The 288,358-nt window shown below is 40.1% G+C and overlaps 7 protein-coding genes, 1 long non-coding RNA gene and 1 pseudogene across 8 annotated transcripts in view; 7 read left to right on the top strand and 2 right to left on the bottom strand.

Moving 5' to 3' along the window:
- The first annotated feature begins 19,301 nt into the window (after positions 1 to 19,301).
- Positions 19,302 to 31,732, top strand: LOC122666946 (NADH dehydrogenase [ubiquinone] iron-sulfur protein 6, mitochondrial-like). Its single transcript, XM_043863071.1, has 3 exons — positions 19,302 to 19,515; positions 31,165 to 31,249; positions 31,405 to 31,732. Exons 1-3 carry the CDS (start codon positions 19,360 to 19,362, stop codon positions 31,512 to 31,514), a joined length of 351 nt encoding a protein of 116 aa, XP_043719006.1. The 5' UTR covers positions 19,302 to 19,359; the 3' UTR covers positions 31,515 to 31,732.
- Positions 31,733 to 61,212: 29,480 nt separating this feature from the next.
- LOC122667833 (ABC transporter F family member 4) lies at positions 61,213 to 63,516 on the top strand. Its single transcript, XM_043864281.1, has one exon. It carries the CDS (start codon positions 61,275 to 61,277, stop codon positions 63,402 to 63,404), a length of 2,130 nt encoding a protein of 709 aa, XP_043720216.1. The 5' UTR covers positions 61,213 to 61,274; the 3' UTR covers positions 63,405 to 63,516.
- A 32,477-nt stretch (positions 63,517 to 95,993) lies between these two features.
- LOC122668623 lies at positions 95,994 to 96,862 on the top strand. The gene is made up of 3 exons (XM_043865162.1): positions 95,994 to 96,062; positions 96,165 to 96,506; positions 96,656 to 96,862. Exons 1-3 carry the CDS (start codon positions 95,994 to 95,996, stop codon positions 96,860 to 96,862), a joined length of 618 nt encoding a protein of 205 aa, XP_043721097.1.
- An 897-nt stretch (positions 96,863 to 97,759) lies between these two features.
- LOC122666919 (UPF0301 protein CCA_00630-like) lies at positions 97,760 to 115,284 on the top strand. Its single transcript, XM_043863031.1, has 3 exons — positions 97,760 to 98,055; positions 108,271 to 108,386; positions 114,535 to 115,284. Exons 1-3 carry the CDS (start codon positions 97,806 to 97,808, stop codon positions 115,210 to 115,212), a joined length of 1,044 nt encoding a protein of 347 aa, XP_043718966.1. The 5' UTR covers positions 97,760 to 97,805; the 3' UTR covers positions 115,213 to 115,284.
- Positions 115,285 to 150,222: 34,938 nt separating this feature from the next.
- Positions 150,223 to 248,738, bottom strand: LOC122668880 (annotated as a pseudogene).
- On the top strand, positions 163,021 to 180,787 carry LOC122668881. The gene is made up of 3 exons (XR_006333929.1): positions 163,021 to 163,031; positions 172,606 to 172,611; positions 180,663 to 180,787. It is a non-coding gene; the product is annotated as an uncharacterized LOC122668881 (long non-coding RNA).
- Positions 248,739 to 268,581: 19,843 nt separating the features above from the next.
- On the top strand, positions 268,582 to 273,119 carry LOC122668622 (11-beta-hydroxysteroid dehydrogenase B-like). Its single transcript, XM_043865161.1, has 6 exons — positions 268,582 to 268,771; positions 270,506 to 270,698; positions 271,048 to 271,133; positions 271,325 to 271,456; positions 272,039 to 272,203; positions 272,808 to 273,119. Exons 1-6 carry the CDS (start codon positions 268,589 to 268,591, stop codon positions 273,117 to 273,119), a joined length of 1,071 nt encoding a protein of 356 aa, XP_043721096.1. The 5' UTR covers positions 268,582 to 268,588.
- Positions 273,120 to 273,444: 325 nt separating this feature from the next.
- Positions 273,445 to 273,912, bottom strand: LOC122668621 (ethylene-responsive transcription factor ERF019-like). The gene has a single exon (XM_043865160.1). The coding sequence runs from the start codon at positions 273,910 to 273,912 to the stop codon at positions 273,445 to 273,447; it is 468 nt and encodes a 155-aa protein (XP_043721095.1).
- An 11,026-nt stretch (positions 273,913 to 284,938) lies between these two features.
- The window catches only part of LOC122669061, an 8,957-nt gene continuing 5,537 nt past the window's right edge, over positions 284,939 to 288,358 (top strand). The window contains exon 1 of the mRNA XM_043865698.1: positions 284,939 to 285,418. Within this exon, the coding sequence (XP_043721633.1) occupies positions 284,999 to 285,418 (420 nt within the window). The 5' untranslated portion in view covers positions 284,939 to 284,998. The remainder of the gene's footprint in view (positions 285,419 to 288,358) is intronic.

The raw sequence follows: 288,358 nt of genomic DNA, 5'->3' as shown, positions 1-288,358 counted from the left end.
GGCGTTGGAGATTGTCGCTCCGAGTAAGTAGCTTGATCCTTCCTTCTTTATTCATGTCATCTCCCTACGACTCCGATCCAGCCACGGCCCCGACTGAGTATCTTGGGGAGTCTTTGTCTGGGTTGTCCTCCCCGGCGGGTACCGCCTCGTCATTGCCCTCTCCCCCTGCTAGTGATGGGGAGGAGGAGGTTCCTAGAGGCTCCGCCTCCAGTGTCAGTAGGGGTCGCAGGGTTCCCCGGGCCTCGATTGGGGATCCTCGCAGTACGTTGGCCCAGACTGCTAGTGTCCTGACCGCCTCGGACTTAGTTTCTATCCGTCGTAAGTTTTATATCCCTCCTGAGATCGTTCTTCATGTCCCCGGTCCTGACGATCGTGCCTACTCCCATCGAGCGGACGAGGTCTGCCTCTACCACATTTTCTTCACCTACGATCTTCGTCTTCCCATCTCCCGTTTTGTGGAGTTGGTATTGGAGCATTGGTGCCTTAATGCTGGGCAGGTATCGCCCAACTCTTGGCAGATTATTTTAAGAGTATATGTATTTTTTGCCCGGGCGGGGCGTGCAGCCACTGTTCTCCTATTTTCGTACTTCTACGTTCTGAGGAAGGGGGACGACGGGTGCTACCACTTCGCCCATCGTGCTCCCAAGGGGGCTCTTACTGCATTTGATCCTATTGTGGGGATTACCGATTCGGTGACGTGCTGGAGGGATCACTTCTTCTTTGCCATGGTCCCCCGATGTGCATTGCGGTCTACCTGGGAGACCATTGATCTCAAGAGGGTGAACTGCACTCTTGCGCTGAGTGACTCTGAGCTCGACACCCTCCGGCAGTGTCAGGGTCGTGACCAGTTCGACGTTCATCAGTTGGATTCTGAGGCCTTCTTGTGCTTCCAAAAGTTTAGTCTTGGTAAGATTTTTCCTATTTTGCTTGCATCCATGTTTATCTTCTACTTTACTAGCTGCCTGACTTATCATGTGGTCTTGATTTGATGTTGTTATGCAGTGAGTATACGGCCAGACCTTAACATTTATCGGTCCAATATGTGGAGGAAGGGCCCTTCGGTAGCTCCTCCTGCTAGTGGTTCTAGTTTTGGAGCTGCTGGTGTCGACATTCCCCCGGTCCCTGCCCCTTCTTCTCTTACGATCGCTGGGACCAAGCGAAAGGGTGGTCCGAATTCTTCCAATGTGACGAGGTCCGGCGTGTGTGTCATCCTCCCACACTCTTCTCCCCCCGTCGTTGCTGCTTCAGGGTTTCCTGCTTCGCCTCCCACTATTGCCCCCCTGGGCCTTCTACTTTGCCTTCCTCTATGGGGAAGGGGGTGAGTTCTTCTTCCCTTCGTCACTGGTGCTTTCCTTGGATCTTGAGGAGGGTGCAACACTGTCTGGGCATGGCGTGCCACGGGAGTGGTTGGATAAGGGGAGGCTCCCTGCTGAGAGTTCAGCCCTGCAGGGGCTTAGTGACGCGTTCCTGGCGCAGACCCTTTATCATGACATGGCCTCTATAAGTCCTACCTCTTCTTTCCCTTAATCTTTCGTGCTTGTAGCTTTCCCTGTATACTCAATGGCTGTGTTGCTTACAGGTTCAGCACCGTGCTATGAAGGCGGTACTCCGTCTTGAGAGACGCGCTTTCTGGGAGGTTCAGTTGTCCCGTCGGCTGCAGGGTCTGGAGAGCGAGCTCCAGGGGCAGAAGGCGGCTCGGGAGGAGGATGCGGCTCGTGAGGGAGCATGGCTGAGGATCTCAGGGTGGCATCCGAGGGACTCAGGGTAGTGTCCGAGGAGCTCCAAGTGTCGTCTATTGCGGCGGTTGAGAGTTCAACCAGAGTCCACGCCTTGAAGGAGAAGGTTCGTGCGCTGAGGGAGAGTCGTGAGGTCGAGCTGTCCGTGGCTGGGGAGCGAGCTGTGGATGAGTTTCAGGAGTCTTAGGTGATATTAGACTTGTTCCACGAGAGTACCCAGGAGGTATATGAGGCGGGTGTCCGAGATTTGGCGGATCGCATCTTGGAGGAGACCCCTGGTTATGGTTTCTCGAGATTCTCTGAGTTCGCCTTGGTGTTGTCTGTGTTGGTTCGAGTTCCTACTGGGGATGGTTTTGTGGCGTCCGAGGTGAGTGCGGTCTTGCCTGAGGAGAGAGCGGTCTTGCCTGTGGGGACCGCAGCCTTGCCTGTGGAGAGCGCGGTCCTACTTGAGGAGAGTGTGGCTCATCCCCCTGAGGGTGACATGATGTCTCCTACAGGGTCCGATGTGACTCCTCCCATCGACGCCCCATGATTTTCTATGTATTCTGAACAGTGAACCTTGGGATGCTGAACTTAGTTGTAGTTGTGATCTCTGTCATTTGTAGTTGATGTGTTTTCCTTCTATTTTTCTCCTTGCTACCTAGGACCTTGATGATCTTCGGTCCCTGGCGGTCTGGGGACCTGGGTGGCCTTGTGCCTTATTGGTCATTGGACCTTGGTAGCCTACAGGCCTTGGTGGTCATCGGACCTGGGTGGCCTACGGGCCTTGATGGCCATCGGACCTGGGTGGCCTTGCGCCTTGGTGGTCATCGGACCTGGGTGGCCTACGGGCCTTGATGGCCATCGGACCTGGGTGGCCTTGCGCCTTGGTGGTCATCGGACCTTGGTGGCCTACGGGCCTTCGTGGTCATCGGACCTGGGTGGCCTTGCGCCTTGGTGGTCATCAGACCTTGGTGGCCTACGGGCCTTGGTGGTCATCAGACCTAGGTGGCCTACGGGCCTTGATGGTCATCGGACCTGGGTGGCCTTGCCCCTTGGTGGTTGTAGGACCTAGGTGGCCTACGGGCCTTGGTGGTCATCGAACTTGGGTGGCCTTGCGCCTTGGTGGTCATCGGACCTAGGTGGCCTTGCACCGTGGTGGTCATCGGACCTAGGTGGCCTTGCGCCTTGGTGGTCATTGGACCTTGGTGGTAGTCGGCCAGCTGGCAGGAGTAGACAAGCGTATCCCAATTTTCAAATATAAATTTTAAATAACTCTTGAAAATCCAAATCTACTGTGTATCATGGCTGACTGCCGACTCTGCTACTGCTACTTGGCTGACTAGCGACTCTGTTACTCCTACTTGGTTGACAGGCGACTCTGCTACTGCTGCTATTGTTTCTTTTAGTAGTAGTACTTCTTCAGGTGTTCTGAGTTCCAAGTGCGCTCTATCTTGTTGCCCCCCTGAGTCTTTAAGCGGTAGGTCCCTGGACGTATCTGCTTGGAGACTATGTAAGGTCATTCCCAGTTGGCTGATAGCTTGCCTTCTTTCCTTGGCTGGGAAGCACTGGCCCTTCTCAGGACCATGTCTCCTTGGTGGAATAGCCTCTCTCTAACCTTGGTGTTGTAGTATTTGGCGGTTCGTTGCTGGTGGGCTACATTCCTTAGGAGTGCTTTCTCCCAGACTTCATCGATGAAGTCCAGGTTCGCCCGTAGTTCGTCGACATAGGTGCGCTCGTTGAAGTGTAGGACTCGATGGGATATAGCGAGGACCTTGACTGGTGCCAGTGCCTCCGTGCCATATGCCAGGCGGAATGGGCTCTCCCCTGTGGGTGTCCTGACTGTGGTCCGGTACGCCCATAGTACACTTGGTAGTTCCTCGACCCACTTCCCCTTAGCTCCTTCTAGCCTCTTCTTGGCCCCTTCTAGTAATGTTCTGTTGGTCACCTCCATCTGACCATTGGCTTGTGGGTAAGCTACCGAGACAGGCTGATAGTCGATGTTGTAGCTCTGACATAATGCCCTAAACTTAGGGTTATCGAACTGTTTGCCGTTGTCTGAGACTAGGATCTTTGGTACCCCGAACCTGTAGATGACGTCATCGCGGATGAACTTCACCATTTTTGCCTCTGTGATTTTAGCCAATGGCTTACCCTCGACCCACTTGGTGAAGTAGTCGATAGCGACGACCAAGTACTTCCTGTTCCCCGATGCTTCCATGAAGTCGCCCAGGATGTCCATCCCCCACATGGCAAAGGGTATGGGGTTGAGGATCGATGTCAGTTTGGTGGTGGGTAGATAGGGTACTGGGGCGAACAACTGACACTGCTCGCATTTCCTGACATACTGTATGGCCTCCTCTTGCATTCATGCCCAGTAGAGTCCCTGGCGGAGGACCTTGTAGGCTAGGGGTCGTCCTCCCATGTGGCTTCCGCATATCCCCTCGTGGACTTCAGCCAGGGCGTACTCGGCTCCCTTGGGTCCCAGGCACCGGAGTAGTGGTGCTGTGACCCCCCTCTTGTATAGTACTCCATCCAGGATGGTGTACTTTGCCCCTCTCATCCTGACCTTCCTCACCTCAACCTTGTCCTCTGGTAAGATGTCATTCTGTATGTAGTCAAGTATAGGGTCCATCCAGTTGGGCCCTTCCTTGATGGCATTAACCTGCTTCTCTTGGTATGTTGGTTCATGTAGTATTTCAATGTACATCGCCCCTGCCCAGTTTCGGAATTCATCATTGGCTAGCCTGGATAGAGCATTGGCAGTGGTGTTCTCGATCCTTGGAACACAAACCATCTCGAACTTCACGAACCCCTCGATCAATGATCGGGCACGTGCTAGGTATGCCGCCATTCGCTCGTCCTTTGCCTCATATTCTTCGTTTACCTGGTTCACCACAAACTGGGAGTCACTCCGGATGGATAGGTGTGTGATTTGGACGGCCTTGGCCACTCGGAGTCCAGCTAGCAGTACTCGACTTCGTTGTGGGATGCTTAGAAGGTGAATCGAAGGGCATACTGGATCCGGAATCCCTCGGGGCTGGTGAGTATGAAGCCAACCCCACTTCCTATTGCATTACTCGAACCATCCACGATCCGCGGCCATGTTCCTCTGGTTCTTCTTCCTCTGGCTCAATCTCAGATAGGGTGCATTCGGCAACGAAGTCCGCCAGAGCTTGACCTTTGATGGCAGTCCGGGGTTGGAACCTGATGTCATGCTCACTCAGTTCCACTGCCCAGACTATGAGTCATCCAGATACGTCTGGCTTGTGGAGTACCTTCTTCAGGGGTAGGTTAGTGAGGGCTGTGATGGTGTGGGCTTGGAAGTATGGTCGTAGCTTCCTAGCTGCGATTACTAGTGTATAGGCGACCTTCTCGATGCTTATATACCTGGTCTCTGCATCGATCAAAACATGGCTAACATAGTAGATGGGCTTCTGGACCCTGCCTTCTTCTTTCAGGAGTACTGCGCTTACAGCGACCGGGGTGGCCACCAGGTAGACCTGTAGGTCTTCATTGGGTTCTGGTCGCCCCAGTAGTGGTGGGCTTTCCAGGTACTCCTTCAGTTCTTCAAACGCCTTCTGGCACTTCTCTGTCCACGTGAAGTCCTTTGGGCTTCTGAGGTTTTTCAATGTTTTGAAGAAAGGCAGGCACTTGTCGCCCGACCGTGACACGAACCTCGAAAGGACTGCGACCCTTCCATTCAACCTCTACACCTCTCTGACCGTCTGGGGGGGTGCCATCTCCTAGATGGCTTTTATCTTGGACAGGTTGGCTTCTATTCCCCACACTGAGACCATGAACCCCATAAATTTTCCTAACGTTACCCCGAAGGCACACTTTGCAAGGTTCAGCTTCATCTGGTTCCTTCTCAGTACTATGAAGGCTTCCTCTAGGTCGGTGAGGTACTGTTGGGCTTGGACGCTTTTCACGAGTATGTCGTCCACGTACACCTCCATGTTGCGCCCAATTTGTTCTTCGAACATTTTGTTGACCATTCTCTGGTAGGTGGCCCCTGCGTTCTTTAACCCGAACGGCATGACACGGTAGCAGTAGTTCTCCTGGTCCGTCTGAAATGCCATGTATGACTCGTCACCCTCATGCATTAGGATCTGGTTGTACCTCAAGTAGGCGTCCATGAAGCTCAACATCTCATGGCCTACTGTGGCATCGATCAACAGGTCGATCCTGGGCAGTGGGTACTCATCTTTGGGGCAGGCCTTGTTCAGGTCGGTGTAATCAACAGACATCCTCCACCTCCCGTTAGGCTTCGGCACCATGACTACGTTCGCCAGCCAGGTGTGGAATTTCTCCTTCCTGATGAACCCCGACTGGCTCAGTTTCTTGACTTCTTCCTTGATTACTGCATGTCGGTCGAGGGTGAAGTTACGCCTCTTCTGTTGGACGAGCTTCATGGTCGGATCGATGTGCAACCGGTGCTCTACTATGGAGCGTGGTATGCCTGGCATGTCAGAGGTCGACCATGCGAAGACATCCATGTTGGCTTAGAGGAGGTGCCCGAGCTCATTCCTCTGGTCGTTGTTCAACAGTGAGCCTATCTGTACAACCTTGGAGGGGTCATCCTTACTGAGTGGCCATGGGACGAGGTCCTCTACCGGTCTACCTCTCCTCTCTGTCAGTTCATCTCTCTGGTCGCTGACCAGGGTCTCTAGGCAGAATGTCATTCCTCGGGTGTTGCCATTGTTCTTCTTTTTGAAGGTCGCATAGCACTCCCTTGCTTTCTTCTGATCTCCCCGGACCTCACCTACCCCATTATCGGTGGGGAACTTTATCTTCAGGTGGAGTGGCGATACGACTCCTCTAAGGGCTATCAGGGATGGTCGCCCTAGGAGGCCATTGAATGACACCACAGACTTGACAACCATGAAGTTCACCATGATCATTACTTGTTGAGGGTGTACTTCGAAGGAGACTGGTAACTCTATGGTGCCTCTGATGGAGGCGATCGCGCCCGAGAATCCATGGAGGTAGGTCGGTTCTGGCTTGAGCTAATCATCCCCGAACCTGAACTGTCGGTAGGAGTCCAAGGAGAGCACGTCTACAAATGCTCCTGTGTCTATCAGTACCCTGTGCACAGGTCGGTTGGCTACCTCCACCCGTACCACCAGGGCATCCTCATGTGGGAAGCTTAGTCCTTCCAGGTCTTCATCCGAGAAGGAGATCACCGTCTCGGTCTTGGCTATCTTACTTGGCTTCTCTGTAACTCCCACAAACCGGGCATGGGCTTTTGGCCTTCCTGGTGGATTCTTGCCCCGGTCCTCTTAGTATGGTGAGGATGGGGGTTCCCTTGGTGCTACTAGGCTCTGCTGCATCTCTCCGCTCTTCTGGGCGATCTCTCTCTCGATCCGTCTTCCTCTCTTCTCTTCTGGGTTCTTCTCTTTCTCAATCACGACCTCTGTCTCCTTGACCCGAACGACCATCACGTCTCCCCTTCACGTACTTGTTTAAGCTCCCTGCTCTTACAAGTTGCTCTATCTCCCTCTTCAATTGGTAGCAGTCTTCTGTATCATGCCCTTTTTCCTTATAGAAGAGACAGTAATTATTAGGGTCCAGCTTCTCCAGTCCTGTCAGCATGGGTCGTGGCCAACGAATTAGGTCACGGTCCTGGATCTGTATAAGGATTTGTGACCTGGTTGTGTTCAACGGCGTGAACTTAGGGCTGCTGGCTCTTTCACTTCTCTCAGGACGACGATCAGTTCTTCCTGATGGACGGTCGCTCTTCTCCTGTCGGCATTCGATCCTTGACCGCTTGCCTTCATTACGATCGTCTGGTGCTAACCTCTTATTGTCTTACGGCTTGGCCTCGATCACCTTCTTCCTGGCTTGCAGTACCTTTGCCATATTGGCGAACTCATTGCACCGCTCCAGGAGCTCCTACATAGTCCTGGTCTCGTGACGCGCCAGGTCCTTGATCAGGTCCAGGTCTCTGATGCCTCCCGCCAAGGCTGCATGCTGGGTCTGGTCGTCCAAGTCTCGAACTTCCAAGAAGTCCTTGGTGAACCTGCTGACATATTCCCTGAGAGATTCCCTGGGGTTCTATACCACGTTCAGTAGATTGACGGTGGTCTTTTTTTGCTTGACGCTGCTATGGAAGCAAGTGATGAATTGCTCGCACAGCTCCATAAACGAACCTATCGACCTTGGTCGTAGCCTGGAGAACCATGAAGTAGTTGCACCCTTGAGGGATGCAGGGAATGCCCTACAGGAGACCACGTCCGATCCGCCATACAGGGTCATCATCCCATTGAAATAGTTGATGTGGTCATTAGGATCCGTGGTACCATTGTAGAGCTCAAAGATAGGCAACCTGAACCTGGAGGGGAGTGTGGCGGACATGATCTCTGTGGAGAATGGATGCTGACCTGGTATGGAATGTGTCTCGCCCTTGGTCTGCTTCTTTAACCCTTCCAGCTTCTCGTCCAGGTCATGCAGTCTTCAATCTAGCTCCTCATCTCGTGTCTATCCTTCATGCCTGGCAGGACGTTCACTACGACCTCGTTCCCGTCCTCTCCTTGAAGTTCCCTCCCGCCTTGATTGCTGGCGGGATGGTGAGTGGTCACACCGTGATGAACCCTGGAGCGAAGGTGAGGGGCTCTCCTCCCTGTAGGTCTGGCTATATGGTGGTATGGGACTTCCTCCCAGTCGACCTTCGAACACGGACCTCCGGATGGATTTCTCCGGGTTTGGGACCCTTGTCCTAGGTGTTGGTGTCCTCCCACGCTCTGACCTTACAGGGAGGTCTGCCGTCCTTTTGGGATGCTGGGAAGGATCCCCCTGCTGGTGTACAAGACTTGCTCGCCCTACAGCTCTCCCCGATCTGTTACCCCTGGGAGAAGACCTCCTAGGGTTTGATTCTTATCGTGGTACAGGCTCTGCTCTTAGTGATGACGATGTTCTACGGTGGTGGGATGTGGCCCGCTGCCTTAGGGAGTCATGAAAGAGTCGTTGTTCATCGAGGATTTGTCTTTGTAGGTCGTTAATCTGACCCATGGTGGCTAGTGCATTGGGGTCAGGTACCACCTCCACCACTACATCGTTTGGTGGGTCGTTGTTGGGCTCGTCTACTCTAACTTGGTCATCATGAGGGATCTCTTCCTCCAGAGGGACATGGTCCTAGCCATTAGCTCTGCGACGAGAGCACTCTGGAGGGGGTGATCCATTCCTTGCAACATTGTTGGTGGAGGTAGTCTTCCTTCGTGGCGGCATTGTATGAGTATGGAAGCGAGCTAGTAGGTATGATGGCTAGCATCGTTCCTACAGATGGCGCCAATCTGTTGCGTCAGGAAATCATCGGGCGGTCCTACGAGTGTCGTCACCTGCAAGAGGACAAAGAAGTCACCAGAGAGAACCGGTGTGGTTCCGGCCTAGGGCTCTCCAATGCCAAAGTCAGATCTCCTGAGCAAATAGATGAATAGTAATTATTCAAGATGGGTTGAGGGTGTGAGATATCTCTTCTTTTATAGTGGTCTGTGGCGGAGTGGAGAGTCCCTAGTTGATGTGGAGTCTTCTTCGTGGGTAGAGGAGTCCTGAGTAGCAGGGCTCCTCCCTAGTTGGTTGTCTTCCTGTGCGATTTAGTATCCCAGTAGGGTTGTCCTTCTTGGTGGATAGATCCTTCTACGTGGTAGATAAGGTCCCTGGTGCTTGAGTCCATCTGGGTTACATAAGTGGTAGGTGATGGCCCGGAGTCCTCGCGGTGGTGTATATCTTATTGGCGACGTGGTGGTGGTGTCGTCCAACTTGTACCTACACCCTGTCGAGGTCTCAATACCTCAGTGGATGAGGCCTGAGAGGGAAAGATGTCCAGGTGGTCCTTGGCCTAAGGTGGGTGGTGCCCAGGGCGGCTGGCACCCTGGTGGATGGCGCCCAAGCACGAGTGATGGCGCCCAAGGTGTAGCTGGTGTCCAGGTGGATCTCCTACTATTGGTGTCCGGGTGGATCTCCTGTTGTTGGTGTCCAGGTGGATCTCCTATTGTTCAAGGACACGTGGCATCTTCTGATAGGTTGGGATGATTTGTGGTCCATCATAGTAGAAGATCCTCAAGCCAAACCAAAACCTCTTCTCTAAGAACAGTATCCAATCCATAAAAACTAGGTTTCCAAAGTCCTAAAACAGCTTCACTACTGAAGTGAGCAAGGGAGCAAGAGGGAAGAGAGAGGAGAGAGAAAGAGAGAGAGGGGTGAATTTTCCAAAGGGGGGAGAAATTTCATCCAGAGGAGTGCTAGTCGTCTCCCCTATGGTGTGTTTAAATTGATGGTATTCCTGACACCCTTTCTCTTGTTTGACTTAAAATTCTAATGGGTGTGAGGACAATGACATGGTGGGGGATCACCACATGTCCTCTATCTCATCCCTCTTTGTGGGGGAAGGAGAGAGGTGGATCGGATGTATATAGGAGTTGCCACCTAGAGGAGGGTCTAGGACCCAGAATTATAATGTAATGACTCTCATGAAATGCCCTTTTGGGGACAAATGGTATGTTGGTCTGGGTACGGGTCCAGTTACAGTCCGAGGAAGGTATTAGGCACCCCAGTCCGCCTGGACTTGACGGTCTCTCTATTGCTAGGCAAGGTAGGGTTATAACATGCTTCTGGACAGGAACGTAAAATATAGGAAAGAATGAAACTAAAGTGAAATAAATTCAAATAGAGTTAGGAGATATACCTGGAAGTTTGGCTACAAAACAAGGGTTAGTATACAAAGAAGTAAATAAAGCCTATGTCATGTGAAACATGCTAACGATGATAATGGGGAAATGGATTCAAACATGAAACTCATATGGTGAAGTGAAATAGACAGCAAAACATTAAAGGGACTAGATCCTAAATTGCATATATGTTATGGAAAATATCAAAGCAGGCCGAATAGAGACTAAGTGCATTGAGCATGAGGATAATCATACAAAGACAAAGCTAAGGATGTATGGAAAAGGGACAAAAAAACATGCAAAACACTTGAATGCGTGCAAACTTGTAACATGAAGGAAAGTAAGGGGAGTCTTGTACTACAGGGGATGGGGATCATGGATTAATGCATGCATGCGAAAGGGAATACAACAAAGGGGATGTGTGTTCACAATCTAAAGATATGTGATCACTCTCCGACAAGAGATGCAAAACAAATGAACGATGAAAACTCGAATAAAACAAAGAAAAGGAAAGCAAGCTTACCTAGTTGGAAGTAAATCGAAAATCAAAGGCGTGGAAGTTTCCCTTTCGTGACTTAGGGGGTTTGTACGTGGAGCAAGTATCGCCACTTGTGATGGCTTCTCTTACCTCCTTGTGTGCAATACTTCTTTATCAAACATCTAAATCATCAAAGCTATGATCTTGAAGCTTCAAGTGTGGATAATAGCATTCAAGAAGCAGAGGATGCAGTAGGATAAGGCCAAGTGGAGGGCTATAGACTAGGGATTCTAAGCACTAGAGTAAGGCAGTTGAACTTAGGGCAAGTAGGGCTCTTCTGTCAGGGTTGTACACAATACTTGCCATGGTGCGGGTGTACTGGGAAATATCGTTGTTGATAGGGCATGATGCAATTGAAGGGTCGCCAATAGTACGGGTGCTTTTGGAATAATTTATCGTTAATGGGGCATGGTGCAGGGGTAATTTGGAAATTACTACAGGTGGTTGTACAACTCTGGCCGTGGTGAGGGCAGATTAGGAATTTTGCCATTGCAAGGGCGTGCGGAATATGCTGATTGAGATCCTAAGTTGGTAATCGCCGATTGTGTGGGCGTGATTGGAGATTGGGAATCTCGCTTAGAGTGCAGACATGGGCCACGTGTATTGGTGAGTCAAGTGTGCCAAGTGACCATGGGATTGGACGCACTTTTCAAAATTTGAAATCTGGTGGCAAAATGTGCTCTTCGACATTGAAAATGTCTTCAATGACATTAAAAACCCGAGTCATCATCGAGGTGCCCAATTCGACAGTGCATTGATGTCGATTCTGGGTGAAATCTGTTGTTATGAATAGAAAGTCTCATTCCAAAATCATTTTGTTTCTTGCCATTTCCAAGTGCTTCGGGTTTCCAAGGGGATTTTCACCATTTTAGGCAGTGAGACACCATTTGTGAACCAAATCTTGCATTCTTTGATACGGATTGATCACCTTACTCTCCTCCTTCCTATCCGAGTGGAATTTTGGAAAAAGTCTTCTTTTTCGTGTTTTCTTTGTTCTTTCTTGTTGTCTTATCTTCTCTTCTGCCATTAGTAGGCAAGACAAGGGCAAGAGGCCTTAAGTTCCCGGTGGTGCACCTCTATCCAAGAGGCCATAGAGCCAGGGATCATGATCCGGAAGGGAGACGATTCTGCTCACCGTCCGGACATTGATCCTGATGAGGACATATTAAGTGATTGTGAGGATACTTCGAGGGCCCGGTGGTATGAGGGCCATCTCCTTTGAGACACACCCACGCATATATGCAATAATGTGTGGAAGCCACCCCCATTCCATGGTACATATCCATATCGGAGCGTCTGTGTACGTGATCGGAATTCGTAAAACACGATTAACAAATTTAATCGAAACAATAACAACTATAACTTTATCCCAACTAAATGGGGTCGGCTACATGGATCCGATAGAGGCTCTGACAGTAGAAGAAATAAGAGAAGTAAAAGGAAGAAGAATAGAAAATAAGTAAAGGAAAAAATTCAAAGCAGTAGCCAAAGCAGCATCCCAGAAACATTCCCCTACTAAACAACTCTATTTGTGGTCATACTAGGATCGAGCCCTACCACATGCATATCCTTTCTTACCACTTCTCCAATTGTAATCTAGGCTTGCCCCTACCTCTTTTAGCTCCGTCAAACTGAATCTGGTCACTCTTCCTTACCAGTGCGTCCAACGGTCTCCATTAGACATGACCATACCACCTCAAGCGGCTCTCACGAAGCTTATCCTGGATTGGTCCAATGCCCAATCTGGTTCTAATACAGTCATTCCTTACTCTATCTCTCCTAGTCTTGCCACACATCCTCCTCAACATCTGCTACACTCATCTTATCTATATTACTCTTCTTAACAGCCCAACATTCCGCTCCATAAGTCATGGTTGAAATATAATATATCATTTTATGTGAAAATATGTTTTGTAAAACCATTTACAAAACAGTACATGATCCTAATTCTTATCCAACCATCCATAAACTAAATCCCCTTAATGTTCCTCAATCGAGCAGTGGAGACCATGTTGAGTGACTCTTTCACTCACATTATATTTACGCATTCCCAGAACACTGACTTTAGTTTTTTTGAACCTCAGTCATTGGTGAACCAAAGAATACGTTCACATCATGCAGTAACAAGGCCCTCTCAGGTACTGAGTCTCGGTGACGCATGTCAAACCTACATTTGGTAGTAAGGCTTGAGGGAATCGATAAAATAAGCTTCTTCATCAATACATATCCATGTGTGTACTTGCATTTGTACCCTGACATCAACATGTCTAGGCATACCCAATGTGACGACTATATGATAAGAGTGCCTAGCCCAAACCCTAGTCGTGACTACTAATTTAAAGTATAACTTATGGACATACATTTCTCAAAAAGTTTATATCGCATGTGATCATATTTAACCAAAATGTATAAAATGTTTAATACATAATAAATCGGGTTGAACCAGATCGAACCAGGTTTGATGGGCACATATATCCAATAGAGGCTTGTTCTCAAGGCTTGATTATGGAATATGAATGGATGGATGGATTTACAAATTTCAGTATTATATTATGTATGAACTGTATTATATGCATGAAAATGATGAGTATGCTTTTGAATCCTTTTTAGTATCTCATTGAACTGTATTATATGCAATGTGATGATTTTAAAGGGTGTTGAATATTTTCATCTAATAATGTGTTATGGGTTTTTCTTAATTGTCTTGCAATGAGTCAATTGAATTCCACTTGAATGGGGGAGTGAAAAGAAAATGGTTTGACCCAGATAGATATGGGTACTTGGACATGATCTTTGGCATTTATAGTTCAGTCATTGACCATGTCCATATAGGCCATAATATCAATTTAATGTCAACAGTGTACTCCCAAGCCAGGGTGATGTGGAAGTGATAGATGATAACAGTCTCTTTGATTTATTTGGTTATCATGATATATATGGATGACATCAAATTGTATGTCTATAATCCTGAATCAAGTCCTTCTGATACTGAGACTCATACAGTCAATGGGTTCCCCAATAATATTATCTATAGAGAAAGAAAAAATAAAGGAAAATGCATCCAAAATTTACTTCCATAGTTGATGACTATGGTCAGACTGCTGAGCCAGGAAATAGGGTTGGGCCTAATAGGACAAAACATAATGTCAGAAGGGGTGGTAGTGTATGCAGGGTTGTTTCTTGTTCCACTAGCAGTGGTAGTGGTAATGGTAATGGTAGTATTAGTGCTAGATGTGTTGCTAGTGCCAGATATCCTGATAATGGAAAAACAACTACAAGGACCAAGAGTAGTATTGAACCAAGTGGAAGAGCTACTATTATAAGCATTGTAACTAGTAGTGGATTGAGAAATATTGCAGGAATAGGACAACTACTAGGAATGCTATTAGGAGTGCTACCAGGAGTCTTACCAGAAGCGCTACTATGAGTGCTATCAGGTCAAATGATTCTTTGCATTCAACTAACTCATCAAGTGATGACTTAAATCGGAGACATCTCAGTGATGAGGGCAGTGATGAGGGGAGTGAAGAAAATAAACAGCAAGATAATGACATTGATGTTCCTAGTAAGAGGGATGCAAATAGGGATGGTGATGGGACCGAGATTGAGCTTCCATGTGAATTATCTGACTGACTCTGAAGAGTTTATGGGCCTTAACAAGGTATTGGTGATGTGTATGCATTTCGGAATGCCCTCAAAGAGTATGCAATACAAGAGGGTATTGAGGTTTTAAAAAGGAAGAATGAGAAACATAGAGTGTTTGCTTTGGGTAAAAGTCCTTGGTATTCTTAAAGAATTCATGCTTCTCTTGTTGATGATGGTAAGACAATTATGGTGAAATCATAAAATGGTTTGCACACATGTGCAAAGGTTAGTATAAATAAGGATGTCACTTGTAGATGGCTAGGTGAGAACATTGCACCTCTGCTTAAGTCTGACCCGGAAATGAAAGTGGAACCGTTGATGGATTATTTGAATAGGCTACAAATAAAGATGTCACTTGTAGATGGATAGGTGAGAACATTGCACCTCTGCTAAAGTTTGACCCCGTAATAAAAGTGAAACCTTTGATGGATTATTTGAATAGGCAATACAATCTTGAAATTTCTTACATGAAGCTGTGGAGGGTAAAAAAGATTGCCCAAGAAATCAATGAAGGTAACCATGCAAAGTCTTACGCACGGTTACCACAATATGGTCATATACTTTTATAGAAGAATCTTGAGAGCATATTCATCCTCTGATTTGAGGAGAGGCAAGACATGTCAAAAAATCCACAGTTCAAGAGACTTTAGTTTGTTTCAAAGCATGCAGTAAAGAGTTTTCAAGGAGATGTAGACCTTTTATAGGACTTGATGGTTGCCGCCTAAAAGACAGATTTGATGGGGTTTTATTGTCAACAATTTCTGTTGATGGGAACAACTCATTGTTTCCTATTGCACATGGAATAGTAGAGGTTGAATGTAAAAATAGCTAGTTATTTTTTCTAGAGAATTTATTTGAGGCTCTCCATACTACTACAGATGATTTGATTTTTATGTCAGATAGACATAAGATAAATTATCTAAGTCCATATTAATGATTTATTCATTTTTTTTGTCAAATTAATACTCTTATATGATTGACTATAAGTGGTGAATTTATATGTTGTAGAGACTGTTAGATGTCATTACTACAACCTTCCCACATGCACAACAAAGATGTAGTAGTGGGCATTTAGACCAGAATTTTAAGAAATATTATCGTGGTTTGTTATTGAGTAATCATTTATGGTCAACCTTAAGATCCTATATTTCTCTTGTGTTTGAAAGGAAAATGAATGCAATCAAAGAGCCTGATGGTGCCTACCTGTGGTTGATGAAAAGGCACCCAAACATGTGGGTTAGACATACTTTTGACAAGAGAACAAGAAGTGATCATATTACAAATAATATGAGTAAATCCTTTAACAATTAGATTGTAGACCTGAGGAGCAAACCCATTCTCATATTGTTTGATTAATTAAGGAGCAAACTAATGGGCATATTTTACAAAATGTATTCAAAGGGGTGCACATATCTGGATATAGTAACACCAAAAGCTAGAAACAAATTAAACAAGGTCCATTAAGAATCAAGATAATTTCGGGTCCTTCCAGCAAATGCCTTTCAGTATGAAGTGACAGACAACAGTGCAAGTAGATGTGTGGAAAATTTGAAAGATCATACATGTTGTTGCAAAGTATGGGACTCTACTGGTCTGCCATGCAAGCATGCAACATCAGCTATCTTACACAAAAGGGAAGAACTTGAGAAATACTGTGATGCATATTACAATATGCAGAATTATATGAGAACATTTGTGGGGTTGATTGCCCCACTTCTTGATCTGAATGAGTTGAGAGAAGATAGTATGAATTATATGGTGCAACCTCCTCAATTAAAAAGGATGCCTAATAGACCTCATATAAATAGAAGAAGGGAATAATATGAGGCTCCTGCTACTAAATTTGGGAAGAGAACTCGACGTGTCAGATGTGACACCTGCAAGTAAGTTGGTCACAATAGGAGGAAATGCCAGAGAGCATCAATGAAAGAAAAGAGAGCATCTAGTAGTAGGACAGCTAGTGTGAAGGTATATTTTTAATGTTTATTTTATAGAAAAATTATGATTGTGCACACTCACATGTTTATTGTTTGACTAATGAAATTTATTTCATGTTTATGTAGAGAAAAAAAAGAAGACAGACCCGGGCCCATGCAACTCTCAAATAGTTACTAGATCACAGACATCTACTGTAAACACAACTGAATATCCCGAAAACAAGATAAGAGCCATAATGACTGCGAAGCTTGCAAGGAGGAAACAAAAAAAAAACAAAAAAATAGCAAAGAAGAATTGAGAGATGGTTGCAGATCACATGCATCTACTTTGTTTGATATGTTCATGGGTTGGGAATGACTGTATTATATTTGTGACAATATAAGGGGTTTGAGGAACAAAAAATATATTTAGATTTATCCTATGGATTTTTTGTGTTTGACATGTTCATTTAGGTAATGGTAGTGTTTTGTTTGATTTTGTTCATGGATTGGAAATGGATGTTTTGTTTGATGGATTGAGAAATGGATGTTTTGTTTTACAATTTGGATTCAGAAGGATGTTTTGTTCATGTTAATTGGATTCAGCAGAATGTTTTATTCATGGATTGGGAAATGGATGATGAATATGGAGCACATCCATTTCCCAATTCATCTACTTTGTTTTGCTAGCTGGTTTGGTCTTCTCTAACGAGGCACGAGGCACTGACAGATGCTACAGCAGGGGACATTCTTAAATTAATACTAGATGATTTGTTGCTCTCATTCTCAATCAACCTTCCCAATTTGATTGGAAGGTTTGTTAATCGAATTTGAGACAAGTTTTGAGCCCTTAAAATTCAAATACCTGTTCATTTGGATTATGACTAAGTGTTGAATCATATGACTCATGTCATTTAATAAGTTTTGAATGACATGACCCATGCATTCAGAATCCAAAAATTTGCCTTGAAATCAAAGTATGCCCTGACCCTGTACAAAAGCAGGTAAGGAGTAGTCCCAAATGGGGCCAATCTCTCACAATATTGTCCTGTACCAGCCCAAATGAAAATTTTGTTGAGATTAACTAAGGAGTGGGAGGATGTTGTGTTTCCCTTATGCATCTCTTGCCTATCAAAATGTAATTTATTGGTGTTGAACCACCTTATTTCTTTTGTTAGGTGTTGAATTTGGACCAATTTGATAGACCTATTACCGGGTATATCCCTTCATTTGGGAAAAGTTATGAGGACAGTCCCTTAAATGGGATTAGTTCCTACTCTAAGGGTGAAGTGAGGACAAAGTTTTTGATGTGGTATTCTTATGCTTGTAGCATATGATTTTACATAAAAACCACAAGTACAGACACAAAGTTTATCAAAACGCACAAGTACCAGTGCCCACAAATGTTGCTCTTTAGCATACTTTCATATTAATTTAACAACAACAGCTAAAACGACTAAAAGAAAGAAAACTAATACAACTTGACCAAAACACTTAAGTGGTTCATTGAACTTCTCCAACATTATCAATCTCAGCTTCACACTTTGCATCTCCTCATTCAACTGTTGAGAATCAAGAGGATTTGGGATTGTTTATTGGTGTATCTGTGACCGAAGACACAGGGGGGTATTGGTTAATGAGATCACATCAAGAGATAAAACCATATCTGTTATTAGGACCTCCGCATGAGTAATAGAGCTTGTGCTTATTATCCACAGACTTCGATATCTTAACAGCAGTTTTTACTCCACATCTACAAATCATATTAACATACTTTGGCCCTTCATACTTGTTGTCACACACACACTTGAAGTAGACATGATATCTGCAAAAAATAGTAACAATTACTTAACAAATTTCAGTTAGACTAGGTTACAAGGAAAGCAAACTGATCCAATTTTTTTTGCAAATCAAAATTATCCTATCTACACCAACTGTATAGCTAGAATGAGCATTCCAATTTTTCAATTACTCACACATGAAGAGGATGAGATGCATCGAGCCTTATTGCATTCTCACAGGATTCATTTGTTGGTTCGGCTACTCACACAGAAGATGTAATGAATTCTGTCATACATATATGAACAGAAGAGAATGGACAATGACATTGTGGGGTTATTCATATGTGACAGGATTTATTGCATCTTTAGTTCATATATGTATAGCGAGATGAGAGGAGAGAATGGACAGTCACATTGTGCCCTAATTTACAAAACAAAAACAATGGAATTTGCCCTGGTTTCACATCGTCTGGGAGAGAGAGGCGAGTAAGAGCATATACCAATCAATTTATAAGAGGAGAGGAAGAGACATACCTTTGCTGGGATTTGTGGCGGTAAACCTTGTCGAAAACTTTAGTCATCTTTTTCACTCTCTCCTATCACCGATGATGGATATACAGCACTCCCAAGCTTCTTCTCCAACGGTGCTAAGAATCGATTTGGGTTTTTAGGTTTTTTTAAGGTTAAAACATTGAAAAGGTAAATTGGTAATTTTCACTTCACAAGTTTCAATTGAAGAGGTGATAGGGTAAAATGGATTTTTCCATTCAACCACTAACACCAGACTAACACTGTTTCAGGGGGTGTCCAAGTAAATTAAATAATAATTCAAATCATCAGCCCATGAGGCAGTCATGACTCATGACTTGGGCCTTAGGCCATATGTGTATACCGTAGAGACATAGACCTCATACTAGCTATTTAACAAAAAGATTCTAAATCGACGGTTCTTAAAATAGAGCGCACGGTATGGCATGACCAACCATAGCAAAAGTTTGAAATAAGGTATGGAACCCCAATGTCCAATGTTTAAAGTTTCTATCTCTGAGAAACCCAAGACAAGAAAATTTCTGTCTAGCTCTGTCTCTCTTTCTCTGTATGTCAATGGCTGCAGGAGCAAGAAGACAAGGATTCGTTATGGCGTCAAATCTCCTGAAAGCCCTAACGGCTCCGTCACCTCTCTCATCTAGCGCCAGAAGTTTCCGTATGGTCAGCAGTGAAATCATCACCAGTCACACCGCTAAATGGATGCAGGTACTACTCAACATTATCAATTGATCCATTGCTATCAAGTTGAAATTTTGAGGGTTTTGGGTTTCAATTTTTGTTTACCTTTCCTGCGTTTCTTTATCGAAATGCTCGAGATTGCCTTGAATCTGACTTATTTGATTTGATTTGATTTGATTTTTCTCTCCTGGCTTAAACGAAACCCTCGATTCATCTCTGTTTGCATGGATTTGGTCTCTTGTTAAATTTTGTGAAAGGAGCGAATGGAAACACAAAGTTTCTGTTTGGATGTTTTTAACAGAGACCCTTAAGGTGAGAAGATGAATATTGAATTGGTTATTCACTGTCAGAATGCTTACAATACGGAAGTCCTTATAATATTCCTGCTGTTTGTGCTTATTGTGGTTGAACCGAGACGAAAGCCTACACGGACTACCCTTTTCCTCATACGACAAGCCAGTTAATTGTTAAATCTTCCTCCATTTCCGAATGAAGGATTTTTGACAAAAATAATCTTTGTAACCAAAGCTTTTTATTCTTACTTCTTTCTAGGTATTGAACTAGCTGCTTATGCTGAACCTTGATGATATTCCCCCTTTGATTCCCCAAAGTTCTTATGGTATTAGATTGGTCACCACAGGAAGTACTTGAGCATTAAGAATTAAGATTTTTATAATCTTTTTCTTATTTTTTCATAGCTGGTCGGGTTTTGTCTTCCAACATGCCATTGATAAATTCGTACTATCCAGTTTACTTCCCTTTCTTCCCCACCACATGTTGATGTTCATTTCCTAAAAACATTGTGCTAAGAAAGAACTCCTGTAGTGTTTTCTGTTGGTCCCATGCTCGGATAAAGGAAGAGTTGGTGCGTTAGGTCGGCAGCTGGCACCGGAATAAAACCCAGCCAAACCCTTTTTTACATGGATTCTACAACCTTATATTATAAATGTTATGCTAGGGCGTTCCCCGACAGAATAAGCGACGTGTTACACTATGACCCCGGTGTAGTGAAAAGTGAGCAAGGGTTAGCTAGGGCGTCCCTTCTAGTGTCGGCACCCGGATGCGGTGAATAGTAGGCAAGGGTTGTTGCACCGTGGATGAGTGCGTGTAAAGAACCTAGTCCAAAAGTGTAGAATCGGATTAACATTTTGGAACTATGGATCTTTAACATGTAAGAGTCTAGAATTGATAGATGCTATGAGGAGAAGAAGGATTAACATAGCCTGTATTCAAGAGACTGGATGGAAGGGTAAAAAAGCTAAGGAGTTGGATGACTTTAAACTTTGGTGTATGGGGGATAAAAGTAATAGAAGTGGAGTGGGCATAGTAGTGGATAACGATATAAAGAATGATATGGTGGATGTTAAAAGATTTAGAGGTAGGATATCTATCAACCTTGTGTTGGAGAAAGAGATTGTCAATATAATTAGCGCTTACACACCTCAAGTAGGATTGGATGAAAGTAGTAAATTACAATTTTGGGAACACATGGATGGATTAGTAGAAGGTTTTAGTCAAAGAGAAAGATTATTATAGGTGGTGATCTGAATGGATATGTTGAGAAAGATCATAGAGGCTATGAAGGTGTACATGGAGGATATGATTTTGGAGAGAGGAATGAGGAGGGGATCTCACTTTTAGACATTATAGTAGCCAAATAGATTTCTTCCTAACTAGAAGGTCTGATAGATCCTTATGTAAGGACTAAAGGTTATACCAGGGGATAGCCTATCCACACAAAATAGATTAGTGTTCATGGATATGTGCCTAACTACACAGAATTGTAAGAATGGTGAACTTATTTGCCCTAGGATAAGGTGGTGGAGCTTAAAGGGAGATACTTTGAAATCATTTATTGATAAAGTGGTCAAACAAGAATAGTGGGACTTTGAGGGAGACACTAATACGATGTGGGATGAGATGACTACTTGTATTAAGAAGGTTGCTAAAGATGTCTTAGGCGAATCAAAACTAAAATGCCATTCCTCTAGAAAGACTTGGTGGTAGGATGATGAGGTTCAAGCAGTCATTAAGACTAAGAAAGCTAGTTTTAAGACATGGCAAAAGACTATGGATGTAGAAGATCTACAAAGATATAAATTTGTCAGAACAAAGCTATGAAGATTGTGGGAAAAGCAAGGGTGAAGAAATATGAAGATCTTATTAACAATTTGAGTATAAAGGAAGGGGAAAAAGCTATCCGTAAGATAGCTAAAGTGAGGGAAAGGAAGAGTAGAGATCTTGATCATGTTAGATGTAATAAAAGTGAAGATGGTAAAGTACTAATAAGAGATGAGGACATTAAGAAGAGATGGGAAGGTTATTTCTGCAGCCTACTATATGAAGACACTTTCAGTAATAGTGTTTTGGAAGACTGCATTACTAATGTAATACTGAATTGGAGTAATCAAAACAGTACCAAAACAGGATCGAAAACAGAGAACAAAAGTCCAGCAATAGGAAAAAACTCATATAATAAAATCAGACAATTAGATGGACCCAAAATTCAGGTCGAGTTCTCTTATCAAAAAGGGAAACCTTTGCTGAAAATCTCAGACTGATCATTGGGTAGATCAGAAAATAACAAGGAATCCTAGTGACGCTACTCACTAGGACAGGGGCAAATCTGTCAAACTATGAGTGTGATCAAAGCATAGATTACATATTTAGTTAATCCAGCAGAATACCACTTAACAGTGTTAATTTCAAATCAAACAAACCAGCAGAATGAATAACTTGAGTTCAAGGCCCATAGATGCAATCCTACTTGGTATAGGATTGTATCTAATACTTAATAGATACTGAACTGTGTTATTTTCAGATCAAACAAACCAGCAGAACAGATAACTCGATTTCAGGTTCAAGGCCCCTAGATGCAATCCTACTTGGTATAGGATTGTATCGAAAAAATTGATTACAGAATATTAACGCTAATAATTTCGACAGAATAATTCTGAAGTCAGAATCGAAATCAGCAATAGAAAACTCTCAAAATAAGCATTCCTAGTATGAATAGAACTGCAATAATTAGCCAACAGATTCAGGTAACAGATTTTGAGAGACAAAAATGTCTAGAAGAGAAATCAGAAATCAGAAAAGGATCAGAGTAGAGATTCACCTTCCAACTCAACAATTCCTAATAGTGATAGGACTGACAGAAATCAGAAAAAGATCAGAGTTGGTGCAAACCCGGGTTACAATAACCCTTATTGGGTTCCTTATGGGCCCACCCGAACATATATCAACTCAAACAAGCTAGTTAGTGGCAAAACTGTAAATACTCTGATGTCCAAAGTACTGTAAGGAAGAATAAACAAACAGTGGCTGAATAGTAATTGAGTTCAAAGAGAAGGAAACTGGAATTTTAGAACCTATGGGAAGTAACAAATAAAATTTAATGAAATAAGGGCTTCTTTGTAAGTAACTTAAAATATGGCTTAAACAGCAATAATAAGAAGAGTTCTTCCTCTTCTTCCTGATTGAAACACCAGGGCGGTAGAACAGGAGTCACTTTGAAGGAGAAAACTCACTCGCTTGGGCATCGATCAACCTGGAACTTTTAGGGGTGGAGTCGCTTAGCCCCGATGAGCAGAACCAGTCCAGAAAATATTATTTAAATGGGCTGGAATGGAGCTATGAACAGTTGCCGACGGAAAAACCAAAAACAGGGCAGGTTCGGTGGATGCAACAATATAGTAATGCAAACTGATTAATAGAAACAGAAGTTCAGAGAGATGGAGGACAGAGAACTAATTACCAAATTTGAGAACAAATCAATGAGTAATGAACATATAGTGTGTAGATCTCAATAATTGCTGGACAGGAAAACAGTGTTCTGACTTCCGCGGCTTCCGCCTGGAACTAGAACAAGGAAAAGTAATAGAAGAAAAGAAGAAGAAATAGAAGGAGAATGTAAAAGATGAAGAAGGAGAAGAAAGAAATACCTGGGAAGAGAAAGGGAAGAGGTGTTAGAGGAACACACGGTTGGCTATCAAGACCATGCAACACACCACACAGGTAGCCAAATCCAATTTCTTTCAAGTCATTCTAATTCTCAGAATCGTATTACATGACTAATATAAAGGAAAAATCAAAATGTATTAATAGAAACTAACCGATTTGGAAACTACATAATCCCAAGAAAAATCTCCTACGTATCTACTCAACTTCCTAAAATAAAGAGAATAAAATAAACAAAATATTGCATCTCCCAGCCCTTGCCAGACCAGAAAACCTGTTTAGGACTGGTTCTTGGCTTAGGCTTCCAAAGTGGGTCGTGTCTGTCCAGCCAAGACAAGGCAACTGCATCAAGAGTAGAGATTACCATCCAACTCAACAATTCCTAGTAGTGATAGGACTGACAAATCGCAGACAACAACGGCAGAAAACAAAGGATTGCTTAATTGAGTGTTGATGGAGAAGAAGAATGAAGAAGAAGATATGACTAAGCATCCCACCTAGCCTCGACTGTAATCCCACCAACCATTAATGGTATCCCATCACATAGCACCACATTTCACAGCCATTTGAGTCTCATAGAATAAAAGAAAAGGGTCAAGCCAAAATCTCATTAATCAAATTTGCGTACTAGGCTAGCCCCTTACAAACTTATATAGCAGACTCAAAACACTAAAAAGGAAAGGTCCAACCCAATCCTTAACTAATAAGGTAACTAAACTGACTCAAAACATGACTCTAACTAAACTAATGAAGTAAATCTCGTTTTCCTACTTTCTACCCATATTTTAGGCTCATTAAAGTGACCTATTACAAAGAAAACCCATAGGATCTGTTGAGAATTAGGGGTAGTTTTGTCATTGTTAATTTGGGTTTTGGGGGTTCTATGTTCTTTTCCTTTCTTTAAGTCCTTATTTGTTAAGATGTAATAGGTGAGGGCTTAGGGGTAATATCTTATAAACCCCTAACCAACTTCCTAATATTATGTGTCTCTTTATAGAACCCAGAACCTGCGATAGAACATATTCTCTATTGCAGGCTGCTGTTTCTTCCTCTCGGTAGTGTGCTTCCCTTCTTCTTTCTCTCTTCTGCTAGTTAGTTAGTTCTGATTTCTAACATGGTATCAGAGCAATACTAATTAGCTGAAGGGTCTTCTCTCATCTCTTTCTGCTGATTCCTCTCACGGTTTAAGTTTTCTAGTGTGCAGCCACCTGTTGCTGCTCCTTGTTTTTGTTCATGGATTGAAGACTCCATATACACATGAATGGAGTGTTTAATTGTGATAGTAGTTGGTGCTTTGGAGACCATTCCTTGAAGGTTCGATTGGAGGATGGATGGCTTCTTTTTTCTGGAATTGATCGAGTTATGTTTCTATTTTCAGAAAATAGAAACAAGGGAGTTTCTTCAAAATTTTTGTTTCTTCTGGTTCTGATTTTTTTAGGGCTGATTGTACCTGCCTAGAGGGAGACTTGACCTGATTGTTAGTCTACTCTGGTGAATTGATCAAGTGCTTCTGGGTTTCTTCTTAGCTCCTGTGGATGCTCTGTTTTCTGAGCACTTTCGAGCCCTACAGTTGGATTCCCTGTTCCTGTTCCTCTTGTTTGCTCAGGCAGCGATATATAGTGCTAGTAACCCGGTTTACCATGAGCGGACTAAACATATTGAAGTTAATTGTCACTCTGTTCGCGATGCCGTCTTGAAGAAGCTAGTTGAGACTCCATTTGTTTCGTCTTCAAATCAGCTGGCTGATGTCTTCACCAAATCTTTATTTGCTCCTAATTTTCGCACTTGTTGTAACAAGCTGGGCATGGGAGACCTATATGCTCCAGTTTGAGGGGGAGTGTTGAAAATTAGGGGTAGTTTTGTCATTGTTAATTTGGGTTTTTGGGGTTCTATGTTCTTTTCCTTTCTTTATTCCTTATTTAGGTTAGTTTTATATCTCTCTCGCACTCTGCTATTCTGCTAATTTGCAGTTTCAGGTTAGGGTTTGTTTGAATCTTATTCAGGACTTGAATGCTGAATATCTTGCTGAATCATTCCATTGATTCGCCTCCCTGATAAATAGGTTTCAGAGTCTGTTTTAACTTTCAGTTTTCAAATTGATTTAAAGAATCCTACTTCTAAAATTCAGGGTTTCCTGAACCTGAGATGCTACTTCTGTTTGTTTTCAATTTGCTAACTAATCCTCGAATACTGCCCTAATCAAATACTGAATTGTGGTCTAAAATCCATGCTCTCGATTGAAGGAAACTTCCATATCTTTAAATTTGAACCTTAGATTTAAATCATCTTTTACTAACCTATTATATTGACTTATTAAGCAATCGACTAGAATTTTGTGCTCATCAGATTTGTTCAGGTTGAGTTATACTATTTTCTCCTAATCTGGTTCTTGTTCTTTTCCTTGTGATCCTGCTTTCACAAGCTAATCTCATACTGGACTTCACTGGTTGGGATTAGCACTACATTACATCTACTAGAAATTATTTTATTTGTTAATGAAAATAATAGGCTTTTGGTACATTGTTCTCTCTTTTATGAACTACACAGCTAGGGGAAAAAATCAACTGCATAATTGATCACTTCATTAATCTCATTGTTCACTATTGCTAATAAGCCACAACCTTCTATCTTTTTCTTTCTTTTTTTTTTTTTTTTTTTTTTGTGTTATTTCAAAGTTTCATCCTGGGGTTTTCAGAGTAGGTTTGACTCCCTGCCTTGATCTCTATACTCTTTCATACAAAGTCGCAGGAGCTGCAGTAGTAACAGAGCTGTTACTTGAAGTACTCTTCCAGACCTCTAACCACCCCTCCAAAAGAGAAAAAAGATGTGCTTCTATGGCTCCCACCACTACTAAATATTGACTCTCAGTTTCTGCATTTGTCTGACAATTGCAGCCGTTAGTGCTCACATAGAATTTTTGTTGCATCTGATTACAATTGGCTAACCATCGCTACATCTACTAAAGTAGCATTGAACATTGAGCATAGTCATTGGAAAATTCAGTTGAGTACAAATAAATAATGGCCGGAACTGATTTCTTATCTAAATATTTTGTTCAGGTTAGAAATAACATGGCACCTATCTCCTGGCCTTTTAATCTTTATATGAAGTTTAATGGGAGGGCATACTTTGGCGCAACGGTATGGTTGTTCCATTGCAACCTAGTGGTTCCGGGTTTGAGTTGGGAAACAGCCTCTCTATGAAGTGGGGTAAGCCTGTGTACATTATGACCCTCCCCAGACCCCACAGTGGCGGGAGCCTCGTGCATTGGGTTCGCCCTTTATGAAGGTTAATTAGAAGGGAGATGGCATTCTGCTATAGAGTTTGATGCCTCTCTTGTACACACACTCTCTCTCTCTTTCGACTTGCACATATATACAAACACATTGGCACACATTTGATTGTTTACTCTGTTTTTATAAGTGCACTAACAGGCTGGTTCAATGACCAAACTCAGTTCATGCAGCTTGTCAGTTGAACTTTAGTAAAATATCCTTTTGGGTTAAAGTGGCCCTAGTCAATAATCAATATTTTCTGATGGGGGGCTAAGTACAGAATTTGACCATACAGGTTGTCTTTCGGTAGTTGTGATTTATACCTTCTCCTGTCCTTAATCAATTGATGTCATTCATAGAACTTCTCTGCATCAACCTCCGCCATCAACCACCCATTTCAAATCGAAATTTGAATTCCCTGAAAGGCAAAGAATTTTATTTTATTTTCGTATCCTCTCTGAATTGTTGGGGTTCGTATTCCCAACCTGATGCAGCTTGATTCCATGGTCTCAAGTACAGCCGCTGAGACCATAGAAAAGGTGGTCCATCACACTGCTGCCGATAATTTATTGCTGATCTGAGACCAAAACCAGGACCTGCGGTTGGTTTTTTCCTTTTATTCCTGCTGCTGTTTTGAGTGTATTGTTCCCTCCAATCTGAGAGCTTTTGCTGCTGATATTTGGGCTTATTTTACCTCATCAAAGAGCCCCACTCGACGTGAAAAGGAGCCTGATCAGAGGCTTGGATTGCAAGCTTATTAGAAATCTCCCAAGTATGCCTATGGCTGACTTGTTCTTCAACTTAACACTACTGCAACTTCAAAGTTCTGTATCTCAGCAACCACCCATTGGAATTGAGAGATATTTGGAGTATAGCATCCCCATATAGAAACCTACGGTCGACCTCACTTTGGTGCAATTTTGCTGGCTGGATCTGGTTATCTCCACTAAGTTTCTAATTTGAGAACTTAGTTTTTATTTTTATGATCCTACCATATCTCAGGGCCTAACCATCAACTGGAGCTGATTTTTGGAGGTTTGAATCACACCAACATTACTATCAATCGATGGTAATATTTGTCGTATTTCTTGGCTGCTGCTGTATTATTTAATTACAAGTTTATTTCTGAATTATAGGCTCTGTTTTGAGTCTGCGATAGGGGTTAAAGGCTGCTTGCCTTGTGTGCATATTATCTGGACTTGTTACTTTGTGTGTTAGTTATTGTGGAGGAGGGTCTTAGGGACTGATTTGAGTTTGTTTATTTTCTGATTGAGTCAAGTTTATGTTCTGTTCTCAGTTTTGAAGTCAGTACCTGTTTGGAGTTAATTAGTGATCCTGTCTGGAGTGATACCTAGCCTTACATTACAACCTATTTGGATACTGATATGTGTCGATAACCTGTTGCTTTCACCTGGAACACTGAATGTGTTGAGATATGCAGCTTGAATGCCTGTGAGCTTCTTCTTGCCCATCTTTTTCCTGTTTTTAAGTTAGAGAGACTTCTTATCTGTTTTATCGCCAGATGTAATCATTAGTCATGCTTTGTTCCCAAATGATAATTACTAATTAAATAATAATAAAACATTTCAAATAATTTTATTTGATCTTTATTTTTATTTCATTTTTCATTTTATTACATTTAAATGTATATTTTATTATATTTATATTTATATTCTATTTGAGAGGGTGGGCCTTGGTGCAATGGTAAGGTAGCTCCATTGTGACCAAGTGGTCATGGGTTCAAGTCTGGAAACAGCCTCTGCAAAAGCAGGGGTAAGGATGCGTACATTATGACCCTCCCTAGATCCCTCAGTGGTGGGAGCCTCGTACACTGGGTACACCCTTATTTTTATATTTATATTCTATTTGGGCGAGCTTTGGTGCAACCGTTACATTGCATAATTTCAACCATCAGGTTGTGCCGTTGCGGGTTCGAAACATGGAAACAGCCCTGCGTACATTTGCACCTTCCAAACCTTGCGGTAGTGGGAGCTTGTGCACTGGGACACTTTTTTTTTTATAATATGTATATTCTATTTAGAATTATATATTTATTATTATTATTACAATATTCTATATATTAGAATATTAGAATTTATTTTATCTATTTTATATAAGAACATAATATTTTTATTTATTTATAATTCTATCATTACATCATTGCATCATTACATAGAAATATAGAATATCATTTTATCTATTCTATCATTCTATCTATAGGATGTTTAGGGAAAATTATACTGCCATCCCCTGAGGTTTGTACTAAATACAGGGCAACCCCCTGTGTTTTGAAAATATACACCCGATACCCCTGAGTTTAGGGTACTTGTTACACTCAGCCCCCATCCGTTAGAGCATTTCCGTTAGTTGCTGATGTGTTGGCCATTGATGCCTTAAAATGACTAATATACCCCTAATGGGGTGTGAACTTACCATTTTGCCCTTAGGGAAGCCCAAACTTCACATCCCCTTCCTTTCCCTTCCCTTCCCCTGCTACTTGAACTTACCTGCGACAGAGAAGCCGCAGCAGGAAGGCACAACGACTAAGGGGGTTGCATTTGGGCGCAACGGTGATAGGAGGCAGTGACCAGGGGTCACGTTTGAGTGCAACGACGGTAGCGCAAGCGACAAGGAGTCGTTGCGGCTTGGGTTCTGGTTTCGAATTGAGAATGAATTGGATGTTCACTCGAAACGGATCCAGATTCCCCTGAATACTTACAAAGCTGGTTTGGAGATTTACGTGTCGTTTCATGGAAATGATGAGTTCTGGTACTCGAACCCTCCCGATGCTTACATCAAACTGAACAACTTTCCCACAGGTCGAGGTAATGGAGATTTCCGACAGGTTTTTGCGATGATCGATGGTGTTTTTGTTGGGTCACAGACCCTTTTTCCTGTCATATTTATCGGAGGAATCAATTCGTTGTTCTGGGTACTGGTTGTGGCAATTGGGGCTTTCAATCTGCCTTTGTATGATTTGAGCGAGGCCACCTGCAGATGGGTTTCATCGCAAAACCCTTTCTCTGTTTCCCATCTTCTTCCTCTCTTTTATCTTCTGAACCCAGTTTTTTCTCGTTCTTCTCCTTTTATTTTTTTCCTCAATTAACCAAAAACCCTCTCACCATCCATTATCTGAAATTCTATTTCAATTGGGAGAGACCCCTGCAGATTTTGGAGTCGAACACTATTCTTGCGATGGTTTTTTGAAGCCTAGAACCAGAGTCTAAGGAACACTTATGGGGAAAGGCAAAAGGAGGAAGGTAGATGAGATCAGTGAGATGTGATGATATCAATAATTAATTTGCTTATTAGGAGATGTTTGCAATGTTGGGCAAAGTGGCAAACAAACCTCATGCTCTTCGATTCTCACAATTTTCCCTTTTTCGAATAAAGTTTTATTTTTTAAAACTCTCCCTTACGTTAAAGCAATAAAACCATTTGTCTATGAACACAGATTTGCAGAGTGTGTGTGAGAGGGTCTACCTTTTTTTTTGCTTTTAGATTTCCTTTTTATCTGGGTTAGGGAGAAAGGGATCAAAAAGACATCCTTTCTGAGTCTTCCTTCTCCACCTCCTCTTTGACATTTTTTCATCCGTCTCTCTGTGGATGTGTGGAAACTGAGATTCTAAACCTGATTATTTATGTTTTGATTAGTAATTAAAAGAGAGGAAAATCTCGTCTCCTTTCGCCTTCTCCCCACCAGTTTTTTGTTAAGCTTTATTTGTAATAGAAAGATATCGATCTGACCTACTATGGAGGAAATTAACACAGAAGTAATAAGAACTCAAGAACTTAAGCAGCGGTAAAAAAGGGAAAAAAAATTGCACTGATCAATTAAGATATGACCCTGGGAATTTTACCGGAAAAACCAACATAGTCGATTTGCTTGGCTTTCAATCGATGGGTTTTGAATGTAGAAGAAAAGAAAAAAAAGAAGTTAGAAAACCAGAAGAAGAAGAAGAAGAAGAAGAAGAGGGCAAAGTGGGCATTTCTCATTGAGTATTATTTTACTGGATATTAGAAGAGGGTAAAGTTGGCATTTTACATTGTATTATCTAACACCGTCCACTCAGGGGGTGTGGCTGTATAATTTAGAAACATAGGGGCGCTCTGTATTTAATACAAACCTCTAGGAGTGGCAGTGTAATTTTCCTGAATGTTTAATGTTTGAGGAATGACAAATAAAAAAAATTCTATGGTTGATGGAATGAATCATGAAAGCTGGAAAGGTTCATCAGATCTAGTCATAGCATTGATATGTGAATTCTAGGATTTAGAGCTTCATCCCCGGAAGTGAATTTCTGTCATTTCTTTTTTTGTTTGGTTAACAATTTGTCATTCCCTAACCTCCTCTTGCTGCATATTTATTTTGTGTACTTGCTTTAAAACTTTATAAAACATTAAGTTCTGAAGAGAATCTATTTGATGTAATAATTAACAGGATACAAGTAGAAAATCTCCAATGGAATTGATCAATGATGTCCCACCCATCAGAGTTGAAGGCAGGATTGTGGCTTGTGAAGGAGGTAGGTTCATAACGAACTGCTAGCTTAAACTAGTCTGTCCTCATTTCTTGTGACCAAAACGTTTTCCCTTCATTTTTCGGAGAAGAGTCGATAGGAAAACCATTTCTGTTCCTTTGTTCTGATGGTATTCTCACCATCTGTTATTTCTGATGCAGACACCAATCCTGCACTTGGGCACCCAATTGAATTCATATGCCTCGACTTGAACGAACCTGCTATTTGCAAATATTGTGGCCTCCGCTATGTTCAAGATCATCATCATTAGGTGGTCTTCTGGTTTGAGAATGGTCTCTCAAAGATTGAATCCTTGCATAACCGTGATTGAAAGATTACAATTTTCTTTTCTCGTCATGGCTTTTGAGTTTTCTGTTGTTCTGGTGTAGTGGTAACACTTTCTGCTGTTTATTGTCTGCAAATAAGAAAAAAATATAATTGATCCCTTAAGTCTGATACGTTGATCTGTTGATGCAATTCTATTTCTACATTCCCTTGTTTCTCTACAATAACAATTTTATTTTTGTTTGGGATAAATCAGTGAGTTTGCTTTCGACTCTGGGATCTACTCCCACTCTCCCACACATTTTCCCCCATTCGATGATAAAGATTCATTAGGCCCTGTTTGTTCCATATAAAAAGGTTTGATGAAAAGGAAGAACTTTACAAACAAAGCAAACAGGGTTTCAAGAATAAGTAGACGGAATTTCAAAATAGGAAGAGAGAACTTAGCTTCGTCGCGTGGCCCTTGTGCAGCGTGAAGACCATTGGGAGCGTGCACCCAACATGGGGGTCTGGATGGTCATTATGCTAACCCTGTGTTTGGCATAAGGGTGCATGACCAAGCAGCGTTCTTTTTCCCTTCAAAATGTTACAGCTTTCTCCGAATTATCCATAAAATTGATGTAGTTGCCACATGGCAATTTAGAGGCTGATGCACATGGATCCAGATTTTCTACGGTGTGTTGCTCATAGCGGCCTGTGCGGCGCAGATTGGGGTCGCGCGTGCAATGATCGCCTTACCCCTGCTCGAGCAAGGCATTTGGGCAGGGGTAAAGTGGTCATTGCATGCACAACTTAGTCTGTCCGTTACGAGCAGTGTGCCGTAGAGGATCTAAATTCGATGCATATTCTATGTTGATGATGTCTCGATTAGTGTTCTTTCCTTTTATTTATTCTTTGGGGATGGTATTGGTACACGGTAGATTTCGTGCATCAATGCATTCAATGAGGGGTGGGGGGCTTTATGGTCATTTTATATGGGCATTTATGCCCATCTGGCGGTTCTTCATACAGGCCGTGTACATGCACAACCGTGTGTCAAAACTTCTGCCTTATTCTTTTATTTAAAAAGGTTTTTTGAGCGGACCATGGAGGGGTACATTTACTACATTAGTAGTACCTTCGGATTAAAATCCTCTCCAATTCCCCCATGGTGCAGGGCGGTGCAGTTTGGGTGGAGAGGTCGACACTTGGCAGGTGCGACATCCAATGGTTCGAGTTGCACCACCCTAGTGTTTTTTTTACTTTAACCTCGAGCTCAGCACCGTTGAATGTCGGGTTCGCCAGATGTCGACATCACCCCGAAGTGCCAATTTTGGGGAATTGGAGAGGATTTTTTTCCCCTTCTCACCCTCTCTCACATAAAATGACTTATGCCCTCAGTACGAAATCACTTTGCCGCTCATCATTAGAGCGTTCTTCTATGCTAGCTGCTCAGTGAACTCTCCCCCTTCTTTTGTTTGTTGGATTTGGTTTCCTATGGCGCACTTACATCTGCCATGTTAAAGAAAGAAGGCGAGAATTTCCTTTAGTAGCCCATTTCAGCCTCTTTGGCCACCTTGTTTATTTTTTAATCTTATTTGATTACCAGTTGAAACATAATCACTCTCTCTCTCCCCTTGTGTTTGTCTATGTATGCTTTTTATAATTTGTGGCTATATTTTACATCACCCTTGACTTGTAAATTTCAGCCCAAAAATATTACACAATGTGTTACAGTTAGCGGTTCAATCTTGGCCAAGGTTTGGAGAACGAAAAGATCTAATACATTGTGGATCTTATATTGATTTTTTTTAACGGAAACCTTATGATTGATTTTGGCCATGAAACTTTAAAGATGATCAATCCACATGGTCCTCTATTAGGCCACCTATGGATTTGATCATATTTTACAAACTTGACATGCATTACGGAAAATCAACTAGATGGTGAACCATATATTTGTTATAAGTTGTGAGATTCGACGTTTAAAGATCAAGGTGTTAAGTATCGATTTCGATCGTTAACAAAAAAAAATGTATCAATTTCGATCAATGTATCAGGAAAGTTATTTTAAGAGACGTCTTGAAGACGTAAAGGTTCTGTATGGCAATGTTTTTGTTTCAAGTAACTGTTTTTTACTCAAAAATAGTTTTTTGTGTTTTTGGTTTTTTTTGGAGCAATTATGTACTAACAAATGTTGTATGGTAAACTTTAAAAAAAAAATATAAAAAAATGTTTCTATCGTTATAGGAAAACAGAAACACGTATGCAATGCATCTTCACAGAAGTATATCATTTGATGGTGGTGGTAGTGGTTGTTATTGGTGAAGCCTAATTTCAGTCTAGAAAGTGCAGTTGGGATCTTCGGAGGGTCGTTTCGACCTCGATACGACCTTGGATTGCCGAAAAATGGCGTACATCACTGCCAAAGGTGCTGAATTGTGTTGGGCTAATCGAGATCTTCGAAACGGTATATTTGGGATCTATGTTATGTTTTGGTTTAACCCTGTCCGATTTGGCATTTTTGGGTCTAGGGGCATTTTTGTACTTTCTCGGGTTAGGGCTTCTATATATAATGTTCTTATCTCTAGGAGGGTTGTATGAGAGGTTTTATAACATTTCCAAAAGATAGTGAAATATGTTCTATTGCTTGGCCGTGGATGTAACTTCCCATCTTGGGGTTAAACCACGTAAATCTCTGGTGTTGTGTGTCTTCTCTGTTTTTCGTTTTCTTCTGCAAATCGTCATTCTGGGCGTTGTTTTCTTAACGGTGGTGGTGGTGCATGACTTGCATTGCTTGGTGATATATATATATATATATATAAATCTATTTATACAGGTGTCAGTACATGCACAAGGCTCTTCTAACAATACACGCCTATATGGGTCCCCCCATCATTATTGCATCCTAGAAATTATGTTTTCTAATCTCTTCCAATGACGATTCAGCACGACCGACCTAGCACAGTCGGCTGTGACAATCCACCATCCACTCAGTCCGATTGTAATACAAACCGACCTAGACTATATAAGGAATAGTGTCTGAAGGAGGTAGGTATTCACATTTATTACTCTTACTGTTTCTCTCTCATATTTACAGTTATCCGGTTCTGACTTAATCATCGGAGTTACCACGAGTTAATCTTGGGTCAATCCGATCCTTCTCTATCTATCTTACAGGTCTTCCATCTCAGCTCGGACAGAATCCAGTGGCAACACTTGGGATTCTTCTTCATCTTCTTTACCTTCTTCTTTATTGGGATGCTCTGGGTGCACTATTATGGTGGTTTCAATTGGCAACATGGAGTCAAATTTGTCGAACATCTTTTTCATGATTTCATCAAGCAAAACCAAATTTCTTGCTTGAATATCCTAGAAAATTTGCTCCATAGCATGTAGGTAATTAGTTGGCTTTGATACCAAATGTTGTGTGCACAGATGATCTAATATTGCGTTTGGTTGCGTAAATCTGTAGGTGTTACATCTGTAGACACATGAATCTTGATTTTTTTAACCATTTGGTTGGAAAAACGGATTTACATCCTAAGAATCACCAAATCTTAAGATACACCATTTTACACAAAAAATCTGAATCTTGAGATTTTACCTCATGAGGTGAAACCTAAGATTCAAGAAACTAAACCCTATGCTGCCTATGGTATTGATGAGGCATAAAACACCCCACCTATCAGAGGCTGCCACATGGCCGACCCGACCTCAGTCCGAGAACCGAGTTGGGCCGAGCGGGAGACTGGGCCGACCCCATCTCCGATAAGTCACATGACAGAGCCAGATTCGAGCGAGCTAACCGGTGGATGAAGCCGAGCTCATACAGGTCAGCCGTAGACTCCTAGCCGATCTTGTGGCCGAGACCAACCTCTCAGGCCAAACTCCCTTGCCGACCTCCGAGGCCGAGCCCTCCTCCACTAAAGCTGCCATAGCACCCCACCGTGGATCTCCGGGCCACGTCAGCGCATCTCGAGAATCACGGGATAAGGATCGAGCCACGATCCCAACGCAACACGGAATCGCACTCTACATGGACTCTTACCTTAATAAGAGTCCGACCCCAAAAATAGCTCTCCACTTCGCTCTCACGCGAGAGAACCTTCCGAAAGAAGGACTCCTACCATACTAGGACTCTCCCAACCGCCTCATCTCCTCCTCACTCTATAAATACCCAGGTATGGAACACCATTGATCATCTGGCTTTTTACTACGCAGTTACGCTGTTGCATTGGAGACCTGACTTGAGCATCGGAGAGTCCTAGGCCGGAGCCACACCGGTTCTCTTGTGCTCATCGCTTGCTTTTTGCAGGCTCATCTGTGGGCGAACCAAGCATCGGAGGTTTTCAAACGCAACAGGTATAAAAGGCCTAACATCTTGAGATTCAGATAAAATCGCAATAGAGGCATACCGTTGAAGGCTTGAAGATAGGAGAAGTTGAAGGAGAACGAAGGAGAGATCTCGCTCTGGTGAGTTCGATCCTTCCATTGGCATAGATTTCTCTCTCTCTCTCTCTCAGTCTCGCTTTCTTTCTTGCGCTCTCTGTTTTTTGGGTTTCGATTGTGGGAAGTTCTCATCTGACCTAGGTTATTCCCTCTCCTATTTTGTCCAGAGAAACCGCATCATAAACACCCTACAAGAAGAGTGTCTAGTATTAGGTCGGAGAAAACTTATCAGGTAAGTTTTAGGGCTTTTGAAATAAATATCTTCTGATCCTGAAATCTACTTGTATCCTCTATGAATCTGTGTGTGGGATGAGTAGTAACCATGTGTGTGTGATATGTTTTAGGTTTCAGAATCAGGGTAACCAAACAGTTATTTTGTCAAATTCGTTCATCCATAAATACTCTGATCTATGGATGTTACATCTGAATCAATACAGACATCCAGAAATTTATGCAACCAAATGCAATGTAAAATAAAATAAGAAGAGAAAGAGAAATAATAGGGAGAGAAAGGGAGAGAGAGAAAATAGAAGATGGGTTTGGTTTAATTAGGAGGAAGTTGATCCTCTTGACTTTTACGAAAGAAATCATGCCACGTTAAGAAGATAAAGATAGAGAAGGTGAAGAAGAAGAAGAATCCCAAACAATGCAAATCATGCACCACTTCCTTCAAAGTGATAACATTCTCTACAATGACATTGATATGCCGTGAGATGATCAATCCTAATTCATTAATTTGGATTTTTCCTATTGCCATATGGGATCTAGGCAGAAGCTTCCTCAATTTCATTATCCTTGAGGACATGGACGATTTAAAAAGGGATGGAATGTTACATATCTTTATTTTAGTAATTAGGATATTTTTAGTAATTAGTATCATAGTTGTCAAGGCATCGCCTAGCATCCAAGCGCTGCCTTGGTCGCCTAGGCGTGCCTCGGACTCCTTGTTGTCCTAGTTGGTGTCATCTTTATTTTAAACCCTCTCAAACATCTTGGATCGTCTAGACACCGTGGTAACTATTATTTGTATTTTAGTTATTATTAGTGTATATATTATGGGAGGGAGTTAAAGAATAATTGGGGTTATGTTGTAAGTGGGTTTTGTGGAGAAATTATAGAAATTATTGTTGGGTGTTGGATTATGTTGGTTCAGTCCCATGTGGAGTTATTTAGATGCTTGAGCCAAGTTGGATCCAAAACACATGTGAAGTCAAAGGGCCAATGTGTTAGCATTCACTACCTTCCTTAGTAGGTTGTAGAATTCAAAGAGTCACTTTGTGAAGTGTGTAGTGGGGTTTTCTTCTAAGACAAGAAAAGGAAGAAAGAGAATTAGTGAACTAAATCTAAGAAGAGAGAAAGTGGTTTTTCACCTTTGTTAAGAAGAAGAAAAAAATAAGTTTGTTCTTGGAGCTCTTGAAGAAGAAGAACAACAGATTTTTTGTGGAGGTTTTGCTGTTACATTTAGGTCATTCTTGAGGCCGTTTTGCTACATCTCATGCTCTTATTTAGTCGGGTAACTGAAGTTGCAACTTGCTTGTTCGGTTGGGTTCTGTAAGCTTTTGGAGAAATTGTTGGTGACTTTTAAAGGTGATTTGATAGCATTTTTCTTAAAGTGTGAGGTACCCTTGTAATCTCTCCAAGTGATTGTTATTTCTTTTGTCAATCTTGTGGTGGATCTCAAGTTTAGGCATAAATGTGAGAGGTGAATCATTGTAATCCTTTATTTATTTTAGTGGATTATTCTCGGAGTTGTCCCATGGGTTTTTCCCTTCACATTGAAGGTTTTTCATGTTAAGTCTTGTGTTCACTTGATTTGTGATTGCTTGTTTCGTTTTCATTTTTCATTTTGTTTGCTTCTCTGATTCACATAAGTGGGAAGATTTTGTCGCATCTCTTCCTAACAAGTGGTATCAGAGGTTGATTGGTTTTGCTTTGTGTAAATAAAAAATAGATTAAAATACTTCTTCAAGGATGATTAGTTTTAATGAAAACAATTGATTGATTTAGGAAGCGTTTGGTTGCGTAAATCAACATGATGTTATTCTGTTGGATCACAATTCTGAAAAAATTAAAGTGTTTGGTTGCCTAATTCCATTGGATGACCAGGATTACATGATTTCACTTTTATAACTAAACACAATCCATATCTGAGTTTAGCTTTCTAGGTAAACTCAGATATGGATCATCATTCACAGCCTTCATATAAATATCATGATTCACCTTTCGGATTACCCTAATTCCAAAATCACAAGAGCTCTTGACGAAAAAATCAAAAAGATCTCGATGCAAAAGAAGAAGAACACCACCGAGAGTTGAAAAGCTCTCGACGCACGAAGAAGAAGAATATCTGTAATATGGAGGTGCTTGGCTGCTTACGACTTCTCTGACTCTCTATCTCCTAACTTGGAAATCGTTGAAAGCAAGGGTGAGCAGTATTCCCTGTCCCTCTATCTCTCTCCTTCTCTCTAAGATTTAGGGTTTTTGATTTGTAGGTTTATTTGGATTGCAGGGATTTTTGGAGCAGAGATACTTGGGTATAAGGCTTTGTCAAGCTTTGGATTGTAGGTATGCTCGGTGGTCTCTCTCTGGCTCTTTATTCTTCTCTTTTCTATTTTCCTTTTTTTTTTTCTTTTCTTCTCTGTAGAAATTTTCTTTAAAATCGGTGAGGGATCAATTCGCACGTAGCCATTGCTCAAAGTAGTGGAGGTATTTTCTTTTTATCTTAACTTCTTCTAAAAGATTCATGTCAACTTGAACTCACAGAGCATGTGTTGGAGTTTGTAGTTGAGTTTTTTATTTTCCATTTCATCAAGTATTTTTTGATAATGCAAAACATAAATGTATGATTACTGAAAGATCTGTATGAAATCAGATGGAAAGTGACCATGAACTGAAGAAGCCTATTGCCTTGGTTTTGAAGTTGTTGGGTAGAATGCCCTCTTAAAAAGTGTGTTGTGAAGATTTCTAGATCCTGATTTTGTTGTCAACATCCTTTTTCTGATAAGTGATTAGACTTTTTAGCAAGAAAAAAATTACACAGTTTAGGAGAAATGAAGAAATGGCTTCAGCCAAGTACTTTGTGATACTATTAACTAAATTCATTCTTGTTATAATGGAGAAACAAATTTGAAAAAGGTGCATTCTATATGTAGGTTAATTTCTGAAAATTATCTAATGTGAGGAACTTCAGCCATTATGTTATTTTTCTTAGCTAGCTGATCTATATGGAGGCAGGTGGGGGTTGATGAAACGTGTTACTTGTTAGGTGAAACAAGATGCATCCTTCAGATTGTGAGATCCCATTGTTGATACATCTACATTTACTTTTGCTGATCTATATTGAAAGGTTTTTGATAAGTAGCAATTTATTCATGAAAATGGTATGTGGGTAGTACATTGAATTAATTGTACATAGTGAGACAATACTTCATGATTGAACGTCTCATAGAACAACATAAAAGTGGAACGACTGGGGACAATGGATTGAGGAGGGAACAGTGGCAGGACATAGCAAATGCCATAAAAGAGAAGCATGTCATGATATATGACTGGGAGCAAACTCGGAATCACTACAGAGTTTGGAAAGCAATGGTGAAATCTTTGTGTGACTTACAGAAAAATAGTGGGATGGGCTAGAATCCAGTGGAGCTGAGGTTCGATGCACCACAACATGTGTGGACTGAGTTCAAAGTAATAATCTTTTTCTTTCAATAATTTAAATTTATAATTATTATATGACAATACATATATTACAATTTATTTTAATTGATTGTGGCAGAAAAAGGAACAGAAATATTGGCAGTCATATAAAGTGCTTCCCATCCACATGGCCCTTGCGATTTGGTTAGAAAACGAGATAGCAACAGGGGAAGATGCTATGCACCCAGTTGATTATGTTCACAATGACCATATGGTTCAGTCTCCAAGTATGGATGACAATGTAGTTGACACTTCCATTCCATATGAAGGTGTTCATTCCACTCTCATTGCAAGTGGCAGTCGTAATCGTGGGAGTAGCAGTCGTACTCATGGGAGGTCACATGTAGATGTCACAGGTGGTAAAGAGAAGAAAAAGAAAGGGGGTGCTGAAAAAGTGTCAAGTCTTTTGAAAAAAATAGCTACTGCCATAGATAACCTAGTCAACAAAAACATCACACGGACAGAACTTGCAAAAAGTGTAGCTGATGCAATTGATACAATTGATGGTATTGATGTCTTACTGAAAATCTAGGCAAAAATAGCTTTAATGAAAGAAAAGGACGTGGCTAGTCTTTTCTTGACTGCAAGTGAAGAAGACAAGCCGAAATTCATACAACATATTTGTCAAGTTAACCAGAATAGTTGAAGATGTGACTGATGAGGCTTTTAAGGATGAACTAGTTGGATGGATGTTAGGTGTTTGATGTGTTTGCGTAGGACTATTGTTTGAACTGTTTATGTCTTGTTGGGAAGATGTTTGTGTGTTTAGATGTGTTTTGGTGGATGTTTATTACCTTTTGGTAGATGTTTGAACTATTTATGTCTTGTTGGGTAGATGGGTTTTATTTAGTAATTTACATTGGATGTTAGTTTATTGCCACTTTAGAATTGATATTTCAGTTAGTTTTTAGACAAAATGGCATGATATTTTCATGTCAATTTGGTTCTGTTGCTATTGTTGTAGCTTTCTTTTAAGACCAGATGACAACATCCTTTTGGTATGTTATATTAGTATTGTGGACAGTAGTGACAATCTATAAACAGTCTATCTATAGTCCATGTGAATGGTCTCAGCATTCTTTTAAGATCAGGTTCAGTGAATTAAGTCGATTCATGCCTTTGAATTGTACTCATGATGTCTTGTGAAATTCATGAAATTCCTGATATTAATTTGATGATAGCTTGAAATGTTGGTTTTTCTCCTTATTGGAGACAGTGAATCTTGTATTGGCATCATAATATAGAACAACATTAACAAAATAACTAAATTGGCATCTTACTAAAATGAAAGTTTCCTTGCCTTACCCGTCAAGAACTTATAAATCAAGAGGGATCAACTGCCTAGATGGACATTGTGGCTAGATGTAACATTTGTGGTGAGCAATGTATAATATTAATCTCGAAAATCAAAACTAATCTGGGCAGAAGTTTCTACAAGTGCCCTATCCACCAATCTTTATGTGGGTCAACCACTTCAGAATGTGTGACTGTGGCAAAGGACAGTGCAAGGTTAGAAGATGCACTAGAGGCCTTCTGTAGGATGAGATTTCTGGTATTGCCCAAGTTCCACATCGGTATGGTTACATATCATTTATTTTTTTAATTTTCATTTGTAACACACTTGGTCTCCCTATATTTATAAATATCTTTTTTTTTTTGTATATAGGGAAAAATGATGGTTGTGGGTTGTTTAAATTCATAGATGAGGGAGAATCTTCATCTTCAAATCAGGTACCAAGGAATAATGTCATGGATCCACCAACCATCTCACCAACACCATGTCAATCCAAGGACTATTTGATGGGATACCTCACAGTAAAAATTAAAGATGCCGAACAACATACTAAGACATTGGAGGAGGTGCTTGATGCTGTCAAAACACTTAATCTTAACAAGTGAAGTAGTATGGAAGGAGGTTGAGAGGGGGTGCATGCCCAAAATTTGTGACTTATGTGATTAAATTAAATTGTATCTTTGCATTCAATGCCTACTTGATATGGATTATTGACCAAAAAATTGAGATATCTTAATTATTGTACTAACTATTTTGATAATGCACTCATAACTTTCCATATTTTGTTGCTTGAAGCAAAGAGAGAGAACCGTTGGAGTGAATCTTATTTTATTATCTTGGTTTCCTGATTTAGTGTTGTGAAACAATGTGTCTCTATATTTGGTCTTGAATAGATTGAATGGGTCTAACTGAATAGAGGTAGATGGGTGGTATTTTGATGAGTCGTGATACTCATTCAGGTATATATGATATATTAATGTGACTCTTGACTCTTGAGTGGGACCATTAAAGTGTAGCCTAATGGAGTTATATAATTTAATGGTCTTTGGTTGTATCGGTTGACTTGAGAACTATTGCACCACTACACCTTTTGTGACATTTTTAACTCCAATGTATGTGGTTAATCATTACCATGTATCACTAGTTTTGAAGATAGTATGAGGGTAACCATTGCTTGTGTCACCTTTTGTTTGAAGATGATCATATTAATGTTTGATTATTTTAATCGATTGTTATCTTTAATTATTTTATGGGCATCGAAAGGATGGAATTATCTAAAGACATGGTTATTTGTGTCCCAAAGTTGTAGACACCATTTGTTTATATGATGTTATCTTGCACTGTTTATTTGTTGTTGTGGTAACCTTGGGGCCATGTATTAAAATAAAAAAATAAAAAAAATAATTTCAACTGACATAGTGAGGGTAAACAAACTGTATTTCAGATAGATTTAAAGTGATTCTAACTCACAGACTCAGGGTAACTAAACGATTTTTCAAATAGATTCAAGATGAATCCAAGTGACAGACTCAGGATAACCAAACAGTTTTTTCAGAAGAATCACGTCACAGAATCATGGTAACCAAACAGTTTATTTTCTGAACTTACGATTCAATCGATGGTAACTCAAGTGGATGACGATCTACAATCAGACCACATCCAAAAGGTTTACGCAACCAAACGCTTCCTTAGAGAGCCGAAATGGAAGACCTTCTCTATTCAAGAGACCTCTATTCACCAGTTGACGGAATAGAAAAAAAAAAATCAGAAACTATGTTAGATGATGATTGAAAGAAAATGGACAGAAAAATGATTGCTTGTCTTCGAAAATGGTTGGATGATGTTATGTTCCACCATGTATTAACAAAAACTAGTGCAATTTCTTTGTGGAATAAAATTGCATTAATATGAAAGAAAAATAGGTAGAAACAAAATATTTTTAATCAAAAAACTTGTGAACTTGAATTTCAAAGAAAATGGGCTGGTTGCAGAATAATTGAATGAAATGCAAAACATTATTAATCAGTTGGTAGTCATGAAGATAGTGTTTGATGATGAGTTACAAGCATTGTTATTGCTAAGCACATTACCTGATAGTTGGGAGACTCTTGTTGTATCTCTTAGCAACTCAACACCCGATAGTATTGTTACTATGAGTCAAGTTACAAGCAGTTTGTTGAATAAAGAAGTGAAAAGAATCCACATGCTCTGATTAATGAGAAAAGAGGAAGATCAAACCATAAAGAAAATCATAGTCAAAACAAATCAAGAGGGAGATCTAAATCAAGAAAATGTGTGACTTGTTACTATTGTAAGAAGTCAGGACACATAAAAAAAGATTGTTGAAAATTGAAGAAAAATCAAAAGGGAGAAAAGAGTGGTAATAGAAACAAAGAACAATAAGAAACCACTGCAGTTTCTTCTGATGGAGTTCTACTTTTTTTCTACATGTGTTGATGGTTGTGTAAATGCAACATGTAATGATTCAAATTGGGTCATTGATTCAAGAGCATCCTTCTATACTACTTCACATAAAGATTTCTCTAATTTTTATAAGTAAGGAGATTTTGGTTCGGTAAGGATGAAAAATAATGGAAAATAAATTTTTTTTTGAATGGGTAATGTTTGTATTACAATCAATGTTGGTTATAAGTTGCTTTTAAAGGATGGGAGACATGTTCCAAATCTCAGATTAAATCTCATTTCAACTGGGAAGCTTGATGATGGAGGGTATGAGTCACAGTTTGGTAATGAGATGTGGAAGCTGAAAAGGGCTCTCATGTTATGGAAAAAACAAGAATGTTGCTCTCTTTACAAGACCAAAGCTCAGTTATCCAAAGGCGATGTGAACACTGTCATTGGAAAACGTATTCTGATTTGTGGCATCGGTGGCTTGGTCATATAAGTGAAAAAGGTATGGAGGTTTTGGTGAAGAATAATTGTCTTTCAAATCTCAAAGGTACGTCTTTGTCCCCTTGTGATGATTGTTTAGTTGGAAAGCAACATAGAGTTTCTTTTTCACATGCTTTAACTAAACAAAAACTGAGATTCTTGATTTAATTTGTTTTGATGTATTTAGTCCAATGAGGGAAAAAACTCTTGGTGGTGCATTGTGTTTTATCACTTTTATTGATGATGCATCCAGGAAAGCTTGGAGTTTTACCATGAAGACTAAAAATCATGTACTTAGAATCTTTCAATAATTTCATGTCACCTCCGATAATGATGATAACACAAACATGGATAGATGACTGTCAAGTCACCCATAAACCCATGATAAAAACCCAGATATAAGAAAAATGACCATATTGATCCATATTTGGTCAATGTTTCCCAGAATTCAAAGGAAAAATCGTTGAAAGTCGATAGAGTTGCCTGAAGCCCAGTGGCACTGGCTAGAAGGTCGGTCGATGGCCTGGCCTGGACCCACAGTGGCCCTGTTGGGAGCTAGGTGGCGTCACCCAATTTTCTTAGGCCTCTATAAATAGAGGCCACCTCTTCCTCCAAAAAACATAGTTTGACAGTGGGGAAAGCCTAAAGGAGCTCTGAAAGTCCCGAGGAAGTCCTGAAAATCCAAAAATTTTAAGAGAGAGAGAGAAAGAGAGAAAAGAGGGAGATTTTGACCCCTAGAGAAGTTATTTCTTTTTTTAGGCTTTAGTTTCCGTTCGTTTTACCCTCGAGGGCCTTGTTGATGATAAGACGCGGAAGCCTTACCAGAGTCCAAGAAGCCCTGTTGGTGATGCGGCAATACAACATGCAAGCCTTGTCGAAGTTCAGGAAACTCTGTTGGTGATTTGGCAATACAACATAGAAGCCTTGCCGAAATTCAGGAAGCCTTGTTGGTGTTCAGCAATACAAGGCGGAAGCCCTAACAACATATTTTTGATAAGCTGTTATTCTACCCGACAAGAGAGAGTTAGGTAATCTTTCCATCTCCACCTAAGCTAATGGTGATCCATTGCTCATTTTTCGTGTTTTTTATAAATTTTACCGTTAGGTACACATTTTTTGGTCATTTATTTTGACATAATGTAGATTATTTAAATATATTTTACTATTTTTACAGTTTTTATCATTATTTTATATATTTATTATCATACATGTTAGTATAAATTTAGTCATAATGGGAGAATATTTGAAATCAAGCATCTAGTGGAAAAATCGGTTCAACAGGACAAGATGAGTGCCTAACATCTTCCCACTCTCGTAACCTGACAGCTTACCCAAATTCTCTAAGACGACTATATGAAATCATGTAGCCTTTTATAGGGCTACACCAGTCGGGTCCTAAGCCCTAATCCTAGGTAGCGACTCTATTTTATATATTGCATGATCCCAAACCGTGTAATGATTGTGTAACCATTTTATTTTATAGAACCACCCTTTTAAAACCTTAGTCCTCGAAGGGAGGACCATTTCCGAAAGGAAAACCCCGCGAGAGACATCGCTCTTTCATTAGCTGACCCTTACACATGTCATGGTTGAAAGAGAAACAGAAAAATCCCTCAAATACATTTGCACAGATAATAATGGTGAGTACGATGAATGTGGTCCTTTTGAGAAATATTGCAAAGCTCATGGTATTCGGCATGAGCAAATAGTTTGCATGACTCGACAACCTATGGTGTTGCAGAAAAGATGAACCGCACCATTATGAAAAGAATTAAGTGTATGCTCTCAACGGCAAAATAACCTTTCATTTTGGGGAGAAGCTTTGAGGACAGCTACATAATCAAATTATCTCCATCTGTTCCTTTGAATGGAAATATTACACAAAATGTGTGAAGTGGGAAAGATGTTTTCCATAGTCATTTGAAGATATTTGATTGCAAGGGTTTTGTGCATGTTCCAAAAGATGAGTAGTCCAAGCTTGATGACAAAACAAAGTAGTATATTTTCATGGGATCTGTAGATGAAAAGCTTGGTTACAGATTATGAGATCCAGTTGATAAGAAGATTATTAGAAGTAGAGATGTGATTTTTTGAGAAAATCAAACACTTGCTGATTTTGACAAGGAGAATTACCAAAAAGGGTTGTAGATGAATTGCTAGAAGAAAAACTCGCTTTACCTATTTATGGTGATGGTGGACAACAAGGTCAAGTTGAGGGTGATGAGGCTCCTCAAATAGTTGATGATGTGTATGAAAATGATGATGCACATGGTGATGTTGAGCAAGGGAGCAGTTACCTCAAGAACCACTAATGCCAAAAAGGTCACAAAGAGAAAGGAAAACTTCAACAAAATATTCATCACCAGAGTATCTGACACTCATTGAAAGTGTGAACCAAAATTTTTGAAGAAACCATGGTTTATCAAAAAAATATTGAATGGAAGAAAGCTATGCAAGAAGAGCTTGATTCTTTGCATAAGAACAAGACCTATGAGTTAGTTGAATTACCAAAAGGGTAAAAATATTTGAAAAACAAGTGGATTTTCAAGTTAAAAAATGAATATGACAAGACAAAAATGAGGTATAAGGCAAGGCTAGTTGTAAAAGGATTTGGGCAGAAAAAGGGTATTGATTTTGATGAAATTTTTTCTCCCGTGGTGAAGATAACTTCTATTCGTATTATTCTTAGCCTAGCTGCTAGTCAAGACTTGGAGATTTAACAGTTAGATGTGAAAACAAATTTCTTGCTTGAAGATTTAAAGGAAGAAATTTCTATGGAGCAGCCAGAAGGATTTCTTGTAAAGGGCAAGGAACACATGGTATGTAAGTTGAAGAAGAGCTTGTATGGATTGAAGCAAGCACCGTGACAATGGTACATTAAATTTGACTCATTTATGATAAGTAATGGTTTTACTAAAACCACCATTGACCATTGTGTGTACCATAGAAAATATTCAGATTCTTTATTATTCTCTTATTGTATGTTGATGATATACTTAGTGTTGGTCAAGATGGTAACTTGATTGACAGGTTAAAGAAAGAATTGAACAAGGTCTTTAACATGAAGGACCTAAGGACTGCAAAACAGATTTTGGGTATGACAATCAAGGGTGATAGGAAAAATAAGTAGTTATGGTTATCACAAGAAAAGTATATTGAAAAGGTACTTAAAATATTCAATCTGAAGAATGCAAAGCCTATGAGTACACCATTAGCTAGTCATTTTAAGTTAAGTGCTAAGTTGTTTTCAACTAGTAATAAAGAAAGGAAATAGAGAAGATCCTTTATGCTTTAGTTGTAGGGAGTTTGATATATGCTATGATGTGTACCAGACCGGACATAGCACATGCCACCAGTATTGTTATTAGGTACTTAGCAAATCCAGGTAAGTAACATTGGAAAGCTGTAAAATGGATTCTACGGTATCTAGAGTAATATTTAAAGTTTGTTTATGCTTTGAAAATTCATCATCCATGGTAGAAGGCTATACAAATTTAGATATGATAGGAGATCTTCACAGGACGAAGTCTACTTCGGGTTATTTGTTTACTTTTGTAGGGGAAGCCATCTCTTGGAAATCAAAGTTGCAAAATTATGTTGTGCTATCAATTATAGAGGCAGAATACATTACTGCCACAAAAGCTTGTGAGGATGCAATGGTTAAAGCGTTTTCTTACGGAGTTGGTTTGAAAGAAAAGAAGATTGTTGTTAGATGTGATAGTCAAAATGACATTGATTTGAGCAAGAATCACATTCCACTCTATGACCAAGCACATTGAGGTCTGATACCATTGGATTAGAGATGTCCTTGAAAGTAGTTTGATGAAGATCAATAAAATTCACACTGATAAGAATCCATCAGATATGATGACCAAGACAGTGCCAAAGGAGAAGCATGAACTACGCAAGAATTTGGTTGGCATAAATTCCATGTGAAGCTGCAGTATGGGGGAGTCCTCCTTATGGGACTGCAGGAAGAGATTATTGGGTGTTGGACTATGTTGTTCCAACTCCATGTGGAGCTATTTGGGTGCTTGGGCAAAGTTGGGTCCAAAATACATGTGAAGTCAAAGGGCCAATGTGTTGGCATTCACTACCTTCCTTAGTGGATTGTAGAATTCAAAGAGCCACTTTGTGAAGTGTATAGTTGAGTTTTCTTCCAAGATAAGAAAAGGAAGAGAGAGAATTAGTGGATTTTCTCTAAAGAGAAAGAAAGTGTTTTTTCATCTTTGTTGAGAAGAAGAAAAAAAAATTGTTCTTAGAACTCTTGGACAAGAAGAAGTGCATATTTTTTGTGGTGGTTTTACTCTCACATTTGGGTCATTCTTGAGGCCATTTTGATACATCTCATGCTCTTGTTCAGTCGGGTAATCGAGGTTGCAGTTTGCTTGTTTAGTTGGGTTCTCCAAGCTTTGGGAGAAATTGTTGGTAGCTTTTATAGGTGATTTGGTTACATTTTCTTGAAGTGTAACGTAACTTGTAATCTCTCCAAGTGTTTGTTACTTCTTTTCTCAATCTTGTGGTGGATCTCAAGTTTAGGCATAAACTTGAGAGGTGAATCATTATAATCTTTTATTTGTTTTAGTGGATTATTCTCGGATTTGGCCCGTGGGTTTTTCCATTCACATTGAAGAGTTTTTCACGTTAAATCTTTTGTTCATATGGTTTGTGGTTGCTTGTTTCGTTTTTATTTTTTGTTTTGTTTGCATCTTTGATTCACATAGGTGGAAATGTTTTTCTATATCTCTTCCCAACCGTTATAACTATTTGTTAGCAAAACCTATTTAATAGATAGCATATGAAAGGACTGGATATGAATTGAACCCCTAAAAGTTCTTTATTGAGAAACGAGGCATGACGTCCTCCGTAAAGTTAAGATGATCGACTTCCTCCTAATTAAGCCAAACTCATCCCCTATTTTCTCCTTATTATTTTTCTTTTATTTTCTTTTATTTTAGATTACCTGTGCATGGATCAATATATATATATATATCCAGGACCAGGCTTAGCCTGAGGTCTTAACCTAGGCTTGGCCTGGCCCAGCCCTATCCAAGCTCGGGGCAGGCTCGGGCTAGCCTGATTTTTTTGGACACCCCTAAATTAAGATTAATCTAATAAATAGTTTGTAGAGAGGGTTCGAGATAGTGTAAATTTTGTTAAAAGTTCACAAGCAAGAAAAATAAAGTTAATGGAAACCAATAAATAGTTGGGAATTGAGTGTAAAAAGGCCTTCAATGCAGATGTATCTACTAGATGAAATTCGACCTTTCATATGCTTGGGAGTGTAGTCTTTTATTGTGGGGCTTGTGATAACTTAGGTGCATTGGATTTAAATTATATGTTACGTCCTATTGACAATGAATGGATTCGTATTCAAAAGATCACAAAGTTTTTAAAGCCTTTGGACGAAATCTTCAATTTGCACTTTGATACTAAATATCCCACTTTCAACTTGTACTTCCCTAGTTAAGTGAAAATTCAAATTACTTTATAAGAAGAGATTGCAAATGATGAAAATTTTATGAAAATAGATGGTGAATGCACTGAGGAGGAAGTTTGATAAATACTGGGAGTAATATAGTTTAATTTTATCGTTGCAATGGTTATTGATCCTTGACACAAGTGGCTATTGTGGAATGGACATATGATAGGATTTATGAGAGTAGTGATTTAGGTAAAAAGGCTATTTCATGTCTCAAGAAAAACTTGTACCAAAATTTTTAAGCATACAAGGGCATGCCAACAGTTGAAGAGCCTTTGAGTAATGTTTGTGAGGAAGAAGATGCTTCAATGGAGGTATATAAATTTTCTATTTTATACTTAATGATTCTCATAACTATATATTTTTTTTGTCAAGCGCACACGCCAACTCAAAAGGATTAACCAACCTTTCAAGTTGCGGAGTGCAAATAAACACAAACACGCACACACCTCCCACCCGATGTAGGACTAAAGCCTCAACGTGAGGGGCAAGCCACATCTATAACTATGTTCATTTTATGTAATCAGTAATGTCATGTTGCATGTTTCTTACTTGGTTGGACAAATTTTTTATTTGTTTTTCTAGGACTATTGCATGTTTAGACAAGTCTGATCTTGATCAATATTTAGAAGAGTATCCAAAGCCTAATGGCAAAGACTTTAATGTATTGACATACTGAAAGGGATGTGAGGAGCAATTACTTAATCTTGCTCGGATGACACGTGACATTTTGGTAATTCTTGTTTCAACTGTTGCATGAGTTCGCTTTCAGCATGGAGGGTAGAGTGATTGATAAATATCGAAGTAAATTAGTCCCCCAAATCGTTGAAGCCTTGATTTGCTAGCGGGATTGGATTAAATATGGATCATGGAGGTAATTTTTATTTTTATTTTTCAATTTATATTAATGTGCATTGTATTAATATAGTGTTCATATTTTTTGATTGAACCGAACTTGATAATGATGTTGAGGACTTGGCCGATGCTTTGAGCAATATTCTTATCAATGCTAATTGAATTAGCTATTTCCTCCATTTGTGATGAGTGATGGACATCAAGTATGATAGTTAACTTGAGTATGCACTACTTAATTTATATATTCTGTCTCTTAGTTTTTTTTTTTTTTAAATATTTTTTATTGAAATTATTAAATTCTCAATTGTAGGAATTATTTAGTGTTTTGAGAAGATCGAAGATATGACAGAGAGTAAAAAAGTGTTTCCATGAACAATAAAGATGTATTTGCAATAAAGTGATAAATTGTGAGTTCTTATTTGACTCTCTGGATTGAATAAGAAATTTAGATTTAAGAATTTTTGGTCATAATTTTAATGCTTATAAGGGATATTTGACTTATGAATGATTATTGCTTAAAACTCTTTGGATTGAACAATTTAGAAGTGTTTATACGATTTTGATTTGGATTCTAAAATTTGGGTCATAATTTGTATGCTTGTAAGGGATATTTGGCTTATGAACGAATTCTTGAAATTTCATTTATATAAGAATTCCAGAATTTGAAATTCTCATGTCAGATTTTTCATTCCTTAAATTAAGCCTCTGTAGATAGAAATGTTTGATTGAAAATTACGTAGCAGAATCAACATGTAGATGAGAGATGACAGAACTATTAGTCTATTACTCTGTTACATTATCTGGGACTTTTAAGTACCCCTTATTTTTTGTTGCTTGATAGCCATCAATATATGACTATATGAGTTGACTTTGAAATGAAAATTATGAATTCTTAAAGGTGTCTCCCTATTGATGTATCGCATCAATGTCCTTATTTGGGCTCTACACAACTATGGTCTACATATGATGAAGCTCTCGTCTTCCTAAAGAAACTCTCAGTGTCCTTATTTTGGGCTCTATATTATAATAATATTTGGAACTACTTAGGAACCAGAAGTGAATTCATACCACCCATTAGTTAACGGTCCTGGATCTTAGATATGGAATCGATTATCTTATTGGTCCGGTTTTGGTCCCTGATATCTTAGAGATGGAACCACTAAGGAACCGGACCAATTAATACCCCTGACGTATTTACAAAGTTGAATGGAATATATGTACTTTATTGGAGGTCGAAAAATGTTGAAACCACCTTAATTGGAGTTCTATAGTGAAAGATTCCATTTGGATGGCCCTCCTTGGATTTAGGGAATCCATTGGGAATTCGAGGGCACCAAGGTCAAAAACATCTATCCTTGGTAAATGTGGTCTAATGACATTGATGGTGTCAATCGAATTTCCACAAGAAAAACTCTGTTCAAGGGCCGAGATTGGCCGATAGAATCTATCAAAAATTTGGTGCATCTAAGGTCAAAATTTTCTATTTACATTGAATGAAGTCTAATGACACTGATTATAGGTGTCAATTGGTCTCCCACTGGAAAAGATTCCATTTTGAAGGCCATGATTGGTCGACAAAATCCGCATTCATTTTTATATTATCTAAATAGGTGATAAAGCCCATTTTATTTATTTAAAACCTATATTAGGATTTTGAAAGCATCTAAAATGAATATTGACAATGAAGGGTTTTGTAGAAAAATCGACAACACAATGATGCATTAGGGTTAAAGTAAAATAATAAATATATGGGTGAAAGAACGCCACCCAATCGCGCCAAACAGACCACCCCTATGCCCTGACACAGGGGATTACAAAATGACCACCACATCCATGGTCATTTAGGTGTGACAGTCATTTTATGCGCCTTGTGTAAGGGCGCAGGGGTGGCGTGCATTGCGCGATCGGGTGGCTTTCTCTTTCCCTTAAAATATATGTATATAACTCCGGATATGACCAAAATAGTGTATATATATATATAACAATGTATTATTTATGGAAGTGACCAAAATATTAGGAAAGTTGTAAGGTTCTTGAAAGACCAAAGTCGTTATATTAGAAAGCGGTTATATTTTGGAAAGACCAAGGTCGTTATACTAGAAAGCAATAAGATTCTAGAAAGACCAGAGTTCTTATATTAGAATGCAAATAATGACCAACATCATTTTTAGAACCTAACCTTCTTTGATTGGTAAGATTGTCAGTCAAAAAAAGATGCAGTGCATGTTAAAGCAGGTAGTCATCGTCCTACTGTTTCAAACATGCCAAGAATACAGTGAGCGTTGATTTACCACACTTGGATATGTCAGGACTGCAATGAAGGAAAGAGAGGATAATTCAAAGTATGCTAAAGTAGGTAGTCATCGACTTACTATCGAGGACATGCCACATTGCCACTATGGCGGTAAACACCAACTTACTATATTTGGACAAGGCCTGAAGTGCGATGAGATGCAATAGAATGGTGCAAGATGCTAAATACAGTAGTCATCGACTTACTCTTGAGGACATGCCAATTGACAAATGAATGTGGATATATAGTTATCGGTAATAGATGGATGTTTATTTGGATATATAGTTACAGGTGATAGATGGATATTTATGTGGATACATAAAAGCATCGGATAGTTGGTTGTTTATGTGATTATATAATTACAGGTCATGGATGGATGTTATTACATAAAAGCATCGGATAGTTGGCTGTTTATGTGATTATATAATTACAGGTCATGGATGGATGTTATTATAATGTGACTGGTATTAATAGGTTTTTAAATGTTAATGGGGATGTTTCTTGTTAATGTGTCACAGTAAACTCAGGTGTCTTTGTTATTATTTGAGATAGATTAATAGCTTCCGCATATATAGGCAACAAGTAAAAGAAAAGAAAATTTTTTTACACCATTATTTAACGGTTGCCCACAAGGGTCTGCACTCATTTTTTTACCCGGATTTGGGGGCGCTACATGTAACCTTCCTTGGTTAGTAAGATTGTTAGTAAAAAAAAGATGTAGTCCATGTTAAAGTAGGTAGTCATTAACCTACTGTTCCAGACATGCCAAGATTACGATGAGCGTACTTGGATATGTTAGGACTGCAACGATGAAAAGAAAGGATAATGCAAAGTATGCTAAAGTAGATAGTCATTGACGTACTATTGAGGACATGCTACTATTGTGACAAACAACTTATTATACTTGGAAAAGGTTTGAATTGCGATGAGATACTAGAGGATGGTGCAATATGCTAATTACAATAGTCATCGACTTACTCTTGAGGACATGCCAAGATTGCGATCAATGCCAACTTACCATACTTGGACAAGGCTTGAATTGCAATGAGAAGAAAGACTAATGAGAGAGAGAGAGAGAGAGAGAGAGAGAGAGAGAGAGAGAGTAGTAATCATCAGATTATGATAGACATTACATCATAGGATTTACAAAGATTGTAACATAAATAACAAAATCCTATGAGTAATGGAGTCTTCTTTCTTCATAAAGCTTCCACAATTTTGTTTCTTTAGCTTGGGTCTTGGTGAAGCTTTCCATTTAAACTTTGAAATATCCATTGTCTTTTGCTCGTTGATGCTTGTATACAAAGATAACCCTCTTTGATACCAAAATTCTTATGAGATTGATTGGTCCTTTCACATACTAATACCAGTTAGTAATTCTAAAATACCATCATCTACAATGTTGTTTCATCATCAAAACATTAGAGACCCAATGGTCAACAAGAACCTATGCATTGTGCAAAATCTGAGCATTGAAGGAAACCTGTGCACTACTTTTTTTGAGCCCCCGATTTAGTCCGATCGAGTTCAACTATGTCAGAGGAGAGCCTGAGCTGCGAGAGCTGAATTGAACTCGGAGCTTGCATCATCCATCGATGCCTTCAACTTCAATAAGAACTGAAGTACTAGTCCAGGGTAATTCTCTAGGATAACTTAAGTACCACCTTCACAATTGCATCCACCTTCCAAAGAACACGACAAAATCTAATGGCTCAAGAGAACTCTCCTCCCCCCGAAACTGTAGCGAAAAGGCCCCATTGCATCAATTTACATTTATAGACTACTATAACTCTAGTTTTGCAACTTTTAGTTGTTCTCTGACCACAACATCTACTCCACCTTCGATATGCAACTCTGTCTCTCTCTCTCTCCTTCCCCTCCCTCCCCCTCCTACTCCGACTGCTCCTTCCTCTCCCCTCTGCATCTCCAGCTCCCTTGGCCTCCATTTCTCCTTCTCTCTTGGTTCTTCTGCATTATTCTAGAAGTTCTAGTGTGTTTTTCTTAAATATATGATAAAGTGTGATACATGGAAAGTATGCACCCTATGGAATCTGGTTGGATTGGCTGATTCTTGGTCTGATCCAATTCTTTAGCCAAACCGTCACAATGTTCTAGAATAAGGGGAGCCAATTCCCCTAATCAAAGTCCAATTCTACGAAATGTGACTCACTCTTAGCTAATTGGATTACTAAATTATGTGGCTACTTCTTTTGACACTTTGACTTTTAAGGCAGGATGGTTCTGTTTGATTGTTCATCAAAAACAATTTACCTTTGCCAGATTTGGTTTTGGCTGGACAGATGACAAGATTGAGGCTGAAGCCAAGGGGTCTTGCTCGAGTAGCAGCCATAAGATTGAGATATACATAAGTGGAGGCGTGGTTGAATTTAGCACAGTTGGTGTCACTGCTTCCAAAATTTAGTCAGGTGGTATGACTATGGGGTCATTCTGCTTAATATTCATATATATATTGATAGAAGAAGATAAACTTTATTAAGTCTAATGTATAGTACACATGGAAGGCGTCGAACATAACTCAAAATCCATAAATCAAAATTTGATCAAACTGTTGTACATGTAACAAACAGTGCCTTCCTTGCTAGGGAGTCAACAACACTATTGTACTCCATCTATATGCACCCCACATGACTTGACAATTTCTGTTTTATCTAACTAGGAATTACAATTCCCTGTTTTATGCTGTGTAGGCCTTTTTGAACCTTCTGTAGCATTAACGGGTTGGGCATATTGCTTTTTGATAGATGGCCTAAGTGTTTTAACATCTTCAGGATTTTCAGGCTCAACTGACAAAATGAAGGCTGAACTATTCGTAATTTTGCAGGGGTGGAAACACGCTTGGAAGATTGGACTCCATCTCACTGAATTTTGGTTTACAAATCATAACTTACAAGACCTTTTTATTCCTCCAAGACAATTGCACATTTTCAAGGACTTACTTCCATTTTTCTTTCAGCTAGCAGAAGAAACTGTAAACTTTTCTAGCATAACCTTTGTGCATAAACCAACTCAATGGTCTAATCACCTTTGAACTTTAACACGCTCTTGTACTACAAATCGAACCACCATACCTCCCTCTTTATATGATGTACAAATTTTCCTTTCTTTCTAACTTTTAATATACTTTTGCTTTGCATTAAAAAAAAAAAAAAAAAAAAACAACACTATTGTTCTCCCTTGAACATAAGAGAAAGTACATGAAAAATATAGAACGATATTATCCAAGACAGGTTTTATATGGATTGTAATAACTTTGAATGTTTTAATTTTAAGTTATGTCACAATGTTTTGGTTAGAGATGCAAACGGATAGTCGAAAATCCGTATTCGATCCGGGTTCGCATTCGCTTATGAGGATTCGTGATTCGGAAATTCACTATCCGGAAACTATCCGAATCCGTCCGAAACTAATCAAATACAAATATGGTAATCCATGTTTCGACCGATTATTATCCGATTCGTTTAACTATCCGACGGTATTAAAATATCCGAAATAAAATATTCGTATCCATCTATCCGATTAAGTTGCCTTCTTGGATTTTGTATTTTATTTATATTTATAACTTAGTAGCTAGTAAGTTAGAAAATATGATTGATTTATATATATTACTATTTGACTATGATAGATGTTATCATATACCTATTAGAAAAACATATAAAAACAAAACAAAAGTAGAAATACATAAAAATGTAAATAAGACCAAAAAAAAAAGAGAAGAAGAAATTAGGAAAGCCAAAAGTCTAGATGGAAAGCCACAAGTAAAAATGTAAATAAGACAAAAAGGATTTGATAGCCAAAAATCTCGATGGAAACTTGGAAAGCCAAAACCACATTGAAAATTGCTTGGAAAGCCAAAAACCACTTTGAAAATTGAAATCTTGGATTCTCGGTCTCTCAACTCTCAACTCTCAACTTCTCAACTTCTCAAGACTCTCAAGTATAACCCTAAAGCTCAACGTTCTCTTTGCCTTCCATTCACGTGACTACAAATCTACAATCCCTCTCTCTCTGGTTTCATATACATATCGTGCCTTCCAAAAGCACATCTTCGTTGTTACAAGAGACGCGTTCGTGCATGCGCAATCAACAAGCAATCGTCAAAGGTAAGTCTCTCTCTCTCTCTCTCTCTATTGTTTCATATGCATCATTTTCTTCTTTATAGCACTACCCCCGATGCCATTTCTACCATTCTAATTTCTAGGAATCCATCTCTTGGATCGCCCTCCAAGTCCCGTACTCATTGTTCAGTTGTCGATCTCAAGCTTGTCGGCAATAGATTTACGTGAGTTTCTATCTTCGATTCTATTTTTTTCTTTTCACCGTATGAATCTGGTTGTTGTATGTTGGATTTGTTATTAGTCTTATCTCGTATCACCTATTGCTTTATATTTGTTGGGTTGTTCCATATTCATATACCGCAAGTTTGGTTGGGTTTTAGATCGTGCCTTCTGCTTTTATTAGGTACATCTCATTAACTTGAACCCAATATTGAGGCGGAATCAAATTGGACCACCTGGATTTGAAGATTGATAGTCTATTGGAATTCCCCTTTGCAATAATGAGAACTTTAAAAAATGGACTCTTCCCAAATCATGAAATAGCTCAACAAACAGCCTTCCATAGATGTTTTGAGCACATTATTTTCGGGATGAAGGTCAAAACAGATGCACTGTAGTTCTCCCGGTTCAACATATGATTATAACAAATTTCAAAACCTCTCTAAGAACTAGTTCCCACTAAGTCCAAGGGTACCACCTTGCACCATAAACTCAATCAATAAAGGTTCAAAGATGCATGAATTTTTCTAAATAATGCATTACTACCGTGTATTAGTTTGTCTTGATTCATTTTACTATATCTTCATTGAGGTTCGATATTTGGCCTTAATATGTAGCTAAGTGATGCCTACTGAAGTGTTTCGATAATTAGCATTTTCATTTGTGAACTCGCTTCCTGCTGCTATATTAGTGATTTGTTTTTTGTGTCGTATTTAATAACTTAACTTCTTTCATTGTTATTCTCTGGTTCACCTAGTTTTTGGTTTCTTTTCGTTCTATTCTTGAAAATGCTCAAGTTGAGGCTTCATTGCTATTTTGAAGGGTCTTACATACGTGGTCATCTTTTCTTTATACCATGACTTTTGACCTTTATTTCTTAGTTTTTTACTTGATTTATATTGTTTTTGTTGCCAAACTCAATGTTTGGTTATGGACCTATGGTTTGTTGATATTTTATAGTCAATATTTAATAGGGGCTGATTTGTAGAGATGGATCAAAATCTTCATTTAAGTGCTCTGCATCGCCTTCTACTCCTGTCACAATTGATTCTCGCCACTCTGTTAATGTGGATACTAACTCATCTAATGTTATGGAGAAGGATAAGAATGAGATGGAGAAGCAGAAAGAGAGTGGGAAAGGGAAGAAAGATAGTTGTGTAGATGTAGAACTTTCAAAACGTAAGCGTCGTAAAATTACGTCCTCAAGTTTGGAGTGATTTTGAAAGGACAGTTCATGGGGATAGGGTGACAACCACATGTAAACATTGCAAAAGAATTTTTAATGGCTCAAGTTCTATGGGTACTACTCATTTACACAATCATAGAAAAACATGTAGTAGGAAGACCCATAAAGATGTTGGGCAGCAATTTTTATCACTTTCAAGAGTGTTGCTTGAGTCAACTAAGTTGACAAACTATAAGTTTGATCCCGAGCTTACCCGGAAGTATTTTGCTAGGATGATTGCCAAACATACTTATCCATTCAACATGGTGAGCATGAATATTTTCAGTTATATGCTAATAGTTTAAATCCCATGGCTAAGTTTTATTCAAGAACTACAGATGAAGGAAAGATGTAATAAGTGAATTTCAAGAGGAGAAGGAAAAGTTATATGCAAGTTTGGATAAGTTGTCTTCTCGTGTTAGTTTGACTCTGATTTGTGGACATCTCGAACATCGAACATTGGGTATTGTGTACTTACATGCCATTATATTAATGATGAGTGGGATTTGAAAAAGAAAATTCTTTCTTATAAGATGCTTCCAACCCCCATACTCGGGAGGCTATTAGTGAGCACATCAAGGCTCAACTATTAAGTTGGAATCTTGACAAGAAAGTTTGCTCCATTGCATGAGATAATGCATCCACCAATGATGTTATGATCAGTCATCTAAGGGAATGGATTGGTCCTAAAGGAGCTCTATTGCATAATGGTGAGATATTTCATGTCCGTTGTACTGCACATATTTTAAATCTTATTGTTCATGATGGGTTGGTGGAACTTAGAGATGCATTAGCAAAGATTCGAGACATGGTTAAGTGGATAAATGCATCACCATCTAGATCTGAAAAATGGGGAAATGCATTGGCTCAATGCAAGTTGTTCAACAAAAAGGTGTCTCTTTGGATGTTCCAACCAGGTGGAATTCCACTTTTGAAATGCTTCACAATGCTTTGGAGGTGAGAGCAGATTTGAACGTTTAGCGGAATTAGATAATAATTTCAAGACATTACCAACAGAAGAGGAATGGGAGAAATGTTAAAAAATTGAGCAATGCTTAGAAGTTTTTATGATGCCACAAAACACATTTTAGGTACCAAGTATCCCATCAAACTTTTTTTTAAGGATGTCGGTGAGATTCATCAAAATCTGCTTGAATGGGAAAAAAGCATAGATACTTGTATTAGTTCTATGGCTTTTAAAATGAGATTAAAATTTGACAAGTATTGGAAGAACATTAGTTTATTTATGGCACTTGGGGTTATTTTTTATCCTTGCTACAAGATGGAACTTATTGTCTTTGTTATGAATAAGATTTATGGGGACAATGCTAATTATTATTTTACAAAAATCCAATTTGATGTGGGTGATATTTATTTTGAGTATGCTAGTAAATATGATGATTCTTGTCCAACTGTATCTGGAGATGCCTCTGATCGTGTTGGTGGCAATGAGATGAACTCTTTGCATGAAATTCCTAAGAGAGATAAAACAAATATTAGTGGAGAGTTCAAGATATGGACACAAAATCGCCCTGGAGGTATAAGGAAAGGTCAAAAGTCTGAATTGGATATGTATCTAGATGAGGGTTTATTTCTTGTGGAAGATGAAGAAGATGAGTATTGCTTTGATATCTTGCATTGGTGGAAACACTATGGTCGCAAGTATCCAATTCTTTCAAGAATGGTTCGTGATATCTTGGCCGTTCTTGCATCTCTGTTGCCTCGGAATCGCCTTTAGCATTGGAGGTAGATTAATCACGAGTATCGCTCACAGTTACTCCCAGAGGTTGTTGAAGCACTAATTTGTTTGAAAGATTGGTTGCCATCATTCAAATTTGGTAAGTGTTACAAAGTTTATTATTTTAGCCATTCTAATCTTTAGCATATATAGTTCTTGTGTTCGTACTAATTTATTTTTATTATTTTTATTGTATCAGTTCCACTATTGACGCATGAGCATGATTGTCGGTTTCAGTTATTAGTGTCGGTTTTATTAATGGAGGGAGCAACAACCAACAATGTTTTTATTTTTGTGTGATTTCATTTACTTCAATCGTCAATCTTTGCATGTAATTTTAAAGGATATTTTAGGATGAAATGGAGGGAGCAACAACAAACATGGTTTTTATTCTTGTGTGATTTCATTTACTTCAATCTTGGCATGTAATTTTAAAGGATATTTTAGGATGAATGGGAGGGAGCAACAGCCAACAAGGTTTTTATTGATTCTTTTTGTATTTTATTTTTGGGTAATTCCTTGCATTTTATGTATTATGTGATACATGATTTCAAATCGGTTTGAAAAACGGAGTGTAATGAAGTCATTTCCAAGAAGAAATAAACCACAATAAATAGAAAACAGTAAGGAGACAATCGGACGATACTCGGATAGAAACATTCGGATATTTGGTATCCGTTGCTAAACGAATCGAACCGGATAATATCCGGAATCCGTTTAACAAGTCGAATTCGAATTTGATATTGTGTTATTCTATTCGACGGATATTCGGATCGAATTCGGATAGTGGAATTGTAAACGAATTCGAATTCGTATAGTACCCAATCCGATTCGAATTCGATCATGGGTCTACAAAAGAATAAAACAATATTTTGGGGTGCTTACTGCTCCCTTGGCAAACAAGTTAAAAACAAGTCATATTCTTTCTTTTTTTTTTTCATTGTAAAAGAAATGGGAGAAAGATCCACTAGGCGGACTAAAATGATTCACAAACTTTGACATGTGAACTAATCAAATGGCTGCTGTATCTATCTAAGATGAATTAAACGTGTCATTACATATGGGGAAATCCACTCTTTGTCAAGACATATCCCTCTAAATATGTCCTAAATAAATTCAGGAGTGCTGTTCTCTATGCCACAACGTAGACTACGCCCAAACATATGGGGTAGGTGCAATAACCACCCTGCCCCTCTGAGTGGCAGACCCATGTGCCTGACGTAGCTTGCATTGCGGCACAGAGAACATTCTCCCATAAATTTATAAAGAGGATTCCTTAAAATGTACAGTGAAGATATTTCCCTTTCAAAGAGAAAGAACCAGATTCATATGGGAGATGACTCATGAGATGGACGACCAGGATTGCTCACTCAGATCACCCACGTGCCCAAACAAAGGGAGGCTATAAATCCCTAAAACGCTAAAACGATTCTCTGCTATTTCTTCACTTAAATCTATCTCTGCAACCTCTCACCCTTCATATAACTCGTAGCAACAAACCCTAGAAAAGAAAAAGAGAGCTTTCAAGGTGAAGAGAGTGAAATGGGGAAGAAGAAGGCTGAACAAACGGGTGCGGCCTCAAAACCCAAAGAAGGCAAGAAAGAGAGACTCTCCGTCTCAGCCATGCTTGCAAGCATGGATGAGAAATCTGATAAACCCAATAAGACCTCTTCTTCCTCCTCAAAACCAAAATCAGCCCCAAAGCTCTCTTCTTATACAGACGGTGTCGATCTCCCTCCCTCAGATGAAGAAGATGAAATCGATGACGAATTAGAAGCCAAGAAGAAAGTCCTTAAGCAGAAACTCGATCCAAAGACCCTTGATATTTCTGTATCTGAGAAAGAATTAAAGAAGCGAGAGAAGAAGGATATGATCGCTGCCCATGTTGTAGAACATGCTCGCAGAGAAGCCCTTAGAGACGATCGTGATGCCTTCACTGTTGTAATCGGTAGCCGTGCTTCGGTCCTTGACGGTGAAGATTCTGCAGATGCTAATGTCAAGGATATTACAGTTGAGAATTTCTCTGTGTCGGCGAGAGGGAAAGAGTTGTTGAAGAATGCTTCAGTGAAGATTTCGCATGGCAAGAGGTACGGTTTGATTGGCCCTAATGGGAAGGGGAAGTCGACCCTTTTGAAGCTTCTCGCTTGGAGGAAGATTCCGGTGCCAAAGAACATAGACGTGCTTTTGGTGGAACAGGAGGTGGTTGGTGATGAGAGGACGGCGCTTGAAGCTGTGGTTTCGGCAAATGAAGAGCTTGTGAAGCTTCGTCAGGAGGTTGCTGCTCTACAGAATGGAGCTTCCGCTGAAGAAGAAGACGATGATGGAGATGCAGGTGAGAAGCTTGCAGATTTGTATGATAGGTTGCAGTTGATGGGGTCTGATGCAGCAGAGGCCCAGGCGTCAAAGATTCTTGCTGGTTTGGGTTTCACTAAGGAGATGCAAGGGAGGCCTACCAAGTCCTTTAGTGGTGGGTGGAGGATGAGAATCTCATTGGCTAGGGCTCTGTTTGTGCAGCCAACCCTTCTGTTGCTTGATGAACCCACAAACCATCTTGATCTCAGGGCTGTTCTGTGGTTAGAGGAGTACTTGTGCAGGTGGAAGAAGACTCTTGTTGTGGTCTCACACGATAGGGATTTCCTCAACACTGTCTGCACTGATATTATTCATCTACATGATATGAAACTCCACTTCTATCGAGGGAATTTCGATGAATTTGAATCTGGGTATGACCAGCGACGCAAGGAGATGAACAAGAAGTTTGAGATCTATGAGAAGCAAGTTAAGGCAGCAAAGAGGTCTGGGAATCGGGTTCAACAGGAGAAGGTTAAGGATAGAGCTAAGTTTGCTGCGGCAAAGGAAGCATCAAAGAATAAGTCAAAGGGGAAGGTTGATGAAGATGAGGCCCCGCCCGAGGTTCCTCAGAAATGGAGGGATTACAGTGTGGAGTTCCACTTCCCTGAGCCGACTGAGCTCACCCCACCTCTCTTGCAGCTCATTGAAGTCAGTTTTAGCTATCCAAATAGGGAGGATTTCAGGCTTTCTAATGTTGATGTGGGTATTGATATGGGAACCCGTGTAGCCATTGTTGGGCCTAATGGAGCTGGGAAATCAACCCTGCTCAATCTTTTAGCAGGAGATTTGGTTCCATCTGAGGGAGAAGTGAGGAGAAGTCAGAAGCTGAGGATTGGGAGATATTCACAGCACTTTGTGGATCTATTGATTATGGATGAGTCCCCGGTTCAATATCTTCTCCGGCTTCATCCAGATCAAGAAGGTTTAAGCAAACAAGAGGCTGTTCGTGCAAAGCTTGGAAAATTTGGGCTCCCTAGCCATAACCACCTGACTCCTATTGCGAAATTATCAGGAGGGCAGAAATCCCGAGTTGTTTTTACCTCAATCTCTATGTCAAAGCCTCACATTTTGTTATTGGATGAGCCCACAAATCATTTGGATATGCAGAGCATTGATGCACTGGCTGATGCACTGGATGAGTTTACTGGTGGAGTAGTATTGGTCAGTCATGATTCTAGGCTAATATCGAGGGTCTGCGATGATGAAGAGAAGAGTGAGATCTGGGTTGTTGAAAATGGGACTGTGAGAAACTTCCCCGGGACATTTGAGGACTACAAGGACGAGCTTATGAAAGAGATCAAGGCAGAGGTTGATGAATGATCCAGGTTTCAAGACATTAGGTATTCATTGTTTCAATCATATAATAAGCTTTTTTCATCCGATCGTGCCTTTTGTATTTGTCTAATATTAAATGAGACTAATTTAAAACCGTGGGTTTTTATGTGATGTTAAGAGGCTTTTTCTTTGGTTTTGAGAAAATGTAGAATACAAAACCCAAAAAGTTGTGTTTTTGGGTTCATCTATTCACATACGAATTTTCCTAATAATGCATTTGTATTCCGTTATGTGATTTTTCTTCTTGTAATTCGGTGTGTGCTTCTGTTCTATTTCTCTGATTTGATGTCACCATTTGATAAAGTTGGTTGCAGTATGAATCCCTTGGTGGATTCAGCATAATACATGAAACAGTTGAGTTAATGCAGTCAGCTGTCCAAAATTTCCAATTGAGGTATAAATGGATTTCAAGCTGCTGGAAAGGCCCAGAAAGGCAGAAACACCATAGTAAGTGGAATTTAAAGGGCGGCACTCTGCAGTATCCAGAACTTTGTCAAGAAAGTAGTCTGAACTCGGAATATAGTCAGCAGAGTGATATATTTAAGAAGATATATATGTATATAAAACAGAACAGAATAGAAATAAGAGAATAAGGTAGTAGAAGAAACAACCGAAATAAGGGGAAGAAACAACCATCGATTTGGTATATTTTGTTATTCAAACGGACCTGCTTTCTGGAATAGTTTCTTACTGATTCAAACAACTTTAGTGCCTTGCAAACTGCAATAGTGATAGAATGAATAAATGTAGAGAAAAGTATTCCATTGGATTCAACGTGCGGGAGAAGAAAAAATCCTGCTGTCTGCTTAAGTTTAATAGTTCGTAGGCCCTTGGGTAGGGAGAAGCTTCATTTTTAAGCATTTGTGCTTGAATGATTATGTATTTTCATAAACACAGTGTTGCACCTCCTTGTCTAATAACTACGACCAACCAAGTAGAATTTGACAGACCTTCAGAGGTAGTACATCACACTGTTTTATGTCCACCAACTGGCCAATGAAATAAGTGATCAAACATCTCTCACATGTCATGAATCTTGAGGTTAGTGTTATTTTCCCATGCACCTTTGTAAGGATTTGGGTGCAGCTCTGTCTTCAACCCAACTGCGTATAGCATCCTCTGAAACAATGCTTGTTCAAGTTCAACTACCACTATCTGTCACCATATTGCACAATGGGTCCTTCTAGTTGTCACTATGTATAGCGAAGTATAACTCTTGACTATTTTCCACTTGGCATTACATGGGCTAGTCCATGTGAGAGAGGACCCCACGTACATCTCAATTACTGCCATGTGGCAATTAGTGAAGCGTTATACTTCACTAGGCATAGTGATGAGGAAGAAAATCCTTGCACAATTGGTTGTTGCATCTTCTTTTGTTTTGAAGATATTCTGGCACCACTCTTCCTTGTCAGATATCTTTTTTTGTGGCTAAAAGTGGGCGAGGAATTAAGCAAGGTTGCTCTTCTCCTTCACTTCCGCTCATGGTTTTAGTGCAAAGTATCGGATTGGGTATTGGTCATCTTCAAAACTGATACGATACTGATTCGGTATCAGCATGGATTGGCCGTATCGGACCAAGTTTACCCCTGGGTTTCCTTAAAAATGGGTTTTCTTGACTATTTTACCCCTTGTCTGTACCATTCCACCGATACGGTATTGACCAGGTATCGGTATCAGGTACCTTCAAAACTGTGCAGTATCGGGCGATTTGATACTGATACCTCAAACCATGCTTTCGCTGCCACTTTCATCTTCTCTACACATACTACTTCTAGAAAAACAATTTTCATAGAGAGAGGATTATTGATGAAGTTGTTAAGGAACTGGTTTACTTTCTTCTTTCTAGCAGGATACTGCATCACCAGCCTTGTTGAGTTATTTTTTTTTATTATTGATGACGTTGTTATGGTAGATTAGGACATTCCAAGTCAGCCAACGGCTAGAGGATATGATGCAGGAGGATTTTGGACCGGGCCGACCCAACTGGTGCACTACCTTGGACCGACCCAAACTCAGTTGCGTATCCAGCTGGAGATGAACCGGATCCAAATATGGTTTTATTCTGGTAGATATTTAGGATTTTATTATTTATGTTATTGGGATAATTATGTAAGGAGATCTTTTAATTTGGGTAGGATTCATAGGATGAGTTTTAGTAAGTTTTAAATTTTCTTTGTTGTTAAGAGTCCTAGAATAGTTGTTTCCTTCTTCAAGTCTTTTATTTTCTTATTTATATGCTGGCAACTAACGTATTGAGCAGAGAATAGAATGAATTGTGTTTGTGGCTGTGTGCGTGTGCACTCTTCTCTCCCCCCTCCTCTTCTTCTTCTTCTTCTCACGGTTTCTTCTCTTTCCCCCCCTGCTAATCTGATTTCTTCCTGACTTTTCTTTTCTACTTTCCAGTCCCCCATTAGGGTATTTACTTTTTCAGTTTGGTATTTATTTCATTATTTAATTAAGTGATGAGTTAGTCTAGGAGTCTTCTAACTGGCTGGTCGATGGGGATGTATTAGAATCAGTTGTGGTTAGTTTCTTTTAAGTTCTTTTCTGCATTATATAAATACATAATTGCCTAACAACCTCCATCAATTTACATGGATGAAGACGGCATATGTCCTGTATTGGTCTGTGGATTCAGGTTTGCATATGTAGGATTCAGTTAACTCTTGTGGATTCAAGAGTGTTTAACTGTTGTGCGCATATTTGTCAAGGTGTCGCCTAGGCGACAAGGTGTTTTTCCAACACCTGGGCGTGCAAGTGCTTTATTGTTACAATGCCTTGATTTTATTTTTTTAGCAACAAAAATTTTGATGCCTTTTCTAGCATTTTTGTTGGATGGTATACACTATTTTGATACACTGCCATACATTCTCTCATATGTATTTTAAAAAAAAAAAAGAAAAAGAAAAAGAAAAAAAAGAACGAAATAAAAGTCGAAGAAGAAAGAAGGAACTTGAAGACGAAGAGGAGAATTTGCTGCCCAATGCCGACAGTGACGCTGATGAAAGCTTCTCCTCTTCTTTAATGAGTTCCTACGTTCAGTAACAAATAACCACGGAAACCAGCCACAAGGTAAAACCATAGGGAGTATTGAATAAGACAAGAATAGGAAACTAACAATAACTAAAAACTAGAAATCTGATGGTCATGAAACTAAGGTTTGATATCTCCCTAGTAGAGGTGAACAATCCCTCAAAGCATGGCTGCAATCAATGTTTGGATTAGGGCATATGAGAAAAAAAAGTGCGTACCCAGTGCATGAGGCTTCCGCCACTTGCGGGGCCTAGGGAGGGTCATAATGTACGCAGCCTTGCCCCTGCTTTCACAGAGAGGCTATTTCCAGGCTTGAACCCGTGACCACTTGATCACAATGGAGCAACCTTTATTGCAACAAGGCCCACCCTCTAAAATAGTGAGTAGCCTCACAAATTATTATTATTATTATTTTTTTTTGGTGGAAAACAAACAACTTTACTAACTAAACATAATACTTTCATTCCCCTGGAGGTCATCCGATGAGGATTGAGTAATTTGAGCATGTCTTGCAAGTTTATCTACCGGTGTTATAAGAGGTCTAAGTTGCTTAATAATACGTACAGTACTGAGGGATGAACGGAGGTGGGAGATATCAAACAGTAAAGTAAAAAGCTGATATGGCCAAGCACAAATATTTGGTTGTTGTAGCCAGTCCTGTACTTCCTGTGAGTCCGTCCACACCACTATTTCCTTGCAGTCCAGTGGAAGTGATCTTTGGAGCCTTTGGAGTCCTGCTTGGAGTCCTCGCAACTCTGCTTCTTGTGCTGACCCTACAGTACCACAATGCATAGCAGAAGCATAGAAACTGTTGTTATGACAGATTAGAAAACCCCATCCCCCATATGCAGTGGAATGACAATAGCTCTCATCAGAGATGAGAGTACACGTTCCCCCGGATCCTAATTGTAAATAATAAGATTGTGGGAGATCCATATCATGGAGCTGTGTGGACTGTGTCGGATGAGATGGGCTTTGTGGGGCGGTAGGGGGGTAGAGAGCCCAGTCATTAGACCAGCGTAAAATGTTTTGCAAAATTTGTCTTGGATTGACATTGTGTTTGGAGAAAAGAACCTGATTCCTATGGGTCCAAACAAAATAAAGAGTAATACAAATGATGCTGAGAATATAGGAATTAGAATCATGATACAGTTAGTGAGGAAACTATGCAAAGCCTCCTCCACGGTGGCTCCAGTAAGAAGTTCAGTGCGGAGCCCTAGAGGCCCCGCAGCCCAAATTCGTTTGGTAATAGTGCATGAAAAGAAAAGATGCCACAGTGTTTCAAGTTCAGAGAAACAGAAAGGACATCGATTAGTTGATTGATCATTCCAAAACAGCTTTGATTGAGTGGGAACTCCATCGTGAATCACCCTCCAAGCAAAGAGTGTGAATTTTGGCGGGATTTTGAGCCCCCACAGTTTCTTCCAAAAAGTATTGGGTAGGGTAGTTGGGGTAGATGGAGCCTGGGCCACCATTAGAGTTGCCAGTTTTTTAGTAGTAAGAATGCCAGATTTTGTCAAGGGGGAAAACAATTGATCTGGGAATGGGTTAACCGAAAGTTAAATGGCAAGAATAGAGGCATAGATATGTGGAGGAAAAAGAGAAGAGATTAAGGGTTTATTCCAGTCCCTGTTGACAAGAAGTTCACTCACAGTTCGGAAAAAGGGGTTGACTGGGACAATTTGATTTAGGGAAGTGGGGACATGAGCATTAAGGGTTCCTGGAAGGGCCCAAGGTTCTTCCCAAAGATCAACAGAGGACCTGGTCCCAATCCTCCATCGAACACACCCTCTTAAAAATGGTAGAATCGCTCGAATGCTGTTCCAAGTCCAAGAACCTCGTTTGAGTAACTTACTAATAAGTAACAAACTGACCGGCAGATGGCACTACAACCTTGGTCGAAGGTAAGGTCTAACAATAGATTAACACTTCAAAATTCTGTGGATAATTGATGGTCAGATGTAGAGATAACGCCACAGTTCTGAAATTAGAAAGTAGGGCAGAATAACCACTTACAACTTGAAGGAGTTCCAGCCATTGGATGTGACTGAAGCTGAAGTCGTTGGAAGGTTTCAAAGGTAGGACTACACCCTCATGGGGAGCTTTGCCATTCAAGACTTAAAAGAGGCAGCGTGGAAGAAAATGGAAAATGGCCACTTTCCAAGTTCGAGTTTTAGCTGCATCATGGGGAGCTTTGCCGTTCAAGACTCAAAAGTAGCAGTGTGAAAGAAAATGGAAAAATGGCCACTTTCAAGAGGGAGAATGACATGCCTGCAAAAACACAATTGAAAGGGGGGCGTTAAAGACTTGAAAGAGGATTCGAAAATGGAAGAATGGAATTTATATATTTCCTTTCTGCAATGATCTGATAGGGGAATTTGCATGTAATTCATAAATGTTGAAATATTTTTCAGAGAAATCTGGAAGAAAATATTGGTTAATGTGATCCCACTGTCACCAATTGTACCAGTTCTGGTTTTCATTTCTTAGAACTCAAACGGGAAGGAGAGGAGGGAGGAAGAAAACAAGATTTTGATTTCACCGATAACCTTGTGGGGAAAAAGGATAACAACAAAAAATGGTGATAAGAAATGAAAGATGGAATCCTTTTAACTTCGAGTGCAAGAGACTGCCTTTCAATCATTGAGAGAGAAATTGGGAAGAAAATACAGTGAAGAAGATGAAGATGCAGAGAAAAGGAGAGAGTACCTGGAGTGGAGGAGAGAAATGGGTGAAAACTGTGTCACTGTCTTTAGAGAAGGAAATATAAAACAGGACTGTACAGAAGGGGGTGGGGATGTGTTGCAGAGAAGGGGCTGGGGTGAGGTTGCATAGAAGACATTGAGAAAGAAAGATTCACGAGAGAGGATATCGAGAGATTCCCAAAATTAGCAAAATAGAAATAGCTCCCCAACTATTTTGGGATTTCAACTTCCAGTACTTTCTATTTCCCATAAATAGAAAGTAAAAATAATACTAAATATTCTCATAAATTGAAATTATCCATTGAAATCGAAATCCAACCAAAGAGAGTCTATGTTGTAGTACTACAATATGGACCATACTATTCTGGTTTTTAGTGAACCAGTAGCACTCAGATCAAGGTCGGTCTGGCCTGAACCAAAAGAAGGTCCAGTTGAAGAACCTTGGCCTGTTGGAGGGCCTGGTTCTTCTTCTTGTACTGTTTGGAGTATATCTTGTCTACATCACTTCTCCTGTTTCAGTTTCTGTTTTCTTTTTTTCCCCCCTTTATACTTCTTCAGGATGCTTGGGTAGCTCTATCTGTTGGAGTTACAGAAAAGCAGCAGCAACAGCAGAGCAACAACAACCGCCACCACCATCAGTGCTGGAAGCCTGGAAAATAAGTGAGAGAACAAGAAAAGGGCTAAGGAAAAAAAAAAAAAAAAAAAGCATGACGGAAGGAGGAGAAAAAACGGCGGACTGGGCAGAGATGGACTTGAATTCCTTTTGATAGAAAAGGTAGAGTTGGGCAGCGTAAGATATTTACTCATAGTTGTCATGGCGTCTAGGCTAACCAAGGTGTTGGAGGGGGCCTGGACGCAAGGTGACCTAGATGATCAAAACGCCCGCCTAGGTGACCAAGGTGACACTAGTTGTCAAGGTGCCTAGATGCCAAGGCGGTCACCTAAGCGATGCCTTGACAACTATGTAGTATTTACTTTCATCTTTGACTTTTATAATAGGTAGAGTCCTCTAAAATTAAAATAAAGGACAAAAATTATGACAGTATACACATGTGCCCCCATTTTACATAACATGCCAAATTTTAGAGGGGGTGGGACCCACCCGGGGCACCTGACCTAACACTCTGCCCGGGTGGGGTCCACCCTCCTCTTGTGAGAGGCACTAGGGAACCGCACCGGTTAGGGAACCACATACAATAAAAATTCGGCAACAGGGCGCCTAAGCACCTTGCCACCACCTTGTGTCGACGCGTTGCCATGACAACTATGGCTGTAAAATTCGGTAGTGAATCCTGGTGGGATTAGGTTAGGATTTGGTGAGATTCCAACCCTGCAGATCAGATGGGATCTTGATCATATCTTCTTTTATTCTTCAGATTTCAAGTCAGTTTTATACCTCTCTTACACTGCAATTCTGCTAATTTCTAGTTTCGGTAGTGAATCCTGGTGGGATTAGGTTAGGATTTGGTGAGATTCCAACCCTGCAGATCAGATGGGATCTTGATCATATCTTCTTTTATTCTTCAGATTTCAAGTCAGTTTTATACCTCTCTTACACTGCAATTCTGCTAATTTCTAGTTTCAGGTTAGGCTTTGTTTGTGTGAATTAAGTTGAGAAAAATGAAAGGAAGAGAAAGGAGAGAAAGGAGAGAAAGGAGGCAGAGACGCAGCCACAAGAGGAGCTGCTAATCTATTAGATTAGCAGCCCTAATCAATCAATTAATTTATATAGAAGATGATACAAGACCAAAATATCCCCACACTAGTTACTGTTCACATAAACAGTACCCATGAACAGTGTTGTGAACCCTTAACCAATAACTCCTAACACTCTCCCTCAAGCTGGAGCATATATATCAGTCATGCCCAGCTTGTTACAAATATACTCAATGCGCCTACTCCCCAAAGCTTTAGTAAACACATTAGCCAGTTTTTCACCAGTACGAACATGACTAGTAGAAATAAAACCCTCTTGCATCTTCTCACGAACAAAGTGGCAATCTACTTCAATATGTTTCGTCCTCTCATGAAACACAGGATTTGAGGCAATATGAGTCACAACTTGATTATCGCACCACAATGACTTGGGAGAAGGCTCTTGAAAACCAAGTTCTATCAGCAGCTGCCTCATCCACTTCAATTCACACGTAGTATGAGCCATTGCTTGATACTGTGACTCAGCACTTGACCGGGCAACCACGCTCTGTTTCTTGCTCTTCCAAGAAACCAGATTACCTCCAACAAAAACACAATAACCTGTAGTAGATCTCCTGTCAGACAGGGAGCCAGCCCAGTCTGCATCTGAAAAACCTTCAACTCTAGCATGTCCTCTTTCAGAATACATCAAACCACTCCCTGGAGCTTTCTGGAGATACCGCAAAATGCGAATAACGGCATCCCAATGAGAAGTCTGAGGAGAAGACAAAAACTGACTCACCATACTCACAGGAAATGCAATGTCTGGACAGGTTACAAACTTACAGCCAGATAATTAAGTTTTCCCACAAGCCTGCGGTACCTCTCTGGATCTTCTTGATTGTCACCCTCTTTTGCTGTCAGCTTCATGTTGGCATCCATAGGCATATCCAATGGCTTGGCCCCTAACATACCAGTCTCTGTAAGCAAATCAAGCACATATTTTCTCTATGAGAGAACTATACCCTTCTTGGATGGAGCCACCTCAACTCCCCAAAAATATTTTAGCCTACCCAAATCGTTAGTATGAAAGCTCTTATGCAAATGAGTTTTTAAACTGTCAATACCAACTGCATCATCCCCTGTCATAACAATATCACCAACATAGACCACCAGAAAAACTCTGCCCACAGCAAAATGACAATTAAATACAAAATGGTCACCACTACAACGGGACAGGCCAAACTCCAACATAGCCACTGTAAAATGGCCAAACCATGCATGGGGAGACTGCTTAAGGCCATAAAGTGACTTCTTAATGTTACATACCAGACCAGACTCCCAATGAGCAACAAACCCAGGAGGTTACTCCATATAAACTTCCTCCTGCAAGTCACCATGAAGAAAAGCATTCTTCACATCTAATTTATGTAAAGGCCAATGGAAGGTGGCAGCTAAAGAGATCAACACACGGACAGAAGCAAGCTTTGCTACAGGAGAAAAAGTGTTGGAATAATCAATCTCATATACCTGGGCATATCCCTTAGCCACCAACCTTGCTTTTAAACGAGCAAAAGAACCATCTGGGTTCACCTTCACAGCATAGATCCAACGACAACCAATTGCTTTCTTGCCCGCTGTTAAAGGAACAAGATCCCAGGTCTTATTAAATTCCAAAGCATGTAACTCTTCTTCCATAGCTGTCCTCCAGGCAGGACCAGATAAAGCCTTTGCAATAGTCTTAGGAAGGGGATAATTTTCAACAGTGGACAGAAAAGAACGATAACCTGAAGACAAACCAGTATAGGTCACAATGTTAGAAATAACATGTTGTGTGCAACTACGAACACCTTTACAAATAGCAATGGGAGGATCAAAACAGTGGGTAATGGAATAGAAGAACTCATCTCAAGTACCTTCGCCGAAGAGATGGAAGCAGGGACCGTGACATTGACAGGGGCTGTAGCAGTTTTGGGACACCGACTGTACACTTTGTGTAAAACAGAAGGGGAGGGACATAGAGGAGGTGAAAGAAGAACCAAATGTGAAGAACGCTCAATGATAAAAGTAGGAAGATCATCATCCAGATCAGTAGGAACGGAGGCAGGCAGCATTATCATTATATGGTATAGACTCAAAAAGGAGATATCCGCAGTGACAATACTTACGGAGCTCAGGAGAGACACAACGATACCCTTTTTGAGTACGGGAATACCCCATAAAAATACATCGAAGAGCACAAGGATCCAACTTAGATAAACCAGGACGATGATCACGAATTAAACACAAACTCCCAAAAACCCGATGAGGTAACTCAAACAAAGATGCCAAAGGAAATAACACAGAATATGGAATATCACCTTGCAAAACATAGGATGGGCATGCGATTTATGAGATAACATGTCGTTAAAACAGCATCACCCCAAAAAGACTTATCTGCTTTCATTTCAAACAACAAAGAGCGAGTAACCTCCATCAAGTGACGATTCTGCCACACCATTTTGTTGGGGTGTGTCAAAACAAGAAGATCGATGCACAGTGCCATGTTGAACCATAAATTGAGAAGACGGTTCGGAAAAATACTCCTTAGCATTATCACTACGAAGAACTTTAATAAGGATGCCAAATTGAGTTTGAATTTCAGAAATAAAGGCACAAAAGATAGAATATAACTCCAAACGTTGTTTCATTAAATAATTCCTAGTTACACAAGAGTGGTCATCCACAAAAGCAACAAAATAACGAAAACCAAGCTTAGACGTGATTGGACAGGGTCCCCAAACATCAGAATGAACCAAGGAAAAAGGGTGCACAAAGCGCTTATTGACACTAGGTGGATAACTAGTATGATGTAGATTATCAAACTGGCATGACCCACAATTCAGACTAGACACAAACAAATTGAGAATCAACTTTCTTCAAATTCGCAAGAGACGGATGACTTAAACGACAATGAATTTGATGTAGAGAAGCAACACCAGCACAAGCAATAGATGCAGAGTCCTCAAGAAGATACAGCCCCCCCGAAGCATGACCTCTACCAATCGTCTTCTTCATTGACAGATCTTGAAAGACACAAGAATCAGGAAAGAAAGTCACTGAACAGTTAAAATCTTTGGTGAGATTATTCCACAGATAAAAGGTTAAAAGGAAATTTAGGCAAATAAAGGATAGATGCAAGGGATAAAGGAGGAGTTGGAAAAACAGTGCCAATGCCTTCAACTTGCGTTAAAGTACCATCGACTAATGTGACACTTGAAGAGGATTGATGGAAAGAAGAAAAAATACCTGAAACACCAGACATATGGTCCAATGCACCTGAATCAATGATCCAAGGTCGGGAGGTAGAGAGACATGTAGTGGCATTACCTGTCTACACAAAAGTAGCAGTGTAACCAGTAGAGTGGGAGCTTTGGAACTGACTATATTGGGCATACTCATCATCAGTCATCCGGACCATTTTCGCTTCAGATGTGGAATATGGAACAGTAGAAGCAGCAAGGTCAGAACTAGTAACCAAATTAGCAAATTATGGTTGAGAGGGTTTTCCATGAAGCTTCCAACAAAACCTCTGAATATGGCCTGGTTCTCCACAGTAACGACATGTACGGACATTAGCAGACCCCTCTGTACCAGTCACGACACCAGAATTTCCAACCGAATGGCCTCTATCAAACCCACGAACAGCCCCTCGTCCTTGTGTCCCACTACACTACATGTACCTCGTCCTTGATGACTTCCACCACCTTGAGGCACAAGGGCCGAACTGTCTACAACTGGCTGGTCACATGTATTCTCACGAGAAACTTGCAAAACACGAGAAAAAGTATCCAATAGGACAGCCAATTTTTCACCACCAAGTATCTGAGACCGGACAACATCATATTCACCTCCCAAAAAACTCATTACAGCCAACTGTTCATGTTGCTCCTGCATCTGTTTAACATCTGCTGTAATGGATAAAAGAGCATTCAACTCCTCATACATTCTTTTAAAATCAGCCAAGTACTGGACATTGGACAACTGGTCTTTCAACTTGTAAAATTCTGAGACAACTCAAATATACGTGATAAATTATTCTGACCAGAATAAGGCTCTCTTTGGCATAGTTTATATTTATATTTATAACCTATTTATGAGTAATCAACTATAATAATAGGTTATGAGTTATAAATAATAAACGTTTGGTTACTACAATACATAATAGATTATATAAGAAAAAATAGGTTTGGTATATGCATATGCAGAATATGTTCCTTCATTGGGAACCATTGTGCATCTCTCCGTGTGTTGGGATTTTTCTTTGTAGGACAAAAACATACATATCCTCCAAAGGAGATATCCTCCACCAAGGAAAAAACTCAGCAACACCACAACATCAAGCTCGAACTCAACAGCAAGCAACACCCATCTCTGAGCTAGATCACAGCAGCAGAACTGCAGAACTTGCACCAAACCCAATCTCAGCAACACCACCCTACTCCAAGCTCTAATGGAACAGCACCTCCCTACCCAAGCATGAACACAGCAACACCATTCTCACCAAACTCGATCTCAACAGCTTCTCTTGCTCACCCTTCTCCAAGCTGAAACGCAGAGCCTTTGGAGCAAACAGAGTAAACTGGCAGCAACTCTAATCTCCCAGCAGCACCACAGACCTCTCAGCAGCAACACATAACAACCGATAGAAACTCAGATATCCTCAAAGCATCACAATCATTGTACTTATTCCAATCGCAAGACAAAATCTCGAAGTCATGAGCAGGTATAATCATGGTGGAAGCCAGTTCGTGAACATCCCAGATACGAACAGTGCAGCCACAGGAAACAGAGGCGAAGACGTCGCCATGGCTAGCGTTCCAAACAGAGGAGTGGTGTGCTCTTTAAAGATACGGACGATGGTGGGTTGATTGACAGTCCAGAGCTCGATGGTGCAGTCCCAAGAAGAGGTCAAGAAGGAGTCTTTGCAAATTGGGTTCCTTCCAATCAATGGAGTGAGGTCAAGGACATGGATGCGGCCATTGAAATTGAGTGGTGGTGATTGCAAGGGGAATATATAATTAATTTCATGATACCTCCCGGCAAGTGAAGCCCTTTAATCTTGTCTGTATGTTTCATATCACGGAAATCTTCAGGTGATGCATATATACGATCCTATCATTAAATCATAGTTATCAAGGCGGGAAGGAGACCTTGGCGTTTTAGAGGGGCAAAAATCAAGGCGACACAGCCATGGCGGCAAGGCGCCCGCCATGGCACGGCGACGCCTTGATAACTATGCATTAAATCCAACATTTATTGTGAAGAAAAGGGCTTGGAAAAGGGAAAGAGAGGAAGAGAGAAGATTTGATATGGCCCTTGATGCCTCGTTGTGGAGGAAGGCATTGGAGGAGGGGTGAGGAGATGTAGAGGTAGAGTTAACAATAGGAAGGGTCGCCTCGAAAGAAAGGAGAAGGGAGATGATTTTATAAAGGAGTGTTGAAATGACCATTTTACCCTCATTTTTTACCTATTATCCCCTTCATAAGTGCAGCGCATAAAGAGAAATAAACACTTTATGCAAATAAATCATAAACAGCTCCCCACCTCTTTATGCCTTTTAATTTATTTCTATTTATAATAAATAGAAATAAGGGCTATAAATCATACCAAGCACCCATGTTTATGTTTATTTGTCAGATAAACATAAATATAAATCAAACCATAGATAGCCTAAAGAACTCCCAAATAGTCCCAAAGTTCTTTCACAGTATTAATGTGAGTAACAAGATCCACAATCTGATGTTCCATAGAATTTAGCATGTGCCCTAGAATGCGTGCATCAACTGTGTCCCAAGTAGTATCTCCACTAGGCTTAGTTTCCATTAAATGAGATTGTGGATCATGACCAGTCAAAACTAACCAAACAATTTTTATCCATTGCTGGAAATTATGTACTCCTTCCAACTTTTTCTCTGTGAGATGATTGGAAGAAGAAGAAACTACCTCAGTCAAAGTATTCTTTGTATCTCCCATCACGAACCAGCAATAGAAGCAAGGACACTGTCACCAAATATCGCAAACAACCACCAGAAGAATTATATTCCACCAACAGAAAAACAAAAAAATATCGCAGACATCATAACCTGATCATACTCCATTGCAGCCATCAGAAAAACACCAAAAGTGTATCGCATCTACCTGAAATGCACCAAAAAATATATCGCAGGTTCCAGAAGATGACTATATTTCATCGCAGCCATCAGAAAATTAAACCATCGCAAACCAGGGGGTGAAAACACCCCCTCTTGGTTTACCGCAAGTCCTCTGGGGTGTTATCAATGGTTTGATCAAGGGAAAGGATGAAAAAGAAGAGAGAAGAAGTGATGGAGAAGAAAAAAAGAACTTCAAGAGCAGGTCCTAGTGTTATTGCTCTGATTCCATGTGAATTAAGTTAAGAAAAATGAAAGGAAGAGAAAGGAGGCAGAGCCGCAACCACAAGAGGAGCTGCTAATCTAAGCCCTAATCAATTAATTTATATAAAAGAGGATACAAGACCAAAATACTACCACACTAGTTACTGTTAACGAGTTACTGTTCACATGAACAGTACCCGTGAATTTTGTTCACGAGTGTTGTGAACCTTTAACCGATTAACTTCTAACAGTTTGAATGCTGGATATCTTGGTGAATCATTCCATCGATTTGCCTCCTTGATAAATAGGTTTCAGAGTCTGTTTTAACATTCAGTTTTCAGATCGATTTATAGAATCCAACTTGCATTCTACTTCGTAAAATTCAGGGTTTCCCGAATTTGAGATGCTACCTCTGTTTGTTTTTAATTTTCTAAGCAATCCTTGAATCTTGCCCTAATCTAATACTGAATTGTGGTTTAAAGTCGATGCTATCGATTGAAGGAAACTATCATATCTTTAAAATTTCACCCTTAGATTTAAATCATATTTGGCATACCTGTTATATTGACTTATTAGAGCTATTGGCTAGAATTTTATGCACATCAGATTTGTTCTGGTTGGGTTATACTACTTTCTCCAAATCTGGTTCTTATTCTTTTCCTTGTGATCCTGCTGTCACAAGCTAATCAATCTCTCACTGGACTTCACTGGTCTGGATTAGCACTACATTACATCTACTAGAAATTCTTTTATTTGTAAATGAAAATAATAGGTTTTTGGTACATCGTTCTCTTTTTTATGAACTACACAACTTGGAGAAAAGTTCAACTGCATAATTGATCACCTCAATATGATTGTTTCTTCCTGGGGTTCTTAGAGTAGGTTTGCCTCCCTACCTTGATCTCTATATTCTTTCGTACAAAGTGGCAGGTGCTGCGGTAGTAACAGAGCTGTTACTCGAAGTGCTCTTTCAGACCTCTAACCACCCCCTTCCCCCTTCCCCTCCCCCCCCCCCCCTCCCCCCCACACAAAAAAAAAAAAAAAGAAAAGAAAAAATGATGTGCTTCTATGGTTCCCACCACTACTAATATTGACTCTCAGTTTCTGCGTTTGTCCGACAATTGCTGCCATCAGTGCTAACAGAGAATTTTTGTTGCATCTGATCATATAATTGGGTAACCATCGCTACATCTACTTAAGTTGCATTGAACATTGAGCCTTTGTCCTTGGAAAGTTCAATAGAGAACAAATCAAAATGGACCGTCACTGATTTCTTATCTAAATATTTTGCTCGGTCCAACAGTATGGTTGCTCCACTGCGACCCAGTTGCGGGTTTGAGTTGGGAAACAGCCTCTTGGTGAAGTGGGTTAAGGCTGTGTACATTATGACCTACCCAGACCCCGGATTGGTGGAAGCCTGGGTACACCCTTTATGAAGGTTAGTAGAAGGAGATGGCATTCTTCTAGAGTTTGATGCCTCTCTTCCACACACTCTCATTCGACTCGTGCATATATACAAACACATTAGCACATATTATTTGCCTTTGATTGTCTACTTTGTTTTTTGTAAGTGCGCTAATTCAATGACCAAGCTCAGTTCATACAGCTTGTCGATTGAACTTCAGTAAAATATCCTTTTGGGTTACAGTGGCGCTAGTCAATAGTCAATATTTTCTGATGGGGGGAGGGGGCGCTCAATACATAATTTGACCATATAGGTTGTCCTTTGGTAGTAGTGATTTATAATTTCTCCAGTTCTTAATCTATTGATGTCATTTATTGAAGTTCTGTGCATCAAGCTCCGCCATCAACCTTCCATTTCAGATCTAAATTTGAATTCCCCTAAAGGCAAAGAATTTTGTTTATTTTTGTATCCTCTCTGAACAGTTGGGGTTCCATAGTCCCAACCTGATGCAGATCGATTCCATGGTCTCAAGTACATCCGCAACGATGTGGAAAGGGTGTTTCATCGCACCAATTTATGGACCAGCCCATTGGTCGTTAAAGTCAACTGGCTATAAGCTGGGCCAGCTCCCTGTGGCTGGGAGTTTTCTGGTTCTCCCAAAACCAGTTCATGGGGATTAACTTGGGGAACAAGTTATTTTTAAGCTAAGTTTGTTTCCTTTTTAGCTTAAGCCAATTTTTGTATTTTTTATGTTAGTTTTAGTTGCTTAGTGATTCAACTATGTAATAGCTTGGAGATTAAGTTAGTACCCTTACTGTATTATTGGAAAGTAATTCATATAAAATGTAATGGACTCTACGTCCCTCCCCATGAATTAATGAAGAAGCTTGTTGTTCGTTTTGTGCAATGGATTGTCCTGTGAGAGGCTGAGGTGAGAGACCTTGTTGGGAGAGAGTCCCTTGGCTGAAATAGCCACCTATCCATGTCCTTCCTTCTCCACTTGATCTCCCTTCTTCTCCCTTTCTCTGTTTTAATTTCTGAATTGAACTAAGGTAATCCGAAACCAAGGTTGAAGCTGTTGATCACTTACTGAGGTTCATAATAAGCCCTACACTCCTGCTGATACTTTATTGCAGATCTGAGACCCAAACCAGTACCTACGGTTTTTTTTTCCTTCAAGTTCTGCTGCTGGTTTGAGTGTATAGATCCCTGCTGTAATCTGAGAGCTTTTGCTGCTGATATTTTGGGCTTATATACCCCATATCAGAGGCTTGTATTGCAAGCTATTAGAAATCTCCGAAGTTATACCTATGGCTACCTTGTTCTTCTAGTTAACACTACTGCAAATTCAGAGTTCTGTATCTCAGCAACCACCGATTGGAATTGAGAGATATTTAGAGCATAGCATCTTTGTATAGAGACATACACTCAGACCTCACTTTGGTGTAATTCTACTGGCTGGATCTGATTATCTCCACTAAGTTTCTAATTTGAGAACTTAGTTTCTTTTTTTCATGATCCTACCATATCTCAGGCCCTAACCATCAACTGGAGCTGATTTTGTAGGTCTGAATCACATCAATATTCATATCAATCGATGATAATATTTGCCCTTTTATTTCCTTATTGGCTGCTGCTGTTGTGCTATTTAATTTTGAGTTTATTTCAGAAATATTGGCTCTCTAATTGAGTCTGCGATAGGGGTGAAGGCTGCTGCATGCCTTGTGTGCATATTATTTGGACTTGTTCCGTTGTCTGTGAGGCATTGTGGGAGGATCCAAGGGACTGATATGAGTGTGCTTGTTTTCTATTTGAGTCAAGTGTATATATTGTTCACAGTTTTGAAGATTTTTTTTTCCTTTTTTTGATAGTGATATCACACAAACCACACACCAATCCCAAAAGGTTAACTGACTTTTTGGGACCGTGGAATGGCTGTTTGGAGTTAATTAGTGGTCCTATCTGGGGTTAGTGTAGTAATACCTAAGCCTTACATAACAACCGATATGGATATGCAGCCTGAATGCCTGTGAGCTTCTTCTTGTTTTTAAGTCTGAGAGACTTCTTATCTGTTTTATGGCCAGATTATATTCATTAGCTATGCTTTGTCCTCAAATAATAATTATTAAATTTTGGTATAAAAATAAAACAATTCAAATAATTTTATTTCATTTTAAAAATTTATTACATTTGAATGTATATTTTATTATATTTATATTCTATTTGGGCATTAAGTTGTGTTATTGCAACCATCAAGTTGTGGGATCGAAACATGGAAACAACCTCGTTGCAAAGAGTGGGTAAGGCTGTGTACATTTGCCCCTCCCAAACGTGCAATAGCGGGAGCCTTGTACACTAGGAGGCTCTTTTTATTTTTTATTTTTTATAAATAATATTTATATTCTATTTAGAATATTTATTTATTATTATTACAATATTCTAATATTAGAATCTTAAAATTTATTTTATCTATTTTATTTAAGAACAGAATATTTTTATTTATTTTATAATTCTATCATTACATCATTACATAGAAATATAGAATATCATTTATCTATTCTATCATTGTGTCTATTCTATTTGGGCGTCAAGTTGTGTTATTGCAACCATCAGGTTGTGGGATCGAAACATGGAAATAACCTCATCGTGAGGCGGGGGTAAGGCTCACGTACATTTGCCCTCCCAAACTGTGCAATAGTGGGAGCCTTGTGCACTAGGACGTTTTTTTTAAATAATATTTATATTTTATTTAGAAATATATATTTATTATTATTATAACATTCTAATATTAGAATGTCAGCATTTATTTTATCTATTTTATTCAAGAACATAATATTTTTATTTATTTATAATTCTATCATTACATCACTACATAAAAATATCGAATATCATTTTATCTATTCTATCATTGTTTCTATTGAATGTTGAATGTTTGATGAACCTGGGTCGGAGAGAGTAGTCCTCCGGATGGCCTGAATGGTCGGATAGAGCACAATTGTGTCTGGGCATAGGAACCACGCGACTGGTTAACGTTCTTTTTCCCTTTATTTATTTTTTTTATCAGAAAAGGTTCTTTGAGCCGACCACAAAGGGTACATTAGCACCTTCTCACCCTCACATGGAATGACTTTTCTGCCCTCAGTACAATTCACTTTGCTACACATCATTGGTGTGCTCTCCTATGCTGGTTTGTTGGACTTGGTTTCCTATCTCCTTTATGAGCACTTACATCTGTCACATTAAAGAAAGAAGGCGAGAATTTTCTTTAGTAGCCCATCTAAGCCTCTTGGGTCACCTTGTTTAGATTTTCATCTTATTTGATTAACAATTGAAATAATCTCTCCCTCCCGTGTGTTTGTCTGTGTATGTTCTATAATTTGTGGCTATATTTTACTTCACCTTGACTTGTAAATTTTAGCCCAAAGAAATTACACAATGTCTCAACGGTTCAATCTTGCCATCGAAAAGTTCTAATACATTGTGGACTTTATATTGATTTTGTCCTTGAAATCAATCCACATGATCCTCTATAGGCCACCTATAGGTTTGATCATATTTTACTAGCTTAAAATACATTAAGGAAAATCAAGTAGATGGTGAATCATATGTTTGTTATAAGTTGTGAGATTTGACATTTAGATCAAGGTGTCAAGTATCAATTTCGGTCAATGTATCAGGAGGGTGCATTTAAGAGACGTCTCAAAGACGTAACTGGAAGAAGACGCACAAGATACACTAAAGATGCACATAGAAACGCTTAAGAAACGCATGGGTATGTTTAGAATACTTGCAAAATCCTATTTTGAAGCATAACACACCTTAAATAAATAGTAATTTTGTCTGAGCATAGGACATTAGGTGGTTAGACCCAATATCTACTACGTGGAAGATCAATTAGGATCCATTGTACAAGTATGCCCCATGATACTATGAGGACAATGACATGGCGAGGGATTGCCACGTGTCCTCTATCTCATCCCTGTTTAGGGAGAAGAGAAGTGAATTGAATGTTGGAGTCGCCACCTAAAGGAGCGTCTAGGACCCAAGATTGTAATGTAATGACTCTCATAAAACACCCTTTTGGGGACAAAATGATCCATTGGTCTGGGTATGGGTCAAATTACGGTTTAGGAAAGGTATTAGGCACCCCAGTCCGCCTGGTCAAGCCGGTCTTCCTATTACTTGGCTAGGCAATGGTATAACATGCTTTGGGGAATGTGGAATACACGTAGAATTGTAAGGAAGCAAAATGCAAGAGAAAGTGAATACAATACAAAGAAATGTAAGGAAACATACCTGGAAGCTTGGCTGCATTGTAGGGGTTAGTATACGAGAGTGTAAAAGTAAAGGACTCAAGGACCTAATTTTTTTTTTTTTGGGTCTATCCTACTCAAGGGCCCAAAGGCCAACTACAAGCTAAGGGGGAAGGCTAAAACAAGCACACAATCTACAACTAAAGGGGGTAGGGGGTAGGGGGGGAGGGGAGAAAGGGGTGCCTTTCTGGCACAATATGCAATCCAGAAGAGTCGACTCCTTGACCTCCTGGGGGGCATGCATTCAACTTGCAATGCCTCCAACCAACCGAACTAGCGGTTGTTTGCCTCAAGGACCTAAATAACCTAAGCATGATTGACTCTAAGCTAGACACAATGGAGTGATAAATGCGTGAGAACGAAGACGGCATAAATGCATGTGGATAGAGAAACATTGGAAATTGAAAATGAAAGCATGTGCAAATGGCGTGAATGGATGAGGGAGTCTTAAATTACGGGAGATTGGGATCATGGAGATGCATGCATGGAAGATAAAATACAACATGGGAAAGAAGCATAAGGAGAGAAAAACAGGGTGTGACCCCCGTCTAGGAAGACGGGATCACATTCCTCTTGGAGATGCAAAATGTAATAAAAGTGAAAAACAACGTAGATTAGATAGAGTTAGAAGACCAAGGGCTTACCTAGTGAAAGAAGACCGAGATAAGAGTGTGGAGGTTTTCCTTTTGTAACTCAGAAGATTCGTACATTGAGCAAGTATCGCCGCTTGTAAGGCTTCTCTTGTCTCTTTATACTTGAATGCTTCATTGGCTAGGCACCGAAATCGTCGGATTGACCTTTCTAGGCTTTGGTGTTAGGATTTTAGTGGAGCAGTGTGATGTTCAAGTGGTGGAGAGGCAATAGACTAAGGCCAAGTAGGATGCCAAAGCTAAGGACTCAAAGGTTATTGAATGGGGAGCTAAGTATGGGTGTAGGGGAGCATTGTCTCTGAACTGGGAACTTGGCAAAGCTCATATCAAGTGCATGTAACCCTCCTCAACGTGAGAGGGGGTGTATTTATAGATGTAGAGGGGTGTGTGCACTCTCAAATTCGTGTAGGTATGGCTGGGTTGATCCAGATTGTCCAAGAGAGGTGTCTTTGCATCGACGGTGGGTGTAAAGTCAAGGTAAGGACCAATTGATGGGTTGCAAGTGTTTTATTGCCTTAGGGGGTGTTTCTTGGGGCCTAATGGAGCCAAGATTGAGATCAAGGTGCCAAAAATAGGTTAGGACACGAAAGGTATCGCAATCAGAGCAAAATATGGAAAGTTTGGGATTCTCAGATATGTAGATATTCGACAGTGAAACTGTCCGAGTCGACATCGAGGTGGGCTACAACATACATTGAGTAGCTATCGATGAACAGGACTCGACATCAAGGGTTGGTTTTTGAGTGTCGATGGCCTTTAACTGAATGTCGAAGTGAGATAGACAGTAGAAATACACTGTTCGACAGTAAGAGGATATGTCTCGATGTTGATGGTAGGTGGGTTCAATGTCGAATCAGGGCCTTTGAGTGTCGAACCAAGTACTTGCTCAATGTACGAGGCCAAAACCTCGACAGACATGGCTTGGACTATATGGGCTAGGTTTTGGGCTGGGCCAGGCTGGTTCCAAGGGGGTTGGGTCAGGGCTTGGCCTTTCCAGGGGTTCTTGGAGGGCTTGAAGGCTTTGGTTTGGGCTCTGGCAAGGGGATGGACGATCGGTATACGGATGCGGACAGTGCACACTGACGCTACATCCATAGATACACCGGCTCTAGGCCTTGGAGGGTACTCATCATCGTCACGGGAAACCTCCGAGGGAAAGACAAAATGAGGTCTACAGAATGCCCCTCTTTGACTGAGACTGTGCAACAGTTGTAGGTCAAAGAAGTGATTTTGCGAACACTTCGTCTTGTCGGATTGAGCAAAAACTCGCCAATGTCTTGCTCAGGGACACTGGAGTGTGGGGGATAGAGGCGTACCTACACAGGTAGCTCCATCGGTTGAACTTGTAGTAATGCTCGAGCGGCCGATAGTTCGGGCTGCGCTAACTGGGGTGACTAGATTGGTCGATAGTACGGGCGCTTCCGTCAGAGTTGTAAACAATGTCGCCTTGGTATGGGCGTATTGGAAATATTGTCGTTGATGGTCGCCAATAGTTTGGGCGCTCTAGGGAGTAATTTGCCGTTGATAAAGCGAGGTGCACTTGTAAAAGATTGCCAATAGCCCGAGCACTCTTGGGGATAAATTCGCCGTTGATTGGGCGATGTAGGGATAGTTTTGTAATTGTTATAGGTGGCTGTATAGCTCTGACCATGGTGAGGGTAGACTGGGAATTTTGTTGATGCAAGAGAGTGCTGGTTACATTGGTTGAGATCCCAAGTTGGAAATCGCCGATTATGCGGGCGTGATTGAAGATTGGGAATCTTGCTTGATTGTGGGTGCGGGCCACATGTAGGGTGCGCATTGGAATGCTAGGGGTGCCAAGTCACCATGGGGGTGGACCCACTTATTCAAAATTTGAATGTTGGTGGCAAAATGTGTAGTTCGACAGTGAAAAAGGCTTCTTCGACAGTGAGAGCCCGCGTCGACATCGAAGTGCTTTATTCGACAGTGGTTTGATGTCGAGGATGACATGGTTCAATGTCGATTTTGGGTGAAAAATGCTGTTATGGATACAGAGAGTCACTCTTCCAAATCATTGATAACTTGTTCTTCTCCGAGTTCTTAGGGTTCCAGAGCGGATTTCCACATTTTGAGGGCATGTGACTTTGTTTGTGGATCAAATCACGCATATTAGGGCTTGAATCGATCATGCTTCCTTCTTCTCTGTTTCTATTCGTGTGGATTTTAAAGAAGACCCAAGGTTTCCTTGGATTTCTTCGTTCTTCTCATTTTGTGTTCTTCAGCATGTCTGGGAGAGACAAAGGCAAGAGACTGATGGGGTCTGATGGTATGCCTCCTCCTCCCAAGAGGCCGAAGAGTTCGAGTATTGTGATTCGGGAGAGAGACGATTTGGCTCGTCCGGAGACCTATCCGGATGAGGATGTTTTCAACGATTGCGAGGAATCCTCAAGGGCTTCTTGGTACGAGGGACGATTACTCAAGGATACTCCGTCCCATATCTGTAGCAAAGCCTGGAAGCCGCCCAAGGTAAACATTTAAATTCCTTGAATTATGATTTAGAATGCCTGGTTGCTTGTTTTGCATATGAGTTCATGTATGAATATACACTTGTAATGCCATGCGTTGACCTCTTTGTGTTTGTCAATTATCCTCATGCTCTGTTGCATTTGTTTTGTCCTGCTGAGGTCCATTTGTAATTCTCTATTATGCGCAGTATTGTGTGGTTATGATCGAATCCTTGTTGCTTGTGTTTGACCATGTTTGGGATTGGGTTCATTGGGGATTAGATGCCTCTATTGTTCCTTGACAAGTTTCTAAGGTCCATTGGGGAAGGACATCTGCATATTAAGGTTGTTTTATGGATTCCTGTGTTATATAGGATTGATCCATTCTAAAAACCGTTTGCTTGATTTGACCCACTAGGGATTTTTGAAACTGCTTTATGAGTTTTGCCTTGTTTTAATGTGCAGGAACCCGTGACCTATTACAAATATGGGTCACGTTCGACTGTCTTGAGCTGGTATGGCTAGCTATGCGGGACCGTTCGACAGTGGATTGTGGCGACCGGTTTCGAGGATCTAGCTCTTCTCCAGACTAGGTCCTTCGATACATCCTTGGCGTAGGACCTTGGCTGAGAGTTAGTTGCCCACTACCCATGCCTTCCACTTGCCTGTGGGCGAGATGAAGATTACGCCTCTCTACTATTTCTTGTATACATGGCTCTCTTTTGGTGGTGAGGCTGTGACAGGGTGTCTTGGCGGCTGGGCGTACAATGAGGAAGAGTTGAAGATGCAGCTCAGATCTCTTGCCCCTGATTCAAACGTGGCGGTGCAATGGTTCCGTCACGAGTGGGATAAGAAGACGATGACCGACTCATCCAGCCATGAGAAGCTTGATCAGCAGGCGAGGTGCTTCATCCTCTACCTCTTGGGGAATACCCTGTTTAGCACCAGCGGCATGAGGATCCACATCTCCATGGTGTGGTACCTGAGGGATTTGTCGAGGGTGAAGACCTTTGGCTAGGCTGGAGCGGGCTATGCCCATATGCTGAGGACGCTGGATTCCTTGGCCATACGACGCACCCAGTTCCTCGGTGGCACTTGGTTCGTGCCCGAGGTAATCCATCATTCCTTCCTTGCATCTTGTTTTGACTTGTAACTGTATTTGGGTGCGTTGCTTGTATTGATGCCTTTTTTCTTGATTATAGTGCTGGTGCTATGACCATCTGGGGGTACGTGCCCCTAGGTTGAGGGCTCGAGACGACACTTATTTTCCTAGGGCGGGGATGTGGCTGGCTGACCACACTCGTCCTAAGGAAAGGAAAGTTCCAGTGTCGGTGGTGAGGGAGATGTTGGACCGGCTCTCACCACAACACGATTCCATATGGTCTGATCAAAGAGTCTGGGTAAGTAGTCAAGTTACGAGAATAGAAGTTAAATCTTCATCGTGATACATAGAAGGGCCCTTGTTATTTTATTTAGGATTTTTTTCACGTAATTCCCTGAGGTTTTTAATAGTTAACATATTCTCCCATTCCGTAAGTTTAGGTTTAAACTTATTAAAAACAAGGTGAACTGACAAAAATGCCCTTCTGAGAAATAAGAATTTTTAAGGTCTGCTATGACCAATATACTCTTGAAAGGATAAAATGACACTAATGCCCTCTTCTTCTTCTTCTTCTTCACCATCAGCACCCACCATTGTTGCCGCCACCACCACCACCCACTGATTGCATTCTTGAACGGCCTGATGGATAGACCTTCCTTGCGGTTTTGGTAGCTTGTGCTAGTGCAGATGTTGTTGAAGAAGGTTCATGATTCTAATCGGAGGTTTGCCATATCGAATAATAGGAAATGGGTTTAGGGTTTCAGGTTTTGGGAAAATTGGGGAAGATGAGGGTTCTCTGTTTCTGTGAACCTGAATGAACCTGAAGATCCCAAGAGGCGCTTGAAAAATTCCGGTAAAGAAAGGTTTGGATGTGGATGTTCTGACCCATAAACAAGCCATTCCATTCCGAAGATTTTGTCGTGGTGTTGGTTGAACAGCTCAGGCCAAGAACTGTCATTCAAATGGGCAAGGACGTTGGTCTATGAAATCAGCGAATTTCATTCTGGATTTGCTGAAGAATGCTGAGAGCAACACTGATGTGAAAGGTTTGGATGTGGATTTCTCTTTACATATCCCATGTCCAGGTGAACCAAGCGCAGAAGCAGAGGAGATGCACAGACCGTGCTCATGGGAGGATCAACCCTTATATGTCATCTCCATGTCACATTGAGCTGACCTTATCTGAGAAAGAGGAGCCAGTGAAGAAGAACTTTGAGACTCAGCTGGCCTCTATGACACCCAAGAAGGCTCATGCTTTGCGAAGTGGTGCATCTTCTTGAATGAGTATTTGAGATGATGAGCAATTTTTGTCTCTTGCCATTTAAAGTCTCTTCCTCTTTAAAGACTATGATGTTGCTTGTCATCTGGTGTCTTGTTATTTATAGATGCCAGGACATGTTTCTTACTTTTTTACAGAATTGAGAATTTGCAGAGAGAGGGAAGTGATAGTTCATCAATCAAGTAGTCCAGTCATGGATTACTCTGCTCTTCTGCAGTCCACACAGGGTTTAAACAAAAATTGAAATTTTCAGTTTGATAAAAACGAACAAGGTTTGAAACAAAGCTGCAACTCAGAATTTGTCCTTCATTAACCAACCGATCCAGTAATGATTTATCTATCTATAATTTACAAAAATTAAACAACAAAAAATACCCAAAAACCAATTCTGTTCTTCGACCCTTCTTCTCAAATTGAAGTGTTGAGATCAATTTTTGGTTTCTTCTGCAGAGGAATTGGAACAATAGAATCACAACGAGGGAACTTGGGATTATTCTTCGATATCAAAACGTAAAGCAAGCAACCAGGACAACCAGCAGCGAGTAACAAATCAGAACCAAATTACCCAGATGAAGAAGATGACTTCTCTTCGCCTTCCTTTGTTTCCTTTGTTGCTTCTTTGATTGGAGAAGACGAAGCAGATGCATACGAAGACGAACGTTCCTTACCCGATTCTCTCTCTGCTCTTTCCAGGGCTGATTTCACCTTATCCAGAGTGACGCTCTGGTAATCAAAAGAAGGAACAAGACTTAGCTCCAAACCCTAAACAAGAAACTTCGTCCTCTCCTCCTCCTCCTCTCATTTTTGTTTTTTTTTTCTTAGAAGGGCATGTTTGGTAGTTCATCCCATGCCTTTAACATTGTTAGTCTTAGACTAACGACATAGGATTATGTGTTACCTATTAAGAACTTCAAGGGAGCACGCAGGATTTTTCAATACTGAGGGATATTTTCATAATTACATCAAACCTCACCCCTACGTGAAAAAAACCATTTTATTTAAGAAAAATTGGAAAACTAATTGATGGGCTAGATTTCTAACCCCTTCGAAATTCTAACTTGATCCAAATCGATTTTGGTTGGACCAATTTAGTCACAATGTCAATTCTTATTTGTGGTTCTAAACGTTTATTTATTTATTTTTTTCTTGATAGAATAAATTTTTATCTAAGTGGTAACTCGAAGTTAGATTCTTAAAACAAATTAATATTTTTCCTCAATGGAAAAAGTCAATATTCTCACATATAAGTCTTGAGACAAGGGTCTATGATCTTATTCCAAGAGGTAACCTACATGAAGAGCAATTAGAGGATATAGTTGAAGCCAAGAAGGGTTAACATAATGGCATCTGTTTATTCTTTCTACAATCCCCCCCCCCCCCCCAGACCAAACAGTTTGTTGCACCACTTGAAAAAACCTTGTCTCTTATCACAATGAAAAGACCCTGTGGCAATATCTCAAGCCATAGAACCCTACTGAAAAACCATTTTACAACTGAAAGTTTTGGTTAAACCCATTAAAACCAGACAAGGAAAATGGCAATAGAAAAGACACAGGGACATTGAATTGGAAAGAAACCCACCTCACTCCAGATTAATTCAACATATTTACTCTCATTAATTAGTCCCACACTTCTACCCACTTACATAAAATATTAAACAGAGTACCATTTAGTTTAGTGAGTTGGAAACTAAAAATGTCTTTTTATTTAATTCCATTTCATAATTGGAATAAATTGAGTAAGTGAGAGAGTAAGGAAATATAACTGTCACCATTTGGCCTTTCGGAGTAAGAGCAGAGCAGAAACATTCAATCAAAAGGAGGATTTGATTTAGAGGAGAGTAATGTAAAAGGGAACAAACACTTTAATTCGAACCTCAAAAGGTCAATCTGCCAAAGGCCGAAAGTATTTTTGGGTTTGCATTTTGAATATTATTGAAAGTTTAAATATTATGATGGATTTGTAAGAATTATAGACTTAATTAATTATTTAAGTTGATTAATTGGTGAGAATCAAGTTGCACAGATCAGTTTGGTTCACTCTCCAATTTAGGAAAATGCTGACCCGACTCATTGTGTTTTAGGATTTAGGGTAAGGACAATATTATATATATACTATGTTTTGGATCCCCGCAGCCCTTATTCTGTTCTTCTCCATTTTACCACAAAAGAGAGAAAGAGCAAAAGAAGGTCTGAGGTGTTGTAGAAGATCAAGAACCAAAGAGGAGAAGATCATGAAGAACTGCATCAAAATGATCTCCAACATATGAATGGTGCAAGATACACTCAATCTTCTCAGTTAATTGTTACATCGTGTCAAATATTTAATTTAACAGTTGGTATTAAAACCATGCCATACAGGACTAGAATCAATGTTTGTTTTATTGTCATGGAATTTTGGGGTTAAATGATCGGCCTATTCATCCGATTCTTCAAATTCTATATACTATCAAATTTGATTTGTAAGAAAGTGGAAAAGGGAAAAGTTAGGGTCATAGTATTCTACATTGCTTTTCTTCTTTGCGGTATAGTGCGATCGTCATCCAGTTGCAGTTCTTGTGAATCTTCTTTCTCATCTCAAGTTGTTCTACTCAAAATTTTATGAGGATTTGTACGGTGATGGATGTGCATGTTTTATCCTTCACCGAACATCAAGGAACACTGGAACTGGAGATGATTGCGGTAGTGGCTGTATTGGCCGCTGCAATGAAAAAAAAGAGGGGGGGGGGGGGAAATCAAAGGTAAGACTGTCGGCCATATTGAATGGTTAAGCTCTTGGCTGCCGACAGTGGGCAGTGGGCTTTTATGTCCCATTGTTTGCTGCCTTCTTTGGCGTGGACAGCCGACCAAATCTATTAAAAAAATGGAAAAACATAAGTGATTTGGGGTTTTTCGGTCAAATTGTGGCCGAAAATACATCGTCGGGGCTAGCGATGGTTTTCTCGGGCTTTGGCCTGATCGGCAGTGGCCTGGTTCGCTGCCCACAGTCGTGGTCTACCGCAGCTTGAAGGTTTCAAAAGCCAGAGTAGGGTTTGAATGGGTGTTTTCGTGAGGAAGAAGAAGGAATCTGGAATGGAATATTCTAGGATTTTGTTAAATAAAAAAAATTAATGAAAAGTATATCGTAGTGGAACACATTGTGACTGATAGAATGTTGGCAAATCCTCTTACAAAGGTTTTGTCAATGAGAGTATTTAAAGGTCATGTTTCCAACATGGATGTAATCGAGTCTTTTGATATGCTTGGTCGGTGGGAGGATTATACTATTGATTGTTTTATTTATATTTGGAACTTTAACCCATGTGTTTGGGCACAGTTTGATGAATATTGGTTATATTTCTAATTTGATTTATGCATTTATCCATTGCAAAGTTATTCCATCATTTATTTATTTGTTGAACAGTTTATGAGTAGTACTTGCCACAGTTTAAAGACGATTTTGCCACAGTTTATAGGCGGTATTTGCCATAGTTCATAGGCGATTTTGCCACAGTATATAGGCGGTAAGCCACAGTTAGATATTAACTCCAGAATAAAGGCGATTTTCCAAATTATAGGTTAATATCAAAGTTAAGGACCTGCATGGAATGACATTTGTTTAACTGCAGGAAATGTCGCTATTTCCATGTTTATATCCTACAGGGTTCATGTTGATAAATTCATTTATGTTTGTAATGACAGAAAATTGTATGTCGTATGTTTAGGTGTATCTTCTGCTGTCATTCGACATTGATGGATTTTTCAACTGAATTAAAGTAAGAGTAATTAATTAATGTAATGAGATTCTATAGCCACACCAATTTAAAAAACATCTTTATAATTAATGTAGTCCAAGTGAGAGATTGTAAGAATTATGAATTTAATTAATTATTTAGATTGATTGATTAATTGATGAGAATCAAGTTTCACAGACCGATTCGGTTCTCTCCAGTTTAGGGATATACTGACCCGACCCATTGTGGTTTAGGGTTTAGGTTCAGGACAGTATTATATATATACAATGTTTTGGGTCTCATAACCCTTATTCTATTCTTCTCCACTTTACCACAAAAGATAAAGCAAAAAAAGGTCTGATGTGTTGTGGAAGATTCAGAACTAAAGAAGATAAGATCATGAAGAACTACATCGAAATCATCTCTAACATACGAATGATGCATGGTAGACTGAAATTGATTCATATATGATTTTCCCATGTATTGATATATTCTGGTCCTTTGTGTTTTTCAGCCATCCATTCTTTCCAAATAGCCTTATTTTTCTCCATTTAGCACTGTAAGGTCAAATTCCACGCTTTTCTAATTGCTCCAAAGGCTTGCAGCGTCTTCACATCTAGGGCTTTCACTTGAGAATTTTCACTTCGAACTAGGGATTAAATGCCTAATACTTCTAACTTAAATTAAAAGCTCAAAATTGAAATATGGAACTATGGATTTGTACAAAATAAGATAGATATTCCAAGTTACTGGTTTTGAGGATTCTAATGGGTTTGCTTATGACTCACCGATCCATGCTCTTCCATGTGTAATACCCAAGTTTGAGAAGACCTTGGTCCAGTTTGGTCTAGCAAAGTGTTTACGTCGTACCTGTTGATCATGTTGAAAATTTTAAGTAAAATGAATTATAACATTTTACCCAAAAAAAAAATAAAAAAAAGAATCATAAAAAATTACACCAGAAAAAATTTGATTTTGGTTAATTAGTCATCTAATTAATCTTATTCAACCAGGTTTTGGGTGATTCAAATAATTGGTTATAATCAGTCGGTCTATTGCGCAATCTGGTTGAACCAAGAACGATCGATTAATAATGCCTGATGATTCTCCACCATCTCCCTATTCAAAAGATCAAAACACACCTATCACTCAAATTTTCTTCTCTCCCAAGGCATAACACACAAAAAAAAAGAAGTTACAGAGAAAATTAACAAAGAAATTTTATCAGAAGAAAGAAAAATTACATAATCAATATACGGTTTGGTTTGGCCATGAACAACATACTTTCTATGATCTTGATATGCTGCACCATAAGGTGAGAGTGGAAACTGGAAAGAAAGGACTGGGGACTTTGCATTCTTATATAGAGTGGTGTTAAAAATTTAAAATGCTACATGCAACGAGATTTTTATCTGTTCCATTTCTGTCATCCTCCATTTTGCTCTATTCCTCCCTTAGAATGTTGACACCTGTATTGCTTTAAAATCATAGTTAAACTTCATGTTACCAAAAAAAAAACCATAGTTAAGCTTGGGAAAGGAGTCTTTAATTTTGACCGTCGAATTAATATAATACAAGTGTCAACATCCTAAGGCAGAAATGAAGCAAAATGGAGGATGTCAGAAATGGAGCAGATAAAAACCCGTTCTAGAGAGGGGGGGGGGAAGCTATGGCAATTTGGTGAATGTTCGTGAAGTTATTTCGAAGGGGTATGATCGCTTGATGGTGGAATCAGAACATAAAAATATGGGAAAGGAGTTCGTGCACTGTAGATTCCATGCCTCATTCATTCAACAGGGATGTAGGGGCTTTATGGTCAATTTGAATGGGCATAAATGTCCATCTAACAATAATTAATGTAGACCCTACATGCGCTCGGCCGTGCATAAAAACTTCTGCCTAAAAATATTATCTCCTATCTTAGTGTAAAGAAAGCAATACAACCTGGTTCAAGGCAAATATTTTCCACATTCATCCATCCTTAATCCTCTTTCCAGATTCAAACCTGGTTCTTGGACCTGGAATAGTATACGTGCGGTGCTTCCCGTTCTCATAAGCATGGTAAGGTGGCATGTAGGGAATGGCCGTGATATCAATATCTGGAATGCCCTGTGGGTACCGTCTTCATCCTTTACAACACTCAATCAGCTTACCCCATCCCACCCTCATTTTTTAACTGTGTCAGATTTGATGATTAATAGAACTTGGAATACTCCCCTTATTAATTCACTATTCCCCCTCAATATAAGTACAACCATTCTTTCCATTCCCCTATCTCAAGTTTCACATCCGGATCATATTTTCTCCCCCATTTCCAAAACTGGGAACTTAACTACTAAACGGATTGCCTTAACATTAACTTCTCAATCCCTTTCATTGAGTACTACCACCCCGCCCATTTGGATTAAGGCTTGGAAGCTGAAGATCCCACCTAAATTCAAACTGTTTTTATGGAAAGTTCTGCAATCGGGTGTTGCTACTAAATCAGCTTTTCATGGACTGGAACCCACCTTTTACCTGTGCCCATTTTGTGGTACTGCAAGAGAGACAATATGGCATTTGTTTTTGTCCTGTAATTTCACTAAACGTATTTGGGCAGCTGGCCCTTTAGGACTTCGAACTGAATATTTAGTTGGTAATACAATTGTGGATGCTCTCTCAGTAGGCCTTACACACTTGGACAAAGGGGACCAAAACAGAGTCTTGGGTATTATGGCTATCACCTTATACTTCATCTGGACACATAGGAATGCGGTTGTTTTCCAAAATAAACCAGTCAACCCTTTTGCTATCTTAAGCAATGTCCACCGCTGGATTTATGATCTAAAAGAATTGCATGTTGATCAATTTTCACCACCTCAGTCCCCATTAGCTGAATCTGTAAGTCCATCACCTAAGGGTAGTTGAGTTCTCTCCCTTGGTCGGATCTTTTGGGCCTTGGTACAACTGATACTTGTGTTATTCGAAGTGATGGGAGTTACTATCAAAATTCCTCCCTTGGAGGATGGAGTTTTTTAATCTTTGATAACCACCAATTATTTGCTTCGGCTATGGATTATGGTGGTGTAGGGTTAGCCCAAGAAGCGGAGCTATGAGGATTCCAAGCAGGCCTCGAAAAGTCACTTTGATTGGATAGTAAACAAAGTGATTATGTGGACGGACTCCCAACAACTCACTGATTGGCTTACTAACTCTGCAGATTTTCTTTGGCCGTGGGATTTATATGCACTTTCTTTTTGATATCTCCCACACCCTTTCTTCCCAGTCTGTAAAAATTATTAAGAAACACAAGTCTGCTTTGAAGTATGTGGATGTCTTGGCTAAGTATGCTAGAACCAATAGGCTCTCTACGGACTGCTCAGATACTATTGTACAAATATTAGCTAATTAGTAATATACTTTTATGCTTCTCCACCAAAAAAAAAATGAAAGCAATACAACATTAGATGTAAAACCTATTTTGGATGATATTATTTTGGGTTAAATATGCGTACCCCTTAAAATGCATCCAATATTCTTCGTACCCCGCTAAGGTTTTGATAAGTCCACGTATCACCCTGAAATTTTCACGTTCCACCCTTACTTTACCTTCATAAAGCCATTTAAGTCCACACCAAATGTTAAATGCTAAAAATTGATCAAACTACCCTTTCTTTTATCTGTTCTAAAATTTGAAAAATCCTAATTGCCGTGATCTAATTACTAAAATTTGAAAAAACCAAAATGCCCTCATCTTCCCCCAATCATCATCTTCTTTTACATGTCCAATAATACCACCACCAGCACCCACCATTAACATCATCACCACCGTGAAGCCCCACCTCCAGCGGTTTGTTATTCCTTGTCTAGCCGGAATGTCCCTATCTCCCTCGCTTTCATGTCTTCAATGAAACCTGCTTTAACCATTTGTGGAAACCCTAAGCAAGAAGCCACTTTCTTTGGCAGGGTCTGGAAGTTATTCCACGCTTATTTTTCTAATCCGAAGCAATAAATATATTAATCGGGAGAGGAAGGTATCGATTTTATTCTGGAGTTTTCGAATTTTAAGCCTGTGGTGAAATCGCGACTCAAGAGACTCTTCGAGCGACAGTTTCCGAGTGTTTTGAAAATTTCATCGGTCGACAAGCTCGTAGTTGGTGAACCTCAGTACAACAAAGATGGTAGTAACGATTGGGAGCCGAGTTCTGTGTGCTTGGCAAAAATGATACAAAATTTCATTGAAGAGAGTAATGACAAGCAGCCAGCGTCAACTGCACCATGTGGAAGGAATCGCTGCAATTGCTTCAATGGCAACTGTACCGACAGCTCCGACGATGAATTCGACTTCTTCAATGGCTTCGGCGAGTCGGTGGCGGCAGCCTCATCTGGTGAGGCTTGCGAAGTTCTTAAGGTAACTGACGACGATTTACTTGAATAATCATTATTTCTCAGTAGCCAAAAAATCATCATTTTTTTGTTTGAACTGTTCAATAAGTGGGTGGAAGGTGTAAAAGGTTTTCCCCCCCTTTTGCTAATTATAAATTCTTTTGAAATGTGCAGAGCCTGGTTCCTTGTACAAGCACTACGGAGGGGAATCTGTTAGCCGATACAGCAAAAATTGTGGACAAGAACAAAAGCTCTAAGCACAAGGACGAGTGTAGAAAATTCGTCACCGAAGGACTCATAGCTCTTGGCTATGACGCTTCAATCTGCAAATCACGTTGGGAGAAATCTTATTCGTACCCTGCAGGCACTTGGTCCTCTTAATTCGAGTTTTAATCCTATTGATTCAATCCTGTTTCCTTTTTAGGTGGTGAAATCGGTAAAGATGGAGGAGTTGGAGGTGGTGCTGAAGGTGGGGCTTCACGGTGGTGATGATGTTAATGGTGGGTGGTGGTGGTAGTATTGGGAATGTAAAAGAAAGATGATTTGAGGAAGATGAGAGCATTTTGGTCTTTTTAAAATTTAACAATTAGATCAGGGCAAGTAAGTCTTTTCAAATTTTAAAAGAGATAAAAGAAAGGGTAGTTTGATCATTTTTTAGCATTTAACACCTGCTGTTGACTTAAATGGCTTTAGAGTGGTAAAATAGAGATGGTACGTGGACTTGTCAGAACCTTAGGGGGTACGAGGAATATTGGGTGCATTTTAGGGGATATGCATATTAAACCCTATTATTTTTGGACTACTGTTTTTTGGGTGGTACATAACAAGACTGCACCACACGCCAACCAATGAGAATGCACACAATGGCACAAAAGAGAACGAAATTTTTGCCATACATGGGGGCATGGTGGTCATTCCGACTCTTATTGTGCATGGACGTGGCCCATCTGTGTCCCACGCAGAAAACACTACCAAAAATAACACACAAAGCAAATGATTTTTTTTGGGTAGAATAATACAAAGCAAATGATGAAAAATCGATTTAACAGAGTCGAGTTTTCTGCTTCCTTCGTGCGCAACCTGACACGAACCAATATTTTATGGTTTCATCAACTTTTCTGCTCTGATGCACTCCATTGTTCCGTTTTAAGCATTTTCGTCTCTCCCTCCTTGTCTGATCCGTTTTTATTCTTCTCTTCCCGGTTCTTAAACTCTTCTTATCATTAGATTCTGACGCTGGAGAAGAACAAAAACAAAACAAAAGAGGGGGAAAAAATCGTTATTCAATCAGAGAACAGTTGAGCTCTCCTTTGAAAGGGGCCATATGGATCTTTGGTCCCTTCAAGTGAAGAACACCAACGGTGTCCCTTTCTGTTCTAAAGTTTGTTCTTTTTCACACAGAACTTCATGGGTCGAAAGACCCTTTTCTTGCGATATGGGAAAGATTGCATCTTTAAGGGCGGAAGATGGAAGGTTCATGGAGATTAGGATTAAGAAATTTAAGGCTTCTCTGTGTCGATCTTTGGTCGTAAGAGCCATGGGAAAGAAGAATCATCAGAACCCATCTTCCTCTGGTAAGAGTTGCTTAGTTTTTTGCGTATAAAATATCTCAAAATTTTCTTATGTTTTTGCTAATTTCAGCTTTTGGGGCCGTTCAATGATGTCGGATTGTAAGGATTTATTTGCTGAATTTATATTTCTGAATCACAGAAGCTTAAAATTATTCAACTTCCCTCCCCCCCCCCACAATTTCCGACACTTTCTATGACTTTATATTTCTTCATTGCAATTAAAAATCTCGAAGTAGCCCTAGAAAAAGTATATTTTTCTCTTATGTTTTATGTAATCTTTTTGAATTAGACCTGTGATCGTAACCCTTTTTTTTTTTTTTTTAATGGGGGGGGGGGGTGGTGTTGTGCTTGTAGGGATGTAGCTTCCTTTACCTGATTTGATCCTGTTTGAATGATTTGAATTTGAAGAGATGAGTTTCAATATATTAGGCATTTGGAACTTGCCTGTTATGTATTTTTACTGTTTGAACTCTTAACTGTAGAGACCAGTGTTTTAGGCATTAGCTTACGGGTACCAAACTAGTGTTTCTATAACCCTTTTCTTTCAATCGTTGATGTCCTTCAGTATAGTACTTTAGAAATATTTTGTTTTAGGTGCCCACTTTCTACTCCAAAAGCTGGCTGCAAACTTTTGAAATCCTTAAAATTTTGTCACGGGTGTGTAATTCTATAAAATTTCAACTTGCCTGTTAGTTTCAATTAAGGTTTGTTTTAATCAGTTTGAGCTGGTGTGGGGAGATTTTTGGGACAATTAAAATTTTTTGGAAGACTATTCTTGACCCTTTTAGACCAAATGACAACTGGAATGCAAGTCAAATATCAAGTTTCAAACCTAATAGACTGGTGCGTCTTTTAATCTGTAATTTATTTTATTCGCTAAGGTATCTGCGTTTTAGTGAATGTATTACTCATCAAGATATCATAAATCATGATACAATTTTATCGTCTTCTGGCACTCAACATCAAGTAATAGGTAGGATTTTTTTCATTCCTGAATTAGTGCAGTATGTTCACAGCATGCAGCATGTTTTATGTGCTTGATTTCTATGTCATTTTACCAAGGGTTTTGCTTTCAACTCTGCGTGCTTGGAAGATGACTAGACAATAGGATTGTTTGATAGTTGTGTTGGGAAGCAACTAGGGCTGGGCTTATATTCATTCTACAAAACCCAACATAATAATTCGAGTTTCATAATCTTAAATTGCATTTAACTAGGTTCCTGTTTCAGCTTATAAGTCCACAACTGTACATCTATTCCTTGCTTTAATTTGATTGTGGAAAGTGATAAATGACTAAAAAATTAAAAAGGAAAATTGCACATGCTTATCCATGTAAGCGTGACGCAACTTCCCTTGAGTTGAATATTAACAATCTGAGTAAGAAATATATTATTTTAAGCTTGAGGAACTCTTGTATCAAGTAGTGGTTTAAAAAAATAGTGGATTGGACTGGTATTTTGGAACTAAAGATGGTGGAATGATAAGGCTTAGGCATGTAAGTGAAGATGGATTTTGAATTTGATTTCTGAGATAATGGAGGAAGAAAATAGAAATTCATAGAGAATTAGAAAGGAAGAAAAAGAAATAAGGAGGAAGAAGAATTACTGTAGAATGAGAGTGGGCCCTGGTGTAATGGTAAGGTTGCTCTACCTGGTGCTCGTGGGTTTGAACATGGAAACAGCCTCCCCACAAAAAATGGGGGTAACGCTGAGTACATATGCCCCTCCCAGACCCTGCAGTAGCGGGAGCCTCGTGCACTGGGTACGCCCTTTTAAGAATTACTGTAGAATCTCTATAAGAGGCCTATAGAGATCTTCCCTTGCAGAAACGCATGAGCAAGAAAACCTCTGAATATCATTAACTATCCTAAAAGCATTGTTTATGGTAGTAATAGATAAGGGCCATGACGGCAATAGAGCTTGAAACCCAAGTCTTAGGGAAGTTTGGTTTAAAATTTCAGAATCGGGTAAAGGATCGGTTTCTAAAACAGTTTGGAATCAGAGGGTATTGTCCTAGCCTTGGTAGGACTTGACCAGAAGTCAACCAGACTCAGTTTAACTCAGTATTCTAGGAATCAGGGTTTATCAGAATCGGCATCAATCGATTCCGAGTTGAATCAGCCGATTCTTATACTATTTCTAAATCTATGTAGTGAAGAGACTAGAATTTGAAAGAACTAAACTCCTACTCTAGCATTTAAATAATGTTTAGAAATGATGTTGACTTGATGTAAATACAATCTAAACACCCAAATATGGGCTGCACAAAATGAAGTCAAATGAAACATTACTTTAAATGCCATGAAAAGTTAACGGGTGAAATTACCAAAGTACCTGCAACTCTGGGAGGCATAGCAATTCAAAAAAGGGTTATTTGTGGTTATCCTTAGGAGGCAGCACTCTAGGTGATTGGGGGGGGGGGGTAGGTAGGAACAACTCTAAAACCCTCCCAGATAGGATCCCAAGACAAAACCCCCACTCCTATAGAACCCGAAAATTGACTGAAAACTCAAACATCTCAGAATAACACCAAACTTTAGGAAACAATAGTTAATAGAAAGGATAAGAACCCATCAGAAGATGAGAATGATCCGATGAGCGGTTTGGGAGTAATTTTGGTACCAGTGATCTCATGGGCCTAGATCTCAGGAACAGTAAAACTCAAATTAATTTCAATCCACCCAATGGATTGGTCTGAAATTCGAGACAGACCTCAAGTTCAATGGTTTAAATTAACGCCCTATGGTTCCAATACAAACCAATGGCTGGATTAAAAATAATTTTGAAAAACCAAATTCTGAAATAGAGAAAACTGAGAAAAGAGAGATTTTTAAGTCTCTCACAAACAAGAAATCAGAAGGGCCCCAAACTGTGATCGAGAGCGAGGCTATATTGTCCTAAAGTTGCAGGTGAAACAGGGCAAGGGATAGGGTTTTATAGGATGAACAAGGTTGGCTGAAACTGGGAAAAAAACAGAGCATGTGATTGAATGATAAAACAGAAATTTAAACCCTGATCTGATCTGACCTGTGAACTGAGATATGATGTTGGAAGTAGGATCAACTAATCTAATGGAATCTGGAACCAAAAAACACCCATCAGCAGCAGCTATCAAACTGATCACAAAACAGTATGTAGATGGTGGCAAATAGAGGAAGAAGAAGGGGAAAACCTATCTCAGGTCTAAGGGTCTCTTACCCACGGTATCACAAAGTTCTCTTTCAGCAAGGCAGCTCAAACTTTATTAATCAAAATCGTCCAAAAGGGTTAGCAGCCTTACATTGCTTAAATACATTGAAATCAATACTCCTAATCAAACTAGGAAAACTAAAATATACTCCCACTATGAATAGGAGTGCATACAACTTAGCTGAAAATAAAAACAACTATTCCCATACTTCTACTAGGAATGAAAGTAAAGCTAATAAGCTACTATTGAGCTTAATCCCGTATGCCTATCTTCTACCCACGTTTTAGGTCCATTAAAGTGACCCATTACAAAGCAAACACATAGAACAAAGGCCCAATACAGACATATGGGCCCTCTAGGTTACTTATCTGCATCACTAGGGGGTGGCAGCATCTGTGTGGTCTACAGAATTCCCACACTTCTCTTGTTTGAAGGCTGGTGCCTCCCCCCCCCCCCCCCCTGTTCCAGTTATAGTAAGTGTTTCTGATGGCCCAACACAAATGAGAAGAATGGAGGAACAACTGGGCCTTGTCCAGAGATCCAAATAGAGAAAATGGAATAAGATGGGAAGAAGAAAATGGGTTGTATTTTTTCTTAATTAGGGATCAGCTGTAACAAATACAAGTTGGATCAGTATTCATGGAATATTTTTACCTTCCCTTTGAGGTGGTGGGGTGGATGTCAAATTGGAAATAATGGCGATGTATTTCACATGACCACTTAACCAAGTCATATGATCACTAATTACATAAAAATAAAATTAAGTATGGAATCCCTTATGGAACCTAATTACCCATATTTTAGGCCCATAAAAGTGACCTATTACATGGAAAACCCATGGGATCAAAGGCCCAACATGTTTATGACCTAACCCTAGACTTATTCTGATGCAAATTCATCATCAAATAGGGTTTGTTTCAATGGGAATAAGTGTAGGGTTGGGATATATATATGTTGGGCCTTTGATCCCATGGGTTTCTAATGTAATAGGCCACTTTTATGGGCCTAAAATATGGGTATATAGGTTGCATACGGGATTAGCCAAATACTTAGTTTATTTTTATGTTTTTTAATTGAACCGGTTCAAATTGGTTGCATCCAATTGGTTCAATTTAAGTGATCATGTGACAACTTAAGTGATCATGTGATGTAAGTTGGGCTGGATTAGGACTTTATAAGTCCAGCCATGTTTTAAGTCTATTTCTTTTAGTATTTTAGTTTCCTAGTTGGTTTAGGTTACCTAATAGCTTAGGGATAAGGTTAAGCCATTCATTTTTAGTGTCTAAGTCTATTTTTGAGTCTTCTATATAAGTTTGTAAGGGAGGCCAGCATTATAGACGAATTTGATTAATAAAAACTCAGCTTTATGCTTGCTGCCTTTGCTCCATCGTGAGTGTGCCTTGTGAGTAATATCAAGGTTGCCTTGTGAGTAATATCAAGGTGAAGGGATTGGTGGATCTCCAATCGACTCCTTGCATTGTGAAGATCGGGAGGGCTGCTACATATTTCCTTGCATCTTGTAGATCAGGAGACCCCATTGTTCATCTTCAAAGTTGCTACCATTGAAGATCTCTGCAAATCCAGTAAGTTTCAATCTGAGATTTGATTTCAAACCTTCTTCTTCTAATCTGTCCAGCCATTCCCCTTCATTAGACCTGGTCCAAACTCCCCTCCATCCATCAAACCCTAACCTCCATTAAAACCCTAAATCCAATTCTGCCCTAAATTGCAGAATTTTAAAACCTTCCCAAACCCTAACTTCTTTATACCAAAATAACGCCCTAGACCTGCCCATTAATACCCTATAAACCTCTTTCCTAAAATCTGCCCCTAAACCCTAGATCTTACGAACAGTCCATTTTCATAAGGCATCCTACCCAAAACCCTAGAATTCCAACCTCAACCAAATTTGATCCAACTTATACCATTAGACTCATAAAATTCTGCACATCATTACCAAATAAAACCCTAAGTTGAAACCCTAACCATAACCCTAATTCTGCCCTAATTAGCCTAAGCTGTCCTAATCGGCCAGCCTTGTTAAGAGATCCTATTACCCTGGTTCCTAGTGGGATTACTCCTACCTAGGACTACATTAAATTGGTATCAAAGCTATGGCGGAGGGAAGCTCCAACCAAGCCTTGAAAGACCCACCTCCCTTCGTTTTCAAGACCCAAGTTCGTCTACCCAATGGGAGCACAGCCATCTTAGTTGTTGATGAGAGGAGATGTAACAACATTATTTCACAATCCGTGGTGGATATGTTGTCCCAATCAGGAGAGATTTGCATCGAGCCTACAGGGAAAGTCTGTGTTGAATTTGGGTGTTCTTCATATCATGATGGTGCTTGGTGTAAGCCGGTACCATCTCCAAGGAGCTTTATTGCAGGAGGTTGCAATTGGTTGGACGAGCGACAAGGTTGGATTGAACCGGAAAACAACTTGTGTGTCCTACCTGATCGACAACGTCTATACCATTTGTTTACTCTAAAAGGATTACAACCAAAGGTGACCACATCGACTGTACAGCCACAAGGACTACCGAACATGTCAACTCAAATGCAAGTGACATCGACTGTGTTTGAAGTTTCACCTATGGCAGATGCACCAACAAAAGATTCTACTAAAGCGGTTTGTGTTGAAGAGATTCAAGAACCTATAGCTAAAGAAATTCAAGAATATCAAACTGCACCAGTAGTTGAGATCATGGTTGAGAAGCTCGGCCATCAAATTGATGTGGAGGTCCAACACACAATGGTAGAAGAAACTACTGAAGAGGGCAAAGTAGACAAGGCTGAGGATATGGAAGATGAAGTGGTGATTGACAACACTCCACAAGATATCATCGACATCCAAGATGTTGTTCTTGAAGAGGTCGAGCACATAGAGTTTGTTATGCCACTATGGTTCTTTGAAGAGAACGCTCCACGCATTGAAGACTTTATCCCCAATGTTCCCGCTTCACCGAAATTCTGTTTGGGGATGGTCAAAGCTGCTGATCACATGTTGATTCCCCCTCATCATTACAAAATTCGAGGATGAATTTTTTCTAGTTGGGGAGAGTTGATGCAGATTCATCATCAAATAGGGTTTGTTTCAATGGGAATAAGTGTAGGGTTGGGATATATATATGTTGGGCCTTTGATCCCATGGGTTTCTAATGTAATAGGCCACTTTTATGGGCCTAAAATATGGGTATATAGGTTGCATACGGGATTAGCCCAATACTTAGTTTATTTTTATGTTTTTTAATTGAACCGGTTCAAATTGGTTGCATCCAATTGGTTCAATTTAAGTGATCATGTGACTTGGTTAAGTGATCATGTGACAACTTAAGTGGTCATGTGATGTAAGTTGGGCTAGATTAGGACTTTATAAGTCCAGCCATGTTTTGAGTCTATTTCTTTTAGTATTTTAGTTTCCTAGTTGGTTTAAGTTACCTAATAGCTTAGGGATAAGGTTAGGCCATTCATTTTTAGTGTCTAAGTCTATTTTTGAGTCTTCTATATAAGTTTGTAAGGGAGGCCAGCATTATAGACGAATTTGATTAATAAAAACTCAGCTTTATGCTTGCTGCCTTTGCTCCATCGTGAGTGTGCCTTGTGAGTAATATCAAGGTTGCCTTGTGAGTAATATCAAGGTGAAGGGATTGGTGGATCTCCAATCGACTCTTTGCATTGTGAAGATCGGGAGGGCTGCTACTTATTTCCTTGCATCTTATAGATCAGGAGACCCCATTGTTCATCTTCAAAGTTGCTACCATTGAAGATCTCTGCAAATCCAGTAAGTTTCAATCTGAGATTTGATTTCAAACCTTCTTCTTCTAATCTGTCCAGCCATTCCCCTTCATTAGACCTGGTCCAAACTCCCCTCCATCCATCAAACCCTAACCTCCATTAAAACCCTAAATCCAATTCTGCCCTAAATTGCAGAATTTTAAAACCTTCCCAAACCCTAACTTCTTTATACCAAAATAACCCCCTAGACCTGCCCATTAATACCCGATAAACCTCTTTCCTAAAATCTACCCCTAAACCCTAGATCTTACGAACAGTCCATTTTCATAAGGCATCCTACCCAAAACCCTAGAATTCCAACCTCAACCAAATTTGATCCAACTTATACCATTAGACTCATAAAATTCTGCACATCATTTCCAAATAAAACCCTAAGTCGAAACCCTAACCATAACCCTAATTCTGCCCTAATTAGCCTAAGCTGTCCCAATCGGCCAGCCTTGTTAAGAGATCCTATTACCCTGGTTCCTAGTGGGATTACTCCTACCTAGGACTACATTATATTCCCATCAAAATAAGCCTCTTTTGGTGATGTATCTGTATCAAATGGACCTGTTTTGGGCCTTCTTTTGGATTGCATATGAGCTTCATTCTTTTATTTTCCCCCTTTTCTTTTACTTTTTCTACCACCTTTTTTATTTTTTTAATACTTGGCTCCAGCTTTTGTCATCTTCTGACCCATTTTGCTGGATGGCCTAGTGACCCTCATTCGAGCTGTCTTTCTACAAGTACTAGTTAAAAGCTTGGGATTTTAGCCATAACGAGTCAGTCAGGACCAAAAGAGGTGTTATTTCTGGAATACCGCTTGATTTATAGCCTTTTCTTGCTTGCATGTTTTCTTTTGGGTTCTAGAGAAGCCACCAGTTACATGTTATACCAGTATTACTGATGCAAACTAGGGTTCAATAACCCTGATTATAGGTCACTATGGGCCCACCAAAGAAAAAATTACTCATTTGAAAGGATCATTGGCAATCTCGTAATTTCTGGAGCAATTTAGAACCAGTGAGAGTAAATTAATTTAACGGGGGACAAAACAGGAATTAACTCAAAGGAAAAAGGACAATTCTGGAAAGTTATATGAATATGGATTTAAAATGAAACAAAATTCCAGAATCAGGCGCTTATTGTAATATCAAGTAATAGGGGCTTAAATGTAAATAGAAGAATTAAGCTTGTTCTTTAACCTTTGATAAAAACAAGACAGCGATAACCCAACCTGCTATCGTGTGAAAAAACTCACTCTGTAGGACCCTAAGTGATCCAAATTTATATACAGAATTGTAACGTCTATGCCTCTCAGGATTGACCAACAGATCTAAAGGTTAAATATTAAAGTAGTAATATTCCTTGCAAACAGGTTCTGGTGGTAGTTAAGGAACCAGAACTGAAGTTCAATGTGAATCTCACATCAGAAAAGGAAGTTTGATTTGAAACTCGACGGCTTGGATTTCCTATGGAGGGGCAACTTATACCCAGAATCTTCGGGCAAAAGGAGCTGATTTGATGGAAATCAATCTAACCAAGGTGTGCTGCAAGCAAGGAACTAAAACTCGGAACTCGACCAGGTTTCGACCTTGGAAAAAACCGAGTTGACTCGAGATCTCACGAGATCTCGGTTGAGTTGGTGTATTTTTTTTTCCAATTCGAAGGCTGGTTTTGGTGGGTTTTAGATCTGGTTTGGGTCTGAAACTTGGTACTCAGCCTATTTTAGGCCATTTAAATACAATGACACTCTCAGATTTTGCAAAAACAAAGTCCAAATAGGAGTTTCACTGAAGGTTGACTTTTTTTCCTTTTCGAATTTGATTTTTTAACTATTTTTATTGGATTCAAATAGGGGGTATTTGCTTATTTATGAATAATATCTTAAGTAAATGAAATACAAAAACATTTACTTAAATGATATTAGGCATAAATAAGTGTGTATACCAAGGTTTGCATAGATAGGTGTCTGTATATCTAAATGACAGTCTCAGTAGAACTCGACAAAGAACTCACCAGTTCTGTCGAGTTTTGGTACTTTTATAAGGTAAAATGGGTCGAAATCTGGGTCGGGCCGAGATCTCGACTCGACCGAGATTTCGACCGACATATTGCACTTTTTTAACTCGCAGGCTATCTCTTCTCGACCTTGGGAAAAACCGAGATCTCGTCAGTTTTAGTTCCGTGTCTGCAAGTACCACCCAGGAACAAAGTATTGGAAAAAAAAACTCAAGAACTGAAACCAGGAAAGTACTAGAAAGGCGAACCGAAAAGGGGGGAAGAAGAAGTTGTACCTGAGGGGAGACACAGGATTGGATCGATGAAGGAAGGGGAAAGGAACAGTATGACCAGCAGTCAACCTATAGCAGCAGGTAGCAGACTCAAATCTTCAATCATTCTCCAAATTCCAAAATCTATCCCATCAATGGGTAATTAAAAGTTCTTTTAAGACTCCAAAGACAAACATAGCAACTAACCAGAAATAGAAACTGTAGTAAACTAGGTAACTAAATAACAACTGTTAAGATATGTACCATGATGGGAGTGTCCCTATCGTGGTTTTCTTTATTACTTTATGTCTGGTTGTTAGTAGGAGTTAGGAGTTAGTCAGTTGTTCTCCTGAGTAAATTTTCCTACTCTAACTATATGTAGAGTTGTAGTACTTTTAAGTCTTTGGTTGTTAGTAGGAGTTGGGAGTTAGTCGTTAGTTGTTTTCCTGAGTAAGTTTTCAAATTCTAACTATATGTAGAGTTGTAATGTAACTCAGTTTACCACGATAAGGACACTCCCCCTATTGTGTTACATATCTTAACAACAACCAAATCTCCTATGCATACACAACTTCCCTAAAATAAAATAAGATTGCAAAAATTACAAGATAATCTAAATCCCCTAAATAATCCTATGGGTAACTAAATCAATTACATTATATGTTAAAATCATCTGATATCCAAGTAGATGTTATTCCGTATTAATTTTTTCAAAAATTTCTTGGTAACCCAACTTTGTCTTTGATTAAGAAACTTCTTCTGTTTGCTTAAGCATTATAACAAGGGCTTAATTCATTTTCCCATGCTATTAATGGAATTTTTTTTTTCTCGTTTCGATTTCTTTTTCCTGCACTCTTTGAGTATTTAGTGTGAGCACTTGTGTTATGTGGGTGTGTGTGTGCGAGCATGTGCACATGATCTATGATAAGGTCCATAACATACAGTAGTTGTAAATCCTGGGGGTAATTTCTATTACAGGAAATGGTGATCAATCCATTCCAGAAAGAGATGGTTCCAAAGGGAAGAATCCTGCTTCTGACAAAGTCATTTCGGATTGGAGAACAGTCAGAGCAAATCTTGTTGCACGGGAGCAGGTAAACTATCGCTTTTCCAATTCAAATTGAGATTACTCTTTCTTCCTGCTTAGAACAACACTAGATTCATCTAAGTTTCAGTTGAAATATAAAGATGAAATAAATCTCAACAGTGATGAGGTGTAGGAAAGTTCTCATTTTTAGTGGTTACTAAGTAGAGTTCCATTATGATGCATGCAATCTGCTGGTACTTGCAGCTGCCTGTTTGAAGCTGAGGTAAGCAGGTTATATATGTTTCACTGCCGGTATTAGTACCTTTTATCCAAACAATTTGTAAAAATCCTGAAAATTCTCAGTTGAAGCTCATGTTGGAACATGATTGTGACCCTATAGAGATGGAATGGTGGAATAAGATTCATGTAGACAACTCCGATATACTGGGCTAAGGCTTTTCCGTCTTTATCTCTTTCCTTTTATTTTACCCTTTATGGAAGGGGGAGGAGGAGGGGTGATGCGGGGCATCCACCAGCCAATAGGCCAGCATGCCTATTCCCCAAAAGCCACTTGCGCAGGCCCAAGTCCAAGACCAGAACCACTGCCTAGCCTGGCCTGGTTCAGATCCAGCCCTCAGTCAAATTGTGGACTCCTGGAACAGTTAAATTCTGGCAGATTCTTTTGTCTTTTCATATTCCAAGGCAGCATTAGTGCCTCCCGTTATTAGTCTTGTTTGTAGTTCCTATGTCTTGGGAACAGTTTTCAATATCTTGGGGTTAGTTTTTAAATTTAGGAATTATTTTTTATGTATTGGTTTTGGTTTCTAGGTGTTGGGAATTCCATTTAGCCTGGGCATTACATCAGTCCTTTTAATTCAATTTTTATTTACTCAAGGGACTATTAAGTCTCCTTCTCCCCTACATATATAGAATTCGTGGGAGGCTGTTTCCAGCATCTAGAAATTAAAAAAAGAAAAAAAAACTCCTCTTGTTGAGAACTACTTGTGACAACATCAAGTGAGCTTAAGTGAGACTCCTACAGTGCGATCAAGGTGGGACTCCTTCGATCGTGACCTTGGTTGGACTCCGATGGTTGGAAACTAGTGGGACTCTAGAATGTCACATATCTATCTTCATCTACAACTTGTCTATTTATCTTCATTCTCTTCCAGATTCGATCTTGGCTTGCTTACCCATTTGGGTCTGCATCAAGGGGAGTGGCAAGGCTTAGTTGAATAACGATCAAGGATTTAAGTTTCGTTGTTTGGTATCGTATCAGAAGGGTGATTTTAAGAGATCTATCGTGCATATCGGAGAGACGCAAGATACGCATGGAAATGGTCAAGAAACATATGGGTGTGCTTAGGAGTTAGGATACATATAAAATACAGTTTTAAAGCATACAAACACCTTATTATGCAATATGTAAATATATATCAGCTTTGTGCAAGGATTTGAGTCGTTTTTTACCTAATCTAGTGATGAACAAAAAAAGGAAAGAACTAGTCAAGGAAAGGAGCTTGAGTTCGAGGATAAACGACAATGAGGCAGTGCTTGAAAATCCTTAAGAAGGAAGGCCAACAAGTCGAACTTTCTGGTGTGGAAGACAACGTTAAAGACTAAAGAAGATAGAAATGAAGAAGTTGAAGCAGTGGCAGAAGATGAGGCCTAGAGTGAGGAAGAATTCAAGAACACTCCATATGAAGTCGTGACTGTTCTTGGAGGCAATAGAGTTTATGATTCTACCTCCTTTCTTCAATGAGAAGACTCCACAAGTTGCAAATATTTTTTTTTTGGTTTGTGAGCAAGTGGAGTTCTGTTATGGGCTGAAGATGGACACAATGTTAATTCCTTAGAGCCCGTTTGGTAACACTTCTGTTCCAGAACAGGTGTTTTTTACTTTTATCATTTTTTTCTGTTTCTATGCTGGAAACATGTTTTTGGGCTCTAAAATGGTGTTTGGTAAACTTGTTCCAGAAACATTTTTAGAACAAAAAAACAACACAATTCCGTTTGGTAAAACTTGTTCTAGAACACTTGTAACCAAATTAATGAATTATTACAAAAATGTCATTACTTGACTAAACTTACATAAAATTAAGATGAAAACATCCACCATGATCATATATGAATATCCAAAAAGGATCTTTGTGGATTCGAACCACCATTCCCTTAGAACATGCTTGAGACACGCTCATGTTCCAAGTGCTCTACCAATTTGAGCTAAAGACCCAATAGGTAGAGTTTGTAGGAGAGTACAGGTATGACATTGGGGGTGCAAATTACTGAGATAAGTAAAGAGGTGAGAGGGAGAATTTAACGAAAAATAATTGGAGATGAAAACTGCATCAGATCTAAATTGGTTACATGTGATTCTCAAGGGTTTGATAAATTATGCACCAAAATCATCTAAAAAATAAAGTAGGCCCTAAAGAGAGAGTGACATGAAAGAATGATTTCAATATAGAGGTTTCTTCCATATTCCATTGGCTACTCCTCAAGGCTTTGGCAATAAACACAAGCAACAACTTAAGGAAACAATAAAGTTCTCTTCTAACATCTATGTAAATGGTAAGAAGTGCTTGGAGCCTAATCCTCAAGTAAGTTTCTTAATTTAATGGTCTATTATGCAATCATTAACTTGACATTTACAACTAGAAATGGTCCATTGAAATATGAATAAATCTGCAAGTACTTATGGGGGAAGTTCTCATAAGCAATAGAATTTACTTCTTGTTTCATACATCTCATCTCAATATAAAATTTTATTTTGTACAGATGAACATATGAAGAGAAAAGAGAAAACTAATCTCTACATACAATTGAGACAAAAAGAAAACTGATCTCCTTGTTCAGAGCAGATGAAATTAAATGGAACAATAGTATCAAACAATTGAGTAATGGGTGGAGAAAGAACCAGATTTAGGAATCAGCAGAAGCTTTGGAGATCACTGCAGTTTCCATCGCTGTTCTCTTGGCAATGGCGTACTTATAGGCTAGCAACAATTACTTGGGAAATCTTAGGATATTCAATATAACATTCTGGCCATCAAGATAGATCTTCTTAGTGAGTTCCCAACCCAAGGCATTTACACTATGAGGATCTGTGAGGACACAATGATTTTCATCATACTTATTATACAAAGAACTCTCCTTTGGATGTATTTCATAGCCTATATACTTAAGGCCAAGCACAATTGCAGGTTCACCACAGTAAGTATTTGCAGCCCAGTCTGTGCCAAGAGGGATAATTTGGATGAATACAGTGCCAGGCCTCATAAACAGAAGATGTGTTAGAGCAGCACCATGGACACCAATCATGGCATCACTAGAATTAAGAACCTGATAAATCATCGCCAGCTCTGTTGTGGGTTTTGGTAGCAAGATTTCAACTTCGAAACCAATTTCTTCAGCAGATTTCACCAATGCAGCTTCATTGGTTAACACCCTTGTTCCTTTTCTAGATATGATAACACCCTTGTAACCAATTTAGATCTCACACACTCACACCCACCCACCCCTTGCTGCCCCTACACCCACTCACCCACCCCTAGCTGCCTCTACACACGCTCACCCACCCCTTTCATATAATACGATGCATCAGACTGAAAAAAAATTATTTAACCATCCCAAGTGAAAACCAAATCATCAAACTAGAAATTAAACCATACAAAACCAAATGCAGCGTACAACCCAAACGAATCCCAATTACCAAACTCTAGAAATCAAAGATATGGCCTTCAAGCTACTGAATCGTATTAAGACCCACCAAAGCCATTCTTGACTTTCTATATATAATACAAATAGCAACAATCTGGAAATACCATAGCTGTCTATAACCTATGAAGATTGGAGATCCATAAAGAGTCTAAACAAAGTACGCCTATCTACTACAATATTGTCATGGATTATTATTAGATTCCATTCTCAGAAATGGTTTTGGTCTGAGAAGACAAAGGCCATGAAGCTTGGATCGGTGGTCTGAGAAGACAAAGGCCATGACAGTATACACTTCTATCAGAGAAGGGGTTGTTTGACAAATATGAGGTCGCAGAGAGGGGTTTACCTGTGAAGCTTGGATTGGTGCAGAATTTGTGACTCGAACTTGGATCATTGGGAAAAGCCACACAATCTTACTTGGATTTTTAGGGTTTCTGCAAAAAACAGAATACAAGGCTTATATAAATGTAACACAAGAAGAAGAAGAAAAGAAGAAGAAAAGAAGCAACTTAGCTATCCATAAAAAAAGAAGAGAAGAAGCAGAGCAGAGGAAGAAGAGAAGAAGCAACTTACCTATCCAACAGATCTAGGGTTTAGTTGGAGAAGATGCTGTCGCAAGGAACCAGTGGCTCGGTGGAGAAGACAATGGAGATAGGGAGTCTCTTGTTGAAGGAGTCCTTCGCTGGTGTCCAAGAATTATCGGGCACATATTCTCTATTTTGTTTCAATTGAAGTGTTTCAAAACTGAAGAAACAAGGTAAACCTTGTTTCGTAATTTTGTGTTTTACTTTTTTTTTTTACCCGGTTTGTTTCAGTAGCACATAAAAACAGACCGGTGGACCCAAACGGTAGATTCCGTTTTTTTGTGCCAGTAGCACAGAAAAGCACCAAAAACGTGAAACAAAAGCGTTACCAAACGGGCTCTTAGACTCTGCAAAATTTGTGGTCTGAGTTTTTTCTAGCTGGGGAGAGTTGAGACAGAATTCCAGCCATTTCAGCAGAAGAAAGAGAAGAAAAAAATTGTTATAACTGGCTGTGACATCACAGTTGTCACAATCTACATGGTAGCCAGTTTGCCATAATGGCAGGCACCGTGACACCACCATGACAGCCACTTAGCTGTGACATGACAGCCAGTGGCTACTGTTCATACCAGGTTCAGTTTGGAGTTTATTTTCTTGTTTTTCTTATTATATTGTAATAGTTGGGCTGGATTAAGATACTATGAATCCAGACCTATTTTTTGTTAGTTTCCTTAAGTTTCTATTTCCGTAGTTTTTATTTTTCAAAGTTTCTATTTCTTAGAGTATGAGAATGTAAAGGGCTACGGCCCTACCAACAATTTTGGTGAATGAAAGGAGCTTTTTCTGTTTGGGTCTGTTGATTTCAGGCTTACTCTTGTGAGATTCAAGAGTGTTACTTCTATGGATTCATAAGTGGACTGTTGTGGACTCAGTAGTTGTTCGTGGTGGATTCCAGGTTACAGTTTTGGTGTGATTCCTGCTCCTACAGATCAGGTGGATTCCTGATCACATCTTCTCTTCTATCTATTCTTCTTCTCCTTCACATATCAGGTAAATTCTGGACTTTTCTTTTCCTGAGCATGCTAGTTTCCCTAATCTCTTTGATTCTGTTTTGCTAAATCAATCCCTGTTATAATAGTTAGCTTTCCTCCATGCTATTCTTCAGTTTTCTCTTATGATTTCCTGTTTCTAATTCTGATTCAGTTTCAGTTTCTAATTCTTAGTTTCTTCATCGATTTCTGAAATCCTTCAACTCTACTTCCTAAAATCTGAGTTACTAATTCTGGTTTCTATTTTCTGTCTGGGTTTTGGTAACCTCCTAAAGTGGGATTCTTTCCTATCTCTAAATCTGGTTGTTGATTACTGTCCAACTAGGATGGTTTGTTCTCCATACCTAATAGACCATTCAGCGAGATATTCTGGTTCCTCTGATTTTGTTTTGAATCATCTACTGGGTTTTCTCCTAAGAATTTTGGTCCCATCCCTGCAATTTTGGTTTTAAATGAGGTTTATAAACCCTAATATTGAGGTGACTGAGGAAACCCCATTATGCAGGATTGCCATTTGATTTGGCCCCTTTCTCATTCCTTGGCTGTGTCAACTGTATGGAATTCCATGTATTGGACTTTCCCCTTTGCTCTTGTAGTTTTGAGTATTAAAAATTCCTTGAAAAGATGAAGAGAAAAATTGAGTTGGGAAAGAGCATCTCATTACCTGGTCTTGTTGAAGTTAACCCGTGGGATTCCACAAACTGTAGTGTAGCGAACAGCAACTGTGTTGCTATTTATATTGCTGTAAAATAGAGTTATGAATGATTGATGGCATTTGAAAAGTTGTGGTTCAAATAATGTAATGGCCTCCTCCAAAAGAAATATGCAGGTATTTTATTTGATTGAGCTGAGTATAATTACTTGATGCTTGAATTAGTACCTACAAGATGAAATGAAATTTACGCTTGAAATTCTTCTCTAGGTGCATAATATAGATACTGAAGCTGCTGGCCAAGAAGCAGGTTCCCAGGACTCCAAACCGCTTGGCTCAAAATGGGCCCATCCTATTCTTGTTCCAGAGACAGGTTGTGTACTTGTTGCCACTGAGAAGCTTGATGGTGTTCACACTTTCGAAAGAACTGTGGTTCTTCTCCTCAGATCTGGAACCAGATCCCCATACGAGGGGCCCTTCGGAGTCATCATAAACCGTCCACTTAACAAGAGGATCAAGCACATGAAGTCCTCAAATCTGGATCTAGCAACCACTTTTGCAGATTGTTCTTTGCATATTGGTGGACCACTGGAGGCAAGTATGTTCTTGTTGAGGACAGAAGAGAATTCCCAACTTCCAGGGTTTGAGCAGGTGATACCAGGCCTATGTTTTGGTGCTAGAAATAGTTTGGATGAAGCTGCAGGGCTTGTGAAGAAAGGGATGCTTAATCCCAAGGACTTCAGATTCTTCGTTGGATATGCAGGGTGGCAGTTTGATCAATTGAGGGAGGAAATTGAATCAGATTATTGGTATGTTGCTGCCTGTAGTGCAAATTTGATTTTTGATAATACACCAGATTCATCTGAAGGTCTGTGGGAGGAAATTTTGCAGCTAATGGGTGGTCACTACTCAGAGCTGAGCCAGAAACCTAAGCAAGATAGTCAATGAAGATGTCTTTGAACCCCAATGTACATAAGTACAGTAAACTAATTGAGTAATTAGATCTAATATATTTTCACCATTCATCTGTCCGGTTATGCAAAATTTTTTTTGGGTACTACTGTTATACAATTCAAGGGTCGTAGAAGTTGCCTTTGTTATACTGGTTCAAATGATTGTTTTCACCCCATCTCTCCCTCCCCCTTTTTTTTTTGCGGGGGAAAGAAGAAGGTTTGTGATTGAAATAAAAACAATTTTTTATGCAAAAAAAAAAAAGATAAGTACATACATCAGCAGATAACTTCTCCTTCCTAGCCATAGTTGCTCTCTTTGTGAGCAATGTATAGTCTTCCTGAATTTTTTTTTTCAATGTCTAGTAATAGATTAAAAACTTCCCATGGCCATCCTGGAGAATCCTGAACCAGCATGTCCACCAACTGTTTACAATCCATCCAAACTGATACGGTTATCCATCCTTCCGCTTCCGCTCATTGCATCCCTTGTAATAACCCCGGAATTTCCGATTGTGTTGACCCTGCAAAACCACCATTGTTCGTAGAAACCAACACAAATTGAGAGTAATTAACTTTGATGCCCAATCCGTTGCATCTGTTAAAGGCTCATAGCTACCAACACATATAAGAAAATGTTCTTCCCCTTCCAACAATCTCTGGTAATCCTCATAGGTGTGCTTCGCAGCAACAGTGGTTGCATCAGTAGCTGTTAGCACGGATTGAGAGTCAGCAGGAATAGATCATTAGACCATTAATAAATCAGTTTAACAATATACCTAGTAAGGATTGGGTTTAGTATGCCTATGGGGCCATATAAAATAAAAGGATATAGCAAGGATAAATAATAAGCTTCTCTTCTCAAATCTCGATAGAGCGGAATTGAAGAAAAAGTAGATAATTGACTCAAAAATAGTAGTAAAAAGGGTATCTGTCCTTAAACCCAGCAGCCTGCAAGCAAGGATTCGCTTAGTAAAACTTCAGGATAGGAACAAGTGTCAAGCAGTCTCATTCTCCTTTGAACAAAGACAGCAAGTAGGATCAATATTTAGAAAAGGAACTTAATTTATTACTACTACTAATCCCATTATCTAAAACTTTTCAGAAGAATAAAATAAATTTGAGATGGATTTGTAAATTCTAGACAAACTCCACACATTCCTTCCCAAACAGTGAGACACATACTCTAATCTATTGACATAATAATCTAGCAACAATCTTAGTGTTAAAACACCTGTTTTACTTGAGGACATATCTAGACATCTTGATTAGAACTACTAATAGCTATTTTACATATAGCCTGTACAACATCAGAAGAGAGTAGGGATTGTAAAACATTAACATTCCAATTACCATGACTCATAAGATCACTAACAACTGATAACAAGAATTACACCGAAAATAACATGAAATACTAAAAAACCAAGTATGGACGGAATCCAAGGGTCATTTCAAATACTTGTATGCCTTCCTGAAACAATTCTCTAGCATACCATTTTTTTGAGAAGGGATAAAACACTAACAACATTATTCTAGATTATAGATCCCCGCTTAGCTAATGTGGATGCATGAAACAAGTTATATGAGTGAAAATATTACCTTTAAGCAATTGAATGACGTGTCATAATCCACGGCGGGTCCCACATGTCACAATACTGTTCACTTTGGCTAAGGTTCGTCACACGGCTTTAAAATACATCATATCATGTGAAGGTTGGCCACCATTTATATGGACATTCCATGGTCCAGGCACAACCAATGTGGGACTAAATTCCGTAGCACAACATCCACGCTTTGGAATCATACCAACAACATTCCCCACACCTTGGCTTTGATACCAATGACTGAAATATTGGATGATTTTAGGACTCCACTATGATTGCCCTTGATTTCACTTCGTATCTTCCATCTCCCAACTCATAGTTCATATAGGAGACCTTGCGAGACAAAGGAGCCGTTGGAGAATAAAGGCTCATACTGACACAGAATTGCCCATCCCTATTTTTATCTCCATTCTTTGTCAGTCATTTCACCCTTCTTTATGGATAAGGATGAGGTCACATGGTCACATCACTAACATCTCCCACTTGGCCATGTTGGCCGAATTCATATTTCATGTTCCTATTTCCAAGAACATTAGTCATGAAATTTTCATTTCCGTTCCCATTCTAGAAACAATCATTATAAGGTTTTCATTGTCATGACGAGAAATATTTTGTTGTTCCAAACTCAAACTGCTCTAAGTCCCATAAATATTTCAAATATTTAGTTCTAATTCTAGACTTAGATTGCTCTAAGTCCTATTAAATTCACATGTTTAATATAGGGTTCCACACGAACTCCCTTTGTAAGGGGATCAACTAACATATCACTCGTAGGTATATAGGTTATTTTGATTTCACATTTTTATACTATATATTGTATATAGTGATATTGTATTTCTACATGTTTTTCCCTTGAACTATTTGCACCACTATGTATCAAGCTTATTGTTGCCTGATTATCACATAAGATTTCCACTGGATCATTTACAAGATCCAACCTAAATTCCATTAAGAACCGTCTTATCCAAACTGAATGAATATGTGCCATACTACAAGCAATATACTTAGCTTCCTACGTGTGCTTAGCAACACACCATTGTTTCTTGCTACTCTTAGAAACAACTGCACCTCCAAATACATAACCAGAGGTGGACTTACAGTCCTCTCTATTACCTCTGCAGTCAGCATCGGAGTATCCAATTATCTTAAGCTTTTCTTCTTGAAAATACAATTTTAAGTGTTTAGTTCATTTGATATAGTTCATAATCCTTTTCATTGCATCCCAATAGGTAGAATCATGATTACTTTGGTATCTACTTACCAAACCGATTGGATAGGCCAAACCTGATCGTGTACACATTGCGTACATCAAACTACCATAACTCATAAGATCACTAACAACTGAATAAGGAGAATTACACCGAAAATAACATGAAATACTAAAACCAGGTATGGAGGGAATCCAAGGGCCATTTCAAGTACTTGTACTCCTTCCTAAACCAATTCTCTAGCATACCAGTTTTTATTGAGAAGGGGCAAAACACTAATAACACTGTTTCAGATTATTGATCCCCGCTTAGCTAATGTGGATGCATAAAAGAAGTTATAAGAGTGAAAATATCACCCTTAAGCAATTGAAGGGTTAATAATCACCAGGCCAACTTAAGGAGAATAGCTTAGTTATGCATCGAAAAATTCTTAAATCCAAAACCACTTTGCATCTTAGGTTTACAAACAGAAAACCAACTGACAACACTCTATTTTTCTTCCCATCCTCTTCACCTCCCCATAATTTACCATTAATAGAGTCCAATTTATTAGAGATTGGTCATAAAAAACAAGACATCTAATAAGTGAGGATCGAACTAAGCACATCCTTAGTTAGGGTGTATCTACAACCTAAGATAACAATGGAATTTTCCATTTCCCTAACTTCTTGTCTCACTCTTTGAAACATTATAGATCAATTCCTACACTTATTTCTAGATAAGTACATGGGAGTACCCAAATAAGAAGATTGATCAAAGATAGAACTGATCCCTAATCTACATGTCATTGTATTCTTGATGTCAGGCTCTACATGTTTACTAACTAAGACACCACTTTTTTCAAAATAAATGTTGGCCAGAGATATCTTGGAACAAATTGAGAATTGCATGTAGAGTAGCAATATGGGTCAGTTCCACGTAGTAGCTTCCTATCTTAGTTCGTTTAAACATATTTAAATCCTTATATACATTTAGAATACGAGAAAGACCTTCCATAGCTACTGTAATGAAAAAGGGCTCAACCGGCATCCTTGACGAATGTCATGAGAGTGCTAAAACAAAAAAGGGGTTTTTTTTTTTCACGTACCACCCTTGAGGTTTGACGTAATTATAAAAACATCCCTCAGTTTTGAAAAATTTTGCGTGGCCCCCCTGAGGTTCATAATAGTTAACACATAACCCCAATCCGTTAGTCTAGGACTAACAACGTTAAAAACATTGGATGAACTAACAAAAATGCCTGTCCTAATTGGGAATGAAAACCATTCTATCGTTTAGGGTTTGAAAGTTAGGGGAAAATCCCTAATCCCATCTTATCCTTTACGCAATCTTCCTTTTGTGTCATCTTCCCCAATCGTGACCTAGAAGAAGAATCACCATCACCACTAAACTGAAACAACCCAGCGCAATGGTGGTCTGAAAGTCATCTTCCCCAAATAAGGGATCATCTCCTCTACTCTGCGATACCTGCATTTCATTGTCCATAAATCCTGACCTAGCGTTGAGAAGCCAGTCATCCCCTAGCTCGTCGTAAGCTGGTACACTCCACCTTGTTCGACTGCAACTTGGAGCAAGCGGATTGAAGATATAGTGGCAACGCCTGTCCGATCGACCTACAACTCTTCAATTGAGACCTCTCTGTAAGTGAAAACCATTAATTCTAAGCTGGTGTACTGCTCCACCCTTTAATTTGTTATGCATTTTAGGTTGTTTAATAATCCAATGAGTTGTTAGGCTTCTTATATCTTTAATCACCTACCAATTTCATATCTTGTCCACTTAATAATCAACTAACATAAAATCCCATATTTTCTGGAATGTTGGAATCATATATCTTATGTGTAGTTTCTTCTATCAAGATCTGAACTCTCCCCTAGTGGACTCATGTAAATCCATATGTTGATAAGAACTCCTATTTCATTCCCTTCCATTTAGCAAAGAATTGTCCTTGCAATAAAATCTCACAATCTGATGATGATTACTCTTTCAAAACCTGATTGCTTACAATTAGAGCACAGAACCCCAGGAGCATTTGAATGTAGAGAGCCATTATCAGTGGCCCAAGGATCCACAAAGGTCTTAACTCCTTCGAGACACTGGTCCCATAAACAATAAGATATGCATGATGGCTGTAGCACAAAATTATTCTGAAATACATATAGTTCCTCATGTACTGGTTTCACTTTTTTTTACAGGTATAAATCATTGACTAGTAGTAACCTACTAACCAGTCAGATATGACATGTATCTAATAGTGCACCAATGATAGTAAACTCTATTGAATATAAAGCAAACAAATAGGACAAGAACATGGACTGTATTTCCTAAGCTACCATAGTATACCATGTAACATTATACACTCACAATATCAGTAAATAACATCAAACTGCATTCACAATCTTCAGATGCAATAATATGTTATGTCTATGCATTTTGTACAATGTTTTTTATGATAGATCATTTGATTCTTAAATCCATATGTTTTCAATTGTATGTTATATATTTTTCTAATGAAATAATATGTTATGTCTATGCAATTTATACAATGTGTTTGAAGACAGGGTAAGATTTGAGTAATGTCAAATTTTGTATGCAAGTTGGTCTATCATTATGTAAAGGCTGAATCCAGAGTAGTAGATGTGGACAGATTTGGTTATTTGGATTTGATTGCTAACATATATAACTTAGTGTTGAGTTATATACCCAAGGGAAGGTCTGTGAGCTTCAGGGTGAAATATGTAACACTTGATAAGGGTCAAGAGATAAACTTGGAGATAGATAGAGATGTGATTAAGATGTTTGATGTGTTGAAGGACCAAGTTGAACTAGATTTATATGTTTACAATGTGCAAGTGGGTGATCCAGTGTCATGTACTTATGTGAATGGTACACAGTATTCAAGTAATTGGTGATGATACTGCCATTGATAGACTTGGAAGTGGAGAGACACTACTTTCACCTGTAGAGTTATTTGGTGGTGAAGAGCCAAGAGATATTGAGATTACTAGTAGGAGATCAAAAGCAATTGTAAGGAGGGGTGGTGCTACTTCAGGTTCACCCAATTTAAGGAGTGGTGCCACTAGTATTAAAACCATTGGTACTACACCCACTATGAGAAGGAGTGGTGTTATTGGTAGTACAGTCACTAGTACTACACCTATTGTGAGGAATGATTATAGTAACACATGTGTTCTTGGGCCTATAAATGGAAATCCTACTGGTGTGATATTTTACAACAAGAGTACTGCAAATATGAGTGGGTGTGGTATGCCACTTGAAGAGGTGGGGATGTCTAGTAGATGTGTAGGTAGGGGAGGTGGATTTGTTAGGGCAGCTACCACAAGTGCTACCAGTATTGAATTTGAAACCATTGTTTCACCTAACAAGCTGCCTAACAAGGAAATGAATGAAAATCAACTCAGTAGTGATTCATCAGATGATGAATGGGAAGTTGGAGAGTCGGATGAAATAAGTGAGAGTTAAACTAGTAGTGAAAATGATGTTAGTGATGAAGAGGTGGAGAAAGAGACTGACATCAATGATGACATATCTGAATGTCAGTTTGAAGAAGGGGATAATGTGATTGATGGTGAAGGGGATGTGGACCAAAAGATCACATTTAGAGTTGGTCAATAATTTAAGAATGTGAAACATTTTAGAGAGGTCCTAGAGGATTATGAAGTTCAAGAGGGCTTCCATGCTATGAGACAAAGGAATGAGAAATTAAGAGTAACTACAATATGTGAGGGAAAAAGATGTTCATAGAGGATCCATGCTTCACTAATGCCAATGGATAGTATCACATTTGTGGTCAGAACACTTAATGACAATCATACTTGTCAGAAAGGAGATAGCAAAACAAATGTAACTTCAAAATGGATAGCAAAAAAACTTGCTTCTAATCTTAGGGCAGACCCAGGATTGAGCAACAAGGTAATGAAAAATGTGTTGAAAGAGAAGTATAATGTGGACACAACCAATATGCGACTGTATAGGACAAGATGGAGAGGTAGGAAAGAAATTGATGGAAGCCATGCAAATTCATTTAATAAGTTGAAAAATATGGGGATATGATAATGGCAAAAAACTTTGGTAATTCATTTGTGATCCAATACCAGAATGCAAATAAATATGGAGAGATGAAAGCATATGGGGTAGTGAGTGTATATCCACAATTCAAGCATATGTTTATATGCTTTGATGCATGCATACAAGGATTTTTAAAGGGATGTAGGCCATTCATAGGCCTTGATGACTGTCATTTGAAAGGTGTATATAGTGGAGTCTTAGTTTCTGCAGTTTCAGTAGATGGAAACAATGTGATATTTTCAATTGCATATGGAGTTGTAGAATCTGAAGGAAAGGACAGTTGGTTATTCTTCCTCCACCATTTACATGAGTCCATTAAGAGATACATAGACAGATCCATTGAAGTAACAACCCCTGCTATACCACTCACATTTATGACAAACAAACAAAAAGTATAATTTTTTTCTTAAGTCAATTGAAAAACATGGTTTGCATTAATCAGATTGCTTATGTTTATTAATATGATGTGAATCAATATATTTTACAAGGTCTTATTGAAACAATTTCAACCATTTTCCTAGAAGCAAACCATCGACACTGCAATAGACATTTATACAACAATTTTAAGAAAGTATTTGGAGGTGGGCCTACATTAAGCGGTTATTTATTGGATGCTAGCAAAACATACAATGTTTTTCAATTCCAAAGGCTATAAATGGTATGAAAGAATAAAGGAATGATGCATATGATTGGTTGATGAAGATTCCAGTTAGTATGTGGAGTCGATATGCATTTGATCACAGAACCAAGAGTGATCATATAACCAACAATATGATTGAGTCATTCAACTAGTGGGTTGGACCCTGCAGGGAAAAGTCAATCCTTACCTTAATCGATCAAATCAGGTCTATGTTGATGGGTAGGTTACAGAAAAGGTTTGCAAAGGGTTGTAATTTTGAAGATTTCATTAGTCTAAGAATAAAGAAAAAACTTGATGATTTCTAGAAAAATGTCGGGTATTGTAGACCAACATATTGTGGAAGAGATAAATATGAGGTACTGGATGGCAGTGTTAGGTATGTGGTGGACATGACAAATAACATATGTGAGTGTGGGATCTACATAGCAACTGGATTGCCAAGTAAATATGTAGGAACATGTATTCAATTTAATAGGGTACCTCTTCTACAATACTGTGATTCATACTACACGATAAAGAGGTATCTTCTGGTTCATGAGGGAATGATTGATCCAATGTCTGATCTCAGTACTTTAGAAGACAAATCCCTACTTCCTCCACCATTCAAAAGGTCAATTGGTAGACCAAATAAGTGAAGGAAGAGAGAACCAGATGAGGTGCCTAAAGGAGACACTAGGAAGAGGTCTAGCACTGTAAGATGTAATAAATGCAACTCTTTTGATCATAATAGGAAGACATGCAAAGGACCTCCAGTTAATGAGAAGAGGTCATCTTCTTCTAAGAATAAGGTACTACTATTAATTGAATTTTATCATTTTTCTTTTAAATTCTTGTACATAAATCTTTAGAATTTTAACCCTGATGTTTTGTTGATGCCACTATAGAGGAAAGCAAGGAATGATGAACTTGATGATATAACATCCTCTCAAAGAGTAACCAGGTCATCACAACAATCTTCTACAATGGTACTAACAAGTAGACAAGAGAAGATTCAAGAAAGGATGACAGCTAAGGCTATTAGAGAGAAGACAAGGAGAGCAAGCAAAGCTACCCAATGACATGGAAGTTGGTATGTGTCTCCATGTTTACTGAAAATAACCAAGTTTTAAATTCCTGAAACAATGTATTCTTTTACCATGTGCAGTTGAGTTGAAGAGGAGCTGAAGTGGAGTTTTTCACTAGGAGTTGAAATGGAGTTGTTGTCTAGGATCAGTCTAAGGGAGTGGAGTTGTTTATGATCAAGTTCTATTTTATGAATGAACAAATTTTATTTTGATGGACCTATTATGTTGGAAAACATTTAGTAATGTAATGGTTTGAGTTGGATTTGGATCAATAATTTGAATTATGTTTGCAAATAATTTTGTTAACTTGATGGATGGACCAAGTTGGTTGTAGTGTAATGATTTGCATTCAATTTTTATGACTGAAAATTGAAGCTTGCTTAGCGCAATGGACTGTGTGATATAGTAAGGTGAGAGGCTTTTTGGGTGAGATTAGGTGCAAGTAGAGAAGCTCGATCCACCTATCCTTTTATGTTACCTTCTCTCCAATCGTTACCTTATCTCTACTTACATGTTCTGAGTTTTTTTTTTCCTGCATAACTGAGACCAACCGAAAGGTATTGTTGGTGCTAAAATCTCCTTCAGATAATTAGACAAGGGTCCTATTTGTTGCAATGATAGATGAGGGTCCTACTGTGCAACTTCAACTCCATTGATCTGTGCATCCAGTCACCTGTTGTTGTTGGAATTTGGAGGACTGAACCAACACTCAAGACCCCCACTTTGATGGCAGGGTTTGTCTATAACACATTACTTACTACTTTCGAGTTGACCTCACTAAACCAATACAAGACCACTCCATGTTATAAGCCTATCTGAAAATAGATATCAAGGAAACTCAGCAAAGCAAATATAATGATAATCTATACAGCTAAAAACAAATGCATGCCTTTGTTGCCACACCATCTGTTATAAAGCCAGATGTAGTTTTCAAACATTCATAATAACATATAGTTTTAACATTCCAAATACCAAACAAGACCATGTTTACTGAAACTTTCCTTCTCATAAATTAGGTACCTTTCCCATACACTCCATCATATCTTCACAACAATTACAACAAAGTTCAAGAGAAACAAAGTGACCATAATTTGACAAAACATCTTCATTACACATTTGACTTTTTCAACTCAATCATTCTATTCTTCAAACCACAGAATTCTTCCTTCTTCTGTTGCTCTTCCATACTAATTTCACTCACATTATTTGATGGACCTAGAGCATTGGAAAGGCTAAATTGCCCTGGCTCACTAATGGTACTAAACCATTGGAAGAAGTTACATCCACCCATTTTTGTCTGCACAGTTATAATATAGCCTACTTGGGTTGTTTGTCGAGTTCGAGATCCTCAAAGCAGCTCTTTTCCTACAAAAACACAGTTTGTTCTCAAACTTAGCATAGCATGAATTGATCTCATTGACCCTGACAGAAGTCATTTTACCTGTAAAAATAACATTGAATCTAAACATTAACACTCCAGACCACAAACAATCAGCCTCATTAATATTAGTCCCTTCCTTCCATCTTCTAATTTCTTCCTTTCTTTCTTTTGGGTAACCAGGTTATTATAGGGAGAGGGGCCAAACCTTGTGGTATATACATGCTGCCAAGAGAGAGACTCATCAATAACACTTCTTTGGCTGAAAAGTGACTAGATGGAACACACTTGGGTTGGACCACGAATCTTATTGATCCGAGACTCTTAAGGTCAGAGTCTTGGGAAGGAAGCAGGGAACTCATTAGGTAAGTGTTCTTTTTGACCTGGAATGCTGTACCTGGACCTGGTCCACCAATTCATTAGGAAGCAGGGAGCTCATTAGTTTTGGTTATTTTTTACCTCATTATTCAGGAAGCAGAAAGCAGAGCTTTTCTTTTTGACCTGGAATGCAGGACCTAGACCAACAGGACCTATACCTGGTCTAGCAATTCATTAGGTAAGTGTTCAGAGACTTGGATTGGATACCTGAAGTAATATAGGAAACCAATTATCAGAACAACTGGATCCACCCACTAAAAGAGTTGCTTGGGCTTTTTGAACAATTTGAAAGGATAGATTATTTGTGTTGGTTTTAAGTGTGTGCATTAGCAGAGCGGAGCGGAGCATTTGGGCAGGTAAGTGTTGTGGGTTGATCCACCTGGAAGATATTATAAGTTTTCACTGGCTACCTAACAGTATCTTCCAGCATTGACTCAATCGATTACTCCTAAAAAGTCCAACTGAAACCCCTACTCAACCTTAATAAACCACTAAAACACTTCAAATCTCAGATACGATTGCATTGCACATCAAGATTTTTGATCAACCTAATTAACCACTTATAACAAATTTTTGTTGGGATGAGTTACAGGTCGAATCGAGCAAGTTGGAGTTGTAGGTCCAACAATGGTGTTCCAAGAATCAATCTGGGTGGAGTTGTAGGTTCAACAATGGTGGTCCAAGAACTGATCTGAGCGGAGGAGTTGCAGGTAGAAGTGTCACACCCCCATCCCGAAAAGGGATAAAATATAGTAAAAGGGTATGACTAGGACGACACGTGTCATCCCAACCACTGCCAGGATCACAGATGCAGTGTCCCAATACACAGTCAGAACTAATATTAACGACACAGTAATATTACAGTGCGGAGGAAGAAATATTATATTTTAAAAAATTCAAAAATACAAGCGGAAGCGTTTACCAAGATAGTTGTTTCATGCTCAAACTACTAAGTGATACATATAGTTTAAAGTTTCTACACAAATTCTATAGTGTAAGCAGACAATATTATTACAAAGGCACAAGGCCCCAAAAGTCAAAATATAAAAGGGGACCAAGTCCCAACCATCAGTATGCCCTATAGGCAAAATCATCTCGAGGACATTGATCACCGTGTTCCTCTGCCACCTACAACATAATCTAAAAAGTGTGTACATGAGGGGGTTAGCTCCACTGAGTCAGTGAGGGGATGGGGATGCACAACACACAGATCACATAGTCTAATGATGCATGTATATGTTAAATAAAATTTTCACCTATCATCACAACTAAGTCAAAGGTATATGCTACTGTGACAACTCGGGAGACACTGTGGGTCACTTATCTTATCACCACAATAAATCCTCAATTGTCACCAGGGGGCCTACGCCGGTCAAAGCCACCAAAACCAACCAATGGCAGACCCCGATAACCATTACTACCATGATTGGCCTCTCCCACCTCCACAGAATTCGGAGTTCTGGTTACCCAACACCTAAACCCCTATTGGTAAGGGTTGTAGCATAAGGGTGCAAAAATCCTAGCCGCAGATATACTACATGCAAGTCCTATCGTCCCGAGAGGTATTCCGGGCGCATCAACTTTTTATCTGGTTTAGCACCCGGGTACCAACACGGCACGGCGCATACAGTTCAATATGAAATTTAATCAAAGATATTATATATATAATCCAGGGCTCCGGCACCGGCATTCATCGACACCATAACCCAATAAGAAATGGAAAGCAACCACAACATCATCATATCAATCATTTAATAAAGTATACAAATGCACAAACATACTTAATAAATTATAATAATAGCATGCTACATAATACAAATATTAGTAACAAGCCCAAACAACCAAACCCACTCACCCTTGGTGTTATATCCCGAAGTTATGAGATGCCGCTGCGATTAAGTAGCACGTTGCAAAAATGAGAGATTTAACCTAGTAAAAGAGTGAGAATAGGGTTAATTATGTCAAAGGGGAGGATCCCAAAAGGTCCCCCACAAATTACCTAAGTTGTAGACTTTAAAGGTAGGGTGGTTTTATGAGTGGTTTTATGCCCAAACCTAAAACCATATGTAAATCCAACCTTAACAGGGGCTTAGGAAGGGTTCTGTTAGGTGCGGTTTATGGGTGGTTTCTTAGGGTATATGAAATCGCACCTAAAACCAACTTTAATCGAGAGTTTCTTAAGAGGTGGTCTCAGGGTGGTTGTAGGGGCGGTTTCTCGTAGGTCCTGAAACCGCAGGTAAAACCACATGTCTCCAAACCCCAAAATCAAAGGATTCTTCACCAAGGCTTCCATTTCCAAGTGGATTGGATAAAAAAAACACCAAGAGAGCTTCTTCCTTGGCACATTAGGGTCCTAAGGCCTCATTAACCCTATGCATCCAAAGGATTCAATAAAGGAAAGCAAGGAGAACCTCATTTAGGGCATAATAGGGTAGAAACCCTAGGTCTTTCGATTGGAATGGGATTGGGAGCTTTGAGGTTAGCCAAAGGAGTAAGATAGCTCCACCATGATCATGGCCATGAGTTCACATCAATCCTTGGGTCTCAAAATAAACCCTAGATCGACTCTCTCCCATCTTCCAACCCCAAAACCCAAAATAAAGAAGGAAGAAGGCCTTAAAGGCTTACCTACCTCAAGGAAGTGGTACCCACGTTGAGGCTCCAAGAAGCAAGATTCTCAAGCTCCTCCACCCCTCTTCTCCCTTCTCTCCTTCCTTCACATTTTAGGTTTGGTGAGAATAGTAAAGAGAAGTAAATGCCTTTAGTTCTAGATAGGCAAATGTGACTTTAGGACCCGTTTGGTTGGGTAACATTAGAATAGAAATCCATTTTTAGTTCATCAAGTCAAATGGGCCTAATGGGCTAAATGGCTCGACCCACTGGCTTCAAATAGAAAAGAACCCACTTAGGGATGGGTCCATCCACCATGGGATTATAAGCCCATCACACTCTTCCTTAAATAAATGGGACCCACAATTGAAATATTTCCTATTCAAGCATACTAGCTCGGGTGGTTCAAAACTCGACCCGCACTTTGAGGACATCAAGGGAAAGGATAAATAAATAAAATTAAGGCTAGAACTTACTTCTTAGCTGTCATGGTTTGTCCCCCATGACCCCGATAGTTTACTCTACAGAAAAACCCGTACTGTGGTCAATAATTTTGTAGCTAGGTTTGACCACCAGTGAGAACAGCTCACCAGTATATATGGCAGCGATAACCACACATCACGGGAAAAAAATAATAATTAATTATACTCCCGGGATACGGGTATAACATCCTCCCCACCTTACAAGAAATTTCATCCCTGAAATTTGAGGCAGCTAGGGTCTCAAGTGATAAGGGCTGTTGGATAACAACATCCCAAGTCACCCACATCTTGAACTAAGTCAAAGGTCGGGTCAAGATGAGGCAGTGCCTACATGGCACAGCAAGTCAGGTTCCACAATTCTCTTTTCCTTACAGGGTCACATTACCATAGGGGTGTGATTCACAATAACCCTAGGAAAATAGGGTTCTAACTACTAAGTTAAGTCTCAAGGAACAAAAGTTCCCTAAATCTTCCAGATCAGGTGATACCACTCTAGCCTTCACTACTCTGGTCATTCTTGGGTTATAGGATTTACCTGTCCATGTCCCAACATAGGGTTTACATGCTGCATGCTTTCAATTCAGGTTATCTCATTACCTAACCCAACTCTAGAATGATTTGAAATGTTGATGGAAGCTCCTATTGTTCACTCCTAGTACGGAGGGAACCCATTTGGTGACCCATTACTCCATTCATATCTATTTTTGGAGGAGGTTTTGCTACATCCTTCAGTTTCTGCTTTCATAACCTTTAAACCTACTACACAGTTATCCCACAGGGAAGAATCCACATCAGTCCTCTTTCGAGAACCAATAACCTTTTAATAGTTTTGGTCCAAGTCAACTCTTCAAGCAGGTCTCAATAATTTAACCTACTAGGTCATTAAATTCATTATCCATTACCCTAAGGTTTGGTCAACCAAGGTCAGGGCTCCAACTAGTTACACAGCAAGGTCGAGGTAAGGTCATACTTGTAGTACCAGAGAATCACTCTAGTCACACAAGTCCAAGGTTCTAAGGGATATCTATATATATTTATCACACCAATATGTAGGCATAAATTCAATAATTATATTCATACCCCTATGAACATAACTGTCATCTAGATCAATCCACAAGAACAAGAAGTTCTCAGGTACGGTTCACTAAGTCCTTTTGAAAAGTCAAATCACGGTGTAGGACTTTCTCTATGAGTCTAAACAAGGTTTGGATGGACCAAGTAAAGTTCAAATAGAGTTGTCATTAACTTGAGGTGTCACAAATGACCTCCAATTAGGGTCTCTATTGATTATTCAACTAACCCATTTGAAACCAGCCTATTACTTTCCTTTCTTAGTACCTACCCACAAGTTTAGATTCTACACACCCCATTAAGGGTCTCTACCTGCATAGATTTAGGTTTCCCTATCCATATGGTTTGGGTCCTTAAATTCACAGGGTCTAAGGGTCTTCATCCTCAAGGGTAACTCTTCCCCTTTCTATGTAAGAGGGGAGTCACAGAGGTTACCAACAAGTCCAAGGAATGGCACTCCCAAGTGACACGGGTTCCATAGGCTCACCCAAGAGCACTCAGGACTACTCTCAGTACTTCTAATACGGTCACTAAAGAGTTCTAAGAATAGCAAATTCTAAAGGGACGCATGGGGCCGATGCTCAAACTCGGTCGACTCACCTAAGTGTCGCTCAAGGCCAGGCAAGATTTAAGAATCAGCTCTCCTGAGATATACTCAGGGCCAATACTAAAATCTCCATCTAACAATCTTAAGTGGTACTCAGGGGCAAATAAGGCCAAGGATAGGCATGTCCAAGGGTATTCGAGGCCAATCTTAGTACTACACGTATCTCCTAAAAAAGCCTGGCCCAATCACTGAGGCCAAGAGAAAATAAAAAAAAGGAACAACCCTCCTAATTGTTAGACTACGTAATAAGTACTTTGGTGAGTCCCTCACCGATAATAGACTATGTACTAAGGGATTTCTGACACAATGAACTTCGTCTTAAAGTCATGTTAGCAATGTGAAGGAAACAATGCATGCCAGGAGTTAGGAATAAGATACCTGTCACTGCGCTCGGTGATGACTCTGTCCATTCTAGAATCATGGAGAGACATTACCTTGGGACCCACTATCCCACTGTAACTCCTCGGGATACAAGACATTCAGATACGACACGTACTCGGCCTTAAAATATAGGAAATTCCTAATCATATGCCCCCGCTCGCTGCATCCATAGCAAGTAATATTCGGATCACAAGCCTGAGGGGTATTGGTGGACCTTGACGACCGGTTATATGGAGTTGTATTCTGTCTCCCAGGCTGCACTGGAGTTGAACTAGGGTAGGTCCCTTTACAATTCTTATTGGTTCCCATGGGTTCCTATGGACTTGTAGGTCTCTTTCTGGATCTTGGCTGAGTTACGTATTCCTCCTCTTGTCTATCCTTCCCAGAGTTATCAGGTACAAGGTGTGTATCAGGCACTGGAGCAGTCACTGGTACAGCCTGTGCCCATTGCACAGTGTGAAACTGTGCATTCAGACTAGCCATGAACTGCTGCTGCTGATGTTGTACTGTAGTAGTTACCTCATTCATGAATAGTTCTTGACGTTGCTGAAGGTCTTTTAGCATATCCAAGAATGTGTCCTTCAAAAATTCATCTTGGCATCGCAAGAAACTTCTCATCATATCATTCACCATAGTGGTGACATCGTGAGCAATGAGGGAGGATTGTGCAGCAGGTATAGGGGGTGGGCTGCCCTGCACACCAGTGGTAGCAGGTTTCGAGGGAGGTACAGGTGGTGACACCTGTGATGGGGGCACCTGTGATTGGGGATTCATGGTTTGCATGAACAAGTGCTGCTCTTGTTGCATGGCCCGCTGATCTTGTAGCATAGCTTGCAACCTGTTCTCCAGCATTGCGGTAACCTCCGCATTATTTTGAACTGGAGGCGTCTCTAACAAAACCGCACCTGAGGAGTCTGCGACCTCATCATGGGGAGGGGAACGATTCCCACTAGAACGGGTACGAACCATTTCAAGTACCTGCTCATTCGTCACCCTCATAAAAAATCAGTCAAAATAACAAAGCACAAAAGAAGAGTTTAAGTCATTGAGTTCCCACACTCATATGCATGCACGACAAGTTGTAAGTGATAGGAAAAACATAAAGGAGGAGTACTATGAGTTAGAATTGGATTGGCCAAGCGAAGTTAGTCAAAAATTCCACTGTTGGCTTGGGCGATGGAAGTGCAATTTACAAGTAGATAAACCACCCGAAAATATTTACATTCAAACACAGAGATTGACAGTGACAGTGACATGAAATCCTAAGCTTAGGGTCCATAGTTCTTTATGTTTTCTTACATTTTAAGCTCCTAATCACTGCTTCCATAAGTTTAGACAAGGATTTTGGATCCTTCCCCATTATAATCAAATTTTCTCTATTGTCCTTGGGGAATTTTTGATATGACATGTATATAACCATTTTCCACCACTTTATCTCTTATAATGTTTTTGTATTAAGGATTCTCTCATCTTTTCATGCGACCTTTTGTATATAAATACTCATTGTAATCTCTTCATTGTATACAATTCAATTTACAATCTAGTTTCACAATTAACAGGGCATGTATGAGGTCATCTTTCCATAGACTACTAGTTATTTAAGTTGCTTAATAATTTCAGTCATGCACTTGATCCACTATTCTAGATTCTATACTCTACTTTGGAAAACTTCCCACCCTTGGCTGAGATTTTTTTTTTATTTATATTTTTATTACTTGAACCATGTGTGCAATAATCACTGTGTGTACACCAACTTATAGTTTATTTGATTTGATTGTCTCTAAATCCGCAAGCTTATGCACACATCCACCATTTATCTCTCATATACTTGCTGTATAGACCCATCTACACATGCTTTGGACTATTGAGATAGGTTCCTAAAAGAATGCCTGCAAGTAAAATCTCTCTCTAGAGTGGATCCTTTCCAATTCTTCTTAGTTAAGGTGAGAGAAGGATAGTTCTTCGAATTGCATTTCAGTTTATTTTTAATCAAATATTCTTAAGTTCATTAATTTGATATTTCTAAGGGAACAAACCTCATTTTTTCTCTTCAAACTACACTTAGGAGACATAACACTTCTCATTGCTGTATATATATAAATTTTTATTTATTTATTTATTTTTTGAACCAGGAGTGTGATAGACATTTGTACCTTTTTTTACTTATTATTGCCCATTACTTGGTTTCATTGTTGGGGTTTAAGCCTTTATTGCAATTAATCACAATTGTACTCTTTAGTGGTTTTTATTTTTTATTTTTTAAATAATATACCCGCTTACAGGGTCAAAGTAATCCTCAGCTGGATTCTAACTAATCAGATATATGTTTTTTCCTTGTTGATCAAATTTTATAACCGCCTCAGTAGAAGGCCGAGTACCAAACAATGGAATTTATTATTGACTTAACTTATACTAATGTGTACTATATTCCCTATTATGTGCTACTATTCTCAGTTTTCATACCAATTAGTCATCTTCCTAAGTTCACAACCATATAGCTTATTGTCTTACATGTTTTAGATTAAGATCTAATTAAGGAAAGTAATTCGGGAGTCTTCGTTAGACTGTGATCGGTGCAGAGCATCACGCTCTGATACCACTCTGTTACACTCCCATCCCTGCAAGGGATAAAATATGGTAAAATGGTATGACTAGGACAACACGTGTCATCCCAACCACTGTCAGGATCACAGTCGCAGTGTCCTAATACACAGTCAGAACTAATATTAACGACACAGTAATATTAGAGCGCGGAGGAAGAAATATTACATTGTTGAAAATTCAGAAATACAAGCGGAAGCGTTTACCATGATAGTTGTTTCATGCCCAAACTACTAAGTGATACATATAGTTTAAAGTTTCTACATAAATTATATAGTGTAAGCAGACAATATTATTACAAAGGCACAAGGCCCTAAAAGTTAAAATATGAAAGGGGACCAAGTCTCAACCATCAGTATGTCCTGTAGGCAAAATCATCTCGAGGACATCGATCGCCGTGTTCCTCTGCCACCTGCAACATAATCTAAAAAGTGTGTACATGAGGGGGTTAGCTCCACCGAGCCAGTGAGGGGATGGGGATGCACAACACACAGATCACATAGTCCAATGATGCATGCATATGTTAAATAAAATTTTCACTTATCATCACAATTAAGTCAAAGATATATGCTACTGTGACAACTCGGAAGACACTATAAGTCACTTATCTTATCGCCATAATGAATCCTCAATTATCACCAGGGGGCCTACGCCGGTCGAAGCCACCAAAATCACCCAGTGGCAGCCCTCGATAACCATTACTACCATGACTGGCCTCTCCTACCTCCACAGAATCCAGAGTTCTGGTTACCCAACACCTAAACCCCTGTTGGTAAGGGTCGTAGCATAAGGGTGCAAAAATCCTAGCCACAGATATACTACATGCAAGTCCTATCGTCCCAAGAGGTATTCCGGGCGCATCAACTTTTCATCTGGTTTAGCACCCGAGTATCTGCACGGCACGGCGCATACAGTTCAATATGAAATTCAATCAAAGATATTATATATATAATCCGGGGCTCTGGCATTGGCATTCACCGACACCGTAACCCAATAAGAAATGGAAAGCAACCACAACATCATCATATCAATCATTTAATAAAGTATACAAATGCACAAATATGCTTAATAAATTATACTAATATCATAATACATAATGTAAATATTAGTAACAACCCCAAACAACCAAACCCACTCACCCTTGGTGTTATATCCCGAAGTTATGAGATGTCACCGCGATTAAGTAGCATGTTGCAAAAATGGGAGATTTAACCTTGTAAAAGAGTGAGAATAGGATTAATTATGTCAAAGGGGAGGATCTCCAAAAGGTCCCCCATAAATTACTTAAGTTGTAGACTTTAAAGGTAGGGTGGTTTTATGGGTGGTTTCATGCCAAAACCTAAAATCACATGTAAATCCAACCTTAACAGGGGCTTAGGAAGGGTTCTGCTAGGTGCGGTTTTATGGATGGTTTCTGAGGGTATATGAAACCGCACCTAAAACCAACTTTAACCGAGAACTTCTTAAGAGGATGGTCTTAGGGTGGTTACAAGGGCGGTTTCTCGTAGGTCTTGAAACCGCAGGTAAAACCACATGTCTCCAAACCCCAAAATCAAAGGATTCTTCACTAAGGCTTCCATTTCCAAGTAGATTGGAGGAAAGGAAACACCAAGAGAGCTTCCTCCTTGGCATATTAGGGTCCTAAGACCTCATTAGGCCTATGCATCCCAAGGATTCAATAAAGGAAAGCAAGGAGAACCTCATTTAGGGCATAATAGGGTAGAAACCCTAGGTCTTTCCATTGCGATGGGATTGAGAGCTTTGAGATTAGCCAAAGGAGTAAGATAGCTCCACTATGATCATGGCCATAAGTTCACATCGATCCTTGGGTCTCAACATAAATGTTAGACCAATTCTCTCCCATCTCCCAACTCCAAAATCCAAAATAAAGAAGGAAGAAGGCCTTAAAGGCTTACCTACCTCAAGGAAGTGGTACTCACGTTGAGGCTTTAAGAAGCAAGATCCTCAAGCCCCCTATCAGGCTCCTTCATCCCTCTTCTCCCTTCTCTCCTTCCTCCACATTTTAGGTTTGGTGAGAATAGTACAGAGAAGTAAATGCCTTTAGTTCTAGATAGGCAGATGTGACTTTAGGACCCGTTTGGTTGGATAACATTAGAATAGAAATCCATTTTTAGTTCATCAAGTCAAGTGAGGCTAATGGGCTAAATGGGTCGACCCACTGATTTCAAATAGAAAAGAACCCACTTAAGGATGGGTCCATCCACCATGGGATTATAAGCCCATCACACGCTTCCTTAAATCAGTGGGACCCATTATTGAAATATTCTCTATTCAAGCATAATAGCTTAGGTGGTTCAAACCTTGACCCGCACTTCGAGGACATCAAGGGAAAGGGTAAATAAATAAAATTAAGGACTAGAACTTACTTCTTAGCCATCATGGTTGTCCCCCATGACCCCGATAGTTTCCTCTATAGACAAACCCGTACTGTGGTCAATAATTTTGTAGCTACGTTTGACCACCAGTGAGAACAGCTCACCAACATATATGGCAGCGGTAACCACACGTTACAGAAAGAAAATAATAATTAATTATACTCCCAGGGCGCGGGTATAACAAGAAGACTAAACTCTAATTGATTCAGACCATTATTGCGCGGGGTTGTTTCAGTTTAGCAGTGATGGTGATTCTTCTTCTAAGTCACGATTAGGGAAGATGACATAAGAGGAAGATTACGCAGAGGATAAGATGGGATTTGGGACTTTCTCCTAACTTTCAAACCCTAAATGGTAGAATGGTTTTCATTTCCAACTAGGAGGGGCGTTTTTGTCGGTTCATCCAATGCTTTTAACGTTGTTAGTCCTAGACTAACGGATTGAGGTTATGTGTTAACTGTTAAGAACCACAGGGGGGCACGTAGAATTTTTCAAAACTGAGGGATGTTTTTATAATTACGTCAAACCTCAGGGTGGTACGTGAAAAAAACCCTTAAGAACCTAACATATATGTTAGCACTTGAGATGGAATTTATCCGTATTCAAATACATTTCGATGCCAAAGAGATATTCACAATGTGTAACGGGATTGTTGTTGTTGGAATATGATCTGTCACATAAGTGGGGAGACCTGTATACCACAAGGTAAATATAGAATAAGAGACAAGGTCGGAGCTTGCTCCGAGGTGGATGTTAGAAAACACACCTCTCCATAGAATTATATTGATGATAACAAACATAATTAAATACTAACACTAAATTATTTGAGTGTATGATACATCACCACAGCCAGACCTCAGAAGACATTAAGCCCTCAAGAAGGACTTACAAGATTTTGATCATCTAGGTACATGTTGAAGATTGGAGAAAAGAAGAAGATTGACGATTGAAGAACATCATTGAAGAAAGTTAAGAACCATCATCTATAAGAGGAAGAAGTTTCAAGAAGAATCAAGTGCACTTAGAACACAATTCACACAAATTTAATTAATTGCACATCATATTGCATACACACACTTTAGAGACTCTAGGAGGTACCCATCACCATACCCTAGACCTAAGAATAAGGCCACAAACAAGTTGGATCAAAACCCTAAGTCAGACAGTCAAAAAATCAGCATACTGTTTGTAGGTCGGACCAGTAGGTCGACCTACAGCCGGAGCTTTTCGACCATCAGGGGCAGTAGTCTGTTGGTTGAAACTGACAGACTCTGTCAGTCAATCGACACCTGTCAGGCGATGCATCGGTCGACCGACAATCGACCATCGGGCCTAGTAAGCCAATACCGGCTAGTTTTTGGCTAACAGCTATATTTCTTGGTTGACCTATAAGCCTGTGGGTTGACCGATAGGATAAAAATATGATCGTTGGTCCTCAAACAAATTCCAACTTTTGGCATTATAAAACACATCCAAAAGGAACAAAAAATTTAGTTTTGATTATTAGAAATATTATTCAAATAAGAGTACTTTGAAAAGAGAAAAAATGTTAATTTGTCCAAAAGCAAAAGAATCCAACTCAAGCTCTTCAACAAGAGATTTTCAAGCTTTCAAATTCTCCATACTCTCTCCAACTCACATTATCAAGGAGAGTCATCTAGGAGACTCAAGGTGCATTATTCGCATTCATGCCATTGTACACCAACACTCAAAGGATAAAAGTGTCGTTACCCTTTGATAGGTATTTATACCACAACTCATTATTGTATTTGATTATTTATGCTTTTGATTTGAGAAAGCATTGTTGTATTAATTTAGACTATACTTAGATTAGTACAATGACCCTCTCATTCATAAGAGATTGGAAGGATACTCTTGCCTGTAACTATGATTGTAAGAATCCTCTTATCCTTGAAAAAGAGTTGTAAATGTGTCATTTCTCCACCTATTATATTGAAAGGAAAATACTAGTGGATTCTCTCAAGAATTGAGAGGAGTTGATATAAACTCTTGGAGTCGAACCACTATAAATCTTGTGCCTCATTTACTTGTGCTTTTTTATATTGCATGTCAATTAACTCATATTTTACCTAATTGTACAATTAATTGAAAAACAAGTAAAATCCACTAGTGATAACCTATTCACCCCCTCTAGGTTATCCAACAATGGACTCTCTGATGCTAAAGTCAGTAATCTGAGCAACAATAGTGAGAGAATTGGGAACTGGGTAAATAGTTAGGTGAGAGTAATAAATGCAATTAAGCATCTTGTTACCTTGTACAATGCCCTCATATATATAGGGTGTATGACAGTGAAATATGGTATCATGTCAATAAAATAAAGTAAGTTCTCCCGTGGAAGGTCCCTTATCACAACGATGGTTATATGATCCAAAGGCTCATGCTTAGATGGATGACAACAATATTCACCTTAATCTTCCACTTTGACTGGATCTTAAGACACATGTCAAACAACCATAGGTGGGTCATTTTTATGCTCTGGCCCTCTCTCTTGTTCTATATTTACCTTGTGGTGTGTAGGTCTCGCCACTTACGTGGCGGATCAGATTCTAGCGGCAACGAAAATTATAGCCTTAAACATCATTTAAAGTGTGAATAAATATTTATAATCCTAAAAATGGATTTGATAGTGTAAGTTTCATTCACACTATAGCAACACGGGGAAGTATGAGATCAATAATCTTTTTGTTGTTCAGGGTTGGAGGAATATCCCAAAAACCCTTGTCCTCAGAAATTTGGTTCTAAAGGGTCTCCACCTAGACTAGGGTTTAGGATCCATTGAAAAAAAAAAATTCTCTATTCTTAATTGATTCGACTAAAAGAGATTAGTTCGGGTTAGGCTATTGACCTAAGAAGGGGTTAGTTACCCAATCCACTTGGTTAAACAGTTTTTTTTATTTTTATACTTGTTTATATTTTACTTAAGAAAGACATTTGCCATTTTTTGACCGTAATGTGAGTACATGACCATTTACGAAAGCATAACGAGAAAGGAATGAGGAGGGAAAAATATGGATCAAGTTTCTTTCACTCGTTAATGATCGAAGTATTTTTTTTTCACCACTGAATGATATGATTTTGTGATTTTTTTTTGTATGAAACCTTATGATTAGATTTCTTTGTCAATGGTAATTTTCACTGCTGATCTCTTTCTCTCGGACTCACCTCAGGTAGGTTAATCAGTGAACCTTTGGCGGTACACAAAGAGATCCTTTCTCCACGGAGCACCTCTAACGGTCGAATTCCTTTTCTTTTGGGGTACGGTGTTCGATCTTGTGGAGAAGCTCAGTACCGTGCTGCTTCTCATGGTGCTACAACCTTGTGGAAGGCACTCATTTGAGCTTTAGGAGTTGTTGTTGCTACCTGTAGGCTCAGGGTACCAACTGGAACAGTTGCTATTTCTAGGTTTTGACCACCTACTGGTTCTCTCTAGCTCTCTCCAACCCCATTTTCTCTACCCCCTTCTCCAACCTTAAACCTCCACCTTATCCACCGCATCCACTACAACCTTTGGTGTAAAAAAAAACATCTTCCACGATTTACCCACCAGCAAACCCTGATTCACTTTTACCCACCAACAAACCTTCAACCCTCTTCCCACGATTTACCTATATACCCACCATCAAACCCTCTTCCCTCGAGTCCTCTATCCCACCATTGAATCCCTCTGTGCACGATTTACCTTCACCGAACACCAACATCAGCTTTCTCCATCCTTTGTCGTATATTATTCACCCAACACCAACACTAGAGTCATTATGTGCTTTGAGACACTCTTTAGACTGCAAATTTTATTTATTGCCTTAAAATTGACCTTGTTGCTTATAACTAATGATTTATTTTGTTGTTTATTGTTATTGTAGTCTACTTTATTTATTTATTCTGCTTATAATTATTGATTTATTTTGATTTATTTTGTTACTTTTAACTACATTCCTTAGTCTACTTATTTTATTTTAGTAATGCAAGATAGTAGACCTAAGCGGCTAATCATAGTTACTCTTTCCCTTCACTTTTGTTACCGTATTGAACTTGATATTCCTGTACTTCTATTTTATTAGAGATATTTGTGCAAGCTTGGAGTACTTATACATATTCTTTTATTTATTTTATTCTATGCCTTAAATTAGATATCGCTTTGAACTATTCTAACCCTTTGTCTTTTACACTTTGAATTACATATGTTGTGAGATAATGACACTTGGTGGAGTTGGAAGTGTTTAGATTGTTTTCTTATTTTTTTGGCATGTATCCCTAGGATTGTGCTTTCTATCCTTTGGTGTTAAGGTTGACTGTTAGTTTCTTAGGCATTGGCACTGACTTTATTGTATCACTGGTTTATACTTTCCAATATTATTTTTTTAGTTTTATGTACTGTAATACCATCCTGATTTTTTTGTCTTGTCTGTATATGCATCTTTTTAATACTGTGTTAATGTCTTTTAATGTATTAAGTACCCTTGCTATGTTAGTGTTCTTTTTTCCAATATTATTTGTTTAGTATTATATATTCTTATAGTGGTGCGTTAGGTTGGCAACCGACACTTTACTTATTGAGCCAATCACCTTATGCATGGATCCTCTTGTTTTTTGATTTCTTGTTCTTTTCTTGTGTTCATGTCTTCTTGTCCTTACCTGGCTAGGGTGTCCCCCAATATGCGACGCACCACATGAACGTCCAGATGCGGTGATAAGTAGGCAAGGATAAGTGAGAGGAATTTTTCCAACACAAAAAATGTAAGATTAGATTGGTTTTCTGGAACATTGGATCGTTAACGGGTAAGGGTTTGGAGTTGATAGATGTTATGAGGAGACGAATGATTAATATAGCTTATATTCAAGAGACTAGATGGAAGGGTTACAAAGCTAAAGTGTTGGACGACTTCAAACTTTGGTATTCGGGAGACCAAAGTAATAGAAATGGAGTGGGGATTATAGTAGATAAAAATCTAAAGAAAGATGTAGTGGAGGCCATGAGATTGGGTGATAGAATTATATACATCAAACTAGTGTTGGAGAAAGAGGTTGTCAATATTGTTTGCACTTATGCACCCCAAATAGGACTAGATGAAAGTAGTAAGCGCTATTTTGGGACAACATGGATGAGTTAGTACAGGGTTTTGCCCATGATGAAAAGATTATTATTGTAGATGACCTGAACAGCTATGTTGGGAGCAATTATAGAGGCTATGAAGGCGTCCATAGAAGCTTTGGAGTTGGGTAGAGGAATGAGGAGGCGACCTCAATCCTAGACCGGTAGCTTATGATCTATCCATTGTGAACATTTTCTTTGAAAAAAGAGAAGAACATTTAGTTACCTACAAAAGTGGGATTCATACCAGTCAAATAGATTTCTTCCTTGGAAGGACAGACAAACTGTTGTAGAAGGACTGTAAGGTTATTCCTGGGGAGAGTCTAGCCACCCAACATAGATTGGTGGTGTTGAATATGTGCCTCAATGCACAAAAGCGTAGGAGGAGGGAACCTATATACCCTAAGATAAGATGGTGAAGACTAAAAGGGGAGTCCCTAGGTACATTTACTGAAAATATGGTGAAACAAGGAAAGTTGGACTTTAAGAGAGACACCAATGAGATGTGGAACGAGATGATGACTTATATTAAGTGGATTGCCAAAGAAGTGCTAGGGGAAGCAAAGGGTAGGCGTCAGGCCCTTAGGGAGACTTGGTGGTGGGATGAGGAGGTCCAAGCAGCCATCAAGACCAAGAAAGAGATGTTTAAGACATGGCAATGGACTATGAAAACAAAAGATAAAAAGAGGTATATTAAGATTAGAAATGATGCTAGGAATTTGGTGGGGATAGCTAGGGAGAGGAAATATGAGGAACTCTCTATTAATCTAAATACAAAGGAAGGGAAAAAAGCTATTTATAAAATAACTAAAATGGGAGAAGGAAGAGTAGAGATTTTGACCAGGTTAAATGTATAAATGAGGAGGATTGAAGAGTGTTAGTAGGGGATGATGATATTGTGAGAAGATGGGATGAGTATATTTGTGGTCTTTTAAATAGAGATAATTCAAATCTGATTGAATCAGTAAACTGTATTATTCATCAAGACATCATGTAACATAGATATGTAAGAAAGATTGGTATGACGGAAGTGAAAGAAGCCTTAAGAAAGATGAAAGTAGGCAAAACATCAGGCCTAGATGAGATCCTAATTGAAGTTTGGAAGGCCCTAGGAGTTTGTGGGGTATATTCGTTAACCATGTTATTTAACATGAGTATGATCTCAAGGAAAATGGCAGATGATTGGAGGAAAGTCATTGTAGTTTGGTCTACAAAAATAAAGGGGATGTCTAGAGCTACAATAACTATAGAAGCATAAAACTAATGAGTCATATTATAAAACTTTGGGAGAAGGTTATTGAAGCCCGTCTGAGAAGAGAGACTTATATCTCAAAGAATAAATTTGGTTTTATGCTAGGTAGATCTATGACATAAGCTATTTACTTTCTGAGGGGGCTCATGGAAAGATGTAAAACTAAGAAGAAGGATCTCCATATGATCTTTAAGAAGATAAAGCCTATGACAGAGTCCTTAGAGATTTAATACGGCATGTTCTTACGAAGAGAGGGGTGTCGAGTAACTATATAGAGGTAATTAAAGAAATGTACGATGGTGTGGTGACTAGTGTGAGATCTGTGGGAGGCCAGAGCAAGGAATTCCCAATTATGGCTGAGTTACATCAAGGATCATCCCTAAGCCCTTATCTGTTTGCACTTATCATGGATGAATTAACAAAGAACATCCAAGATAAGGTACCATGGTGTATGCTCTTCACCGATGATATTGTTTTGGTGGATAAAACAAAAGCATGGATTGCCGCTAAGTTAGAGATGTGGAGATCAACCTTAGAAACAAGAGGCTTTGAGATTAGTAGATCAAAGATGGAATATATGATGTGAAATTTAGTCACACTATGATGGATGATGATATGGTGAAAATTGAGGAGAGAGAAATACCGCCAAGTGACTTTTTCAGATATCTGGGGTCTATCATACACAAAGAAGGTGACATAGATGATGGTTTCATAAAGAATTAAAGTAGGATGGATGAAGTGAAGAGGTGCGATCGAAGTTCTATGTGACCGACACATTCTTTTAAAGCTTAAAGGAAAGTTTTATAGGACTATTATCCGGCCGACTATGATGCATGGGACAGAATGTTGGGCAGTTAAGAAGTGCCATATAGCGAAGTTATATGTTGCAGAGATGAGGATGTTAAGATGGATGTGTGAAAAAACTAGGAAGGATAAAGTGAGGAACGAACGTATTAGAGCAAATATGGGAGTCGTCTCGATCAACGACAAGCTTCAAGAATGTCACTTGAGGTGGTTTGGCCCTATACAATGGAGGGCTGGGGATGCCCCAGTAAAGAGAAGTGATCTGATGCCGATTAAAAGAGCTAAAAGAGTTAGGGCCAAGCCTAAAATGACCATAGGAGAGGTTGTGAAGAATGACATGTATAGTCTGGGTCTTGTACCAAGTATGACCTCGAATAGAGCCTATTGGAGGGCAAGGATCCATGTTATCAACACCATGTAGTTGAAATTTTCCTGAATTCTTGGGCTATCCTCTTTCCTCTTACTTTTATCTTTCATTCTCCATTACTTGCCTTTCTTATCCAATTTCTTTTAAATTTCTTTTACTTTCCTTTGTTTTTGAATGGATCAATGTAGCCGACCCCATTTAGTTGTGATAATGTTGTGTTATTGTTGTTGTTGTTGTTGTTGTTGTTCTTAATCCCTCAACAGTGTTCTTAATCAAGCTAAAATGCGGGGGGGGGGGGGGATTTAATCCATGGCATCAAGGTTCGCAATAGGTCTCAACCCCTCACTCAGCTACTTTTCATTGACAACGGTGTATTGTTTTCTGAAGTGAGACTCAATGAGATACATAATTTGAAGGTGTGTGTGGATAGATACTGTCTTGCAAGTGGCCAAGCAATAAATGTTAAGAAGACCAGCTTCTATTTTAGCCCTAATAGCGCATCCCAGTTAAAGAGATGGTTCTCTAAGATTATGAAAATCCCTTATAGAGATGGTCCTTCCAAATACCATAGTCTACCTTCAGTTATTGGTGTGAACAAAATAAACTTATTTCATGAGATCAGCGATAGGAGCTCTAAGAGAATTCATGGATGGACCCAACAATTTTTGACTCATGCAGGCAAGGAGATACTTCTAAAGTCAGTTGTTCTTCCCACGTCAATTTGCTACTACTCATTGTAAGCTACCTAGATTGTTTCATGACAAAACTATAAGTGAGGTTGCTTGATTCTATTGGGAAGGTAAGGATGGCAAATCAAAGATTCATTGGTTATCTTGGAAAAAGTTATGCCATTCCAAGGAAAAATGAGCTCTAGGCCTTAGAGACCCGGTTCTCCACAACAAAGCCCTTCTATCTAAAGCAACTTGGAGACTTTTCCACAAACCTCAGTCCCCTTGGGCTTAATTTATGAAGGTTGCTTACTACCCCAAATGTGACTTTATGAAGGCAAAATTAGGTCACAACCCATCATAGGCGTGCAGAAATATAATAAAAGGGAGGGAAGTCATTGAAGTTGGCCTTTTTGAAAAGTTGGAATAGGTGATCGTATCGATATTTGGAGAGATAAGTAGATCCCCTTCCTATCAGGTTATCAAATACCTCCCCAGGAGATTATTGATAACAACTATCAAAGGGTTTCAGATCTGATCATTCAAGACAACCGGCTGTGGAATTCTACTATTCGGCCCCAGTGTTAAAGAGGTCATCCTTAAAATTCAACTTTCCCTCTTCCATTCAGAGGACAAGCGGGTGTGGGGAGTAGCAAAGAGTGGAATTTATTCGGTGAAATCTGCATATCATCTGCTTTGCAACGAAGAAGATTGAAAGACATCCTCTCTCTCCTATTCATCCAATCGCTGTAAGTGGAAGTCTACTCATTCAGCTATATGGAAAGAGATTTGGGAATGCTATATCCTCCCAGCTGATGGGCTTGCAATTGGTGAAAGATTTATCAAACACCGTATCCCAGTAGACCCTCAATGTCAAAGATGTGTGAAGGATGTGGAATCGATCAAGCATATTTTATTCCACTGCACATTTGCTCAGGTAGTTTGGTTTGAGTCTTCCCTCTCTCTTAAGCTCCCTCAAGAAAATGAGTTTGCTATTGCTAGATGGATTGAGGATTGGCAGAAACTTCATTGCCTTGGAAAGAAGGGAGTATAAATCTCTTGTTGGCCAATCCAGCCTTATTGCATGGTACCTGTGGAGGGCTCGAAAACGACTTGGTATTTGGTAAACAAAAATGGTCTCCTAGAGAACTTATTGATGCTGCCCAACAAGCTTTCTCAGAGTTTAATCTGAACTAGTTTACTCCTACGGTTTCAGTTGCTTCTCTTCCAGGCAAGCTCTCAATTTCAAATCCTTGGGAGGCTCCTACTCAGCCTTTTTCTAAAATTAAACTGTGATGCATCTCTTTGTCAAGAGAAGCAAAGATGTGGCATTGGTGTGATTATCTGAAATCATGAGGGAAGACTTCTCATTGCAAAATATGAGGTAACCATATTTACAAAAATTTCAAAAGGGGAGGCCTTAGCTATCCTAACTGGAATCTTAAAAGGCATCTCGTTGGGGGTTAGGTCTCATTATTGAATCTGATAACAAGGAGGTTATATCTTACCTCCTAGATCCTCAGAAGCACGTTCCCCTTTCTCTCCAGCAATCATTTCGGATATTAGGTACCTCAGCACTTTTGTACCCAATTGTAAGTTCAGCTCTATTTCTAGGGAGTCCAACAATATTACAAATTCTCTAGCCCAGAAGGCTCTATCAAGTCAATGTACGACAGTTTGACCTAATTCCACTTTTTGTTTGGTGGAATCATGTATTTCTCCTTCTAGGGGTTCCACACTTTCTAACCAATAGAATGTTCTTTACCCAAAAAAAAAAAAGAAGGGAAAATTACACCTACATCCCTTGTACTTAGCGTTAAATACGAATCGATCCTAGGTTTCAAAAAGTGAACGAGTACACCCTTGTAGTTTCAAAACCCTGCTGAACTAACCGACCGTTAGTTATCCAACGTTAACTGTTGATGTCCCATTGAGAGTTGACATGAAATGTTTATTTTACCCTTCTTCCATCTTCCCAAAACCTTAATTTGTACTGAACCACAAAGAAGAGACTCAAGACCCTCTTGCGACCCAGTAGAGATGAGGCCGTGGAAAGGTATCGCACATCCTAGACACGCCTTGACATTGGAAGGTACAAATTGAAGGGGAACAGTGGGGAGAACTTGAACCAGTGCAAGAATGGAGTATTCACCACCGCCACCAAATGAATTGTCGTCTATCTAACCCTCGTTTTCTCTTCTCTTCAATTCTTTTGATCTGGTCTTTCCTCCTTCCCTCTACCTATTAAGTTTGTAAATGGGATTGAAATCCAATAATAAATTCAAAGAACATCCAATAAAATATATACAAAAGGGAGGAGCAATATACTCCAAGATTGAAGAAGCTATCCTAGGAAAGAATATAAAGAATCCTATCTTACTATATGCAAAGGTATGCAATGGTCATAAATTGAGAAATCATCTCAACGGCTATATGCTAATACTCCCCCTCAAGGTGGAGCATGAAGGTCCTGAATGCCCAGCTTGGACTTTAGATGTAGAAATTGAGGTCATCCAAGGGATTTAGTAAACAAATCTGCAATTTGATCAGCCGAATCAATCTTTGTCGGGGTGATCAAACCTTGATGCACTTTCTCACGAACGACATGACAATCTATTTCAATATGCTTGATGTGTTCATGAAAAACTGGATTTGCAGCGATGTGAAGAGCTGCTTGATTGTCACAGTGAAGGTGGATGGGCAAAGTGGAAGTTACGCCCAAATCCTTTAAGAGCTATGAAAGCCATGTGATCTCACAAGTAGCAACTGCCATTGCCCGATATTCAGCTTCCGCCGAGGAGTGAGAGTCCGTAGTTTGTTTCTTTGTCTTCCATGAGACCAGACTAGAGCCAAGAAAGATGCAGTACCCGGTGGTGGAACGACGAGTCATAGGCAGCTGGCCCAATCTATTATCTCTCATTTGCATCGTTTAAATACTGAATTTTCCATTACTAATAAAACCCCTTGCACTGTTTGCCCTCTTGCAAAACATACACGTTTACCATTTCCATCGAGTACAATTTCTACTACATCTTGTTTTACTTTAATTCATGCGGACATTTGGGGACCTTATCATACCCCTTCTCTTTCAGGCACTCATTATTTTCTTACTATTGTAGATGACTACTCCCGTGCCACTTGGGTTTACTTGATGAACCACAAAACCGAGGCTATGCTCTCATTCACTATTTTTTTCAAATGGCTAAAACTCAATTCAAAACATCCATTTGTCAAATTCGCATAGATAATGCCCATGAGTTTTTTAATAAAGATACTTTCAAAAATTTTCAAACTTTGGGGGTCCTACAACAGTCAAGCTGTGTTCACATCCCACAACAAAATGGCATTGTGGAGCGTAAACACCGTCACCTCCTCAACATTGCTCGGGCTCTTCGCTTTCAAGCCAACCCCCTCAAATTTTGGGGTGACTGTGTCCTTACCGCTGCCTACTTAATAAACCGGTTACCCACACCCGTTTTAAATGGGAAAACACCATATGAGATTTTATTTCATAAAATTCCAGCCCTTTCCCATCTTAAGATCCTTGGTTGCCTTTGTTATGCTCGAAATACATCTGTCAAACACAAATTTGACCAACGTGCTTTATCAGGAATTTTTATTGGATACCCTCATGGTCAAAAGGGTTATAAAATTTATGACCTATCAAACCACACCATATACGTTTCCCGTGATGTAATTTTTCACGAGACAATTTTTCCTTACCAATTATCCACCTCTCCTACCCCATCCCCATCTTATGTCTTCCCCATTTGCCCTCCTGACCATGATACCCTTACCCCATTACCACCAACCCCAGAAACTGCAGAGGACTTTGGAGTGGTTGCCATTGGAGAAGAAGAAGAAAAGTGGAAGAGAGAATAAAGATCGTTTCAACCTTGGACTGCTGATACCATATTAAGTTTGTAAATGGGATTGAAATCCAATAAAAATTCAAAGAACATCCAATAAAATATATACAAAAGGGAGGAGCAATATACTCCAAGATTGAAGAAGCTATCCTGGGAAAGAATATAAAGAATCCTATCTTACTATATGCAAAGGTATGCAATGGTCATAAATTGAGAAATCATCTCAACGGCTCTATATGCTCTCAACGGCTATATGCTAATACTACCTTCCCTTCCCCTTTCTTCCATCTTCTTCCCAAGACCCTAATTTGCAAAAAATAAAAAAACTTAGGGCTCGCCACTACGCATAACCCACCCACTAAATTCGTCGGAAATTGTTGTATTATTATTTCAAAAAAGTATTTTTCGAGTCAATGTATTATTTCAAAAAGCACTTTAGACTCAATGTGAGTCAAAGTTTTAAAAATGTGTCTTTTGTTCATTCCCTCTTTTTTTTATTTCCCTCCATTTTTCAGTTTGAATTTGTTGTGTACTCTTGTGTGCAAGAGGCAATATTGAGCTCAAGAATAGTCCCACATTGATTGTGGGAGAGTAACTTGAGGGGTATATATATGTGGTTGGTTCCTTAAGGTATCAGCCCTTTGGAGAGGTGGTCACCCTACTCTCTAGTGTGTGGGGGGTCCTTAGGGTGCTTTTGAATGCCGGGCCGAGGCCGAGGTGTGGGTGTGGGTGTGAGTCTGGGTCTGGGCAAAACCTTATTTTTAGATAGTAGGAGTTTTGCACTTTTGAGTTTTAATTTTTCATTTTAAAACTCGGTTTGGTTCACCCATGGTTCATTTATACGGTTGAATACTGTCTCACCTGTATTCGTATAGATATATCCCTTCATGAAAGGGTACTCCACCACTGTAAATACCAAGTCTTGCCTGACATTTCATACATACAACAGAATCGAATTGTCTCTGCAACAGTCCGTTCTAGAGACCAGTCTTTACTGTGTTTTCTTTATTTAATAGAGGGCCAGTATAGCTGTTTGGTATCCTTAGTACTCATATCAGGTTCTGCAACCTATACGTTTAGGAGTTGTTTCATCTTGGAGGGTTAGGTGCAAGGTCAACCCCGTTGCAGAAGTGGGGGCATCTAAAACCTTAAGGAAAGTATCTGTCAGATACGACTCAACTCATCCTGTTCGTGATTGTTTCTGTTTGTGCTGTTCGGAGTTCTCCTCTCTAGTTCGTGTCTTGATGCTGATAACAAGTATTTTTTTTTAATTACTGTGTTACAGGTTAGTCTTATAGTATTTGCCTTGTATAACAGAAAATGATTAAGCAAACAATTTGTCCTTTCTCCAACGGGTAGTTTCTCATACGCCATTGTAATCTCATTTTCAGTTCTCTGAAATTTCATATATCTCGTTCCTTCCGTCAATTTTCATCTTCGTTTTCAGCCTTAAGCTCGAGGAATCGATCTAATGTGCGTCAGAGCCTCTGCATCAGAGCACTAGATTCTACTCAACCTTATGATTAGGACCCAAATATATGAACATTTTGAGAGAAGCGTGAAGCTCAAGATTGCCATTGTTGAGTTTGGGGATTTCGGCCAATTCTTGGCCAAAACTCTAATTTGCCAAGGCCACACTATCTGGGCCTACTCCCGATCCAACAACTACTCTGCCATTGCCTCCAATTTAGGGGTTTCCTTCTACTCAGACCCCCATGACCTCTGTGAAGAGCACCCTGAAATTGTTCTATCGAGTGCTCTTACTCTTGATCACCGTTTCTTCTTCCTTCACTCTGCTCCTCTGGGGAGACATACCTCTGATTGCTCCAAATAAAATCTGTGGATGGTGCTTCCTCAATTAAATTGAAATCAAGGATGTTCCAATTACTATTCTGAAACGAATCCATTCTCCCCAAAAGAAACGAGAAACAGTAATCTACACATATACAGACAAAGCGGTCCAACAAAGACTGATTTATTTTTTTTTTTAATTTTTTTGCAGATTAAGGTTTTGGGAAGAAGATGGAAGAAGGGTAAAACAGACATTTCATGTCCACTCTTAATGCTACATCGGCAATTAACTTTGGATGGCTAACGGTCAATTAACGGTCAATTAGTTTAGCAGGGTTTTGAAACTACAAGGGTGTACTCGGTTCACTTTTTGAAACCTAGGAACGATTCGTATTTAACGTTAAATACGGGGGTATACGCATAAATTTCCCTAAAAAAAAATTATAGCCATTGATAGTTATACAGTTCCTTGACCACGTGGGTGTGTGGAAGGCACTTCCATTCATTGGCATGTATATAACGGCTATTAGTGCCATTGACCATATCGGTTATGTCTTGTTATATCATAAAAACCAATAGATCAGGTCACAAAGATGATGTCCTGAAGCCATACTGCATAAGAAAGGGCAGTAAGGTACACAAAAATCCTACAAAATAAATAAATAAATAAATTTCAATATATACCATATTCAAAAGTGCAAGTAAAGCTAGAGAAGACAATGTACTCCCCTGGATTAACTGCTAGGAATAAATATGTAATGCTTGGATTAATAATAAATTCATTCAATTTTGGGTGATGGCTTTGCTTTACATGAAGGTGGGTGCTGCTGATCCAGAAAAAAACCCCTTTGGGCTGTACAAAACATAACCCTTGCGCCTAGAATATACATTAACCAAGCAGTAAGCCACAGAAACCCCTTCCCTCACTTCGGAGCAAACAATTGTTCTACAGCTTGCTGGATTGAACAACACAGAAGGTCCCCATAACAAATCACATATGAAAGGTCATGAATTTCATTTACTTTCTGATTACCCACCTTGATGAACCACAACAATCTTCTTAGAGAATAAAATTCAATAGATATGCTCCGTGGATAACAAAGGTATAAGCTTGTAAACCCCAGATGTTCCCTGCATCAAAGAAGCTTCGAATTGTACTAGTTCCTCTGGCTATTGATGGTGACGCCAATAGTCAAACCCCAAAAAGATGTGTTTTTATCTAACTGTATCGAGGCAATAGAAATTGCTTCACAACCATCACCTGCTGTTCATCCCATGTTTTTCTTGGTCTTAGCCTTGTGAAGACGGGCATTGCGGACAGCCTGTTGAATTTGCTTTTCATGCTCTTTGAGCATTTCCTCAATGTTTCCCCCAGGTGGCAGCAATGGTCCAGAGTAATGGATCCTGTTTTTCTTGGGGACATAACCCTAATACCAAACAAAGGTAAGATTAAGTTCAGATATCTAGCGGTACGAATATTCAAAACTGAACTTTAAATGAAGGACCAAGTTTTCCTCAAGCCACGGTGAAGGGAAATCCCTTGACCGTGGCTGGCTTTCAGATGGGCGGGAGAGGGTACCGCACAACAGGAGGGTATTATCAACTTCGTCCAATAGGGGGGGGGGGGGGAGATGTTTTAGGACCCTAGGATGGTGGTTGAACCCTTCCCGCGGAGTATGAAAACTTTCTCCTTAAATCAACACCAGCATAAGAGATTAATTCATCTCTGGCTCTAACTGGTGGCCATGCAAATTTTTTTTTTTTTTAATATTGAGAACCTGCAGTCCATGTTTGAACCAAGCAATATATGACAAAAACACACTATGGCTGTGCTCACCTAGCATGGTTCAAACTTTGACTGCTGGATAGTAGATAGTGATCATGGATGTGATTTCAAAAATATGTGAAAGTGATTGATGAAAGTAATCACTTACCGTTGTAAATTCCTTGTCAGGCACCTTATCTGCTTTCTTTTGAGAATAGGTAGGCCTATCCACCAAATGATGGGTCCACTCTGACTTTTCGGAGGGCTCAGCATCATCCAGTTGGATGTATCTGGAATTCAATCGCTGTTCTGGCCAGTGGGCATGTGAGCTCCTCTCTCTTTGAGAATCAAAACGTGAACTGTTTCTTGCAGCATCTGAACCTGAAAACTTGGACAACTCAGCTGCCTGATTCATACAAGATCTCTGTACCCTCAATTCTGCACTCTTCCGTGAAGATCCATATGCATTAGCGTGATTCAATTGACCAGAATGAGATAAATGATTCTGTAACCCGCCCCCCTGCCATTTCAGAATTAGCCATTAAAGAAGGAAATGTAAAATAGGATAAAACTACAATCTGATGAGCCCTAGAATTCTAGAAAATACCTGCATTGATGCATTTAGCTCAGCATTGGCATCTAGTGCTGGTGCTGCCTTGGATTCTCTTGAACCCCTCCTCGTAGATTCATGCGCATGTCCTTTTGCAGCTGCTCTTTGCCTGATAAATTGGACAATGCATGGGTAATGAGGCCCCTATTCATATGATCATCAATATATTACAGTTGTCTTAATTGCAGCCCTCATGCTGTCATATAGACCCCAGGACCAAATGAAAATCTCTATCCCACTAACTTTCCAATCCTTTTGGGGCCTTCATGAGTTCAGTGTGCGAGTAAAGGAGAGAGAGAGAGAGGGGGGGGGGGGGGGAGGCATTTTCCAAATATTTGCAGTATATTTGTTGTTAATAAGCTACATTGTTTCCAGATTCAGAGATAATGGTTTTCCTCGTGCATTGCGATATTTTCCTCTTGCCGATAATTATGCGGAATGAAAGTAAATTTTAAAGCAAAGTACGTTTCTTTCAGTCAAAGTAGCATCTCCAAAATCAAACACATCCAAGTATATAATAAAAAAAGGGCGTATCCAGTGCACGAGGCAACCACCAATATGGGATCTGGGGAGGGGCAGACGAACGCAGCCTTGCCCCTGCTTTTGCAGAGAGGCTGTTTCCAAATTTGAACCCACGACCTCCAGTTTGCAATGGAGCAACCTTAAAGTTGCACCAGTTACAGAACTCTGAATTTATAGAAGCTCCTAAACGTAATATTTCTACTGATGACGTCCAAGTATAATCAGTAGAAATATTACGTTTATGAGCTTCTATAAATTCAGAGTTCTGTACGATCTGAGTCCAATAATCCTACACAATTACAGTGGCAGAAACTAAAACCTCTGTTAGAATATGGCTATATTGAGGAAAATGATGAAATGGTAAGGTGGACTGTATTATCTATGAATATGATGATAGAGGACAGAGGTTATAACAATGATTAATGCTGCGACAAGGCCATCAGGTTGCATGTCACAGTTAGATTTTAGGTTTAGGAGGTAAGAAGAGAGAAGGAAGAAGTTGGAGGAGGAAGAAGGTAGCAAGAGAAGAGAGGAGAATATTTGGTTGTAATCGATTGTGATGGAGAGACTTCTCCATACACCCTATATTCATTCAATCATAACTAATAGAGAATTACATCCACCTTCCTAGGGAGGTAAAAGGGAAATAAAGAAGAAAAAACAGAATTACATAATAAGGCAACTAGTAATATAACTAGTTCCTAAACTACCCCTATTACATGACTTCTAACACTCTCCCTCAAGCTGGAGAATATATATCATGCATTCCTAGCTTGCTTAGGAAAGAACTAAACTGAGGAGAGCCAAGAGCTTTGGTGAAGATATCTGCCAACTGATCACCAGTCTTCACAAAGGGAGTACAAATACAGCCAGAGTCTATCTTCTCCTTGATGAAATGCCTATCAACCTCAATGTGCTTAGTCCGGTCATGTTGTACCGGGTTGTGGGCAATACTGATGGCAGCCTTGCTGTCAGAGTACAGTCTCATGGGTCCTTCAGTGTCAAATCCTAGTTCTTGAACAAGTCTTTTCAGCCAGATGAGCTCACACACTCCGTGTACCATAGCTCTAAATTCTGCCTCGGCACTAGATCTGGCCACAACATGCTGTTTCTTGCTCCTCCATGTGACTAAGTTACCTCCCATAAAGGTACAATAGCCGGAGGTAGATCTCCTGTCTGTAATGGAACCAGCCCAATCGGCATCTGTGAAACCTTCCACGCTCAAGTGGTTGTGCCTTGCATACAACAGTCCTTTCCCTAGAGAGGACTTCAAATACCTTGGAATGCGATACACAACATCCAAATGGCCACTCTTGGGAGCATGCATGAATTGGCTGACAACTCCCACTGTATAAGAGATATCTGGCCAAGTCATAGAGAGATAGATAAGCTTCTCCACTAGCTTTTGATACTTCCCCGCATCAACAAGAGAAGGACCACAATCCTCTCCTAGCTTGTGGTTCTGCTCAATAGGAGAGTTTGCTGGTTTACAGCCTAACATCCCTGTCTCTGTTAACAGGTCAAGAATAAACCTCCTCTGACATATGTTGATTCCTCTCTTGGTCCTTGATACTTCTATTCCTAAGAAGTACTTCAAGGGACCCAGATCTTTGATCTCAAACTGTTGTGCCAAGTAGCTCTTCAATTTACCTATCTCAGCTGTATCATCTCCTGTGACCACAATATCATCAACATAGACAATGAGAGCTGTGATAGTACCATTACTCCGCTTGGTAAAGAGAATATGATCAGCTTGGCTCTGGGAGTATCCATTCTTCAGAATAGCCTGTCGGAAGCGCTCAAACCATGCCTTTGGTGACTGTTTGAGACCATATAGAGCCTTCTTAAGGAGGCACACTTTCCCTTCAGCGGAAGGCATCTTGAAGCCTGGTGGAGTTTGCATGTACACTTCCTTTTCCAAGTCACTATGAAGGAAGGCATTCTTCACATCCAGCTGATATAAAGGCCAATCTTTATTGGCAGCCAAAGATAAAAGAACTCTTATTGAGTTATGCTTGGCCACAGGGGCAAATGTCTCCTGGTAGTCAATTCCATAGACTTGACTGTACCCCTTGGCCACCAACCTTGCTTTGTATCTCTCAATACTGCCATTAGATTTATACTTGATTGTGTAGACCCATCTGCATCCAACTGGGACACGTCCCTTGGGAAGGTCAACAAGTTGCCAAGTACCATTCTTCTTAAGTGCCATCATCTCCTCAGACATGGCTTGTCTCCACTTTGGGTCAGACATAGCATCAATGACATTCTTGGGAATGGAAGCAGTAGAGAGAATAGTAATAAAGGCAAGGCCTGTAGGAGAAATTGCATCATAGGAAACAAACTGGGATATAGGATTAGTACAAGTTCTTTTCCCTTTCCTAATAGCAATAGGAAGGTCCAAATCAGATGGAGGAGAAGAAATGTCACCTGATTGAGAAGGATGAATCTCAGGATGTGGATCTAGATCTGAAGAGGACTCTTGGTAGGTCTTCTTTTTTGTATTATGCAAGCCTTCACTTTTTTTGTATGTAATGTGGTAATCCTTCTCCTTATCAGAACCACTTTCAACAACCAAATCTGTATTCCCCCCTGGTTGATCATCAACCTCAACCACATCTACAGTCCTGTGTTTTCCAATGTCAAGCATAAAAGGAGATGTAGGTAGAGGAGAAAGGAAGAAATCCTCAGTAGCCTGTTCACTCCCACAATTCTCCCCCTGAAGAGGATGCTGAGAAGGGACAATGAAGGGGACTGATTCAAGAAAAGTAACATCCTTGGAAATGATACATCGGCGGGAAGAAGGATGATAGCACTTGTACCCCTTGGTAGTAGAAGAGTACCCAAGGAAGAGACACTTGAGAGCTTTGGGGTCAAGTTTAGTGCGAGCAGATTTGTTAACATGCACATAACAAACACAGCCAAAGACTCTAGGAGGAAGAGAAAAAGCAGAGGCCTTGGGAGATAAGATGTTCAAGGGAGATTTGAAATTAAGAAGCTTGGTAGGCATACGATTGATGAGAAAGGAGGCAGTGAGAAGAGCAACGGACCAGAAGGTCTTGGGGACATGTATGCCAAACAATAGACTACGGGTGACCTCCAGAAGATGGCGATTTTTCCTCTCAGCAACCCTATTTTGTTGGGGCGTGTCAACACATGCTAGCTGATGGATAATGCCATGAGTAGTAAAGAAGGTTTGAAGACCACCAAACATGTACTCTCCCCCTTTATCAGATCGCACAATTTGGATGCGGGTCTCAAATTGAGTAAGGATTATTTGGTAAAAATTCTGAAAGGCATCACAAACATCACTCTTATGCTTCAAAAGTACAGTCCATGTGGCACGGGAAAGATCATCAACAAATGACACAAAGTAACGAAAGCCAAATAAAGAAGTAGTAGGGGAAGGACCCCAAACATCAGTATGCACAATATGAAAAGGAACAACTGTTCTATTACCATGATAAGGATATGAAGACCGACAATGTTTGGCAAACATACATGGTTCACATTGAAAAACATGAGAAGAGGCAATACATGAAAATAAGTGAGGCAATTGTTTCCTCATTACTACAAAAGATGGATGGCCAAGACGGCGATGCCATAACGTAACAGAATCCACAAAACTACTATCATTTCGACCACACACATAGGAATGAGCTGTGGGCAAAAGCGGATAAAAAAAGTAGAGGCCTTGTTCTTTATGTCCACTACCAATAATCCTCTTCATCACCAAATCCTGAAAAAGACAGTGAGAAGGAAAAAAAGTGACACAACATTTAAGAGATTTAGTCAAATGACTCACAGATAAAAGATTCAGTGTAAGGTTAGGGACATGAAGAATAGAAGAGAGGGAAATAGATGATGTCACAGGGATATTACCCTTACCAGATATGGAGGAAAGGGAGCCATCAGCTACCCTAACCTTGTCGTTACCAGAGCAAATGGTATAGGAATCATGATAATGAGACGTACCAGTCATGTGGTCCGTGGCACCCGAGTCAATGACCCAAGATTGGGCAACAGTGGAAGCTGAGGTGGAGACCTAGAAAGCTGAGGATGATGAGGATCCAACCATACTAGATGTAGAAGATGTGCTCAACTGTGACACAACCCTGCGAACCACTGCATCCATAAAGGTGGAGTCATCCTGTGGGGCATCAGCATCAGTTGCCACTGCGGAATGAGCTCGAGCTCCCCCTCTACGGCCACCACGACCACGCATACCAGGAGGACGACCATGGAGAGACCAACACCTATCCTTGGTGTATCCCGTGCGTCCACAATGATCACATTTAAATCTGTCTCGCCCAACTCCACTGGCACCAACTGTCTCTACAGTACTAGCTTCCTCACGATTAGGCCCTGGGCCTCTACCACCTCCACGGGTGTCTTGAACAGAACTAGAATTGAGGGCTGACCTCTTAGATGATGCTGGTAGTGATGCCATAGTAAGTCGCTTGGTCTCTTCACTCTGTAAGTAACTACAGACTTCACTAAGAGAGGGAAGGGGAGACCGGCCTAATAGCTGGAGTCTAACTGGCTCATAGTCAGAGTTCAGACCACCAAGCAAAGAGAAGACATGCTCCTTTTCAAGAGTCAGATACACCTTGGCTTCATCCTCTGGGTTGGTCAAATGAAGGTCTCTGTACTGATCATACTCTTCCACAAGACTAAGGAACACACTGTAGTACTTAGAAATAGTGCTGTCACCTTGTTTCAATGAGTGGATTCTTTGATGGAGCTGATAGACCTTGGCAGTGTCACCTACTCTGTCAAAGGCCACAAAGACACTATCCTAAATAGCTTTGGCTGTTTCCTTCCTTATAAATCTTCTCCCAATCTCGGGCTTCATGGAGAAGATCAACCATGTCATAACTGTAGAATTTTCAGTCTCCCATTTATCAAAAGTAGGTGAACCAGCTATGGGAGCCTTGATAGCACCTGTGATATATCCAAGTTTTCCCTTACTCCTAATAGAAAGTCTCACAGAATGTGACCAATCTAGGTAATTAGTACCATCAAGCTTCACAAAAGAAATCTGTTGGTGGGTACTCTCATAAGCCAACTGAGGGACAATAGTAGGGGGCTGTGAATCAGCAGTACCAAGCACAGATGCATCTGAAGCAGCCATCCTTTACCAAAGACAATAAACAAGAACACCAAAGACAAGTGGGGAGTACATACTCAACCCAAACAAGCAAAAAGAAATCCAATAAGCAGTCTAGGATAGCATACTGCCGAAGCAGACCTAGCAGTAAATCTCTAAGAGGACTTAAATCAAGCACTTCTAGTGCATAACAACAGCAGTCCAGCAGGCAGTCCCTAAGAAGAGGCCTCACAAAGGCTTGCAAGGTGTAGTAATAACTTCAAACAAGTAAAACAGCCTCACAAAGGCTATGCATACACATCCCTCAACCAAGGGAGCATCAAACTGTAGCTTGAAGCAAGAAAAAAGAAGTAAAACAGCCTCACAAAGGCTATGCATACACTCTGGGGTTTACCTGGGCAGAACAGAGGATCCCACACAAGAACTCTATTTGCTCATATGGCTTCTACAATCAGCAAGGGAGATCATAACAACTCTCATAAGTGTCCTTGGGCGATCCAAATAGGCCAAACCAAGACACAAAAGAAATCCGAGAAGAGCAGCAACTGCAACCTGAACTTGAACTTGGCGGAACTTGTAGCAGCCTTTGTATGAGATCCAAACTATCAAGAGAGCTTCAAAATAGCTCAGGTATATCCTTCAATCATCAAAAGAGGCTAAAATAAGCCTATTCCATACTCTTTAAGCAAAGCTGTACACAGAAATCTCCTCTTTGGAATCCTTAGACACAAAGGATTTCAAAGAGAAGAGAAAAAATGAAAACAGGGACTGAACACGACTCTCAAACCTTGAGCCTTCTCTGATACCAAGTTAGATTTCCGGTTTAGGAGGTAAGAAGAGAGAAGGAAGAAGTTGGAGGACGAAGATAGCAAGAGAAGAGAGAAGAGAGAAGAGACTATTTGGTTGTAATCGATTGTGATCGAGAGACTTCTCCATACACCCTATATTCATTCAATCATAACTAATAGAGAATTACATCCACCTCCCTAGGGAGGTAAAAGGGAAATAAAGAAGAAAAAACAAAATTACATAATAAGGCAACTAGTAATATAACTAGTTCCTAAACTACCCCTATTATATGACTTCTAACAGTCACCAAGAAGGCAAGTTAGTGATCTGAACACACAACACAATACTAACATTAGTATTATGATGGTGAGCCTGATGTGAGGGAAATAATCGCATGTCACCTCCAATATTTCAAGTATAATGATCTTAGGTACCACTACAAAAAGGAACAAGAGAATTTAAAGTAATATTTATATGAAAAGCAATGAACTAGCCACCAGGCATGAGTCACTTCCAAATAACAAGGTCTGATGGAGAAATATGCACCTTACCTAAAGAGCCAGATCTTTAGTGGTTAGAGAATCTATCTTTTGTTTGGCAGATGAGGTCCCTGAATGGCCTGGTGACTAGTTGGCCAAGGCTGGGGTGACTGGATCCCATTATGTAATTGTTGTAGTATGGGTACAAGGGTAGAATTGTCAATAGGGGTATTTTGGTCTTGTACTCATTCTAAATTGTTCTATTCTTTATTATAAATAAAGCTGGCCTGTGTCTCATTGACACAAGTCATTCTCCCATTTTCCAGATTTTATCATGGTATCCAGAGCGAGGGAAAACCGACCTAGGTTTTTTGGTCATGGTTGAGACTAAGAAAACAGCCGCCGCAATACCACTACTGTAGCAGCAGCACCACCACCACCGCTTTCGCCTCCCATCTCCATCACCCCTTTGCCTACCCTTTCTCTTTCTGAGAAGGAGAAGGTAGTTCAGGGAGATAAGTCACTTCAGACGTTTGCCAGGAAGAGTAAGCTTGACCAGAACAGGCCTACTACCATCTTTCCTATAAGATTGACTGAAACAATTCCAAGTTCTACTACCTTTGAACCCTCTGGTAAGCTTTCATCTAGTCCTCCCTATGATCCTACTTTAGACCTTCCTATTGCTGTTAGGAATGATAAACGCACTTGCACTCATCATCCGATTTCTAATGTGGTTTCTTATGACTCATTGTCTCCTAGTTTCCAGACTTTTCTTGCTTCCCTATGCTCTGTTTCTCTTCCTAACTCCTGGCAGGAGGTAGTAGCACACTCGGACCGGAAAGAAGCTATGGAGGAAGAGATGAGAGCTCTTGGCAAAAATAACACGTGGGATTTGGTTCAGCTTCCACCGGGAAAGAGAGTTGTAGGGTGTAAATGGGTATTTATTGTCAAACACAAGGCTGATGCTAGTATTGAGAGATATAAAGCTAGGCTGGTTGCTAGAGGCTTTACCTAGACATATGGGATTGACTATCAGGAGACGTTTGCTCCAGTAGCTAAGATGAATACTGTAAGAGTTCTCCTGTCTTATGCCATCAATCAGGGATGGAACTTATTCCAACTTGATGTAAAAAATGCATTTTTGCATGGTGAATTGGTTGAAGAAGTCTACATAGATATTCCACCAGGTTTTAATTCTCAGAAGACTCAGGGAAAGGTGTGTAAGCTCAAGTGAGCTCTTTATGGGTTGAAGCAATCTCCTAGCTTGAGGGGGAGTGTTGGAATATGTAATCCAGAATACCGAATAGCCATTGGATTCAAACAAAGTAATGCAGATCACACACTCTTTATTAAAAGGACTACCGAATATGTGACAATGTTGATAGCGTATGTTGATGATATTGTCATCATAGGGAGCAGCCAGGAGGAGATAGATGCTTTGAAGACTTTTCTAGGTACTGAGTTTGAGATTAAAGATCTGGGTAAGCTTAGGTACTTCTTGGGTATCGAGGTTGCCTACTCTAGCAAAGGAATCTCCTTATCCCAAAGAAAGTACACCATGGATTTATTATCTGAAATAGGTATGTTGGGAAGTAAGCCTGTTGATACTCTTGTAGAGCCTAATTGTCACCTTCGGTCAAAAGGAGAACGTGTTTACAAAAGGCAGTACCAGAGATTGGTTGGACGTCTGATCCACTTGTCCCACACTCGTCCTGATATTGCAGTTGCAGTAAGCCTGGTAAGCCAGTATATGCATGACCTCTACTCTACACATTTGGATGCTGTCTACAGAATTTTGAGATATTTAAAAGCTTCTCTTGGAAAAGGAATTTCGGTTTCACCTTATGGACACATGAAGGTTGAAACATATACAGATGCAGATTGGGCTGGGTCACCTGATGATAGGCGTTCTACTTCTGACTACTGCACTTATGTTGGAGGAAATCTTGTTACCTAGAGGAGCAAGAAACAAAATGCTGTTGCTCGTTCCAGTGCAGAGGCTGAGTTTCGGGCTATGGCTCAAGGTATTTGTGAGGCTCTTTGGCTCCAAGGATTGTTACAAGAACTTGGGATTGAGGTTGATTTACCTATGCGATTGTACTCTGATAGTAAGTCCGCAATCAGCATTGCTCACAACCCAGTTCATCATGATCGAACAAAGCACGTGGAGATAGACCATCATTTCATTAAGGAGAAACTTGACAGTGGTCAGATGTGCCTCACCTTTGTTCCCTCTGATGATTAGCTTGCGGATGTTCTTACCAAAGGCCTAAGTTCTAAGTTGTTTAGTTCTAATGTTAGCAAGTTGGGCATGATAGATATCTATGCACCAACTTGAGGGGGAGTGTTGTAATATGGGTACAAGGGTAGAATTGTCAATAAGGGTATTTTGGTCTTGTACTCATTCTAGATTGTTCTATTTTTTATTTATAAATAAAGCTGGCCTGTGTCTCATTGACACAAGTCATTCTTCCATTTTCCAGATTTCATCAATAATTTCTTCCTCGGGCTTAGTGGTCCTCTGGACAAATGGTCCTTGTTTAACTATATGTTTAACAAAATCTGTCATTTATAAATCTAAATTACTTCTACATATTGAACTCATACAGTTCTGAAAGCATGCACATAAATTTCTGAAATAGAACGCATGCACATGGATGTTAAGATAAATAGACGTAATACATTTAACGTAAGGTCATCCATGAATAGAATATATGAGGAATGTTCTCATAATTTATGGATTACAAACTCAAGATGGAAACCATCCTTGGTTTCCCTGAAATGTTCTTAAGTTGGTTCATACTGTCAAATTGCATCCCAAATAAGTCAAATTAAGGCAGTATTAGCAAAGATACACTGTATAAGGGTGACTTACCAATTATTTAGGCCCATGTTAGGTTTGGGCCTGCAAGTCCTTCAGTTTTGTTCTGTTTTCTTTGCTGGTTTGATTAAACTTTAATATTCATCAAAGGAAAAAATTTAATCAAGTGAAGGACACCAATTCATGTTGTGAAAACATAGACAATCAATTTGCTTAAACTCATACAAACAAGTATTAAAACGTAGCTTAAAAAATATGACGATCACTTGCATACATTTGCAACTCATGCTTCCACATCATAAAGAAAGTTCCACCTGAACCAGGTCCATAGCCCACTACATCTGAATTTACATTGATTACATTCTAAAAGCAACCTTGAAACCGACATACCCAATGGAATTGACTATTATAGCCATAACCCCAACCAATACATGGGTGCAATATGCTGAACCTTCCACAGTACTTATTCCTAGTCATGTAAGGCATTCATAGGTTGACTTTTGGAACAAACTAAAATGCATACCTACATATACGTTTCGATGGGATTACAGAAGCTCAGCTTCCCAGGAGCAAAAGGCAGCTCCAACCGGATGAGTTGGTTCGGAATCTTTACTGGCCAAACCACAAGAAACGCAGAATCGCCCCCCCCCTCGGAACAGCAAAAAACAAAGCATCCAGGCTTCTCGCATGGGTGACAATAAATATACCAAAATGAAATCTCTGTGATGTAGAACTAAAGCACTACATCTGCAAGAAGAAGAACAAGAAGCAGTCCAAGTAGTATTGATAGTAGTAGTATTTCTATAATTGGTGCTTTGTGTTTTTTTTTTTAAATTGAACCGACCCAACCTGGTTGAACCAGTGGTTCAATTTAAGTGATTTGAGTCACCGTTTTATTTAATGTAATTTTAGGTCTTTTTTGGGGTCCACACCTCCCACGAATTTAGGAGGAGGTGATGTTAGTGTAAGTTGAGTAGGGGGTATTTACACTCCTAGGCTGATTAGGAGTATGGCTTTATGGCCACTATAAATAAAGTAATTCAGTGGGGGGGGAGGGATTTCTCACCTTTAAATTTTAAAAAGGCTGCTCAAGCTGCTCTGCAACTTTGTTCTCTCCTTTGGGAATTGCCTTGTGTTTGATCAAGGTGTAGAAAACCTCGGACCTATAACCAGTAACTTCAGAGAGGAGAAAAGAGAGAAGAGAAGATGGAAGAAGACTATTGAGAGAACAGAATAGCTTAGTTTCATTTAGGGGTGTCAATACCCAACCCAAACCGCTAAAACCAGCCCGAACTGACCCGAACGAGCCCGGACCACACCGAACCAATCCCTTAGTGGTTTGGGTTTGGTTTGTGGATCCAAAGAGCAGTCGGGTTCGGTTCGGTCCGGGCTAGACTGACGGTGCACCGCAAACCCGAACTGTTAGGCCCGAACCCAACCCGAACCATTAGACCCGAAAATCAATTATTCCCCCCTAAATGCCCTAATCGGCTAAATGGCTAATCACTTTCACTCTCTCGGTCTCTCCTCTCTCGTCTCGAGTTCTCGACTCTCAGCGGCGGCAGCGGCATCACTCTTCAGTCCTCAGCCACTCAACGACACTCAAGCTTCAAGAGTTCAAGCAATCAAGCCTCAAGGCTCAAGGGCTCAAGGTCACTCGGCAGCACCGGCATTCGGCAACCGGCAACGGCACAAGCGCAAGTCGCAACCGGAGGTAGGTTCTGAACTTCTGATTGTCCATTTTTTTTTTTTTCCAATCTCAACTCCTGATTCTTCATTTCTATTTTCTTTGTTTGAACTTTGATTGTTTCTATTAGCTATTTAGCTATATGCCTAATTGCCTTTCAGACTCGAACGTACAATTTATTTTGATAGCTGAATCTCTTTGTTTTAGGGTGGCTTCAAGACTTATTGTTCACAAAGTCTAAAATATTTCAGTACATATGATCTCTTGGTTGCTACTCCATATTTTGTGGCTCTATTGGTTTTGAAGTTTCCTGGGTTTTATGCAGGTAGAGTTGGAAAAACTTCACTTGTGGTGCGGTAGGCGAATAATTCATTCTCTGAGAAACAAGAAGCAACTGTGCAAGCTTCCTACCTGACCAAACGCCTTGTTATAGAAGGTGTGCCTATAACTCTAGCTATCTGGGTGCGTTTTCTTATACTTAATCTTCTTTTGATCAAGTTTCTTGACCAAGTCTTAAAGCCTTAGTTTTAGGACTGTCCTTGTCTGTATATTACGACAAGATTGTAAAGAACAATGTGGCTTCGAGTAGTACGAGGAAAAAAAAATGTTACTAAATGTGCCAACTGAAGTATGGGAAACTAGGCTATTAGACATGATCCCTCAATACACTGTTCCATGGAACACAACCCAACGATACACACTTTAACAGAACCGACGGGAATCAACTTGGGACTGGTTTGCTAGGAACCAATTTGTGAGTTAAAATGGAAATTAGGTAAATGGTCTAAACACTCCCAGCTCGGCAAAATCCATTGACTGTATTGCATACGTGTCTTAGTCCACATATTAATTAGTTGGTGTTATAAATAGCCACGGACCTTATTAGTTATATAAAACCGGTACCAAGCCGAATCCAAACCGATATCAACCCGTTATCATAAACCGAAACCGACACGAAACCAAACCGCACCGAAACCGAACATTTCTTAATGGATTGGTTTCGGTTTCTATAAAAGTCACACCGAAACCGAAAAGCCCGAACCGAAACCGGCCCGTTGACACCCCTAGTTTCATTGATAGGTAAGCCCCTCTATTATAAATAAAGGGGAAAGTTACAAAGGGATTGAAATAGACGATGTGAGACTAAAACCCACATAGCCGACTTAAACTTAATAACATAAGAATAAAACTACCCCAAAATGACCAGAATACCCGGATTACATATTCCAACACTCCCCCTCAAGCTGGATTATACAAATAAGTAAAGAAAGAAGATCCAGCTTGAACTAAAGAAAAAAGAACTCCTAATAATGCTAACACTCCCCCTCAAGTGGGTGCATACAAGGCACTAATGCCCAACTTGAACAAAATGGGAAAAAACTAAGTTGTAGCAGAATCCAGCTTGACAGATGAATGTAGCTCCCACATAAACCTTCAAGATCTTGAAATAATTGATCTTCAAAACTTGGACAGACATGATCAGCAAACTGGGACTGGAATGCCTTCCAAAAAAGGCGGTTTTCAACGATCTTCAATAGCTATCCAATGATGAATCTCAGATTGTCATAGTTATATAAAATCTTGAAGTTAAATAACTAGAGCAGCAAGCAGCGGAAACAAATTGAATCAGGTAGTGGAAAAAAACTGTGTCAACCCAACTGAAAGTCCTCAAATAGGCAACAACCAAATATCTTCAATACTCTTCAATACTTCAACCTCCCCCTTACGACAAACTCAACCCAATAACGAAGGATACCCAATGGCAATGGTGGAGAAAACTGATCTTCTATGTTTTGCACCAATGTTCCTGCAAGTTCTGCGTTCTGCAATGTCTACAGGTGTATTGTACATAATCCCCCCTTCACGTGTAGTAGTACACGTGGACAAATAACAGAGATGATGTAAGAGATAGTGCAAAAGTATAAACTTCTAGAATTCTCCAAAGGTGCTATGGGTATGAAAAAAGGAAGGAATGGCTAGTTAGAGTATACCATAAACTTCCAAAGGGGTTATGGGTAAATGCCAAATGTATGGGATATGAAGGGAATTAGAATTATAGAAATGGAATGGAGTTGAAAAAAGGATGACATGGCTGTAATTTGGTTGAAATCCATTTTTGAAATACAATCCAAGCCAAAGGGCAAACTGGTAAAAAACCAGAATTTAAGGGGTTTTTGGTAAACAAAAAGCAATGGGATGCAATAGGAAAAATAATGGCTATGGAAAGTGGAAATCTTGTAAATAATGTAAATTTAAAAACCCATTACGAAAATTGGAGCAAAACAAGGATATAATGGGTATTAAATTCAAGAGGGAGTTTTGGAATTGAAACAATTAAATTGGGGTAAACAAAGTAACATCAGAAAAGAAGGGGGTTTTGTGTGAATAAGACAATAGGCCCTTCTTGCAAATTGACAAACTTCCTCCTTCTTCAACCTTCGACAAAATTAGAAAACCAGAAAAGAACGGTAAATCCAAGGCTGTTCTAATCCTTCGAACTCCCTCTCTGGTTGTCCATTCGAAATGTAACTTTGGGAGAGAGATCGCTAGTGAAACCCCTCTTGATTCCAACCCGCATTAGACCAGATCAACAAGCCCTAACTTCAAGAAAAATTCTGCAACCAGAACATGGCGGACAAGTTAAGAACCAGTTCTAAATCTGAGTTGTAACTCACAACCTATGAACCGATTGGAAGCAGGGATCCAGGAGATAAATCGCTCTAAGAAAGAGAACCTGTGACTTGACTCTGAGGACCAATCAACTGTGTTAATAATTTGGTGAAGCTCTCGCTGAATTTGAAGTACTGCCCAGAAAGAAGAACTCAGAAACCAGTATTATAATGGGGACACAAGAAACGATCTCCACAAACTGAAAAAAAACTTCAAATCTGAACAACCACGATCGATGAACCAAGAACTAGCAGCACCATCTCCAACCTCCAGCGTGAATAAGAGGCGGAAAACAAGGAATCTAACAAAAGTAGAACCTCCAACGACAAAAGTAGGCCGTAAGAGATGAACTGACTCGCAGAAATCGATCTTCAAGAAGGAAGAATCGATTCTTGATAAGGCAGAATAATCTTAAAAAAAAATTGCTTTTAATCTCCCCAAAAGGGAAGAATCGATCTTCAATGTAGAGGGAAGAATCGATCATCAAAACAGGGAACACTTGTAACAAATCGAATCAGCAACTCAATGTACGAAACTCTAGTTCTTCTTCTTCTTCGATGAACTAGGGTTTCTTTCCAAAATAAGAAACCCTAAACAACTCTCAAAACGACAATCTTGGAGAGAATCAGTCATTGGTTGCCTAGCTCTGATACCATGTAGAAAACCTAGGACCTGTAACCAGTAACTTCAGAGAGGAAAAAAGAGAAGAGAAGATGGAAGAAGACTCTTGAGAGAACGGAATAGCTTAGTTTCATTGATAGGTAAGCCCCTCTATTTATAATAGAGGGGAAAGTTACAAAGGGATTGAAATAGGCGATGTGGGACTAAAACCCACATAGCCGACTTAAATTTAATAACATAAAAATAAAACTACCCCAAAATGATCAGAATACCACCACGGTATTCTGGATTACATATTCCAACACAAGGCTGGTGGAATTGGTGTCTGATCCAATCGACATAGTTCGAGTTTCTCGGTTTTTCGAAATCCTGAGAAGAGATTGCCTGCGAGTCTCAAAATGTCAAAATCTCTCCGAGATCTCGGCGAGATCTTTTCGAGATCTCAGAGAGATCTTGGTTTGACATAGGAAAATGCCCATATAGGTCCTTTATATGAATGCCAGATCTCGAGATCTTGCTGGAAATTCTTGGTATACAGACACCTATCTATGCCAGGAACCAAGACAGACACTTATTATACCTAATATCATTTACGTAAGATATTATTCATAAATAAGAAAATACCCCCTATTTGAATCTAATAAAAATAGTTAAAAAATAAAATTCCAAAAGGAAAAAAAGTCAACCCCCCAGTTCAAGAACAAAAACTGAATTTTCGACAGTAGGTGCAATTTTCAACTTTCTAATGCTGGGGTTTTTCTCAAATCTAAAAATTCCATAAATCTTATTATGGTAAAACATTGCTAAAAACCAAAAGTGCGGTAAAATATTCATTTGTTTTGATGTCCAAAAAACTATTTTCATTCAGAGTGATTTTGACAGCATTCGCGCACACCGAATTAAGTTTGACCGGTACATAACTCTTTCAATATAAATCAAATTTTAGGCATAAATAAGTGTGTTTGTCCTGTGTCTATCCTAGTTTCTAGCATAAGTGTCTGTCTTGCTTTCCCACTAACTGAAACTCCTATTTGGACTTTGTTTTTGCAAAATCTGATAGTGCCATTGTGTTTAAATGGCCTAAAATAAGCTGAATACCAAGTTTCAGACCCAAACTAGGTCTAAAACCCACCGAGATGAGGCTTCGAGTCGAGAAAAAAAAAAGTGCACCAACTCGGCGAGATCTCGCTGAGATCTCGACTCGACTCGGTTTCAAGGGTCCGAATTGGCACCGAGACCCGAGTTTTCGAACCTTGCCAACCGACACCTTGCGGTGTGAAGCCCGGGCAGTTCTATTAAAGCTCTTCTTTCAACTTCAAGTTCAAGATTCGAATTTTATTCAAGTTCTTCAACAGTTCAACCAAACAAGCTTGCTGCCAGGTTGAATCTGCAACTACAGTGAGTTTAAACTATTCTCTACCCCCATCATTCTTCTCCTAATCCTCTACAGCCCCAACTCTAACTTTCCCGCTTTTTGTTTTTGAGTTTTCCAAGACCTAAAGTTCCCACAGACCAACCCAACCATCAGAATCAGTCCAAACTTGGACTGAATCTCCCTCTCACTCTTAGGGAAACAATCCAAGCCCCTGTCCAAAATTCGTATCCTAAACCCTAGATTCCTCCATTATCCTCTTTTCAAAAACCCGAAACCCTAAACCTAGTTGCTACCAAACCAAGTCTACACCCTTAAACCTATCAAAACTTAACGTAACCTTCACTGATAGACTCCCCTACATCAACTACTCTAACCCTACTATCAAACCCTAACCCTAAACTGACCAAAAACCCTATTTTTGGCCTACCCGATTGGTGTTCATAACAGATCCGGTTGTCTGGCTCCTAGTTTGACTATTCAAATCTAGGACTACATTACTCTCCTTGCACCCACCTTTTTGGAAGCTGGCTCCAGAAGCTTACCGAAGCATGCACTATGTCTTAGTGCCTAGGATGTATTGATTTAATATCCTATTATTAGAATTGGGCAAAGTTGAGAAAGAAATACATTTCATTAGAGAAATTTCGGTTACTTAGAAAAGTAATGAGAGGGTATTACTTTGTGAAGGTTTCAGGTGCAAGCATAATAATATCACAGTTTCAACCATTTTGAGTGAAGTGTACTTTTCTATGCAGAACTGGTTGTTTCACTTTCCCCCTGGTCATTAAAAACATTATGCAATCCATTGCATTTTCAACCATTAGTGTGTATGCAAAGAAAAGCATGTCAAGAAGAGAAGGGAAGGAAAACAAACATAAATAAAAAAAAAATTAAAATAGATGTTTGCTACATACTTTCGAGCTTCCTCATCTCGAAGCTTTGCATCAAACTCTTTGCTCGGTGGATATTTAGGCATACTTGATGGATCACAAGGAAGAGGCTCCGTAGTAAAGAACTGAAAATAAAAGCTTTATATTAGGAAATATGATAAAAAAAAAATAAAGCATCTTATTAATTGCAACAAGGACATAAAAAATGATATTAATCTGTATATCCCAAAAACTTTGTACATTTAACTGTACAGCAGTTGGTCAGAAGACTAAGTTGTGTGTCATTGAAACTCCATTGTAACATATGCAGATAACAATAAATAGATGAAAAAAGTTTCCATCTTATGGAACATAAATTTGACAGAGTCTGGAAACCTTTTCTCTGTAACAATTCAAGTTCAGAACACAATCATTTCTCACATTGCTTACACACGCAATTCTCTACCTGCAAACTCTGCCATACATGCAATGGAAACCATAGGGTGTGATCAACATTCAGACTCAACCGTTCCTAAACTTCTCGCTCTTTTTTGTTAATGACTGACGTACATACAACAAATCAAGTATTAAAGTAATTGCAACCTAAGGAATTCAAAGAGGAATTACTATTGGTCAGAAACTTTAAAGTGATTGACATTTCATAAGGAAGGTTTCTAAGTAGGAAAACACTTAACGATGAATTCTCTTTTTCATGTGTATACCGACATCATTAAAGGACTTTCTCCTCCCAGTCTGATTCAAGGTTTGAGGTTTCGCAGGCTTTTGAAACGAAACAACCTGCAATATAAACTTTGTCAATGTTTCAACTTCAGTCGAAACTGTTCCAATCCTTTAACATAAATATCAGGTTTCACACGGAAAGGGTCGAAATTTCGACCCCTTTCATGACTTCCACTGGTTTCGACAGAGAACCTTGAAAACTTCATTTTTCTTGCTCTTTTGGACAAATCACTGTCGTACAATCTTGGAAACAGTGCTTGGGCAGTAGAGGAACACAGTGAAAGTGAAAATTTGCTGCATTGTTGGAAGATTTGTTCAAGATCCAAAGTTCATGGTATATCACTTTTCCCAAAAACTAATTTATGCGAAAAAATAGGATAAATACTAGGTGGTTGCCATTTAATTTTTTTTAAGTTACACACTGTAGCCTGATCTATGACTTCATTGAGCCAGATTACATTTTCTGCTTTTAAATTTTTTTTAAAGTTTTCTGGAAATTTTTTATTTTCTTGCAACAAAATTCTGAAAAAAAAAAGGTTAATACTTAGTGCTTGGAGATCAATTTGATATATGCTGGACACCGTTGGCCGATCTACAGCTTCACGGAGTTGAATTTTTTCAAAGAAAATTATTTTTTTAATTTTTGGATTTAAAAAATTATTTTGAAAAATTACAGAAAATTCAGAAAAATAGGGAACAATTTGCTGTTTTGGACCTTTTGGTTTGAAAATTATTTAGAACTGATAAAAGTATTGCTGCTGTATTAACAACTGAAAATGATGATTCATGCCTCATACCATTATTATTTTCAATAATTATGGTATTATTATTTCTAAAGTTTATAAAAATTACTTTTAATTAAGAAAAAATATGACTCAGAATAAAAATAGGAAATACCTATATGATTGTTTTTGGAGTTTGAAATGATGTAGAATAGCTAGTAATAAATGCATTTTTTAATGTTACAATGTAAGAAGTAAGAAGATTGCACAATGGCTGAGAGTGGATCTGGAGATGTAGCATGGAAGCATGGAGTGCCTGTAGGAAATGATAAGAAAAAGTCTCAATGTAATTATTGTCACAAGTTAGAAAATTCATGAGGGGCCACTAGACCATAGTTGTCAAGCTGTCGCCTAGGCGTCCAGGCGCCTTGGCCAACTTGGGCGCCTTGGTCGCCTAGGCGAGCGCCTTGGACGCCATGATTGCCTAATTGGTGTCGGCTTGATTTTGGACCCTCTCCAACGCCTTGGGTCGCCTAGACGCCGTGACAACTATGCAATAGACTGAAGTGGCATCTGGCTGGTGGCTACCGGGATGTGGTCAAATGCAACAAGATTACTTGTGAAGTACAACAGATCATGGCTAAGATCTTGAAGGGAGGAAGACAGAAGAAGGCAGAACTGCAAAGAGCACGAGAGGAGTTTGAGGAGGAGAGACCCACCAGTAGCAGGTGCTGACTTTGATAATTCTGGCAGTGATTACATGCCTATTGATTTTAAGACACAGGCAGAGAGAAGATAGTTCCAGAAGGCTCAGGCAGCAAACCAAGTCTCACATCAGATGGATAGGGTTAGGGCTGCAGAGATGGAAAAAGGAGCTGGTTCCTATGGTCCTAAAGCAGCTGCATCAGAGGCAGGGCCCGCAGGGAGAGGAGGAAGAAGCAAAGGCAGGGGGATTTTCCTTCCAGCAGATCACAAAGTGTGAGGGCAACCCCACCACTACTACCGGTACCAGATAATGATGATCCCATTGAGGTGCTTTAGCATGATCCTCTAATATACAAGACTTGGGATACCAGACAAAGAGCTATAAAGTCTGGGGTGGCTGGAAAGGGAAACTTGGTAATGTCATTTCAAAGTTCTTCTTTAATAGCATCCTAGCCAATGCTGCTCAGGGACCAAACTACCAGGCCATGCTTGACATTGTTGGGAAGGTTGGTCTAGGAGTGAAGGGCCCACTCAATGGGAATTGATGAATCTTTATTTGCTGCAGCAAAAGAACGAGCTAGACAAGTACATTGACACATTGAAGGGGACATGGGAGAACTATGGAGTGACTGTGATGTGTGATGGTTGGACTGAACCCACTAGACAGCCAATCATCAACTTGATGGTCTACTATGATGGTAACACTATCTTCCTAAAGTCTAGATGCATCCAAGGAGAAAAAGGATGCAAAATATACCTACAAGTTGTTGAAGCATGTTGTGGATGAGGTAATGCCATAAGCCCACAGAATGTTGTCCAAGTGGTGACAGACAACAACAGTAACTTTAAGAAGGCAGGTGAGAGATTGATGAACAGGCACAACAGCAGGATCCACCTCTTTTGGACACCATGTGCAAGGAAGAGATCCATGGTAGTAGATGTGGTCAAGCGGGCAAGACAAGAGACCACATTTGTCTACAACCATGGATGCACTTTATAGATGCTACGGGAGAAGTGTAATGGAGATTGGTGAGACCTCACACTACTCGATTTACCACCAACTACATGGCATTGAAGAACTTTGAGGGGAAGATGGCTGGTCTAAGGTCTATGTTTGCTTCAGAGGAGTGGTTTAGTTGGAGGGAGTCAGATTCACCACAGGGTAGGGTAGCATAATGTCACAGCCTTAGGCTTTTGCTAAGCCAACCGTGTCGGCACTTAGTACTCCCATAGTACAAAGTCAGCCTTACTACAGCTTGAGGGACCTAGGAAGAGAGCTTAAGAAAGAACTCAAGAGAGTTTAGGAGAATGAAAGTTGGATTGCACTTGAATGCTTGCTTACAAGTTGTTGCTTTTTAGCTTGGTTGGTGGATGCCTTTGCCAAATGAGTGATGCAGATCCAAGCATCCGCAAGAAGAAGAAGCAGCTCGAAGATTAGGGTCGAGTGTTGGAGCCTTAGTTTAATTCCATAGTTTATTTATGGAATAGTCTTAGTTTATTTTTTTACATTCCATACTTAGTTTATTTTTCAGTTAATTGTAAACTTAAATTGAACCGGTTCAGACCATGGTTCAATTTAAGTGATTTAATTCTATTGGTTGTTAGGTGTTTTATTTCCTATTGGTAGTTAGGGAATCTTTTAAGTTTTAGCTTTTAATTTAAGTTGTCCCACTCCCTCCACGATTTAGGATGGGGGAGTGATTTATATTTGTAATAGGATTTGGGCCTTAGACCATATTCTTGCAATTTGACTCATTGCTCTAACCCTTCTGTCCCGGCTCATCCTCATTTGGGCCTAATCTCCAATAGTGGGTCTCCCCACCCTATGCCCCAGTCTATTGCCCCCCATCCCTTTGAGTTTTTCGCCGCCGTAACCCTAGCTCCCCTCCTTTTCCTAAGAATCGTCTATACATTGCCTATTCCTTGTCCTGCTCAGAGAGGATTATGCCTCTAAGCTCGGTTATCAGGGATCATGCTCTCTGTTGTGAGCCAATGGATTCTGGAGAGTTCTTCGCATTGGTTGGCTTTGGATCATTTTGTTCTGGTTTCTCCTCTTTCTTTAGTACGCTTTCTTTGTTGGGGTTCTTTCCCTTTTTTTGTTTGTCCTTGTCTTGATTAGGCAAGGCTTTGGCTATGGCTCATGCTTGTATTTCCATCCCCCCCCCCCCAATTTTTCTTTCCTTTGGTTAATGAATTTTTTATTCATCCAAAAAAAAAAAAATCGTGGGAGGCTCCCTAATAATTCAGATTTGAAAAATAAACTTTGCTATTGTTTGCTGCCATTGCTGCTGCTGCCTTTCTCATTGTGAGTGTGCCTTGTGAGTAATATTAAGGTGAAGGGACTGGTGGATCTCCACTTGACTCCTTGCGTCTTGCAGACCGGGAGGATCTTCTACTCATCTCCTTGCATCTTGTAGGTCGGGAGGACTTCAATTCTGATCTTCAAAGCTGCTGCCATTGAAGATGTGCTATACAAGTAAGTATTTTACTGTTTAGCCAATATCCTTCTTCTAATCCTCTAACCTAAGCTCCCTCTAATACTTTATTATTCCCCATTAAAGCCCATCAATTCCTTAGACCCTTAATCTCCCACAGCCATAACCCACCATCAGAATCCAACCAAAATTGGACCACAGCCCCCTCTCAGCACACCCTACACTCGATCTAGCTTGCAGCCTCATCCCACCATTGAAACCCTAATCCCCCTCATCTCCAGTAAAACCCTAAAACCCTACCTGGACCAATCCAACCATCGAAGGTCTCTCAAATTACAGCCGAACCATCTTCCTTCTGCCCTTAGCACTCGACTCAAAGCTCATCCTCAAATTCCTATCCTAAACCCTAGTTTCACCTATTTCCCTATTTCCCGAAACCCGAAACCCTAATTTTCTGATTTTTTATTTCTCACTCAAACACCATCAAACCTTCACTGTTAGCTTCCCCTAGACCTGCCTAGCTTTAATTTGACCTAAAACCCTAATTCTGCCCCCATCGAACCAGCAGCTCATTAGGTCCTGGTTGCTTGGCTCCTAGTAGGTCTCCTACCTATCTAAGACTACATTAAGTGGTATCAGAGCCATGGATGAACATGGCAATCCAATGTTGAATGCAAATCTGCCACCCCCACCCGACCCTATGGCTGCCATAATGGAGATGCTCCAAAAGCTATCAGATCAGCAGTCTATCAATGATCGATTACAAGTTATGGAACAAAGGCAGGTTGCAATTCTTATGGACAGTAACAATCCCCTAGAGGAGGAGAGGTATCAAGTTTATTCAAAAGTACAAGGAACTCTAGGAAGAGATAGGAATCACACGGATCTATCTAGGAATTACAGAGATCAATCCAGAGATCACAGGGATCACAGAGCTCACGAGGATCACAAAGATCATAGGGATCACAAAGAGTACAGAGATCATAGAGACAGACGCAAGTATGACAGAGAAGAGCATAGAGAAGACAGGGACAGAATTAGAGAAGAGCCTAGAAGGCCTAATTTTGAAGAGTACTTGAGGTCCTATTTCACTACAGATGAAGTTCCTAATCGAAGGTATGACACACAGAAGGTAAAGCTCGAGCTGAAGGAGTTCGATGGGAATCATGATCCTCAGGTATTATATGATTGGCTTGCTGCCCTTGATGATTACTTTGATTGGTATGACTTGCTTGAAGACAGGAAGATGAAATTGGCACATACCAAGCTGGTTGGCCCTACCCGAGAATGGTGGCGAACTGCAGAAAGGGACATGGAACTTGATGGTCATGCCCCAACTACATGGGCTAATATGAGGTATGATTTGAGGGAAAAATATCTTCCCGGGCATTACAGAGCACAGTTACAAGATCAATTTGACTCCCTACGCCAAGGGATTATGACTGTATTTGAGTATATGGAGAAGTTTGATGCTCTTTCTTCTCGTACTGGCACTAGAGAGAGTACAACACAGATGTTATCTCGGTTTCGACAAGGATTAAGGGCTGATATTACCAGGGGTATCGGAGTAGCTGATGTCATAGATGTCCGGGATTGTTTTGAGAAGGCACTGAAGGCTGAAGAGTTATTGACTGTAAGTAGAAGGTTTGGTTCCTCCGCTGAAGACAACAAGACATCTTTTTCAGCATCCAAGTCTACTACTAGTGGTTACACCCGACCTGGAGATTCTACTGCTGGTTCTACACGATTAGGTTTCTCTGTTGGTAGTTCTTCTCGTGTTGACAACAAAGGTAAAGCTCCCATGGTTAGTAGTGATCCCCGCAAGTATTTCCACTGTAATGAAATGGGTCACTATGCCAAGGATTGCCCTCAAAATCATAGACCTGTCAATGTGGCTAAAAAGGAAGATGAAACTCCTGATGATAACGATGAATAGGGTTTAACTGCTTATCCCCCAAGTGATGATGATGACAGGGCTGGTTATTATGAAGATTTGGGTGATGATGCTCGAGGTATTCATGTTATTACTCAAGTAGTGATGGCTGATACAATAGAAGATGAAGAGGTGGTTGAAACATTCCACAGGAAAACAATGGTATTCAAAATGCTGTTCTTGAAGAGGAGGAGCTTGTGTCTCAAGTATTAGATGAGAAGCTTAATAACACTGAAGACTCTATGGATAGGGCAATCACAGTTGATACTGATTCAGAGGTTGAGCTCATAGAGTTTGTTACGCCACCATGGTTCTTCAAAGAGAAAGCTCCACGCCTTAAAGACTTTATTCCTACTGTTCCTGCCTGACCAGAGTTTTGTTTGGGAATGGTCAAAGCTGCCACTCATATGTTGTTTCCACCCCATCACTACAAAATTCGAGGACGAGTTCCTTCAAGCCAGGACAGTACTTGGATTCACACAGATGATGAATCCCATTCATCGGAGATGAATGTTTTTAAGCAGGGGAGAGCTGATGCAGATCCAAGCATCCACAAGAAGCAGCAGCCCTAAGATTAGGGCCGAGTGTTGGAGCCTTAGTTTAATTCCATACTTGGTTTATTTTAGTCTCAGTTTATTTCTGCATTCCATATTAACCGGTTCAGACCATGGTTCAATTTAAGTGATTTAATCCTTTTGGTTGCTTTATTTCCTATTGGTAGTTAGGGAATCTTTTAAGTTTTAGCTTTTAATTTAAGTTGTCCCACTCCCTCCACGATTGAGGATGGGGGAGTGATTCATATTTGTAATAGGATTTGGGCCTTGGACCATATTATAAACAAATAAAATCGTCGGAGGCTCCCCCACAATTCGGATTTGAAAAATAAACTTTGCTATTGTTTGCTGCCATTGCTGCTGCTGCCTTCCTCATTGTGAGTGTGCCTTGTGAGTAATATCAAGGTGAAGGGACTGGTGGATCTCCACTTGACTCCTTGCGTCTTGTAGACTGGGAGGATCTTCTACTCATCTCTTTGCATCTTGTAGGTCGGCAGGACTTCAATTCTGATCTTTAAAGCTGCTGCCACTGAAGATCTGCTATACACGTATTTTACTGTTTAGCCAATATCCTTCTTCTAATCCTCTAACCTAAGCTCCCTCTAATCCTTTATCATTCCCCATTAAAACCTATCAATTCCTTAGACCCTTAATCTCCCACAGCCATAACCCACCATCAGAATCCAACCAAAATTGGACCACAGCCCCCTCTCACCACATCCTACACTCGATCCAGCTTGCAGCCTCATCCCACCATTAAAACCCTAATCCCCCTCATCTCCAGTAAAACCCTAAAACCCTACCTAGACCAATCCAACCATCAAAGTTGTCTCAAATTACAGCCGAACCATCTTCCTACTGTCCTTAGCACTCGACCCAAAGCTCGTCCTCAAATTCCTATCCTAAATCCTAGTCTCACCTATTTCCCTATTTCCCAAAACCCGAAACCCTAATTTTCTGATTTTTAATTTCTCACTCAAACACCATCAAACCTTCACTGTTAGCTTCCCCTAAACCTGCCTAGCTTTACCATATAAGACTCATACACATTACCCTAACCCTAACCCTAAACCTAAAATTTGACCTAAAACCCTAATTCTGCCTCCATTGAACCAGCAGCTCATTAGGTCCTGGTTGCTTGGCTCGTAGTAGGTCTCCTACCTATCTAGGACTACATAAATGAGGCAACACCTATTTATAGGCACCCAACCTTACATTTGTCATCCATCCAATTGCTAGGACCATTCTAGACAAAGGGCCTAGAACATTCCCACCACCTTGGTGGAAGACCCTACAAAACTTCCTACCATGTACAAGTTTTCTCTAAAGCATTTCTGATTCTAGAGGCTAAACCTTATCCTCCACACAATGTTAGAAGGGTATTGACAATGGACTCTGTCTACAAGTATCTACACTTCCTACGCAGTAGAAAGTACTAGACATAAAACCTTGCTTAGCCCAATGGCCTAAGTCCATGGGCTAATGAGCATGGTCTGTGGGCCTTTGGTGGCGGGCAGTGACACTTTCCCCCCTCCTAAGTTGGTCACATCCTTGTCGTTACCTTCTTGTGGAAACTACTTATAGTCTTCTCGCCGATTTATGCTCTTGTTGATGTCACACGACTTGGATTTCCCATCCCTCAATGATATAGCTTGAATGATCTTGTGTGGAAGACTGGATTGATCTCGAGTTGTGGAGGTAGGCTTACCTCATAGGATGCCTTGCCTACCTCCTTAGGATCTTGTCTGGGCTTTCCCATCGACAATGAACCATCTCTTTGAGAGTGTTCCTTTGAGTCTTGATGAGCACTAAGTCCTCGACCTTGAAGTTTGTTGGTCGCCTCCTTTTGCTGGCCCATCTCTTCCTCATCTTGGTGGTCTTGTCTTAGCAAAATCGAACCATGTCCACCTTTCCCTTAGATGGTAGTATATTGCGTGTTAGTGATGGAAAGACATCTTTGATTCCATCAACGACCTTCTCACTAGGCCTTGCTACCGTATCAACAAGGCCTCCTTTCTTAGCCCCAAGCGATGCATCGAGATGGGTGTCTTCGTGCTTCTTTCCCTATTTCTCAAGTGGCATGGTTGTCAAGACCCTTGCACCTTCCCTTGTCCCCTTCATCATGGGGACCATACATAATGCTCCTTCCTCCATAATGCGGACCATGTTGATGAAGGGCATGGGTATGACTTCAACCCTTTGAAGGAACTCCATGCCAAGCACCACTTCATAGTCTTCCATAGGCACCACGGACAAGTCTACGGTGGCTCTGCACCTCAACCCCTCAAGCTATGCCTTGTATGGGACGAGCTTGGGAGTTAACCACCTTGAGGCATCCTCCCTCCTTGGACACCTTACACCCAAGATTCTTTGCCTCCTCCATCGAGACAAAGTTGTGGGTAGCTCTCATATCCACATTACTTGTGAGGGCTTGCAATTCACGTGCACCTCCAAGTACATTAGCCCCTTTTGAGACATAGTGGCCTTGACCTCCATCTTGGCCTTGATGGCACCTTGATGCAGATCCAAGGGCCTACATCCGCGAGCATAAGAGGAAGAACCCCTAGGATTAGGGCCTGTTTGGAGCCTTAGTTTATTTTTCACTTTAATTGTAAACTTAAATTGAACCGGTTCAGACCATGGTCCAATTTAAGTGATTTATTTCTATTGGTTGTTAGGTGATTTATTTATATTGTTTGTTAGGGAATCTTTTAAGTTGTTTAGCTTTTATTTAAGTTGTCCCACCCCTCCATGATTTATTTTGAGGTAGTGACTTGTTTTTGTAATAGGAATCAGCTTTGGAATTCAAATTCCTAGGCTGACTAGGTCGTAGGCCATTGGCCTCCAAATTATAAATAATACAATTTTTGGGAGGCTCCCCCACAATTCAGATTTTCAAAACTCAGTTTTCTGCTTGCTACCTTTGCGGCTGCTGCCTTGCTCCATCGTGAGTGTTGCCTTGTGGATTCTATCAAGGTGAAGGGATTGGTGGATCTCCAATCGACTCCTTGCATCTTGTAGATCGGGAGGACCTATTCCCTATCTTCAAGCTGCTGCCATTAAAGATATGCTACTACAAGTAAGTAGTTTACAGTTTTAGCAATCACCCTTCTTCTCCTAATCCTCTAACCAAGCCCCATCAATCCCCAATATCATCCCCCCATTAATCCCAATCGATCCATTAAACTCTAGGTGATCTACATTCTGTCCAACCCAATTCCACCATCCAATTTCATTCAAAGTTTAACCACAGTACCCTCTCATCATCCCCTTCACTCGATCCTAACCCTAGGCCCATTCCTACATCAAAACCCTAATCCCCCTCAACTCCCATTAATCCCTAAAACCCTAACTTACAGTCCAGCCATATTTAACCATAAAAAACTCACCAAACCATGGCCGAGTGACCTTCTTAACCCCTAGAGGACTCGACCTAAAGCCCTAGCCCTAACTCCACCTCTAAACCCTAAATTCCATCACCCTCCTCTTACCCAAAACCCGAAACCCTAATTTTCTGTTTTTGAATTTCTTATTCAAACTTCACTAAACCTAGCTTGTTAGACTCCTATAAACCTGCCTAGCTTTACCATATAAGATCTATCCTCATTACCCTAAACCTAACCCTAATTTTGACCTAAATCTGGCACCATTGAACCAGCAGCTCAACAGGTCCTGGTTTGTTTGGTTCCTAGTGGATCTTCCATCTATCTAGGATTACATTACACCTAGCCACATAAGGGACCCTATACAAATTGGCTCTTCTTCTTGACTTTTCTCCTCGATTAGGGCACTTGAGGGCTTCCTCTTTGGGCAGTCCCTAGTCCAATGCAGCCCATCGTAAAGGAAGCACTTATGCTTGGGTGTGAACTTGTTTCTCTTGTCATAATGAGGCTTTCTCTCCTTGCTTGAAGAGGGCTTGCTAATGTCTTCCCTAGGATGGTGAATCTAAAGACCTTCCTCTCCCTCACCATTTTCATCATGGCCCTTGGCTTGAAGCTGTGACGCAGGCCCAGACCTGCATCCTAAACCAAGCCCAAGACCAAGACCAAGCTTCAAGCTTGATTCAAACATGCCACATCAACAAGGCTGGCTCAGCCTATGAACAACACTCCATGCGAGATTGGACTTCTAGAAGATCTCTAACCGATTGCATTCAGCCCCTCTTCTCTTCTGCGCCAAGATAAGGATGATCACTCATCCAAGCTGAGGACCTGAGGTTTAGGAGACCATGGAGTAATTGTTAATCCCCTCCTCTATTATAGGAAGGTCAATCTAAGAGTTGCGGTTTAGGGAGGGCAAACCAACGCAATCTTCTCCCCTTGCCCTATTTCCTTGCTAAATTTTAGTAAAGATGAAGATTGGTATGCCCCAAAGTGGAGCTCTACAACTATGTACAGCATACATAATTGCCATATGGAGATTAGCATCTTTTACTTTAGGGTAAATTTCAGAGACACCCCCTGCATTTAGGCTTAAATGAACAGCCACCCCAAAAACTTTCAAAATTTCACAGACCATCCCTGATGTTATGAAAAGTTCACTCCGTAAGGTGAACAGTTAAGTGATGACATCATTGCGTTAACTCTTTCTAAATGGCGAGACTACCCTTACCACAGGGTGAACTTACCGTAATACCCTTATCTAAATCCCCAAATAGAGAGAGAGAGTGTCATTCTCTTTCTCTTCATCTTGTCCACTGCTGAAATCCGTTTGAATTGGAGGAAACGTGGGCAGTAGCAACGAGCAGCATGAACGAGAAGGCCAACGTCTCCAAGGAGCTCAATGCTAAGCACAACTGCACAAGAAGGTCCTTCATTTGCTCCCTCCTTTGTCCTCGATTTGTCTTCATTCATTTGAATTCCTATGGCTCTGATCGGTCCCTTTAGAAACCTAAAATTCTCACAGTTCCTGTACACCCTAGTTGATTATTTCATTCTTTGGATATTCTGTTTATTTACCATTATTTAGATCTGCAAAGGATTTAAATATCATTAGCTAGGGTTGTTGCCTAGGAGAAATTGATGCCGAGCATCCTTCAGATCCAGCAACCGGCCCATCAAAAAAAGGCCCAGTCCAAGCCCAAAGCCCACAGCCCAGCAGCAGTCGAAGGCCCAGACCAGCAAGAAGTTCCAGCCCAAGTTCCCAATCGGGCCCAGCAAGAACTAAGCTTTATTTTGGACCCAACCAGTCCAATCGTGGACTCTTGGGGCTGCCAAGTTGGGCCACAAGTCAACAAGAAGTCTATGACTTCTCATCTTCTTAGAGGTCTTTTCAACTTTCTAAATTTATTTATTGTTTTCTTGTTTCTAGTTCCTAGGTTCTTGTTTATTGTTCCTAGGTGCATGGGGAATGTTTTCTACATAATGGATACTCCACTAAGTTGGGAATACCAACAGTCTATTAATTATCATACATGTATCTAAGGGGTTTTTTATATATAGAAATCGTGGAGGCTGTTTCTGCAGCCAAATTTAAAAAAAAAAAAAAGACTTGTCTTCTCTTTGAGAGTGCTTGTGAGTTTATTTAGCTTGCTTGGGTGGGACTCCTAAAGCGTGGCCTAGGTGGGACTCCTATGGCTGAGACACTAGTGAGACTCTAGTTGTCTGAACTATCTATCCTTTCTCTACATCTTCAATCTAAACTAACAATCACAGCAGCCTAATTCAGCAAGTAAGTTCATCATTACAATCTGTCCCTGCAACCTCTTTCATTTACAACCGTATTTCTCCATAATTCCTCCCATCAGTGCCCTCTTTTCTTTACCCTCAACAAACCAGAATCGATCTTGGCAATAGACTTTTTCTTTGTCTAGATCAGAAATCCTATTTACGCACAGAGGGATTGGATCCGGAATCAAATTTCGTTGTTTCCTTCTTTATCTGGTTTGGCAGCACAAGTCTTCGAAGTAGTTTGAATCTGAGTCATCCTGATGTGAATTAATGGTTTCCATGAAACCTGAAGGGCTCTTATTCATTAGTTTATAGCCGAAAGGATGAATCTTTTTCTTTTATTTGGATCGGTTATGGATGATTCTGATAATGAATCAGTATATAATTAAACTACTCACTTACCAGTTCTCGGTTTGAAGTAGAGTTTAGTTTGTTCCTTTTCTATCGTCATACTTGCCCTTTTCTGCCTTATTTTTCTTCCAAAAGAAAATTTATTTAAGAAAAGCTTGATTGCACGGTTCTTAAATGAACTGACTCAAGCCTTGAATGGGTGCTCATGGTGAAAGTGGGTAATACGGACAAGAGATTGAACCTTTTTGGGTTTCTGGAATTCTCCAGTTTTACACTGTTAAGCCAACTGGATTTCCCTGTACTGACCAGAGTTTCCAAAGTTGGTTGACAATTCTGTCGTTGGTTTAATATTCTTAATGCCCACTTGTTTCTTACCACTAATTAACCTGCAAAAATGATGGAGCTTAGATGCACCAATACCTCCAAGGAGAGAATGGAGTGAAAGAGAAGAGAGGTTCACTTAAATTTTCTTGGTTTCAGGTTGCAGATGGAGGAGGGAGTTGCAGGTCTCCAATGGTAAAGAAAGGATAGAACACAATTTTAATTTGATGTACATAAGTAATGGGGGTTAAAATGGACATTTCAGGTTTTAAGTTAACAGTGTTACACTTCAGGGGGGAGGTTGAAATTTTGAAAGTTTTTGGTGTGGCTGTTCATTTAGGACTAAATGCAGGGGGTATCCGTGAAATTTATCCTTTATTTTAAGAAGTCTATATATGGAAGGTTGTCGACTTTAGAGCCAAGAAGTTCGAAGAATACTTGGAGCACCCAAATTGGAACATTTTGGATAAGGCATCAGCCACATGGACAACAGGCGTAGCCCACGGATTGCATGAAGACCCCCGTGGCTGAACGATTATTTTAAATGAGAGATTCCTCCTAAGCCGAATTGATTCCAACAGCCCCTTTCCCTTTATTTTGGTTCTTTACTTTTAGTAAGTTTTTGTGTCAAGAGGCCTAATGCAATTACGGTTTTCTTGAGTATTGTTTAATTTACTTTCTATGATGTACTCTCAGCCGTTAGATTAGTTGAGGCTAGAGAAGATTAAGGTTTTTTATTATTTTTTATTTATTATTTCTTATATATATGTGTAAGAGCTATGCTCATTAGGCAGTGAAGAATGAATCAATGAATTATTGCTCAGTTGAGTATTTTGGAACCTTGTAGTGTTCTACCCCCGTAACCCTGGAAAGTTATGTTGCATCCTTGAAGAGTTGCAATTTTCCTATGTCCTTGAAGATTCATGTTAAACCCCTTGAAACCACAGAGAGTTTCACCACAACCTTGAAGAGTTGTAGCTTTACCTTTGCGGTTTCTTTGTTCTTGTGTTTGTGCTCGTGCCTTCGTGGTTACACACCTAGTAGAGTGTGTTTGACTCTCTTGATCCGTAGCTTCCAACAAGGATGCATCAAGTGGTATCAGAGCTTGACGTCAATACAAGAGATGAAGTTCAGACGATGACAAATTGCGTTCAGATGAGCAAATCATTGTTCAGGTTGATTTGAGTAAACCTCCATTTTTTGACGAGTATAAGGATGAGTACAACAACGAACACGGTGGTTTTGAAAGTCTTGAACCAGATTACGTTCCGAAACACAAAAGTATTTCTACCCGCATCATAGCAAGGTAGTAGCACAAAACTTGGACTGGTTCGACATTGCCAGTACGTATGATGATCCGTATTTGGCCTTTACTGCTTTCACGTCCCTACTTCAACTTCGAGGTATAAGCACAATCAACAAGCCGTATTTGAAAGCCTCATTTATTCGAGCCATGAACACATCAATTGTTATCATCATCAATTCTGAAGTGGTACTACACAAGTATGTCACGTAAAATATGAAATACCAACGATGATATTGCTTGGTTTCCTTTTGACCCTGGTGAACGACAAACACCATTAATCGGACCAAGATTTCGTCCTCAAACTCTTTGTTAACCTGGAGGGTATGATGCAGGCCCAGACTTGCATCAAGCTTCAAGCTCAATTCAAACATGCCACATCAACAAGGCTGGCTCAGCCTACGAACACTCCATGCAAGATTGGACTTCTAGAAGATCTCTAACTGACTGCATTCAGCCCCTCTTCTCTTCTGCGCCAAGATAAGGATAACCACTCATCCAAGCTGAGTTTTAGGAGACCATGGAGTAATTGTCAATCCCCACATCTATTATAGGTAAGTCAATCTAAGAGTTGCGGTTTAGGGAGGGCAAATCAACGTAATCTCCCCCCACCCTTGCTACATTTTAGGAAAGATGAAGATTGGGATGCCCAAAAGTGGAGCTCTATAACTATGGACAGCGTACATACTTGCCATATGGAAATTAGCATCTTTTATTTTAAGAAGTTTATATATGGTAGGTTGTTGACTTTAGGACAAGAAGTTGGAAGAATACTTGGAGCACCCTAATTGGAACATTTTGGACAAGGCATCAGCCGCATGGACAGCAGGCCTAGCCCACGGATTGCATGAAGATCCCCATGGCTGGACGATTATTTTAATTGAGAGAATCCTCCTTGCCCGAATTGCTTCCAACAGCCCCTTTCCCTTTATTTTGGCTCTTTACTTTTAGTAAGTTATTGTGTCAAGAGGCCTAATGCAATTAGGGTTTTCTTGAAGCATTGTTTAGTTTACTTTTTATGATGTACTTTCAGCCATTAGATTAGTTGAGGCTAGAGAGGATTAAGTTTTTTTTTATTTCTTATATATATATATTTGTGTGTGTGTGTGTGTGTGTAAGAGCTATGCTCATTAGGCGGTGAAGAATGAATTAATGAATTATTGCTCAATTGAGAAATTCGGAACCTTGTAGTGTTCTACCTCCATAACCCTTGAAAGTTACGTTGCATCCTTGAAGAGTTGCAATTTTCTTTTGTCTTTGAAGATTCACGTTAAACCCCTTGAAACCACAGAGAGTTTCACTACAATCATGAAGAGTTGTAACTTTTCCCTTGCGATTTCTTTGTTCTCATGTTTGTGTTCGCGCCTCGCGGTTACACACCTGGTAGACTGTGTTAGACTCTCCCTATCCATAGCTTCCAACGAGGCTGCATCAAGCTGTCTCCTCTTGTAAACACTGTCAATGACTCTGCCACTGCTATGGCAGAAACAAGATCTTGCACTCCGCAGCGCTGAAGTTCGTGTGCTACCCAGCTTTCGAGACCATCTATGAAGTTGAACAATAACTCCTCATCAGTCATACTAGGGACACTAAGCATAAGCATGGTGAACTCCCATACTAGTCCTGAATAGACCCTGTATGCTTGAGCCTTTTAAGGCTCCTCCTAACCATGAATGAGGCAATCTCAGGATAGAACTATTTCTTCAACTCTTTCTTGAAGTCATCCCACGTATCTATGGTGGCAGTACCTCTTTTAATATCAGCATGCCTTCTATGCCACCATACAGTTGTTGTGTCGGTAAGGTAAAGAGTAGCAGTTCATACCTTCATCTGCTCGTCGTCAAGTGCCATCGCCTCAAAGTACCTCTCCATGTGCCACATGAAGTTGTCGATTTCCCGCATATCTCTCTTCCCATCAAATGGCTTGGGCTTAGGTGCCTCCAACCTTGACACCTCATGGGAGGTAGAGGCTCTCACGGTTGCTACCCTCCTACACACAGCCCAATCCTAGCTTATCTCTTCTATGTGAGCTTCCACCTTGGCCATCGTCTCCAACACTTAGCTTTAAAGGTAGCAAAGCAAACTCTTGTTGTTACTTGTGTGCCATGGTGTTGAGAGCGCCTAGTAGGGAATCCCTGAGCTCCCCCCATTTGACCTCCGAGCTCCTCCTTAAGCTCACCCACACGGCCTTCAAGCTCCTCACTTTACTCTGCAACATCGAACCGTTCCATTACCTCAGCCATTGCTAGCTCCACCAGCATTAGGCGTGGCTCCATAGCACCACCAACATCAACAAACTTACCCTTTCCCTTACGCTTCTCTTTCTTGGGGTTGGCCTCCACGGACTTGCTCACTCACCTTTATGTCTTGTACATCCGGGCTTGACATGATGCCTTGATCCCACAAATGTGTCCCTTCGTAACCAAAGCTCTGATACCACTCTATAACTGCCTTATGCTTTTGCTAAGCCAACTGTGCCGGCACTTAGCACTCCTACAGTACTAAGTCAGCCTTACTACACCTTGAGGGACTTAGAAAAGAGCTTAAGAAAGAACTCAAGAGAGTTTGGGAGAGTGAAAGTTGGGTTGCACTTGAAAGCTTGCTTACACATTGTTGATTTGTTGCCTGGTAGCTTGGTTGGCCTTTGCCAAATGAGGCAACACCTATTTATATGCACTCAACCTTACAAAGAATGACTACGATGCTTAGATTTGTCATCAATCCAATGGTTAGGAACATTCTAGCCAAAGGGCCTAGAACATTCTCACCTTCTTGGTGGGATACTCTAGAAACCTCCTACTATGTACAAGTCTCCTCTAGAGCATCCCTGCTCCTAGAGGCTTTCTTAGAAAGGTCTAGACTTATCCTCCACAAAATGGTAAGAGGGTCTAGACAATGGACTTAGTCTACAAGTATCTAGACTTCCTACATTTTGGTAGAAAGTTCTAGGCATTGAACCTTACTTGGTCCAATGGCATAAGTCCATGACCTAGAAAGCTTGGTCCGTGAGCCTATGGTGGCGGGCCGTGACAATAGGCTACCATCTCTAGTGACCAGTTCTGGCAGGACCTGAAGAAGGTCATTCTAATATTGGAGCCAATGATAAAAGGACTGAGGATGGTACTCTGAGAAGAAGCCTACCTTGCAACATATGTATGCTGCCATGCTCGAGGTGAGAAGGCTTACCTGAAAATTGTTGAGGACTGATGGGAGAAGCACTTGATGCATCCACTGCACAGAGTTGGTGAGTTTTATATGCTTAGTTTAAGGTACTTAAATTAATTTACATTCCATTTACATATTCATATGCATTGATAATTTATTTATGTAATTCGCAATATACTATCTCAATCCCAGTACCACTACAAGCGTCGAATTGGGCTGGATGAATTACTGCTAATAGCAGTGGGAAATGTCGTGGCCAAGTTGGAGCCTAATGCAAGTATACAGGTTAACTGCAATAATGAGGTGAGACTTGGCAGTCGCTAATTTGTCCAGTATTTAAAAGGAATGTAATTACTTTATTTTGTACTAATGTGAGGCATGTTTGAAATGAGTATAGATAAAGAACTTCATGATGCTCTTGGGAGTTTCGGTCGTGCAGCTGCAAATTCTACTAGAGAAAGCACAGAATCTTGTAGGTCCACTGCATTATTTGTCATCTTGTCTCCATTGAATTCATATACTTAGATACCAAGTATAATCACTTAACATGAACAATCTTAATATTCTAATGCAGGTGAATGGTGAGTGCTCTATGGGAAAGATGCAGCTAACTTGAGAAGGTGCTCTCCCAAACTTGTTCTGCCTCCGGATGCGAGTGCAACTAGAGTACATTCTCACTCATCCACTCCAAGAGGTGGAACAGATTGGGTCACAAACGACTGGAGCAGTTGGTGTATGTGCATTATAACATGAGATTTAGGATGCAACACATACGCCAAGCAATGGACGGTGGTGATAAAGATCTAATCAAGCTTGTCAATATTTTTTAGGTTTACTTAGATGATATCAAGGTGGTCCTATTATGGACCAGGCTGGGGGTAGGCCCAACCTTGAGACCGCTAGTCAAGTTGGCGCTGATGTGGACGAGTATATGGCGTCTCGAGAGGGCCATGTTCATTCACAGACAGTCGCACACCATCCCCATCTGATGGTGCTGGTGGTGATGGGAGTAAGCGCGAGAGGTACCACTACCAAGGGCCGGTGCGCTTCACAGGCTAGACTCAGTTACTCGAGAGGCCTATGTTGTCGATTCATACCACCACCTGAGGAGCATGATAGCATGGAGTCCATGGACGTCGATATCACAAGCTTAACTAACACTCTTGAAGACCTGAGTATGGAAGAAAGTGGTATGCATGGGGGGCAGTGGCGTGCACCATCATATGGATATGGCACGGGGAGCACCGGTTCCAACTACTTTGGGTATGGTCGGTTTGGGCAGTTTAGCTTTTCATCATCATTACCCTTTGCCTCTGAGCGTGAGGGCTAGTCACACATTGGGTCAGATTTAGTGGAAAACATCTTCTCGTTCTGGGCCCCCAGCCATACGTGTTGCTGCCAATTCCAGTTCTAGTTCCATAGGCAACATCCAATAGCAATGGCTCTCGATTGAGCTCCTCACGTTTCAGAGATATATACCCTAGGTTAGAGTACCTATAGTACGTTGATGATTCCATTTATAGGGCTGCTGTGAAGGACTTCAAGCATTTCTTCTGCCATATTAAGACATAGTCAGCTTTTGTGATACACTGGGATGATAACTTGATTTGGCATCAGCAACATTATAGTGGGTTTCATCTAGCCCGACACTTGTTTGAATACTAAGAGTCTAGGACTCTAGGATGAGCATAGGGGTGACTCATTGCTTGTATTGACTATAGTTGACAATTGACCCTGATATATCATATATGCGACTCTTTGTAACAAAACCTCATATGATGCATGAATTATCTAATGGTTTATAATTTGATGTCTATTCATTGTTAATACATATTTAAGTTGTTTACTTGAATTATATCGGTTCTAGTACTAAACATGTTTAGAATAGGCCATATTAGAGAATGCATACAATGGACTAACAACACAGAGTCCGAAGTCAAAACTCAAAACTACAATTTTGGGAGTGAGTTTTTAAAATACAAGGGTTTCACTATGTTTAGAGGGCCTAAAATAAGGTATTCTAGAAGTTTCATGACCTAATTTGGCCATTTGGCCCCCAAAACCAGCCATCGAAATAAGAAAAAAAAGTACAAGTTTCGATTGAAATTAGGGACTTGGTTGAAACATTTACCAGGCTCGAAACCGAAACCTTGAACCTTGGTCTATAACATGAACATATTTATTCTTTGAAACTGTTGTAATATGGATTCAGGGGTAGAATAGTCATAAGGGTATTTCTGTCCTTGTACTCATTCAAGAATGTTCTTCTCTTTATTATAAATAAAGATGGCTGTAGTTACTCTGACACAAACCAATATTCACGGAATTCAACATGGCATCAGAGCCAAAAAATATTCTGGGGATATGGGAATTAAATTTTTTTTTTTCTTTTTTTCTCTCTATTCGTGATTCTACCCCAAGGAAGCCTACCGCCAGCCCCTCCACCACCTAGCGCCAACCCCAACAGGTCCTCCACCACCTCCTGCCAGCCTCTGCCAGGCCCTCCACAGCCTTCCGCCTCCTCCGCCAAGCTCACAGATGAAGAACCTGTCATGTGGTCGGTTGCCCCTGAGTCAATTACCCAAGAATCAGGCATGACCGAGGTGTAGTTCCCACCAAATGAAATACCTGTTGAAGAAGAAGAATTTGGGTTGGTAGTCAGAGACAAAGCCGAGGCAGCCATGGAAGGAGATACTGATGCCGAAGATTTTGCAATTCAGCCACAACTTGGGAAAGAGATTGATCAGGCTGGTTGTCAAAAGTTGCATAATGAGCACGGGTGTTACTAGGCCAACTGGAACCACCCTTCCCATGCCTGCGAGTCTCTACAAGGCGACCATGAAGCTTCCAACAGCTGTCTTTGGTATGCTGCTCCTTCCCACAGTGATCGCATTTAATGGCAAGGCGATCACTAGATGTCTGATCAGTACTAGCCATGTAAGAAAAACTCGACCGAAACCTGTCGAAACCACCGAGTTAACTCGGTTTCGCATGTTTCTGAGACGAGTTAAAGGGGGATTTTATAAAATCCCTGGATTCAACCGGGTTTCGATGGTTTCGACTGGTTTCGATCAAATTTCGGTGGTTTAGACACATATACCCATCGAAACTAGGGGAAACTTGGCTCGAAACTAGGACAGACAGGTATTTATCCTAGAAACTGCCAGAAAACAGGACGGACACTTAATAATGTCTAATATCATTTAAGTAAATGTTTTTGTATTTGTATTTCATTTACTTAAGATATTATTCATAAATAAGCAAATACCCCCCTATTTGAATCCAATAAAAATAGTTAAAAAGTCAAATTCCAAAAGGAAAAAAAGTCAACTACCCAGTTCAAGAACAAAAACTGGATTTTCAACGGTAGGTGCAACTTTCAACTTTCTACTGCTGGGGTTTTTCTCAAATCTAAAAATTCCATAAACCTTAATATAGTAAAACATTGCTAAAAACCAAAAGGGCGGTAAAATCTTCATTTGTTTTGATGTCCAAAAAAATATTTTCATTCGGAGTGATTTTGACAGCATTCACGCACACCAAATTAAGTTTGACTGGTACATAACTCCTTCAATATAAATCAGATTTAAGCAGTCTTGGACTTGTTGGAAAGCTATCAAAACAAAGCTTTCTAACAAATGCAAGATTGCTTAAATCTCATTTATATTGAAGAAGTTATGTTCCGGTCAAATCTTATTCGATACCATGTCCAAGAACAATATACAGTATCAAACTTGGATCAAAACCACAAGTAATATTTTTAGTGTTCTCTATGTGAAACTAATGCTTGGATTGAGTTTAAAATTTAAAAAATAGGCAATACAATAAGAATCAGGGAAAAAAAAAACAACTTCTAGGCCTCGAAACCAAGGTTCGAGTTAGCCTGGAGAAAGTCCCAAGTTTCAACTGAGATATGGTCGAAACCGAGACAAACTCGTTTTCTGGCTGGTCGAAACCTGGGTTGTAGAACCTTGGTACTAGCAAACCGGGAAGAATTTCCTCGGGAGCCGATCGTTCCTGAGTAACAGGATGAACCATGGTTGTACGCCTACTGTTCTCAGCAGAGAGAATCGCATAGGCCTGCTCCAGAGATGGAAGTGGGTCACGATTCAAAATATTGGCACGAATCTGATCAAACTCAATATTAAGACCAGCCAAAAAATAAAAAACACGTAAGGCATCCTCCCACTTACGGAAGGCCGTAGCATCAACATCACAGGTGGCGGTGAATGTGCCCAGAAAGTCCAACTGCTGCCACATAGTACACATGGTATTATAATACTGAGACAGAGACAACTCCAACTGCTTGGTAGAGTGAATTTTCTGACGAAGCTCATAACATTTGGCAGCATTCCCAACCTGAGAATAGGTGTCCTTGGCTGTTTTCCAAATCTTCGCAGCCGAATCAAGGAGATAGCGCCCAGCAATATCTTGGTCCACGGAATTAACCAGATATGACATAACCAAGAAATTAAAGTTCATCCATCGATCCTGTGCAGAACCCGTCTCATCAGGCCTGACCTGAGTGCCCGTGATGTAGCCAGAGAGACCACGGGAACCAATCGCAAATAAGCAGGAGTGAGACCATAACAAATAATTATTGCCATTCAACTTAATGGGATTCATTGGAAACGGAATGAAGTCACATTGCGACGAACCATCAGAACCAGATGAGGCAGAAGTGATCTCAGAGTTGTCAGGCATGATGACGGGAAAAAAAAAAAAACAGAAATAAATCCCCCAAAAAAAATTAGAACATAAGGAGGGAAGGTAAGAAACCCTCGGTGGGAGTCAACTCACCACCACAGGGGGTTTAGGAAAAAGGCAGCAAGAGAGAAGCCTCCCGTGAATGAAGGAGGCGAGAGGCCTACGGGACTGGTGAGGTGTGGCGGAAGGGAGGGAAGAGGCCTGCGGGGCCTGGAGGAGGTGGTGGGTAGGCTGTCGGAGCCTAGCGGAGGTGGCGGGAGGTGGTGGGGGGCTAGCAGAGCTTGGCAGAGGAGGCGGGAGGCTATGGAGGGCCTGGCGGAGGTGGCAGGAGGTAGTGGAGGACCAGTCGGGGTTGGCGCTAGGTGGTGGAGGGGCTGGCAGTAGGCTTCGTTAGGGCAGAATCACGAATCGAGAGAGAGAGAGAGAGAGAAAAAAAAAAAAGAAGAAAAGGAAAAAAAATTTAATTCCCATATCCCCGGAATATTTTTTACTCTAATGCCATGTTGAATTCCGTGAATACTGGCTTGTGTCAGAGTAACTAGAGCCATCTTTATTTATAATAAAGAGAAGAACATTCTGAAATGAGTACAAGGATAGAAATACCCTTATGACTATTCTACTCCCTGACACCTATTCTCAGGTTGGGAATGTTGCCCAATGTTATGAGCTTCGTCAGAAAATTCACTCTACCAAGCAGTTGGAGTTGTCTCTATCTCAGTATTACAATACCATGTGTACTATGTGGCAGCAGTTGGACTTTCTGGGCACATTCACCGCCACCTGCGATGTTGATGCCAAGGCCTTCCGTAAGTAGGAGTATGGCTTACGTGTTTTTTATTTTTTGGCCGGCCTCAATATTGAGTTTGATCAGATCCGTGCCAATATTTTGAATCGCGATCCACTTCCATCTTTGGAGCAGGCCTATACGATTCTCTCGGCTAAGGACAGTAGGCGTACAGTCATGGTTCAAACTGTTACTTAGGAACGATCGGCTCTTATCTCTGGTTCACAGGCTTCCGAGGAAATCCTTCCCGGTCTGCTAGTACTGATCGGACATTTGGTGATCACCCTGCCATTAAATGCGATCATTGTGGGAAGGAGTGGCATACCAAAGACCGTTGTTGGAAGCTACATGGTCGCCCTGCAGAGACTCACGGGCGTGAGAAGGGTGTTTCCAATCGGCCTAGTAACACCCGTGCTCATCAGGCAACTTCTGACGACCAACCTGATCAATCTCTTTCCCAAGTTGTGGCTGAATTGCAAAATCTTTGGGATATGGTGAATCGATTGGACACATCTTCTTCTGCATCAGTATCTTCTTCTATGGCTGCCTCGGCTTTGTCTCTGCCTAGCAACCCAAATTCTTCTTCTTCCACAGGTATTTCATTTGGTGGGAATTGCACCTCGGTCATGCCCGATTCTTAGGTAATTGACTCAGGGGCAACCAACCACATGATAGGTTCTTCATCTGTTTTTTCCAAATATTTTCCTCTTTTTGGTCATAACAAGGTTCGTGTTGCTGATGGGTCTCTTTCTCCTATCTCGAGGAAGGGATCTGTCTAGTGCACTTCCTCTCTTAGCCTTTCCTCTGTCTTACATGTTCTAAAGTTTACTACTAATTTGCTTTCCATTAGTAACCTAACTAAGGATTTAAACTGCAAAGTAACATTTTTACAACCTATTGTTTGTTTCAAGACTCGGCAACAGACAGTACAATTGCATGTGGTAAAGTGGTTGGTGGTCTATAGGTGCTTGACAGTTCCCGGGCAGCTTTGACATCTCAACCGGCATCTTCTGATTTTGATTCTACACTATTTGAGTTTATTAATTGGCATCGTCGTTTGGGCCATCCTCCTATGGGAGTTTTATCTACTTTATTTCCTAGTCTACTGAAACGGTGTAATAAACATAATTTATCTTGTGATGATTGCACTTTGGCAAAGCAAACTAGAAGTATTTTTCCTATTTCTGATAATCGACGCAATGTGCCTTTAGGTTTGATACATTCTGATGTGTGGGGCCCTACCCCGTGTATTTCTACTTGATTTAGATGGTTTGCCATTTTCATTGACTGTTTTAGCTGGACAACTTGGGTGTATTTGATGTATAGTAAAGTGATGTCTTTACTTGTTTCACTCTATTCCATAAAATGGTCCATACCCAGTTCGATGCCAAGATGAAGATTCTCCGCTCGGATAATGGAAAACAGTATATGGATGATGCCTTTCGTTCCTATTTGGACAGCCATGGACTCATACACCAGACCTCTTGTGTTGACGCTCCTGCTCGGAATGGAGTGGCTGAACGCAAGAACAGACATCTCTTGGAGGTTGCTCGTTCTCTTATGTTTACTATGGCTATTCCTCCTCGCTTCTGGGGTGATGTTGTTCTTACAGCCACCTATCTTATCAATCGGCTTCCCTCTCGAGTCTTAGGTGGCCGCTGTCCCTTGGACATATTGGTTGGACAATCGACTTTTGTTGTGCCTCCAAAGGTCTTTAGTTGTGTCGTGTTTGCTAGGAATCACCAAGTACATAGCAAGTTTGATCCCAAAGGACTGCGGTGCATTTTTCTGGGTTACTCGGCTACCCAGAAAGGGTATAAATGCTATCGTCCTCCTACACGAAAGGTGTTTGTCACTATGGATGTCGTCTTCCAGGAGGCTGAGGCTTACTTTAAACAGCTAGTACCCCTGCAGGGGGAGATTCTAACTAGTGAAGAGGTCCCGCCGATTGCTCCTCTAGACATTGAGATACCTACTATAGAGGATGTCTTTATTGAACTAAAAGATGGAGTTACAAGTCAGGAACAAGAAGTGGGACAGATTGAGCAACAGCAACAGGTGCAGGGGGAGAATAATGTGAAGACTAATGTGCAGACTTACACTCGGGGAATTGATTTTCCTTTGGATGGCCCTTGGTACAAAGAGGCCACCACCACTGCCCCTACACAATCGGCATTTGTTCCTGCTCCAAGTCTTGCTCCTAGTCATGTTTCTAGTAAGCCACCTCCTGATCTTAATCTTGATTTACCCATTGCTATTCGGAAACCAAAAAAGAGGTGTACACAGCACACTATTTCCAACTTTGTGTCATACAACTCTCTAACTCCTGCTTTCCATGCTTTCGTATCTTCTTTATCCTCTGTTTCCATCCCTAACAATTGGCAGGAAGCAATAGCCGAACAAAAATGGAAGGATGCGATGAATGAAGAAATGCTTGCCCTTGAGAAGAATCAGACCTGGGATTTGGTACGTCCTCCACTAGGAAAGAAACCAGTTGGTTGTAAATGGGTCTTTTTTGTGAAGCACAAGGTTGATGCTCAATGGAAAGATACAAAGCAAGACTCGTAGCCAAAGGGTTTACCCAAACCCAAGGAATTGACTATTTAGAGACATTTGCTCCTATAGCAAAGATGAATACTGTGCGGATTATTATCTCTTGCGTTGTGAATCGAGGATGGGAACTCCAACAACTTGATGTGAAGAATGCATTCCTGCATGGAGATTTGGAAAAAGATGTTTACATGGAGATACCTCCTGACTTTATCTCTTCAGAGACTCAAGGAAAGGTGTGTAAGTTGAAGAAGGCTCTTTACGGTCTGAAGCAATCACCAAGGGCTTGGTTTGGCCAATTCCATAAGGCTATGGTTGCTTATGGGTATAAGCAGAGCAATGCTGACCATACATTGTTTGTTAAAAGGATGGGACAGCAAGTGACCATTTTGATTGTCTGTGTTGATGACATAGTGATCATAGGTAGTGATGCACATGAAATCCAGAAGTTGAAGACGTATTTGGGCACTGAATTTGAAGTCAAAGATTTGGGGAGATTGAGATATTTTCTATGGATTGAGGTTGCCTATTCAGCTAAGGGCATATCTCTTTCCCAAAGAAAATATACCTTGGATCTATTGAGTGAAACAGGGATGCTTGGGTGTAAACCAGCAACACCCCTCTTGAGCTCAACACACATTTGAAGAGTAAGGAAGATGATCCAGTGGATAAGGGTAGCTATCAGAGGCTAGTTGGCCAATTGATATAACTCTCACATACTTGACTAGACATCACATTTGCTGTAAGTGTTGTCAGTCAATACATGCATGATCCTCACTCTTCCCATTTGGAAGTAGCATACAGAATACTCTGTTACCTCAAGTCCTCTCCTGGAAAGGGACTCTTGTATTCTTCACATAACCATCTACGGATAGAAGCATACACTGATGCAGATTGGGCTGCCAGTCCAGATGATAGGAAGTCCACATCCGGATATTGCACATTTGTTGGAGGGAACCTAACCACTTGGAGAAGCAAAAAACAAGCTGTTGTAGCTCGATCTAGTGCTGAAGCTGAATCTCGAGCTATGGCATAGGGTATTTGTGAACTTCTCTGGCTCAAGGGGCTTCTTCAAGACTTGGAAATGGATGCTGATCTTCCAATGTGGCTCTATTGTAATAGCAAGTCAGCAATCAGCATTGCTCACAACCCGGTCCAACATGATCGTACCAAACATGTTGAGATTGACCAGCACTTCATCAAAGAGAAATTGAAACAGGGAACAGTTTGTATTCCGTTTATCCAGTCTAGTGAATAGCTGGCTGATATCCTTACCAAAGGAATCAACAATAAGTTATTTTTTCCTAGTGTTAGCAAGTTGGGCATGTTTGATATGTATGCACCAACTTGAGGGGGAGTGTTGTAATATGGGTTCAGGGGTAGAATAGTCATAAGGGTATTTCTGCCCTTGTTCTCATTCCAGAATGTTCTTCTCTTTATGATAAATAAAAATGGCTGTAGTCACTCTTATACAAGCTAGTATTCACGGAATTCAACAGACACAAAGTCTAAAACTACATGAATTTGCAAAAAATACAAGAGTGGAGTTCACACCATTCTAGCAGTACAAGAGAAACAATGAAATTGAATTTCCAAATACAGATTGCATGCTTACATAATTTTATGATTTTTAACTAATTAGTAGCATAACAATATAAAGTGACCTGGTTTCTAAGTCTAAACTGTTAAGCAACCACACGAGGTATTTTGTAAATATATTTACACATAAGCAGGGTGGTTATAGTAATTACCATAACTTTAGTTCTTACAAATATAATACTCTATGGTTGATTAGGGTAACTTCTTCCCTAATCGGTCTGCACTTTTCTTCAATAAATTTCTTCTTTTCCTCTTTTTCTCTCCCTTCTCTCATGCAAGGCTAGGTATTGGTTTTTCTTGATCTGATTCTATTACATGGTATCAGAGCAAGTTTAATCAGTATATCGATTCTTGTTTAAAAGTCTCCAAGGCAAGACTTTGGAGTGTGCAGCAACTACTGCTGCTTGTGTTCGAGATGTCTTCCCTTGTTATTTGAATTAAGGGAACAAGGGTTTAATGTGTTTCTGTAATCTGATCTGTGGTGTGGGCTGATCTGTTTTGATCACGTGTGAGATCTGATTAAATATGGTGCTTCAAACAAGATAATTATTCTCTATTCTATTCTCGTTTGATACTATCTTCTCATCTGAGTTTTTTTTTTTCCAAGTCCGAATCGATTTCTTGAGAACCCTTGTGGTGTAAGGATTTCTCAAAAGGGCATCTTTCCATTGTTGGATTTAGCCCACATTTTGCAGACTTTCTCAACAATTTAGAGAGGTCAATTGACCTTAAATTCAGAATAATCAGATCTGCTTTGGTGCATTTTTTAAGATTCCTTATACAAATAGGACTTTTCAAAAGAAGTCAACTACCCATTGTCCGGATTACTCCAGACTTTGCAGTATTGTTCTCATATTAGAACAAGTTAATGGAGTTTATTTTCAAAAGTTACCAAAGCAGATGTAATCCATGCGATTGGTTATGCTTATTTCCTGCTGTTTGGATATATTTTTTCCCTGAGACTTAGCCCTGCTCTGCTATGCAGCTCAGTGTTGATTCTGGTTTGATATCTGGTGCAGCCTTTGGTTTTACTCTGGTCTGATGTATGCATTTGGGTTTGGTTCTTCAGTGCGATTTGGTTCTTGTTATGTTATATGACTCTGGTTCAAATATGGGTTGATATGTTATGGTGTGACAGTTGGTCTTGCTACTGGTTGTGTTTTACTAATTACTACAGTTACTGATTGTATTTTACTGTGATAAAATGGATAAATCTAAACCCTTGATGGATGCAGTTAATGTACAAAGCACAGCTATCAAACTGAGCGGTACCTCTAATTACTTATTGTGGGCACAAGCTGTGAGGGTTTAAATTAATGCAAAAGGAAAACCTGAATAGAAACATTATCAACTTGGAGACTTCTCAAACCATTGCACACAATTAGCAAAAGAACCAGAAATTACCTCACTGTTAAGCGCAGAAGCAGCTGATCCTCGGCCTTCAGGTTCAATTGCAAGTAGAACATCCAGGAGAGTCAAAGCAGATGGAGTAAAGTCCTTAAATGTCTCAGCAACACAACGCCTGTAAGGGTGTTGAGGCTTAAAAATGGTTGCATTTGGTAATTTTGACTTCCTCCAGTATTCCTCAGATGGGGAACCACAGAGCTTAAAGATCTTATGCAGTTGCTCTACCTAGTAACAGTAAGTATTAAGATTTCCATCACCAATCAAGTCCACGCCATATAACAAGGCAGAAATCTAACTCCTTTCCAGTTTCTATTACATTAGTCTAATATTTGAAAAGTACGAAATGGATCTGAAGGACTCACATGATATATTAATAACTTAATGGAAATATATTGCATCAGAACATATACTATATACTGATGATGCATTGTAAGAGCACTTGGAGTGCTGCTCTCTCCAGAAAATAAAATATCATGCATGGCCCATGAAAAATTGGATCACCAAGAGATTTAAACCTGCGGTTGAAGTAATGGTGTTGTTTATAATTAGTGTTGACAATTAGTTATCTTTAGATTACATTGAGGCATCTGAGGAGCCTTTTGGAGTTGTAATTTCACTTTATTATAAATAAAGCATACTACCCTACGGTTAGAACAAGAAGTCTAACCAGAGTCTCTTCTTTTCTCCCCTATGGTAGCTCTCTCTCTCTCTCTGCCCCCTTCTTTTCTTCTTCTTCTTCACTGATCCTGGTTATCAAGATCAGATTTTGTAACATGATATCAGAGCAATGAAGAAGAATAAGAAAAAAAAAATCTCATGTGGATAGTGTTCTATTCTGCTTGAACATACTTTATTGTTTAGTTCTTGGTGAAACCCTAGTTGGATAACAGGATAAGTATGAATAAAAATTAGAGTTTCTGCTTGTTTATTGCAGTTCTTCCCTGAGTGTGAAGTGTTGATGTGTTGATGTGTTGCTGTTTTGGTCTTCTTGCTGCTGAAACTGCTGTTTTCATTCTCTGCATATGAGGTTCTTCTTTATCTGCGACTGCTGGTATTTCTTTCCTGCACAGGATACTTTTCTCCTGTGATATTGCTGCTGCTATTGTTCCTGCTTCTTACTGTGCGGTTCATATGTTGTTATCTTGATGATCTGATCTCTCACAGTCGATTTGGTGGATTTATGCACAAACTATTTGTGGTGTATTCCTACTGCCAATAGAAAACATCATAACTGGGAATCCTTGGATGTCTATCATCTTTTAATAAGTTATCTCTGCCCTATAAGGTGTATTCAATTCAATTTTCAACCTTATCCTATAGGTTGATGGAAAGTTCTATCGTTTCCTATATTTTAGGATCCGGAGTTACTAATTCTGTAATACTGTATTTTATATTTATATGTCCATTACATTTTTACCAAATTTTGGGAGTTGTTTCCTGCCATTAAGACCTTCCCTCGATTCGAGTTTAAAGAAGATCAGATCATCAGATTGAGAGATATGGGTTTGCCTATTTTTCTGCTCCTTCTTGTCTTTTACAATTAACGAATTATATAAATATATATATATATATATATATAGAGAGAGAGAGAGAGAGAGATGGGATTTTCTTATTGACTCCCCCTAAGGTGTCAATGATTTGTAACCTTACTTTTTTGCCCCTTGTTTTTTTCCCAAAAGTTAGTTAGTACAGTATTTAATGTAGGGGTAACAAAAGTGGTTTTTAAAAAGTTGAAAGTCATTCAATGCTGTTCCTATGTGAAATGACAGGTTTACCCTCGTTTAAAAAAAACTGAAGTAAATGCTTTTGGAAATAAAAAAAGGAGCATTTAAATGAAGGTGTCAAGTTCTAAATACACCAATAGAGGCATCATTTAGACACTCTAAATATGTAGACTTGAGATTATCTCCTGTCCTGCGATATAAAGTACTGTTAGGAAGACCTAATTTCTGGTATATGCCTTCTAATCAAGATATCATGTTCTAGTTTGCCCTTTAAGCATAGATACAGTGCCTTCTAATGAAGTTTACATGTTCTGGAAGATCTGGACTTCCCTATTTTCTTGGATTCTAAGTTTCTATTTCCAGTCTTGGCCCATATCTCTAAATCTGGCCATTGGAATTCTATCAAATCTGGAGGAGTTGTTACTTCTATATGAGCAGTACAGTCGATCAGCTCTTCATGGTGATCTTGCTGATTTCATTATTTGTTGGTGTCTCCAATGTTTCAGTTGTTCTTAGTATCAGTTTAGTGTTTTATATATATCAACCAGCATATCTGTTTAACCTTTTTGGCACCCTCAGCACCCAATTATCTTTGCAGTTTGGAGAGAATTGTTGCTCTGATATTGGTGATTCTCTTACCCTGCAGTGTTGATTTCTTCTTGATTATATTGATTGTTTCTGGGACTGTGACTAGGTGTGTTGCTGATATAATATCTCCTCTAGTGCAATGGGTGACTCCAAACTTTTTGTGGATGACATAAATGTCCAAATTACTTCTCTCAAGTTGACTGGTGCTTCCAATTACCTACCATAGGCACAGGTTGCCTCTAGTAGATGTTGTTGATGGTTATAATTTACTGCAGAATGATTATATATACCAAACCTGAATCTTTTTCTGCCTTGGGCAGTTGGGGGTATCTTGGTTGTTCTGTGATTGCTGGTCGTTGGTGCAATATTGGGATTATCACCTCTGCATGGTTTGTCCATGTGTAGTGCTACACATGAGGAGGAGAATGGAGTATTGTGATGATGGGATGGCGATTTCTCCTATTGTATTATCTGCCCATCTACTTATGATGATTATTTGGGTCTCCTTGTTGGAGATTATTTTCATGTCTCCTTATTGGAGATTATTTGTCTGTTTTTTTTATTGAATATTTGTTATTGTAATCTTATTGAAGTTTTACAATTGTTTGAATTATCATTCTTAACATCAGTGGAAAAATCAGAGTGATTATCATTTGCAGACATCGTCAATGGAGGAAGAGGAGCACCTGTCGCCCTAAACTCCAAAGTCACCTCTCAGGACTAAACCATAGCAACCGGCAGCCTTCAAATACTTAAGCAAGCACTGCAGTTTCAGGCTTTCAGCAAACCACTGCACTCACACTCTCAAACAGCACCGAACTCACAGCACCACTGCACTTTCACTCTCTTACAACACTGAAGCTTAAGTAAACCACTGCATTCACACCTCCATAGCCTCACAGCACTACAACACTTACAGCACCAACACACTCGCAGCACCACCGCAAATGTGAAGATTGCCATAGTGGCTCAAACCATAGATTCCGAAGACTCAGGTCCTCATGGTTCAAACAAAGAATCTTCTCCCCCCTCAGGCAATAAATCTTCTCAAGATCCAAACCAGGAGCTGTTGACTCCGGTACCATCTATGCCCAAAGCATGGAGCTCTTTTTTCTCAGCTGCTCCAAACCCCAACGAAGGTCTACTCCTAAGATACATTAAACCATCAATGGTTGATGGTAATGTCATGGCCTCCTGTCCAATGGAGGAAACAACTGATGAAGTTCAAAGATGGTCCACCTCTCTTGTTGGTCACCTCATTGGAAGAAGACCCCCATTTAGTGCTCTCAAAAATGATATCTCAAGAAGTTAAAGGATCAATGGTACAGTGGAGTTATTCATATTAGACAATGAATTTTATCTATTCAAATTCAGTCTGGAATCGGACAAAATCAAATTGCATGAAGAAGGTCCATATTTTCAGAAAACCCCTGATTCTCCAGCTATGGAATCCACTCATCTCTATCAGCAGTGTAGACCTTAAATCCCTCCCCTTTGGGTTACGCTCCCAAATCTCCGTCTCCATCTATGGTCAGCCAACTCTTTAAGTCACATTGGCAGCCTCCTTGGAACACCTCTCTTCAGAGTCTTCACGGACAGTCGCACAAGGACCATGGAGATGCTGGTAGTTGCCAGAATTTGCATTGAAATCTTAGCAGCACAGAGCTGCCAAAGTCTATTCCCATCCATCTCAAAGGTGCTTGATGCATTACACAAAGAAATCAGATCCGACTAGCTTCACATCCCACGCCCCCCCCCCCCCCCCCCAAGTGCTGCTCCTTTGGGCATCAAGATGAGCTTTGTGCTCAAACTGCTAAGGATCCTGCTCAAACCAATAATGATGGACATCAAGATGAACCTCATGTTTCTTCCTTGTGTCTGGCACTCTGGCGCCGGCGAATGTTCAGTACCACCCAAAGCAGGCATTCTCCCTCCCCCTTCCAACGCCATATCCCCCTCCATTAATAAGCAACCATGCATCAGCACGTCCTACCACAAAAGCTACAACTGCTGCCTCCCTTCCTGACGAGGCCAACTTGTCTGTTAACCCTGCTCTTGGCCTGTCCCTCTGCATTGACTTGCATAACCTGTCTACTTCCTCTGCAGCATCCATCCCTTCCCTGAAATCAGTTTGTGACAACTACACCAGTCAGACTGCCAACACCCAGACTAACCTTTTACATGAGAACACTCTATCCCAACCCCCTGCCCCTCCCCCTCCCTCCCCCACCCCATCCTTCCTCTTTCTGTAAGGCATCTTCCAACCCACATGACAGCAGCGACTTGGTGCTGTGGGTCGACCTTAGCTCAACTATCCCTGTCACCCCTATGGAAAAATCCCTTTACCCCAACCAATCCCTTAATGCCTCATATGCCTCTCATGCCCCCCTCTCCACCTCCAATAGATTCTCTTCTCTCCCTTCCACTGAGAATCCTCATCCCATCTCTGACCCACACTACTCATTCATCAACCAAGCAGATGACCCAACAGTGCATATCAAATTCATCAGTCCCTGCTGCTGTTTTGAGTCTGGCCCACCACACTTCATGAATCTGTTAACAGCCCATCCAACCGAGACATCAGTGAAGCCCCCCATGCCTCCATTTCTGGAACCTCAAAGCATAGTTCCCTCACCCCTTCACCCATTATTACTACCGAGAATCACTTCAAGTTTCCTAACAATTCTGCATCTCAATTTTGGATAGAGAACAGTGATAAGAAAGAGAAAATTTCAAAAAAGCAAAGCCATAAAAAAAAAAAAAAGCTGTAGTTATAGAAAGCTCCTGAATTATCTCCATCTATGGCCTCCCCTCCTAATATGCTTCTCCCAAGCGCCACCCGTACATCGGCTGAAATCGAAGCTCCCCGCCACAATTGCTCCACCCGCCAAGCGCGTAGGATCCCAGGCTCTACCAGCTACGTAAGTGCTCCCGCAAGGGACAATTAATTCACTTTCCTACTTGTTTCTCCATGAATAAGATATGCTGTTGCAATATTAGAGGCCTTAATGCCCCTCCAAAGCACTCCATTGTTGCTGACTTACTTAAGCAATCCAATGCCATTCTCTTGTGCATTGTTGAGACGAGAGTTAAAGAAACCAACGCTGTGAATATTGCAGCTCCATTGGCCCAAACTGGCAGCAGCTCATTGCTAACTACAGGAACCATCCTAATGGGAGTACTTGGTGTCTCTGGGGCACCTCCAAACTCACCATCACTATCCTATCCCAATCGGACCAATACATTCACCTTCTGGTTTTAAATTCTGAGCATGATTTGAAAATTTACCAAACTGTTGTATATGCTTCAAATGATGCTCCTGAAAGGCTCTCCTGTGGTCTGACCTCAGAACCTTAGCCCCCAACTTCAATGACTGTGCCTGAGGGATTCTTGGTGATTTCAATGTTGTACAATCCTCTCTTGAAAAACAGGGGGTGACCCCATCAACTCAGATTGGATGGATGCTTTTAATAACTGCATTGATGATTTTGGGAATGGCTGACCTTAAGTGGACTGGGAATCTCTATACTTGGAATAACAGAAAGATAGGAAACTCAAGCATTGCCTGCAAACTAGATCGTGTGCTTGTCAATGATAAGTGGTTGGATGCCTATAGCTCCTCCAAAGCTCACTTTGTAATGTAGTCCTAGATAGGTAGAAGACCTACTAGGAGCCAAACAACAAGGACCTGTTGAACCGCTGGTTCGATGGGGGGCAGAATTGAGGTTTTAGGTCAAGTTTAGGGTTAGAGTTAAGGTAATAGGGAGGTGTCTTATATGGTAAAGCTAGGCAGGTGTAGGGGAGTCTAATGAAATAGGTTTTATAAGTTTTGAATGAGTAGAAGTAGGTTAGATGTATTTGGGCTGCAACTAGGGTTAGGGTTTCGGGTTTTGGAAAAGAGGGAAGTGATGGGATCTAGGGTTTAGAGGTGGAATTAGGGCAAGGGCTTCAGGTCGAGTTCTCTAGAGGTAGAGAGTCACTCGGCCAAGGTATGGAAGTCTGATGATGGATGGATGAGACGGGACTGTAATTTAGGGTTTTGTGTTTTAATGGGAGTTGAGGGGAATTAGGGTTTAGATGATGGGATGGGCCTGAGGTTAGGGTCGAGTGGAGGGGATGATGTGAGAATACTGTAATTAAAATTTAGATGAAATTTGATGGTGGAATTGTACTGGACAGAATGTAGAAGGTCTAGGGTTTGATGGATCGATGGGTTTTAATGGAGGATGGCAGAGGATCGATGGGGCTGGGTTTAGAGGATTAGAAGAAGAAGGGGAATGGCTAACAATATCAGCAACTTACTTGGAATTTCAGGTCTTCAATGGCAGCAGCTTGAAGACAAGAAGCAGGTCCTCCCGATTAACAAGATGCAAGGAGTCAACTGGAGATCCACCAGTCCCTTCACCTTGATATAACTCACAAGACAACACTCAACAGAGCAAGGCAGCAGCAGCTATGGCAGCAAGCAAGAGATTGATTTTTGAATTATGAATTGTGGGGGAGCCTCCCACAATTTGTCTTATTTATAATCTGGCCAATGGCCTAAATCCTATTCAGCCTAGGAGTTTGAATCACTGGGCTGATTCCTAATACAAATATAAATCACTCACTCTATAGAAATCGTGGAGGGTGTGGGGACTTAAAAAAAACAACTTTAAATAAAGGAATATTCCCTACTCTATAAAAGAATAAAATCACTTAAATTGGACCATGGTTTGAACTGGTTCAATTTAAGCTTACAAAATAGACTAAGTAAAGAAAAATAAACAAAGTATAAAAACAAATAAGCTAAGGCTCCAAACACTTGGCCCTACTCCTAGGGCTGCTTCTTGCGGATGTAGGCCCTTGGATCTGCATCACTTTGGCAATCAAAGCTTGTCTGACCATAGCCCTTGCACTATCCAGATTCAACCTTACTTGTTTGCCCTCAACCCCAATTTTTCAGTATGTGGACTTGTTGGATTGTATGGGCCAGAATACCGTGGGGGTATTCTGGACATTTTCTTTTTTATATTATGTGTACAGCCATGTCGGCTATGATAGGGGCAAATATGTCCTTGTAATTTTTGACTCTTTATTATAAATACATTGCTTGGGGTCTACCTCAGACCATCCAAGCCTTATTCTAATTCTGAATCTGTTAATATGGCATCAGAGCAGGTTTCGAATTAGGGTATTCCCTCCCCTCGATTTTCAGCTTCTTCTTTCTCTTCTCTCTCTCGATCTCCTGTCCTCTTCTCTCTTTTCTTCTTTTGCTTTCTACTCTCCAATAGGGCAGCACTGATGAGGTGATCAATAGATCCAGCTGCTGCCCTTCATCACCTCATTAAATGCTAAATAATTCTGCTTGATAGGATCCAGCACCTTGGCTGCGATATTTGAAACTTCAAAGTTTTTGGATTGATTCCTTCTCAACTACAAGGAACCAACCTCTCCTATTGAAGATCAAGAACTGCAGCAGGACCTTTTTGGGATAAATTCCTATCTCCAACCTTTTTTGAAGACCTCCTTAGATCGATTTCTTCTCCAAAAATAGGGTTTTCTCAAAACCCTGACAAATATCGATCTAGGAGCTGATGATCTCTTTTGGTGCTGATATTTGGAGGAGTGCTCACGCCCTTCTAGAACCACACTCGAGTCAAGTTTCAGCTCCATCCAGTGTTTTTTTTTAAGGCTTCTCTCTCTACATCGATCTCACCATAATCAGGGTTTTTTTCAAAACCCTGAAAAAAACGATGTAGGGGATTTGATTGTCTGTTGCTCTGATTTTTGGGGACACTTATTATTATCATACCAAAGGTCTCTCCACCAATTTCTGGCCATTCTCTTGAAGGATTTATTGGGTTTCTCATCACAACAGCCCTTCTCTGCGATTTGGGTTTCTTTGCTGAATTATGGATGGCTCTGAAGTGTCTACTGGCACTTCTGTTGCTGATGCGTATGGTAGGAATGATACCCGTGACCTTCTTCCTAATCCTATCAAACGGGATGAGAGCAATTATCTGATATGGTCTCGCTCTGCATACTTTGCCATTGCTGGCCGTGGTCTTACTGGGCATATTGACTAGTACTGTTACGCCAACTGAACCTGGTCCTCTTCTGAACAGGTGGATCTCCAACAATGGTGTCCTCATGTCTTATTTTATTGGCTCAATGCAATCAGACCTTGCAAGTGGTTTTCTTCTCCTTGATACAGCCCATCAAATCTGGTCTGCTTGCAAGGAAACTTATGGAAAGCTTGGTAATGATGCACAGCTGTATCAACTCAGGAAGAAAGGCCAATCATACTACTCAGGGGGAATTGTCTGTCTCCAAGTACTATGCTACCTTGCGCAGCCTCTGGTAGCAATTGGACCATTTTTCTGACTACTACCCCACTACAGCTGCTGATATCACTGCATATAAGAAGCATCTGGACAAAAACCGGGTTTATGATTTTTTGGTTGGTTTGAACATGGAGTATGACCAGATTCGTGATCAAGTGTTGGGTCAATCCCCTTTTCCTACACTTGAACAATCTTATGCTTTGGTCTCATCTTAAGAGAACCGACGGGCTGCTATGCTCTACCCCCTGTTACTAACAGATCAGCCCTCCATGCTATTGCCCAGGCTACTCCTACACCTGTTGGACATGTCTCTTTTGGTGATTCTACTACAGGGACTGTTACTTGTGAGCATTGTCACAAGCCTTACCACACCAAAGAGAAATGCTGGAAGCTTCAAGGGAAACCAGCTGACTTTGAGGCCAAATGGGCTGCCAAGAAGAAGACAAAAAATAAGGCAAACCACTCTGAGTCTGTTACTACAGTCCTGGCTACTGACACTGGTCTATCCTAGGATGACCTACAGGCATTCCAACGTGTGCTAAGGTCCTTCGCTGCTACTGCCTCTACTACATTAGCTATTGCCAACTCTTCTGCTCCTTTAGGTTCAAACTTTGCCCGGTCAGGTATTCCATTTGGTGGTCACTGTGCTTCTGTAGTTTCCCATCCTTGAATCATAGATTTCGGAGCTACAGATCACATGACCGGTTCCTCTAGCCTATTCCATCGATATTCTCCCACTTGTGGGAAAGACAAGGTCAAAGTAGCTGATGGTTCCCTTTCATCCATATCTGGAAAAGGAATCACCAACTGCACTTCCTCCCTTCCTTTGTCTTCTGTTTTGCATATTCCTAATTTTACTACTAACCTTTTCTCCATTAGTAGTATTACTCGTGATCTTAACTGCAAAGTAACATTTTTTTCCTTCTGATTGTGTTTTTCAGGATCTGGCATCTGGGAAGACGATTGGATTGCATAAAGTACATGGTGGATTGTACCTGCTTGATGATGGTCGTCTCTCTCCATCAACATTACCTTCTCCACTACACCAGAATTCCTTGGTCTCTTCTGAACTTTACCAATGGCACTCTAGATTAGGTCACCCTCCATCAGGAATTTTAGCACATTTATTTCCTACTTTGGTCACCAAATGTAATAAGGAGGATTTTTTTTGTGAGGCTTGTATTCTGGCCAAACAGACACGTTCAACTTATTCTCTATCAAATAAAAGGAGTTCTTCTTGTTTTCATTTGGTGCATTCTGATGTTTGGGGACCTAGTCGTAAAATTTCTCTTTCTGGCCACCGTTGGTTTGTCTCCTTTATTGATTGTCATTCTAGAAACACATGGGTATATCTTATGCACACAAAAAATTAGGTTTTTTCATGTTTTCAGCATCTTCATAAAATGATTCAAACTCAATTCCAAGCTACTCTCAAAATTTTGAGAAGTGACAATGGAACTGAGTAAAGGAATCTCAATTTCAAAATACTTTGCTAATCATGGGATTATACACCAGACTAGTTGCGTCGATACCCCAACCCAAAATAGTGTGGCTGAAAGAAAGAACCGCCACTTGTTGGAAGTGGCAAGAGCATTGATGTTTGCTCGGCATGTTCCATCCCAATATTGGAGTGATGCTGTCCTAACTGTAGCTTATCTCATTAATCGGTTACCTTCCCGAGTTCTTGATTCCCGTAGTCCAGCCAGTGTTTTACATGGGAATTCCTCCTTTGTGGTTACCCCCAAAGTGTTTAGCTGTGTATGTTATGCTAGGGATACCAAATCTCCTAACAAACTTGAACCTCGTGGGTTACGGTGCATTTTTTTGGGTTATTCTCCTACCCAGAAAGGTTATAAGTGTTGCCATCCTCTTTCCAGTCGTACTATGGTCAGTATGGATGTCATTTTTCATGAAAACCTTTCCTATTATTCTTCCCCACCTCTTCAGGGGGAGAGTTCTAGTGAAGATGTGGTTCCTTCTCCTAAGGTTCCCCCCCTCCCTTTTTTTATCTCCTATGGTTGTTGCCCAACCTCTTCTGATTGATGACAAGCCTACTATGGCTGCTGTCCAGTCTCTTTTGATTGCTGCCTCTTCACCCGAAGGGAATCCTTTACAAGGAGAGATCATGGAAACAAGTGGTGGTGATGTTCCTATTCAGGGGGAGCTGACTCCAGTACAGAGAGCCATTAGTAAATTTCAGAAGGCCATTGACAATTCCAACATTCTCACTTATAAAAAGAGATGTTCCAGCAAATGGCAGCTCCAATCCACTGTAGCACAAATACCTATCCAGTTGCCAATTCAGGATCCAGATACTTCTTCTCCTGGTAAGCATTCCTCTTCCGACCTACCTATTGCTCATCGCAAAGGTACTAGGACTTGTACTCAGCATCCCATATCTGTTTTTGTTTCTTATAGTTCTCTTTCTCCTTCTTTTCGTGCATTTGTATCCTCTCTTTCTTCGGTTTCTATTCCTAAAAATTGGCAGGAAGCATCTACAGATGGAAAGTGGAAGGTAGCAATGTTGGAAGAAATGAGAGCATTGAAAAACAATAATACATGGGATCTTGTGGCTCTTCCTCCAGGGAAAAAACCAGTAGAATGTAAATGGGTGTTTGTGGTCAAACAGAAGACAAATGGAACAGTGGATCGATACAAGGCACGTCAGGTTGCAAAGGGCTTCATTCAGACATATGGAGTAGACTACCAGGAGACCTTCGCACCAGACCACCAGTAGCAAAGCTCAACACTGTAAGAGTGTTGTTATCCTATGCTGTGAATCTTGGATGGGATCTTCAACAGTTGGATGTATAGAATTCCTTCCTCCATGGAGAACTGGAGGAAGAAGTATATATGGACATTCCTCCAGGTTTTCTGGGTAATACTACCAAGGGAAAGGTGTGTAAATTGAAGCACTCACCTAGAGCTTGGTTTCACAAGGCTATGGTTTCTGTGGGATACAAGCAAAGCAATGCTGATCATACCTTGTTCATTAAACGAGTTGGCCATAAAATCACTATCCTCATACTCTATGTTGAAGATATTGTTGTGACCGGAAATGATGGTGACGGGATCAACAAATTGAAGCTCTTCCTTGGTCGTGAGTTTGAAATAAAGGATCTGGGAACTCTAAAATATTTTCTAAGGATAGAGGTTGCCCAGCCTTTAAAGGGCATCTTCCTTTCTCAAAGAAAATATATCCTAGATTTATTGTCTGAGACTGGGCTGCTAGGGTGTCATCCTTCAGATACTCCCATGGAAGCTACTATAAGACTTATCGAGAAAGAAGGTAAACCTGTTGACAAAGGTCATTATCAACGCTTGGTGGGTAAACTGATCTACATCTCTCATACGTGACCAGACATAGCCATTGCTATAAGTTTGGACCGCCAGTTTGTGCATGATCCTTATTCCTCTCATATGGAGGCAGTCCTTCACATCTTGCGATATTTGAAGTCTGATCCAGGAAAAGGAATACTTTTATATCCCAATGGTCATCTAAGGGCTGAAGCTTATACTGATGCCGATTGGGCTGGCTCTACTGACAGGAAGTCCATTTCTGGCTATTATTCTTTTGTGGGTGGAAACCTTGTCACATGGCGTAGCAAGAAGCAGAATGTTGTGGCAAGGTCCAGTGCTGAATCAGAGTTCTGTGCGATGGCACATGGAATCTGTGAACTTTTGTGGCTTAGAGGATTGTTGCAGGATATTGGTGTTGCTGTCCATCTTCCAATGATGCTATATTGTGATAATAAAGCTGCCATTAGCATTGCTCATAACCCAGTCCAGCATGATCGTACTAAGCATGTGGAAGTTTATCGACATTTCATCAAGGAGAAGCTTGAAGCCTGACTCATCTGTGTTCCCTTTATGAAGTCTACTGATCAGTTGGCTGATGTATTCACTAAGGGATTGAGTGGCAAAGTGTTTCATCCTATTTTAGTCAAGTTGGGCATGCATGACATATACCCCCACGGTATTCAGGAAATTTTCTTCTTTATATTATGTGTACAGCCATGTCGGCTATGATAGGCGCAAATACATTGCTTGGGGTCTACCTTAAACCATCCAAGCCTTATTCTAATTCTGAACCTGTTAACAGGACCTCCCACCCTAAATTCCTTAGAGTTGTTAGAGAGGCTTGGAACCAACAAATTACTCTCAATTCCCCCCCCCCCCCTTTTACTCCCTAGCACAGCAACTCCGGAATGTCAAGAAATCTCTGCGGACCTGGAATCATGAAACCTTTGGAAATGTTGACAGTTGTGTCCTTTAATGCTCTAGAGATCTCAATTCAATCCAGCTCTCCCTTCAACATGATACCTCCAACACCTCTCTGGCCCTTAAGGAAAAGAATCTCTCCTTCAAGCTCTCACCCTCCTTGCCAACAAAGAGAGTTTGCTCAAACAAAAATCCAGAATCACTTGGCTTAAGCTTGGAACACCAGCTTCTTCACAGATCCCTCAAGCACTATATTAACTCCAACACCATCTCCTCCCTTAAGAGTAGAAATGGTGTTACTTTGAACTCGGTTGAAGGAATTAAGTATAAGAGTGTGGACCATTTACAAGACCTTTTCAAACCTGCTTTCCTCCAAGTTAGGTTTCCTTTGCTTTTGAACAACTTAGACAAATTCCTCTCTATTGAGCAACAAAACTTACTGGAGCTCCCCTTTCAATTGAGGAGATCACTTTGGCCATTAAGTCCTGTAAGCCTAATAAGTTGCTGGCCCTGATGGCTTCACTACTGAATTCTTCCTTTCCGCCGGGATACTGTAAAGATGATCTCCTTAATGCCATCCAAAGTTTCTTCACTGATCCTGGTCAGATCAAGCTGGTAAACCAAAACTTTATCTGCCTCATTCCAAAGGTTCCAGGTCCAGAATCCGTGCTTGATTTTAGGCCTATCTCCCTTCTGCAATCTTATCTGCAAATTCATTACCAAAATCCTTGCCAACAAACTCAAGCTCGTAATTGATAGCCTGGTTAGTGATTCCCAAACCACGTCCATTTCTGGCATAATTATTGGTGACAACATTTTGTTATGCACTGAGCTGGTTAGAGGATTTGATCAAAAGAACCACCTCCTTGTTGCCCTGTTGAAGCTTGACATTCATAAAGCTTTTGACTCCATCAGATGGGAATACATCAGGGATATCATCTCCAAATGAAATTCCCACCTATCTTTACCAATTGGGTCCATGCTTGCATCTCCTCAGCTAAATTCTCTATCCTTGGCAATAGCTGTCCGTCAGGTATTTTTGGTAGCAGTGTTGGTATAAGACAGTGTTGCCTTATGTACCCTTTCTCTTCTCTCTTGCTTTAGAGGGGTTCTCCGGAATGCTTGATAATAGGGTGGATCTTAAAGCCATTGACCTCTTTCCCAAATGCAAAACCCTCCAGCTCTCTCACCTTGCTTTGTCAATGATTTGATGATTTTTATCAAAAGCAATTCTTAAGTCTGTTAGCGAGGTAAACTCCCTCCTCCCACCCTTTTGCTGCCACCTCTGGGCTTCACATTAATAGAAGGAAATCCCAACTCTTTATTTCTGGCTGCTCTGCTAAGATCAATAGTACCCTTTTGAACTCCTCGTGATTCACTGAAAGACACCTTCCTATTAAGTATTTGGGCTTACCCTTATCCTCCACCAGGATTTCTGCAGCCCTCTACTCCCCCATCCTCGACTGTCTCAAGTCTAGGCTCCAGCATTGGAAGGCAAAACTCTTTATACACATTCTATACACCTGGATCATCAAGAATTAGATGAGGGTACGGTCGGGAATCAACCCCAAATAAAACAGTTCCAACCGACCTTGAGAGTTGAGGAAGAACAGAAATCATTAAGTCTACTTCACATAGGTATTATCCATCTGGAGATGCCATCGATGCTGGGCCTGGACACACACCAAGGATGCAAAATCAAAAGATCCCTATTGGTGGATTAAGTGGTCATAACGAACTGAAGCAGGTTCTTCACTCTACAATGTATCAATGAGATGGGGAACCGATGTGGTGGACTATTGGTAGGTAAAGAAGATTAGGATATGCGCCAACTGACTTAGTCGAATAAGCGGATAAGGAGGGAAATCATCTAATTGTTTGAATCAGAGAACCAGAAATGAGAGTAAGGTTCAATAGAGTAGAGGGAGGGATTTGTCGAATTTCAATTATCCTTCTACAATGAATAGGTGCTTCAATTGGCCACTCTTTGGAAAGAGATTTATACCCAACAGCAATGTACCTTCTCCACCTGTACAACTTCCTTCATCCGGATAGCCGCCTCCATCTGAATAGCTTTACCTGGGTAGCTTTATCCATCTGGATCAGAAGAAAAAGACTTATGTTGGGCGCCTTGAACTCGTAAGATCAGTCATACAAGGATCCTACATCTACTAGTTTGGTGTTTTTGGCCTCCCTGGTTCAATTATTAAGAATATTGAATCCATCATTTCTTTGGAAAGGGTCAGACAACTTTCTTCACACTATTAGCTGGCCTTCAGTTTGTCTTCAAAAACTGAGGAGGTCTTAGGCTCAGAAGGGTTAAAGAGGTCTGCATTGCAAGGATTATCAAGCTGATTTAGAAAATTGCAATTAGATCAAAAGGCATATGGGTCTTTTGAGTTTACAGTAGATATCTTAGGAATGACTCCCTTTGTACTGTCTCCCCCCTCCAGAATTCTTGGACTTGGAAAAAGATTCTGAAGCATAGATACCTAGTGTCCCGTTCTATCTACCTTGGGGCCTTTCTCATTCAGTGTTCCTCCATTCAGTACAATACATAGTTGTCAAGGCGTCGCCTTAGCGTCCAGGCACCTTACCCTCGCTTGAATTCTGGTGTCGCCTTGTTTTTCTACCCCTTCGACCCTTGATTCGCCTAGGCGCCTTAACAACTATGGTCCAATATTGATGATGGTTCCTCCACCCTCTTTTGGCTTGATAACTGGCATCCTCTAGCTGTTTAAGTAAATGTTTTTGGGGATAGAATTGTTTGACTCTAGAAGCAATAGGCTTTCCTTAGTCTCTTCCATCATTTGAGATGGTGATTTGGACCCTGGCCCTACTACTCCCCCCAGTCTGAATGATGCATGGAATGCCCTCCTTGAGATCCCTGCTCGGCCTCGTGGCTTGTGTGACCTTGTCATTTGGAAGGAGTCCTTAAATGGGTTCTTCTCCTCCTCAGCTTAGAACCTTATCCACATCCATGCCGCTCAGGTCACCTGGCACGTTGTTGTCTGGTTTAAAAATCACATCCCCAAGCATAAGCTTCGTTGTTCGGAGTGCTTTAACGTAATCCCTACCCACCAGTGACCTCCTTTATCCAAAGACACATCCACCTCCCCCCCCCCCCCTCTGCTGTCTCTGTGGAAATGCCCTTGAAAGCATCTCCTACCTCATCTTTGAATGTCTCCTTTCCATGTGGCTTTGGTCCCTTGATAGAAATCGATGCTGGCCTTCTTCTACGAGCATTGGATCGTTTGACAATGAGTGGCGGTGGATCTTAAATCACTTCAAAGGAAAGTCCAGCATTAACTACCTTGGGAAGCTTGCTTTTGGTGCATTGGTGTATCATATATGGAAAGAGGCCAACATCAGGCTTTGGACAGGTAGCTGTAGAACACAAGATCAGATCTTGGACTCCATCATTTTTTTAAGTACGCTCCAAAGTCTCTATAAGGCAATGCCCCAACTCGGAGCGAAACCATCATGTTGTATCATCTTGGGACTTATCTTTAGATCTTTGCTCAATGCCTAGATCTTCTCTTTGATTTTGAGTTTTGTTTCTTTCCCAGTATTCAGGCTTTTGCTTGATCTGAACACAAACGAAGGGGAAAAGCTATCTATAAGATAGCTAAAGTGAGAGAAAGGATGAGTAGAGATTTAAACCATGTTAGATGTATTAAAAGTGATGATGGTAGAGTACTAATAAGAGATGATGACATTAAGGAGAGATGGAAAAAGTATTTATAAAGCCTAATTAATGAAGATCCCTCGAGTAATAGGGCCCCGGAAAGCTGCATTATTCATATTAACAACACTTGGCATAGATATATACACCAAATTAGGGTTTTTGACGTTAAGGAAGCCTTAAGAAAGATGGAAGTAGGCATGACCTGGTGGGGTCCCAGTAGAAGTATGGAAGAGCCTAGGTTTGTGGTTTATCTTGGCCAACCAAACTGTTTAACAAGATTATGAGCACAAAGAAAATGCCAGAAGAGTGGAGGTGAAGCATTGTGGTCCTGATTTACAAAAATAAGGGTGATATTCAGAGTTGCAATAACTATAGAAGCATAAAACTAATAATTCATACGATGAAGTTATGTGAGTATCATTGAAAACCACCTGAGAAGGGAAACTACTATTTCGGAGAACTAATTTAGTTTTATGCTAGGAAGATCCACGATGGAAGCTATTTTTTTACTTAGGAGATTCATGGAAAGATATAGAGAGGGCAAGAAGGACCTCCATATGGTCTTTATTGACCTAGAAAAAGCCTATGACAGAGTCCCTAGAGAGTTAATCTGACATATAAAACAAAGAGAAGGGTATCATGTAAATACGTAGACATAATTAAAGATATGTATGATGGTGAAGTACCTAACGTTCGAATTGTGGTGGGTCAAGGCAGTGAATTCCCAATTACAATGGGGTTACATCACCTTAAGCCCTTATTTGTTTGCGTTTATCATGGATGACTTAACCAGAGACATACAAAATGAAGTTCCTTGGTGTATGCTTTTTGCTGATGATTTTGTTTTGGTGGATGAGACAAAAGCAGGGATTAACGCCAATTTGGAGGTATAGAGATCAACCTTAGAATCAAAAGTTCTTAAAATAAATAGAACAGATAAGCCGATCCCACAAAGTATTTATTTTAGATATCTAGGCTCAATAATAAATAAAGGTGGTGATATAGAGGATGATGTTGCCTAGAGGATTAAAGTAGGATGGATGAAGTGGAGAGGTGCATCCGAAGTGTTGTGTGATCAGCTTATCCCTTTAAAGCCTAAAGGGAAATTTTATAGGACTGTTATTCAACCGGTTATGATATATGGTGCGGAATGATAGGCAGTTAAGAAGCGTCATATAGATAACTAAGTGTAGTGGAGATAAGGATGTTGAGATGGATGCGTGGCATTGTGGCAAGACTAGGAATGATAACCTTTGAGGTTTATATGCTTTGGGTGAATAATATTCTCTTCTTCGTCTTTGAGGCACATAGTTTCTCCTAGGCTTATTTGGCCTTTTGTGAGAGATGTAATAATAAGCATGATGTATATTCTTCTTTTTAGGACTTTGTCCTTGACTAATATGACATTTTGTACCATTTTCATAGGGAAAAGGTATGCATGATGTATGACCAGTTGTGTTACAGTTTCTACATCTTATGTAAGATGTTGAGGCTTGGTCTCTATGTTGTGTCCTTCTCTTAGGATAATCAATTTTATCCTTACCGTTGACTTGGGATGGTGTTTTACCATTACAGCCAAGTCCTTCCTTGTTTTGAGGATTCCTTTGAGAGGTCCCCAACAAGGTTTCCAAAGTCTTTTGACCTTTGGTGAATATGTGTAGTGTAAAAGTAAGATTTTCATTGTCCTTTTCAACATATGAAGTCATGTTCTTGAGTTTATCATTCAAAACTAGGATTTCCGTTTCTAGAGATACTTTAGCAACCTCTAGACGACAACTTGTTCATATAGAACTTCGAAACCTTTTTCGATGTCATCCACATCAACATCATCAAGAACTATATCTTCCAAGTCATCAGTTTTGGAATTAGAACTACAATAAGTAGAGGCATAGTTCAAAATCTCACGAAATCTCGATCGAGATTTCGAGAATTTCGACCCCCTCGAAACGAAATGACCCCTCGAATCATAAAAATACTAAATTTCGATCGAAATTCTCGAGATTTCGAGATATTTCGAGATTTTGAAAAAATCTCGCGAGATTTCAAAAATCTCGAGAAAATGCTTTATATAAAATACCATGTTTCGATAGTCTCGGTCGAAATTTCGACCGAGACTAAGAAACAAAGCATTTTTCCTCTTTTGCTTGGTTTTTGAAGGTTTTTGCTTATTTCCTCTTCAATCTTCCACTTCCCACTTGAATCCTTGCCGCATCTACGCCGGAATCACTTGGAGAACAAACTTCTTAGCACATCTATGAAGCCTTTCCACTATTTCAGGTAAAACCATATTCTCAAAATTGATATTTTTTAGGGAAATGCTTGATCAACATGTTTGTTTGTGATGAAATAAATATATGTTAGACACCGGAAGCCGATCTACGACTTCACGGTGTCGAAATTTTTTTTTGGTATATATATTATTTATTTATTTTTCTACTTCAAAAATTGGATTTATTTACAACAAAAATCAAAAAATAATAGGGGTTATGTATATTGTATGGTGATGAATTAAATATATGTTAGACACCATTGGCCGATCTATGGCCTCATGGTGTCAAAAATATTTTTCTGCAAATAATTAATTATTTTAATTTTCGAAAATTATAAAAAATATTTAAAAAATTCAAAAAAATAGCAAAAAAAAAGAAATACTATGAGGTTTTTGTATTAAAATTACTGAAAAATATAAAAGTAAATTGTACATACTTCTTATTTGCTGCCCATTTACATATCTTTTCGATTTTGTTGTGCTAGGCCAATATTTATTTGAAAAATATTTTTAAAAATTGTTTTTAAATATGAGAAAAATATGAGGGTTAGGGGAAAAATACTAAATAGTTATATACTTATATACTTGTGTTAGTGCTCTTAAATCTTAATTCTTAAACATTTAAAATTTTAAACTAAAAGAATTGATGTGCTTCAGTGATTAATGAATTGTCTTTTATTCATGCAACAGTAAACTAGTCTAATTATGACGAACCGTGGTAAACGACAGAGCCAGAGGCAAGAGGGGCAGAGGCAGCCGGCCCAGACCCAGGGGGAGGGGAGCACACCCAGGCGCACTAGGGGTGACATTGCATGGTTGCATGGCACTCCAATTGATGGGGATAAAAGAAAATCCCAATGCAACTATTGTCACATGCAGTTTTTGGGAGGTGGTGTCACTAGACTCAAACAACATCTAGCTGGGAATTCTCCTGAAGTAGTCGCATGTCATATGGTCCCTGTGGAGGTATTTAGGGCTGTCATTGATTACATGAAGGGAGGGAGTATGAGGAAGGCTGAGAGGGAGAAGGCAAAAGTAGATCTTGAGGAAGCAGTGAGGTGTACAGCGGGAGGCCAATCAAGCCATCGTGATGATGATGATGATGACAGTAATGATGTCTATGTTCTTGATGATATAGAGACTGACCAAGAGGCTAGGGATTGGAGACGAGCACAGATGATGAGCAGAGCCAGTTATCATGAGGATCAGGAGAGAGTCGAGAGACAGAGAGTAGGTGGTAGTGGAGGAGCTAGTACCTCTAGAGCTGGTGCTAGTGGTAGTGGAGGAGCAGGTACAAGTGGAGGAGGTGGGTTGCCTAATCCCTTTAGGAGATCACAGAGTACGAGGGCAGCTCCCCCTCCGTCTCCACCACCACAAGATGACCCAGCACTTCACCAAGCACCTGGTGTTTATAGAAAGAAAGGCAACAAACAACCAAAAATCAAGGGAGCATGGAAAAATCTGAAGGGGATGGTGAAGGAATCTATAGCTAAGTGGATGTTATACCATACCATCCCAGCAAACACAGCACAAGGCCCCTTTTATCAGACTATGATAGATTCCATTGATGAGGCTGGCCCGGGGTATAAGGGGCCTACCCCATATGAGATTATGAATGTGTATTTACCCCAACAGAAGAGAGAGCTTGAAGACTACATCAATGAAATGAGGGGGTTGTGGGAGAACTATGGGGTGACCATAATGTGTGATGGTTGGACTGGTCCTACAAGAAAGTCCATCATCAACTTTATGGTGTATTGTGATGGGAGGACAGTCTTTCTGAAGTCTGTTGATGCATCCAAGGAGAAAAAGGATGCAAAGCATATCTACAAATTGCTGAAGGAAGTGGTAGAAGATGTAGGAGTGGGGAACGTTGTCCAAATTGTAACGGACAACGGAAGCAACTACAAGAGTGCCGGTGAGAGGTTGATGCAAAACAATAAGTACCGGTTGTTTTGGACTCCATGTGCTGCCCATTGTATAGACCTCATGTTGAAGGACATGGGAAAGATCAAATTGGTACAACTTGTTGTGGAAAAGGCAAGGCAAATGACCAACTTTGTCTACAACCATGGGTTTGCACTAAACCTCTTGAGGGAGAAGTGTGGGGGTGACTTAGTGAGGCCACGCATAACTAGATTCGCAACCAACTACATTACACTCAAGAGTATAGAAACCAAGAAGTCTGGACTGAGATCAATGTTTGCTTCTGAAGACTGGTTCAACTGGAATGGGTCTAATACCCATGGTGGTAGGGAAGCACAAGCTACAATTTCATCAGATGACTTTTGGTCTAAGTTGCATAAAGTGGTACAACTTCTGGCCCCAGTGGTCAAGGTTTTGCATATAGTTGATTCTGCTATCAAGGGACCAACCATGCCACATCTATATGCTACCATAGACTTGATGAATGAAGGTGTTTACAATGCAAATCCACGAGGTAGCAAACACTTTCTCAAAATTATCAAGGAGCGCTGGGAAAATCAACTTATGCATCCATTGCATAAGGCTGGTGAGTGTACACTCTTTGTTTTTTATGCAATTACATCTTTTAAAGTTAATTTGAAGGATATATTACTAACTAGTCAATCTGTAATGTCAATTTCAGCATATTATTTGAACCCCAAGTACCAATACAGTCATAGGCTTGGGTTGAATAATAGTCTTATTGACGCAGTCAAAGAAGTAGTTGCCAAGTTGGAGCCGAATAGTAAATTACAGGCGATATGCAACAATGAGGTGAGTCTTATAAGTTATAATTCATTTGGAATTACTCAATTCAATACTAAATAGTAACGAGTCATTACTAACTTTAAATATTTTCCAAATGATTATAGTTGAAGACTTTTAGGGATGCATTGGGAAGTTTTGGAACCGAAGCTGCACAGCAAGGCCGGACACGCGGTGATGCCGGTACTCATTAGTCATTACTCAATTCAATATCTTATTCTTTTGAAATGAAGGTGACATGTTTCTTTTGTTGTAATGCAGCTGAATGGTGGGTGTTGTATGGGGGTTCGGCAAACAATTTAAGAAAAATAGCAATCAAGGTTCTCTCTCAGACATGTTCAGCATCTGGCTGTGAACGGAATTGGAGTACATTTTCTCTCATCCACTCCAAGAGGAGAAATAGATTGGGTTCTGAACGTCTCTCTGACTTAGTGTATGTGCATTATAATTTGAGGTTGAAGATGCGACACATACGCATGGGACAAGAGGGTATCAGGGAAAATATCGATCTCGCCGACATTTTCCAGGTGGAGTCAGATGATGAAGATCCTATTGTTGATTGGGTGAGGGATAGAGGTGAGCCAGTGTTAGATCAGCCTGGAGGTAGACCTGACCCCATGATCGTTGAACACATAGAAGCTGATGTGGATGACTTCATGGCTGCAGAGGGTGAGGTACATGCACGGGACGAGTCACCCATACCGTTCCAGTCTACTGGTGGTGTTGATGAGGAGGATGAAGATTGGTCTATGTCATCTGGTGGAGATGGTGGTGGTGGAGATGGTGGTAGTGGTCCTGGTGGAGATGGTGATGATGGAGGTGATGATGAAGGTAATGATGGACGTGATGATGGTGATGGTGATGGTGGTCAAGCATATGAGGGAACTCGAGTCCCGTTTGTGGTACAAGAGCAGCAAGAGGCAATCCGTGCCCCCACCGGCCCCACACCAGCCACACGGCCCACATCGTCCACCTCGACCTACTCGAGAAAGCAGCGTGGCCAATCCCGTCTTGATTGTCGTGGTAGTGGTACTAGTAGGCAGGCTGAGCTTATGGACATTGATGCCCTATCTGGCTCTATTGGTGGACTGAGTATTGGCGATAGAGACAGTAGATCGAGTGGGCATTTCCGTGCCCCATCTTTTCATGTAGACAGCAGTCCATCTCCAAGACAATCGAGCATGGTTCATCTCATTCACATCCATGTGGCGAAGGGCATTCGGGCAATACCCTTGGGAGCAGCCTATATCTTCTCCATCCATTCCCAGTTTTGAGTATGACTCCCACTCACAAGGATATAGTGGATCGTCTTTTGTGCATGACTTCTTTTCCTACATTGGCTACCCAACCCATCAGCCGCAACCGTACAACCCGTACATGTTCCCAGAGCCGTCATATGACTCATATCATAGTGGATCAGTGGGTAGTACTTCTTCACAATTTGGTGACCTATATCCTAGGATAGGTTACCTTCAGCATGTTGATGATGCAGTTTACATGGCCACTGTGGATGACTACACTCGCTTCTTCTACCAGACTATGACGTGGCATGCATTTGTCCTACAGTCGGAGAGCAATACACGTCAGCTCCAGCGGACCATGAGTGGGGTTGATCCTGGATGGCGGAGTAGTTATTATTAGCAAATTTGTAAACATTTGAGATGAATGATGACTAGTTGACTACTTGACTTGTAGGCTGTAGCCTTGTAGGGGACAATTGGGGATATTGACATATTGTGATTTGAAATGTTTGATATCATCTTCTTAAATCTTAACTCTTAAGTTGTTATTTGTTAACTTGTTATTGACTTGATGTCTTATGTACTTAATATTATGATTTCTGACTTAACTTATGAGTCATTATGTTTCCAACTTAGTTCCAAGTCAATTTACTTGTTTAATACTTTAATGTACAATGTGTATGTGTAAATGTGTAATTAACTAAGTTATACACTTATACATTAGGGTTCGACCGTACGTTGCCAATCAATGGTGCACATCCAAAACACCATTTTGGGTGACTATTTTTACAATTTGAACATTTAAATGTGTTTATATAGCCTAAAATAAGGTTTCCATGAAGTTTCAGGCCTTAACTTGGCCTAAAACCCACCGAAATGACCTATCGAAACATACCAGAAAAAATACAATATCTCGACCAAAATATCCGAAATTTCGAATATTTCGGATATTTCGGTCAGCTCGAAATACCGAAACGAAACGAGTTCTCGAACTATGAGTAGAGCTTACCTCAATGTTGTCTTTGAGATGAGTCATCATGTGGCCTTCTCTGAAATGCAAAACACCCGATCCGCTTGCTCAGGCCAGTAAAGACAAATCACAATTCACAAACATAAAAAGGTTGTGCCTACGTGTAGTCGCATTAATTGTATTTGCGACATGCACTACGTAGAGACCCTCAGGTCCTGACTCGGCAGTCAACAACTACCTATTCTATAATGCCCAAAATCTTGTACTATGGCAATGACATCTAAGGATCTCCCAAGCATAAAGTGTCTCCTCTCATCATGAGACCACCCAAAGAACCTCGATGTCCTCAATATAGTCCTCCTTTAGGGAAGGACGGGGGAGAGTTAAGAGTAGCTCCGATTCAGGATAAGCTACGTCAGAGTCGTTTGAGATGGTACGGCCATGTTCCACGAAGGCCTTGGGATCCTCCAGTATGGAGGAGGGATTCGATTCAGATTGAAGGTAATAAAAGAGCCAGGGGCAGGTCTAAATTAACCATAGGAGAAGTGGTGAGGAAAGACATGCATAGATTAGGCCTCGTACCGTACATGACTTCGAATAGAACTGATTGGAAAACAAAGATTCATGTAGCTGACCCCATTTAGTTGGGACAAGGCTATGTTGTTGTTGCTTGTATTTTCCTCCCCCCCCCCCCCCCCAAATAATTCTTTTCTTTTCCCCTTTGGGGCTGGATGTTCTTTGCGCTTGTTGAACATATGCCAATTCATTCAAAAAACAAAAGATTTATTATTGTAGATTTCTTCTTGCTAAAGATTCCTTTCTGCCTGGAGTTCTTGTTAAAGATTACTCTGTATTGTTCATCTAAAGATTTTCTAGATTTCATATTTGTGGCGATGATTTATTCATCTTCTACTGCAGATATTTTTTGGGATTTTACTATTGCTGATGCTGCTACTATTATCTGGCCTGTGTATAATATTTCCTAGTTCTACTGCTTATATTGTTATCTGGATTTCTTCTTTACGAATACTTTTCTCTGTTATTCCTGCATACGGCTGATATGCTTTTGTTGGTGCTGAGACTGGAAGAAATTTTTTCTGTGGTTCTATTATTTGCTGTGAGTTTACATATGGTCGCTGGGTACTAGCTTCTACAACTGATATATCTGTTCAAGTCTGCCTCTGCTGTTTATGTATGTTCTTGTTGTTCCAAGCTATAGCCTAAGATATATATAAAGAAAAAGATCTCTGTCCAGGAACATGACCTACACCAACACTCCCACATGTCTCTCTCTCTCCTCATGTAAAAATACATCTCTGCTCCTTCTCTGGGGAAGGAGAGAGATAGACACAGGAAGCATGGGTCTAGGTCATGCTCCTGGACAGAGAACCACTTCCCATATATATATATATATATATAGGAGAAAAGTTCTCTGTGAGGGAGTGTACCGCCCATGCCCAGACACAGAGGGGGGCAAAATGACCGCCCCGTCCCCATGAAAGGCAGAAATCCCAGCCCCCAATGTGCCAACTCGTGCGCTTTCATTGGTCGGGGACATACTTCACCACAGAGAATGTGTATATATATAAGTGATTGGATATCTGTATATGAGTCATGGTGAGTTCATAATTAGAGGAGAAGGTTAGCTATATTTAGATTACATTGAAGTGTCAAAGGACTCTTTTGGAGTTGTAATTCACTTTATTATAAATAAAGCATACTACCCTACGATTACAACAAGAAGTCTAACAATGGGGTCTTCTTTTCTCCCCTACGTTAGGTCTCTCCCCCCCCCCCCCCCAATTTTTTTCTTTTTTTCTTTTTTTCTTCTTTTCTTCTTTTTCTCATTTTCTTCTCTTCTTATTCTTCTTCACTGATCCTGGTTATCAAGATCAGATTTGGTAATTGTTGAGATAAGGCTACATTACCCACTAGGGGTAACCTAGTCCTAGTTGGATTTCATTACTTATTTTATTGTGATTAGTTTTTAATTGTTTTATTCCTGTTTTTCCCCCCTATACGATTCCTATTTGGGATTCCTAGTTATAGTGGGAATTCCTAGTAGGAATAGGATTGGGGGGGGGATTCATATCTTTGCTGTAATTTGTTTTTATTATAAATAAGAGGCTGGGGTGATCGATCAGATCATCTAAGCATTATTCCAAGGCTGTTTACATGGTATCAGAGCCTAATCTGATCTAGGAACAGCTACTCTCGATTTCTGGTTCTCTCCTCTCTCTTATTTCTCAGTTTTTTCTTTTTTCTGATCTTCCCCCTTCTCGGTTTCTGGTTTTTTTTTTCTTTTTCTTTCTCTCCACCACTCTCGGCCTCTTTCTCTCCATCAGGGCAGCAACTATGAGATGATATAATGCAAATTTAGTTGCTGCCCTCAATGTCACTTCATTGAAGATCGAAGAACAGAGGTGTGACCTATTTCTGCCGGCAGGTTTTTTCCATCCTTGGAGATCGAGCTATTTTTCAACTGGAGTTTGATTTCTGCACTTATGGAGATTGGTTCCTGCTATTATTGGTCTGCACCAGTCCTTGTTTGAAGACTGCAGCATTGGTTTAGATCCAATTCTGCATTTTTTTCTGCATCTTTTTCCTGCAATCAGGGTTTCTGCAATAAGATTTTATTCGTAAATTTGTCAAAAATTTAGGGCTTTTTATTGGCTCATTAGAAAGAGCTAATTTTTGGAAGATATCTTCCCTGCTATTAGAGGAAAACTCGACCTCAGTTTCAGCCCATTATGCAGGCTGAAAATTCTGCAATTTCAAAACCCATTATTCACACTCGAATCAGGCTTTTTGAAGATCTGACTTTTCCTCTGATTGGCTGAATCATGGGTGACTCAGAGATGACTACTGCTACTTCTGGAAGAGATCAAACTAGGTCTGATTTTCTCCCTTATGCTGCTGCCATCAAGCTTGATGGTACAAACTACTTAATTTGGGCCAGATCATTATCCTTAACAGTGGCTGGAAGGGGACTCACTGGCCATCTTACTGGCACCACCAAACAACCAACTAAAGAAGGGGCTGTTCGTACTAAATGGGCTGCCAATGATGCAATGATCATGTCCTTTATTCTAAACTCTATGACCACTGACCTCTCTAGTCAGTATCTTCTCCTTGACACTGCTACACAAATATGGACAGCTGTCAAGGGCACTCATGGTCGTTCAGGTAGTGGTGCTCAGGTTTATGAAATTAGGAAGACACTCCAAAACACTACTCAGAAGGAGATGTCTGTCACCAAATACTATGCTGCCCTCAAGTGTTTATGGCAACAATTGGATCACTATGCTCAGTTTCAGCCTACTACTGCTGCTGATATTACTACCTACCACACCTATGTAGACCAATTCCATGTCTATGATTTCCTGGCTGGCCTCAATGATGACTATGACCCTATTCGGGTGCAAGTCCTTGGACGGGTTCCTTTCCCTACTCTAGAGGAGACCTTTCCTTGTGTTCATAGTGAAGAGACACGAAGGGCTGCCATGATGTTTACTCCCAAAGTTTTGTTTTTTGGGTGAATAAAAATTTCATTACTAAAAAGAAGCAGCCCTAAAAAAGGAGGGAGGAAAACAAGAACCAGCAACAGAAGCTCAAACAGGGGAGCCAGCTGGGATAAGGAAGAGAGAAATAAGACCCCAGGAAACAACAATTAGTCTGTTCCTTGGGGTGTCAATACAAGAAGTAGGAGCAACCAAACTAAGCTTAGATTTGATTTCAAAAGAGATGGACTCCCAAATCTGATAAGCAGATCTGGATTTGGAGGTCCATTTCCGAAGATTGCGCTCCATCCAAATGTGGCTGATGGAGGCTGAGAAAGCCATCTTCCCAATCACGTCACAAAGAGTAGAACCACCAAAGGTCATGTCAACCCAAATCCATTCACGATCAAAAGGGAGAATCCTCCTATTTCTTGGCCAGCATTTGGAGAGGATCCCTTTCCAGATAGAGCGGGAGAAGGGGCACTCAAAGAAGAGATGGTTTGAATCTTCAATCGCATTCCAACATAGGTCACAATTGGGAGAAACCACAATGTGGCGATGTCTGAGGAAAGCTTGCGTTGGGAGGCAGTTGGAGAAGACTCTCCAAGTCGTGAAGCTGTGCCTAGGGATGTGGTGCTTGAACCAGACGACCTTCCTCCAAGGAACGAGCGGGAGCCGAGTTCTAACAAGATCCCAAGCAGATTTGGAGCTGAACTTACCCAAGGAACTAGGCAGCCAAGAAACACAGTCATCCCTTATGAAGGGTCTTCTGGAAATAAAGGGCAATAAGTTCCAGATAGGGGTTAGAGCTGGAGTAGATGAATCAGGGTGGTCCCATCCGTCGACATTAAGAATATCAGCCACCAAGGCATTTCTAGGCAGCCCAGAACCATAGATCAATCTAGGGCTGACATGATGTATCAGGATTCCCAAAGGATGCCAGTGATCTAACCAAAGCTGAGTGGAGTTCCCATTACCAATGTGAGTTTGGATAGAGCCAAGAACCAAGGGTCGGACATCTATAATTTTGCGCCAGGTCCAAGAAGCATCAGAAGATAAATGGACAGTCCAGATAGAGTCAGAACGAAGAAGGCCTGAATATATCCACTCTACCCAAATACTTTTTGCCTTGGAGACAATCTTCCACCACAATTTGATAATGCCAGCTTGGTTCACATCCTTTATCCTTCTGATACCCAACCCTCCTTCCACGAAAGGATGACACACAGAGTCCCAACTAATCGGCCGAAGGAATCTGGTAACATCAGAGCCTTTCCAAAGAAAAGAAGACATGAGTGATTCCAGAGACTTGATGATGGAATGAGGCAGCCCATAGATACCTGACCAATAAATGTAGGAGGCTTGGAGGACAGACTTGACAAGCACCAGACGACCCGCATAAGAAAGAAGTTTGCCCTTCCATAGTTGAAGCCGTTTCCTTATAAGATCTAGCATAGGAGTGCAGTGATGCGCCGAAAGTCTTGCCGGAATCAAAGGCAGGCCCAGATTATTTCACAGGAAGCTGACCAATACTGAAACCACAAATATTCTTCAGACCTTCTTTTACCTCATCAGGAACTCCAGCAAGGAAGAGAAGAGACTTGGTGGGGTTGATATGAAGCCCGGATAAGTCTTGAAAGTGCTGCAAACAGTTCATGATGGACTCAAAGGAGGCTATGGAGGCTTTGGAGAAGATCATGAGATCATCAGCAAAAGCCAGGTGAGAGAGCTTGAGGGCTTTGCATTTGGGTATAGTGAAGATGAGATGCTGGTCCGTGCATAATTGGATTTCCCTGGATAGAAATTCTAAAGCTAAGGTGAATAGGTATGGGGATAGAGGCATCCTTGGCGCACACCAACAGTAGAGGCAAAGTAGCCAGCTGGGCTGCCATTAACAAGCACAGAGAACCTGGGGGTGGAAATGCAGCAGTGAATCCAATGGATGAAAACCATAGGGAACCTCATCTTGATCAAGACATTTGCAATAAAATCCCATCTCAGAGAGTCAAAAGCTTTATGGATATCGATCTTCATAAGAGCAACAGGATAATGATTTTTTCTTTCAAAACCTCGGACAATCTCATTGCAAAGGAGGATATTATTTGAGATGCTTCTACCAGGAATGAAGGCAGACTGATTCTGACTGACAAGCAGATCCACCACCTTCTTGAGCCTCAAAGCAAAGATTTTAGCTATGAACTTGTAGATGAGATTGCAAAGGGAGATGGGCCTGAAGTCTGTCATCACAGAAGCACCCTCCTTCTTAGGAATGAGGCACAGAAAAGTATGATTCACCTCAGAGATCTGGTTGGGGTTGAAAAAGAAGCTTCAAATGGCTTTGATGAGATCCTCCTTTATGATGTCCCAGGCTGCTAAAAAGAAGCCCATGCTAAAACCATCAGGTCCAGGAGCCCGATTCAGCTTAATGGAATGGACAGTGGCAATAATTTCATCTTCATTGGGAATCGCATTGAAAGACTGAATGAGATCATCGGGGATGAACTTGTTGATCTCATTATCAGGGAATAGATCAGCCTCATCCGAATGACCCGAGAAGAGATTCATGAAGTAATTCACTGCCATGTCTTTGATGTCTTTCACATTTGTTACTGGAGAACCATCCAGAGCATCCAACTGAAGAATGGAGTTGTAATTGATTCTGGACTTCAAGGAGCGATGGAAGTAGGCTGAGTTAGAATCCCCTAAATCCAGCCACTTGATCCTGGACTTTTGTTTCAGGAAATTTTCTTCTTGATTGAGGAGCATGGCTAGTTCAAGACCAGCAGCTTTTTCATCAGCAGCTAATTGGCTATTGAGGTTGTCCCTTTGAATTTGAAGCTGGATGTTAGCAAGCTTGTCTTTACATTCCTACACATTTTGAGAGACATTTCCGAAGATACTGGTATTCCAAATTTTGAGGGCAGATTTCACATTCCTAAGCTTCCTTGCCAAAGCTAGGAGAGGGGAGGAGAAAGCTTGGACAGGCACATCCCACGCATCCTTCACAGTGGTCAGGAAGGTGGGGTGAGAGAACCACATGTCAAAATATTTAAAGGGCTTTGGACCAAAGGAGTTATAAGGTTGAATGGACAAGAGGATGGGGCTGTAATCAGATATCCCTGGAGTATCAAAATTGGCAAAGGAAGAAGGGAAGGAGGACAGCCAAGTTTCATTCACCAAGATTCGATCCAGTTTACAGTCAATTCTGGAAGTACCAGCCCTTTTGTTGCTCCAGGTAAAGGGGAGACCTGTCCACTTGAGATCATCAAGGCCCAAATCCTCAAAGCAATCATTGAAATCAGAAATAGGTTGAGGGTCCAAATGGTGTCCTCCCTGTTTTTCAAACCCAAATCTGATGACATTAAAATCACCACCAATACCCCAAGGTAAAGAGCCAATGGGACCAGCAAGGTTGCGGAGATCAGACCAAAGAGCTTGCCTCAGAATGGGACAATTGAAAGCATACGTGACAGTGAAAAAGAAGGAAAATTGGTTAAGGCAGTCTGAGAAGTTTAAATGGATAAATTGGTCTGAGGAGGAGAGCATTGAAATTTTGATTTTTGAGGGGTCCCATAACACCCATATACAACCATCAGGGTGATGGGCAAAATTCGATAAGAAGGACCAGCCAGGAGCAATGGAGGAGCAGATCCTCGAGGAGTTTGGTTCTTTGACATGAGTTTCAAGCAAGCAGCAGAAAGTGGCTTGATGATGCCGAAGAAGGGAACGAACAGCAGCATGTTTACAAGGGGAATTAAGACCCCGAGTATTCCACACAATGCCAAGATTCATTGGGAGAGCTTAGAGGATTGCAACTCAGTCCCTAGAAGCCGAGACATAATGCTGGCACTACGAGAAGCAGAGGGGCTTCGGTGCCGCCTGTGATATGAGGTGGCAGTAGGAAGAGCAGCAGAGGTTAAAGGGGCTATAGAAGCTGAAGGGGTATTGAGAGGAGGAGAACCGGGTAAGGACGAAGGAGAAACAGGGCAAAGAGAGACCGGATCAGAGAGGCGAGAACCCGACCCGGTTGGGTTAAGAGAGTTGTTGGGTGACAAGGTGGGGTGGGGCCCAGAGGAATCTGACGAGGCTTTCTTCTTCTTTTTTTTCTTTTTTTCCTTCTGGCTCTTGTCTTTCTTTTTGGATTTACCAGTCTTAGGTGAGGGTAAAAGGGGGATTTGATTAATAAGAGATGGGGGAGGGCGGAATAGTCAAAAGGGGGGGGGGGGGGTGGCCCACAACGGAAGAAGCTGCGTTATCAACAAAAGGGGAAGTATCGGGGGGAGGAGAGTAAAGAAGAGGAGCAGGGGGACAAAAAGGAGAGGCGAGGTCTCTCGCAGATGGAAAGGCTTCAGACTGTAGAACCGGCAAAGGTTCTTCCACAGCCACCAAGGGGTCGACTTCAGAGATGACAAGGCAAGCAACTTCAGCAGTCGACGGCTGGGTGTCAACCTCGAGACATCACGAGCAGCCGATGGGCAGCGGAATCGATGATCCGCTTCGGAAGCAAGTGACAGTTCCGTAGGGCGTCGTCGATTAAGGCGAAGAAATCGGTTTTGCCCAATGGATAAAGGGTGGGAGCCAAGAATGCTGTCTTGTCCGGCTGCAGGGGCATTCTGGTGCCGACGGCGAGCTCTCGAACTAGTGCACCCTCTGGAATGGCGAAAATCCGAGGGGAGGGTGGGTTCAGATCTTTGCACATGGACCTCAGGTGGACGAGAGGCTTCAGGAGGAGCACAAATAGCTGAATCATGTCCAAACTTCTTGCAGAACAAGCAGTGGGGAGGCTTCCACTCGTAATGGAGTTCCTGTTCAAAGGAATTGTCATCACCATCATTCACGGTGATGAAGGATGGAAGGGGGTCATCTGCTAAAACTTCGACGCAGATTCGAGCATACGCAAGGCGCAATTTTCTCATAGTGCACATGTCAGAGAACATCGATTTTCCTAAGGCTGAGCCCACTACACTAAGACCATCCGTACACCAGAAGTGAAGGGGAAGGCCTAGAAGCGAAACCCAGAGAGGGATGGAGGAGAGGTCAACGCGGGGTAGCTGCAAGTGTCGATGCCACTGTCGAAGGAAGATAGGCTTCTTGCCAACATGCCAAGGACCACCTTCAAGCACACGGATCTTATTAGAGTCGTCAGAGAATTTGAAAATGAAAAATCCATTGTCCAGGAGGTAGATGTCGAGGTTGCCGAGAGCTTTCCATTGCCGAGTAAGAGAAGATTTAACAATGTGGACAGCAGGTCTGGAGTCGAGGAAGTGACCCACTAAACATGATTCCCAGATCTTTACTTCATCGTTCAGAGCACCAGTGGAACAGCAAGCAATTTTAGAAGAACCAACCACTAAAGGATCAACGAAATGAAGGGAAAGACCTTCATTCGCAGGGGAGGAAGCGAGAGGCGAAGAGAAGAAGGAAGTCCAACTTGGAGCAGGGACAGAGGGAGGAATGTCTGAATCAGAGGGGGGGGTCAGGGATTGGTGGAGGAGGGTCAGGGATTGGAGGGGGTGAAGGGGAAGGCATGCTTCCGATAGGGGTGAGAAAGTCAAGTTACCGGAGGAGACAGGTTGCCGGAGAAGAAGGCCAAGTAGGATGCCGGAGTGCCATCGATATTTGCTTCTTCATCAGTTCGTCTTCAAATGTTACTCCCAAAGTTGAGAGATCAACCTTACAGACTGCTAGTTCCACTTCTGTTGCTTTTGCTGACAGTATTGCAACTACTACCAAAGAGCCTGTTAAGTGTGAGCATTGTCACAAACCATATCACACTAAGGCTCAGTGTTGGAAATTACATGGGAAGCCAGCTGATTTTAAGGCTAAACGTGGTCGTGCTAAGTTTAAAAACAAAGCCAATCACACTGAAAGTGTAGCTCCAACTCCCACTGCTGACATCGGGTTCTCCCAGGAAGAACTCCAGGCTCTACGTCGTATGCTGAACACATCTGCTGCCTCTACTACGTCTGCTGCCAATTCAGGTTCCTTCTTTGCCCGTGCAGGTATTTCCTTTGCTGGTCATTGTGCATCAATAGCATCCACTCCATGGATCATAGATTCTGGCGCTACTGATCACATGACAGGTTCTCCAAGTCTTTTTAATACATATTCTCCTGCTTCTAGTAAAGATAAAGTCAAAATTGCTGATGGATCCCTCTCCTCCATCTCAGGGAAAGGATCCATTGGTTGTTCTCCTTCTCTTACACTGTCATCTGTGTTGCATATTCCCAAATTTACAACCAACCTTCTTTCCATTAGCAGTATTACTAAATCCCTGAATTGTAAAGTGACTTTTTTTCCCACTCACTGTGTCTTTCAGGAACTAGACTCGGGGAAGACGATTGGATCGGGTAAAGTGCATGGTGGATTGTACCTACTTGATGGCGATCCTAAACATACTCAGACTTTACCTTCGGCATCTTTCTCCTCTGACTTACATAAATGGCACTCTAGACTAGGCCATCCCCCCTTAGGTACTTTATCAAATTTATTTCCTGCATTAGTTAAAGACTGTAATAAGGAAGACTTTTTTTGTGAGCCTTGTGTCTTGGCTAAACAGATACGTTCAACTTATCCTATTTCTAATAAAAGATCCTCTTCCTTATTCCATATTGTTCATACTGATGTGTAGGGGCCTAGTAGGAAAGCTTCCCTGACTGGCAATCGGTGGTATGTCACTTTCATTGACTGCTATTCTAGGTTCACTTGGGTATACCTTATGCACACAAAAGTAAAAGTTTTTTTTATGTTTTCAGCACTTTCATCAAATGATTAAGACCCAATTTAATGCCACTCTTCAAATTTTAAGGAGTGGCAATGGGAAAGAGTATATGGAAGGTCAGTTCCAAAAATACCTTGCTGCACATATCAGACCAGCTGTGTCGATACTCCAACCCAAAATGGTGTGGCTGAGAGAAAAAACCACCACCTCTTGGAGGTGGCTAGGGCTCTTATGTTTGCTCGCAATGTCCCTTCCCTTTATTGGGGGGATGTTGTCCTTACTGCAGCCTATTTAATTAATAGGCTGCCTAGTCGGGTTCTTTCGAAAGCCCCTTTTGAGCTATTACTTGGCTCTTTTTCCTTTATAGTCCCACCTAAGGTATTTGGCTACGTTGGTTATGCCAGGGATACAAGGTCCCCTGGTAAACTTGACCCACGTAGCCTCCGCTGCATTTTCTTGGGATACTCTGCTACCCAAAAGGGGTACAAATGTTACTACCCTCCATCTCGCAGGACTTTTGTCAGCATGGATGTTGTCTTTCATGAAAATGTTCAATATTATGTGTCCCACCTCTTCAAGGGGAGAGTGTTAGTGAAGATGTGCTGACTATTGACTCTCCACCTCCACTTCAGTCTGTTTACCATGAGTCTGAACCAGTTCGGCCTGCCCCTGGTACTCCCCCTGAGTCAGGGGGAGAGGTTCCTATACAGGGGGAGACCATTTCTATTCAGGGGGAGCAAGCTACCCCGGTCTAGACTCCTGTCCAAAGGACTATTAGTGAATTTCAGAGGAGGATTGATGCCAATAATATGAAGACCTATGTAAGGAAACGTAAGCAGGTTCAATCAACTGTTGCTCCAGTACCCATCCAATTGCCGAACCCGGATCCAGAACCTGCCTCTCCACCTAGTAATGTTCCTGATTTACCTATTGCTCTTCGCAAAGGTGTCGGATCTTGCACTCAGCATCCGATATCTCATGTTGTTTCTTATGATTCCCTTTCCCCATCCTTTCGTGCCTTTGTTTCCTCTCTTTCTTCTGTTCGTATTCCTAACAATTGGCAGGAAGCTTTATCAGATGGAAAGTGGAAGGCAACTATGATGGAAGAAATAGAAGCCCTGAAAAAAAATAACACATGGGAGCTTGTGGTTCTTCCACCTGGGAAGAAAACTGTTGGATGAAAATGGGTGTTTATCGTAAAACAGAAGGTGGATGGCACTGTGGATAGGTATAAGGCACGACTCATGGCCAAAGGGTTCACTCAGACATACGACATTAATTACCAGGAAACTTTTGCACCTGTTGCCAAGTTAAATACTGTTCGTGTGTTATTATCTTGTGCAGTCAACCTTGGATGGGATTTGCAGTAGCTAGATGTAAAAAATGCCTTCCTAAATGGAACACTGGATGAGGAGGTGTATATGGACATTCCACCAGGGTTCTCTTGTGACAGAAACCAAGGAAAAGTATGTAAACTGAAGCGTGCACTTTATGGGCTGAAGCAGGCACCTCGAGCATGGTTTGGGCGGTTCCACAAGGCCATGATTTCTGTGGGCTATAAGCAGAGTAATGCTGATCACACACTCTTTATAAAGAGGGTTGGTGAAAAACTCACTGTTCTTATAGTCTATGTTGATGATATAGTGGTTACTGGCAATGATGGTGATGAGATCAGACAGTTGAAGACCTTCCTTGGACAAGAATTTGAGATTAAGGATCTAGGGAAACTACGATACTTTCTTGGGATTGAAGTAGCCAGATCTTCTAAAGGCATTTTTCTCTCCCAGAGGAAGTATGTCCTAGATTTATTGGCTGAGACCGGGTTGCTTGGCTGTCATCCTTCAGATACTCCTATGGACCCTACTGTTCGACTCAAGGAGAAAGAGGGTGAGCCTGTTGATAAAGGCCGGTACCAAAGACTTGTAGGGAAGCTAATTTATCTTTCACACACTCGTCCTGACATTGCTGTCGCCGTGAGTACTGTGAGCCAGTTTATGCATGATCCCTACTCTTCACATATGGAGGTTGTTCTTCATATCTTGCACTATTTGAAGTCAGCTCCTGGAAAAGGAATTCTTTTGTCTACGCATGGTCATCTATGGATAGAAGCATACACTGATGCTTATTGGGCTGGTTCTGCAGATCTCAAGTCTATTTCTGGGTATTGCTCCTTTGTAGGTGGAAATCTTGTCACGTGGCGTAGTAAGAAGCAAAATGTTGTTGCTCGTTCTAGTGCCGAAGCTGAGTTTCGAGCTATGGCACAGGGTATTTGTGAGTTACTCTGGCTTAAAGGGCTGCTACAAGATCTTGGTGTTCCTATTCGTCTTCCTATGATGTTGTACTGTGACAACAAGGCTGCAATCAGCATAGCACACAACCCAGTACAGCATGATCGTACCAAGCATGTTGAGGTGGATAGGCATTTCATCAAAGAAAAGTTAGAAGAAGGGTTGATTTGCATTCCCTTTGTGACGTCTACTAATCAACTTGCAAATATCTTCACTAAGGGATTGTCTGGGAAGCTGTTCCATCCCAATCTAGTCAAGTTGGGCATGATCGACATCTTTGCCCCAACTTGAGGGGGAGTGTTGAGATAAGGCTACGTTACCCACTAGGGGTAACCTAGTCCTAGTTGGCTTTCATTACTTATTTTGTTGTGATTAGTTTTTAATTGTTTTATTCCTGTTTTTCCCCCCTATACGATTTCTATTTGGGATTCCTAGTTATAGTGGGAATTCCTAGTAGGAATAGGATTGGGGTGATTCATATCTTTGCTGTAATTTGTTTTTATTATAAATAAGAGGCTGGGGTGATCGATCAGATCATCTAAGCATTATTCCAAGGCTGTTTACAGCAATAGACCACCTTCTGCATGGAAGATGGTATTAGAACAATGGGCAAATAGGAGCATCTTCCATGGATTTTGTTGTGTCTGTTTTATATCTAATTTATGCTAGCAATCAAAACTGTAGTTCTAAATAGATCATAAAGGTAAAAATTAATTGATCTGAAGATCTTTGAGATCAATTGGGCTCACCCACCCAAAAAAGTGGTGCACTAATTGAATAGTATAGGTGAGAGGATAGCCAATGCACATGAGAACGTTTTTAGGGAGGGCCATATAAAAGGAAATACAATTCATAATGAGAGAGCCCCATACGAGTACTACAACTGTGACAGCAGGGCATAAGTTTCTATAAGTGGAAGAGAGAGTTGGAACATCCAAGCATAAGGTGTGACTAGTACCTCAGTTCTTCCTGGCATTATAGGTTTCCCTGCAAGCAATTCTGCGAGGATGCAACCAGTACTCCAGAGGTCCACAGCAACCCCATAATCCGTAGCACCAAGCAAAAGCTCAGGAGGCCGATACCAAAGAGTAACAACACGACTTGTCAGGGGCTGTTTGTTATCAGGATTGAACAAGGTTGCCAACCCAAAGTCACCAATCTTGAGATTACCATTATTGTCAATCAAAAGATTGGAACCCTTAATGTCTCGATGCAGGACCCCACGATTATGGCAGTGTTCAAGCCCATGAAGTAGCTGTTGCATGTAACACTTAATCTGCAATCAAAACACATGCCTCACATGAATATGTAAAGTGCAGAAAAACAATAATACTAACTAAATTCATTGAAATTACGGACTCTAAGGAAACCATTGAAAAACAATAATACTAACTAAATTCATTGAAATTAAGGACTGTAAGGAAACCATTTGGCATATCACGATGATGACCTCTTAACAGCATTCCAGGGCAAATGCCACTTCACACAGGCAAACCAGAATTAGAACAAGTGACCAAATCACCATAAACTTCGTCTAATGTAGCAGTGGCTTGGCCTACAACTTCAGTCACATGCTGCATCGCTCACAAAGTGACTAATTCATGGGTCCAACTAAGGAACATTCTAGTAAAAAACGCAATCACTTATATATTTTAGATTTGTCAATTCCCTTTTCATCAAGAACGTTTTATTCTTTCCATTCAGGTCAATAGGTCATCATATTCTTCGATTTAATAGATTGATCAGATCTTCTTAAAGTTTGAGAAAGAAGAAAGCAAAATTGCTCAAGGAATATGTTTAGACTTTTGGTGATTAGAATCTTTCATTCAATGACCTAGATGGGAATCATTCTAACCATTGTATTGTGGTGAACCTAGTGGGAAGCTTCAATTTCCTCATAGTGAAAAAAGAAAGAACAGACACCTGTGGTTCAGTAAACTTGATACCAGGTGTTGCCGCAAGCCCAGCAAGATCATGTTCCATATATTCGAATACAAGGTACAGGCTGCAGGACATCCGTGACGTGACCAAGCCCTCAAGCTTCATAACATTTGGATGATCAAGCTTACGCAAAATATAGATTTCCCTGGCCATAAAACGGACACTTTCTGGATCCATATTAACAAACCGAACTTTCTTCATTGCAACAATTTTTCCAGTTTCAAGGTCACGGGCCCTGTATACAGTGCTATATGTTCCTTGTCCAATCTGCACAAAAAGCATTTCATTTATGTGAGGAAAAATTATTACTTACAAGAAGGATGAATAAATCCTATATAATCCCATTTTTTTAGCCCAACATGATAACGGCATCAAGGACATACAAAATACCAGATTTGCGCCATCTCAAACAGATTGTAAAGGGTTTGCAGAAGACACAGAAACCAGTAATGCATATATTTTCCACTCCAACATTAGTTGAGTACATCAATTTTTTTTTTTTTTTTTTTTTTGTGAGTGCATGGGTAGCCAAACATGTAAACCCAAGTATTACGCATATCATGTTGAACCCAAAGGGGGTAGCTCAATTGGCAAGGATCAACACCTCACAATTAAGAGGTAATTAAACTCTCCTTGGGGCCTACCTATCCAAAAAAAAAAAAAAAGTACACAGATCATGTTGGCCATACAACTGAGGGCAAACATAGCCATCCAACCCTTTTCAACCAATCGATTTCGAAAATATTATACCGTAGGCTATGATTTTCTCTGTCATATTGTATCAAGAAAATTCTGAATAAACTAACCCCCTGATCCCAAGTATGTTGATTGGCTTGCACATTATACTGGTATTAAAATTTCACTAATAAGAAAGGCCCCAAACACATTTAGCAGGGCATAAAAGAATTCCAGAAAAGTAGGCATAAGAGAATTACAGATATAAACTGGGAACTATCGTCAGCATTAAATTTAAGAAATGATAACACCTTTAATAACCAAACTCCACCAGTGCTTTATGTTGTCGGTCCCAAGCCCAGATAAAGGAGAACAGTTGGTGTGTCACGTCGGCAGTCAGCATTGTAAAAACTTTAGCCAAACCCTTTACATGAATCCTAAAATTTATATTTTCGATCTTATGCTAGGGTGTTCCTCCGAAGTGATGTGTTGCACTATGACTCAGGTGTAGTGTATAGTGAGTATGGGTAGGCTAGGGCGTCCTCTGTAAGCGACACACTGCTTCAGCGCCTGGTTGTGGTGACAAGTGGGAAAGGGTTCTCTTTTATGGGCCATGGTTTTGGAACATAGAAACTTTAATGGGAAAGAGTCTAGAATTAATAGGTACAATAAGAAGAAGAATTACCATAGCTTATAATTGAAGAGACTAGATGGAAGGGTAAGAAACTAAGGAATTAGATGACTATAAACTTTGGTATACTACAGATAAAAATAATAGAAGCGGGGTGGGAATAGTAGTAGATAAAAATTTAAACAATGATATTGTAGATATTAAAAGAATTGGTGAAAGCATAATATCCATCAAACCTTGTCTTTAGAAAAGAAGTAATTAATATAGTTAATGCTTACGCATCCCAATTCGGATTAGATGAAAATGCTAAGAAACAATTTAGGGAACACATGAATAGATTAGTTCGAGAAATTAGTCAAGGAGAAAAGATTATTATAGGGGGCTATCTAAATGGAAATGTTAGAAGAGATAGTAAAGGTTATGAAAGAATTCATAGAGGATATGATTTAAACCAACTAGAAGCTATGAACTGGTAAACTCAGGTAGGCTAAAATTGGGAATTTTGACCAAATTAGGGTTAGGGTTAGGTTGAGTCTAGGGTTTGAAGGTAGGGTTATGTTAGGTTAGTGATGGGAAGTCTATCAGTGAAGGTTACGTTAAGTTCTATTAGGTTTAAGAGTATAGTTTGAATTGGACAGCAAATTAGGTTTACGTTTATGGGTTTCTGAAAAGAGACTCAAGGGAGGATCTAGGGTTTAGGTTGGGATTCTTGGCCTAGGGTTTGGATCGAGTGTTCCTTGGTGGGTGAGGTTCGGTCCAAATATGGGCAGAAACTCACTGTAGGTTTGGTCTGTGCAGGTTTCAGGGTTTGTGGGATCTGATTCAGGTAGGTGGGAATTAGGGTTTTAATGGGAGATTAGGGCTAGGCTTTGGATCGATTGGAGCTTGATGGTGGAGGAGTATGTGGCCTGAATTTGGGGTTTCGTGGATGAGTAGACAGGTCTGGTTTGATGGTTGGTGTAGTAAAAGTGAAAATTAAAGGGACAATAGCTAGGGTTGGGATGCAAAGCATAATGGGGATGGGGATCACTTCTAACTTACTGTTGTTGCAGAATTCCCCTGGCAGCAGTTTGTTTGATTGAGAAACTTGAATAAAAATTGAATCTTTAACTAGAATTTGAAGGAGAGCCTCAAAAGAACCACCCGGGCTTCACATCGCAAGGTGTTGATTGGATCAAACATCAATCCCACCAACAAACCACCCGGGCTTTCCCCCGGTGTCAATCGGATCAAACACCGATCCCACCAGCCTTGATCAAACACAAGACAAAATCTTCAATGGATAAGAAGAGCAGCAAAAATTCTTCATTAATATCAAAATTTGTGTACAATACTTGCCCCCCTTTCAACCAACAACAACAACAACTCAGCCTTATCCCAACTTAATGGGGTCGACTACATGGATCAAACAAAGCACAATAGGGAAAACTAAGGTCAAAACATAAATAGGGAGATGAAGAGATTGGAAAGGAGGGATGGGGAACGAACATGGTACAAGATCTCGCTAATATCTTGGTTTCGATGGATCTCGAGACAAGATCACAGTCAATTCCTAAATACTACAATATCTCAGCCGAGATCTCGCTAAATATCTCGGTCTCGGTTCAACTCGGTTGAACCAGACCAACTTAGGTCTTATAAAATCACCCCTTGGAGTCGAAATCTTGCCTCTGTTGATTTGCTATAAAGGGAAAACTCATACAAAGTGGAAGTTTTGTGATTTTTTTGGGCAAATCTCACCTCCAACTAAAGATTGAAGCTTCAACATCTCTCTTGGGAGTTGCATTGCATCTCAAGAACACTTTTAGGTAAACATTCCTTCTAAAAAACAATTTTTTTCATAGAAACATGATCTAACCTTGTTTTGTTGACTATGAAATTATTATATGTTATACAATGTCCACCGATCTATTGATTGAGCTTGATTCGACAACAACAACAACAACATGGTCATTATGATGATCCAGCCCGACACTCGTTTTAGTACTAACTTGTATTTATTTAATCTATGTGACTATGTCTGTTTCCAAGTTTCTAACAATTATGAACAAACAGTCGAACCATCACTATGTATGATAATGAAATATGAATATGATGCCTAATGCTTAAATGGTTTATGGTTTGATGTATTTTAATTCTTAATGCTTATATAAGTTGTTTTACAACTCTACTTTAATTATATGAGTTCTAAATATTGTGTGAAATAGCCTAGGGTAGATCTTACGCACGCCGTAGAATACCAACTTAGGGTCTGTAGTCAAAGTACCATTTTGGGTTTAAATTTGTAAAAACTAATGATTCCACTGTGTTTAGAAGGCCTAAAAAAGGGTGAATGTCAAGTTTCAGGACCTATCTTGGCCATATGGCCACCGAAACCAACCATTGAGTTGAGAACAAAAAAATACAAGTATCTCGCCTCCCCTTACAACCTTATATAAAAGACTCAAAAATAAACTCCTACACTAAAAGGAAAGACCTAACTCAATCCTCAACCTATTAGGTAACCTAAACTGACTAGGAAAGTGAAATAACAAAGGAAATAGACTCAAAGCATGGCTGGACTTAAAGAGTCCTAATCCAGCCCAACTTAAATAGTCACATGACCACTTAACCAAGTCACATGATCACTTAAGTGATCACATGACCACTAATTACATAAAAATAAAATTAAGGAATCCCGCATGCAACCTAATTACCCATATTTAAGGCCCATAAAAGTGGCCTATTACGTAGAAAACCAATGGGATTAAAGGCCCAACATGTATATAACCCAACCCTAGACTTATTCCTAAGCAAAGAAGCCCAGTTTGGTGATAAATTCCATCAGGATATCTAAATGGACATTTTAGAAGAGATAGAAGAGGTTATGAAAGAATTCATAGAGGAAATGATTTTGGTTATAGGAAAGAGGAGGGGACTTCAGTTTTAGAATTTGTTGCAGTTTATGATTTTTATCAATAGTAAACACAAGCTTTGAAAACAGAGAACATTTAATAACCTTCAAAGTGGGCAATATAGTAGCCAAATAGACTTCTTTCTAACTTGAAGGGAGATAGGTTATTATGTAAAGATTGTAAGGTTATACCAAAGGAGAGTTTAACCATGCAACATAGATTAATGGTCATAGATATTTGTTTTTTTTTAAATACTAAATCATAGGAACTCTAAGATTATTTACCCTAAGATAGGATGGTGGAACTTAAAAAGAGAAAACTTGAAGACACTTACTTATTAAATTCGTAACACAAGGAAGCTGGGACTTTGATGAAAACACTAGTACGATGTGGAACGAGATGGCTACATATAAAAATGTAGCTAAAGAAATTCTAAAGCAAATCTAAAGGAAAGCGGCATTCATCTAAAAAAATTTGGTGGATGGATGATAATGCAGACCCAGGGTGGTGATCTGCTATGGTGGGCTTCACAGAGAGCAATAGAAGAGTTAGAGTTGCAGGGGGAGAGAAGAAATCGCATTAGAAGAAGAGGGGGGGAAGAAAGAGTACACACACACACAACCCTCAGGCTACTCAAACCATAAACTCAATTCATTCTTCAATTCTGTCTCTAACGATGGGGAATTACATCATATATAAAGAGAAATAAAAGGTTCCTAAAAATAAAGAATCTTAATTACTACCTAAAACTTAGACTATCTAAAATAGAAACTCAATAAAACTCAAATTGGAAATTTCTGTTGGCAGAATCGTGGGTTAGAAAGAGAGAATGAGAGAAAATAACACGTTGTATTCATTGATAGGTAACCCCTCTATTTATAATAGAGGGGAAATTACAAAGAGACTAAATTAGGCGATGTGGGACTAAAACCCACATAGCCCACTGACAGTTAATAACATAAAAAGAATAAAACTACCCCAAAAAGACCAGAATACCCCCCACGGTATTCTGGATTACATATTTCAACACTCCCCCTCAAGCTGGATTATACAAATAAGCAAAGAAAGAAGATCCAGCTTGAACTAAAGAAAAAATAACTCCTAATAATGCTAACACTCCCCCTCGAGTTGGCGCATACAAGGTACTAATGCCCAACTTGAACAAACAAAGGGAAAAAACAAAGTTGTAGCAGAATCCAGCTTGATAGATGAATGCAGCTCCCAAAGAAACCTTCAAGAACTTGAAAAAAATAGGTCTTCAAAACCTGGGCAGACTTGAGCAGCAAACTTTCACCAATCTTTAACAGCTGTCCAGTGATGAATCTTTAACTGATAATCTTGAAGATAAGCAACTAGGGCAGCAAGCAGATGAATCAAGCAGTACAAAAGATCAAGCAGCGGAAAAAATCAACCCAACTGTAGAACCTCATATAGGCAGGCAATAACCAAACATCTTCAATACTTTAATACTTCAATCTCCCCCTTACGACAAACTCAACCCAATAACAAAGTAGATACCCATTGGCAATGGTGAAAACTCTGATCTTCTATGTTTTGCACCAAGTGTTCCTGCAAGTTCTGCTTCTACAATGTCTGCAAGTCTACTGTACATAATCCCCCCCTCACGTGTAGTACACGTGAACATAACAGAGATGATGTAAGAGATATGGCAAAAACATAATATTCCAGAATTTTCCAAGAGGTGCTAAGGGTAATGGAAAAGGAAGAAATGGCAAATTAGAGAACACCATAAACTTCCAAGGTGGTTATGGGTATATGTCAAAGGTATGAAATGGGAGGTGGTGAAGTGAAAAGAAGCAGTGGGATAATGAATTATGGAGAAAAAACAATGCAACATAGAAATTGTCTACCATCTTCAGACGACCAAACAAACACTTTTGATGGAAACTCCTGCAGGGGAGAACTACTTAACTCCAATAGTCAAATTTAATAAGTATACAGATCTGATTTGGAGTAAGGAAAGGCTCCAATCTTCAAGGCTTGATCAATCTTCAAACAAGGAAGAACAAGTGTGCAAAACTCCAATTTATAAACTCTCACTTGCTAAATAGAACTGATGAAGATATCTGGACAGAATTGATGTAATAAGGTTCAACAAAAACTTGGATCAGATCTGAATTAATGAATAATGCTAGGATCATGCTCCAAAAGTAAGCTGGATATAAACCAATAGAAGAGCTTCACACAACTGAATAGGTTATAGTTGCAACCAATAACCTTGGAACACATTGTTGTAATCCCAAATAAGCTGATCTCCAGAGTAGTAGATTCGGGTCTTCAATAATGAAAGAAATTCGATCTCCAATAGTAGGATACTCAGTCTCAATAACAAGGCAGCAGTAGTCCTCATAAAGGCAGCAGTAACATATCAACCAATCATGTTTATAGAAGCCAATCAATAGAACCAGCAAATATAAGATAATCACTCAGTAGATCCAATAGGTAGTTGAAGCAGCCAGCCACATAAGAACAAGGAAAATAGGTTGATAATTAGAAAAATAATTGGAAAATCGAGCCATAAGAATGAACCTGAATTGTTTCCAAAAATAACTGATGAATGATGCTGAAATATGGGTTGAATACTCCTCTGATATGTATAAGACTCTCCTCAAAATATGAGCTTGATAGGAAAACCCTAACCCTAAAATCGATTGTTGTCAGGGTTTTAGAAAACCCTGAAATTGAGATCGATTTAGGGAAAGGGGGGCTGTAATTGCTGATGTAGACATGTAATAGATGCTGACCAAGGCTGCTAGAATGGAACCTCTAAGGTGAACAATCAATCTCCAGTAAGAGTGAGACCTGATCTTCAAAGGGGAGAGACTCAAAAAAATTGCAGAAGTAGAGCAGGGCAGCATTACAGCACTACACCAGCATAAAGTACCTTCTTCAAGCCTTGAACTGATGAAGGAGAGTTCTCTTTTAATGTTAAAACTACCTACAAAGCACTCGAACAGTAGCAAACATCCTTAGCCCAAATCAATTTTTATCAAGGTTTTGGAAAACCCTGAAATGAAGAGATCGATTGGGGTAGGGGTCTTCAAAAAACTTGGATAGGTGCAATATTGAGGTCGATTGGTCCTTGAAGTGGGAGTAATCAGCCCTCCAAAAATTAGCAAAAACTGAAACCTCAAAGTCAGAGTTTTTGGCAGGTAACCAAATTAGCAGGTTAAGGAATTTTTGTTGTAGAAACAAATCCAGCCATCAGAAAGGGTCCAAACTTAGGTCGAGTAGGGCTTGTAGTAAAAGGAAATCACCCCCAAAAAATCAGCTACATCTGAAAAAGGAAACACCAAAATCGATTAGAGTCAGGGTTTTTCAAAACCCTGACAAGTTGAGATCGATTAGGGTATGGTGGCTGGAATCAATTAAAGCTTGGAGAAAAAGGAAATAGGGAATGAGGATAATGGAATAGGGTAGAAAGGGGCTGGAGAAGGGTGCATAAGGAGCTCCAATGGTGGAAGGTCAACCTTCAATAGTAATAGGAAGTCGATCTCCAAATAATTCTGGAAAACCCCAAATCGCAAAGATGATTCCAGCAGTATTTTACTATAAAAAAGTAGATAGAATGGAGGAGGGCAGCAACTAAATCATTGGTCAGGGATTTTACCTCATTAGTGCTGCCCCCTTACAAGTAGAAGAAGAAAAAAACCAGAGAAAGAGAAGCCAAGAGAGAGAGAGAAGAAGGAGAGGTCGATTGGAGAGATGGAGTAGGGTTTTTTCTCTTTTTCTAACTGAGATCAGACCAGCTCTAATATCATGTTGGCAGAATCGTAGGTTAGAAAAAGAGAATGAGAGAAAATAATGTGTTGTATTCATTGATAGGTAAGCCCCTCTATTTATAATAGAGGAAAATTACAAAAAGACTAAACTAGGCGATGTGGGACTAAAACCCACATAGCCCACTTACACTTCATAACATAAGAAGAATAAAACTATCCCAAAAAGACCAGAATACCGTGGGGATTAAATATTCCAACAATTTCCCTATAAGTCTAATAGCTACCCCAAAATAAAAGATTACATATGTTTCCCAAATAAAATAAATTCTAAATATCATACTGAACCAGAACATGGTTGGGAAACGATTTATCTTGGTTTGGATACCCAACTGGGTTTTGGTCGGTCCAAGGTAGTGTATCAGCATCAGATGAAGCTCAAACAACCATTAAAGCTAACAAATCTATCTTTAAAATTTGGCAAAGGACTAAAGATGAGGAAGATATAAGAAGGTATAAATTTGCAGGAAATGAAGGTAAGAAGATTGTAGGAAAACACAACAACAACAACAACCCAGCCTTATCCCAACTAAATGGGGTCGGCTACATGGACCCTTCCAAAAACAAAGCAGGAAAAACTGAGGTCCTCATAGAGGGAAAGGAAAGTAAAAGAAACTTACAAGAAATTGGATAAGCAAAGTAAATAATGGAAAGTGAAAGATGTAAGAAAGAGGAAAGAGGAAAGCCCAATAATTCAAGAAAATCTCAGCTACATGGTGTCAATAACGTGGATCCTTGCCCTCCAATAGGCTCTATCTGAGGTCATACTCAGTATAAGGCCCAGCCTATGCATATCATTCTTCACAATCTCACCTATGGTCATTTTAGGCCTGCCCCTAGCTCTTTTAGCTCCCTCAATTAGCATCTAATCACTTCTCCTTACTGGAGCATCCCCAAGCCTCCGTTGTACATGGCCAAACCACCTCAAGCGGCATTCTCGGAGCTTGTCGCTGATCGGGGCAACTCCCACATCCGCTCTAATATGTTCGTTCCTCACTTTATCCTTCCTAGTTTTACAGCACATCCATCTTACATTCTCATCTCCGCAACACATAGCTTCGCCATATGGCACTTCTTAACTGCCCAACATTCCACCCCAAGATTGTAGGAAAACAAGGGCTAAGAAACATGAGGATCTTTATAACAATTTAGGCACAAATGAGGGGGGGGGGGGGAAGACATCTATAAACTAGCTAATATGAGGAAAAGGAAAAGTACAGATTTCAACCACATTAGATGCATTAGAAGTGAAAATAATGTATTAAAAAGTGATGAGGAGATTAAAAAGAGAGATAGAAAAACTATTTCTAAAATTTGCTAAATGAAAACAATAACGTAATAGTGCTTAAAAAAGTTGTAATAACAATCAACAAACCACAAATCTTAGATAGTAACGGAAATTTAGGGTGTCTAAAGTGGAGGAACGTTTAAAGAAGATAAAAATAGGTAAAACAGTAGGTCCAAATGGTATCATAGTAGAAGTGTGGAAGAACTCAAGAACTAGTGGAATAACTTGGATAACTAGGTTGTTTAATAAGATTTTGACCACAAAAAAAATGTAAAATTAATGAAGGTGAAGTATTATGGTTCCAATTTATAAAAATAAAGGTGATATTCAAAGTCATAATAACTATTGAGGAATAGATTTTATGAGCCATACTAAGAAATTATGGGACAAAATAATTGAAACCCGTCTGAGACAAGAAACTAATATTCGGGATAACCAATTTGGTTTTATGCAAGGAAGATCAATCACAAAAGTTATTTATTTGCTTAAGAGACTAATACAAAGATTTAGAGAATGTAAGAAGGATCAACAGATAGTTTTATTGACGTAGAAATTTATGATAGAGCCCCGGGCAATTGTTAGTAAAGAAAAAGGTTTCGAGTAAACAAGTGGACATTGTTAAAGATACGTATAATGGTGCAGTGACTAGTGTAAGAACTATGGGGGGCCAGGGTGGTAAATTTCCATAATTAGATTACATCAAGGATCGGCTTTAAGCCCGTATTTGTTTGCTAATCATAGATAAGCTGAATAGAGACATTCAAGATCAGACCCCTTGATGATATTGTTTTGGCAGATAAAACAAAAGCAGGGATAAATGCAAAGTTGGAATTACGGAGATCAACCTTGGAATAAAAATGTTTTAAAATAAGTAGAACAAAAAAAGAATATATGGTGTGTAACTTTAGTAACAGTAGGATTGAAAGAGGGGTGAGGAAAATTGATGATAAGGAGATATCGCAAATTAAATATTTTAGGTACCTAGGTTCAATCATAAATAAAGAAGAAGAAATAGAGGATGATGTTGCACAAATAATTAGAATAGGGTGGATGAAATGGAGGGCTGAGTATGAACTATGAAGTGTTGTGTGAACAACATATTCTTTTAAAACTCAAGAAAAATATATATAGGACAGTTATACAACCAACATGACGTATGGAGCTAAATATTGGTGGTGAAAAAAAAACATATAAACAAACTTAGTGTAGCTGAATGAAGATGCTGAGATGGTTGAGCGGTAAACTAGAAAAGATAAAATAAAGAAAGAACAAATCAAAGCAAATTTAGGCGTAGCTACAATATATTATTAGTTGCGAGAAATTCGTTTGAGGTGGCATGGATGAATTAATTGACGACAAAGTGTTCAGAACACCAACAAAACTTTTAAAAGTCTATTTCAAACTATATCAAGTCGGCTATTTTCCAGGAACTTGACAGAGTAAATAGCTGCTGAACTTTTACAAATAGTTCAACATATTTGAGCTCAAAATTCTACATAATATGAAATGAGAACATTTGACTACAATTTATTCAATTAAAAAATTGGCATACTAGACAAAGACTGATGAATTGCAAGGTTCTTTCTCCTATTTGCTCCCAATAAAAAATGATGCATTAATTGCACACAACCGATACAAATGTCTAAGCATTATATGAGAAAAAAAATATGTACACATCAAAGTTCTTCACAGTAGCAATAAGATGATGAGAAGTTTTTAAGACATGAACATGAAAACCATGTTAGAACAATGATCGTTGCTTTAAATTGTTTAGAAAGATACAACTTCATAGTTTATTTGTTTTTTAGTGGATATTCCTAGTGCATGTGCATCAATTAAGTGGCTTCTTGTTCTAATGATGAACCTAAATATTAAAAACCTGAAATAGGACCGATACATTGCTGTTTATACCACTACAGCTTCTTCAAATTATCCTTAATATTCATACATAAATGACTCCAAATTGTGCACTTTGTATACGACCTGAAACTAATCATAAACATTTCATTTTAAGGAATAACACTATATCAGACTGATCATCAAGCCATCAATTCCGCCAAGAATATACACCATTTTGCAGGAAATAAAATATCATCACTAGACAGGCTTAGAAATTACTGCAAATCATTCTTATAGATAAAAGAGAAAGGTCTACTTAAAGAAGGGGAAAAAAACATTTGAGTGGAATATTCAAACTTCAGTGGTTATCACTACATCAAGCTCTAGAACTTATAATGAACAACTACAAGTTGCATATGAGACAGAAACTTCACAATCAAAAGAGTATGTGCCTGAAAAATAAGAATAAGGCTAAAATGTGAGCATAAACAGAACTCACTTTGTCCAACTTCTCGAATGAGTCAGCCCTTCGAGGAGCCCACCCTTTGATCGCCTCTCCCGCCACTGCTGTAAGCCAAGATGGCCATCCTGCAACAGCCTGTTCACTTGCTGCACCATGGGGCATACTAATTATTCTTGGCATTGGTGGCTGGGCCCGGCCAGCACTGATCTCCACTGTTGATGACCGTCTCTGATGACGGACTTTTGGGGGTGGTTGGACGACCACTGGTTTATTTTCTCCTCCATCAGATGAAATTGGTGGTGTGGAATTTGACTCCACTTGCTGTGGCACTGGTGGTGTGGAATGTGACTCCACTTGCTGTGGCACTGGTGGTGTGGAATTTGAGTCCACTTGTTGTGGCAATGGTGGTGTGGAATTTGAGTTCACTTGCTGTGGCACCTTCGATATATGCGATACCGTTCTACCAGGAGCTCCATAACCAACACCATCAGTCTTCACTGCATCTTCCTCTCTCTTAGAGGGTGTAACCAGCTGTTTGGAAGACTTGTTCGATTCTTTCTCTATATGAACCTCTGCAGGCTCGTCGCTAGAGGCCCCTTTTGAGCAAAGGCAGCCCATAGTCCCACCTCACCTTCTCCTCATGTCACAAAGCTAACTGCTGAGCTCCTGCAATTCCCTGCCAAATCTCATTGCCTGTAACCTCAGATGCATAAAGGGCAGAGGTTCACAAGCATTCCTACCGTTCTGAAAACCCAATTCTTTTGCCAGACCTAACAATCCCAATCAGCTAATCCTTGTTCTTACAATATCCACAATCCAAAACCCTTGATCCTAGCCAACCACAGAGCATTCTTGGTTACCATTGGAACCCCTGAATTGCCCTTACAACATCCAAACCTGGCAAGTACAAATTATAGAAAATTCAACAAGGCTGCTCTCTCCCTATTCCAAATCCAAACCCCTAACCCCACCTCAAGAAAGAACAGGCAAACCCTGTTCCTCCAAAACCACCAAGAAAACTCAAATTCTCTCTCCAAAACCCGAACCTGAATTCTTGAGAACTAGAAAAAAGAAGGGAAAAAACCAAAAATGAATAAATGGAAGAGAAATCAAAATCTTAAAGAGGAAGGAGGGGGAAGAAGGGAGGGAGGAAACGATCCCAAATCAGACGAATTCGATTAAAACCAATTAAATAAATCAAATTTTCAGATTAAGAAACTGAGAAGAAAAAGAGGAAGAATGTATAATCTAAGAAGGAAAAAAAAAAAAAAAAAAGAACCCAACCGAAGAGCGTCCCGGCCGAGGCCAGAATCCAGCCTTAAGGAAATGAAAGATATCAAAATCCAAACTTTGAAGCAGGAAATTCAGGCCAAGACGGACTTTCAACGGCGTGTCGGGGGGAGGGAACTTTGATTCCTTTGGTGTTCTCAATTGGTTAAAGCCATTAAAGAAGATATATTCTATTTTCTGAAAAATCAAAAAGGAAAGAGAGAGAAGGAGATGAGAAATAACAGAAATAATGAAAAACAAAAAAAAAATTCTTAGAAAATCGAAAAATAATCCCTTCGCTATTCTGGATTTTATTTTTATTTTTTTTCACTTTTCATTAAAATGTCTCACGGACACACAAACACAACACACACAGAGAGGTTCTCGGATCTCCAAAACCCTACAAAAGCGAGTGGCCGAGGGATTTTGGGATTTGACAGATTGGTTAGTTATAAGAGAGCCGTTAAGATGGTCTGCCTCTCCCTCGCTCTCCCTCCCTATTCTCTTTTGAAGGAGAGAAGAGAGAAGAGCGAGAGAAGAGCGAGAGAGAGAGAGGGGCACGGCCTTCTCGTGAGGGAAGCTTTTCTACTTATTGAAGCCTGCAAGGATCGGACACAAGATCTGCAAACCGCCGCACGTTTGGCTAAGCCCCAATCCTTACAAAGTGCCACCTCGTTTGTGAGTTGGGACCCACATGATTTAAAGGAGTAGATTCTGTGGAGAATTTTGAATTCTACTTCTAACCGTTCTTGGGTGTCGAGGGAGAAATAAGCAACCATTGCATATCATTTCATTAAATTTAAGGGAAAATTACACTGTTATCCCTTGAGATTTATACTAAATACAAAATGCCCTCCTGTGTTTCTAAATTATACAGCAACACCCCTCAAATTCCAACTCCGTTAATGAGATGTTACAATGTTGGTTAAGGTTATCATCAAATGATTAATATACCCCTTCGGGGTGAACTTACCATTATGCCCATAAGGCATCATCCTTAACTTCACAACCCCCTCTTCCCCTGTTCTACTCGAATCAGAAAGAAGGTTTAGGGTTCGAAGGAAGAGATAGTTGCAGGTCTACCGTAGTACCTTCTAATTTAATTAATGAAAAGAAAGAATGAAGGAAAAGGATCACGACGTTATTGAAGATGAAAGATCCAGGACTGATTTATATTTTGTGGAGTGATCGCGCATGGAGAAGGGAGATATTACGCTAGGATTGATAAATCAATGTTCAACGCTGGTTTGTGGCTTTTAATTGAATCTCAAATCGCTCGTAACTGAAACTGATGGACCTTACAAATTACCATTTCGAGAAGCAGCCACCAATTAAATCGAATTTATCATTCCAAGAAGAAGGATCGAGTAGTAGTAGAATCGATCGATCAATCAGTGGATGAATTCTCTAATGGCCTTGAATAGACCCTCACACTTTTCTGGTTCAAAGAGTTCGATAGCATGACAAGCCTTTTCATCGTAGGACTCCACGAACTTGACTCCACTCCCTTCCAACATCTTCGTAAACTCTCTGATGTCTTCTCCACTGATGCAAACCAAACAACTCTGGCTGTTCAATGCTTCGATATCCGATTCTGATAACCCCTTCACCATAGGGTTACAATAATCGTGTTTACGATCAGTTCCGATTGGCAAAGACAACTCCCACATCAGGTCCGTCGTCGGATACGGCACGAGCGGATCGTTTATCTTTCTCTGCTCTTTGTGATTCTGGGTCTACAATATTTTCATTTAAAGAAGAAGATTCAACGACAACTACTTCAATTACATCTTTGCCTTCATCGGACTTAACAGAGGATGCCTCATCTTCGCCACCATAGCTTTCTAGTGGACCATTATCTGTATTATCAGATCTCATGGCTCATCTCCCGATCAAGTAAGTAATTTATTGGGTTAATTCTATTCTTTACTTCTATTAGCGTTTGAAGCGCCAATTTCTTTTTTGCCATTTTAAAGTTTGGTTTTGACCTAATTTTCCATTTTATGCATTTTGCAGAAGAGGGCTTTCAAAGCATTATCAGGGGAAGTCCCAGTCTTGTACTCCATTGAGTGTAAATTTCTTCCAATCACTGAGTCATCGCAGCTGATAAAAGCTAAAAAGCATCTTCAGTTTGCAGACATTTTTTCTTTTTTCTTTTTTTCTATTTTGCAAACTTTGTGACCCATTGAGATGATGAATATCCTTCAATGGGTTGTGTTGCAAGAGTTCATGAGCATGCGGATGCATAGTTCATTGAAAGGTACAGAAGCGACGCTGAAGAGGATGAAACCACCCTGATTCGGGTAACAGGGGAAGAGGGGGTTGTGAAGTTAGGGATGATGTCCTATGGGCAAAATGGTAAATTTACCTTGAAGGGGCATATTAGTCATTTGAGGATAAATTTAACCAATATTATAACACCTAATTAAGGGATTGGGAATTCAGGGGTGTGGCTGTATAATTTAAAAATACAGGGGGGTCATTTTGTATTTAATACAAATCTTAGGGGGTGGTAATGTAATTTTCCATAAATTTAAATGTCATTCAAGGAGTGAAGTCGGAACTCGGAAGTGTAATATATTTTTGGGTTATTGTTCTTTATTTTATTCTGAAAGTTATTTAATATATGAATAAAAAAAAGATTAAGTAAATTACATAGGCCTCTCCTAACCTAAGCCTAAATTACATTGATCTTTTTTTCTTTTTTTTTGGGTGAGAAAAACCCAAAAGTTAGATTAAGAGAAACGTTTTTACATCATACAAAAAGCGGGGAAGGGGGAGGGGGGGGGAGTCAAAGTGTGAGATCTTAGGGCAGCTGTCCATTGGTTGTGTTGAAAGGAGATAGGTACAGCAGAAAAGTCAAAGGTGCGTTCAGCTAAGTCAAAAAAAGGGGACACCAGGGTCCAAGGTATACATATCTGTCCTCTCGGTTGTAAGATTTTGCTAAGGCTAAAATTAGAGATCCAAATCTCTTTTAGATGGATTCCTTCCTTGAGAGCATGTTTCCACCCCTGCAAGATTTCTATCAGCTCAGCCTCCTTTGGATTGGATGAACACAAAATTCCTGCAGCTATTAAAACACTCTGGCCATCTAACAAAAAGCTATAACCCCATCCAGTTAGTCCCATTGATGGTTCAGAAAGGCTTGCGCAGCAGAGAACAGGGAATTCTACTTCTTGGTTAGGCACATGGGTTAAAACAGGAGTGCATTGTGTGTCCAGATCCTGAGCTAAACTAAGTGCAATTAAGGTGGGAGGGTAGATATTTAAATATTGCATCCAGCGAGAAATATTCAATAATACCATATGTGGGTTAGCCGTAGCTAGACCACGAGATGCTTTGTTTCTTACATCCCATACAAAGTAACAGGTTAAAATAAACAGAGAAAAAAACCAAGTAGCTGAAGAAAAATCCAGGGCTTTAGAGTCTAGGAGGGAAGCACAGAGCTGTGCAATATTGGGGCTGCTAAGGTGCTCTGTTCTCAGGCCGAGGGGCCCAGATGCCCAGACACGCTTAGTCCATTCACAAGATAGAAAAAGATGTCATTGGGTTTCATCACGAGCACCACAGAGAAAACATGTAGGCTCGATCGGCAACCATTGTGAGATAGTATCCTTGGCAGGTAAACCTGCATGTAAGACACCCCAAAAAAACATCTTAAATTTCAGATGAGTTTTAAGTTTCCAGAAAAAACGCCACCATTTGGAAAGAAGCGGTCTATTTTGTAAAGAGGAATGCAGATAATTGGCAGCCTATCGAGTGGAGAACACCCCAAATTTTGATAAGGAGCATTTCCACTGATCCTCAGAGTCTAAAATACACACTTTGGAAATTTCAGAAGTGAAGCATGGAGGAAAAGTATTTAAAAGTATTTGGAAGTTCCATGCATAATTTGTAATAAGATCACTTACCGTGCAAAATGAAGTGTCCATGAGGACAGGGGGGGATACAATGGCTCGGGATGGTTGGGACCCAGGGGTCATGCCAACAAAAAGTGTTTAACCCATTCCCAATTTTCTTCCAAACTATCCTTCTCAGAGTGGGTAATAGAGCTGCTATACTATTCCAAACCCAAGACCCTTTTTTTCTCAGAGTGGTGGGGTCAAACAAAGATCTATTAGGGAAATATCGTTGTTTTAAGACCTGTGCCTATAGGGAATTCTCCTCAGTGAGTAGTCTCTAGCCAAGTTTAAGGATTAGGGCCTTATTGTGAGTGAAAGATTTTCGAAGCCCAAGCCCTCCGTGAGGAGGCGGGCTGCAGATCTTATCCCAACTAATGAGGTGAGCCCGCTTTCATTTATTCAACCCATTTTGCCAGAAGTTGAGATATATAGAATCTAACTCCAAACAGCATTTTTGCGGGAACAGAAAGCAAGACATTTGAAATGATGGTGTTGAAGCAAGGACAGATTGGATCAAAATTCTCCTCCCAGCATAGGTTAGGTAGTTAGCTTTCCAGGTGGCCAACTTATTTTGAACTCACTGAATGATAAAAGATAAATCCTTAACCTTAGAGCGAGAGTGGAATATTTTTGTACCCAGATATCGAGAATTTTGATTCATCTCCCTAACTCTAAGAATGGAACAAATTGCCTTTTTTTCTCTCAGAGTATGTGTTTCTACTAAAGTGGATCTCACTTTTGGAAAAATTGATTTCTTGTCCAGTAATGTCATAAAAGAGTTCAAGTGCAGCTTTGATTGAGAGAACATCCTCCTCAGTATTTTGACAGAAAATGAAAGTGTCATCGGCAAACAGGAGGTAAGTGATTTCAGGGGCCTATCTTGCAATTTTAATGCCCTTAAAAGTACCTGCCTCACGATAGGATTCCAAAATGCGAGAGAGGACTTCCATGGTGAAGAGGAAGAGATAGGGGCTTAGAGAGCAGCCTTGTCTGAGCCCCCCTGAAGGGCAAAAGTAACCAAACGGGCTACCATTAATTTTAAAAGAAAAGGAGGTTGTGCTAATGAGGGAATTGATAAGAAAAATCCAATGGTCTGGGAAGCCTAGGAAGCGAGAGAGTTGTTCAAGCATCTTCCATTCCATTCGGTCATAGGCTTTGGCCATGTCCAATTTGATGGTCACAAATCCGGTCTTAGCTTTCCTTTTTCTATTCAAAAAACAGAAAATTTCCTGTGCAATCACAATGGTATCAGTAATTTGTCTGCCAGGGATGAAAGCAACCTGAAAGGGGGAGATAAAAAGGAGAAGGAAAGCCTCAAGTCTATTAGCCAGAATTTTAGCCACAATTTTATAAGAGACATTACAAAGGCTAATGGGCCTAAAATCATTTGCAATCCGTGCCAAATCATGTTTTAGGATCATGCAAAGCAGGGTATGGTTGCAACCAGGAGGAAGCACCCTAGAAGTAAAAAAAGAAGCAACAAAATTAAAAACATCATCCGCAATATTTTCCCAAAAGGCATGATAAAAGCACGCCTGAAATCCATCCAACCCAGGAGCTTTAAAAGTGCTGATGGTAAAAACCGCCCTTCGAATTTCCTCAATGGAGGGAGTAGTGATAAGGGATGGGTGGTCATGGGGCTCAATTACCTTTTTAAAGAGGCAGTCAATAAAATGAGAGTCCAGGGGGTGGGTGGTGGTATAAATCTGTGAAGATATCCGCAATAAGGATAGGGTCTTCAACAACTACCCCATCATCAGAAAGAATGTGATAGGTGTGTCTTTTCCTGAGGTTCATTTTAGCCACAGAGTGATAGTACTTAGTGTTCCTGTCACCATCATGAATATAGGCATGTCAAGATTTTTGAAGCCAGAAAGCTTCCTCAACTGCGCAGATCCATTGCAATCAGGAGGTCAAATCCTGAAGGTCAGAATAGCTGGAGCCATTCATAGGCCCATCTTCAATATGACCAAAAAGATCAAAGTACCTGGATCTCAGATTATGGATGCTGCCGAAGACAGTTCTATTCCAATGTTTTAGGAACTGGCTAAGTGAATGCAATTTGGTGTGGAAATTTGCTGGTGGGAGAGATGTCCATTTTTGGGTACACAAGGTTTTGAAATTAGGGTGGTGGGTCCATGCATATTGATCCCTTGTGTTTTTGACAATTACCAAGACTACTCCTACTTCCAAACTTTATTACTCACAACTACAATCCGATATTGATTTAAGGTTATTTAACGACTTAATTTGAAAATCAAATTTTTATTGATCATACTACCCTTGAGAGGTTGATGTTACCATTTTGCCCCTTTATAAAGTTATCATTTTACCCTTAATGAAGTTCTAACTCAATCTATCGTCTATGCTACTTTCCATGCCCCAAAAAAACCCTAAACAAGGTTAACCGGCAATCTTGCTTCCTTTTGTCATCACAGCACCTCGTCCTGATCAATGTTTTCATATTGCCTCATCGACGCTTGCATATCGCCCTCATCCACATACTCTACCACTCATTATCGACGTTCAAAATGCAATAAGAGCCCTTGCACTTGCTGATCATTACTGGTGTTTGCTGTTGGACCTGCTACTCATCCCTACAAGTCATCCCTACCCTAATCCATGACCGAATTAGGTGGTAGTCATACATGCACCTGGAACAAAAGCTCGGCCCCTCACTGTAAGTCAAAACCCCTATTTTTATTAAGCATTTTAGGAGTCAATGGTTTTTTTTTTGGTAAGATATGAATCAATGGTTAACCCTAGGAAAATAAGTTCATGTCCTTGCCATTTTTAGCTCTAGAATTGCTAAATTGAGTTAGTTATATAGAATGTAGAAGATGGAAAATTGAGTTAGTTATACTGAATGTAACAAATTGAGTTAGGAATCAATGGTTAATCCTTGCTTAATGAATTTTTTCCTGAAATTATAGAGAAGAAAGAAATAAAAAATTGTTGTAACTGTATGTAGAAGCTAACAAACTATTTATATGAAGGCATAGATTCCTTCTATTGTTTCTAGTGCAAGTAAACATTGTACTAATTGTATGTTGAAATTGACAAATTGGTTATGTGCACATTCTCATATTATTTAGGAGAACTCTCTAAGTTAGAATTTGATTGGCAATCTAGATTTTGAAGTTAGGTGGAATTTTCATTGGAGAAGAAATATAGAGAAATATCCCACTGTATATTGATACTGATTTTGATTGGCAATGTGTACTGATTTTGAATAGGAAATTGTGAGTTTTGGTTCTACTGATTATACTAAGTTCATAAGTGCATTCTCCTTCTATAATGATTTTGATGATTTATATTGATTTTAAGTATGAAATCTTGAGTTGGTTATACTGATTATACTGAATTCAGATATGAAACCTTATTCACTGTTGTTTTTTGGTGATTTATATTAATATTGATTATGAAATATGATTAACCCTAGAAAATTTAACATGAACTTAACTAATTTTGAAATGATTTCAAACTAATGTTGGACTGTGGTCATAGTTTATAGAGTTGTAATAAGGGTTATGAGTTGTGCATGTATGTGGTTGTGAGTTGTTCTTAGTGTTGTACGAGTTTTGCTCAATTTTAGCATGTTGGTAGTCATTATCATTACATCTTGGTATTGATTGATGATGAGTTAAGTATATTTGTTAACCATTGCCGAGCACTATTTGAACATTTTTAGACACAATGGTAGTCCTGTGCAAAATAGTTTACCACTTCTATGGACGTATTACATCGAGATTGGTAGACCTAGACAAGTATGGCTTTTTTGATATGGTATATGATGTCTACAGCTCTGTCTTGAGACATACCGCTGATAAAGAAACAGTGATGTTCTCGATAAAGTCCATATTATCTGATAGGACTCAAGAGATGGTCGGAAGTGATGTCCGAGCCAGATGTTATGCAGATGTTTGCTATGGGTGAACAATTGGATTCCATTATTTTCAAGAGGCGAAACATTGAGGATTACTGTGACTTATATTTTGCAGTACAGAAATACATACTTGCACATGAGGATATAATCCACCCATTACCAGATATAAGCACATTAGAGGAGGGTGGTGACAATTGTGTCCTGCAGCCTCCACCACTGAAAAGGTTTCCTAGTAGACCACATAAAAATAGGAGGGAACCTGGTGCCCTGGAATAGCCGAAAACCAAAGTTTATCAGAAACTTGGTCTAAAATTCCCAAAAAAATTAGCCTTTTATGATTACATCAGCAATAGTCCAACAAAATGGGGATTATTTAGAGTGGGGTCAATGGACAACGAGGATGGAATAGCTGTTGGATGGTTAGGACATCCCGTCTTTAGAGATAAAGTATTCTGAGTTATAAGAGCAATCTTTTTTTTTGGGAATGATAGATTTTATCTTTTCGTTATGGTAATGCAATGCAAGAGGTTAGAAATCAGGTTGTTTCTGATGATGAAAAGAGCTTTTATATTATGTACAAGTTATAAAAACCCGATATTTTAAGGTCGATAATGTTAAAAGATGACTGTCGGTATCTGATGATTAGATACCTACGGTTGGTATATCTTTGAAAGCTCAGACGGAGAGAATAAACGGACTCCTCAAGGGCTACTTAAGGCACTTTAGTGCACTTTCCGAAGAGGCCTTCCAGTGTCAGATGTTATATCTACAAGGAAATTGGGCATAATAATAGGATCTTCCTGAGAACTCCAATTAAAGGGAAAGGGTCATCATCTAGGTGGAGAGCTGGTGTTAAGGTACTATTTATAATCTTCAACATATACTCCCAGCCATGAATTTTTTTTTTAGTTACTAATGTTGAGTTTTCTTTTCTGAGTAAATTACATGGATCTCTCCTATAGTTTGGTCCAATTACAAGCAACCCCCTATTATTTGAACAATTACATGGACCTCCCTTGGACTCTGGTGGGGCTTACAAGTAACCCCAATCCATTAAGTTGAAACCGTTAGTTGAAGCCAAACATCCATTAATGGAGTTTTACCCTTTTACCCTTACTTTACAAAACCCAAACCCATCTCCTTAACCTTCCATTGTTCCAACCTCATCTTCCATCTCACCTCTTTCTTCTCTGGCGACTTGCATATATCAACTCGTCTTCTCCGACGATCTGCGAGGAGTAATCTCTCCAATCCGGTGATCTTCGAGCTGCAAAACCGACGACCAACTCCGACAAATCTGTAAATGCACTAATCTCTCCAATCTGTGTCTTATAACCTTAAGATCTACCCAACTACCATTCCAAAATCCAAAATCCATCCGAACTCCGAATTCAAATACCGAAGACAACACCACTATTGCAAATCTAGACTCTCAAATCCTAAAATTAAAGAAACTGGGCAATTACAAGCCCTGGTAGCTTCTGTTTACAATTGGGTCACAATGTTTCCTTCTCTGAAACTGATAACTGCTACTGAAACCACAATACCTTCTGGCTCGAAGTTGGTCATCATTCCGAGCTTTGTTCCCTTGATTCCAATCCCGGTTTCATAGCTCATCATTGTAGTGAACGATTTATGGCTATGGAGCTGTGTTGGATTCTTTGTTTGGGGCTTATTTTTTTCTTCACCAAAATTTTGATTTTGACCTCTTTTTCTATTACAATGATTCATAGATAGATCTCTCTCATCATAGGTAAAGAATTTGTGAAAATCTTTTCTTATTTTACCTTCTTCTCTCCTACCCTTTCTCTACCTCTTTCATTTTTTCTTTTTTTGGGGGTTTGACAGAAGCTGTTTGATTCTTCATTTGATCCAATTAAATTCGGAAATAGAGTTGGATTAGGTCAAATTTCTAGGTCTTTCAACCCTTAGATTTTTTGTTCTCCACCTCTTTTTTACATTTTAAGGCGGTTTGGTATCATTGGGAGAGGGGATTTTGGAAGATGCAATAGAGATTGAAGCAGCAACAATGAGAACTGATGCAGTAGGCATTGCTTGATCAGCTACAACTATACCACCAAAGTGTACTTGTCGCTGCTTTGTCACAGATGGATCCGGTCCCAAATGGAAATTTGCCTCCTAGGTCCAACAATTCAGAGCCATCTTCTGACTTCACCAAGGACGTTTGGTCCGGGCGGTGGACTCGATTGGGCAAGAAGGATGATTGCAAGATCAACAAGCGATGGTCGGTATCAGTGCCTGGAGCCCAAGTTCCCCTACCAAAAGCCATAGGCGAGAATGTGTTGGGTTCAATGGTTGGGTTATTCGAGTCATTGTGGCATTTTAGATAAGAATTGCATGTCGTCGAAGCTCTACCTTCTCTTTGTTCTAGGTCCAAATCGGGGAGGAAGGGTGTTAGGGTTAGTCAAGTTAGTTGAGTCATTTTCATTTTTTTTTTTAACGAAGAAGAAGAAGAAGAAAGAAGAAAGAAGGGGCAAAGTTGTCTTTTACAGTTCAAAACTAACACCTTACTAACATCGTCAGCCTTTAGGGGTGCGGATATAATTATTCAAACAGAGGGGGTTACTTGTAATTGGACCAAACTATAAGGGAGGTCCATGTAATTTATCCTTTTTTTTCTTCTTATGGTCTTTTGTAGAGAAAGGAAAGGACTGATAGATATGATGATACCAGCTCATCCCAGAGGTTAACCAGGTCCCAAACTTCTTCTACAACCTTGCTTGGCACTGAACAAGAGAAGAAATTAACAAAAATTGCAGCTAAGTTAACTAAGAGGAAGGCAAGGAGAGCTGACAAAGATCCCCATGTGCAAGGACCATGTTGATGACTAGCATTGTCATTATGTTGGTGTATTTAGAGGGTTAGTGCTACTGTGTATTTGGAGAATGGTAGTGTTATACTGTGTATTTAGAGAATCGTTGTTGTTATACTGTATATTTGGAGAATGGTTGTTGATGTATGATGTTTTGGTACTGTAATTTGAGGGTTTATTTAAAACAATTTAAATTGTTAGGTTTGAGTTATGTTGGTGTATTTGAAACAGTTGGTTTGAATGGAAGATGATGATGGTTTTTTTATGGATAGGTCTTGTATAAGTTTGATTTTTATAGTTTTGTTTAGGTACATTTGGTTTGAACAGAAGATGGTGATGTTTTTAGGTATGACTTGTATGGATTGAAGCAGATATATTTGGTTTGAAATGAGGATGGTGACGTCTTTGACAGCTTTAATTGTTGCAGTATAATGTGAATTCCATTATCATGAAATGTTGATGGTGTTGGTCATATATTTTTAGAATTGTTTATTTATCATGTGGTATAGTTTGAAATGTGAACGTTGAAATACAAGTCATCATTTCAGCATTTACCTCATTCATCATGTCATTGGTTTGAAAGTTAGGTCTATTGCTAGTATATAGCAGTAGGGTTCATGTAATTGGTATATGTACAACTTGATTTATAGATATTTCCAATAACAAGCTTCATGTCCTTGGTACATCACTATATCACAGCAGGATTCATGTCTTTGGTTCATATCCTTGATATATCTACAACTTGGTATATGCATATTTCTTTGTGATTCATGTCCTTGGTATATAATAGCTTGTTCAATCACTACCAGTATTTCCCTGTGATTCATGTCCTTGATATATAACAACAACGTTCATATCCTTTAAGTGTTAAAATCAAATCTAAACCGTTTACCGAACTAAACTGTTTACACTAAAATCGTGAAACCGTTTAATAAATGGTTTGGTTTTCATTTTAAAATTGAGAAAATGGTTTAAACTGAACCAAACCGTTTAGAAAACCGTCAGATCGAAACAAATATTAGTAATATACAATTGCAATAATTAAGCATTAATGGTAACTATAAATATTTAATGGTACAAATAAAAAATTATTTTAAAGAAAACATATAAGAATTCAATTCATACTTCCATTTTAATAAAAAACAATTTAAAAGACATGTAATATAAAGTAGCCGTTTGAATAAAAAAATAAAACCTTATAAAACTAATTAAATCAAAAACCGTTTATAAATGGTTTCGGTTTCAACATGTGAAACCGTTTAGTAAACAATTTGTTTTACCTAAAAAACTTGCACCGAAACCGAACCGTTTAATACCCTTACCTTGATTCATGCCTTTGGCATATCTACAACTTGGTATATGAATATTTTCATGTGATTCATGTCCTTGGTATATAACAATGTTCACTACTAGTATTTCCATGTGATTCATGTCATCGGTATATAACAACAGGATTCACTATCGATATTTTTAACAGCTTCGTGTACTTGGTGTGATAAAATTTCTCATTCAAATATCTATACTGTCACTGAACAACAACAAGGTTCATGTACTTGGTGAATGACCACAACTTGTTACATAATGCCCAGGTTTAGATCGAGCTCATTTGCGGTTACATAATGCCCAGGTTTAGATCGAGCTCATTTGAGGCCTGTAGTTGATCGGCCATCACGTTGCGCTCAACTCACAAGGCACCATGTGGATTCCATGTTGACCCAATGGTTGGTAGGGATGGGGATGGGGATAGGGAGAGAGAGCATAGGGTGACAATCAGTGTTGGGGAGAGATGGTCAGTAATGGGGACATAGAAGTGAGATGAGATCAAATTCGACTGTTGCGCGTACGTTTCTTACTCACCCGACCAATGCACCTTCGATGATAGATGATTGGGGGAAAGCGTAGAGATAGGGTTGGGGCAGGGGAGAGTGACATAATTGGAAGTATGGGGGCTAGATCTCGTTCTAGTGGTCACGACCCTTGAATCCTCAAGGTAGAGTGTCACACCCCGAACCCACCCCCTGGGAGGATCCAATGGTATGACCCGAATACCTGAAGTATTCAAACACCTCCAGGATCCAGATGCAATAAATACAAGTCACAAACAAAATAAAGTTTAAAATATAAACATGGTTTCATTGTCAGAGTGCGCCCAAGTTGTAATATGTACATAAAGCTTCAGTTGCATTGTCCACATCCTAGTCCCTACATTCAAATTACATTTATATACAGTACCCCAAAAAGGAAGAAGGTAACCTATCTAGTATTTACAATCGATTTTCATCCATCAAAAGAATGTAAAGGAAAAACAAAAGAAACAGAAAGGTCGGTCTACATCACTAGACCCTATTCTCTCGAGACACCTTGATCGTCTTGAAAATAGGGGTCACATCCCTCTCTGTCCAAATCAGCATACACACCATTACCGTAATCTTCTGCTTCGAAGTTATCCTCCCCGCCACCATGACATCCACCTGCAGGTTCATCTAAAAAGGGGAAATTCCACAGGGGTGAGCTCCACCGAGCCCAATAAGTAAAAGATAGACCACACACATACAAGTATGCTCACATATCAAGCAAGAATCCTATATGCATAGGTTCAATTTTAATCTTAATTTCACCTAACAAACAATGCCTAAGTCACTAGGTTAATGCCACGCCAACAACTCGAGAAACAATCTCGGTTCCTTTTGCACCTCCCCGAGATGTAACCTCAATTGTTGTATGAAGCCCACATCGGTCATTGGTATTATATACCTCCCCGTGGGTAGACCCTGATAATCATAGCCTGGACCCCATCCAGGCATGTACTCCTCGGGACAAGGGGCTATGACCATCCAACACCTGAACCCCTGCTGGTAAGGGTTGTAGCATTAAGGAATGACATTCCTAGCCATATGCAGTCTAATTGGCATAGTACGAGGTGTACAGTGCTCCCGCATCCCATACTATGGCACACCATACCTCTCGTTTCCAAGCCGACTACGACATCTATTCTAACACAAAGATTCATATTGCATATCATTCCACATCACATCGTTTACGTCCATAAGTCATAAACAATGATATGAATAAATATCATAAATAAAACAGAAATTAAAATATGCAAATGATTCCTAACAAATACATCTAAGAATGAAATAAACACTCTGAAAAGAAATCAAAGCCTACCCCCACTTACCTTGTTATGGTTGCTGTTGTGAAATCGGATTATTCTTCGAGTTGGTTGTCAGTACGATTCAACGATCGAATGGCTAAGTCCTAAGATTATTTAATCACACACAGTGTTAGAAGGTGTCTAAGTACTTGTGGGGTCCTAGGGTTGCTTTAGGGTTAGGTTGGGTAAGGTCTAAGACTCATACACAAGTTTGACAGCAACTCAGGATGATAAAGTAGTTGACCAGGTCATCATCCTGAGATAGCAGTAGGTAACATGACTGAGACTGCATTCTCTGGTGGATGAAGTAATCGACCAGAACTTCCATCAGAGATTTTGCAGATAGATGCCATGGCCGAATTCAGGGGTTTTGATGGGGGGTTTTTGGTTGAATTACACCCAATTGATCATGGGATGATGTTCACATGATCATTACCATGAATTGAAACCTTATAATGATCAATTTACATGAGAAATTGGGGGGTTTTAAAGTTGGGTACAGCCATATGTGTAATTCTTTGATTTTAATTGATATAACAGTCACATATGGCACATATGGCTGAATCAAGAATCTAATGCTTTAATTCAAACATTAGAGATGTGAATAGATTAGTAATAAGGCTAACATAGGGTTAGGGTTTAGGATTTGAACATACATGTGGGTTTTGGGTTCCAATTCAATGATCTAAAACTCAATTTCATAAGAACATGAACTGAAACATAGTAAACTTTATTTCAGATTTCAATTCTTGAATTTTTGGTATAGAAAAAGGTTAGGAATTAGGGCTTTGGTCTTGATTAGGTTCTACATAGATGATAGGGTAAATTCCACCATGGATTTCACCCAAAACATCAAAAAATTTGGACTATAAGGTATAATCCAGCAAGAGAGTAGGAGTAACCTGAATTAGAAAGGAGAGATGGAGTGTGAGATGATCTTACCTATATAGAACCCTAGGTTCCCTTCTCTTTTCTTCTTCTTTTCCTTTCTCTTCTTTCTTTATTTCAGTCGGTTAAGTTTGTAGAGAAATGAATAGAAACTAGGGTTTTGTTTATATAGTTAGTTAATGGATTATTATAATAGTTTGTTGGTTAGTGGGTTAAATTGTAAGAATTGATTTTTAAAGTCAACACACACATATGTGGACTGATTCGTGGGTCCCGCGTATCTATATTGTTGGGGAAACATTCTAACTAGATAATTGGGACGCGGCGGCGAGATCCCCGACTCAAAATACTGGGCCCCGCGCTCCCGAGACCGAAATCTACTGTGACAACAATCTCTGGTCGATGTAGTAGTCGACCAGTGCCATCAACCAATGTTTGTTGTCCTTGTTGTTTTTGTGCCGGGACACTCGAGTGTCGGTGTTTCTCGCGCACAAATACATTTCCAGCATTATTCATATTCCCAAAATACCCCAAGGCATGATTAGAGTCGCTTACCATGATTTATACATTAGATTGTAAATTTTGAAATTGTATGGGGGAGGTACGCGTCGTTTTGCTGGCAAGCAGCGTGTTACCACCGTGATTCCTTCTTCATCTTCTACCCGTTCGAACATCAACTCAATACTCCATAACGTACACGGTGCCACGACTTTGGGTTCTGGACCCATATTCAGATTCGGATTAGGGTTTAGGTAAAAAATATGCCAAGCCGTAACGTAGAGAAAACCCTAATTCCAACGAGTAAGAAGAGCAAACTAAGCAATTTTGTTCATAAACTTCAAGATACTTTATTTAATCCATAACGACCTTTATATAGGGCGGTCAGATTACAAAGGGAAAGGAAACCTAGTTAAAAGTTAAAATAAAAAATGGACTAACATAGAAAAAATAAAATAGGAAACTAAAATTTTTAAATCGCGCGCAAAATTTCAGAGGCCCGGTACACCCTTTAAACAATGGAATTTGACCTTGAAACTTGGTCCAACAAATAAATTGTATAAATAGCCTATAGAGAACTAGATGATGTTTCCAAAAAGGTACTACGGCTCCCGTAATTCCACCCGAGTCAAAAGTTATAGCCTCAGAAGTTGTGCTGGCAAATTAGTACTTTCAACCTGATTGAGTGGACTTCTGCCGGTCCAACCGATCCAAAAATTCTTTAGAGATCTTCTCTACATCAGGGAGTCGGGGATGGAATGAGATATGGAGAGAGATTTGGGAATGAGGCAAGATATTAGAGGATGGGGATAGAGAGCATAAAGGGGTTCGGGGATTGGGAGAGGGTAGTCTAGTTGGGGATGGGGATAGAGCGCTGGAGATGGGGATGGAGGAGACAGGTGGAGTGAGACTTGGGGATGGGCGAAATATTCAGGGACAGGGAAAGAGAGAAAAGAGGGATTCGGGGATGGGGATAGAGTGATGGGGTTGGAGGAGAGCGTAGAGGGATATTCTGGGTTGGGAAGAGAGTGCAAGGAGAGCAGAGAGAGTTTCGGGGATTAGGAGAGATAGTCAGGGATGGGGAGAGAGGTTGAGAAAGAAGGTCAGAGATAGGATTACCTGCAAGAGTTTTGCGTTGCCGTTGCTCTGTCAGGCCCTAGCGCTTTTAGCTAGGGATGTAAACGGATCGAATTCGGTCGGATAGTGGCAGTATCATATTCGTATCCGATTATATTCGGACGGATTTGGATAATATCCTATCGGTTTTTGGATGGATTCGGATAATTTTCGGATAGTGATTTTTTGAATACAGGTTCTCCTAAATGGATATGAATACGGATCGAATACGATTTTTCAATTATCCGTTGACATATTTGCCATTTTTTATGATGAGGATTAGGGTTGAGACTTGACAGTTCAGTAACTACCCTTTCTTCTATTCTTCTCAGTCTTTTATTTTCTTACATTTTTTACTTTCGATTTTTTAATAGATATGTAATTCCATGTATCACATTGCATAAAACAATATATATAAACCAATAGCAAATCTAGAAAAAGAATCACATTATCTTAACTTATAAATTTATAAAAATAAGATAACAAAATCCAATAAAGTAACTTAAAAGGTTAGACAAACACAGAGTTATATTTCAGATATTTTATTACCGTCGGACTGCTAAACGAATCGGATAATAATTGGTCGGATAGGGGGATTATCATATTCGTATCCGATTAGTTTCGGACGGATTCGGATTCTCCTAAACGGATACGAACGCGGATCGAATACGGATTTACGAATATCCATTTACATCCCTAGTATGAGATTCTAGCCAGTAATGGGCCGTTACACCTTCATTGTGATTAGGAGATGGGCGAGTGTTTGATTCCAGTGTTCTTAAACCTGACCCAGGTAGAGAGGGAGAGAAATATTCAGGGATGGGAAGAGAGCGCAGAGAGGGTTTGCGTCAGGATGGAGAGAGAGCATAGAGAGGTTTTAGCCCAAACACCAGATCATAATATAGCAATTATATATGAGCCCAGGTGATTATATGACATCCATTCATTAATTGTCAAGTTTCAACTTTAAACAAACAAAATGACCGAGTTTTCCTTCAGCCACGGTGAATGGGAATCCATTCACCCGAGGCGGGTTCAGATGCACGCGAGGATATCGGGGGTATTTCGGGGAACAGATATACTAAAATCCTATAGAGTTTGTGAACCCTAAAATGGTGGCTGTTCACCGGGCGATGGAGAAAAACTTTCTCCAACAAAAAATATATTTTAAAATTGAACCTAAAATAATAAAATATTCTAAAAACATTATAAATCTTTAATGATTTTTGTAATTTTAAATGGAAAAATGTCTACAACGCTAGAGTAGGATCAAATCCACACAAGCTCACATAATGCCCCACGGCCCATATTGACACTATCTCCTCGATCAATGTGTGGATCCCCTACTGAAAAAATTCATTTGCCCACCACCACCCTCTCATCGGTGAGATTTTCCATCAATGATGAAAAACCTTTGCCCTTCTATAACTTTTACATTCACCATTTAACCACTTGTTTAACATACATTAAACTGAAATCTTTATCGATGATGTGTTATGCCCTATCACATGGAACCACCAATGTCTATCACTTGGTGAGAAATCATATTTTGATGTCCTCTTAAAATGACATAATCTTCTCAAAAAAAAAAAAAGATAAATATATAAAAAAAAAAATTAAGAAAGCCCTTAACAAAATGGTCTTTTCTAGGCGTCACTATTCCTAGTGATTTATACGTTTCACTATTCGTCACTTGACAATACCTGGGTTAGTTCATGTGATAGAGGACCCCATTTATAATTTTATATCTCCATATATAGCTAAATTTTAATCCAAAGTGAGCAAGAAAAGTTGCTCAAACTCTGATTCAAAATTTTAGTAAAATTATCAAGAGAAATTATCAATGCCACTCCCTGAGGTTTGCTAATATTTTAAGGCACCCACACAAAGTAGGGGTAATGAATATGTCACATGATTATTCGACCCCACCAGCTGGATGCAATATATTTACATGCCAAGGAAAGAAAAGAAAAGAAAAAAGTCAAAAGAAAAATTTTCGTACTTTGTGTGGGTGCTTTAAAATATTGGCAAATCTCAGGGGGTGACGCTGATAATTTCTCAATTATAAAAATGCCATCAAATGTAAATTAAAAAATGAAATCTTTGTAATTTAAACTAGGGTAAATTACACGTCACCCCCTGGTTTTCAAATGAAACTCAGATCACCCCTTGGTTTTTGAAAAAACTCAAATCACCCCCTAGTTTAGACCCCAATATGACAAATTAGTCCCTACTGTTAGGTTTATGCTGTTACGTGATGATGTCAGCCAGTTAAATAAATTAAAATCCCTAAACTACCCTTGACCAATGTTGAAGATAAAGGAAGGGTAGTATTGTAAATTTAATTATAATATTTTAGTACAAGGGTAAAATAGGCCTTTCACACCAATAACTAACAGCAGACTAACACCGCTACTGTAGAGGGGGGTGATTTGAGTTTTTTAAAAAACCAGAGGGTGATATGAGTTTTGCTTGAAAATCAGGGGGTGACGTGTAATTTACCCTTTAAACTATTATTCTCTATTCATGTGTAAGCTGAAATTGTACCAATATAATGCTTATGCCACATGACAAATAATAAAACGTTATAGTTCTCGCACCAAAAAAACAACGTTATAGTTCACTAGATATAATGACGGGCAGATCGAATTAAAATCCTTAGGTCTCATTTGTTTAGCGGAATAGTTTGCAATGGGTGGAAAAATTGTGGTAAAATACTGACATGACATTGCAATAATCCCATCCAATGCTGTTTATTTGCAAGGGATTGAGAATGTTGAGATTATGGAGGGAACAGAATCATTACCATTGCCTGCTGACAAGGCAATGCAAATCCCATAATTTTCTCACCCCTTGGCTTTGCAAAGTTCCACCAACTTTCCCATGGAATGCTACTTTAATCCGTCAACTCTTCACTTTTCCAAACACATGAGACCCACCTGTCACTAATGTCACAAATCTCCCACCCCATAAACTCCTCTAAACAAACGGACCCTTAAAGAAATTGTGGAAAATATAAACCGTTCCTCGCCGCATGTTCACCGTTTAGGTTAGGCATAAGTTTTTAAATATAAAAAATTCCAAATGCTCGTGTGCACCATTCGTCAACAAGACAGCATGCAACCAACACGTACCCATACACTCCATGCATGAACCCCTCGGTGTTGATCTCTGAGCACTAAACGCCATTCAGTGATCTCTGTTTGATTCTCATCTCTTTCCCTGATCAGTAACCATCCAACATTTATTAGAACACCTCCGAACCCCTGAAGTCTTCCTCCCGGCCACCTCTCTCGCTTCTAAAATAAAATTTCTCTCTAAAGTCACAATTCCTCTTTTTTTTTTTTTTTTTCTTTCTATAATTCTCCTACCAGAGCTTAATTTCTTTCCACTAATGGATCTTCTAAATTCTATACTAAATTTTGTGGTTCCTCCTGCAAGTTTGGTCATGTTAGCATTTGCATGGCCAACTATGTGTTTCATCAATACTGTTGAATGGCTTTACCATACTTACTACTCTGAAAATATGGAAGATAAAGTGGTTATCATCACTGGAGCTTCTTCTGGGGTTGGTGAGGTATTAACTGTCTTCTTCTTCTTCTTCTTCTTCTTCCCAGGATAATATTTATATGCATGCATGTCTATCTTCTCATCTATCATAAAATAGCTTTAGGAATTCTTAAATAACCTTTAGTTTTTCCCTTTCTGATCACTAGAAATTTGAATGGGAAGTGATCACGAAAGAATATTCAATTATTATTTTTATTATTCAGAACAAAAATCAGGCTTTTCTTCTTGTTTTAGTAATCGGCATCTGGCCGGATCGGCTGATTCGGTGGATCGGTATGGACCAAGAGTAGAATGATCAAAACCGATTTTTAAATGGAACGAAGGGCAAATCCGTCTGTTATGGACCGATCCAGATTGGTATTGGATCCGTATCGACGGAGACCAATATGGTATCCAATACCGATTCCTAAATCCTTGATTCACATTTCATATTTATGATTTGTTATTCCCAGTCCAACCTGAGTAGTGGCTGATACTAGAGGGAAGATTGGCCGCGGAATTGGCCTATCCGATAGAACCAGGACCTCCTTGTAGGGTGGGCCTTTACTCTCCAGATTTCTACCAACTGCGCTAGGCAGTTGTTCTCAATAGCTCCAAATTAGGTTGTAGATAACCAAACCTTAACTTTATTAGTGGAAGTCCACATGATCAACCCCACCACAATGAAGACAATTATATAAGGTTGTTGTTGACTTATATGCCATTGGCAAGAAGTCAGTCTCTAGAAATATATCCATACATTACATGAGGGTAGACCTTGGTGCAACGGTAAGGTTGTTCTATTGGGACCAAGTGGTTACGAGTTCGAGTATCTGGAAACAGCTTCTCTGCGAAAGCAAGGGTAAGGCTGTGTACATTATCCTCCTTACCAGACCCTGTAGTGGCGGGAGCCCCGTGCACAAGACCTCCTTGGTCTTACACTAAGCCTACTGGCTGTTTGCCACCACTGCGCTATACTTGCATTCCCGCTCCTTTAATAATAATTGTTTACCCAAAGATGACCCATGCATTGAACGTGTGCTATTGTGTCATGTTTGGGTTATGGGTTATTTTACCAGCAGTGATTCACCAGTTAATTAATAGACTCATTAAATAAAATATATTGTCTATGTTTGGAAGCCAAGAAAAAAAAGGTAATGAAATAAAAATCATAAAGGTGCTATGATTGATTTGTGTACCTATTCTCTACTCAAATTCCTTTTTTTTTTTTTAATTTTTTCTTTTCTTTTCTTGGCATCCAAACATAGCCAGCCATAAGTTGCATCCAACTGGCAAGGTCAAATAATCATTTTGTGACATATTCATTACCCCTACTTTTAATTTGCGTACTTACTTCAAAGTGTTGTAAGGTGTTTACCATCCCCATAATGGTTTTCTGTAGTGACAATACTATTATATTTTGTTTTGGCCCAGAAAAAGTACTACTCCAACTACTCTATACCATATTTCAATTGTTAATATGTGCTATCTTTCCTAAGGAATAAAGTTCTCTGCACTGGGGCCTGGGTGCACCCAGACATGGGGTGGGCGAAATGACCCCCCTATCGAATGACCCAAACCCCGCCACTGTTCTTCCCCATGTGTCTGGGCGCAGCCTACGCCCAAATGCTCCCAGACAGAGAATATCACCCCTTTCCTAAATACATTAGTAACAAACAAATACCAGATGAACATCTATATATGTTAATGTGAAGATCATACATGTGCTCAGTGACATTATTAACAGTAATAATAATTGCAGCAAATTGCCTATGAATATGCAAAAAGGAGGGCTAATCTGGTGTTGGTTGCTAGAAGAGAAAATCGACTTTGGGGGATTAGTGATAATGCAAGGCGCATGGGTGCAAGGCATGTCATGGTCATAGCAGCAGATGTTGTCAAGGAAGAGGAATGTAGAAGATTCATTGATGAAACAATAAGCTTTTTTGGCCGGAGTAAGCTTCACCATTTTTCATCAATCTCTTAGGAGAAGAATAAATGTTTTCATGAGGCCGCTTGTTTTTCTTATGGTATAATTTAAGGCTGTGTTTGTTATGCATTCTTTAAATGCATTCTAGGTCGATTTCGCATTCTCGGAGGATAAAAACAACTATTTTTATCATCCGAGAATGCAAAATCAACCTAGAATGCATACCAAACACAGCTTACATTTTCTTTCAAAATAATCATGGTGAGGTTGTAGAACTTGGTAGATGTACATCCATATACTACTGAGCACACTCCACTAATCATCGATCTTTTTTCTTCTTCTCCCTTTCCTGTTGTTGTTTCCTAATGGAACAGTTAATCATCTAGTAAACGCAGCCAGTTTGGGACACACTTTCTACTTCGAAGAAGCTATAGACACTTCCATATTTCCTCTTATGATGGTGAGTATCCAATTAGGCATGCTAGTATAACATTTTATGTTTCCAGTGGGAGTAAAATGGTTTCCAAAGATATTTCTATCATTTATCATATTTTCTCCAACTTCTGTATATATTTTCTGAATAATTTAGATTTATTTTATTTTGATGCTCAGAGCATTACTAATTCAAATTTTTTTTAAAAAAAATTTTAGGACATAAATTTCTGGGGAAATGTATATCCTACATATGTTGCTCTTCCATACCTAAGACAAACCAATGGTCGAGTAATTGTTAATGCATCAATTGAGAGCTGGTTACCTATGCCAAGAATGAGCCTATACTCTGTAAGTATTGATGAATGGACTCTTTAGGGTATATTGTGATTTTTAACAAATACTGTTTAACCTGATTTGACAAACATGTTTACTGCTACTTGTAAATGACTCGATAGTTTAGTGTGCTGCATCAATTTTCCCTCTTTTTTAGGGTCTATATGCTTCCCTCCTGAAGTAAGAAGTGTCTGTGTTCTTATTGCCTAAATATGGGTTTAGAACCAACCTTACTGATCGTTGATTTTTTTTGACATTAATTTGGCAGGAAAATGTTTATAATGGCCAACAATTTAATCTAACCTATTACAGGGGAGAAACAGGACAGTTCTTATCAGTTCATATGCTGGCCTGTCCTTGAATAGGATTCTAAGTATCTCTCTTTATTGCTTTAGATGAACAAGGAAAAAAATCCCTGAAGGAGGTTTGTTTCATGGACTATAAAAAAACTCCTTCGCAGTAACATAACCGAAGAAGGAAAAAGGGACAAGAATTATGGTCTAGTGCGTTATCAAAATTTTCTGTATCTTTATGATTTGAATTTGAATAAAATCGTGGTAATGATTTTATTATCTTTTACTCCATTTCTGTGATTAGGCAGCAAAGGCAGGTTTAATCAACTTTTACGAGTCTCTGCGGTTTGAACTAAAAGATGATGTAGGAATAACAGTGGCAACATATGGTTGGATAGGGAGTGAAATGACTAGAGGGAAATTCATGGTAGACGATGGCGCAGAGATGCAATGGAAGGAAGAGAGAGAAGTAAGTGATTGTTTGATAGTTCATATAATTCTACAGAAACCACCAAGAACCCTTTGACATAAAGAGATCCATTATGCCCTGTTTTCAGAAACAGGGCAGCCTCAGGACAATACCAAAACATTTGGCCTGATTTTGAAGTGGCAGGTTTTTCCTGTTTCATGGGTCAGGACAGTCTTCTTAGACTCACTCTACACCCTTCTATGATCACAGCCACTTCCAATCAGATCAACAAATGGGTCTGCAATTATCATTCTTGTAGTTGCATTGCAGAACTCCTGAGACTTAATGAGCTATACATGGCAAAGATTTTGAATTTTCTGGCTAATTCTCTTTAATACAAATAAGGTAGCTTGATATAAGTCACAAGGGCAGTTCAAAAATCTTAATTTTCCACATTTAGATCGGTTATGCTGTATAAATTTAGTTATGTGTGTAATGGGGTTCGATCCATACACTAGTTTGGGCCAGCCTAGTCTGGGATAGGTTAAAGGGCTTGATAGTGTTCCATCAGTTTGGAGCTTTTGGCGTATCGGGCAAGTACCTAACATTAGTTGTGTCAGAGACCGAGTTTAGAAAACAATTCTAACATATTCTTTGGATATAGGCACCAGTCACTGGAGGTCATGTGGAAGAGTACGCAAGGTTAATCGTAGCCGGTGCCTGTCGAGGAGTTGCATATGTGAAGTTCTCCAGTTGGTATGATGTTTTTATGGTTTACAGAGTTTTTGCACCAAATGTCTTAGGGTGGACATTTCGCTTGCTGCTTACAACAAATAATCAAAGGAGAACTTCCTTCTTTGGGACTGGAAGGTCTCTTATCTCAGAGACATCTCCAAGCAGGAAGGTTCTTACTGGACCTACTTCTGCTTCCCCCCAACTTACTTTTCAGCAGCAGCAGCAGCTGAAGTTTGAGTAGTTCTGTAACCACAAACATGTTCATCATCCTCTTAACTCTCTCTATTCATATGTTTCAGTGCGCTTAGTGTCGGATTTGTTGTATGTTAAGGTACTAATAAAGACTGGCTGAGCTCTCAGCAGAAATGAAGTGTTTGTTGCTATGATAAATAAACTTATCAGTACATCTATTGCATCACAGAAACCATCTGAATGTAAACATACTTATCTAAATATGATATTGGCTTCATCAATCCTTGTTTCTGCTAATATAAATGATGGTTCTATTAATGATCCTTTCCTGAATTTCATATCTAAAGAGAGTATGCTAATAATGTTCTCTTAAACTAGCAGAGATAAATCTCTATGTCATCGACAGAAATATTATTGAAGGCCTCCCCTTCATACATTCCAGGGATATCATCTCTGTCTTCAAAAATTTGTGTTTCCAGAAGTAATGGCATTGCATCTTCTTTTACTTCCTGAGCCCTTTTTGCAAGCTCAAAATCGATAGCCATGGCAGCATTCGTCGCTGCTCTCTGTATCGACTTGGGAGACATGTTGGTCTGGAGGAAGTTGGGGAGACAGTTGGGGAAGTTGAGATGAGTTACTGATGAAGGACCTCTTAGATAAAACATTGCAGTATCGTAGGCGATGGCTGCGGCCTCCGGGTTAGAGTAAGAACCCAACCAAAGGCGGTTGGTAGTACCGGGGACTCGAATTTCTGATACCCATTTCCCCCATTTCCGGCGACGAATACCTTTGTACTTCTTCTTACCTTCATGAGAACCAACTTCTTGTGAAGAAGACTTCATTATTGATTCAAAGCTTGATTCAAGACTTGCTGATGGGTCAAATGTTTAGAAATCTGATGTGAGAATTGAGAGATGAAGAGAGTATATATAAGTTGAGAAATGAGAAAGTCAGAATTGACTGATGATCTTTTATAATTTTGAAAAGAAGAGGGAAGTTGACAATAGAGATGTATTAAGCGCTAAAGAGAGAGGAGCTTCTGAACTTGAAAGGTCAAACTGGATATGAAGAATTGAAGAGTGGAATTTGCCTTTAGAAGGTCATAAAAGTCACGAATATGGAGTGTGAGGCTAATAGCAAACTTTTGAAACGATCCAAGTTCAAAATTGTTTTCCTTGAAAAACCGCGTTGGAATCATGATGTCATGACATGCGTCACTTCAAAAAGGTTTATTTTGTCTGCATCTGGTGACAGATCGGGTTCTGCCCAATTGTCTCGTGTAACGTAGTAAAGGGTCTAGTTAAATTGTTTTCCTTGAGAAACCGCGTTGGAATCATGATGTCATGACATGCGTTACTTCAAAAAGGTTTATTTTGTCTGCATCTGGTGACGGATCGGGTTCTGCCCAATTGTCTCGTGTAACGTACTAAAGGGTCTAGTAAATTTTTTTTTTTTTTGGGGGGGGGGGGGGGGCCAATTGGAACCAATTAACTTTATTAATCGGTTTAGTTTTGGTTTAAAAAATAGGATGCGTCTGTTTGTAACCAAGAAATTACAAGCAGAAGGACTCGTCCACTTCGTCCTCTTCCCCGGACATCGTCATCGGTCATCGGTCATCGGTCATCCTTCAGTAGTTATAAGTTATAACCGCCCATGTTCCCTTTAATAGCAGAAGAGTAAAGTGATTGTGTTTTTTAGTTTTTTTTCTTCGTGTTGTTGTAAACATCGACTGTCTTATTTCTTGTTGTCTTTGTTTATCATTGAAGGAGATTCGCCATTATCGGTTGTTGAATAGCTACATTTGTCTTCCATTAAAGCTACAACAGGGGGTTGGGGGTAGACAGTTTAATTCCTCATCTCCAAATCACATCCTAATCACCTTTTGACAGTCCAAGTTCTAAACATTCATAAACATCTATTATTGCTGAAATAGTTGATGAATCTCAGTTCGGTTTTTGCGAATATATCCATGAGAAGCAGTACCAATGCCACTGATCTTGGGATCTCAACGATTTTACAGAATATATTTGTAGGATTTGTTCTTTGGAGGTTTGAAATGGACAAAATGGGTGGGATGGTGGACAAGGAAGAGAGGGCGAGAGAGATGGCGGAGGGGGATTCCCATCGATTTAGAATGTAGCTATAGCTTCGGTTGAAAGAAAAAACCACTTGCCTCTGCTGCGTTATATGGGAGAACCCCTATGAAAGATCTCTGGGTGAAAGGTCCACTGATATTACAGCGCAACCAACCCCTGTTCCAAACATATGATCCCTAGCCGCCAAGCCGGCACCTTCAATGCACCCAGGTCACCCCTAAGATCCAGCGCCCGAAACGGCTTCTGATTCGGACTATGGTACGAGAAATGTTATTGGAGAGATATTCTTCTTCAATTCTCTCTCTATCAGGAAACTAGTGGAGAGAGACATTTTACCGGCTTGTGCAAAGACTGGAAGATTTTTCTTGGGCAAGGCACTTCATGGGTATGGTGTAAAATATTTCTCCACTACTCTATCAAGGAGGAGGCGTTTGCTGCTCCTCTCTCCCCATCTCTTCCACTCTTCTTCTCCTTCCCACTATAAATCAACCTGATTATTGCTCTGCTCTTCTCAACTTCGACCCAGTGAGCTCGGTTGAGAGTGACACTAGCGTTGCCCTCCCTGAACGAGTCTAGCTAATGCCGTCGAATTGCTTGAGAAGGGGGATACCATGCTTCCAACCTAATGACTCTATTACCCTCCAAGGACAATTAATGATGTAATTCTTAGTTTTTGCTGATGGGTACATGCCAAATAAAATGACGTTTTTATCTCCATATAACCAGAAGTTATACCCATTAGACATAGGGTATAAAAGAGAGGTTACAACTTATATTGTAACCACCTCGGTTACAAACAGTTTTACCCTTAAAAATAAAAGGCTTTTTTTTTTCAAATGTCTTCCTGAAAATAGCTAAATTTAAGTTGTCCCTCTAAATTTTCATTAATATCACGTGTATCCCTGTTTCCCAAATTAAGGACCACTATAATCCCTCCAATAGTCCAGTTAGACAGAGATGTTATGTTATAACGGATCCCAATTTTTCAACATTGATGGACCATTCTACCCCTTGATAGGGTAGAATGATAAAAATGCCTTCACTCAAAAAACAGAAAAAAAACTTGCAACTCATCTTCCCCAAATCGATTGGGAAAGATGAGTTGCAGCTATCCTTCAACCCATTTGCAATCGATTTTCCTCCCCCATCAATTCTGACCCTTCACAACGGATTCTGTGCCGATGGCTCTGAAGAACCGAATTTCTGGGTATCCGGAGAGAGCTCGATCGAACATGCATCGGGTTAGGGTTAGGGTTAGGGTTAGGGTGCATGAGCCTTGGAATTGATAGCTTTCATCACCAAAAGCTGGTTCTACAGAGAAGTATAGGTGGATGTTTTTTCGAACAAGTTGAGAGATCGGAATCTGAAATGAAAGATGGTTTGATTGAGGTCAAATACAGAAGAAAGAACAAGGAAATGCATGCTATTGATGTATGCATTTTCTTAGAAATTAACGATACTATTAGGGACACATTCTCCTGTATGAAATCTCTGTATAATCCCAACCAGCATACAAGCCTCCCAAGTAACATAGCTGTTAAGGAGCCGTATGTCTTTGGATGGTCGATAAAACCTAAGTGAAATCATATATAAGTTACAAATGAAAAGGTATGATTTGGGAGGTCAATTTGTTAATGGTGATTCCTTCAATGCAAAAAACAAGTGTTTAATTAGCAATATCCAAGTCGAAGAAGTCTTACCTGGGTGCCATCTTTACTAATCACAAAATCCCGATCTTTCAGAACCAAAATTGATTGTCAAGTTTGTGCTTCTAGTTTTGCCTCCTCTATCTTTGCCATCTCATCCAACTTTTCGGGTGCGAATGGGAATGCTTGAACTCCATGATTTTCTACGATCTCTGTAACATTGGGATTCAGAGTTTTTCCATTCGGTTCTTTAGAGCCATCTCTGCACAGGCAGTACTTGGGACTACGAAGAATGTTCATGATGGATTGTTTAAATTCCTCTGCTTTACCTGAACTCCTGCCCATCCTCTCTTCATAGCATCGTGTTCGCTATTTTATTTATTTATTTTGAATTATATTTAAATGCAGGTACCTTAAGGATTATGTCTATTTATCTATTCTTTTCCTTTCTGTCATCCATCCTTTGTCTTTTTCTCTTACTACTAGGGTTTTAGTAATCGGTATCGGTCTCTATTGATATCGATCGAGATCGATCCGTATCGGTCATGGTTTCTTAAAAATTTTGATTATTTTTTTACATTTTTACCCTTGTCTGTACCGATCCACCAATACGGGATTGTCCAGGAATCGGTATCGACTGATTTGGTCGATCCAATACCGATTCCTCAAACCATGCTTACCACCAAGGTTCGTAAGCCTAGTCTAGTATCGGTTGTGAAGGGTCAGAATTGAAGGGGAGGAAAATCGATTACAAATGGGTTGAAGGATAACTGCAACTCATCTTCCCCAAATCGATTTGGGGAAGTTGAGTTGCAGTTTTTTTTTTTTTTTCAAGGGTAGGCATTTTTGTCATTCTACCCTGTCAAGGGGCAGAATGGTCCATCAATGTTGAAAAATTGGGATCTGTTATAACATAACGTCTTTGTCTAAAGGGAGGGACTATTGTGGTACTTAGTTTGAAAAGCAGGGGTGCACGTAGAATTAATAAACGTTTAGGGGGGGCAACTGTAAGTTTGACCATTTTCAATGGGACATTTGAAAAAAACCCAAAAATAAAAAGGAGAAAGAACACTACCTAGTAGCTAGCCCATGCGCCTAGATACAAGGCCATGTAAAATGATCGTCGTGTCACATAGAAAGATGGAAATTCTCAGGTGTGTGGCAGTCTTTTTGCACAGTCCTGTGTTTGGGCGTAGGGTACGCGTATCATACACAATCAGATAGCATTCTCTTTCCCAAAATAAAATTATGGATCCAATTTCTTTTGTGAATGGAATCTTAGTTTTAAAATTATTTATTAAATGATTTGATTCGATTTTGGACTGGAATGTTATTAAATCGATTATACATACTAGATTGATTTAAAAATCGAGTGGTACTAACATTTTATATATTTTTTTCAAGTGTTTTGTAGTGGATTTATATTATTTAAATTAAAATTTTTTTTAGTAGAAATTATTTAAATTAATTTAATCTATGTTTATTTTGTAAGTCAGAATTTGAACCTAAATGCATCATGGTATAAGTCCAACAAAAATAGGTTCATTTTATTTTATTTTTTTTTCGTTAATAGGTTCATTCTCAATTGAGCTCAAAATTAGTCATTCGGATTGACAACAAAACTTAAACCAATAAAACCATTTAATTGAAACTATTTAAAAATTATAGTTTTTAATCGAATCATTTATTAATTAGTTTTGATTTGGGATATTGGAAGAATTTAATAAACAATTTGATTTTGATTTTTATCTCATTTATTGAACCAAATCGAAATCAAACTGAGTAATAGCTTTAATCTCATGACAGTAAAAACGATCCAACGACCTGCCTTCAACAACCTGAATCACCCATCACATGGTTCGTAATCTCGGATCAGATCAGCCGATATCGGCTGGATCGGATTGGTATTGGCCGAGGCCGATCCTGAGATTAGATCGATACGACAAGGTTATGATGGATCGTTCCCTGGATCGGCCGATCCGATCTGATCTTTATCATTTTTGGAGGTTTTAAAACCAATATTTTTCTTGATCCCGAGCCTTTGAAGTTGTGAATCATACGTTTGGGATTTCAAATCAGTGAGAAAAAAGGAAAAACCTTACCGATTTTTACCAGAATAAATTAAGAGAATATTTCATTCCATTTAAAGATTGATCTTCTTAATGTCGTTAGGGTATTATTTAGATGAGTTAGTCTGTTGTTCACTTATGTATTTGAGCGTCAAATTAATTAAATTTTATTCAAAACTTGCTAACCAAGTTAGTCCGGACCCTGTTTGGGTCATATACGGTCGAAATGGATGTTAAAGAGCACAACAAGTGGGAGTCGACTTGCAATATGAAGTTGTCGACCAAGTTAGTCCGGACTCTTGGATTGTTTACTCCGAGTAGGTTTTGTGTTGGTGGCTTTGTTGAGTCTCATACAAATTCCAATTACTTCTTAATTTGATGTCTTAGGAGTGTTGAAAACACTCATAGACACCTCAACAAGTGGCTTGGAGCAAGGCAACCTTTGCCAAGGTTGCATTCCCACTCAATTTGAGTTGTGGGAGTGTTTTTAAGTTATTTTTGGCTATTAATGATGCTACATTGACATTGACCATATATCATTTAAAATCCAATAGTTTTGAGTGTGGTTTGTTTATAATTGAACTAGAGAGGCTCGAGCTACAAAAAAAAAAAAAAAGGGTTTGCCAATGTTTTAGGGATCGCCGTATCCAAGGCTAGAAACAAGGTTCTGTGAGGAATTTTCTGTAGTGCTCTTAAGAGGTTATTCTTAAACTTTGGAGTTGTTTTGTTTAGAGCTGTGCATGTTTTTTCAGTAAGGTTTCTTGAGCGTCTTCAGTCTCAAGTAACCTTAACACATATAACGATGTGACCATGGGCATACCACCATCATTTCTATAATAGATATGGTTGTTGTTTGTCATGCCCAAGGAGTTTGTTTGTTTTCAGCTTAGCATGTTAATCATTAGATTAGGTTGATGCTATGTCATGTTCTTAAGTTTTCTTAAGAGTTCCTATGTATTGCATCAATTTATGTTTAGGTCTATTCGTGCTTGCATGCTGTCGATGTTCTAGGCTATGTTTATGTTTGATTTTCATATCAGTTTTGCTACTGTAATCATGGTTTTTCATATTGTTTATATGTTTGTTCACGTATTATTTTAATGCCCTTGCATGCTAGGGTTTAGTCTTCTATCATTCCTAGTCCAGGTTTGCATCTCGTTAGGGTTTTATATATATCATGTTTATGTTAAGAATATAGGTATTGTCCATATTCGATATGCATTGTAGTTTACCATTCATGTTTTCTTTTACATGTCTTTGTGTTTTATGCATGTGTTGGACCATGTGTTGTGCATTCAAAGGTAATATGCATCATCTTATTATTTTCACTTGTATTGTTTTCATGTTTATGTTTAACATTCATGCTAATCATTAATGTCTATCGCCTAAGAAGGCCGGTTCTAAGCCAGGCAGACTTAGTTGCCTACACCTTCTCTGGATCATAGTCGAACGCGTGTGCATTCATGGTTTAACCAATCTCCATCAGAGTCATGCATGGTGTTATTTTTGTTTGGGTGATTATAAAATATATTAAAGCCCCCAAAAGGGAAACAAACGTCCATTAAGGACTACAACACAAGCCCATATGGCCAACAAGAAACAAGGTAACAAAAGGCCACATGGGCATGTCCAATGTAACACAAAAGCCTGCATGGGCTTAAAACAAGAGCAATAAAGCCCATAAGAAAGAAGAAGGGCAACAAAGACAATTCCAGGTAGGATCCCCCAATACCCTAGACATTAAATCTCAACACAACAACTTCCTAGTCGCCAAGACGAAGTTGGGGAACCGCCGACAAAAGGCAACCAAGGCGGAGGGGCACTGGCCTTGCAGAGGGCCACTGCCAAATGGGCAGTTGGCCTAGCGAAGGAGACCACCATGACAGAGGGCGCCGGCCTTGCGGACGGCAATGACGATGAGGCTGCAAGCCGAGCAAAGAAGGCAGCCTTGTGGGTTGCGACCTTGCAGCTGGCAACGAAACGGCCGAAGGCCAAGCGAGCCAAGCGGAACTGGCAGGAGGAAGGCCAAGTGAGGCTGGAGGACGCAAGGCAGCAGGCTAAACAGGTAGGCGACCGAGCGGCGGTAGGTTGCAAGTGCCGGCATTACAGATGACAATGGCGGAAGTGCTGCGAACAAGGGAGAAGCTTAACCGAACGAGCAGTTGATGGAGAAGCTTGCCAAGCGAAGCGGCTACTGAGCGGGTGCTGCCAAATCGAGCCTGGGATTTGACGGGATGTCAGCCAAGAAGGGCCGACAACCAATGGAACGACAGGCCTAACAGATGAGGTGACTTACCAGGCGGCGACCTTACAGAGCGAGTGACCAGAGGCCATAGTTCGAGAGGCTTCAACCAGCACAGTTGGTATCGAACACAGGAAGAAAGAGTGGAGAAAGGGGGAGGATGAGGAAGAAGAAGAGAGAAAGGAAGATAGACGGAGAAGGGAGAAAGGAGATGGTGGGGAGCAGCCCAGCCATACCACCGGGCTGGTCCAAAGCGGCGGCCAAGGGTTTCAGCAGGAAAGAATGCTTTCGTGGGAAGAGGGCTCGTGCCCTCGTGCATGCATGGTGTCATTAACAGATCGATGGAACCAAATCTAGGTGGTGACTCCTTGTTCCCTCTCTCTTTCAAAGAGGTGAGAATGATCTTTTTTTTTTGGGTAATAAGAGGTGAGAATGATAATTAGATAAAAAATCACCTCTCACGTTTTAATTCAAAGCTTGAGGGATCCTAATTTTTTTTTTAATGAAGAAGGGTTATTAATTTTTTTATTTATTAATGTTATGATAAATTTTTTTTGGGGGGGACAAGGAAACTAAAGATTTTGTTAAGTAAAGAGATAGGAGGAAAACCTCCTACCAGATACAACTTGATCAAACAGTGGAGGGGGAGTTCCCCACCAAAACCGCGATAATCCAAAGCGCAAAGCACCATTTGCAAACAAATGAGCTTCTCTGTTTCTGGAGCGAGGGATGTCTAAGAACACAACAGAGTTGAAATTGGAAACTAACAGAGTAATATCCTCAATAACTAAACTAGTAGCCCAATATAAACAAGAAGGCTTGCCTACATTTACAACAGAAAGGCAATCAGAGAAGATAGAAGGGACCGAAATCCAAGAAATTGGGCTAACAACAAGTTATCTCGAATAGCTTCAGCTTCTGCAGTAGATGCCGAGATGGAAGAACCAGCTTTGCATTGAGTGGCGATGAAGTGGTAATTTGAATCCTTTAGCATAAAACCCCTGCCACTTTGTGAGGACTGTTTGCGCCAAGCACCATTAGTGTGGATCAAAACCGACTGGGGGGGGATAGCTGAGACAGTAGATGAGTCACGTGGGGCCCCCTATGAAACCTGTTTTGTGAAAACAGATGCCCCTCCTCAATAGTGACATTAAAAGCTGCCATAGTGTTAAGCAGCTCTGGGTCCTTAAATTAAAAAATGGCTCTATTCCTGGTTTTCCAAATCTGCCACATAAGAGAAGACCAAATTATATTAAATTCCTGCTTGTCCGGAATATCTTTATATTTGACAAAAATGAAATTCAGCCATTCTTTGAAAATGGAACCATTAAAATCTTAAGTATTGAATCTGTGGGGAGAAGGAAACCAACAGACTGACACAAAAAGGGCGGAGAAATAAAGTATGGATAATCAATTCCTTTGAAGCCTTACACAGAGGGCAAGTGGGGCTTGAAACCAGATTTCGATGAAACAAAAGCTGCTTTACGACTAAAGCATTAGAAGCACATCTCCATATAAACAATTTAATTCTTGGGATGACATCCAGCTTTCAAATCACATTCCAGAAGGGATCAGCAGAAACAAAAGTATTACTTAATGCACTATAAGCAGTAGAGTAAGCAGATTTAATTGAAAACTAACCGTTTTTCGCTGGAAACCAAAACCAAACATCTTTCATGGCTGTAATGGGAAGGGGTATGCGAGCGATTGCTGTAACCTTTGATCTTGAGAAGAGGGAGGTTAGTAAAGGCAGATTCCAATGTCGGCTGCAAGACTAAATGAGGTCTGAAACCTTTACCACAATTGGGACACTGGGGATGCTAGAGACTTTACCCCCAAGTGTACAAAGCCAAGGATCAAGATAGATGAGAGTCTCAGCATCATCTCTCCAATCCGCATTCTGAGGCCCTGGAAAAGTAAATCCCTTCCTTTGAGAAGGATTTTCCAAGCCCACAAGCTCGAGTTCTTTTGATAATTGATTGCTACTTACAGAGACTTCCTCTCTTTGGTCTGTGTCCTAAAGGCCAAATATTTTCCTAAGCTTTCCTTTTTTGATCCCAAAACTCGTGAAAGGAAAGGCTCTTGGACTTGGAATAGTATCTCACATATTATTCCATCCTTAGAAAAATTCTTGATAAAAAAGGTAGGAAATGGTAAATCTACCTTTTTCTGGTCTGACAAATGGATTCCATCTATTTTAGGTAATCTCTTGAACTCATATCTTATTTTTATTGTTTTTGCTGATCAAATTATTAAGTTAGATAGTTTTAGATTGGATTTTGAAAGGAATTCTGACTTATTAAATGATATGTTACTTTTGGACATCTCTTCCCAAATTCAAATGATTAAGTTTTCAAATTCTGATGATACTTGGTGGTGCACTAGGGCCAAAAATGGCATCCTTAGTAGCACTAAACTTGCTACTAGAGAACTAGATCCTGATTCTGTTAATAGTAATTTCTTTATCGCCTCTTGGTGGAAATTCTTTTGGACACTTAAGATTCACCCCAAATTTAAAATCTTTTTCTAGCGTTTGCTAAATGTAGAACTCCCAATCAAGGCTACTCTTTTAAAATGGCTTCAGATCGATCCTTCTGGTGCTCTATGTGGAAATTGAGTCGAATCCTTCTGACACTTATTCTTTCTTGTGATTGGGTTAAACATATTTGGGTGGCTGGACCTCTGGGAATGAGAACTGAATACTTGGCTTATGCAAATTTGAAAGATTTCTACTTGGCAATTTTGTTTAACCATAAATTAGATAAACAATCACTAGTGTGGTTTTTAAGTGTGTTTATTATTACTTGTTAGTTGTTACTATATTTGGGCAGCCAGAAACAAAGTTGTTATTGGGTTAAAAAATCCTGATCCAATTTGGGTAATGAATCATATAAAAAAATGGTTGGTAGATATAAAATTATACCCCTCTCAATTTCGTCCCATGAATTACTTTATAGTAATGAGGAGGCTTTATGAGTTCTTTTCTCCTTTGCCTTACCAGTTTTCAATTTTCCTGTTTTAATTTGTGCAGGACACCAAATACCTGGACTAAGTTTGGGAGGATGGTCCTTTATCTTTTTGCTAGATGGCAAGTTTATTTTTTTGTTGCAGGTTATATAACATCTACCAATTATATGGAACCCGAACTATTTAGTATCTGGACAGGCCTTGACCATGCTGCTAGTATGGCGTTGAAGATAAAAGAAGTGTGGTGTTCAAATCAATAGATCATTGATGTTCTTCCATTTCCAACCAAGTTTCCTTGACCTTGGTACCTTATAAAAGACTTAGTTTATATTTCTAATATATCCCAAGATATATGTTTTGACACACCTTGTTAGGCATGCACAATCTAAGAACACTGTATATTAATATATTTATGGACACCATAGTGTATGGAGCGGGACCCACTGTATTGACAATTGTAAAATCAACTTTAACGAGAACCACTTACAATAAGATCAAAGTCCAAATCGCTAATCCAGATTTCCTTGGAAGGTTTGGTCTTTGTTAGCATTTCAAATCTTGGAATCGCTAATCGAATCGTTCAGTGTTTATAGATTTGGTCGGAACCAGTTGGAATCGACGGGAATCACGGTACGAATCGTCCCAATTGTCCAGTGCTGATTCTGATACGAATCGGTCGAGTCGATTCCGATTCCGATTCCGATTCCGCATGTCTTGTGCGTCCTCCGGGGCCGAAACCTATATAAAGCGCTTCAGAAACGAAGTGACCTGTGCCCATGCCACACTCTTGTTCATTATCCCCTTTGTGTGGCCATGGAAATTCTCTCCTATTTGCACCCAAACCTCTCTTTCTTCTAGAGTTTCTATTCCACTTACAGTTCACTTTCTGGCCTTCTCAAATACTTTCCATGGCTACAACCCCCTCCAGTATTGTCTCTGGAGTCCTCTCCATCTCGTCTCCACAGCACCCTCGGAAGTTACCACCGCCACCTTACTGCTCTATCTTTGCCGGAAAATACTCCTCTACCCCTGCCATATGTATCTCTTGTTGGAATCTGAAAGCCTCCAGTAAGGTTGTATGCAAGGCAACTGAAATTTCAGTGGCCGAAGAGTCTCCAGCTTCTGGGGACAGTGGCGGTGGTGATGGGAAGAACTGGGTTCCGGTGGTGCCACTATCAGCGTTACCGAGGGGTGAACGGCGTGTGATTATTCAGGATGGGGAAACGATTCTGCTTCTCTGGTATAAGGATGAGGTTTTCGCAATTGAGAACCGGTCGCCAGCCGAAGGAGCTTACACTGAAGGCTTGCTTAATGCTAAGCTTACTAAGGTATGATGGCTGGATAGTGTACTTCCCCCGAATTTTATTTCTTACAGGTGTTGGGAAAGGGTAAAAGGTAATTCTCTCAGTTGGTTAGTTGATTGCGGTTTTCCATTAGATCTTTACTTAAACAAGGAAATGAGAATCTGTGGAGATTAGGAAAGAGTTACCCTGTGAGTTTTACACTCTTTTTGGATGCCAGGTTTTTGATTTATTGTGGTTTGGAAGGGTGATAATAAATGAGTTCAGAGTAGGATTTGGTGTTTGTGTTTCTTTTCAGATTATTTTTATTCATTTTTTTTAATCTTTATAAAACTAGTTTTTGCTGGTATTTTGATATAATTTAGAATTTTCTTTTACTTGTGGAGAAAATTTAAGTTTGATTACAAAGCGGTCCCTATCCATAGAAGGAAATGGATTCTGAATTTATGAATGTTTAAGGTTATACTATTTTATTGCCTTTTCCTTTCGTGATATGAATTGATAGAATTGACCCTCAATTCTCTTAGTTTCAACAATTGTACTCCGCCTTATCCCAACTAAATGGGATTGGCTATGTGGATCTGTTCCCCCTTTATTAGCGATTAGAATCTCTTAGTTTAAAGAGCATCCCAGTGCACAAGGCTCCCTCAACTGCAGGGTCTGGGAGAGGAAACTGTACGAAGCCTTACCCCCTGCTTCGCAGGAGAGGCTGTTTCCAAGTTTTGAACTCACAATCAACAGGTTGCAATAGCGCAACTGAACTGTTGCGCCAAGGCTCGCCCACTAATTAGAATCTCTTAGTTTGATCAATAAAATTGTTGCTATTGTTGTTGTCTAGCTTCTGCTCTCCCATTTATAATGTGAGCAAAGGCCTATTATTATAAGTATAAACCATGCTAATTGGCTTTGGCTATGCTAGCCATATCAGAGGTCAGGATGTCTAAAACCTGTGGGAGGATCACATGAGCTGCTGCTTTTCATCATAAGTTGATGTCTACCAGAATAAGCGAAGTTAGTTTATTTCTAAACTGACTAAATTTTTTCTCATTTAAAGTCGATTTTAGAACTGTAATAAAATGGTGGGTGGGCCTTGGTGTAATGGTTATGTTGCGCTATTGCAACCATCAGGTTGCGGGTTCAAAACATGGAAACAGCCTCTCCAAGAAGCAGGGGTAAGGTTGCATACCGTTGCCCCTCACAGACCCTTCAGTAGCTGGAGCCTCGTGCACTGGGACGCTCTTTTCTATTTTCTTTTAAGTACTGTAATAGAATGTCCCCATTGCAGATGCATAAAATTTGACTGAAATTGTACCCTGTTACCACAAATTGCATGGAAACCTAGTTGAAAGAAACATCAATAGCAGAAAATGAAATTATGGTTAACGAAGTTCAAGGTTTAAAATTTCTGTATGAAAGGTATGCTGTAGGACTTGGTGTCTCCCAACTGATGCAGTCAATCATCTTATTGATGCCAAAGGTTAGAAGGCTACTCTGGAGAGTTTGTTGTGAAACCATCCTGAATAATTCTGTGATGGACTGAGCAAATGTGCTGCTGACAGAGTATTAAATGATATGGCTCTAGGGTGAAAATCTTCTAATGAACACTCCTGCCTCAAGATTTTCAGGAAGAGGTTTTGCTTGTTTCCGATCAGTTACAGGAGGACTGAACTTTTGAAATAATTATAAATCTTTGTAGAGAACTTAATATGTTCTTGATGTAGATCTTCTTGACTTAAGCATTGGGAACTGGACTGGGTACTTTTCATGATTATGGTTCAGTTTGTATGGCTTTGGGACTGGTTCTGGATTCTGAATTCTAGAAACTTGAACTCATGAATAGGTACATGCCCGTATACTTTTTTGCCCAATGGCATTATTGTGTTGATCTAAGTCACTGTGCTCCAGCCTTGTGAAGCATTGAGGATTGCATGGTGCCTGGCTTTGGAGCTTTCTTTGTCCATACCATACTAGTCTTGACTGATTGGCGAGAGAAGAATTAGCCATTGACTCAGCATCATCTGATGGGATGGCTATCCCTTGAATCAGACATGGTGGAATACCCTTTCCAGTCCCAACCAAAATGAAGAGGAGGAAGAATCATTATTCAGTAGATTGGATGCTTATCATCATAGACAACAGTTGAGAGATGAAACAACGATGATCTGTTGATTGACAGCAGGTATTTCATGGGGAGCTGAGTTTCCAAGAATGAATGACTTTTCGTTTAATCATACAAGTCCTTGTTTAGGATGATTGAATTTTGTGGACAGGTAGACCCCTAGGTCTCCTGTTCACATGCCAAGTTTCAGCCCAAACAGAGTTTCTAAGTGGCAAAATAGTGCTTCAAAAAATCCAGAAAATGGAAGAGTGCATGGTACTGGGCATGGATGACTAATGAACTCCGTGTTTGTTGAGAAATAAGAGCAGACAGGTGCTAGGCAAGGTTGCAGCAACCAACTGTATCACCGCTCATCGCAACTCCAGAGCAGACAAACGACACCTCTGAGTCCTCTCCTTCAGAAAACAGTCAACGATGATTGAGACCAGTATAGCCACAACTGTGGCCATCGACGCACTACCCAAGCGCCTGCAAAACCTGCCAATCTTTGGATGATTTTTGCAAGGGTTTTGTGCACAACGCCAGCTCAAAAATGAAATTGCACACCCCCTCGCAGATCACAGTTCATGTGAGGGGGTGATATGTCATAAATGTGCCCCCCCCCCCTTTTATTGTTAGATTCCAAAAGGGTTTCTCTCATTTGCCTGAAACTGCACTTGGGCAGTATAGAGAACCCTCTCCCATTTTGCAAAGACAGAATACACAAAACCCAGAGAAAGCGAAAGTGAGTGTGAGAATGGAAGTACGAAAAGTCAATGGCCAGCCAGCGAAGATGATGGTTGTAACTGCCGTTGAGCTTATTCCATCTGAAAGTTATTTTAGCAGAACCCATAGGATGATTTGTTGCA

The sequence above is a fragment of the Telopea speciosissima genome, chromosome 7 (assembly GCF_018873765.1).
Source record: "Telopea speciosissima isolate NSW1024214 ecotype Mountain lineage chromosome 7, Tspe_v1, whole genome shotgun sequence".
NCBI classification, from domain to species: Eukaryota; Viridiplantae; Streptophyta; class Magnoliopsida; order Proteales; family Proteaceae; genus Telopea; species Telopea speciosissima.
Note: the sequence above shows the minus strand (reverse complement) of the source record. Positions and strands in the feature narration are given on the sequence as shown.

Bases quoted from the DNA above. Each gene is read 5' to 3' on its own strand.
- LOC122668623 (XM_043865162.1), top strand. From the start codon at position 95,994: ATGTCTTCAATGAAACCTGCTTTAACCATTTGTGGAAACCCTAAGCAA. The intron at 96,063-96,164 runs GTCTGGAAGTTA...TCGAATTTTAAG, and splicing joins AAGCCACTTTCTTTGGCAGG to CCTGTGGTGAAATCGCGACT. The intron at 96,507-96,655 runs GTAACTGACGAC...TGAAATGTGCAG, and splicing joins AGGCTTGCGAAGTTCTTAAG to AGCCTGGTTCCTTGTACAAG.
- LOC122668622 (XM_043865161.1), top strand. From the start codon at position 268,589: ATGGATCTTCTAAATTCTATACTAAATTTTGTGGTTCCTCCTGCAAGT. The intron at 271,457-272,038 runs GTAAGTATTGAT...TTCTGTGATTAG, and splicing joins CAAGAATGAGCCTATACTCT to GCAGCAAAGGCAGGTTTAAT. The intron at 272,204-272,807 runs GTAAGTGATTGT...CTTTGGATATAG, and splicing joins AATGGAAGGAAGAGAGAGAA to GCACCAGTCACTGGAGGTCA.
- LOC122666919 (XM_043863031.1), top strand. From the start codon at position 97,806: ATGGATCTTTGGTCCCTTCAAGTGAAGAACACCAACGGTGTCCCTTTC. The intron at 98,056-108,270 runs GTAAGAGTTGCT...TTTCTATTACAG, and splicing joins TCAGAACCCATCTTCCTCTG to GAAATGGTGATCAATCCATT. The intron at 108,387-114,534 runs GTAAACTATCGC...ATTCTTCTCTAG, and splicing joins ATCTTGTTGCACGGGAGCAG to GTGCATAATATAGATACTGA.
- LOC122667833 (XM_043864281.1), top strand. From the start codon at position 61,275: ATGGGGAAGAAGAAGGCTGAACAAACGGGTGCGGCCTCAAAACCCAAA.
- LOC122668621 (XM_043865160.1), bottom strand. From the start codon at position 273,912: ATGAAGTCTTCTTCACAAGAAGTTGGTTCTCATGAAGGTAAGAAGAAG.
- LOC122666946 (XM_043863071.1), top strand. From the start codon at position 19,360: ATGTCAATGGCTGCAGGAGCAAGAAGACAAGGATTCGTTATGGCGTCA. The intron at 19,516-31,164 runs GTACTACTCAAC...AATAATTAACAG, and splicing joins ACACCGCTAAATGGATGCAG to GATACAAGTAGAAAATCTCC. The intron at 31,250-31,404 runs GTAGGTTCATAA...TTTCTGATGCAG, and splicing joins GATTGTGGCTTGTGAAGGAG to ACACCAATCCTGCACTTGGG.